Below are 288,358 nucleotides of genomic sequence, written 5' to 3' on the forward strand. Positions count from 1 at the left end.
ATAGGGTGCGCGTCAGTCTTGGTGACTGAATTGAGTCCTCTGTAGTCCACACAGAACCGGAGTTCAGGTGTGGCTCCCGGCGCAGCAGCCTTTGGGACCAAGACCACGGGGCTGGACCAAGGACTGCTGGAAGACTCAACCACCCTAAGAGCAAGCATCTTGGAGACCTCCTCCTTGATGCAGGCCCTGACCCTGTCAGTTACCCTGTAAGCCTTATGCTTCACAGGTAAGCTGTCTCCTGTGTCCACATCATGGACGCACCAATCTGTGACACTAGGAACCAGGGAGAACAGGTCTGGAAACTGCCCCAGCAATTGGCGGCAGTCTTCCTGTTGCTCAGGGGTCAGGGTGGGTGAGAGGTTAACGCCATCCACTGACCCATCTTTCTCACAGGCCACTAAGAGGTCAGGAAGAGGCTCAGACTCCTCTTCCATTCCATCATCAGTGGCCAACAGCATGCCCACTTCGGACCTTTTCAAGTGGGGCTTGAGGCGGTTGACATGTAAGACCCTTAAAGGATTCCTGGGCGTCTTCATGTCCACCAAGTATGTCACTGAGCTCTTGCGCTCCACAACCTCAAATGGGCCTGTCCACTTATCCTGAAGTGCACAGGGTTCCACTGGGGCCAAGACATATACCTCTTGTCCAGGCTGAAGCTCTACCAGAGTGGCATTCTGGTCGTACCACCGCTTCATCTCCTCCTGGCTAGCTTCCAGATTTGCCTCAGCAAGTTGTCTGAAGCGCCTGGTTTGGTTTCTGAAGGCCAGCATGTAGCTATATACATTCTGGGGAGGTTTCCTGGGAGATTGCTCCCAGCCTTCCTTTACCAAACTCAGTGGTCCTCTCACGGGGTGACCATACAGCAGCTCAAAGGGGCTGAACCCTAGAGACTTCTGTGGCACCTCGCGGTATGCAAAGAGCAGGCATGGTAAGAGGACGTCCCACTTACGCCTCATTGGACCTTCCAGGCCCATGATCATGCCCTTCAGGGTTCGGTTGAATCTTTCAACCAACCCATTTCCTTGGGGATGGTAAGGTGTGGTGAACTTGTAGGTTACACCACACTCTTGCCAAAGGGACTTCATATACTTGGATATGAAGTTGGTCCCCCTGTCGCTCACCACCTCTAGAGGGAATCCCACTCTGGAGAAAATTCCCATCAGTGCACGCCCCACCACGGGGGCCGTCACTGTCCTCAGAGGGATGGCTTCAGGGTACCGGGTAGCATGATCCACCAAGACCAGGATGAACCTGTTGCCCATGGCTGTCTTGGGGTCCAGAGGCCCAACAATGTCAATACCCACTCGTTGGAATGGAGTACTGACCACAGGGAAGGGTTGGAGGGGAGCCTTGTTCTTCCCTCCGCTCTTCCCACTTGCCTGGCAAGTTGGACAGGTCCTACAATGAGCATCTGAGCTCTTGTGCATTTGGGGCCAGTAGAAGTGGGTGACAAGCCTGTCATAGGTCTTGTCCATCCCCAAATGTCCTGCTAAAGGCACATCATGAGCCAGTCCCAGTAGGAAGGCTCTGAACTTCTGGGGTACCACCAGCACACGGGCTGACCCAGGTTCAGCAGCCTTAGGCTCTGAGTACAGGAGGTCATTCTCCCAGTACACATAATGTGTTTTGGCCTGAACACCATTGGCCTGGTCTGCAGCCTGCTGCCGCATACCCACGAGAGAAGGGCATTCTTTCTGCTCCCTGCAGAATTCCTCCCTGGAGGGGCCTCCTTCTTGCTGCCAATGGGTCAGCTCAGGCAGGTCCCCCAGTTCGGCAATCTGTTCCCCAGTAGGCTCCAGGGCATCCCCCTCAAGGTCTGCTTCCTCCTGGACCGTGGGAACTTCAGGGGCCGGTTTCCCGCGCCCCCTGCGCCTTCTCCCTAAGGCCGGTTCCTGGGCCTCTCCTTCAGGCCCCAGGACCTCTTGATCACCCCTACTGGCTGCCATTGCCCGGTGGTCACGCACGCCCAGTCAGGTAGACCCACCATCCTCAGGTGAGTCGTTTTCTCCACCTTTTCCCAAGGGGAGTCCTCCAAGTCATTCCCTAGCAAACAGTCAACAGGCATGGCTTTCCTCACACAGACCTGCAGAGTACCAGAGACCCCCCCCCACTCGAAGGGAACTTGAGCCATCGGACACTGACTCTCTGAATTGTCAGCGTTGACAACCCTACAGTAGGCATGGGGTACAACCTGCTCTTGAGACACCAGGTGATGCCTCACTGCAGTCACACTGGCTCCTGTGTCTCTAAGAGCCTCAGCTTTCTTACCATTGATGGTAACCACCTGCCCATATTTTTTAGTGTTAGAGGGCAGGTAGCTTGTAGGGACCATCTCACTGTCTCCTAGTGAGACTAGGGTCATCTGAACAGGATCTCCACCCCCCGGGACCATCACTTCTTCTCCTAAGTGAACACTGGTCACTTGTCGGGGCGGAGCACCAGTGGGTGCTGGTTTTCCAAACAGGCGACACTTGGGGTCACTGGCTATGTGCCCCGGGTCACCACATTTGTAACAATTGAAGGGCCCCTTTGGAACAGGTCTACCTGTCGGGCCCCATTCTGCTTTGGGGGTGGGGGAGGCTGGGAACCTTTCTGCTGGTCCCCTTGGGGATTACTTTGGGGGCCTTTTTGGAACCCTTTCTGTTTTCCCTTGTCCCCCCCACTCTTCTGCTGGGGACCCTGCCCACCCTTGGCGGAGTCTCCCACTGGACCCTTGTGGACCCTGGTGCTGAGCCAGCGGTCCGCCTCCTCAGCAAGTTTCCTCGGGTTGGACAACTTGCTATCAATCAGGTGCTGGCGTAACTCAGGAAAACATTGATCAGACAAGTGCTCCCATGCAATTAAATCAAAGAGACCTTGAAAATCATTCACTTTGTTACCCTTCACCCAACCATCCAGTGCTCTGCAAAAAAAAGTCACAAACTCCACATACGTATTCCCAGGCCGCTTATTACACCCCCTAAACTTCTGTCTATACATTTCAGGGGTAAGCCCATACCTGGTCATTAAAGCTTCTTTCATATGGGGATAGGATCTCTGGTCTTCAGAGGGCAAATCTAGCAGGGTGTCCCGCCCTTCGCTAAGGAACCTTCCCCATAACCCCGCTCCCCAATCCTTCTCAGGGACCCGGTGGGAAAGCATGGCTACCTCATATGCCCTAAACCACTGTCCTATGTCATCCCCCTTAAAGAACTCTTTAACTACATCTTTGGGGATGTGCACTCTTGACTCTACCTGCACCGGCATTGCGCTGCCACCAGAGGGAGGATGATCCAAGGTTTTCTCTTTTAGACTCATCTCCCTCATCTTCACATCATACTCCAACTGGAGTTTTCGCTCTTCCAGAGCCATCCTTTTGCTTTCAAGCTCCATTTGGCCCTTTAAATTCAATTCTGCCAGCTTTATCTCATGATCCCTGGTTGCCTGTCTGTCTGCCAGCTCCTCTGGCGACAGGCCTCTGCCAAAGCTGATGACGCTGTCTGGTTTTTCCAGACCCACAGGATCCACAGGTGCACCCTGATCCTCAGGTGCCTTCCTAGATTCAATCCAGGCTCTCATGGCCTTGTAGAACTCGGGTTTGTTCTTGCATCCTGCGTGTGGAACCTTGAGTTTCCTGCAAAAATAACTCAACTGCTTCTTTGTGTAGTCATCCAGCTTTGATGCATCCCATTCTAGCTCCTGCGCACCAGAGGCTATGGACTCTCCTCCATCAATGCTGTTTGTGCCAGGCATGTTTGCAACACTAGGGATCTTCTTCTTTAGCAAAATTAAAACTCAAAAAGTCTGTGGCTAAGATACTGGACTGTAATCACTTATGCAATGGTCAGTAGCTAAGGTAAAACACTGCAAATGTAAGTTCGCGAATCCTCACCGCTGCGTCCAATGTAGGAAGGGGTAGTCTCTGGTTGGCGCAGTGCAACACTGGCGACAATCAGGGCCTCTCTCTTCCTCGTCAGGGCTGAGGGTTACCTTCAAGACAACCTCTGCTTACCCTCTAGGTAGTGTGGCTTAAGCAGTCTTTGGCTAATCTCTGGGGCATGTAGGGTTAAACATTTGCAATATTACACCATCACCACCAACCCACCACACAATGACACCAAACTGTATTTGTAAAAATATATGTTCTTTATATAAATCTCAAGCAGGCTTGTAAATACAGTTGTCAAACTTTCAATAGCGGTTCCAGTTTACTTAGTTTCAAGTTGCCACAGTTCTTTCTTAGCAATAAGCAATCTTTTGGGCCTTCTGCCCAGGTTCCAGCAAGGTTCAGTGTCTTGTAGCGCCTCAATGCGCGTTCCGCTGTCTCCGCTCGCTTCAGAGAGGAGAACGGGCCCGGCCGGCTAAAGCTCACGCTTCCCGCGTGGGCCTCGCGGACCCGGCACAGTGCGAGCCTCGGTTTCAGGGGCGGCTCACGCTGGGAAGCAGGTAGCGCGGTGCGAGCTCAGGACGTAGGACGCTCGCACCGCAAGGACAAAGAACACAGTACCTTGGTTTTCTTGTAGGTCTTGGAGCGGACGGCTGTCCGTGGATCTGTCCCACGTCGCGTTGTCTTCCTGGAGGGTGCGGCGGCCTGCGAGTCTCAGCGCAGGTCACAGGGCACCCGGGCTGACGGTGCAGATGCGGGGCAGGATTCTCCGGAGTCCGGTTCACTCGCACTGAAGGGGGAAGCTGCAGGCAGGCGGGGCTGAGGGGGGTGCACTCCACGGAGCGCGGGGCACAATTCAGGCACGGCTCAGCAGCGAGTCACTCCCAGCTGCGGGGGCCAGGGGGTCTCAGCGCCCAAGTCACGAGGGGCACAATCTTGGCAGTGCCGGTCTTTGCGGAGCAGCCTGTACCTCGGGGGTCACACAGGCGGCGATGCTTGGACCGGGCAGGTCCTCCCTTTCCGTTGCAAGGGCGGCTCAGCGCGGACAGTCACGGCGCTCGAACCAGCGCGGGGCTGATCCTTACTTTGCGGCTGGCACACGAACAGGCCACAGTCACGGTGGTCGGGGAAGGGGCACAGCTGCACAAATTGTCGGAGAGCGTGGCGGCAGGCACAGCGCTCTCAACTCTCCTTTCCTTGGCGCGGTAGCGACACACAGCACACGCCAGCAGCAGCTTTTCTTCAGAAGGGTAGCGCCCACTGTTCCTGGGGCGCTGGTCAGGGGGCAAGTTCACAGGCAAGCCCTTGGAGATCTTTCAGCAGAGTTTGGCACAAAGTTCCAATAAGCAAAAGTCTTTGGTAGTCTTTTCTTTCCTCTCCTTTGGCAGCAAGGCACCAGACACAGGCCAGAGACAGCACTCCTCCTTGTCCTTCCAGGTCCTTCTCTTCGGGCAGAGTTTCTTCTGTAGCACAAACAGGATCTAATTTACAAGGAGCAGGGCTCCTTCTTTTATACCCAGTTTCTTTTGTTCTAGCAAGCCAGGGGGGCCTCTGCATAACTGCTCCAGTCTCTGAGCACTTGTTGTGGGTACTTATGACTTCTGTATTCAGTGTGAGGGCAGGCACATCAGCCGCTCCCCAGGGGGGCGGAGCCGGCTTTGTGAGGACAGGAGTGGCCTGAGCACTTTGTTGACAAGCTTCGGTCCTTCCTGGGCCAGGTGCAGGCTGAGTCATCAGTCGCTCCCCAGGAGGGCGGAGCCAGCATTGTGGAGGCAGGGGCACAGCCTGATGCATCATTCAGGGGAAACTCCCACCACCCACTAAGGGGTCCTCCTGCTAATCACTACCTGTCAACTCCCAGCCCTGTCACTCACACACACCAGACAGTCAGATCCACATCCAAGCAGAGGCGGGCTGAAATGGTTAGGCAAGCAAATGCTAACTTTCTAAAAGTAGCATTTGCAAACACAGGATATTAAAATAAACTTTACTAAAAGAAGTATTTTATTATTCTGAGTTCAGGCATACTAAACATGAATTTCTACCATGTTCCCTGAGCCTGCGGGGATTATAGAGTGTAATAATTCCAGCAGCCCATCTGGCCTAGAAGGGAACTGGTAGCCTTACAATAGTGAAAAACGAACTTGGCAGTAATTCACTATTAGAACATGCCACACACATCAGGGCATGTTCTACCTTATACTTACAATGCACCCTGCCCTCAGGCCTACCATAGGGGTGACTAATATGAAGTTAAGGGAAGGTTTTAGGGGCTGGCAAGTGTGTGCACTTGCCCAGCCAGGGTGACAGTACCAGACTGCACGTAGGTTCTGCAATGGCAGACCCTTAGACACATTTTAAGGCTGCTTCTGTGGGTGGCGCAACCAGCGCTGCAGGCCCACTAGCAGTGTTGGCATTCACAAGCCCTGGCACTCCTGGTGCACTTTACTAGGGACTAACAGTAAATCCAATTAACCAATCATGGACATCAATCACATGTACACTTTACAGTAGGGAGCACTTGCACTGCGGCACGGGTTGGCCGTGGCGCAGTGCCCTGAGTAGCAGACACCAGCAAAACCTTTGAGGCACAACAGCAAAAAGTGGAAGGGAAACCCACGCCAAGGTGCCAGGTCTAACAATCACCAACTGCCCCTAGCCGAAGAGAGCAGTTTCATCACCACTTTCAGCACCCACCTAGGGCTCAGGAGGTACAAACGGCTGAACTTTGGGATATCCTTGGTGGCCGAAGTATTCCAAAACACGATGCGGGAACTGCTATCCGGACTACCAGGAGTGTTGAACGTGAATGACGATATCCTCATCCACTCCGCGACTGCCGCCGACCATCACAAACACCTCCTGGACACACTGAAACGCTTCAGCGCACATTGAGCCACTCTACACAAGTACAAATGGCAGTTCTTCCAACCCTCCCTCGAGTTCTTTGGCTATGTCTTTAATCAGGAGGGCATACAGGTAGACCCGAGGAAGTCGCAAGCTATCAAAGACACCCCCGCACCAACGACACCGACGGAAGTGCGGAGCTTCCTGGGAATGGCCACCTACTGCGGGCGGTTCATTCCAGGCTTGGCCACCCGAAGTGAAGCACTACGAGCCCTCACGAAGGTAGACGCAACCTGCCACTGGGGCCAAAAGGAGGAAGAAGTGTTCCAAGGGATAAAGGATGCCCTCCTAGGAGAAGCCACGCTAGCATATTTCAACCCTGCGATGCGGACGAAAGTGCTGGTGGACGCGAACCCAGTAGGACTCGTGCAGTGTTGGCTCAAGAGCGTGAAACAGGCCAATGGGCCGCTCTGGCGTTTGCCAGCAAGTCCCTCAACCCTACAGAAGCAAGGTATGCCCAGATTGAGCGTGAGGCGCTCGCCATCAAGTGGGCCTGCAACCATTTTCATCTGTATCTCCGGTGGCACCCGTTCACCATGGTCACTGACCATCAGCCTCTGGTTCCCCTATTCAAGGGGACCGCACCACATCCACCCCACGCATCGAATGCTGGGCGGTCCAATTGCAACCGTATGAAATGGAGGTGGTCTATCGCCCGGGGTCCAAGAACCCGGACGATTTTCTTTCAAGACACCCCGTTCAGTCAGAGAAGCACGAAGAAGATAAGGACAGAGAAGAGTTTGCCCACTGGGTAGCTCTTACATCATGCCCCCAGAGCATGTCCCTAGAGGAAGCGATGGAAGCTGCCGCTACCGATGCCGTCTATACCAAGACACTATGTGCAGTGCAAGAAGGCTCATGGACAAACTATCTTCCCCAGGCCAACTCGTGGACCCCGGAGGATCGGGAGACCCTGACAAAAATGTGGCGAGTCCGTCATGAACTAAGCGCCACCGGAGATGGCATCCTGCTGAGAGGACCCCAGCTCGTCATCCCTCAGAGCTTCAAGCAACGGGCAGTCCAACTAGCCCACGGGGGACACCAAGGAATCACCAAGATGAAAGCACGGATGCGGGAAAAGGTCTGGTTCCCAGAACTTGAGGACATGGTGGAGGAATATGTCAGACGATGCTCATCATGCCAGCTGAAGTGGTCCGGAGAAGCCTCTCCCGGTCATCACTGAAGTGGCCTGCACCGTCCCCTGGTCCCAAGTAGGCGTGGATTTTGGGAGTTTCCCAGGGAGAAGGCACACACACGTCATCATAGACGCCCACTCCAAATATCCCGTGGTAGAGCCCATCCTGTTGACAGCATTCAACCATGTTGGACCAGTGTTGGAAAAAGTCTTTGCCATGTTGGGTTTCCCTCAAGTAGTATGCAGTGACAATGGTCCCCCGTTCCAAGGAGACAAATTTGCCACCTTCCTCCAACAACGAGGCATATCGCATCGCCGCATCACCCCTCAATGGCCCCAGGCCAACGGGGACGTTGAACGCTTCATGCGCACTTTGAACAAGATGTTCCGCATAGCGATCGTGGAACAGTTGGATCCAGAACAAAGACTCCATGAGTTCTTGAGAGAATATCGAAGTACCCCTCACTGTACGACCCAGCGGAGCCCGTGGGCCCTCATGCTCCATGGCCCCCGCCGTGACCTACTCCCTACCTGCCCAGGATGGTCATCAGCTCCACTGGATGTCGAAGGAGTGCAAGAGCAGACAGTGCGAAAAAATCAGGAAGCAAGCGTCGAGTCCGCGCCACCCCAAGAAGGCTTAGCCATGGAGCGACGGTCATCCTGCGGAGCCGACGCCAGGGAGGAAAGTTCCAATCACACTACGAGCCGGGCATGTGGACCATCACCGCGAACCATGGTAACCGCATGCAAAGGAGCAGAAGTATCCAGAAACATCTTGTGGTTCAAAGAGGTCCCGCCAGAACCGCGCAGGGAGACCGCATGTAACCACACAAGCCCCATGGCCACTACGGTGCCCGAAGAAGGAACAGGAGAATCAGCAAGTGGCCCCACCTGTGAGATCCCAGAAGTAAGCTACTCACCTCCACACGGAGCCGGCTCCGAGAGCCCCAGCCGGAACAGCATGGGAGGGCGTACCGGCACCCAAAGATATAGCCTGAGGCCGAACCCCCACCCGAGTCAGCGGCTGAGAGACTATACATGCTGACGAGGCCCGGGACTCACGACTGAGACTCACGCAAGTACTGTGTGTTTATATGTTGGACTAAAAGACATTGGTGGACTGTTGTGATTCTGTTCAAAGAACTATTGTAACAAAAGGAACTGAGTTGGATAGGGATGTAATGGTTGGTGGTCTAGTCGTTTTGCACCCATGCACCCATGACATCCGCAGGCCAGGCGTGGCCTGCGGGGAGTTAATAAATGGATGACGGCCGCTCGTGGCACGTCACTTCCGAGTGGACTAGTGGTGTGGCCTCAGTGTCTCTGACGCTAGGCCTCGCACCCCTATCGGGACCACACGCTGTCCCGAGCACGCAACGCAACAACTAGTATATGTAGTAGACCTTTGTACTCACTACCATTCCTATGTGATTCTTAGAGTTTATCCATTTGTATCTCTTCCTTGAGTGACTTTACAACTTGTACATTTGCATTTTTTTTTCCTGTTTGTATCTTTTATGTATCTCATGTAATCCTAAATCCTTATGTATCACAACTGGTTCTTTTGTAAAGCGCTCTGACACCTTCGGGTAATGTTCGCGTTATGGAAAATCGCATTAAATAATTAAATATACAACCCTTTTTACGGGTTTTATTATCAACCCATATGTAGTCTCCCATTTCTTGTTTCCACCAATTTGGCCTTTAAATTCAGTTGGGTTCACAATCTAACAGCCACAAATTGCTATTGCGCCCGCTCTGGATGCACAACTAGCCAGTATTTTATTATTGTAATGCATTTCACTGGATATTTAGCAAGAACACATTTCTAGTGTAGGAAACATGAAGGATAAAAAGTTCAACCTTGCTAGGCTGGCAACGTTGCTAGGCTTCATCTGTGGTAACACTTTATGACGTAGGGTGACGTGATGATGACACAGCTGTAGTAAATCCATACACCCCGCCTAAAGCCGCCGCTTCCATCGGTAGCCTGGGGGGGTGGGGTGTTTTGTCAACGTAACATCCAGTACTCACTCGGTCAAGAGAAGTTAATACGGTGCTTAACATTCAACACCAGTTACAACTGACTGTATGCGAAAGCTGGTCACTACAGCGTGTACTTTGCGTAAGAAACAGCAGATGGTATCGCCCGCTGCCGGGCGCGTCATGCTTTCATCACAGTGAATGACATCGCCTGCCCACGCGCGTCATCGGACGCGGATAATAGACAAGCCTGCAGGCTACCTTCACTCCCGCCTCCTCCCCTTCCTGACCAAGGCCGCGCGCCCCACCTCGCGCCTCTTCCCACCCTCTCCCTGCCTCCCGCGCAGACGCAGTGCCTCCGAACTCGCGTGCTCCCTCCGCACCTGTGCCAACCTTACCACACCGTCTTCGCTTTACCGAAAATGTCCGGATGCGGATACGCGTCCCAGAGAAGATCCAGGAGCCCCGTCCGCCGCAGCGCCTCTTTCCCCCGCCACGACTCGCCCAGTCTGAACTCCCCCAGCAGTGAATGTGCCGTCGACCTCCGTGCCGCCAACACCTCCTCGAACGCCCTGCCAAGCTCAACGTCGGGCACGTCCTGCCCCGCGGCCTGTGCTCGCAGCTTCACCTGCCCCCGTACCAACGGCTCCAGTACTTGCGCGAGCGGATCCACTAGCAATACCTGCGCCCGCCTTGCCTCTGCCAGCCTAACGTGCGCAGCCCCTGCCAGCAAAAACTGTTCGGGTAACGGCTCCTCAAACGCGGCCTGCCCCAGAGCCTGCCCCCCCAGCAGCTCCTGCTCCCGCGCTGCTGCCGCCAGCCGTGCCTGTACTGCTATTTCCAATAGAGGCTGCCCCGGCTCCGGCGCCAAAACTGCCTGTCCCCCCAAAACCAGCAATTCCTGCTCAAGCTGCGGCTCCTCCAGCTCCTCCAGTACCATGCTAGCGTCTTCAAGCAGCAGCTGCTCGTCCAAAGCAGACTGCGCCCCCAAATCTTCCTGCGGAATGTCTTGCTCTCCTAGCCGGACGTGCGCTGCCACCCCTAAAGTCGGCTGCCAAGACGCCTTTAAAAAAGTGGACGTGTGTCCCTGCGATGTCTCCAAGGAATGCCTCCCACCTAAATGTGCCTGTGCCGCCAAGAAAAAGTCCTGTGACACCGCTGAGGCCTGCCCCAGGATGACCTGCCCCAGTAATGCCGCCCTTAAATGCCCCAAAGCCTGTGAACCATCTTCTGCCTGTCCCAAGAAGACTTCTTGTTGCCCCGACAAAGCCCCTGCCTGCCCTCCGAAGCCCTGCTGCCCGCTTGCTTCGGCTCACAGCCGCTGCGACTGTGAAAATAAATGCCCGGAGCCTGAGTCTTGCAAGCCCACTCCTCCGTGCCCCAAGCCCTGCCCGTGTCCTCCCAAACGAGCCTGCTGTGACCCCCCTTGTCCCAAAAGTGACCCGTGCCCAAAACGCAACCCTTGTGATACCGCTTGTCCCAAAAGTGACCCGTGCGCAAAACGCAGCTCTTGTGATAGCGCACCTTCCTGTCCCAAAGCCTGTCCCACTAGCACAGATGACTGCCCAAAAAATTGCAAACTTTCTGACACCCCGAGTCGCGCCTCCTGTGATACACCGGCGTCCTCCAGCTGCCCTTGTGCTTCCGCCCGCAAGCCCTCCTGTCAACTCACTCCAATCTGTTGTCCCAAGGCTTGTCCCAAAAAGACCCCCGTTGTCTGCCCAACAAGCGACTGTGAAGATGATGCCCCCGCAAAGAAGTGCTCCAGTGATGCTTCCTCTTCGTGCTGTCCCAAAAGTAGTTCATCTGCGTGTTCAAAAAGCTCCTGCACCAGCAACACCTCCTCTGCTTGTTCCACCGGAAATGCCTGCCCTCGTTCCCCCCCGGCCGCATGTAGGTCTAGCTGCGCTAGTACTGCTATGTGTAGGGATATTAGCCCCGCAAAATCCTGCTCGTCAAGAAGCAAGAGCTTGGGCCCTTCCTGTTCTTCCTCTGGCAGCAGTCCTTGCTCATCTTCAGGTTCCAATTCGTCCATAAGCTCTGCCTGTGGCTCTGCAGCATCTTCCTGCAAACTATCTGCGCTGAACGGTTGTTCAGGGAATGCCCGTCCACGCAATTCATGTGGTACCTGCGCTTTGTAATGTCTCCGAGACAGGCAACTGCCCTAAGACTTGCTTTGTTTGTGGGTATGATCCTATTTTCTCTTTAGGGCTTTCTATTAACCTTTTAGGTAACACTTCCACCTCAGCGCCTGCATTCATCTTTTCCTGCCTGTTCAATGCATTCCCATGTATTCTATTTCTGCTCCTCTTACATCTGGGAGAGAAATGCCTCATTAGAAGCACGCTCGTAGACATTGCCAGTTTGGTGTCTTCTCTAAGAAAATACCAGTTCGTCCTTCCTGCGCGGCTCTTGGGCAGGAATTCCCAATTTAGTGCGTTTTGAAACTGTCCACCATCTTGCATTGCAGCTGGGCTCTGCCTTTGCCCCCTTCCCTGCGAGTCATCGTGTTCTAGAAGGTGAGAAGATGATGGTCTTTAGTGCTGGCCGGAATTTTACACCATTAATTGGAGTCCACACTGTGGACTCCGCGCTCTACTGCCAGCTATAAGACCCCACTTCCACACACTTTCCTCACTGCTCAGTGGACAAGGATGGATGTCTCTTCCTAAGAAATTCCGAAGAGTACAGAAGTGGTAAGTATAGACATCAGTGGTCGAATTGAACGTTCTCGTGTGTGGCATGAAGGTGTGGGTAGAGGGTTTGAGCAGTGTATGCTTCTAATGCAGTGATGCTGAAAAGCAAACGTGTTTTTCATTGGGTCTTTCTGGGATTTCAAAATATCAGTATTCAGGAACAAAAACGTTCATGTATCATGTCCAGACAGAGTTTAAGACCATTTGTTGAAGGTCAACGAAAGCTTTATATTTGGTAAATTGAATGTAAATAATCTTACTGAATAATGCATCATATTTTTTTTACAGCAAACAATGTTGATAGTGGACACATGCGTTTAAATCGTTTTATCAACAAAATCTATCTTGCAAAGCAAAAATAGAATACGTTTTCTGATTGCATGTAAATGAATGTACATATTTCATTTCTTTACTTATCAAATACGCAAAAACGTAGTTACAAACTATTTTCAAGGCTAATATTAGGGGGCAGGGAGGTACAAATTCAACTCAGTAGAGAAATGTAAATTATTTGAAAAAATAAGAGTTCAGTCTGGTCCGTGACAGTTGCCAATAGTTCTAATTGAAATACATTCACAACCAAGCTGTGTTGCAGGTTAAAGGGCTACCTTTTCTCCCCCTTTGCAAACAGCATCTTCATGTCATAAAGTAATAGTTACTTTGTACCCTACAGTGCATACCTTTGTTAAATGAACGTATACCGTAATAGTAAAATAGTAAAGATGATAAGTAAATTGTTTGAATCCCTAAATTGTTCGGGATAAACTACAGCAATGGCGGTAATCCACTCTTCTGGTTATGTTTGCAGTTAAAACTGTCAATACAGAGTAAGACACTATTAGTAAAAAGATTGATAACTTATTATAAGGTCAATTGTCTTGAAGACCGTAGGTAATTCAACAACAGGATTTGGGCAGCTAAGAATTACATTTTACTGCTACTCCATATTTGAGTGGCAGAGTGCCCGTAATCCAATTAATTAAAAAACGAATTTAAAACAAATACATAGTGTTTAAAGGTGGTCACAAAATGACATTTCAAATGTGCTTCCAATCCTTACATCGTAAATAGCAGCCATATATATGGGGTGTTACTTGCATATAACCTTCTAATGTAAATATTGTATACCTTCGGAACACTTTTCACCAATGTGTAATCCTAAAAAGACAGTGATTGTTGAGTAATATTATGTTTCGGTGTATCCAATTTTCAAAAACATGCACAAATACGTAATCTAAAATCAAAAGAAGTATCTGTAAAATGTGGGGACAAGTCGGAAACACTCTTGTAAATATAGTGAGGAGTAACCTATTGATAAGGTACACCCTCAGTGTCAAATTCGAAAAATGAGGGCGATCATAATGCTTATATGCTAAGCATGTGGCAATCCTATACATTTATAAACTTATAAATAGTAAAAAGTCAAACCACATGTTGAAATAAGTCGAAACTCAGAAGCAATAGTTATGCAAATATTGGTGTAGCATCATTAGTTACAGCTGTACTAGACCTATGTGAAGTAAAAAACAAAGAGCCCGTCAGGTTATCTCCCACCCGGTGATTGCATTCTATGCATACAATTCCAAAACACCGGCTCTCACAACCCCCTTAGTCGTTCAAGTTGCAGGGACTGGTACGTCAAAGAAAAAGACTATTGCCCTTATTCCTGTAACATGCCTCATCAGTTGTAGACTTTTAATAACTAATACTATCCAATACATTAAAGATTGGCGATAGTCATCACAGCCGGGTCAGAAACGGTGCCCCCAGTTAAGAAGTCGAGAATGGAATGGCCACCTGCCCCTCTATGAAATGGTCATATATCAATACACACATTTAATAGTTGTAGTGCGTATTCATTTATCCTATACTTTACATCATTATACTCGGTGTCATAGACCTAAGTAGAGAGCAACTAAAACCAAAGGAATCTTACCTGGCATGTGATAAAGTGTCCCGCTACGCTAGGTCACTCTGGAGAAAGTCCTCGAGTTACCTGTTTCCCACGCCAGAATAAATACTCCCAGCGGCATTGCTCATTCAAATCGAGCAAGTAGTGGAAATAGAGAGCGGACCCAATGCATGATGTTTCTAGCAAAATATGTCAGCGCCTTCTTGAAATGAGCACATCCCCATTTCTTTTGCAACTCGATGATGTTACTAATAATAGAAGTAGCCACGCGAACATGTGATTTATCTACAAATTAGCATTTCAAGTATCGTTAGTTTAATCACTAAGGGAGAGCAGAATTTGAAATTTAAACAGTTATATTCATTGTGTCAAAGACACCGGTATTCCTAAACGGCTATAAAGAATTGCAGCACACTCACTTTTTATGGTATAATGTTTCAATAATGAACCACCGAGGGAAAGTAATCATTTTAGACCGCAGCTAAATAATCCTGAAATATGTAAAAAAAAAATATGATATCCACCAACCACCCAAGGTGAGTGATGTAATGACTACATCCGTATGCATCTAAATGTGCCATGTTGTATAGGCTGACATAAGTAACAACAGGAAAAGTAACATGCAATAATGTACTAGATAGATGTTAATACATGGTGAAAACCCTACAAAAGGTAAGTGTATACACTAGTAAGCACAGAAGAAATGGACCCAGCCATATGAGTTGATCGGAGAGGTTGAGTAAAGAAGATGTAAATGAGCACTGATATGGATACCAAAGAGAACAAGGCATGATGTAACAGTCCACCTTATTTTCTATGTCCCCTTGACTGCCCAGAGTTCACATTGCACATTTATTTTTAGCAGTCTGGATACATTACAAGGGATATAACTTACAATAGTATACAAGTCTACCCATATCAGCATTTTGATCATATCCACAAAGCATTGGAACAGTTAGTGATAAATGTACATTGAATCTTATACAAAATACAGCATGAGTTTGCAAGGCTTTCATGTATGTGTTGAACAGGTGGATATGAATTCTGTTCTCAGGTTATTAAGATTTTGAACTTGGAGGAGAAAAGGCAAACACTAATGCCCTCTAATGCCCTCCTTCCCAATATTTCGATCTTTCAAAAATACTGACAGCTCCCTGTCAATATTTAGGCCAAAATCCACAGCTCTCAATTTGTTAATCCAAACCGGCTCTATCACCCCCTCTGGGGTTGTCAATTGCAGTTTCTAATCCGTTAAATCTAACCTGAATCAGCTCTACTGTGCCATGTGTAGAATTGAAGTGTACGGCCAAGGGATACGTGGTATTCACATTCCTGAATGCCTGTATATGTTCTTGCATTCTCTCTTTGTCTGGTCTGATAGTGCTACCAACATATATCTTCTTGCAGGGACAGATAATACAGTACCCAATGGATTTAGTATTGCAGTTCATGAACAATCTAATCTTATATTCCATGTGGGTATTGTATTTAAAGCTTTTAGTTTTATCTAGGGCATATTGACATACATTACAATGCCCTCACTTATAGAAACCAACTGGTGGTGACCGCATTCAATGTGTGTCCTTCTTACGCATATTGGGATTATAGAAATTTGGGCATAAAGTATTGTGTAGAGTTTGACCCGTTTAAACAGAGCAGTTGGTCTTACTGGTATAATTTGGCTTACAATCTGGTCCACATGCAAGATATGCCAGTGCTTCTTTAGAATTTTATAGAGCACATATATGGCTGAATTGTAGGGTGTTAATAGGGAGAACTTATCCTTAAACTTCGTCCCCTTCTTGTTCTTAAATTTGTTTGTAAGTAGTTTTTGTCGATTAAGGTCCAAAGCTTTATTTTTGGCCTTGACAAGTCTTTTCCGGCTGTGGCCCCTGGCTTTAAATCTGGAAATGGCATTTTCCATTTCCCTCTTAAACACAGTATCTTCGCTGCAATTACGTCTAATACATGTTAACTCCCCAAGTGGTATGGATTCTACTTGTGATCTCGGTGGGCAGTTGTCCGCACGTAATATAGTATTACACGCTGTTAGTTTCCTAAATAGCGTTTAGAGAATAGAACCATTTTTAATTTCAAGGGCATTTTCCCTTCTCAGCACAGGTTGGAAAGTTGACTTTGATTTAAGGCCACCGTCTGAACTAAAGTCTCTGGGTATATCTAGGTCATGTAAAATGTGTGCCTTTGTAGAGACATTGTGTTCCTCTTCAGTTAATGTTAGAAGCGTTCGTACATTATGCATATCCTGAATAGTCCTGTTGCTACATGTTACTATAGATGTATTCTGAGTCGTAACACACTTTTAAATTTCAGTTTGATTTTACGAACCAGTGTAAAAACATCAATATGTATTTAAGCGAAATTTGGCCCATAAACCGGACAGAAATTCAGACCTTTGGACACTAGTTTTATTTCATCGTCACTAAGAACATGCTGTGATACGTTGACAATCGCAATATCATTCAATTTCTCACTATGCATAGTAACATTAATTGTACACAAGTCCCTAGAACAAATGGATGTAACTACTTCTGCCAATTTCTCACACTTCTGTGTCTTGGACCTGGTCACGTAGCCTTCTTTTCTTGTCTCTGAGCGATCTGTTGTACCCCCTTCTGGTCTTTTTATCGCATTTTGGCATTTGTTGTATTTTGCTTTGATCCCTTTCCTGTATCTTTCCACTTCCATTAAAAAAGACGTGGATGTAGGTGCTGCTGTGGTAATGCCTGCATTGATACTAGTACTAGGGCCCCTCTTTAGGTCCTTTATTGGGAATCCAAACCAAAGATATTGAAAAGCAAATTCAATGTGGTTGTCTATTTAGCAGAATTTAGATTTGTGTAAATCAAAAAATCCTCTATTTGGCGCAATCATCCCTTTTCACGAGACACTTTCAAATGACCACTACTGGTGTAAGACCAGAAGTCCATGCACAGTGACTCTACGTCGCACTACCCCCTGATTCCATCATTTATGGCTGAAAACCTGTTGTTTTCCTGCTGTCACGAGCCCTTTGAAAGCTTTTCTACAAAGATTCTTTGCTTGTTGCTCCCCAGCACAGCACTCAAGTCTGCTTTGGATGTCAGTGTAGGAGGCTGGCTTGGTATATATGCACATACTTGTTTTAAGTGAAGCACCCTGCACTAATCGAGGCGACCCATATGGTGATTTTAGTGGTCTTAGACAAACATAGACAGCTCTGAAATTAGTTGCTGTGGAGAGCAGCCTTCAGGCTTAGTGTTAAGGAGTGTTGAGCAGATTTTTTCACCAGAACTGATAATATAGTGTAGATTAAACGAAAAAGAACCACACAGTGTAGTTATAAAAATAAGTCTATTTATTATACAAACTCACTAACACATTGGTATATCTCCTGCCTGCAGATATAAACACAGTACACACTTTACTTCAAATGTAAACGGGTAAGTAAGCACAAACACACAGTGGTCTCTAGGGGGAATACGAACTGCAACTGAAGTCGGGACTTGGACCAGAAGACCCAGGGACACAAGGAACTACCTGAGGAATGTACCCAGAAGCCCCACGGAGGCTATGTGCAGAGTAGAAACACAGGCGCATACTCAATACAAGTCAAGGGGAAAGTCACAGTTGCAGCGGACCCCAGAGAAACCCAGTGTAAGACAGAAGGTTGGAGAGTCACCCCACATGTGGATACCCCAGGAACCAGAAAACCTACACCATGGAAGCCGGGTGCATAGGTGAGAAGTGATGTTGGAAACCTCTGTAGACCACAATGGATGACTTAAGAAAAGACGCCGCTGGCAAAAAAGGTGAAAGTGTCCGGTGGAAAGCAAGGGTGGATTCTTTAAAAGGAGTTCCTGCAAACAGAAGGGACAGAGTCCATGCCACTTGGAGGTGACCAACAGGCATGGAAGACGAATGACCAACGATGATGGAATATGCAGGAGGGGTGACGGTGACCTTGTTGCTGTAGCTGTGAGGACCAGGCGATGCTGTGGAAGACCAGGTGCCATTCACAAGTTGTTCCACGTCAGAATCCAAGAACCAGGTGGTCGGTGTCGAGCGGAAGCACCAAAAAGCCTTGGCAGCAGCAACAGATGTGGTAAACAAAGAAGGTGCAATGTTGGACCAGCAAGGTCCAAGTTACTCATCAATTGCAGGAGAGTCAGAGCAGGCCCTGAGCAAGCACAGGAGCCCACTGAAGTAAAAGAAGACCCTCAGAAGGACCCACAGGCCTAAGGCACAGGAGTCGCAAGTGGACCTTGAGCAGCCCACTGTGCAGAGGATCCAGTGGGGACAAAGATCTTGGCAGGAAGAGATACTGGGGGCTAGAGCATCTTGTAGCCTGAAGATCTCTGGAGGGCAGGGTCAACACAACAAGCCTTGGCAACGGAAAGTCAACACAGTGAAGAGGGATTCTGTTCCAGCAGTTCCGACGAGGGATACAGGCCTCAAACTTGCTGAGACCGGTCAGCTTCGTTGGTGGTGCCTGCAGATGCAAGGAAGTGACTCCCTCACTCCAATGGAGCTTTCTTTGGGTGTCTTTGATTTCCATAGGCTGAAGAGGAACATGGATGAAGCACAGGCACAGGTGACAAAAAAGATTTGAAGAACAGGAGCAGCTGGAGTCTTCCTTAGTGCAATCTCTGTTCAAGGCAAAGTCCAGCGAAGTCCAAAGTGCCCAGATGGTTGAAGTTGAGGTGGTTTCTGGTTTGAATCTTGTCCCACAACGAATCTGAAGAGCCACCCACATGTAAGCCTTTTAGTACCCCAGGGAAAGGGTTGGGACGATTCAAGAGCCCGTCTCAGAGGAGAGGCTCGACCGAGGGGCGGATACTCCCATGTCCTTTTTCCAGTTTTGCACCAGAGTGGGAGCTCAGGGCTCCCTGAACTAGTTCCAACTAGAGTGTCTAAGGAGGGCACCAAATGTGTCCTTCAAAGCGGTCTGGTGGTACTCCCAATACACTAAGTCCTGTCTGGGACGTGGTCACACTTCCCTATGAAAAGAAACCTATTTTTCTGCCTCCCCCCTGCTCGAGCTCACCTCAGCAGCAGGAGGCCAGAATCTTGTCTTGGGTCGATAGCAGCACTAGCTTGCTGGCAGACCCTGGAAGGCTGGTACCGGGAGCACTCACCTTGTGCATGGAATCATACCTCCAACACTGGTAACAGTATTGGGGTATGATTCCAACATGTTTGATAACCAACATGCCCAGGTTCAGCACATCCGATATATAGTTAGCCTTCGCATAATGACACATGGGGCCACTATATGTCTCAAAATGGCCGACCGCAATTGTCTCAAATTGTGTGATCATAGGCAAATATTTTATTTCATAAAGGTGCATTTTACTTCATTATCAAATACAAAAGCACCTTCAAATATGTGAGTTCATTCGGTCTGCTGCGCAGAAACGCATTTTTGATGTGATAGACTAAACTTTTTCTGCTTGTAAAATGAAAATCTAGCCCACATATAGGGTACTTTCAACCCATGATTTGACTCTTGGTTCATGAATATCATTGTCATCAGGGCTAGGCAGGAATTTTCCTCAGTTTATGTTTAAATACGTTCAATTTTGCAGTCCCGCTCTGGACTTCACACATAAAATTGCGCTTGCCAGGGATGAATACTGCAGGTTGGCGGAGCGGGAGGCTCGGGCTCATTTAAGGGCCAAGCAGCACAAGCTTTATGAGGTGGGGAACAAGGCAAGCAAGTTACTGGTACTGTCTGGCTGGGAGAGGGAAGTCAATGGGTCCCAGAGGTGAGAAACGGCAAGGGAGGCATGGCCCAAACAGCAGCCGATAAAGCAGAGGCATTTGCCACGCATCTGCGAACGCTGTATGATTTCAGGACAGGGACAGAGAGGGAACAGTGCCTTCCATTCTTCAATGACATCCCAACCCCTGCACTCAACGACGGCAATATAGCAGTTGAGATTAGGGAGGCGATTAAACAGCTAAACAAGGGAAGGTCCTCAGTCCCAATGGGATTCCTTCTGAATTCTGTAAATGCCTCAGGGGTAAGCTGACTGACTGTCTCAGGGAAATGTTATGTGAAGCGAAAAAGGAGGGATCCATACTGAGCGATCTCCAAACAGCGTCAATCGTGATGGTACACAAGGAAGACAAGCCAGTAAATCAATGTGCCTCCTAGAGGCCCATTGCATTGTTGAACCTGAAAGTGAAGATCTTATCCACGGTGTTGGTAAATCACTTGTTCCGATTTGTTGACGTACAAACCCCTTTGCTGCTTCTGACGGCCGTCGCGAGCACTATTAATCAATCAAGACATTTGTAAGACGTACTACTCATCCGTGAGGGTCTCATGGTGCTGGGGGGAGGGAGGGGGCTGCTGCTACTGCTCAAACAGCCAGGTCCTTGAGTAGCCTCCTGAAGGTAAGTAGGTCTTTGGTCAGCCATAGGAGGATGGGGAGGGTGGTCCAGGACTCGGTGGCGAGGTAGGAAAATGATCTGCCGGCGGTGGTCACTCTCCAGATACGGGGGACGGTGGCGAGGTCGGCGAAGCGGAGCTGGCTGTTCGGAGTGTGGAAGGTGAGTCGTTTGTTGAGGTAAGCTGGTCCGGTGTTGTGGAGTGCCTTGTGTGCGTGGTTGAGGAGCGTGAAGATGATCCTCTTGTTGACATGAAGCCAGTGCAGGTCTCTCAGGTGGGGTGTGATGTGGCTGTGGCGAGGGATGTCGAGGATCAGGCGTACAGAGCCGTTCTGTATACGTTGCAGTCGTTTTAGCAGTTTGGCCAGGGCTCCTGCGTAAAGGGGTTTCCGTAGTCCAGTCTGCTGCTGACGAGGGCCTGGGTGACCGTTCTTCTAGTGTCGGTGGGGATCCACCTGTAGATCTTTCGGAGCCAGCGGAGGGTGTTGAAACAGGAGGATGAGATGGCGTTGATTAGCTTGGTCATGGAGAGTGTTGAATCGAGGATGAATCCCAGGTTGCATGCGTGCATGCGTGGTCGATGGGTGTTGGTGCTGGTCCCAGGGCCGTCGGCCACCAGGAGTCGTCCCAGGCAGAGGGGGTGGAGCAGAGGAGTAGGACCTCCATCTTGTCCAAGTTCAGCTTCAGGCGGCTGTTCTTCATCCATTCGGCGATGGCTTTCATTTCTTGGTGGAGGCTGGTTTTGGCGCTGAGTGGTTCTTGGTGAGCGAGACAGTTGTGTGTCGTCGGCGTACGAGATGATGTTGAGGTTGTGCAGTCTGGCAACGTGGGCGAGCGGGGCCATGTAGATGATGAACAATGTCGGGCTGAGGGAAGATCCTTGGGGTACGCCACAGATGATATTGATGGCTTCGGATCGGAAGGGGGGCAGGCGGACGCCCTGCGTTCTGCCAAATAGGAAGGAGGTGGCCCAGTCCAATGCTTTGCCTTGGATTCCTGCGTTGTGGAGGCGAGTGCGTAGAGTGCGGTGGCAGACTGTGTCGAAAGTAGCGGAAAGGTCCAGGAGGATGAGGGCCGCGGTCGCGCCGTTATCCAGCAGGGCCCTTATGTCATCGATGCTGGCGATGAGGGCAGTTTTGGTGCTGTAGTTGCTGCGGAATCCGGACTGGGACGGATCCAGGATGTTGTTCTCCTCGAGGTAGCGGGTCAGCTGTTTGTTGACAGTTTTCTCGATGACCTTCGCCGGGAACTGGAGCAGGGAGATGGGCCTGAAGTTCTTGAGGTCCTTGGGGTCTGCTTTTGGTTTCTTGAGCAGGGCGTCGATCTCGGCGTGCTTCCAGCTCTCTGGGAAGGTCTTAGTCTCAAAGGAGATGTTGATGGCTTTGCGGAGGTGGGGTGGGATGGTGGCACTGGCTTTGTTGACGATATGGTGAGGGCATGGGTCTGATGGGGAGCCGGAGTGGATGGTGCTCATGATTTTGATGGTGTCGTCGTTGTTGATGTTGGTCCAGGTGAGTAGGGGGTCGCCGTGGGTGATGGCCGCGGGGTCTGAGGACTCGTTGGCTGCTGTGGTAAACTGGTTGTTGAAGATGTTGTGGATGTCTGCGATCTTGCGACTGAAGGAGGCCAGGGAGTTGCACAGGTCTTGCGAGGGTGGGATGTTGTTGGTGCTGGAGTTGGAGAGTTCCTTCACAATGTTGAAGAGCTCTTAGCTATTGTGTGAGTTGTTGTTGAGGCGGTCCTTGAAGGAGGTCTTTTTGGCGGATCTGATGAGGTGGTGATGTTGGCGCATGGCGTTCTTGTGGGCTGCTTGGTTCTCTGGTGTCTGTTCGTGGCGCCATTTCTTCTCCAGCTTTCGGAAGTTTTGCTTGGAGGTCTGCGGTGAACCAGCTGGCAGTCTTGTTGGTGCGTCTGTTGGAGGGGTTCTTGATCGGGGCGAGGGTGTTGGCGCAGTTGTCGATCCAGCGCCTGAGGTTGCTGGTGGCGCCGTCGAGGGTGTCTGGGTGGGCTGTGGACAAGGGTGGTGAGTAGCTGGTCTTCAGTGATTTAGCTCCAGCAGTGGCGGGGGATCTGTTGGGTGCGGTGGTGCGTGGCAGGTTTCTTGAAGGTGAAGTGGATGCAGTGATGATCGGTCCAGTGGAGTTCGGTGGTGTTACTGAAGGAGATGTGGAAGCTTGCGGAGAAGATGGGATCAAGCGTGTGTCCGGCGGAGTGGGTGGGAGTCGTGATGAGCTGTCTGAGTCCGAGTTTGGCGAGGTTGTCGATCATGGTGGTGGGATTGGTGTTGTTGTTGTTCTCGAGGTGGAAGTTTAGGTACCCGAGGAGGATCTAGTTCTTGGACGCAAGGGTGTGTGTGCTGACGAAGTCGGCTATGGAGTCGCTAAACTGTGGTCTGGGTCCGGGGTGCCTGTAGATCAGAGTTCCTCTGAGGGTGGTGTTGGGATCAGTGCGGATCTGGAAGTGCAGGTGTTTGGCGGTGTTGAGGGTGTCGTCGGAGTTGGTTGAGACCTTGAGGCTGGACTTGTGGATGATGGCGATTCCACCTCCTACTCCGTTGATGCGGTCTCTGCGGGTGATCTTGTAGCCGTCCGGGATGGCTATAGCAATGTCTGGTGCCGAGGAGTCGTTTATCCAGGGCTCTGTCAGGAAGGTGACGTCCGGGGAGGATGTGTTGAGCAGGTCCCAGAGTTCGATGGCGTGTTTGCGTGCGGAGCGGGTGTTCAGAAGTATTCATCTGAGGTGGTTGCGTGCTGTCCTGGTTGGTGGGTTTGTGGGTCTGCTGCTGGTGAAGCTGCAGTTCCGGCAGGAGAAGGGTCCTTGGGAGCGCTTCGGGGCGGCCTGGAAGCAGGAGTGTGCACGTCCGATGTTGAGTGTGTGGAGGTTGCTGGCATCGTAGCTGAGGCGGATGCTGTGGCGTTCGCGGAGGCAGGGGTTCTAGTGCTAGGCGTGGTCCAGGTGCAGACTGGCTTGCCTTAGGCGTGCCAGCGGCCGCCATAAGAAGGGGAGGTGGAAGGGAGAAAGCAGCTGGGAGGGGGAGCAGACGAATGGGAACGGGGGGGGTGGAGATGCAGTGGTGGGAAAGCGGTACCGGCGAAGGATACAGAAGGCAGAAACGGGCACAACAAGGCAGGGGGTATGAAGGAGGAGAAAAACGAGCACAAATAAGTAATAACAATAACAGAAACAGGCACAACAAAGCAGGTGGAATGAAAGGAGAAAAACAAGCACAAATATACCATAACAATAACCGGCAACAACAGCAAAAATAGGCAGGGAAGCAAGTAAGCAAACCTAGGGCCTACCACTGGCCACCAAGGATGAGGCGCAGGTGGTAGCCTGCGGTTGGAGGCGGGCCTCGAACTTTCAGCAGCAGCTGGGCTCAGGACATGGGCACAGACCGATGGAGCTGTGCGGTGTGGGGAGCGACCTGCCTGGAAACAGGGTCAAGGGTCGCACTCCGTAGTGCTGCGCACATCTGTTGGCCGTTGCGGCCCGCCCACTGCGCTAAACTGCCGCACCGCAACGGAATTGCTGCCGCGGTTAAGCGGTTAATACACTGGACCAGTCCGTGTATATTTCCCATATATCCACGAGATACAACTTGAGATGGCTGTTTGAGTGCCTGGCAATATAGAGGGAGTTGGAGGAACCAGGGGTCCTGCTGGAGCTGGACACCAATCAGGTGTTTGGCTCATTGGACTGGCGGTACCTCATGGCGGTGTTGACAAGGACAGGGATTGGGCCAGAACACTTGGCATGGGTCCAGCTCCTCTAAGCCATGGGTGCAGCTCTGGATCAGTCGGAAAATATCCTTAAAATTTGACATTGGTTGGAGAACTAGGCACAGGGGTCCTCTCTCGCCCCTGCTGGTTGCACTGGCGGTGGAGCCTATGACCATCTAGGTGAGGGTGGATGCCCATATTAGGGAACTACGTTGGAACCCAGTTTGGGAGGACGTGATCTCACTCTATGCCTACAACATTTTGCTTTACCTGACTGACCCAAACCAGTCTAACTCCGTATCCTAGCAGTTCAATCTTTGGAGACTACTCGGTCGTGCGCATTAACCTGTCGAAATTGGTGGTGTTCCTGCTTGTGCCTTGGCAGCGCCTGGCAGGTGGTGCATGCCTGCTGTACTGGGTGCTGAAGGGCTTTCAATACACGGGTATATACATAACAGTAGATAGGGTGGAATTTCACAGGCACGATCTGGGATGGGCCCTCCAGATTGAAGGGTGGAGGCAAGGACATGGTGAAGGCTCCTACTCTCGATAAGCAGGGCTGCCCTATTTAAACTGATTGTCTTACCCAAGCTTCTATATATGCACCTAAAAATCCCACACCTGTTTAGGTGGGTATCTTCATCTTATAAAAATAGGACACAGCCAGAAAGTTTGTAACCAGTAAAAACATATATTTACTTCTTGTAGCTCCCCAGTAACAGGGCTAGGCAGTGTTCCCAACGGGGTTAGGCAGTGTTCCCACTTGGTATGATTAAAATATGGTCTCTGAGAATTGGTTTTGTGTAAAAAAATTATGGCCATAATGTTGGTAACAGAATAAATCAGCATAATTTGCAGAATTCAAATACAAATCCTCAGTATCAAAAGCAGTATAATATTTTAAATCTGAAAACCATGAAAAACGTTAACATCCTAGTCATCCAAGTGTATTCCAGGCAAAACCACATCTCCTAAAGAAACGCAGAACATGTATGGAATGTTCAAAATCTCGGTCGGGCCATGGATATCGAATGGTACTTTATCCCAAACTATACCATCAACAGTTGGGAAGGCTGAAATATTAACTGGGGCTTGATCTCTTTTCATTTTATGAGATGAAGTATGAGGGGTGGGAACTCGGTTAACTAAGTTCAAAGCAAAGCGTTCAGTAAGTATTGGCCATTAATTAACAGGAAAAACACAGTTACAAACCCAATCCACATGAAGAGGAACAACACCGTCAGCACCATCCAGACGTATGTCCGGGCGAGACCAGTTAAGTATTTTTGAACCAGGAGATGAAAAAATTGATACGTGTAGGGGCTCCGCCACAGATGATTGCAACGAACATGTATCGGAAGAAAAGCTATTATGGTCCATATAGTAACCACTGGACCCCAGCTGAACCAACGAGGGCTGGACTGCAATGGAAGGTGAATGAATTGTACTTTCAGGAATGTCAATTATAACTTCAACTGGTGAAGAAGCATATTCATTATCCTCGGTGGTATATGTTGAAGGTAAAACAGGCAATAAATCAATTGAAGATTCCATCTTCACTCCATTTGTTGGGGAGTTGTTGAGGAAACAGAAGCCAACAGATTCAGTGATGTATTCCGGCCTGGGATTCTAGTAGACATACAATTCAGTATCGGCCATATGGTGTAGCTTGACATGCTTGACATGCGCAATTGAAATGTTAACGATTCTCCTTATATCCAGGTAGTGGAGGCAGAATCACAATACGATGTCTTTTAAACCAAGGACTCTGGCTGGTGCACAGTATGATGGACCAAAGTCTTTTTTGTTCTCCACCTTCTCTTGGACCAGATCTCCAACTTTAGGAAGCCAGCCAGAAACTGGAATCTGCACAGCCGCATCCTGCATCCGTCAAAGAGGGCAAATGGACTTTCGCTTGTGTATCACAAGACTTTTGTAGATCCTGTAATATAGCACAATGGTTATCTACGTCAAACGTTATGGCAGCTGCCACAACGTCTAGACCATCAAGGTCTGGCACAAATATTTTAATGCCCAAGAGCATTTTGTATGGAGTCTGCCCACCCAGAGATTTTCTTGGGAGATTATTAAGTGCACGTTGACCACCATATAGATGAGTCAACCAGCCCAACCAGTACCTAATACCCTAGCTGTTCAAGATTGCTTTAAGTCACAGTTCATCCCTCAGGTCGATATGGAGACAAGAATTGCACCTGCACCCTCGGAGACTTCATCGTATCCTGGTACGCCTTAGAGGCAAAAGCAGGACCTTCGTCAGAATGGAAGGTGCCACAGGCAAATGTCCCTACAAACACACGCAAATCTAATATAACAGTTTGAGCGTCAGCACTACGTTGCGGCCAAACCCAAAGGAATCTAGTGCACAAATCCACTGCAACCAATATATACTTAAAAGCATTATCTGATGTTAAAGGATCGCAGTGAACAAGATAAATACAACCAAACGGTTGATTTGAAATGTACAGTTGAGTGTGGGGTAGGCATAAAACTGTTGACAGATGTCAGAGGAAAGAACATGTTTGTGTGCCTGTTGGTATAAACCACTCAATCAAAAACCTCGCTGTAAAAGAGAAATAGCCGCTGTCACTCCGACATGTGCAGAACCAACGCCTTCAGGTGCTGCCACAATTAAAGATAATCTGCGGTCCTTGTTGGGAATCAGCAGATCCCCAACAGATGGAATAGTCACAAATTGAATATGATCAGACGTCAAGTGGTATGTATAACGTGAAGGGAAACCTTGGGGAAACTCTGTTCCTTCCTTCATGCAGCTATAGCCTATGGAATATCAGCATCAATTTTAGTCAAAAACCTAGTGACTGCTTCTACTGAACAAGTGGCTACTGCAGATTTGTCTGCCTCATCAGCCAACAAATTACCAACAGTGTGTGCTCCCACATGTTGATGGCCCAATGAATGGATAACGTGTGAGTGGCAAACGTTGCTTAAGAGCGCCCACTCGGACCCAAAGCGTTTAATGCTTAATTGCGCTGCCTTAAGAATCACAAAATCATTTTGTGTCATTGAAGGATTGTACACAGTAAAGCGAATCGCACACTTCAAGTGCAGGAACATCTGGCTCAGCAAATTCAAGACCCAAAACCAAAGCACGTAGCTCCGCGAATTGAGCTGTGCAATCTCCAAGTGATTGTGTGTGCACAAAGGATTTAAAATCTCCATCAACAATCGTACTTGTCACAATCGTGCAGGCTGCAGAATAAGCATGTTTAGAACCAATGGCTGGCTGCGCAGATTCATCAGTGTAAATCATTCATTTGTACTGATCAAAGGGGAGTAATGCTAAAGGTGGAGGATGTGCATGCTCATATAGTAAATACCCCTGTAAATCCGTCTTTGTAAAGCGCAAACTATTCACCCTTAGGGGTCTCAAGGCGCTGGAGGCGGTCGTAGAAATTAAGTGAGCTATTGCCCAGAGTCACATGGTGCTGAGCTGCTGCCAGAGCCGAGGATCGAACCATGAACCCTGTGCTCCGAAGTCAGCTGCCCTGGCCGTTGCACCACACCTCTCCTGTGTTTGCAAAGAAGGGTCAAAGATATGACATCAGCCAACATCAAAGAACTAGCCCATTGTATCCAACATGGATGTAAGGGCTTTGGAATTTGAGACACTTCTAAAGCAGGCACTGGCGAGACCATGAAAATATGTTTACCCTGAGCCAAAGAGAGTTCTTTCAGAATCGCCATCTGGACCCCTTTCAAAATCCTTTGTGTAGAAGAGAAACGCATCTCAGCTGGAGTATACAAATGTGATTTATAAGCAATGAGGACAGTGTCCCCTTCATTGAAAGTTACGTCAGTGAATCCTAATGCTCCTAGAATAATCCGTATGACCAGATTAGTCTTATTATCTCTCGTTAACAAGAAATGAGTCTGAAGCAGATCAGGCTGCAAAGACCTAAGTGCTGTTGTATGTTCTGGAAGCCAACTGGAAGACGAAAAAGAGGTTTGTATCAACGCGTATGCTGGGCATAATCAGGAATGTAAATTCTGCCAAAATTAAATAAAAAAACAGCAAAGACTGCAATTTTTTAAGGGTAGATGAAGTCTGCAACTGAGCATATTTCACCAAAAAGTGGGGGGCCAGCCCCCTACCATCGTTATTGAGTTCATAACCAAGGAAAAGCACTGCTAAAAAGGCAATATGTGATTTCGCAAAATTTAATTTGTAACCTACTTTTGCAAAATGTGTAACTATGCAATACACTTGCATAGGATACGTAGTCAAATCATCATCCGTCAAATAAATGTAATCGACGTTCGAAAAGGCATCAGGGTCAATCTAATGCGAGCTGCAAACACGCCTGGGCTATTCTTATATCCCATAGACAATCTCGCATAGCGCCTCTGATTGCCTAACGCACTGAATGAGGTCAAATCACGGCTTTCCGGTGCCAAAGAATGGCTGTAAAAGCCTTTGGAAATATCTAAAGTAGTTTCATACTTTTTTCGAACAATGTTGTTTACTAACGCAGAGCTATGGGTGTTCTGAACTGCAAAGGTACGAACATGCCTGTTCAAATGCCTGTAATCTAAAACCATACTATATGAACTGTCCGGTTTCAATATCAGGAAAAGGATTATTCATCGACCAAACACAGGGTCCAATCACACCCTGATATTCCAATTGTGTCAAAATGTCACTCACAGACTCTTTTGTACACGTTTAATCGGATATTGCGGTTGGAGCTGAGGAGTAGAACGCAAAGGAATCACATGAACTGGGGAATCTTTGTTTCAACCCATCTGATTGCGCTATAACGCCGGAGCTAAGGATAATGCCCACTCTGATGCATAAACCATTTTATCCTCATCAGGTACGTATTGCGAAAAACTGGATAGAATAACATCTTTCCCTCTGGAGGAAGCTAGGACAAAAGGGGGAGACCAATCAACCTCCAACAATAAAATATCATAAGAAGATGCGAGATTCTCCCAAAAGACTGCTTTAACCGGGCGTTTAATATCACCTTCAAATTGGAGGCTAACTTCATAAAGCCTATCAGGAGGAGCAACACAAGTATCTGCTGTTTCTGCAGTAATAAAAGTGTCGGTTGCTTTCGCCTCCAGACGCTGGTGGAGTGTCTGCCGCACTATGGTAACCTCTGGCGCTGTTGAGTCAGGTTACCGCCCAAGTCTTGTCGAGAGCAGGGTTCTCATCGTCTGAGGTATACTTTGCAGTAAAAGCAGCAATGTTTTCTTCTGAAAGGAGGTACGATATTGAAGTGGTTCCTCGTGCTTGACTTTTACATCAAACTGGCGCTGCGGGTCATGTCTGGCTTGCGTTGACTCACCTTGTCTGCAGTCCTTACGCCCTCCCCAGCCGAATTGTTGATCCGACTATTCCTGAAAGCAGTCAGGAACCTGGAACCTCTTGGGTGTCTTAAGTTTTTGAGGGGTCACGCAAATCATATCTACATTCAGAATGCATGTTCGCCTCCGTCAGGCGGAGGCGAACATGCACTATAACTATGCTTCTGTTGTTGCTACCGCTGGTTCTTGTTCCAAGCCTTTTAGGAAATACTGGACGACCCTCCTTATCAAGAGGGGGGTTTACTCTGTGGCAGTGTAAATGGTTGAATTCCCAAGCTATGGCGAACCAAAGATGTATACACATCTGTAGTAATAATCGGCAACTGTCGCTCCACTTATTCCACAGCCAATAGGCATTGAAGTACTTGTAAGCAAACTACCTCATGCTTAATATTGGGCAGAATCATATCGGAGACAATAGGGAACATTCCCATTAACTTCATCCCCAAATCCAGGGCTGGACCAGCCCAGTGCTCATCCTGTATCTTCTTCAGAACATTTGATAGAACGCTCCTGGAGGGGGTGCAGAAGCACACTGTATACACTGAGGTAAACACTGTCCCCAGGTGGTGCATTCAGTCAAAGGAGGAATCAGACCACTCTGCATACTCATTGTAAGGATCCTGTGTGGAAAAACTGCCTCAAGCTGCTCACATTTTTGTGCTAGCCAACACGGCAAGTCATCATAGTTTTTAGAACGTTTGCCCATCACCGAGGTCGTCGTGACAGGACTAATCACAAGTCCACCACGTGTTCTGGTGGTGGAGGTGCAGCTCCAGCCAAAGCTGGCAACTCCAAGGAATTCGGGGAACACCTTTCCGACCTGATTGCCCACTGCGCACTCAGCAACTCTAACAACATCATTCTTGGCGACCTCAATCTCAGATGGAATGAAACTCAAAACCTGCTCATTCAATCCTTAAATAGCCTCCTGCTGGAAAATAATCTGACCCAACATTGCTCAGAAGAAACACACCATAGAGGAGCAACCCTGGACGCAATTATTACCAAAAACAACGCAATCTCCATTGACCACATCATTCCCGTAGACTGGTCAGACCACCACATCATTCTCTTCCACATCAACCAATTGGTCCAAATTCAACCCCCCAATCAGGACCCCCCCAAATGGGTCAGGAACACAGCTCAGATCCCTCAGTCTGACCTAGAAGAACGAATTAGCTCGCTCCTCCCTAGCGCGACTGATCACCTCTCAACTGCTGAACTCACCTCTCTCTACAACGTCAATCTGACGCTCACCCTGGACCACCATGACCCCCTGAAATAAAAAAAAAACAAGATCATCCCTTCCAGATCATGGTTCTCCACTGACATCAATGAAGAAAGAAGGCAGCTCAGAGCCTCAGAAAGAATCTGGAGGAACAATCCCTCCACCCTCCATCACGACCAACTTAATGAAGCCCACAGGAATTACAAAAAGCACATTAAGAATAAAAAGTCCGCTTTCGTCTGTTCTGCGCTTAACACCGCAAGAAAAGTCCCAAAGAACTCTTCAATATCATCAGGAATCAAACATCCAAGCCTACGACTTCTTCAATACTGGCATCCAAAGAACAATGCGACAACTTCGCCGTCTTTGTCAATGACAATCGACAAGATCAACCTCTCACTTGGCGTGAATCTCCCCCAGCCACGAGAGCAAGGCGTATGAAACTAAGGATGTTGCCTCCGTGAACCCGCCAAAACAATGGTCCTCCTTCATCCCTATTCAGGATGCGGAGATAGTCAATCTAATCTCCATGGCTAATCCGTTATCCCATGCTCAAGACCAGCTGCCCCCGCGTTTGGCTAAGGACCTGAAGCTCACCCTAGCCCCGATATGGTGCAAGATCATTAACATCTCTCTGAGCTCTGGAATTGTACCAGACTGCATCAAAGTTGGCCAAGTCACGCCACTACTGAAAAAAACAGGACTGAACACAGAAGATATGAACAAATTTAGACCTGTATCAAACTTAACCCTTCTGTCCAAAATCCTGGAAAGATGTGTACTCCCTCAGCTGACTCATCACCTGGATAACATCAATCTCCTAGATCCCCATCAATCTGGCTTCAGAAAAGGCTGCAGCACCGAAACGGCAATCATCAATGTCCTAGACGATCTTCACAAGTCACTGGATTTGGATCAATGCTGCCTTCTCATCCTCCTAGACTTATCGGCAGCGTTCGATACATTCGATCACTCTCTGCTCCTCAAGATCCTCCAAGAAAGAGCTGGTCTTGAAGAGACAGTCCTCCACTGGTTCTTCTCTTTTCTTCACAACCGCTCACAAAGAAAAAAAAATCAAAAACTTTGAGTCTGACCTCCAACCAGTCAATAGAGGTGTCCCCCAATGTTCAGTGCTCTCCCCCCAGCTTTTCAACATATACATGGAACCCCTTACCATACTGCTCAGGAACTCGAACATCCCTTTCCACCTATATGCAGACGATATGCAACTTTATCTGGAAACCACATCTTTCAACGACATCCGTATATTAAATACCACGCTCAAGGAGGTTCAACACTGGCTCACAATCAACCACCTGAAACCCAATCAAGAGAAAATGGAAGTACTCCTCATCTCCAACAGAGACGAAAACCCCAAAATTGAAGAATGGCTGAAAGCCATCGATGCCCTCAATGGTACCCTCACCCCAGCGGGCTCGGTAAAATCTCTAGGTTTTACCCTAGACCCGAAACTGAACTTGAAAAAACACATTATGAAATCCGCCAAAAGTGCTTTTCTCAACCTGAAACTACTATATAAAATAAAACCCTTCCTTCCTCCTAAAGATCTCCAACAAGCCACGCAAGCATTGGTGCTCTCCAGAATCGACTATGAGATCGCAGCCCTGACCAGAACAGCAAAATCTCACCTAGCACCCCAAAAAACAACCTTCAATGCTGCAGCAAGAATGGTCACATGAACTAAGAAATTCGACCACATCTCTCCTGCACTCAGGGAACTTAAATGGCTTCCAATTGAACTTCGAGCCAGCTTAAGAACAGCTTGCCTCATGCATAAAGCCCTACACACAGGCAAACTGGAATACTTAGCCGCTAAACTCAAAAGAGCCGGCAAGTCCAGGAACCTCAGGAGCTTCAACACTCTATTGCTCATCCCTCTGAAAACTCGCAAGCAAAATACCGCAGCCAAATTTTTCGCTGGTAACGCCCCATAAATCTGGAACTCCACCCCCCCCCCCACACAATTCAAGAACCTACTCAAAGTCCTCTTCCTAGTCCGCTCTCGAGCGAAACGATAAGATCCAAGGATGCTCCTTTCACGGTTCTCCATTTTTTTATATTCTCTTGACGGTGGACTTTGACGTGGACCCAGAAAACCTCTCGGTCTCCCGACCTGGTTAATCATATAATCTGATTAGACGCTCGTCCAGAAGAATCGACACCCTACCCGCTCCATGCTTGCCCGCTTTCGTATCTGAGCTATACGCGGCTCGTTCCTCCACGGACTATCATAATATCTGTACTGAATAACTGCACTTAACTGTACATGTTGTAAAGCGCTCTGATAGCCTCGGGTCCAGCTAGCACTATATAAAACTCCTAAAATAAAGTTTAAAAAAAAGTGCACGAGACATAAACTGTATGACTCATCTATGAAGAAGAACCAACTGTGTGCACAGTTAGCATAGCTCTGCGATAGAAACATTAAGATAATTTGAATGTGGCGTAAAAACAGCCAAAACCGGGCAAGTGGCCCCATCGGTCAACAAGGGGCCCATTTGAACAAATGAAACAGGGTGAGGAAGTCAATGCAACTTCAAGCAATGCATAAGGATGATACGCTGCTGGAGGAGCAGCAACTGTATATTCATAAAAACAAATTTTCATTCCCATCCACTGCCGGGAATGTAACCCAAGAATAAAATACCTCAAAGCGGTATAAAATATCAGCCTCAACCAAGAAAATAATGTTTGCCACTGCATTGGGGACTCTGTGTTGAGTTAAGTAAGCTGTAACCGCAGGGCCGTTATGTACCGTAATAGCATCTGGTCGTGCCATGTTTATAAAGAAAGCAGCTAATAAAACGGTAGCGCAAAAATATGTAGGTCAAAAACATTTTAAATTTCAAGCTTGAAAAACCTATAGAAATAGGGATACCCTACAAATACAGGAGGCCCAGCCCCCCGGGAACCTGTGAGAAGGTATTGCGGACAAGCAAAAGCGCTACACAGGGGTCTTGTGAATAAGTACCAGACCAAACGCTGGTGGCGCCATGTTGCAGGGATTCTGCCCAAAAAGAGGACTATGCGCTGGATTATAGGATCTTGATGCATAGGGACTGAGTCATCCTACCACCCATGAGCCCAGGACCGACTAGCTTTAGTGCCTCATTTGCTCCCCTACTCACTCACAGAGAAACAAATGATTAGACACCCCAGAACATAACACTCCCAGATCTCTCAGGAATCGCAGTAACAAGACACAACAGGGCTTGAAAAATCCACTCGCGTTTTCAAGCCAGACTTAATTAGGGTGAGCTTTTTTTAGGTCCTACTCGCCCTTTGTGGCAAGTAGGAAGACAAACTGACTTTTGACCTCTGTTTCTGAAAGCAGAGCAAATATGACAGGATAGCAACATTTAAAGGCATCTTTATTGCTCACAAAGTGAATGAGCAATAAAAATGCCTTTAAATCTTGTTAACTTGTCAAATTTGCTCACAGAGGTCAAATGCAATACAGTTAGGTCAAATCGAATATTTGTTACTAGACCTGTAGGTCTAGTAAAACATATTTTGATTTTTTGAGCCCCGCTCATACTTTCACTCACATTCTTGTACTTATCCACAATAAGATCTGACAGAGACAAAAACAGTTTAAAATATTTATTTCAACCAACATGCTCTAACATGCAGTATACGTGCCACAACAAGCAGGAAAATTCATGTACAAATAAAGTCAGCATAGCAGCTAGTCCATAAATTGCGATTGGGGGATGTCATAATGAAAAGACAATAGAGCCTAACTTCCCTCCCCTGGCTGCGAAGCATTATTATTATATATTATAAGAGCTCTGGGCTTTGTCAGCAGACCCCATTCCTTAGCCAATAGATGGTAGATCTACATCAGAGGTGCTGTCTTGCTCTTCTCCCTGGAAAGGTCCCACTCCCAAGTGTTTGCTACCAAGTTGTGTGATAGCAATAAAACCAAAGTATGTTTTCAAAACAACAGCTGCATCTGTATGTTTTGTCTAGGAGCTAAGGCCTGGCCAGAACAAAATAACAAGGGGCATTGTTGTTCAACCTTGCTCTCAGTGTTCAGTCAAAATCCCAGGAACCTGCAGAGAGTGAACCCAGCAATGAGATCTCATGAGAAAGCCCTAGAAGTTATTGCAAAAATATGTAGTAACAAGTGAAAAGCAGCAGGCAAGCTGCAGCATGCTCATGCTAACTTAGAGAAGACAACAATGTGTCCCCAGAGGCTATGTGACACCTGGTTTAAATTGATTACCTTACCCTAGCTTCTATTTATGTGCCTAAAATTCCCCACAGGAGGTGCCAGAGCCATTTGTTGAAGAGGTGGATGCCACGACCAGGCACCTACCAGGCAGCTCCATTGAGACGGAGAGTTCCTCATCTGGCCTTGTTGACCATTACCAGGGGCTTCTACGAGGGAGGAATCGCCCTCCCAGACATGCAACTATATTAATAGGCGACCAATTTGCAGGTTGTGAATGGGTGGGCCTTCAAATCCAAAAAAGAACTGGCACTACAAGCAGACAGATACCACATGGAACTGGGGAGGAGGGTGGATGGGTGGTTCCTCACAACACCAATACAACACTGGTCGAGCACAATCAGCAACCAACATACAAGTAGTTAATTGGATCTGGAATCCTTTTTTGCCTGCCCGTATTGCCGCTGTTCCAGTATTGAACTTAATTTCCAGGGTTAAGAATAGCAGCCCACTGCGGACCCGCCCGCCAGTCTCCAGCAGCTCCCCGGCTCTTTTGCCAACTGGAGCGGGAGCAGCCGGGAGGAGACCGGCGAGGGGCAGGACCACAACTCCCAGCAGCCCTACTGGGGTCCGCCTCATCTGAGAGCGCCTGGAGGCGCATAAATACGGCGCCACCACTACAACGAGCGGAATCCTTTTTTGCCTGCCCGTATTGCCGCTGTTCCAGTATTGAACTTAATTTCCAGGGTTAAGAATAGCAGCCCACTGCGGACTCGCCCGCCAGTCTCCAGCAGCTCCCTCGCTCTATTGCCAACTGGAGCGGGAGCAGTCGGGAGGAGACCGGCGAGGGGCAGGACCACAACTCCCAGCAGCCCTACTGGGGTCCGCCTCATCTGAGAGAGCCTGGAGGCGCATAAATACGGCGCCACCACTACAACGAGCGGAATCCTTTTTTGCCTGCCCGTATTGCTGCTGTTCCAGTATTGAACTTAATTTCCAGGGTTAAGAATAGCAGCCCACTGCGGACCCGCCCGCCAGTCTCCAGCAGCTCCCTCGCTCTTTTGCCAACTGGAGCGGGAGCAGCCGGGAGGAGACCGGCGAGGGGCAGGACCACAACTCCCAGCAGCCCTACTGGGGTCCGCCTCATCTGAGAGCGCCTGGAGGCGCATAAATACGGCGCCACCACCGTCTCGCGGGACGCCGGGCGAAGCCCGGGCCAAGGGTGGGCCCGTCCTAGCCCGTCACAGACCGGAGGAGACTGGGCTGGGGCCACCCCCTAACAACGAATAAAAGGTACCTCTCTATTAAAGGCCTAATACGCCGATCAGAAGGGGAACAAACATCATCCCTGCTGCATAGCTCACAGTCAAACAAAAACTCGTCATTTGCCCTGTTTAAATACACACAATGTCACCGAGGGGCTCCAGAAGTAAAACCCTTAAAAATATGGCAAAATCAGTAGGTCCAATAGATCAATTCATTTCGAAAGTCAATCAAACTATCGACCAAACTGTAATGCTGATTGACCGGCGTGTTTCCTATGAATTAGTTCAAGCAAGACGCTCCTCAATGGGAATATTGGCCCAAGCACAAACTCCAATCCAACAACCATTAAACATTTCCGCACCGGGAACACGCGCGGAGATCCATGCCATTCCCAACTCAATTGATTTGTCAGTGTCCACATTATTATCAGACTCACAACTGACTCAGGGCCTTGAGCATACTCCGGACATCTTTGCGAGCCCGCAGCCACTGGAAACTGACTTTACACAGAGCGAATCTAGGGGGTTAAGGGAGGGGGCAATCTCAAAACACCCGCAACATATGAAAACAACCACAAAAATTAAAGCAATTAAAGATACTGTAACATCTGAATCCTTGCATCATAATTTACAGTCTAGAAAATCTCGTGAGACCAATAGTACAAATGAGCATAGTCAGGATAATAACAAATCCATTGAAATAACAGAAGCTAACAGGAATATTAGCCCCGAAAACATAGTGGCGAAAGAGATAGCTGAAATAGTTAAATATCAGCTACAACCAATTCAAAAAAGTCTTGAAATTATCGAGAAGCAAGTAGCGATACTAGTTGCCTTCTCGAAAAAAATCCACAAATTCACAAAGCCAAGCGTTGCCAAACTTGGTTGGTCCCAAGTCCCTAGCTAATAACACAAACTCAACCAATAACTCAGCACAACCATCCAATAACTCAGTACAACCATCTAGTAATAACCTGACCGTAACAAACACTCACACTGTTAGGACAGGAGACCCGATGAAAAACCCAAATAATTTATCAGATATATCAAAAACTAAGACTCCCCAAGTACTCCCAAAAAAGGCCCTAGACCCACAAAACACGCTGTCAGCAAACGTCCCTTCCAGACCACTTATCATAACCACCCCCCACAACGAACAACCCCAGAGGCAAAACACAAAGCCAGAACGCACAAAGAAGAGATGGCCCAAACCAGTAAACCTCCCACTGGAGGCTGCCCCTTTTGTAGCGATTCTAACAGGAGTTCCAGAATTAAATAATGACACAGACGAACCAACTTGGTCCTTATTAAATAAAACCCGTCATTGGTTGAATACTAATAGACCAAATCAGAATAACTACGTTACTAAAATTGCCACAGTAAGAAGGGCCCCATGGATAGGATACCAACCAAAAACTATCCCAGGTGACTGCATAATAGTCAATTTCGAGAACCCCCGTGCAGTGGACTACATCTGCTCATGGGACTCATTAGGTACCAACGGAGGAATAAATGTCAAATGACTATCATTCTTTTATCCCCGTCAAGGTCACTATTCCGAAGGCCCTAACTGGTCTTCAAACTGGTCATGGAACCACCCCGAGCCTGTGCAAAGAGGCTGGAGCCAGGGAGACTGGTATAATGGAAACACCCAAAGGGGCTGGCCCCAGGGAGAATGGGGGCTTGAAAATAAAGATCGGGGTGACTGGAATATCGTTGGTAGGAGAGGCCAACAATTACCTTACAGGGACGTATGGGGTGGTATACCAACTTTCAATAGTTACAGTTGCTTAGAGATGGTCGATTGACCACCACCACAGAATAATGTTACTACTCCCCTTTTTAACAACAGCGCCTTACTCAGTAAATCAGTGAAGTATCCCGATAAGACTGAACTCAACAAGGTTTCTTTAATAACAGCCAATCGGTCAAACGAACCCAACAAGGCCTCTTTAATAACACCTAACCGCTTAAACAAACTAACTGTGACGATAAACCACAAAAAAACGGCAGATAGGACAGAAGAGCAGCAATGCCCTTCAAAGCTCCCTACCGGTCCTCCTCTTCTACCACAAACTGGTTTAGATGTAAAAAAACGGAGCGACTATGGAGAAGGGACTGGCTCCATACTAACAAGGACGCCTACCGTAGGTCGGTGAGATCTTACAAAGCCGCCTTGAGGTGCACCAAAGCCGCATATTATGACACCAGAATAAGGAATGCCACCAACTCAGCGAGAGAATCTTACCTCATCGCCAAAGAACTGCTGAAAATACCGGCGCCCCCTTCTTACAATTCATCTTCGCCGGACAGAAGCGATGAACTGGCAACCTACTTCGACTCTAAAATCACCCGTATCCTAGTCTCCCTCCCGCCTCCTAGTCTACCTAATCACATGTACTCTGACGCACCCACCAATCAGACAGGAAATATACTGCCCCCACAACTCACTGCCTTTAGGGCAGTATCATTGGACGAAGTAGGATCAGCCCTGGCCAAACTGAATAGCGGCTCCCCCCTTGACCCCGTACCAATCAGATTCCTGAAAGCAGTCGTTCCCACTATCCTCCCCACCATCACGGAACTCATCAACATCTCGCTATCCCAGGGCTCTGTTCCACCGAGCTGGAAGAGCGCTGTAGTTAAGGCTCTTCTCAAAAAGCCCCAACTAGACCCCTCCGACTTGGCCAATTATCGGCCAATCTCGCTCCTCCCCAGTATCAGCAAAATAGCCGAGAAACTGGTAAACGTCCAACTGTCCCAGTTCCTTGAATCAAACAACCTTCTACGTCGGTCCCAAACTGGGTTCCGCCCTGGCCACGGTACAGACACCGCCCTCCTCGCTGTCATCGAGGAGGCTAGGTGCATTCTGGATTCAGGAGGGTCAGTGGCAGTGATCCTCCTGGACCTCAGTGCAGCCTTTGACACGGTGAATCACCGTGTCCTACTCCACCGGCTGGCCATGGCGGGACTCGCGGACACGGCGCTTGCGTGGATAGAATCTCTCCTATCAGGCCGCTCTTTCCAGGTATGGGACGGCAATTCCCGATCAGCCCCTTTCCCCCTCACTAGTGGAGTTCCCCAGGGGTCGTCATTAAGCCCTACTTTGTTCAACGCTTATATGGCCCCCCTTGAGGATGTCGTCTCCCCTTTCGGAATCAAGATAGTGAGCTATGCGGACGACACGCAACTGGTCGTCTCACTCTCTCATCTTGACAATCACCCGGACAATCTGTTGAACTGCCTCCAGGAAATCCACCACTGGATGTGCGAGTCATCATTGAAGCTCAACGGATCGAAAACCGAAGTCATGCTCATGGGCAAGAAATGGTCCACCATCCCACCTTCGGTCTGGCCAGACGCTTTCGGTGAGGTGCCCTCCCCGAAACCAGAAATCAAGACCTTGGGAGTCTGGCTTGAACCGGAGTTGTCCATGAAGACCCAGGCAGCCAAAACAGCAGGCACCTGCTTCGGACTTATGCGTTCCATCCGTAAAATCCTCCCACTACTCCCGCCCCTATCTAGGAAACTCTTGATTCAAGGTTTGATCCTTGCCCGGCTAGACTATAGCAATGCTGTCTATCTGGGAGCCCCTAAATCTACCCTGGCCAAACTCCAGCGAACTCAAAACGCGGCAGCCCGGCTCCTTATGGACCTCCCTTCCAGAACCTCTGCCACACCAGCGCTGAAGGCCCTACATTGGCTTCCAGTGCGGCAGAGGGTAGAATTCAAGGCGATGTGCACTGCCCACAAACTCCTCAATGGTCTTGGCCCTTCTATCCTGAGAGACATGGTCACCCCCTACAAGGCCCCTAGACTCCTACGCTCTGACAACGAACGCCTGGCCACCGTCCCGAGATTCAGGAAGGCACGCACTGGCGGTAGACGGTTCGCAGTAAAAGCGTCTGCAGGATGGAACTCACTCCCCCGCTTCCTGCGACTGGAACCCTGCCACCTCCTCTTCCGTAAAAAACTGAAAACTCTGCTTTTCCCCAAATAAGCTCCCCTTCCCCCTCTGGTCTCCACTTGTATCATTAGCGCGGGGATGCCTCCGGGTCACCAGGCGCTTTATAAATCGCTAAATAATAATAATAATAATAATTCGCAGGAAAGTCTCTCAAACCTGATACTTGAGCCTCATTCAAGTCAATCGGAAGAAATTAGCGCCCAGAGCAAGAAATCCTCTCCAACTAGCGATAACTCTGAGAAAAAACTGTTATTCTGGAACGTGGCGGGGCTAGCCACAAAACACATGGAAAAAAGCTTTCTTAGCCTGGTAAATTCGAATGACGTAATCTGCCTACAGGAGACATGGCTTAACGACCCAATTCACCTTTTGGGCTACAAAACCTACTTCTCACAAGCCATAAGATCCAACTCAGGCAGAAGTAAAGGGGGTCTATTAACATATATTTCTAATCTCTGGCCTTGTCGTGAGATAATTTCCGTAAAACTAGGCCAGAATTTTCAGATTATTAACATACATGGAACCAGACAAGAGGTCTATACTATCATTAATTTCTATAATAATATGAGCTCAACAGAGTTGACCATCGTCTTAAATGAAATTCTCCACCTAGTAAACGACCTCAAAGCAAAACACGCAAAGGATTTCCACACAGTAATCTGGGGAGGAGATTTTAATCTCCATTTATGTAACAGATGTGACACCCCCATCTGCGGGATCACAGATGAAGAAGGAAACACTCTAACCCATTTTGCACACACTGCAGAGGGCAGTAACATACAGGCTATGATGACTGACTTAGACATAGGGTTCGCCAATATGATAAAAACGCCCATAACTGAGTTCACTTCAACCTTTCATGGCAGAGGTTTGAAAACCCTAATAGATTATATCCTAGTATCGACAAACAAAGCAGATAACATCATGACCTTTGAAGTGCTTGACAACGCACTCAGCGATCAATCTCCCATCAGAATGACGTTTTTGGAACCCAAACATCAGAACAAGCTAGATAGGGTATATTCTAGCCTCTTACACCAGAAAGCATTAACACTGAACAGATTAAATGGTTACACCTTAAAATGGGGCAAAGTAGACCAGGAAACAGTAACCGCGAGAATAATTAAAACATGTAAAAATGAAATAGGTAGGTGCTTAGATCCCTCCACAACTTCAAATGAAATTTTGAATACCTATACTGATATCGTGGAAAACATAAGAAAAGAACTAACTAAGCCCCGCATGCAAAACAGGACTACAAGAAAGGGATGGTTCTCCACGGAATGTACAAAAGCTTACTCTAATTTAAAGAAGGCCTTAGCAAAAAAAGAAAGAAATAGAGAGGAGGTGATCAAACTAAGGAAGACCTACACGCTTGCAATCCGAAAAAGAAAAAAGGATCTCCAATCAAATTTATGGATTGAATTACAGAAAAGCAGCACTCAAAAAGATAGTGCTGCTTTCTGGCAGATTCTGAAAACCCCCTTTTTAACAGAAAAGAACGATGCACCCTCATTAGACGTAGCAATAAATGCCGGGGACTGGGTCCAGTATTTTTCAGAGGTCTTCGGTAAGGATAAATCCATAGACTTAGAACATTTGGACCCCCTTCCGCCAGTGAAATATCCACTAGCTCTTCACTTCACACTTAACGAAACTACCAAGGCCATAAGAACTGCGAAATCAGGCAAAGCACCTGGGCCAGACTCGGTTCCTATGGACCTCTACAAATACACACCTGACCTTTGGTGCCCACTGCTTACTAAAGTATTAAACGCGGCGAAGAAGATTGGCCTTCCTGAATCTTGGTCAACTTCAATACTCGTTCCCATTTTAAAAAAAGGTAGCAGAGACAGCCCCTCCTGCTACCGGCCCATCTCCCTCCTGGATTCGATCGGAAAAATGGCAGGCCGCGTCCTTCTTGATCGACTCCAGGAGTGGTCATTGGAACATGGGGCAATTTCGGACCTACAGTACGGGTTCAGGACAGGACTGAGCACAGTTGATCAGGTTTTAAATTTAACATTACTGGCTGGAAAATACTTAGACGCAAAAAGTTCATCACTACACATGGTTTACGTTGACCTTACGGCAGCGTTCGACTGTGTCGAACACTCAAAATTATGGTTAATAATGCTGCAAATGGGGATTGATCTACCAATAGTTGATTTCCTCTGTGAACTATATACCGGAGCCTCGGGAAAGGTTAGATTTGGGACCGATGGTCAGTTAACTGAGAGCTTTTCAATACAGAAGGGGGTCAGACAAGGATGTGTGCTGGCCCCCTTCCTATTCACACTCTACACCAACGGGCTAGAGGCTGCAATGTTAAAAGATGTAAAAGATCTCCCAGCAGCCGGTCGTCGGCTGATTCCAGCACTATTATATGCCGACGACGCGGTAATCCTCGCCCGAACCCCAATCCAGCTCCAGGGGGTATTGAACAACTACTGCTCCTTCATGACCAGTTTGAGCTTAAAAGTCAACATAAAGAAAACATATGTGATGCACGCTGGCATAAAGGGGAAAAAACCAAAGAAAATCTACGTGGACAACTTACCCCTCGAAAGAACAGATACCTATCCTTACCTTGGCATCATTATAGATGAGGCATTTAAATGGAAGGAAGCCATCAATGCCCGTAAACTGGCCTTCATAAGAACTGTTGGTGCACTAAAGGCTTTCTCCCTTCGGCTCGGTAAAAGACCCCCGACCGAGATGATAAAAATATACAACGCCAAGTGCCTCAGCACAGCAACCTTTGGTGCAGGGGTTTGGGGAGGGGCAAATGTAGATCAGCTTCAAAAAGTTGAAAATTCTTTCTTAAGATTTTTGCTGGCCGTACCGAAAAGTACAACTACGTATGGGTGCCATCTTGAACTTGGTATGGATTATATTTCTGACATTATCAAAATCCAACCGATCATGTTGTGGCGAAGAATCTGGGCTACGGAACAATGCCAGCTCACAAGAACAATTGTCCTGGACTGTATGAAACTTGAGAGTATGAGAAAAATAAGATGGCTGATTTATGTTAAGACATTCCTCACCGATATTGGATATGTGAGATTTTTTAATGACCCCTTATCGGTGACAGACATATCAAAAAAAGAACTAAAAACACTATGTCTGTCACATCTATCTCAGGTGCGCTTGCTGGGCGAAATAGGGAAGCCATCAGTCCAGCAATGCTTACTGATTCAGTCTGTCCCAACTATTCAACCATATCTTCAGTACAACCTAACTCAATACGAAAGATACCTTCTCACTCGTTTCAGGTTTAATCTATTTCATTATATGGTTTTATTCCCCAATCAAAACGATTGGTCTCATAACGTCTCCATGTGTCCCTGTGATTCAACGTCTTTACAGTCCACAATCCATGTTCTTTTTTTCTGCAAATTTTATGCACTAATACGTAGGCGGTGAATAACACCACTATTATAGGTTCTAAAGATCCGTAAATGCCGCCCGGCCTACTTGGTCTTACAGCTATTGGAAAACAACTTGATGGCAAAATCCACTGCACAGTTTCTTAAACTGTGTGTCAGGCACCGAACGAACCTTTGAATAGTTATTGAATAGCCTTTCCAAAACAATACGCACTGATAAAATGTTTTTTATAATACTTTTTTATATCAGAAAGAATGTGAATTTTAAAATAATTTTTATTGTGTTTTTATGTACTTTTATGGCTTTCAAAAATAACGGAAACCGAATAAAGATGATTTTGATTTGATTTGATTTGGATCTGGAGTTAGGCAACTTGGAGGAAGGGTTGGGTGGGAAAACTGCCGCCTCTATGGAAATCCGGGATACTTGCAGACCTGCAAAAGCTAGAGGGACGGTAACAATGGGGCATGATAGGAATCTCAAATTTGGGGGATGGGTGGTGGAGTGTAGAGCTCTTCCCGTTCAAGGATCTCCTGACCCAGTTTGAGCTGACAACACAACTTCATTGTACCTACAGCTGAAACATGCCATGCCACTATATGGGGACACCCTTACGAAGGTTGCAGACAAAACCCCTATAGAATACAAAGTATTGGCATCCTGCTTCAGACACACAGTCTCCTGAACACCAAAGCACCAGCATGCACAAGAGCCACCATCACACTGACCTTGACCACTCCAGCCCAGCTCCACTGCCTCCCACTCAATGTACAATCGCTATGCAAACACGCCACTGAAATCTGGGACACCATCACCTCCCTCACACCCGATGTCAGGCGCCACGCCTGCTGGCTACAAGATCGCTCACTAGGACCGCACCAACAAGCACAGAGTTGAAATTGAAGATCCACTGCACCACCACTGCAAAAGACACCCCCATTCACGGAACACTTCAACTTACAACTCAGAGCAGACAACAAGACCACCATCAGAGGCACCCTCACCTACAGACTCCCAGTACCTCGAACCCGCTTCTGTGACGCCATCCCCAACTTAATCACCCCTCTTGCCTTAGAGTGCGAAAACTACATGTTCTTCAAAGACCTCAACTTTCATGTTAATGACCCCAACTATACCAAAACCGCCAACCTATTCGAAAGCATGAACAACATCTGCCTCACCCAACTGGTCACTGACCCCATCCATAACACGGGACATGCACTCGCGCATATTGTCTTGACCAGAGACAGAATCAGTTGCAGCCATGGCACGAGCTCACTTGGACATACTAAGCCATTGTACTTTTCACTGTTGCGGGACCCCCCCATACCACCCCTGCGTCGCCCATGATGTCACATCGCAGCTGGAACAAGATTTCAGAGAGCCAGTGACTGAGCCCTCAACTCCTCCTGCCCACATACCGCAACCATCCTTGAACGGAACTTCTCCGCCTGGATCACAGACTGCGCCAACATAGTCGCCCCCTACCAATCCACCAAGACCAAAACATCCTCCAAGCAGGCCAGCTGAGAACATCAAAGTGCACCTGCAAACAACTTGAAAGAAGATTAAACACCAGCAGGAAACTCATGGACCAAACCACTTTCAAAACCTCCCTCAACCCATACCACCAACTCCTGAAAAAGACTAAAACAAGCGCCCTGGCCGACCGCATCGAAGCAAGCTGCAAACCACAGCAAGGAACTCTTCAACATTGTCAGAGTTCTCCAGCCCATCAGCCACGAGAACTACATAACCCCTTCACATGCTCTATGCGACTCCCTGATGGACTTCTTCCACAACAAGATCTCCACCCTCTACAGGAACTTCGAACTCCAACCCGCCAACTTCACCAACCAGTTCAACCCCACAAATGAAGAACAAGACCACCTGCTCACCATCTGGGACCAGCTCACTATCCTAGACACCAAGGACATTGTGAGCTCCATCCACTCAGGAGCACCCATATACCTATGCCCCCACCACATCTTCAACCTTGGGAGCAAGAAGATCAACAGCGATCTCACTACTATCCTCAACGCATCAATCATGACAGAGACTTTCCCTGATGAATGGAAGTATGCATAAGTCAAGCCCCTACTCAGGAAACCTTCCGCCGACCTCAAGAACTACCGCCCCATCTCTCTTCTTCCCTTCCCCCCAAGGTCCTCGAGAAGGCCATTAACTGCCAACTCAGGGAACAGCTGTAAAACCACAATCTTCTGGACACCTCCCAATCAGGATTCCGCATCAATAACCACCAAAACCACCTTGCTGACTGCATCGGACAGCATTGGATCACTCCTAGTCCTAGGAACAGGGCCGGCTTTAGAGCTGGTGGCGGCTGGTGCCACAGTGTGTGTTGGCGCCAACTACCACCTCCACCATAGATTCTATCAGTACAATTGTAAGAGGCTGGCTTAGTATATGGTGCACACTTAATCAAGTGAGGCACCTTGCACTAATCCAGACAACCCTTATGGTGATTTGAGTGGTCTTAGACAATCATAGAACGCTCTCTAAGTGGTAGCTATGGAGAGCAGCTTTCATGCTTAGTTCAGTAGGAGTGTTAAGCAGATTGTTTTACCAGACCTAATCATATAGTGTAGATTAAATTAAAAAGAACCACACAGTGTATTTATAAAAATAGGTCAATTAATTTTACAACATGCACTAACACATTGGTATATCTCCTACCCAGAGATATCAACACAATTACACACAATACTTCTATTGTAAACAGGTAAGTAAGCACAAAACACAGTAGTCTCCAGAGAGAGACGGTAGTCTTGTGGGGGAGACTAAACCATATACTAAAAAAGTGGAATGCGAACTGCAACTGAGGGTGGGACTTGGACCAGGAGGCTCAGAAGAGCAGGGGAACGACCCAAGGTAAGTACGCAGGAACTCCACTGAGACTGTGTGCAGAGTGGAAACACAGCTGCGTACTGAATAGAAGTCAACGGCAAGAGTCACGGTTGCAGTTTTAAAGAAGAGGAATCCTTCCCAGTGGACCCTGAAGAAACCCTGTGGAAGACAGAAGGTTGGAGAGTCATCCGCCGTGGATACTCAAGGAACCAGGATACCTACACCAGGGAAGCCGTTTTCATAGGTGCGAAGTGACGTCGGAAACCGCCGTAAACCACAGTGGAGGACTTCAGAAAAGATGCCGCCGGCGAAGACTCTGCAAGAGTCCGTTGGCATCCAAGGGTGGATTTTTGAGAAGAACCTGCAAGCAGAGGGGACAGAGTCTATGCCACTCGGAGGTGACCATTAGGCACGAAAGAGCAATGACCACTGAAGATGCAGGAGTGATGATGGTGAGGATCAGACGACGCTGAGGAAGACCAGGAGCGGTTTACGAGCTGTCCCACAACGGAAGTCGAGAACCAAGGAGTTTCGTCTGGCAGGAGCACCAACAAGCCTTGGCAGCAGCAACATACGTGGAAAATGATGAAGGAGCAACATGGGGACTAGCAAGGTCCAAGGAACTCACCAAGAGCAGGAGAATCACAGCAGGCCCGAGCAAGTAGGGGAGCCCACTTAAGCAAGAGAAGACAGTTGAGAGGGCCCACAGGCCAAAAGCACAGGAGTCGCAAGAGGACCTCGAGCAGCTCACCATAGAAGTTCTCTGGCATGCAGAGCCAACAAGCCTTGGCAGCGGCAAGTTGATGCAGTGCCCAGGGGTTCAGTCCCAGTGTTTCCAACAAGGGATATTGGCCTCAAAATTGCAGAGAGGACATCTCAGGCCTCGAGGGAGTTGCAGAACCACCACCTGTGTTGCTGAGCTTTTCGAAGTCCGTGGGATGTCAGGAGCAGCAGACTGGTCAGCTTTGTTGTGGTTCCTGCAGATTTAGGGGAGTGACTCCTTCACTCCTAGGGAGATTACTTTGATTGTTCTTGATGTCCACAGGTCTGTTGTAGATCCTGGATGAAGCACAGACATAGACGACAAAGAAAACTTACAGAACAGCGAGACCAGGAGCAGCAGGAATCTTCCCTGTATGCAGTCTCGCTTCCAGCCAAAAGTCCAGCGAAGCCCAAGTGTCCAGATGGTCGACGAGTGACCTGGTTTCAGGCTTGAGTGTTGTCCCACGACAAATCTGAGAACCCAGCCACAGATAAGCTCTTTTATACCCTAAGAAAGGGGTTAGGACGACTCTGTGGTACCAGCCCAGAGTAGGATCCCGAGAGGGGGGAGGATACTCCCACATCTTTTGTCCAGTTTCGTGCTAGAGTGGGAGCCAAGGGCTCCCAGAACTGGTTTTAGCTAGAGTATGCAAGGAGGGCACCAAACGTGCTCTTCAAAGCAGTCTGGTGGCGCTGGTAAACACCCCCACCCCAGCCCAATACACTAAGTCCTGTCTGGGAGATGGTCCCACCTTTTTGTGACCGGAAACCAATTGTTTTCCCTCCCCTGCTCGAGCTCAGCTCAGCATGGGGGGGTTGGCAGCAGCACTAGTTTGCTGGCAGACCCTGGAAGAATGTTAACCGGGAGTACTGGGGGCTTATTGGATAATACATGCTGCAACCCATGGGAGACCGCAGGTGTAACTATGCCCTCTGTACGTTAGTACCATGTACTAGGGACTTACAAGGGTACACCAGTAGCCAATTATGGAGGTACCAAAGTAATTAGCATGTCAAATTTAGGGAGGAGGCACTGTGGCTGGGGTCGTATTAGCAGGATCCGAGCCAGACTAGTCAAACAACAGTCACACCAGCAAAAAGTGGGGGTAACCATGAATGCAGATCCTACTTTCCTACAATGGGGACCTCAAAAAGATCAATGAAAAAGTGAAACAGAGTCGAACCTTCTCACCTTGAAAAAATAAGTCTTAACTCTGTGCTCCACTGCAGATACAAAGACAAAAGAATATATTTTCATTCAAGTCCACCTGGATGATGCAGAAGGGAGATCATGGTGGAATAATATGAGGCTGATAGGAGTTCCTGACAAAGCAGAGAGGAAGAGTATTTTGTTGAAGACTGGATACCCAGCCAGCTAAATCCCAGCCAGGCAGGTGGGTGATCTGAAATAAAGACTACAAACATTAAAATCTGTTCTGACTTTGCCCTGGCCATGCAAAGACAGAGGCAGTAATTTGATTAAATCAAATAATGAACCCTAGAAAAAGAAGTAAATAACATGCTTTCCCAGCAGGACTGCGAGTAATTGCAGAAGGGAAGATGTGGAACTTTCACACAAAAGGTGTGTGGGCTCCTTACCAAGAGCTAACATATTGATTGGTCTCCTAATACATCTTAGGGCAGACAAGGCAGCCAAAATATGTACTGCCAGTTTTCCAGTGGATGTACAAAACATCGCTTTCAGCAGTCCAGAATTAACCTTCTTTTTAACCATGCTCATAGTACCCAATGAATAAAAGATGAATCTTTTGGGTATACCCAGATATTTTAACAAAAGCAACTGGATCTTTGCTTCTATCTCAACCCAAATTATGTGAAAGTATGTCAATTAAGAAGGACGTGTAGGTAAAATCCCTCTCATGCTGTGTTTGTGAAAGATCTTGAACTTTAGCCGCATCTAAGGAGACTTGGGCATGGACTGAAGGATGGTCCCAATGCCCAGAAGATCTTATGGAGGGCAAGCTGAGGTAGAGCACACATAAAGGATGCCCTGATCAAGTTCAGAGGGAGCTTCTGCCTGTGGGTGATAATCCAATTTCTTCAACTCACTGAACAGGCAATAAAGAATGATCACCCACTGGATGGATTATCCCAACATCTTGACAGTGTGAGAGAGGAGGAATTGAGAGCAGAGACCCAGATGTGTTTGGTATGAGGTGAGAACTGAACAATCTCACACAGATATACCTAGAGGTGCAGCAGGTATTCCCTAGGGTTTCTTCAAAAGTATAAATACATTGCTAGGATAAGTATAACTGGGGCCTTGCATCGCAGGGAGATGGGGAGGGTGTTGCTTAGAGGCTTATGAGCATTCAATTATGTATTTCAATGACCATGAATATTATGGGGCAATATAAACAAAGTATGGTTTAACAGATATAGCCAGTGGTAAATTTTCTCAACAGTGTGCACTACAACCGGTCAGATTACAACTTGGAATAGTAATATTCACCGGAAGGAGAGGATCTAAATATTATCCTAGAATATAAATGGGAAAACAAGATTGAAAGTGGGATAGTGTACAACTGCCTCAGAAGGCACAATCCTGATGTGGTACTCCTGCAGGAGACTCGTCTTAAAGGAATAAACTGCTGAGTATTGACAAGCGAAAGCCATAGACGTTTGGATCATTGGGGTAATGCCAAAGATTTAAGGGGGTAGCCATCCTTGTGATGAAATCTAAACTGCTGTCATGTTTTTTTTTTAAATGTTTCCAAAACCTTTATTGAAGAAATTCAAGTCAGACACATTACACTGTGCAGCATAGCATTTCAAATCTACAAAATATAGATCAAGTCAAGCATGTGGAAACAGGTAGACTACATCGTACAACAAGCATGAATACGTTAAGGTTGAGATCACAGCTCCACTTCACAGGGGTCGCTCCCCTCATAGGGTGTCGCACATACAGTAATGACATCAGCAGGGAATGCCAGAAGGCGGGGGCCAACAGGGAGGGAGGAGGCAGTCACTGACCAGCACCGGCGGCCGCCGCGGGCGCAGTGCCGTCGGGGAGCGTGGGAGAGGCAGCTCCATTGGAATGGGAACGGGCATTGAGATAGGTAACCAGAGGGCCCCAAATGTCAACTGATCTGGACCTGGCGAGCAGCAAGTCCCAGAACTCCGACAACAGAGTCTGGCACCGAGAGGCGATCGTCCAGCCTGCTCTCAGCTCTAGGAGCAGGTCTACGACCCCAACACATGGCCACCGTGCGCCTAGCCAGGACCAGCAGCATCAAAATCAGGTGACGGGAAGCATCGGGACAGAACTTTACGAAACCAAGGAGGCCCAGGGGAGGATCAGGGTGCACTGCGGAGCAAGTAATGTCAGAAATAGTGGAACACACCACCCGCCAGAATTCAGAGACCTTAGGGCATAGCCACGCTAAGTGTGCAAAGTCCGCAGCAGGGGCAGCGCATCGCATACAAGTGTCCTTTGGAATGAGCCAGAGCTTGTGGAAACTGCTGTGATGATTAACCAGTTTATAGTAGACCCACAGCTCTGCTATGCAGTACTGACTGTAAGATGGAGCACTGAAATATTAGGATCAGTCTACATTCCATCTAGACTGCAATATATGGTAACAGCATCTGGGCGCAAGTTTACTACAGCTGCTGGTTGAGCTGTTACTGATGGGAGGGTACTTAACCCTAAAATGAACGAGAAAATGGGAAAACTTTACAAGGAGGAAAAGGCGGATTCCCACGGCTCTAGCAGTTTACTAAACCACTTGGGTTTGTGCATGTTTGCAGATTATAAATACAGCCAAGAGACTTGTGGATGCTCTAATGGCATAAATAATGCACTGAAGAGCACTGTTCAACTGACCTTTGTCAAAATCCACCTTGCAGAAATCAACGTAGAGACTAATGAAAGCAAATAGTTTTTGACTCAACAAAAGATCACTAAACTACAGAAGGATATTAAACTATTCAGTCTGGAAAAGGTATACCCGTATATTAAGGAAGATTATGAAACAAACCCCCAGTCTATCCAGAAGGAAGGGAGAATCTATGGAGGAACCCCCAGCTCAGATGAATATAGCAGTGATAGAGAATTGAATGCCCCGTCTAGATTTTACAGACACCAAATGAGTCCACTTCCTTTTCAACAACAACTATTCTCTTTCAACAACGACCCCCAGTGTGGCCACATCAAGTGATGTTTCTCCCTTTCCGCACTATGACACCATTTGCCCAATCCTTTTTAGGCAGAGGCCGGGGCACAGGGAGAAGCAAAAAGGGGAAATTTATAAAATGTGCATTGGAATATGGAGCGCCCACAGATGGTGGGACACAGCATAGGAAAAGAGCTGAACTAAATGCTTATTGTGAACCTGCCAGAGAGTGTATTCAGAGGGAGAAAAGAAAGACATCAATAAAGACTTGAGCTTCATCCCTACCCCTCTTGAGGATACTTTCTGACTGAACTGGGAATTGTTAAATTGCTTCCGGACATTCAGACTTGAAGCTTTCATCAAAGACAAACCATTGGAGCAGGACAATATGAACAAATGCCAAAGTACCCCTTCACCAATTCTGCTTCTCCTAGCTGCTAATTTCAGTCTTGGTCAGGTTGGATTCCAAAAAAGGAAGCAGACTTTTTAATCAGCCAACACCCTAGAACTCCATACTTCTATAATCTTGTAAAACTTCACAAAGGAAAAATCCCACCACCCGGGAGACCCATTGTGTCGTAGATTGGTCCCCTTTAAAACTTTTATCCAAATTCTGTGATCATTTCCTCAGACCTTTGGGAGAAAATACTTCCACATTTCTAAAAGACACAAAGCTGTCCTGAATCTAATCAGCAGAATAAATCAGGCGGGTATAAATGATCTGTTGATAACATTAGATGTGGAAGCTATGTACACGCAAGATCCCACAGGATGCCACTTTGACTATGATTGAGGATCTATTTAGATTGGAATTCACCAACACCTGTCCACTTTATCATTGAATGCATTACCATAGTCTTGGAGGATACTTTTTTCCATTTGAGTGCAGTTTCTACCTACATATTCAAAGGACATCAATGGCCAGTACCTTTGCTCCAAGCTTGGCCGATTTGTACATGTATCATTTTGAAAAGCCACCTCTTTTTAGATACAAACTACTACAAGGCCTTTCTATATAATATCCTGATAATCTGGAGCGGTGACACAGCTCTCTGTGCAAGTTTAGATGAAAGGATCAGCTTATTGGACCCCTATCTCAGATTTACACAGAGTGTCTGAAAACAAAGTGTCCTTTTTAGATTCAATCAACTCAATTGAAGAGGCGGTTCTGGAAGACAATAACCTATAACAAAAGTACTGACAGGAATAGTTTGTTGCTTTTGAGAGTCACCATCCTAGGGCAACTTATAATTTGGCCAGTTTTTGCAAATCAAGAGAAACTGCAGAAAAACAAGTGGATTAGGAGAGGCAAGCTTAAAATCTCGCTGTGAAACTATGGACATATCATAACCCAGAGAACATGATCCATGCATCAAAGAGGACATAACACTAAAACCTAACAACCCAAACTCTGAAAGAAAGTGCGACAACATTCACTCCATCTCCACTGATATCAAGATCATCAACAGAGAATGGAGAATCCTGAACACTGGGGCACTGACAATTGAGAAACACATTTTCGCAATTAAACAGGCACTTAGTCTGAAGTAACTCCTGGTTCAGACAAGACCAAAGATATCATTTACATACAATAGCCAAAGTCAAGTCTAAATCAGCTTTATTGGGTGCAACAAATCTCACCATTAAAGCATACTAGTATAAAAACATTCCTATATTTACGTTATCATTTCTGATTCATATAAATACAGAGAAGAACGTTTATTTAAAAACATTTATAAAATGTTTAAAATCCACAGGGCAGTCATTAAACCTTTTTTAGGGCTCTAGATGCAATGAAGTTAACCAAGGGACATTACATTCAGTCTTGGAGAAAAAGTGCTGGTGCGTAAAGGTGCATGGTAATACCTAAAGTGCAGAGTGTCATGTCTTATCACGGATACAAGATTAAGAACAGTATTAAGGATAGTCTTCTGGATTTTCATACAGCAATGCATCCAGATGTGAATAATATTTTCTTTTCCTAATTGCAAGTTGTATAAAGCAAGTTACAGAATTTATGATTTTCTCATTTTCACGACTACATACAAAGTTAAAAGCATATTTATTATTAAAAAGCATATTAGATATAAAAAAAAGGTGTTTTAGGACTGATTTCCGATACCCTTGTAAAAACGACAGAAAAGAATAGAGTGCATCGTGGATTGTATCAATCTTCCGTCACATGGGCAATTTGGCAGTTTGTGACAAAATTTTTCCGCTTTAGGGAAAGCAACCAAATGGTGTAATGTACCCAGCCTTAGCCTAGTAAGGTAAAATCTCTGTTGTACATTTCACAACAATATTAAATATAACTGTATACCCCTCACAAGTGCCGCTCACAATATGAAATTACACTAAGTTTTTGTCTAGCAGACCGTTCTTATTACCTTTTTACTAAACTTCTGTATAGACAGAGTGGGTCTTTCCCATCAATGTCAACTTTACAATATTTTAAAAGATTGAGAATGTATTCCAGCCATGGTATATTTCTACTTAAATCGATGGTTAAACAATCAGTAATTAATTCTTTTGTGAGTTTTGTTTCGTCTTTTGACCAGACACCATGCCAAAAGGAGAGACCGGCAACATTTATTGTATCACTAATATACGCGACTGATAGTTATTTATGAATTATATTGTTTGCAGTCGCACTGGATACTGCCAGCAGTCTTTTTAAGAACTTCTTTTCTTAAGTCTGTAGGGAGACAATGTTAGATCTCCCCCAAATTGCAGCCCCATACCATACCCCGGAGATACATTTGCTCAGGTAAAGTGCTAAGATTTCTCGGATGGCTTTATTGCCTATTTTTGCCAAAAATCTAAAAATGCTCTGTATAGATCTTAAGAATTCCATGTTGCATAGTTCAATATTGGTATTCCATATACCATTCTTATTAAAAAGTATCCCACAATAGGAGAAAAATGAGGTTTTGTAGGCCGTTCGCTGTCCTTGATATTAGGACAGTGTCGTCTGGGTAAAGCAGGACTGAGGGCGAGTCCCAACTTTCGGGGCATCTACACTCAAATTTTGTAAAAAGAGGTCTACGTTGTTAACGTAAAGGGAAAACAAGAGGGGCGCTAATACACTACCCTGTCTGATGCCACACATGACCCTAAAGTCAGGAGTACATTCCCCCATTTTTCCAAACCAGACCCTAGATGTTCAGTGGGTGTAGATCTGTGATAAATATGTAATTATATCAATGGGGGCCCTCTAGCCCTTTCAATGTTTGCCATAATTTACAATGGTTGACTAGGTCAAAAGCTCTAGTGAGGTCATCAAAACAGAGGTGCAGCGCCCCCTTCTTTGCTATGGTATACATCCCTATTATTAATTCTAGATTTAGACATTGTTCTACCGTCTCAGTACCTCTTCTGAATCCATATTGAGCATCAGTAAAAAAAAAACTTAATTGGCCCAGTTTTCAAGTCTTTCCAGCATTATACGGCCCATCAATTTTGACTTGGAGTCAAAAAGACATATTGGACGGTAGCAATTGGCCTTCCCTCTGTCCCCTTTTTAAAAATCGGTACAATGATACTTTTAACCCAAGTAGCAGGTAAGAAGCCCCTGAGGGTGGCATTAAAAACATTCATTAAAATTGGGATCCAGAAATCCATATTGTACTTAAAAACATCTATGGGTACTCAGTCCGCACATGCGGCTTTACCGTTTGCACTTTTTTGCAAAGCTAATTTAATCTCTTATGGCAATATTGGTGAGGATTTAACGGGTTCTACAAGTCTAAAGGTTTTTTTGCTACTCTCACTTATTTTTGCACCATCTGAGTTAAAAATGCTTTCAAAGTGGGCAATCCAATCTTCCGGGGGTACTAGTTTCAATATATGCTGATGTATTCTCTTTAAAAAAAGCGATGATTAACTATTTTCCTAAAAAGGACTGAATCTTTCGTTTCTGCAGCCTGGATGAATTTCTCCCTTGATCCTTCACGAATCTCCCTTTTTCTTTCTTTCAAGGTATTTTTATAGATTTTCCTCAGACTGCAAATCCTTGCGCTATCTCTTGGCATTTGCTTTACGGCCAATTTAAATTTCTCATTCAATTTAGAACATTCGTGGTTAAACCATCTGGGGTTAGGGTCACGGGCCTTCTTCTGTCTTTTACTAGTTAGGTCACCAGCAATTTCAGTAGTAATTTTATTAAAGGCAGTTATTATCGCCACGCTTGAGGCAGAACTGTCCGGGCAGGTTTCTAGATCTCTTTGTATTTTACCTTGAAGGTTTGCCATAAATACAACCGGATGCACTCGTGACCATTTTATTAATACTCCATTATTCCCCTGTGTAACAATGTCATTTTCCACTCTCTTACCCTGTTCTTTTTGTGTCTGATTAAGTCTTAATGATACTGTTAGGGGTTGATTATGACTAAAAGGCTGATATTAACCAGCCCTTTTCCACCAATTCAATGCAGTTTGCTGAAACGATAAAATGATCTATATTTGAAGATGTCCTTGCTCCTACGAAGGTTTGTATATTAGTTTCCCCTTCTCCAGTGTATAAGGTTCCAGGATCACTTGATCATATTTATGCACCACATTGTTAATGGATTCCCCATACTGGTCATGAGCAAAATGGGGGATCCTTTCTCCTAGATGATCACAGTATCTGCAGGGCTCTCCTGCTTTATAAATACATTTAACATAATTAAAGTCCCCTGCCCATATTAATACATAGTCACCGCCTATACCTGCCAGGAAATTATCCAGATCATTTTCTAGTAGCCCAATAACTTTGCTCTTTGATTTATCAAATACATTATTATAGTAATTAATTACAATGATTGCCTGCTTTCCTTTTGAGTGCAAAAGCAAGAACTGATTGTATTCAGATAGATAAACGAGTTCTTTAAAATCTGAGGCGATGTGGTAGCAATTAGTGGAGCTAGACCTCCTTTAGCTCTTCCCATCTGGGCTAGCATTAGAACAAACTGTTTGGTAACCATTTATAAACAAGCTCTCGGCATTGCTGTGGCGGGGGAGCGGCAGCGGGAGCCCATTCCTTTGAAATCTGATGGGGCGGGCGGGGGAGCGGCAGCTTTGAAGTCTGATGAGGCACAGACAAATGGTTGTGTGACGTGGCTGGCCTCGTGCACGCGCCTGTCTCACATGAACTGTGCGTGATCTGCAAGTTTGGTATAGTTTTTAAAGTGCTTACTATAATTCTCGCCTATATCCCTGCGGGATAGAAATAGTCGAGACCTAAAAAAGGTTCAGTGCACCAAGTTTCTATGAGTAAAACTATTGCGCACCCATCTAGCGTTCACGCTACATCATTAATTTTATTTTTGATCCCTGCAACATTTCATGTCATAAAATTTAGTGATTTACTTGGACGTATACTAAGGCCAGCTTTCATCATATTACCAGTACAAGTAAGTTCAATGTTACTCGTTACATGTTTATCCAAATCACCTTTTTGCGATGGTACTATTAGATCATCAGTCTCTAAGTTCATCCCCAGGTTACAAGTATCATGATTGCCCTCATAACTACTGAAGGTGTCATCCAAATAATTTACTAACTTTTGTGGGGTCGTATTAACATCTACCACACTATTGTTAATGGTATGATCCATTGTAGTGACAGGTGACCAAACCAAATCATCTCACTGCATCTTCTCAGTGCTGCATAGCTATTGTGAAGTGGTATAGAGTGTGGTAAACTGTAGCTGATATTTGCGTGGATATTGCTATGGCTTGGCCTAAAAAAATATCCCAGAGGGACAGCCATTATATGATTAACATTATCAGGGCAAAGCCCATTATCATCATATGATAAGGCATTCAGCTAATCACCCACTAAGTCACTCCTTCGGAAGTTTACAACTATACAATCCCCCCGGCATGTTTTTCTGGAATTGCCCACCCAGTTCACTCCTTAACATGAAAATGGCCTGGTGCAATGTGTTCACCCCAACATTGGCGTTTACAGAAATCCAGTGAACTACTTGATTTTTCAAGGACTCGTATGTTTACCTCTGATTTGCCGCTAGTTTGGGGACATTGTTTAAAATAATAACATACGGAGTCGCCTGTGGGGGAAGATTTAGTGGACCCTGAGTGTTGTTCAAATCTTACCATAGCATTACCAGATGTTGGGGCCTTCCACCTGAGGAAAGTCACTATCAATCTGGACACTGTAATGTTTGTAATCTCACAAGGCAGGCGACAGTAATCGACATTGGTCTTAATACAAAGTGACCAGTGAAGATATGTATAAATGAGTATAGGAACAATATCCGATGCCGACTAATCACAACAACAAAATCTGCACTCTTTTTCTAACAAAATCAAAGTGAAATGATGTGGGTGGTACTGGAAACAGTGATTGAGTCTGAGAACACCGAAGATGGCTTCTCATTAAAGAAGATGGATTTTCAGACTACATACACATATAGAGTCTGAACAATGATTCCTTGGTCCACACTAGCAAAAAAGTTGAAGCCTGACTGTCCTCTCATTTCCAGTGAATCTACCACCTATTATAGCTGTATATGTATTATACAGTTCTTTGTATAAATGACCCCCTCAGATGAGTCTTTGGGTGATCATGTATCTAATGAGACGTGGGTTTGCATTGCAGACAAGCAACAGACTATGATGAAACAAACTGCAATGAGGCTTCGAGAAACAGTTTTTAATAAGAATGAACAAGTTATGTTGTCTTAATATTTTATGACACCTGCAAGACGTCTCAAATCATTTTCCTGGAGGGATATATGACCTATTTTGTACTATTGCAAGGATCCTGCTTATACACAGAACTGTGCACAGAGACCTAGGACATCAGTGAATTGTGGTGTACGAGAAACTCACCTGAGTACCTAGAAAAACCCCAACCAGCTAGCATCAGTGTCACATTAGCCTTTCGTCCTATAGCAAAGTAACCAATGATTAGACAACCTAGAACATGCGATTTAGTACAAACTCAGGAATGGTGGGAAGTGAGAACACTCTTTTGTTATACTCTCATACCAGTCCACAACAGGAGTAAAGTAGAGACACGTGTAAGGTTAAAATATTTATTTTAACGATGTGATCTCAAATGCAGTATCTTAGCCAACATAAGCAGACATATGATTAAAAATAATATGGTAAGCATTGTTACAATTCCATGAAATACAAAAGGAGCAATCATATTACAATGATGGTGAAAACAGGTCTTATAGCACCTAGTTTTAACACCCTCCCTATATAGGAACTATGTATTATAAAATAAAGAAGGTCTCTTAGGCTTGTTTGGGGGACCCCATTACCTTTCTGCTCAGTAAGAGTAAATCACATTCGGATCAGCCAAAGCTCTCTGTATCCCTGGGAACGGAAAATCTTCCAAGTATGTAATAATAAGGGTGCCATAATCTTAGTTGGCCCACAGCTGCCTAATTGTTGTGTCTAGAAAGCGTTACTCGATCATGTCGAAAAACAGCTACCATGTTTTGATAACCTTGACAACTTCAGCACTCACTGTGCAGATTAGGGCCACGATGTAAGTCTAGAGATGTCGAAAACAAAACCCTTTCTCATGTGTAGACCTTCACGAAGGTTAACTAATCCGAGGCCGGTTGCCTGGTCCAACCACTTTCCCATCTTTTTCTCTTGGGCTTTGAAGAATTCCTCTCGCCCTGTGCGTTGCCATCGCCCCGCAGCCTTTAGGAGACTGGACTTAGGAGCACTTAGTGCCTCTCTTGGTGCTTCCCGGCCCTCCCTTTTAGGGGACTTAGAGGACAACGTAGTCCAGTTTGCTGATTGGTTTACCTGATCTGTCGCGTCTCTGTCTGCCCCTTGTCAGTCTAAGTTAGGAGAGAGTCCCCCTCCAAGCCCTGGTTTTCTTCCAAGCTGAGGACTCTGAAACATGAGTGTAAAATAGCCGAGAGAGCCTGGCGTGCCCGTGGCTACCATCCTGTTGACAAAAACACTCTCAGAGCAAAACAAAGACTCTACTATATGGCTATAGGAGAAGCCAAGGGACACTACTATGCCACTCGCATTGAGCGAGCCAAAAACAATTCTAAAGAGATTTTCTCTATTGTTCAAAGTTTTTGGGCCCCCAGTGCTCAGGTGGCTGTTACACCTGTCTCAGATACTTGGTGTAACTCCCTGGCGACATTTTTCAAGGATAAAATAATCAGTATCCAAGTCTCATTATCCATCTCTCCAGGGATTCACGGAGCGGTGCGATCCTTACCTATCAGTAGGGCTGAGCCACTCGCCACCTTTTCGGATTTTGGGCAAGTTGATGCTGCCAGCTCCCTGAAAATCTTGAAGGCCCTTAAGTCTGGCTCACCCAACGACCCCTGTGCTGCTAGGCTTCTGTCTGACCTGGCTGACACCGTAAATACAGAGGTGAATCTCATGATCAATATATCACTCGGTATGGCTTGTGTGCCCATGGCCTGGAAACATGCTCTGATTCTTTCATTGCTTAAGAAGCCGTCTCTAGACCCTGTGGTGCCAGAGAACTATCGTCCTATCTCGCTGCTACCAAGTTTGGCGAAAGTCTGTGAGAAGGCTGTCACCTTCCAACTCACCAAGTTCGTTGAAGAGGCTAACAGGCTTCATCCAGCCCAGTCGGGTTTTCGTGCTGCTCGCAGCACGGAATCCGCATTGTTGGAGGTCACAGAGGAAATTCGGGAGTGTCTGGATGCCGGCGGGAGAGCAGCATTGGTTATGCCTGATCTCTCTGTGGCATTCAACACTGTCCCTCATGCCATGCTCCTCATTCGCCTATCTGATATAGGCATTGCGGGCAAGGCTTTGCATTGGATTAGTTCCTTTCTGGAGGGCCGGCAGCAGCAAGTCTGGCTCCCCCGAGTGCCTCGGCGTCCTTGCCAGTGTCTACGGGGGTGCCCCAGGGATCAACACTTAGCCCCCTCCTTTTTAACATCTATGTGACTCCGCTTGTGTATCTTGCCGAGTCACTGGGGGCTATGGTTATGGCATGCGCCGATGATACCCAGCTGTTGTTCACTTGGCATAAGGTGGATGACTCTGTTGGGATAGCCCAACACTGCTTATCCTTTATTTTTCACCGGTTGGCCAATGCTCAGCTGAAATGCAAAGAAGGGAAGTCTGAAGTGCTGTTGTTTGGCTCTTTTCCCTCGGATTTCAGAGAGAGGCTTTGGCCTCTGGGTTTCCCTCGTCCCTCTGAAAGAATTGGCGCCGTAAAAAACCTCGGCTTCTGGTTCGACCAAAATCTAAACTTTGTGACGCACGTGAAGAAACTGTCCGGCACCTGCTTTGGCATACTTAAGAGCTTGAGGAAGTGACTCCCAGAGAAACAGTGGTCCGTGCACTAATTTTGTCCCGCTTGGACTATGCCAGTGACATCCTGGTTGGCTGCCCGCGGTTCCTGGTTAAAAAATTGCAGGTGGTGCAAAACTCTGCGGCCAGACTTCTTATGGGTCTGTCTCCCAGAGACAGTGTACGAGCACATTTGCGCGCCCTGCACTGGTTGCCAGTTGAATCGCGCCTGAAATTCAAAATGCTGACAATTCATCAGGCCCTGTATGGTATTGGCCCCATATACCTGCAAAAGAGATTTGCTTTCTATGTTCCAGGGCGACTGCTTCGGTCTTCCGCCCAATGGCTGATGCAGACCCTGAAGTTCAAGCGCCAGCATCTCGGTGGCATTCCTTTGTGCGCAGGGCTGGCCTGGCCTGGAATCTGTTGCCCTTAGCCTTCCGGACCACTCAAGACCCATTGATGTTCAGGAAGAAACTTAAGACTCTGCTTTTTTAATCAGATGAACGGACATTGCCTTCTTTCGGGAGCTAGCGCCGGGACACTTCCAAGTAGCTGTGCGCTTCATAAATTCAATATAACGTAACGTAACGTAACTTACAAAAACAGCTATTCAGTATCGTGTGCAAAAGCGGCAAATGGTAAAATGGTGTTTAAACTTCTAATAAGCCATGCTAACATAACATGCGTGCAATGCAGGCCTTAGGCCATACTACACCTTCCCTTGATCGGAGAACGCACAATAAAGGGGGCAAGATTCATGGAATGCAGAGTTCAAGTTCGAATGAGAAAGAACCAAGTTCAGGAATTTTGTCAAACTTTTGCCAAACTTGATAATTTGGAGTAAAAATCAGAATTAAAAAGTAACCAAGTAAGTGAAAACATCCACGGAGGGCCGTGGTGTGAATAAGACCTCAAAAATAAGAAAAACATTAATGCATTGGTGAAGAAAAAAAATTCACGAGTTCATTACGAGTCTATGAAGCAGAAAAAATCACGCTTCAATCGAACAGCGTATAGGCACTGTATGTTGCAACTGCCTCCAACAGGAAGTCGTCATCATCCATGAACATTTCTGCCATCCAATTAAGTGATGTAAATGAACATACATGTTCTTTAATAGCCATCAGAGGACAACGCGGGCTTTCTTCGAGATAACTGCATGCCAGAAAGTCATTGGCCGCAGTCCATATGTTCCAATTGCCTAGAACTCCATGAGCCGCGGCGCAGGCCATAATCCCGAAACCAGAACAATCTATTTCATGAGCAACTAAGGGACTCATTAGTAGATTAAAATCCGGGTCAGGAGACACCGTGTTGCAGAGACACAAATCCAGGGCCCATTCAAATCCACAATCCAGGCAATGGAAAACAGGCTGTGCACGCAAGTAAAATATGAGAACCGGAAAGATGAACCATACGCCACACTCAGAATCACCAGAGGTAGCGATCCATAGTATTCCAGCATCCGGTTACGAAGCTGGAGCAGCCGGGGCAGATCGTCGTGGGGCACAGACTGTGCATCCATTCTGAAGTACACAAATTAACAGCAGCACCCGCTCCCAAAGCGAGAATTAACGGGAAAACGCCGAAGACACTTGAAAAAAATCAGATGAAAAAATGCTGGGATCATACCAAATATAGCTTGGAATGAGGTCACAAGGCCCGTGGTTGATGAGGCATTAAAGATTGTGTGAATCAAAGCACCAAAATGCAGGGGCAGATCAGTATTTTATAAGGCATGTACCTCAGTACGAGTGTTTGCAACGAGTGTTTGAAGGATGAATGTTTCATGTGCAGATGTATGGGCGACTTCTTTCTGGGACAAAAGAGCTCTTATTCTACTCCACTTGTTGAACTCTGCTTTCAAGGTCGGAATAGAAGGCCAGATGGAAACATCCAGGCTCCCATGTGGAGGAGGAAACAGGAATCTTACAGCAAACTACACGTTGAGAAACCGTGACAATATACGGAATACCAGCAAGCATACCACAGCAATCTTCATTATTTAATAACAAATAACTACCGTTTGCAAGCAACGTGAAAGTTGGTGTAATAGCCGGGGTGGGGGTGCCTTTCAAAACTTCTTTTCCTTCTCTAAAGCAGCTATATGTAAATGGGAGATTCCACACTTCATGTAGAAAAGCACCAGCTAAAGGTTCAAATCTACCTATGGCATAGTGTTCATGCATGATTCGAATATAAATAGGGGAAAGGTAGAGTCATTAACCCATGGATTAGCCAAACTGCAGAATTCGACTCGGCCACTGAAAACTGTAACAGTTCCAGTTTTTCAATATGCAGCAGTGAAAACGTGGCATCTTTCATTGACATAAATTTTTGTTCAACAGTCAAATTTAAAGGCAAAAATAAAGATGGTGTGTTCATGTAATTCCTAGGCACCTTCCAAGATTTTAACGTTTGAAGAGTCCAAGCAAACTGCATTATAGAGCGCAATTGATTTTGTCCATTGAATAGAACTTCAACATCTTCTTGTACAATATCAACTACAGATGAAACAATATTATCTAATGTGTAAATACGGGAAGAAAGGCTGTTAATGCTATTATGTACAACAACAAGCACTTTTTCTAAATTGGCCTGATCAATAGCTCTGAGCCTAGAAGCAGCTTCAATTTGGGACAGCTTCCAAACTTCGTTGTAAACCGCGTATATCCATCTTTTCAATCTGCCTGCTGCAGGACCTTTTACATAATCATTAAAATCAACAGCGTCAGTCAGTTTAGACAAATGTGATTTAACTGATGCTAAGGTAGAGTGTTTGAGCCAACTCTGACACAATTTGCCTACAGAGTAGGTGGTGACCGAATGTTGACTCTGAAAACGGGATCTGCTCTAACCTCTGTGTAGCCAGGGGTCAGACCCAGAAAACCGTGCTGGCAGGAATCTGCACTTTTTTGCCATAGCAACCAGCCTTTGGGATTAATGCTGGAAACATTAAAAGAGGAATTACTCAACAGGGCTTGTAAATCAGTAAGGGAAGTACTGGTGTAATTATTCCAATGGGGGTATTCACCCAAATCAGGAAATGAAGGAGCATTTAATTTTTTAGAAGTAGCCAATCCAAAGCAGGTGGTTTGTGAAATTGTAGCATTCAGAAACAACATATGGTTCGGGATGAGACATGCACGATGCAAAGCCTCTGTGCCTTGCACTTGCCAACTTTTAGAACCCCAAACAGATTTAAGATCAACGGTATCTTTCCACAGCTCATAGCCCTCCACAGCCAACTGGTCAATAAAGGACTTCGAATACAGTAATTTTGTGTGGGTAAGTCTAACCTTGGAAGAGGACTTCTCAGTTATCTTAAAATAAAATGCATTGGGGTTTGACTGATCAAAATCAGTAAAATAAGATGCGTTCTTAAAAGAGCTTTTGAGCTGCGTTCAACAGGATGGGTGCTGCCAATTGATCTATGACGATGCCCCCGGACTGAAACTGTGATAATTATGCATAGTACATCAACATGGCCCATGCCCGATGGAACTTTCGATGGACCTTTGACGATACCCCCTGGGCGGATAACAAAACTGTTTGTACTTACCTCAGTGCACGAGCAACCTTGGTCGATTCCCGGTGGAGCTGTCATATGCTGCTATAGAGGAGTCTGGCCCTGGTTTCACCCCCTCGGCCGTCACCTACCCAGCCGGTCATCCGACATTGTTTTCCTGGTTTCACCTTGGTGTTTCCCTCCCTCCTCCCTCCATGATTCTTTGATTTAATTGATGCAACTATGTAACCTGTAACTCTGGGCGGATACCAAAACTGTTTGTACTTACCTCGGTGCACAAGCAACCTTGGCCAATGCCCAGTGGAGCTGTCATATGCATCTATAGAGGGGTCTGTCCTTGGTTTCACCCCCTCGGCCGTCACCTACCCAGCCGGTCATCCGACACTAATTTCCCCGTTTCTTTGTTGTGTTTCCTTCAATCCCCCTCCCCTCCCTCTGTGAGTGGGGGACCAAAGTTCCATCAATTAGTCTAATTGAAGTTCTTTCTTGAACGTTGTGTCCATTCACAAATCGAAACAAATACACCACAAATCCAATGGGCATGAATAAAAAAAACGAAAAAAGCACCAGCCAAATGTAAGTCCAAGAGGGAATCAAAAAATGTTTTTTAAACCAGGTAGCAAAAATCAAAACTTTTGAAGGGGACTTTGATGTTGTAGAGCCAGTGTCAAATGAAAAACGTGATTGATTAGCCTCACGGGTCTCCAAATCAGGCATAGATAAGTCAGTGGGGTAAGTATATTCAGTATCATTAAGAGGATCACCAGCAGTTGAATTCAATAAAGGATTGGCAACTGTATTCATATCAGTGGCAATATCAGGCCCGATGGCAGGATCCTGGACCAAAACAGAGTATCGCACCGTTGCTGGATACGAAATCGCAGGAGTCATACTATGAAGAATCGGCCAACCTGTGTAGTTTGACATTGTCAATGGAGATGTACATGTTCCCCTTTCGCCCAGGAAGAGGAGGTAAAATGACTGTTCTTGTACCCTGCACGCCAAGCACAGGAACTGGAGCTCGATAAGAAGGACCTCATTCCTTCTTGTTCTCGATCTTCTCTCGGACCAGTTCTCCAACTTGGGGTAGCCAGCCGACTACCGGAATCTGCAATGCAGCATCAGATGTGGAAGGCAAATGTTCCTTTGCAAGACTGTCTCTGGTCTTTTGTAGGTTCTGTAAAACTTTAAAATGTTCATCTACGTCAAAGGATGCGCTGCCGCCGCCATGTCTAGACCCTCAAGGTCCGGAACAAACATTTTGATGCCAAAGAGCATTACGTATGGGGTCCGCTCACCCAGAGACCTCCTAGGGAGATTATTTAGTGCACGCTGAACGCTATTGAGGTGGGTTAGCCAGTCTCGGCCAGTACCTAATACCTTAGCTGTCAAGGATTGCTTTAAGTCACGGTTCATCCGCTCCACAGGCCCGTATGGAGACGAAAATTTGACCTGGACCCCCAAAGAACTCATGGCATCCTTGTATGCCTTAAAGGCAAACGCTGGACCCCGGTCCGAATGAAAAGTACCACACGCAAAAATTTCCACAAAGACACGCAAATCCCTTACGACAGTTCTGGAATCAGCACTACGTTGCGGCCACAACCACACAAAGCGCGTGCAAGAATCGACTGCTACTAAGATGTACTTATACGCAGTATCAGATGAGAAAGGACCGCAGTGATCTAAATAAACACACACAAGTGGTTTATTAGATATGTACTACTGATTTTGGGGCGGGCGTGCAGCAGTAGAAGGCTTAATTTGCTGACAAATGCCACATTGAAGGACATAATCACGCGTTTGTTTGTACAAAACCCGCCACCAATATTGTTGCTGGAGAAGAGATACAGTGGCTGACAGGCCAGCATGTGATGAGGCCATCCCAGCATGGGCTGCTGTAATCAAAGTCTGCCTGCCGTCCCCGTTGGGTATTAACCTGTCACCAACGTTGTTAATTCTCACATAAGGAACTTTATCAGGACTTAAATGATAAGAGTATTTAGAAGGGAAACCTCTAGGGTAATTACCTCCCTTCTCTGTTGCAGCAATAACTGCCAAGATGTCATCATCAATCTTACGTTTTGAACATGTAAATGCTTCTACTGCAACTGCTGTCTTAGTGGCTTTATCCGGAAGACAGTTGCCAACAGCGTGGACTCCAACTCGCTGGTGACCCAGAGTATGAATTACAAAGACAAGTGGCAGTCGTTCTTTAAGCTCAGCCACTCAAACCCAGATCATTTTATGTTTTATTGTGCGACCCTTGGAGTCACGATAATCATTTTGAGTCCAAAAGGGTAGATTGTCATTGTATGATTGAACACAGTAGTAAGAGTCACTTACGATAAGAGTAGTCACACTGGGAGCAGTGCACTCCAATGCAAGCATAAGAGCACGAAGCTCTGCCAACTGGGCGGTACAGTCCCCTAATGTCTGTGTATGCACGACATCGGACTTGAATTCACCATCCACCATAGTACCAACTACAATTGCGCATGCTGAAGATTATGCGTGCTTTGAACCCGTAGTCGCTTGCACGCTTCCATCAGTGTAAATGATTCAATGGAAATCCTCCAGTGGGCGCATCGTCAGATGAGCAGGATGAACAAATTCACACTGTAAGAACTCTTGAGTCTGCAGAGGGGAATCAAAAATGAACGTGACATCTGGAGATGTCAAGGACGTGGCCCATTGTATCGTGGGTGCAAAGCTTTTGAATTTGGTACACTGGCTTTCGTCACTGCCTCCAAGGCAGGATACGGAGTAACAACCAAAATGCGCTTTCCCTGCGACAGTGCACGTTCCTTATGAATCACCATTTGCACTGCTGTCAAAACTTTTTCCACAGTGGAAAACCGCAACTCAGCCGAAGTGTACAAGTATGACTTGTAAGCGACAGGGACTGTGTCACCCTCATTAAAGGTGAGGTACGTGAAACCCACCTCCCCTGGTACAATTCTTATCACCAGGTTGGTGTGGTTATCACGGGTCAACAAGAATTTAGATTCTAGAAGATCAGCCTGCTAAGATTGCAAGATGGCTAAATGTTCAGGCAGCCAGCACGATTTGGAAAAAGAAGGTTGTAGCAAGGCGTAAAGAGGCTTGATATGCTGGGCATATTCGAGAATGCAGGTACGCCCGAAATTCAAAAAGCCCAGTAAAGATTGTAGTTTTTCAGTGTTGTGGGAGTGCGCAAAAGTGGTCATTTCTCCGGGAAGTGAGGAGCCAAACCTCGATCTTCATTGTTGAGCTCGTAGCCCAGGAACAACACTGTGTACTCTGCAATGTGAGATTTTGCAAAGTTAAATTTGTAGCCAAAATCCGCAAAATTGCAAATTATTCGGTCCACATGGCACAGATGCGGCCATAATTAGTCGTTCGTGAGATAGATGTCATCCACATACGAACATGCATCTGCGTCGAGCCCTTCCAAGAGAGATACAACGCGGGCGACAAAGACGCCTGGACTGTTCATATAGGCAAACTGGGAAATTGGCGCTGTTTGCCACCACTTGTAAAATCTGTCCATTGACTACTAAGAGGGGACAGATTGTGGGCAAAAAAACATTGGATATATCAAGTGTGGTTTTGAACCTTTTACGCACAAGACTATCCACAAGAGCAGAACTGTGAGAATTCTGCACCACGCATGTACGACAATGCGAGTTTAAGTGACGGTAATCCAATACCAAACGGTACGAGCCATCTAGCTTGGTCACAGTAAAAGAGGGTCATTCATCGGAGACACAGACTTTTCAATTACACCTTGATATTCCAATTGTTCAAGGATTTTCGCAACAGAAGCTTTTACTTCTCGCAGCATAGGGTATTGGGCTTGAGGCTGTGGCATTGTCTGAACTGTGGTGGCAGAGTGGGCTAAAGAACGGTGATGGATTAAACCCAGATCTGTTGACTGGGTGTGAGTGTTTGATTGGTTCAGATGCTCCGTCCATAACCACCCCCTTTTGTACCGCTTTGTTCGCCATAAGTTGGCAGGGTATGCTCAGACGTGAGTCCCTTGCTCACTTTGCCACTGGATTCAAGCAAGCCTGGCTGAAGACGGCTGTAATGCCAGAAACTGGTCCTAGGAAGCTTGTTTTCGGCCCAGGGAAGGCATAGTTTGGCAGTACGGGCTGGACTGTTCCCATGAGGGCACAGGGTCAGACTGATTTGGATATGGCCAAGTCTGAACTGGGGTGGCAGAGTGGGCTAAAGAACAGTGATGGATTAAACCCAGATCTGTTGACTGGGTGTGAGTGTTTGATTGGTTCAGATGCTCCGTCCATCACCACCCCTGTTTGTACCGCTTTGTTCGCCATAAGTTGGCAGGGTATGCTCAGACGTGAGTCCCTTGCTCACTTTGCCACTGGATTCAAGCAAGCCTGGCTGAAGACGGCTGTAATACCAGAAACCGGTCCTAGGAAGCTTGTTTCCGGTCCAGGAAGGCATGGTTTGGCAGTTCGGGCTAGACTGTTCCCATGAGGCACAGGGTCAGACTGATTTGCATATGGCCATGTCTGAACTGGGGTGGCAGAGTGGGCTAAAGAACTGTGATGGATTAAACCCAGATCTGTTGACTGGGTGTGAGTGTTTGATTGGTTCAGATGATCCGTCCATCACCACCCCCTTTTGTACCACTTTGTTCGCCATAAGTTGGCAGGGTATGCTCAGACGTGAGTCCCTTGCTCACTTTGCCACTGGATTCAAGCAAGCCTGGCTGAAGACGGCTGTAATGCCAGAAACCGGTCCTAGGAAGCTTGTTTCCAGTCCAGGGAAGGCATGGTTTGGCAGTTCGGGCTGGACTGTTCCCATGAGGCCCAGGGTCAGACTGATTTGCATATGGCCATGTCTAAACTGGGGTGGCAGAGTGGGCTAAATAACGGTGATGGATTAAACCCAGATCTGTTGACTGGGTGGGAGTGTTTGATTGGTTCAGATGCTCCGTCCATCACCACCCCCTTTTGTACCGCTGTGTCCTTCCAAATAGACTAGGAAATCCTGCAAAGGCTTGGGCACAGCCAACCGACTGTGTACTGGGATATCTACCCCAGTGTTAACGACACAATAATAGATAAGTACAATGCAATATAAAAAGCACAACTGGGTAGTAATTCAATAGAAAATCGTTTTATTTTATCAAGCTTGAAAAGACCTATGTAACTATAGGTAGATTTATCCGTCACCACTGTCAACCGGAAACAATAGTGAGGGGGTCGTGGACTGATACAAGCACTACTCAAGAGTCTCACAATAAGACAGCATCGTTGGCGCCATGTTGCAAGGATTCTGCTCATACACAGAACTGTGCACAGAGACCTAGGACATCAGTGAATTGTGGTGTACCAGAAACTCACCTCAGTACCTAGAAAAACCCCAACCAGCTAGCATCGGTGTCACATTAGCTCTTCGTCCTATAGCAAAGTAACCAATGATTAGACAACCTAGAACATCTGACTTAGTACAAACTCAGGAATGGTGGGAAGTGAGAACACTCCTTTGTTATACTCTCATACCAGTCCACACAGGAGTAAAGTAGAGACATGGGTAAGGTTAAAATATTTATTTTAACAACGTGATCTCAAATGCAATATATTAGCCAACATAAACAGACATATGATTGAAAATAATATGGTCCGAATTGTTACAATTCCATAAAATACAAAAGGAAAAATCATATTACAATGATGGTGAAAACAGGTCTTTTAGCGCCTAGTTTTAACACCCTCCCTATATAGGAACTATGTATTGTAAACTAAAGAAGGTCTCTTAGGCTTGTTTGGGGGACCCCATTACCTTTCCCCTCAGTAACAGTAAATCACATTCGGATCAGTCAAAGCTCTCTGCATCCCTGGAAACGAAAAATCTTCCAAGCGTATGAAATCATGGCAAGTGTGTAATAATAAGGGCGCCAGAATCTTAGTTGGCTCGCAGCTGCCTAAGTGTTGTGTCTAGAAAGCATTACTCGATCATGATGAAAAACAGCTACCATGTTTTGATAACCTTGACGGCTTCAGCACTGACTGTGCAGACTAGGGACTTATCAATGGCTATATTCTTTCCAGGAGTATAAATCTCTGGGACCTGGCAAACAAATAATCCCCGACAGGCCAAATTTTGAACAACCTGTACTGATCTGGACGATACCAGGGCAATGAAGTATAATTGTCATTCAAATGCAGCATATGCTTCAGTAGCAAAAACAATCTCCTCAAACAGTGCAAAGATGGGTGTTACCCAAACCTTGCAAGTAAACCACTAGGGCTGCTAGCTTAGTTTGTGCACTAGCCCCATTTTTTAGCGTAAGGCCCAAAAATGTCTTCAGCTCCTCAAGTGAAGTTGGATCCCACCGCTGTGCCCTAGAATGAGGCCCTAGAGTACCTCTGTACTCCCCAAGTAATTGTTTGGCACACAAATCTGTTTGCTGCACAATTTGCTCAAGCAAGTCAACATCCAAAAAGAGATGGATGTAGTTAATCTGCAAAAATTGGCTGTATCAACTTTGCATCGAGCTTCCCTAGTGAACCTCGGAATTTGTGGCTGAGCTAAATTGGGGGGCTGCCAAGAGAGCTGTGCTTGCTGCCATCCATACCGGCTCTCTGGGTTGGTCTATCCTACTACTGTTCTGCTGCACAGACTATGCTTGCAAAGGGATAGCACGGCTGCCATCCATCATGTCCCTCAGAATCGCTGAAAGACAAGTTATTGGATGGAACTCCACCGACTGAAAACTCACCTTAAGATTCTGATCCATTTTCCGCTCCCTCAGATACTGTCTAACTTTCTGATCAAGCCCAGAGCTATCCTTCATAACCCGAGTTAGGGCCTGGGCAGCAGCCATCCACTGAGACGCACCATCTCTGCTGATTGGCTAAAACTTATCTAAAACCTTACTTCAGAAAATGTTTGTACAACATGAAGGCAGAAGTATGGTTCTAAATTAATCTGTGGGTGTGTGCAGCAATTAGATGTTTGTGACAGAGTAAAAACACTAATCGATGAGTGGCTGTGAGTGACTGTGAGGTGGTGCGACAGTAAAAAAGCAAATGCAGCTTCTACAGACTAAAAAGAAACCGGACAAAAAACCACACCACATGACTTTACCTTGCCACATGCACAATACAACAGCACACTTCAGAGTACAAGGGGTGAGCCCAATTGAGCCACAGTTCATTTATGACACTAACATTCAGCAGAGAAAATGTTATGTGAAAGTTGTAGGAAGCGGGCTTTTTATGTAGTGTACCAAAATGAGATAGACTATGTAGAAAGTCCAGACAACCCTTATTGGCTAACAGGGCTTAAATTAATAATCTCAAATGTCCTTTTGTGTTAGTGTGGGTAAGCAGTTTAGGCTTATCAGAGGGTAGTGTTAAGCATTTGTTATACATATAGTCAATAAATGAGAACACACAAGAAGAAACTAGAGACCGATTTAGAAAAATAACAGGTATTTTATATAATTTTTAACACCAAGAACTTTGTAGTCAGGTAAGTACTTTAGACGTAATCAAATTTTACTGTAGATACAGTGCAAAATGACAGATGTCAGATTTCAGGCAGATTCAAACGCAGTAATGTGATCCTATGGGAGAAACATTCACTGCATAGGGTCATTTGCTAACGACTTACAACACTGCTTTTCTGGACTTAATGTGAGTAGAGGCCAAGGTCCAAGAAAGCACCAAGAGTTCAGTTTTACCTGCCTTGAGGTGTCCAGGGTGCAGAGGTGCTTTCAGCAGTGGTAGCCTTGGACGCAACACACTGTATTCAATGGGAAAAGTTCCTGTTGTAAAAAGGCTGCAAGGGGGAACTTGGGGACCAGTCAGGCAGAACCCAAAGGGGAGCTTTGCTTTTGAGGATCTCAGGGACACCATTGGTCGGCTCGAACTCTGGCGGTGGGGCTCGGGTGCCGAGTTCTTTTAGTCTGCGCGTCGCTGGTGTTAGAGTCTCTCAGGTTCGGTGTCGACCTGGAGAAGGGGACAAAACAGAACAGCTGGTGCTGGCTTCTGCGATGCTGACATTCCTCGCCAGCTGGTCGGGCTTTGCAGGATTGGACTACAAACAAGCCTTCACTACTGCAAGGGGTTCAGCACCCTGGGTATTGGTGCAGGTTGCCTCCTGGGGGTCTGGCATCTCCAAACTTGGTGGAGAGACTGATTTGATCCTCTGAAGTACTGTGAACTCCTCTTGGGTGGCTGTTGCGTCGGTGTAACTCTTTCGTCAGCAGAACCATGAATCGGATGTAGCAGTGGGAGATGCTGGCTGTTGGGGAAGTGCACAGCTGCAGGACGAGTCGTGTTGTAGCAATTGTCGGGAGTGGAGCAGGTATTGTCCTCTAGGTATTGTTTACTGGTTTTATAATTACTTGAAATTCTTATTTCTCATGCATACCTTTGTATTAGACTTCCTCTACTTAATATGGGAAGTGTTGCACCAGTCTCTTTTGTTTCAACTGTGCCTTTGAAAAGTAGGCAACAGAGGATGGATTACGTGACAAATATGGCAAAATTCGTAATAATGCAAGAAAACATAGTGGGGCAGAATCGCATAATTCATGTGGCCATATCCATAAGCAATACAAAATGGCACGAATACAATAACTTTACAAGATGTCATTAAAGTTTAACTAAAAACCTGGCAAACAAAAATAAATATGAAAGCCAATGTGCCATGCAGAAGATATAGAGGAAAAGCCAGAAGCGCACAATGGAAAGAACATCATGAAGTGTTCTATTGTATTTCACAGCATATTGCTCATTAGTGCAAATAGTATTTTCCAATAGAAGCAATATGTCACTCATCAGGCTGCGTAGCATACTTTACAGGGAAATACCATCCTTCATTGGGTTTCCCAGTACTATGGTAAACAATGTTTGTGGACGCGTAAACTGTAAATATGGGACCCAAAGATTACCACCCGTCTTAGAAACAAATACTGACCATTTGCTCATGTTTTTATATTCAGTAAGGTCCAAAGACTGGTATTTAAAAGATTTTTGTATCTACTGTATTTTTTATAGCCTGGCAGCTCTCTCTCTCTGCTTTAAATTCATTTAGGAATACTTTATATGGCTCAAAAATATTTTGTTCATTAATTTGTTCTAAGAACTTAGGTGTAAAATACTACACTTTTCATAAAAACCTGCGCAACTGATGAAGAGAGTAGTCATGCCCTGTGGGAGTTCAGGTTCTGATCGGAAGTTTTCTGCTACAGTAACCAATATGTGCCTCACTGTGCCAAAGGGGTTCATGGTTGGATTCCAGCAGAAACATCGGGTCCTCGCCCGATGAGCTACGCTAAAATACTGTATTATTATTTTAGCTTTGTGACTCCCAAAACTATCCCGCTCCAGAAAAAATGAAATGTTCGATAGATCATATGAATCCCCTCTTAATGAATGCAATGATGCTTATCTGGCGTAAAAAAAATGATTGGCAATAAAATAAAATCGGCCCTGTCGTTTTTGCAATAACTGGTAATGTAAATGCACCTCATGTCCTCGGAGCCCGAGGGTAAATTATTTAAAGGACTCGGTGGCCTCCCATCGCTCCGTTTAGATAGTCTAGCGCGTGGGCGTGTCCGCCAGCGCGATTGGCTCTTAACATCCGTCATCCAGCGTGATGTTTACAGTGCGCGCAGAGCAACAAATGACCGTAGGGAAGCCTTGAGCGCGACTGCGCCAGCCATACCATGTTCTCAGTCAAGGGAGGGGGGTGCCGTTGCCATTTACGGATTTACCACACTTTAAATAAACATACCGCTTCATCAGAACGATCAGTGCCAACACGACCACATCCTTAGCGATTATTTGAGGCGGGATTCACGTTAACTGGTAGCGGCTTATCCGTTGCCGATGTCCATTCACCTCATGCGCCTTTATTCTCAGACGTGTCTTCAGCTCGTGCATTTGGCAGTTACGATTCAAATGCCTTCACTCCCGTACCCTTCTCCCGAATAGGCGCCACTTAATTCTTGCTTCTGCGTTTTTTCCCGCCTTGCCATCAGCCCCGAGGAGTCACCTCTTTAAAATAACGTTTATACCATCTCATTTTAAGTAATACATCTATCGTCCAAGAAGGACATAGCCTTCCCCGCGCGGCTTCACGGACCACCCTATTCTTACGCAAGAAATACTAGTACTCACCCCTCCATAAGGCACCCTCCAGGTAACGCGAAATAATTTCCGTTCTACTTACTGAATAATAACTCCTCTTTCTCAATGGATACTGGCGCATCTGACTCTTTCCCAAGGGAGCACAAGTCTTCTGTGTTTTCCTCCACGGACCACGTGCGTATTAATGACCCTGCTCATACACCAGAAAAGAATATTGATTCTGAGATTTCGCACTCTCCAGTGAGGACACCAAGAAGGCATAATTCCCATGGGGTTCGCAGCATGCCTACTTTTAAAAGGATAGTCAAATTTTGGGATAAAAAACCGCATACCACAGCGGTAGTAGAACCTGCTGTCACTCCCTCAGTAGAAGTTTATGCCGCTGCTGTCCCTTCTGCCAAGGAAACTGATCCTTCAGCTTCTTGTTCTGGAGAAAGTAACCATGTAACTGCTCAACACTCTGTGGACTCTGACCTTTCAATTACTCTTTGCTCAAGTGAAGTAAACCTCGCTGCTTCCACGGAAAGTAGCCTCGCAACTGTTCCCTCTTCAGAGGAATGTGGTGCTGCCCCCAAACCTTCCCCAGAGGACTCTGGCCCTTCTGTTTCCAATTTAGAGGATTCTGATTCTGCAGTTTCACCCCCGTTTGAGGAAACAAACCTCTGTGCTACCCAATCAGGAACAACTCTCTCCTCCAATTCCACTTCTGCCATTGATGACCCCTCTCCACTCTACCAAGTGAACTGTGTGCACTCCAGATCTTATTCTAGGTGTCACTGCCGTCGTGCTCGATGTTCTAGGTTTCACTGCCCACTTGCATCTACTGAGGCAAACAACAGTATGTCTACAACACATCAAGAGAAAATCGACCATTCTGCTTCCACCCTGAGATATACAAGAGATACCCGTAAATCATGTGTAGCAGTAGACACTGGCAGCCTTGCCTCTGACAAATCCAATGACCACCCCTCTGATTCTGTCTCAGAAAATGCCTATCTGAATGCTTCCATCTCATGCATCCCATCTAATAAAGTTGCCTCTCTTTTTACATCCTTCAGGGTTTCACGCCTCAGGGTCCCATGTGCATCTGCTGGTTGCCCTTCGGTTGTCTCCCCTATGAATATTTGTCCACGGGCTGTCTTTCCCAAGACTATCCGTCCGCGTGTAGTTTCAGCCAGAAATAGCTATTCTTCGGGGTCCTAAGCACAGCGTGTTTTCCATATTTCCAGTGAAGTTGTAACCAATCTCGTGCTAGCTACAGAAATCCCTAACTCCAAAATGTTTGCACACATACCTTTTGGACCAACAGTACTCCTTTCTTTTTTGCCTCACAATGACTCATTTTATGTGACTGTTGGAATCCCGCTTCCTGTTGTTTATTCTAAAGGTCTACCTGCCTTCTTAAATAGCACTGTATTGAAACTCAGCTTCTGCCTTTCTCTTCAAGACCATTAGAAGCAGAACACACTGAAAACAAGCTCCTTTGATTTCTCTGCAGCATCTTCCTGCTCTTCATGATGTCTCAAATTGATAATCTGTTCCTCTGATGTTTTATGAGTATCTTATTTCTGGTGCATTGCCCGCATTGTTTATTTGCCTCTTTAAGTGTTCTTCTGGGTCTTCTTGCTCCCTATAATGCCATGACATTATTCTATGTCTTTGCCGTGTTTATCTGTCCCTTGTGATACTACCAGATTAATAGCCTACCAATCTGACCTCTGCTGAGTTTAATGGACACTTTTTATACTGTCTGGTTGGAAACCTGCTACCCTGATGTCTCAGCAAGGCCCTCTTTCTGCCTCTTCAGACACTTAATAAAATCCTTTGCATTTAATCTCTCCTTATTGTCCCTAATCCCTTTTGTTATGTTGCCATGATTGTAGTATGGAATATCGAGTAGGGAAATATTGTGATACCTTAATACCATAGCCAAAATATCGAAGACAAACTCTTGAAAGGTAAGTGCATGTATAAATTTGATATTCTTAACTCCACATCTATGTACCTTGAAGACATATATATTGCCATGGTACTTATATGTGGAAGTGGTATAGAAAATCTTTTCATACTTATCTGTCTATATTTTTGTCGGCTCTATTTCAGCTACGATAAAAAGGTATAACGATATTCCGTACTCAATATTCATGACCTATTCCTATTGCCACGCACCTTCTTCTTTGAACATTCCTAGGGTCCTCTTGTCATAAGGTATTATTACAGTATTTAAAACCTATGAATCGGATATCTTCACAGGTTTAAGAGTGAGCAGTGCATTGAAAAATGCCCTACTGACACATCCACCCTCTTTTGCTTTCAGTGTCTGTTTCCTTTGATATCACCTTGTCTAAACCCTTAGCTAAAGTCTACTTGCCTCTTTGAAAACCCAACCCAGTCGCCTCAACATTGTCAGGCTCTCTCTCCCCTCTCCTCAGTGAGACCTCTACTTAAAGAAAGAGGATGCTGAGGTCAACCCCGCTGGCGCATGCCCTCTTTGAATACTACCTTAAAGAAGACCTGCACATGTGATCCCTTCTTTGACCCTACAGTGAATTTAGCCCTTTCAATCTCTCGCAACAGGCCTTTGATGATGGGAATGTTCTGTGAACCTTCTGATGTCATTATGAATAAGCTTCTCATCTGAGCCTCGTGCCCATGGAATTGAGCATTCCTTCCTCGTACACAAGGGACGTGTCCTGGCCATTTTATCAAAACCTACCTCCTTAAGGTACCTGGAGGGCTGAAGACAAGAGCACAGAAACAGTAAGTCACCATAGGAGTGGTACCAATAAACAGGCAAGGCGGAATCACAGATGATATGCCAATAAACTGGCAAGGCGGGAAAACCGATGATCTGATTATTTTTGTCTTACCTGTCTCAAACACAACTTGAAGAAATTGTTTTTCCTGTTTCCAATGTTGACTCCAGTGGGCTTTTTCGCCTATGACAGCCAAGTGACTGTTCATTGTTACTGGGCAAGCTGCCTCGATGACGTTGCCTAGAATGCTGATATTGGACAAGAGGAGTTTTCTCTGCTCTGATAGGTATTTGCCCAGCATCAACAGCCTCGATATAACAGATGCTGAGTTTACTTTTGCTGAAACCACCGCCCTTTTCAAGCTCTCCCAAAGACTCTGTGGATATCTTTGTTCGTAGTTGACGCAGAGACATTTCGAGTTCACACTTTGGAGCCCATATACGAGGTGAACCTGCCCTATGAAACTGAGATTGTCATTAACTGTTAATGTCAATTAATTGCCTCTTCAGCCGCCTCATGTAAAAAAAAAACGACTGAAGGACAGATTGAAGAACAATGTCATACATTCACCCCAGTACAGAGATCTGAGCCTAAATCCATAGTTTTTTTGTTCACCTTGCCTTTCCAGTTTGGATCCAGACATATGCAAATCAGTCTTGACCCTGCACCCAATGGGAACAGTCCAGCCCGAACTGCCAGGCCAGGTCTTCCCTGGACTGGAAACAAGCATCCTAGGACCTGTTTCGGGCTTTCAGCCCTCCTCAGCCAGGATAGCCTGACTCCAGTGGCATGGAGAGCAAGGGAACCACGTCTGGGCATACCCGTCCCACTCGGGGTGACAAATGCAAAAATAACAAGTGATGGACAGAATGCAGAACAATGTCATGCATTCACCCCAGTACAGACATCTGGGCCTAAATCCATCGTTTTTTTGCTCACCATTCCATTCCAATTTGGACCCAGCCATATGCAAATCAGTCTTGACCCTGCACCCAATGGGAATAGTCCAGCACGAACTGCCAGGCCAGGTCTCCCTGGACTGGAAACAAGCATCCTAGGACCGGTTTCAGGCTTTCAGCCCTCATCAGCCAGGATAGCTTGACGCCAGTGGCATGGAGAACCAGTCCAAGGAGGCTTGTTTCCAGTCCAGGGAGGACCTGGCTTAGGAGTTCGGGCTGGACAGTTCCTACGAGGCACAGGGTCAAGTTTGATTTGCATATGGCCAGGTCTAAACTGGGGTGGCATGGTGAGCAAAAGATGGATTCAACCCAGATCTCTTGACTGGGGTGAATGTTTTGATTTGTTCTGCATTCCGTCCATCAATTGTGTGTCTTTTGCTTCCTTTTCCTAAGTGCGCCGTGTATGCCCAGGCGTGGGTCCCGGGCTCACTGTGCCACTGGATTCAAGCTTTCCTGGCTGAAGAGGGGTGAAACCCCGAAACCGCTCCTAGGATGCTTGATTCCGGTCCAGGGAGGACCAGGCTTGGCAGTTCGGGCTGGACTGTTCCCATGAGGCACAGGGTCAAGACTGATTTGCATATGGCCAGGTCTAAACTGGGGTGGCATGGTGAGCAAAAGAATGATGGATTTTACCCAGATCTCTTGACTGGGGGTGAATGTTTTGATTTGTTCTGCATTCCGTCCATCGATTGTGTCTTTTGCTTCCTCGCCCTAAGTGCGGCATGGGCCCCGGGCTCACTGTGCCACTGGATTCAAGCTATCTTGGCTGAAGAGGGGTGAAACCCTGAAACCGGTCCTAGCATGCTTTCTTCTTGTCCAGGGAGGACCTGGCTTAACCCAGATCTCTTGATTCGGGGTGAATGTTTAAATTTTTCTGCATTACGTCCATCAATTGTGTGTCTTTTACTTCAGCCGCCTCAACATTGCTTTGGTTCTGGCCATTGATGCATGGTTCCTTGTTTCATTGAATGATATATGTTTACACATCACATTTAATGTGTCCATGGATATAAATGAAAGTAATTTTGTATAAATGCACTAACTAATCTACAAGCCAAATTCTGCTAGCTACTGACCTCCAGCATCACTGTATGTAGCATCAGTGTATAGTGAAAACTCTTAGGCTGCATACTTTCTTTGTTCGTTGCAGAGTCTCTCAGACCTAGAAGCATCTTGTTTCGGGTTGCAACCCTCTGTGACTGCGGCACGTGTGGGCTAGTCTAAACTGATTACATTGTATTTGATGCGAATCACAGCTATATAATCAAACATCATAGATTGCCCAGATAATTGAGTTTCACCCCCAACTTTAGAGAGGCATTTGATTACTCTTGTTATACTTTGTTTTAGGGTTGTGTCTGAAGATGGTTAAGAACAAGTCTCACCTCCAGAAGACTGGTCCGCTTAGGTGTTTGTGAGGTAAGTGTTGATGATCATAACTATTTTGTATTAATATTACATGTGTACTCCTCCCTACACAACGTTCTCTAGATTTTAGAATAATTTTCCTCACTTTTGGATGTTACTTAAGTTTGTTGCATATTTTATGAAAATAGGTACCTATTCATCCTTTGTGCTTTCTCGTTCAGAACAGTCCTTATGCACTGCTTTAAAAACCCAGCTCTAACCTGAAGGAGTCCATGAGCAAACTCTCATCCTTGTTATACCCATTCCTTACAAGTGAGAATATGAATTGTCTACTTGTACCTTTCAAAACAATAAACCTAGCTTGCTTACACGTTACGTTAAAAGTTCACCGTTTTGGGGATGCTAATAACGAGGATCAAGTGGTAGAAACTCCAAATGCAAAGAAAGTAAAAATTGCATTCTCTTATCGTGTCCCAACCTCTAAAATGTTTGCCTCCAGTTAATTAGCTCTATGTTTTTTTTTTAACGCATCACTGACATTGTTAATGAGGTGTAAATCACACCTTAAGACAGGATATCTTTAGTAAGGAATACTGATATACTAAACTATGTTGTATTAAACTGAAAATGTGTTTTAAACAAGCTTTTGCAATGCAATCGGTCTCGCCTTTGGAACCTTATATGTACTTTGCTATGCAGCACATTAGCCTGGGTTCTGAAACATCTATTGTTCTTTAACATGGAGGGAAAGTAAGCACCAAACTGTGTGACACGCCAGGTATGGGAACACATGGAGAGAAATATTGCCTTTCAGTAGGAAATGGTATGATCCAAAGCTCTGTTTTTAATTTAAAATCCGGGCCTTCGGTGGTCATATTATTGTCTACGGGTTCTTGTCGAAGACAATTTCTATGGGCTGGAATCCAGAGAACACTGAAGTGATTTTGGTATTTTACTGACCTCTGCTGGTCGTTTTCTATCAAGAAAGTTAAATAGAGGCAGTTGAACAGAAAAAGTCCCTACACAGAAGCAGACAAGTCCTAGGGCTGATCTCCAAAACCCACAAAGTACCTACACATGTAAGTATATACTGAAGTATATATAAGAGGTCTTGAATGCTCGACCTAAAAAGCAGGGCTAATATCTTTATCAAAGGGGTCAGTACATCCACATATATAAAGCAGAACTATAGTCTTTGATAAAAAGTTACCAATAACTATAATCAGATATATATTTTATAAATTCATAAATTACAATGTAAAAAGTGATTGTTTCAAAATACTTTTAACAAAGCATTCACACAAAAAATAAACATGTCTGAGGCTTTTAAAAACATTTTTCAGGCCACAAAGTGCAGCCACAGAATTAGCCACAGGGAGGCAATGCACTCCAGCTGAAGAGCATACAGCTCCAGCTCGGAGATTTTTTAGATTCAATGAGCATGGGGAGAGAGAATGAGAGAGAGTTTTTTTTATTTTGCTGGGGGGCTGCTTCACTTCTTGTAGCACTCCATAACATTAAAAAATGCCACTTAGGGCACTGGCGCCTTTTAGGAGACCAACAGGATAAAAAATACAATTAAAAAGCACTTATGGGGCACTCCTCCCTGGAGTAAGGAATAACAGAGCGCCTCCTGCTGCTCATTTATTGATTCTCTTTTGTGGCCTCTTTTTAAATGTTCAGGTGAAGCCCAACCCACACCCATCGCACCTGGGACACCCACACTTTAAATTAACAACCACCAAATAAATCCCTGGGTTTATGGAGGGAGCCCCAATGCCTCAGCTGGCTCCCTAGCCATCACCCATAGTGGTTGCCAGTGGAAATCTGCCTTTATTTTTCTGTGGGTGCACTAGTACCCACCCGGGGCACCCACAACATAATTAATCATTTTTGAGCTGCTGGGAGGATCTCCAAGGCCACTATGGCCTTGAACTTGATCCCTAACCAGCACTCATCTGGGATGCTAGCAGGGAACTTGCACTCTTACTTTGCCCTAATTTATGTAGACCAAGCAATAGGCAGAGCAACACAGAATGTGTTGCTTTGGTTACGAATTACTGCATTGTTCTGGTTAGGAGGTACTTGTAAAGCAGGATCTCAACCAGCATCTTGGCCTCCTGGCATGGAAGCCTGCCGGGGTAATTAGTTGCTGCTAGCTATGTCCCTGGATCAGTTTCTTTCTATTCCAGGTTCCACCTCCCTAGTGGCCCTCAGGGGCCAACTCTCTCATGTGCCCCTCTGAGGACACCTTTCTCCCAGTGTCCCCCTCTCTCACGCCGCCCCCAGGGTCCACCTCTCGCTCTGTCCCGCTCTCTTGCAGTGCCGATGTTTGTGGTCATGTCTACCTTCCTCAAATGTCGAAGTCTCCCTGTCCACGTACCCAAGCCTCACTGACCAAGAGACAATGTCCACTGAAATGCTCTGCATAGATTTAAATCATGCATGCACAACCCTACTGCCTCCTTTAGGTAATACACTTATTTTTTTCAAATATTAAACAGACATCCTTATGTGCATAAATATTAAACACATAAAGCTCTTACAATTATTCAACTGTCAGTCGATAATCCCTCACAACCATGGCACCCGTCTGGATGTTGTCAGCAAGTCTGGGTTTCTCAGCCAGCATTACTTGGCATTCTGTTGCCTTCTGCCTTGATTTCCTAACAGAAATGCTAAGATTCCCATTATGTGCTATGCTCTTGCCTCAAAGCTAGGGATGGCAGAGTTCCTAAAGTTACCAGATGAATCTCCCATGTCTCGGCACACACTATATTTTAGTCCACCATTCCCTTCTACAACACTCAGTATGCCTTGGGGTATTCTATCAATGCCCATGAACGTATTACGAGGCCCAAGATGACATGGCCTCTTCTGGTAATCTTGTAATTGAGTCAAACATAAGTGTCAGCAATGCATAGGACATGCTGCAGACTGACCCTGACAGGCAGGGTCACAACTGAAGCATGTGACTAAGCACACAACAGGAGGTGGGCCCTCTAAACTCAGTTTACCTTCTCGCTCTTACAACTCTGAGTGAGTCAGGCATCCTGAGTCTTATGGTAAGTGAAGAGACTTGCCCATAGCACTGGGTGGCTAGTTCTGGGATGCCTCGGTGTTGTGCGCAGTTTGACAGTAGTATAAATGTGTGAACTGTTTGAAAGTTAGGAATAAATGCAGATAAAACAGAATGAGGCTTCACAACGACTTCATGGGGTCCAAGCACTCGAATTTGAGTGCAATAGGGTTGTATACTAACCCACAGATACTTGAAGGATTTATTTATATTTTATTTTGTGAGTTTTATATAGCGCGAACAAGAACCTTGCGGGTATCAGAGCGCTTTACAAGAAAGATGTAAGGAGCATATAAAAATATAGTAGAAGAATATATGATTGAGTCTAGTACACAGAAATAGCTAACAATAGATAAACATATACATTACAAGATTATAGACATAGTTTTTAGAAACATATTCTTCCTGAGAATATAGTTCAACTCTTGTTGAGGGAGGTCCAATACAAGGTAGTAATTAAAAACCCGATATAAAAATAGTACACGTAAACTTAGACATGAGAATCGATTTCACTTTTTTGAAAGAGGCAGTAGAGGGGTTCTGCCTCGTTTCTGGGGGTAAGGCATTCCAGATCCTGGGTGCCATTCCTGATGAGGATTAGTTATATGTTGTTTTCTTGGCAAATCTTTGCGGTTTCAGAAGAAGATTCCTGGAGCTCCTGGTAGATCTGTTACCACACGAGAGTGTCAGTTTTTGTGTTAGATAACCTGGGATATTGTGGTGTAGAACCTTGTGCATCATACATGCGGTTTTCAGATGAATTCTCACCTCGAAGTGTTGCCAGTTGAGAGCTCTAAGGTCCGGGGACATATGACCATTTCTTTGGAGCCTGTGATTAGTCTAGCCACTGTGTTTCTTGTGGCTCTTAGAGGGGCCGTCGTTGATCTGGGAAGGCCCAAAAGGGCGACACAACCATATTGTACTCTTGGGATTACTAAGGCTTGCACTGCCTGTTTGAAGTCATTTGTGGGCACAAAGGGTTTCAGTTTTTTGAAGGTGCTTATTTCAAAGTTTGCTCCTTTTGTAGAGGCACTGATGTATTTCTGCATGCTTAGGTTTCTGTCCAGTGTTATTCCCAGTGATTTAGCTGAATCGACAATAAGTGGTTGACCTTTGATTGCTGTTGGGTGAATCAGCCAGTCTTGAATGATGGCAGATTGGTTGGGGGAAGCGATTAGGAGGAATTCAGTTTTGGGGGTGTTTAGTTTCAAATGGTTTTGCCAGCCAGGACTGAGTTTTTTGCAGCGTTGGGTTGGGAGATTTGATGTCCTCGAGTGATTAGATTGTTGTGTAGAGTTGTGTATCATCTGCGTACATGTGATAGTGGACCTTAGATGCGCTGAGAAGTTTGGGGAGTGGTTCCATAAAAAGGTTGAAAAGTGTGGGTGAGAGGCATGATCCTTGCGGTACTCCTAGAGTGACTGCGACAGGTTTGGATAGGGAATGCTTGACCTTGAGTAAGTACAGAGCCGGATAAACCCATTCTGTGTTTTAGGAAGTTTAGCAAGTTGTAATGTTTGACTGTGTCAAAGGCCGAAGGTAGGTCAAGCAAAATTAGTAAACAAGTTTTGTTTTGGTCAAGGATTTTTAGTGCGTCATCTATTATGGTTGTTATGGCTGGTTCCTTACTGTGACCTGCCCGGAAGCCAGATTGGTATTGGTTGAGCAGGTTGAAGTTATCTATGTGGTTGCCCAACTGTGTATGAACGCATTTTTCTTAGAGTTTGGCTAGAGTTGGGATGTTGGATATTGGGCGATAGTTGTTTAATTCTGATGGGTCTGCCGATGGCTTCTTTACGATAGGGGATACCTGTCCTGCTTTAAGGATTTCTGGGATGGTTCCTTGAAGGAGGATGACATTACAATAATGGTCTCTTTGTTTGCCCCCTCTTTTATCCTAAAATCATTATGTATTGTTCGTTATTCTGGTTTGACTTCCCTATTTTGCCCCTCCTGCTTCTGCACGGGCACCATTACAATGTATTCTTCAACAGTCCAGCCACTGCAGTCAGCTTCTTCAACACAGCAGGAGACTAGGTAGTTGTTCAAGACACCACATTGAACAACAAGAAGAAACTCAGACTCATCACAATTCCTCCCTTCCTCTCCCATCCTTCCATCACTTCAGAAATACCTAGAACATACCCATGGCCTCACTCAGAGGTGAGATAGTTTTGCCTTCAGCTACCTACCATCTCTTTGTAACCAATTCTTAAGACTGCTGGTGGGCTCCAAGATGCTATTTACGCTTGAAAACAAGCCGAAAACCCAGGGCAGTCAATAGACGAGACACTTAAGGGTGAAGAGCAAAGATGCAGAAAATTGCCAGCAACACGGTTTAATCATTTTTGCCCCATTCTAGGTTTCTACTTGCATTTCATAAAAAAACTTAAAGGAAAGCTTAATGGATCATTATTTTCAAAAGCTTTAAGGGCTTATAATTGCACTCGACGTCCATTCTGGTACAAAATCTGTTTAAAAATAGGCTATGATAAAAAGCTGCTGAACAACTTCAGTCTGCCAATTGGTAAGGCATCATATAAACTTCAATGAGTGAAAATCACTGTGATAAATGCCACAGCAATTACAGTCCGTAAAGTGCTTTTGGACAGAAATCACCAACAAGAAAGGGCCAATCTGTGTCCCGATGGTTGCAGACCTAAAAGTAAGCCATGCTTGTAGAATCAATAATTCTTGCAGCTCTTCCAAGCACGTAGGGCCCATACAGCAAGACTCTGTGGTCTGTTCTGCTACGGCTACCTGATGTTTTTGTGCAGGCAGCATCCCCTCCAGCCAAGGGAAACAGAATTCAAAGAGAATGCTGTAAAAAACATAAATACCCTCATGATGTTTTACTTAAAGTTAAATGGTTGTAGGGCAGGATTTCGCGTGTCTAAGCGGTTTGATCCTCCTGTCCTTCGTGAAGGAGTTCAAATTATGAAAAGATGGCAACCACTCACCCTGCATTTACAAGGAAGTAAAATTCACACTGCAAGCCAGGAAACAAAAAGAGATCTGCCTGGATGTCACAAGCACAGGTTGTGGAGCTCAGCCTCCTGGCCGTACCTCGGCATTGAAAACCCACTAGCAAAACAAAACGAGGAATGTCAGCGGATGGGAACCATTTAACGATGTGCACAAAGGGTGGCACAATGAGCTGACCTCTCTTTCTGCAAGGAGCTACCGCCTAATTTAGTTTTTTGCCAACTTCGCCCTGCGAAAAGAACCTCAGCCAAATTTTCTTTGGGAAATTTGGCTGAGGTTCTTTTTCAATGAAAGGATCGCCACATTAGGCGGACAACATCAACATCTTGAAATGTGGATTATCACCTAGTAAACCAAGCAAAAATGTAATCGCCAATCCCTGGAACCTTCAGACCTTTGTGTGCATGAACCAGTTTGGGGAGAGTCAGCTTTCAGGACTGCAAGCAAAAAGAATTTAAAGAAAGAGCCTGTGAATCCGGGTGTGACAAACAAGGTATAAGCAGGGCCACTGGAAATATGCGGCAGGAGAGGGCCAAGTTATGCGGCAGGGTTGAGTATAATATCCAGCAAGAAAAGACACATGCGGCACATTTTGCAATCGTATTACTTCTTTATTTCGTCATTTTTAAACTTGGTAAAACTGTCTAGGCATTGGTTGCACTTCGTTGGTACCAGTAGCAATAAGCAACAGCAAGGTGACCAGTCCAGCTATGCAAAGTGTCTTCACTTACGTGGCAACACGTGTCACTGCAATTTTAGTAACTTTTGAACCGTTTGGGATACAAACTATTTTTTTTTGCTAAAATATGCAGATTATGCGGCAGATTGATGGATTATGAGGACAATCTTTAATTATGCGAAAATTGCTGCAGTCGCACAATCGAATAATTCCAGTGACCCTGGGTACAGGTAGGACCACTACTCAGGGAAGAGGTGGGAGAGCTGGAGGATATATCTTAAAACAGCAAGAATAAGCAGATTGCGCAGCAGTCTTCCTGATGCCCTGGATGTCTCCACTCAACATGGAGGGCCATGCTTAGCATTGTGGGTGTCCACCTCAATTGCAGGTCTCCAGACCATGAAAAGGCCGTGGCAAAATATACATACTGTGTGACGTCGTAGGAGAATATTTGTACTGCAACAGAATTCTCGAACATACTTTAGCCAGAAGTAGTAATTGCAGCACACATCTGCCCCTTCACAATCATTTAAGGCCTGGCTGGCATTCACTTTATCAACCAAAGTCTGTAAAAAACAACACACCCTAGGAAAGGAGTCCTGCTACGGTGGATTCCCCTTCCAGAGCACCAACATCTGCGAATGATTGCTCTTCCATGAAAGACGCATCCTCGCGCTAAATTACCTGTGCATTATGTAGTAAGAGACGAGATGTGGTAAACAAGGCTGACATCCTGCTCTGTAATAATTCTGCAGATTTTTCGTGTTCCACAACTCTTGTAGCATGCACAGATGTGGTGGCAGCTGGAAATATTATATATACCACAAAAGAGCCGCCACCACGTTCGCTCACTTTACCACATGTCTGCAAGCTTGTTTTTTGGTCTCACGCGAAAAGAATGTGAGCTAAAGGAAATGGGGCGGTGGCACAAAAGAGGTGATAGATTGCGTTTAAACGCCGTAAAAGGGAAAGTTTTTCAGTGTAGTACTGTTAAAAAAAAAAAAAACTATGATGCCTGAAGCCACTTTAGGGGCGAATATTAAATTTCATGCTAGCCAGCAACAGGCCTCAGTGGTTGTTAAACACCATCGATTACCAACAGAGGCCGAGGAGGGTGTAGTTGAGAAGTCCATATTAACGACTTCAATTTCAAGCACAGGGTTTGTTTTCACAACAGACTGTGTAAAGTTCCCCTGTGTACCCTGTGTCTCAGAATTAAACTTGCCTACTAACATTCCACATACCTGGTTATGTAATCACACACTGTAACAAGCATTCCGATGGATACATCTGCCAGTGGATTCCTCACCTTGTGAATATCCCCTGCGTCAGCCACATTTGGAAATTCTTTTGTAGCTTCACGCCGACGTGGACGACGTCACAGAAGCACTGCATCGCGCACGGCTCCGCCTGATGTTACCGACTCTATAATAGTCCCACGTCGGCGTGATGACGTCAGTTCCCTTTTTTCTGCGTCGTCGATGCTAACGGTTTTCGAGGGATCCTCTGTAGCTGTTTAGTAACTTTGTTACTGTTTGTTCCTATCAGTGGCTTCTTGCTTCTTTGTCTCCTGTCGAGATGTCCACGAAGAAGACCGGATTCAAGCCGTGCGGCGAATGCGGGAAGATGATGTCGATCACGGACCCGCATGAGGATTACATCTGGTGCCTGAGCTCGGACCACAATGTTCAAGGGTGTTCTTCCTGTAAGAAGATGAACCCAAAGGCCCTTCGTGAAAGAGAGGCGAAGCTTCTGGTTGCCAAGGTCAAAGGTAAAAGAGAAAAGAAGTCTTCGAGGTCGCGGTCGAGGTCAAGGTCTCGCACGGGGTCGCCGTCGAAGTCATCGTCAGAGCATGCTTCTAGATCATCAAAAAAGAAGCACAAGAAGAGGAAGCACGGATCTCGACATCACTCTGGAAGGAATCGGATTCGAGACCGAAGTCGCCAAGTAGGAGACGTTGTAAGGAGATATCTCCTTCTTCTGTTGTGGATCCGGAAGGTGAGGTTTCACCTGTGGAGTCGCCGGAGCATTCACAGGCTCCGGTGTTGAATCCCTCTCTGGCGCCTTCTTGATCTCCAGTCCTCGATGGCAACCTGTGGGTCCATATCCACCTTTTCCGGGCCCAGGACAAGACCCTAAACAGTTTTTAAACGTGATGCATGGTGTCTATTCGAGAGCTATGTACCCCTCTAGAGCACCGGTAGGTCCCATGGGTCCATTGACATACAACCTGGGAGTCCCCCAGACTTATGCTCCAGCTCCGTTTATGGCGGTGCCGACTCCGCCTTTGCATTTCTTGGCGCCGCTGAGGTCTTCGACGCCGATACCTTCGTCACCAGCGCTGGTCCGACCTCGAGAGCATCGGCCTGTGCCTCTGGATCTGATCTCGACGCCGGCTCGGTCGGAGTCGATTGCGGATCCGCCGACGCCGCTCTTGAAGGAGAGGTTGAGGCGTGAAGCTCAGCGTCTTATCGAAGAACAGAGGTTCAGAGAGGCTGAGGTCGAAGAAGGTTAGCTGCAGGAGGAGGAATACTTTGATGACCTGAGGGAGGCTAGCGGATTGGAACTATCTCCAGACTGGGAGCTATCCTATGTCTCAGATGCTCCTTCAAAGGATGTTGCACCATACCACGTGGTCATCAAGAAGGCAGCAGAACTTTTGAATTCAAGTCTGCCTTCTGCTGAGTTCAAGCCCAATTTGTTGACAGACGTCCACCACTCCCCGTCTTCTGTGGTGGAGCCTATGCTTCCTTTCAATGAGGCTTTGACCGAACCTATTTTGGGGGTATGGAGTAGGCCTCGTACAACTCCTGCTGTTGCTAAAGCTGTTGCAAGGAGATACAGGGTGGCGCCTGGTGACCCAGACTTTTTGTCTTCGCACCCTTTACCGGAGAGCTTGGTAATACCAGCAGCCTGTTCAAAGAAGTATGTGGGGGCTTTCCCCCAGGTGCCTGGGGACAAAGAGTCGAAAAAGCAGGACCAAACTGCGAAGAAAGTGTTTTCATCGGACAGTATGGCTCTTAAATCAACAAATGCCACTTGTCTCTTGGGGAGGTACATACATGCCTTGATGAACTCTGTAAAACAGTTAGCCCCTAAGATTCCAGAGGAGGACGGGAAAAATTTGAATGAGGTGCTGGCTGACACTCAAGCTGCTGCACGTCAAGTCATACAAAGTGGACTAGACACCGCTGACTCGGTGGCGAGAGCTATGGGAACTTCAATTGCTACAAGAAGAGCAGCCTGGTTAAAGTCTTCTGAATTCTCTGTGTACGTCCAAGCTGCTTTGTTAGACCTACCCTTTGATGGCTCGGGTCTTCTGATTAACACTCTGTTAGTATGGAAAACCATGTAAGGTTCTTTGGCATAGAGACTGATCTCACTGACTCTGCGTGCCGAAGTAATAGCTAGTTGAAAAACAGCTTTCCGGTAAAGTGTTGTAAGGATGCCTTATGTATACGTTCTAAAGGGGGACCCATGATTTTCAAAAGAACACCATTCAGTTCTCAAGGAGGAGAAGGGGAAGCAGTGACGGATCCTCCACTAAGGCGAAGCTTCACCCCACTGCTCAAAAGGAAAAATAAAATGATAATAACATATTGTTAATAATGTATCGTTTTCATTTTATTTTCCCTGTTGCACTCAGTGGTGGGGCAGAGAGGGCAGGCCAGAGCAGGGAAAGAGTGGATTACTCTCCCTACCTGCGCATGAACTGTTTGGCCAGCCCTCTTGGGCTGATAAACAGTTCATGCGCACTATGTACGTGCCACACCAGGCATTACACAGCCTGGTGACGAACGTGCACAGGCTCCTTATTCCAGTCTGAGTGCTGATCCACAGCGCTCAGACCAATATTGGCTCAGTGGAGCCTGTGTGCCCGGGTGCTTCCTGCTCCGTGCCGGGACAGGAAGATGAACAGGACGAGGGCGGAGGCTGGAGAGGCAGCAGCGGCCAGCGGTTAAAGGTAAGTCTATTTTTTAAATACATCCCCTACCACCCCCATTCGGGAGCAGTAGCTACTGCAGAGAACATACAGGTGGGAACACTACAGGCATTTGGAAAAATGATATCTGCATGTGGGACTTTCTGTGAGAAGTAATAGCTGCAAGATGTACCATAATAGAGGAGAATTGTAGACTAGATTTTGCTAAATGGAGAAGATAAGGTGATAGTACATCTTCCTGACCCAGACTTGGATGGTTTTAATTTTGAACACATCACATGTAAAATGTCGATGTCCTTTTGGACTCCATAAGAATGTCCATTCATTCCTGATAGAGGCCCAAGTGTCCATACTAGAGGAATTCAGGAGCCATGTTGTCAAGATCAGCGAGATCAGCGAGGGAAGGTTGGGGTGGAAAACCTTCCCTCTGAGCTTTGGTATGCATTACAACATCCGGTGTGGTCTTTCTTATTGGTGGGGTAGATCCGGGAACCACCACTGTCGATGCCCTTCAGGAGCTATTAGGATCATTCTGGTTCTGGCTCTGTATAGTTTGTTGATGACTGTTGGGATCAGCGCAATAGGAGGAAAAACGTATAGAAACGTCTTGGACCAGTTTATCAACTTAGTACCTGGTCGGGAGAACCTGAATACAAAGTCTGAGCATTTTTTGTTGTTTTTGTCTGCAAACAGGTAAATTTGTGAATGCCCCCACTCTCAAAAGTTGTCTTGCACGACTTAGCCATGCAGAATACATTCATGCGCTTCAGCGAAATTGTAGCTGAAAAGAGTCCACTTGTGAGTTCTGGACTCCTGGCAGGTGAATTGCTGAGATTGTCAACTTTCTGGGAATTAACAAGTTCCAGATGGCCTGTGCTTCCAGAGACAGAGAGCGAGTGTCCCTTTGCATGTTTAGATTGTGCATCGTGGTTGTGTTGGACGTTTGGACCAGGAGAATGGTGGCTTTAATGGATGGATAGAAGGACTTGAGGTCTAGATGGACCGATCGCAGCTCCAGCTTCTTGATGTGGTATTGTTGATCCTTGTACGGCCTCAGGCCCAGAGTCTGCAGAGAGCCAATGTGAGCACCCTGCCCCAAGAGGGATGAAATTGTGTTGAGGGTTTGCTTAGGAGGGTCCTGGTGAAAAAGGACTCCTAAAATGTGCCAGATCAAGATCAGTATCTGGTCTCTGGCTCCCATCAGTCACCATTCGGAACCGCCCTTCATCATTTGGGGCTCCGAGGACCAACACTGTACCAGATCTTGGTGTTCTAGCAGGAAGGGGTAAATCTTCCTGTTAGTCAGTAAGTGTTGTTGTTATGGTTGAAACCATGTGTGTTGGTAAAGTGACTGACAGGGTTAACAAAAGTGCAGTGCAAGAAACAAACCAGGAAAAGTGTAAGGGGGTGAATAAAATTGGTTTTAAGGAGCAAAAACTAATTTTGGCATATAGCTAGTGGGAGCGCCGCACCTGTTCTGTCTTTGACAATTCTGCCTGTCTCACTCTTGACCCTCTGATACTCTTTTGTGATTACTGTTAGGTGGGCATGTATTCAGAGCTGGTCATTAAACTGCCCATGGGTCCCCTTTACTGTATGTGTTTTGAAAAAGGACTCCTACCAGTAATTTTGACAGTGAGACCACCATGGTAGTGATTAGCTTGCAGCCTGTGAGAGCGTCAGCTTTTCGTCCCAAGGGAATAAGAATTGATTCCACTGATTCTCCAGATTCTGCTGCACAGGTCTAAAGTGAAGCCTGACATTGGGGACAACGAAGATACACAAGGCCATCGATAGCCAGATGAAACGCGCTCTGCCTGGTGCTGGTTGTGGAGAAAGTTGTAACGCTTGTGAGTGATAAAGGATAATCTCTCCTCCAAAGGACACACTCTTGCTGACTTTTTGTCCAGGTATGCATCCAGATAGTGTAGTCTCTTGGCTGGAATCTGGATTGATTCTTCAACATTGATTTAAAGATCCAGATCTTGGAGGGTCTCGATGCAGATGCGGTAATGTTTTCCGCCAGATCCAGGGAGGAGCTTTTTATAAGCTAGTCGCCTAAGTATGGGTACACAAATATTATTCTCCTTCTAAAATCTGCTGCTACCATGGACAAGCACTTAGAGAAAGTGCACGGGGCTGACTTCAGGCCGAATGGCTGCACCTTGTACTGAAATGCCTGGATGCCACTTTGAACTTCAGGAACTTCTGATGTTTCTTTGAGCTTGTAATGTGGATGTAAGCATTTTGGATGTCGATCGAACACATCCAATCTACCATAGCCTCCTTTCAAAGCAGGTGGAAACTTCGCCCTGTAGCAGGGTTCACTGATGAGGCTTTTGAAGGTGGAACAGCGGAAGGATGGGACGTGAACCATAGTGAGTACCCATTCTGTACAATACTTAAGACCTAGTTGGTGATGGATCGCCACTTGTCCAGGCGTCTGGTGATACTTCTACTCACCAGATTGAGTGACAGAAATGGAGTAAGCAATAACTCATTGTTTAGCTGGCATTTTGGAGGAAGCTGCTGGTTGGCGATTAGCTCCTCATCCCCACGCTAATCTGCGGGCGGATACTAGGACTGCGTTTGTTGATGCTGCTGCTGAAGTGAAACCCAGTCAGGGGTTTGAACCCTCTGTTGGCTGTCCTTCAACTTTTCAAGACCCACAGCCTTGAGTGTAACTAGTTCTGTTTACATTTTGCCATTTCATCATTTGTGTGAGACCCATATAGCAAATTGCTAGTTGTAAGAACTGGGACCACCAGTTCTCCGGGGGGTAGCTTGGCTCGAGCAGGAAGGCAGCCAGGGGCTTACGTGTAAAGCAGCTACTCAACACACGCATCCAATGAGACACAAAGTGGGCGCAATAATGGATACCACACCTGTAGTTATGTTTGTAAATCAAGATCTTTTATATAGGCTTTAGATCAGAGCAAATAATGCATTAGCAAATCATTAGCATTGCATTCAAGTACCTCATTAGAACATTTCATGAACGCCTTTCAAAATGCATTTCCTGTAAAATGGTAAAACATTTCATTAAGTGCTTTCAGTACAGCAGAAAACTCCAAAGAACACAGCCTCCGCGTTATACTAATCAGCAGGCAAAAAGGTAGTTTCATAAACCATGGATTAACCTGTAGGAAGCAATCATAAGCATTTCCTCTTGTAAATATCAACAGTCTTACAACCAAAATCAGACCTTCAGAATAACACAGGACTGAATCAATAAGTGTCACAGTTCGGCCCCATCAGGAACTGTAGAAGCCCGCCCCTGCAAGAAATTCAGCACAGTGAAAAAGATCACCATTCCACTAGTAGGCGTAAACAATGCAGGCCACCGAACCCCAACAGTCATTGGGGTGGATTATATGATAGCCCAGTATGAACCCACAGTTCCATTGATGGCTTCAGGCCTAAAACTGGCAGACAGAATAGTACAGTAGGGAAAGTGTCTGTCCCCCAAGCCTCCCAACTCTCGAGGCACATAAAAGGGAGGGGGGGGCCAACGGGGCCCAGTCTCAGTTCTCCCCAGGGGAGGGGCGACCTCGGGGCCTTACCCGGCCTACCGCCCTCCTCCCCAGGGGTTACCTGGTGTTTTCGTCCCTTCGGGGCTCTTGCGCAGACTCTGGTAGAGGGGAAGGGTGTTCGACCCTCCCAGGGCCTCCATCGGCGCGGTGCAGGTGTGGCTTCTGGGCACCAGGGCCGGGGCAAGACGACCAACAGATGGGGCTGACCGGAGGGGGCTTCGGGCTCCGCGACCCCCTCCGCGGTGATTCCGGGCCGTCTCCGGGCCCACAGGCAAAGCTCCGGTCGGGGCCAATCGGGGCCGGGGCGGCTCCAGCCAACCGCGTCTTCCGCCTCGAGGGCGCGCCTGCCTAAACCAATGGCAGCGCGGCGCCCGGGGGCGGGGCAGAGGAGCTCCCCGGTCACGTGGGGCCTGCTCTGGCTTCAGGCCTACCGCGGCCTGAGTTACGGGATGCGACGGCCCTCTCCTCACATACGGGGGCCGCCGAGGGGGTGATCAAAGCTGGCGCGGGTCGCCACGCGACGGTTGGCAGCTGCGCCTCAGGGGTGTCACGTGGGCGGCGCCAACGCCGCGATGGGCGCCAGGCCTCCTCAGGTGCCTCAGACGGCACACACAGCTCCGGGCTGCGGCGGTGAGTAGGGGAATCAATAGCGCCTCGTGGAGGTGGTATCCAGGCGCCGCAGCGCTACACGTGCGGACCAAATCAGTCAGCTCAGGAGAGCGCTTGGTGTTCTAGGCAGTTATGAACCAGCGCTTGACAGTGAGGGGGTGAGGCTACAGCGCTGGTGAAGAATTCCAGTCAGGAATGCCACTTGCTCAGTCAGAACAGCGCTGGGGCACAGAGGGAGCAGAATATAGCGCTTTTCACACAGCTTGGCAAGGACTGCAGGCAGGATGGGTAGCAAAGCAGTTCAGTCAGGGGGAGACCAGTGGGGCAAGGAGGGCCCACTGCAGGCAGGGGGGTGCGCAGGGCAGCACAGTCCAGTACCTGGTCGATCCCCCAGCAGTCTCTGGTCACAGGAAAGTATTCTTCTTGGCGCTTGGATGGTTCTGCACCCTTAGATGTTTGTTTCTTGAAGTGGGGGGGGGGGGTGGGTTGAGTTGAAGGCTTGATGAGTTTTTCCTCAGCCACTGCAGATGGACCCTGGGGTTCCCTACTGCTGGGCCAGATCAGGGGGCTAGTCTAGGACACCTCACCCAGCTTAAGAGGCAGCACCTAAATCCTGTCACTCCCAGTAGCATAGGTTCCTAACTAGGCCCTCCCGCCTCAAACTCCTGCGTGGGTTCCCCAGGTCAGTGATGCCCCAACTGACTACAAAAAGTTCCCTCCCTTGCTTAAGTATTCCCAGGTCAGGTGACCACTCTCTAAGGCGGCAAAAATCAGCTCCGCCTTTCTTCTGGAAGGTTCCAGGAGCTTCCCCACTCTACCTATGGACAGGGGATGGGTGGCTGCCATTGCAACATTGTATGGGGATCCAGCCTGCTCCTGGCAGCTGGGGTGCTACACTAAAAAGACCACGCTGCAGTAGTAGGGGCCAGTGGCAGCCATGTTTGAAGTAGAGAGCACTTGCACCTTAACATAGATTAGCCATGAAAAGGTGCCGGAAGACCTAAGGGCCAACAAAAAGATGGTGGGAAAAATGAGGCAAGGGCAAAAAAAACACAGGGAAAGACCACCCTAGGGCTGACAGGTCTAACATGCGTCCCCCCCCCAGCTGAAAGTGGGGAGAGCTACCCAACCTCTAGGGAGTTCTCGTCACTAAGGCGGAAAAACCGGGAGAGACCGTCAGCATTGGCGTGGTCAACTCCGGGCCGATGTTCCACCTTAAAGTCCATCCCCTGTAGGGAAATGGACCACCTTAGCAACTTGGGATTTTCGCCTCTCATTTGCATGAGCCAGCGAAGGGGTCGGTGGTCGGTTTGAACTAGGAAGTGAGAGCAAAAAAGGTATCGCCTCAACTTATTCAAAGCCCAGACCACAGCGAAGGCTTCTCGCTCGATGGTACTCCATCGCTGTTCCCGAGGGAGGAGTCTTCTGGAGATGAAGGCCACAGGTTGGTCTTGGCCATCATCATTGAGTTGCGGCAGCACGGCGCCTACGCCATGCTCTGAGGCATCTGTCAGCACGATGAATTCTTTTTGGAAGTCCGGAGTGGCCATCATCGGAGCGGTGCACATCGCGCGCTTCAGTGTTTCAAATGCCTCCTGGCAAGCAGCCGTCCAGATCACCTTGCGTGGCTGCTTTTTGGACGTCAACTCGGTCAAGGGGGCCACGATGGTGCCATATCCCTTGACGAACCTGCGGTAATAGCCAGTGAGGCCGAGGAAAGCTCGGACCTCAGTCTGAGTTTTCGGGGGCTCCCAGGCCATGATAGTCTCAATTTTGGCCTGGAGGGGTTGCACCTTACCCTCGCCCACCAAGTGTCCCAGGTACACGAAAGATCCCTGTCCAATCTGGCACTTGCTAGCCTTGATGGTGAGGCCAGCGCGTTGCAATGCCTGCAGCACCTCCTGGAGATGCTGCAGATGGTCCTCCCAGGTGCTACTGTAGACAGCTATGTCATTCAGGTACGCCGCTGAGAAGGACTCCAGGCCAGATAGCACCTGGTTCACCAACCGCTGGAAGGTGGCCGGAGCATTCTTGAGCCCGAAGGGCATCACTCGAAATTGGAAGTGGCCCTCGGGGGTGGATAACGCTGTCTTCTCCTTCGCTCCATCGGCCATGGCAATCTGCCAGTACCTTGATGTCAAGTCGATGGTGCTAAGGTACTTGGCTGCTCCCAGCCGGTCAATCAGCTCGTCTGCCCGTGGTATCGGGTGAGCATCTGTCTTGGTGACAGAATTCAGCCCCCGATAGTCCACACAGAACCGAAGTTCTGGTGTGGTGCCCGGTGGAGCTGCTTTCGGCACCAGCACAACCGGACTAGCCCACGGGCTGCTGGAGGGTTCGATCACTCCCAGCTCCAGCATCTTGGTCACCTCACCCTGGATGCTGTTCTTTACTTTATCGGACAGCCGGTAAGACTTGGTTTTCACTAGCGGACTGTCCCCTGTGTCCACATAATGGGTACACAGATGTGTAATTCCAGGCGTGAGGGAGAACAACGAGGCGTGCTGCGCCAAATTCTGGCGGCAGTCCCTCTGTTGTTCTGGGGTCAAGGATGGGGAGAGGACAACTCCCTGCACTGAACCATCTTTCTCCTGAGCCACTAGAAGGTCAGGAAGAGGCTCACTTTCCTCCTCCTCGCTCCCATCCGTCACCATGAGGAGAGCAAGCTCCGATCGGTCATGATGAGGCTTCAGGCGGTTGACGTGGAGCACCCGGTGGGGCTGTCGGGGGGTCTTCAAGTCCACGACGTAGGTGGTCTGGCCTCTACGCTCCACAATCTCGTACGGACCTGTCCACCCGTCCTGGAGGGCACTAAGCTCCCCAGGCTCTATGACCCACACCTTCTGTCCAGCGTCCAACTCCACCATCCGAGCGTTGCGGTCATACCACTCCTTCATGACGGCTTGGCTAGCCTCTAAGTTGTCTGAGGCTTCCTTCCACAGCTTGGCCATCTGGCTGCGGAATGCCAGCATGTAGCTGACAACATCACGGGGAAGCTTCTTCGAAGCCTTCTCCCACCCCTCTTTGACCAGACTGAGGGGTCCCCTAACGGGATGGCCATAGAGCAATTCGAAGGGGCTGAACCCGACTCCCTTCTGTGGTACCTCGCGATACGAGAACAACAAGCAAGGGAGGAGGACGTCCCATTTCCGCCTCAAGTCTTCTGGCAGGCTCCGGATCATCCCCTTCAAGGTCTTGTTGAAGCGCTCTACGAGCCCGTTAGTCTGGGGGTGGTAAGGAGTGGAGAACCGATAGGTCACTCCGCACTCCTTCCACATGGCCTGCATGTAGGCCGACATTAAATTTGTGCCCCTGTCCGACACCACAACCTTGGGGAATCCCACTCGGGTAAATATCCCCATCAGGGCACGCGCCACCACAGGTGCAGTAACGGTCCTCAGAGGGATGGCCTCCGGGTACCGAGTGGCGTGGTCCACCAACACCAGAATGAACCGATGTCCCGCAGAGGTCGGAGGGTCCAACGGCCCAACGATGTCAATACCGACCCGCTCGAAAGGGGTCCCGACCACCAGGAGTGGTTCCAATGGGGCCTTCACTTTGGTCCCCGTCTTGCCACTGGCCTGACAAGTTTTGCAGGTCTTGCAATAGGTGTCAGAGGCAACTCTCATCCTGGGCCAATAAAAGTGGGGGACGAGCCTCGCAAAGGTCTTGTCCTGGCCCAGGTGTCCGGCTAAGGGTATCTCATGCGCCTGCTCCAACAAAAAGGCCCGGTAGCACTGGGGGACCACTAAGGCCCTCGAGGATCCATGCACCGGAACCCTTGGCCCACTGTACAGAAGGCCATCCTCCCAATACACGTGGTAACTGCCGGTCTCTTGGTTGACCGCTTGGGCTTCGGCCTGTCGCCGCATGCCTTCAAGCGTGGGGCACTCCTTCTGCGCCCGACAGAATTCCTCCCGGGTAGGTCCTCCTTCCACATGCCACTCGGCAAGGGTTGGCAAGTCCCCCACGGGAACGACATCCACCTCCACGGACTCCGGGGTTACCTCCGCGGGCTCCCCATCCATCACACGGGGTGTGTCCTCCACAACACTCTCCTCTGGACCGGCACTGGGTTGGGCCATTGTTTCAGGCTCCAACCCGGTTGAGCTTCTTGCCGGGCAGCCATGGACCGCGTGATTACGCAAGTCCACTCTGGTAATCCCAGCATCTCAGTGTGGGCCTTAAACTCCACTTCCTTCCAGGCGGTATGTTCGAGGTCATTACCGAGCAGACAGTCCACAGGCAAGGCAGGGCTGATCGCAACTCTCAACTGGCCTGACACTCCTCCCCACTCAAAGGGAACTTGAGCCACGGGATAGTAGCTCATTCTGCCGTCAGCCAACACGGCCGGATGGTACACATCAGGTACTACCTGCTCAGGGGACACCAGCCGCCTCACTACGGTGGTCATGCTGGCTCCTGTGTCTCTCAGAGCGTCCACCTCCTCCCCATTGACCTTCACCCTCTGCTGGTACTTAGCAGTATTCGATGGTAAGGGCGTCACTGGGACCATCTCTCTATCCCCAAGTGAAACCAGGGTCAGGCCTGTCCACTCTCCTTCCCTATCTAGGGGCAGCTCCAACCCAAGCGCTACACTAGCCACCCCGGGACTCTTGCCACCAGTGGGGGCTGGGGGTCGTTTGCGACACTGGGCATCTCCCTTGTAGTGTCCGACCTCTCCGCACTCATAGCACCGGACCACTTTTGGCTGCTGACTCTTGTCAGGGTAAGTGGGTTTTGGGGAACGGTTCTGAGGTGGGGTACCTACTCCTTTCCCAAACTGTCTAGTTTGTGGGCCTCGTGAGAACTCCGTTCTTTTATCTCCACCCTCTTTCTTCTGAGGGGCGCCCTGTCCACCTTTCGGGCCATCTCCCCGGGGCCCTTGTGTGACACCCGGGTGCTGACCCAAGTATCCGCCTCCTCCTCAAGCTCACGGGTATCATTAAGCTTGCGGTCCACCAGATGTTGGCGCAACTCCGGAAAACACTTATCCAAGAGGTGCTCTCTCAAAAAAAGGCTATACAGACCCTCAAAATCACGCACCTCGCTGCCACGCACCCAACCATCCAGAGCCTTACGGGCATACTAAAAAAAATCCACCCAATTCTGCGTGGACTGCTTATGGCTGCCACGAAACCTCTGGCGATACCTTTCAGGGTTGAGGCCAAAATGTTTGATAAGCGCCTCCTTCATGGGGGAATACCTAAACTGGTCTGCCTTATCCAAATACAGGAGGGAGTCCCTGACATCAAGAGGTATATACCGGTACAAACCACCTCCCCAATGTTTCTCAGGCACCCCCTGGGCAGTCAAGGCCACTTCATACGCCTCCAACCACCTGGCAATATCATCCCCCTTGGTGTAGCTCGCTATCACCTCCTTAGGTAACCAGAATCTGGGCTCCTGCTGAGCCTCTGGTACACTGCCACCATTCGGACTTCCTGGCGCACCCAACTGTAATGCTTTCAGCTCCATTTCCTTGAGCTGAAGCTCGTGCGCCAGCTTCCTTTCCTCCATAGCAAACTGCTTATCTTCCCTTTCTCTCTCCCTCTCGTGCTCTTACTTGGCAAGCTCCCACTTCAATCGCCTCTCCTCCCTCCTGTCCTCATACTCCTGCGACGATGCACTCTCCTTTGATACACTACTCCCTGCCCCGGAACGTCTTCCTGGCAAAACATTGTCGGACATGTCAATGTTGAGTAGGCCTGGGTCTTCTTGAGTGTTCGCCTCCCCTTGTGTGACCTGTTCCCCATCCTCTTCCTCCTCTTCTGGGTGGACCCCTACCCATGCCCTCAAGGCGGTGCGGAGCTCTTCTTTTACAGCTCTCGCTCCCACAGGCACCCCCATCCCCTAACAAAACTCCCTTAACTGCACTACAGTGTGCCTATCAAGGTCAGTCAGCTGGAACTCCATTTTGTCAGGTGGGGACCCAGATAACCTGAAAGAAAGATTCTATGACGTAGGAAACAATGCTGGGTCAACACAGGTTCCTACACACTTTGCTGCAGGCTAGACAGTGGTGGGCAATTGAGTTAGCTTGAGTTAGCTTGTAGCACGATAGGTGTCCAATTAATTGCAGCGCACTCTGTCCCACTGGAGGGTGTTAGGTAGCTACAGGTCCTGGATCCCACCGCTCGCCACCAATGTAAGAACTGGGACCACCAGTTCTCCGGGGGGTAGCTTGGCTCGAGCAGGAAGGCAGCCAGGGGCTTACGTGTAAAGCAGCTACTCAACACACGCATCCAATGAGACACGAAATGGGCGCAATAATGGAGACCACACCTGTAGTTATGTTTGTGATTCAAGATCTTTTATATAGGCTTTAGATCAGAGCAAATAATGCATTAGCAAATCATTAGCATTGCATTCATGTACCTCATTAGAACATTTCATGAACGCCTTTCAAATGCATTTCTTGTAAAATGGTAAAACATTTCATTAAGTGCTTTCAGTACAGCAGAAAACTCCAAAGAACACAGCCTCCGCGTTATACTAATCAGCAGGCAAAAAGGTAGTTTCATAAACCATGGATTAACCTGTAGGAAGCAATCATAAGCATTTCCTCTTGTAAATATCAACAGTCTTACAACCAAAATCAGACCTTCAGAATAACACAGGACTGAATCAATAAGTGTCACAGTTCGGCCCCATCAGGAACTGTAGAAGCCCGCCCCTGCAAGAAATTCAGCACAGTGAAAAAGATCACCATTCCACTAGTAGGCGTAAACAATGCAGGCCACCAAACCCCAACAGTCATTGGAGTGGATTATGTAATAGCCCAGTATGAACCCACAGTTCCATTGATGACTTCAGGCCTAAAACTGGCAGACAGAATAGTACAGTAGGGAAAGTGTCTGTCCCCAAAGCCTCCCAACTCTCGAGGCACATAAAAGGGGGGGGCCAACGGGGCCCAGTCTCAGTTCTCCCCAGGGGAGGGGCGACCTCGGGGCCTTACCCGGCCTACCGCCCTCCTCCCCGGGGGTTACCTGGTGTTTTTGGCTGTTCGGGGCCCTTGCGCAGACTCTGGTAGAGGGGAGGGGTGTTCGACCGTCCCAGGGCCTCCCTCGGTGCAGGTGTTGCTTCTGGGCACCAGCGCCGGGGCAGGGGCAAGACCAACAGATGGGGCTGACCGGAGGGGGCTTCGGGGCTCCGCGACCCCCTCCGCGGTGATTCCGGGCCGTCTCCGGGCCCACAGGCAAAGCTCCGGTCGGGGCCAATCAGGACCGAGGCTGGGGCGGCTCCAGCCAACCACGTCGTCCGCCTCGAGGGCGCGCCTGCCTAAGCTAATGGCAGCGCGGCGCCCGGGGGCGGGGCGGAGGAGCTCCCCGGTCACGTGGGGCCCGCTCTGGCTTCAGGCCTACCGCGGCCTGAGTTACGGGATGCGGCGGCCCTCTCTTCACATATGGGGGCCGCCGAGGGGGTGATCAAAGCTGGCGCGGGTCGCCACGCGACGGCTGACAGCCGCGCATCAGGGGTGTCGCGTGTGCGGCGCCAACGCCGCGATGGGTGCCAGGCCTCCTCAGGTGCCTCAGACGGCACACACAGCTCCTGGCTGCGGCGGTGAGTGGGGGAATCAATAGCGCCTCGTGGAGGTGGTATCCAGGCGCCGCAGCGCTACACGTGGGGACCAAATCAGTCAGCTCAGGAGAGCGCTTGGTGTTCTAGGCACTTATGAACCAGCGCTTGACAGTGAGGGGGTCAGGCTACAGCTCTGGTGAAGAATTCCAGTCAGCAATGCCACTTGCTCAGTCAGAACAGCGCTGGGGCACAGAGGGAGCAGAATATAGCGCATTCCACACAGCTTGGCAAGGACTGCAGGCAGGATGGGTAGCAAAGCAGTTCAGTCAGGGGGAGACCAGTGGGGCAAGGAGGGCCCACTGCAGGCAGGGGGTGCGCAGGGCAGCACAGTCCAGTACCTGGTCGATCCCGCAGCAGTCTCTGGTCACAGGAAAGTATTCTTCTTGGCACTTGGATGGTTCTGCGCCCTTAGATGTTTGTTTCTTGAAGTGGGGGGGGGGGGGGTTGCGTTGAAGGCTTGATGAGTTTTTCCTCAGTCACTGCAGATGGACCCTGGGGTTCCCTACCGCTGGGCCAGATCAGGGGGCTAGTCTAGGACACCTCACCCAGCTTAAGAGGCAGCACCTAAATCCTGTCACTCCCAGTAGCATAGGTTCCTAACTAGGCCCTCCGGCCTAAAACTCCTGCGTGGGTTCCCCAGGTCAGTGATGCCCCAACTGACTAGAAAAAGTTCCCTCCCTTGCTTAAGTATGCCCAGGTCAGGTGACCACTCTCTAAGGCGGCAAAAATCAGCTCCGCCTTTCTTCTGGAAGGTTCCAGGAGCTTCCCCACTCTACCTATGGACAGGGGATGGGTGGCTGGCATTCCAACATTGTATGGGGATCCAGCCTGCTCCTGGCAGCTAGGGTGCTACACTAAAAAGACCACGCTGCATAGCAGGGGCCAGTGGCAGCCATGTTTGAAGTAGAGAGCACCTGCACCTTAACATAGATTAGCCATGAAAAGGTGCCCGAAGACCTAAGGGCCAACAAAAAGATGGTGGGAAAAATGAGGCAAGGGCAAAAAAAACACAGGGAAAGACCACCCTAGGGCTGACAGGTCTAACACTAGTGAACAGAAGGTTAAGGATGCGCTGCTGTGCCTCTGGCTGAAGGCCTGTAAGGTGCAGCCATGATAAACATCTGGCACAGATTCCATGAGAGTACCCATACGCATCCTGGTAAGAGACAAGGCCCCTTCCTGTAGTATCTCCAGGAACACCTGCATATTTTCCTTGAGTAACCTTTCTGTAAACCTGGACAGCTAGTCCCAGAGAGCCCTGTTGTATCTCGCTAGCAATGCTGATGTGCTAGTCACTCTATAAAAGAGGCAGAATCTGCACATCTTTTTTGTGAAGGCATTCATCTGCTTACTGTTTTTATCTGGAGGGGCCAATGAGGAAGCTGCAATGGAGTGCGTATTCTTAGCGGCAGCAATGATGACCGAGTCCAGTGACAGGTCGGTTCTGAGGAATAAAGGATCCTGATTTGGAGCCATGTATGTTTTAAGGCTCCTCACTTGAGCGGCTCATAGGGAGGCAAGGGTAAGAAAATGGTTCATCACTGGCTGTAGCAGACCTGGGATCAAAGGAAGCAGTGGCCTCAATAATGACCTGTGGTGCAAAGTCTCAAAGCGGAGTATGTTGTGGGTGTTGGGATATCAATGTTGAACTTAGCAGCACCCCTAAACAATACTTCATTAAAAATTTTCAGGTAATCCATTCAGTAAAGTAAGTAAAGTAAGTACACTTGTAAACTCCATCTCGGAGTGTCCTGGCGCTGTATACTGCTGGGGAACCCGTCCTGGCTTTCCCTGTGAGATGGTCCCCACTGGTCCTGGGACTTCGGTCAGGGGGCAAGCTCTCTTCCAAGCCCTTGGAGATCTTTGCACAAGTTGAAAGTAAAGTCCACAAAGTTCTTTCTCCTCTCTTTGGCAGTCAGGTAACCACTGCAGGCCAATCCCTCAAGCAGTACTTCAGCGTAGGAATAGTCTATCCTCAGTTTCTTCAGGTTCCTCTCCTCAGGTTCCTTTCGTCTTGTAAGTCCAGAAGTGATCTAATTGCATGGGATCAGGGTCCCAATATGTGTACCCCAAAATCCTTTGTTCTCTGAGGAGGGGCCTGTGCCCAGTCCAAACCAGTTCTGAAGCACTCTGTTTACCAGACTTCTCCTTTCCTTTCACAGTGCAGGGCAGGAACATCAGACCCTCCACAGGAGGTGGAGCCATCATTGTGGAAGCCAAGTACAGCCCTGGTGGAGCTCTTTGTTGACAGTCTTCCTTCACTTCTTTCAGTGTGCAGGGCAGAGACATCAGACGATGATGGAGCCAGCACTGTCGGGGGAGGGCACAGTCCTATTCATGTCCCAGGTGCAACTCCTCCCTCCCATCTAGATGCAGATCTCTCTATTCACCACTTGGCTGACTCATTCTGTCTCCTGGAATCCCCCAACCCTGTCACTCAAACTCCAGACAAGAAATACACAGTCTAGCAGAGGCAGGCTTGAAAGGTTGAGGCAAGCAAATACCTACTTTTTAAAAGTGGTATTTGCAAACACAGAATGTTGAACCCACTTTACTAAAATATGTACCCAACGTAGGAAAGCAGAATACAGAACAGCAATTAGACTTTATAAGACCGAAATCAAAGCAGCACAAGCTTTTTTTATGAAACAAAAATCAATACAGATGCCAATTCACCTAGGGAAATCTTTCAGATAGCCAAGTCACTGATTCCCCCCCCCCACCCCCCCCCCCACCCCAAGAATTAGTCTCTTCAGAAGGAGCATTGGCACGCTGTAACAATTTAGAAAAATTTTTCCACCAAAAGATCCAGACCATTTATGCCTGTTTTGCGCCTGACACAGTTGAACCAGACGCAGCTGGAACGGTGAGGCTTAACTCCCCGGCCACTTGCATGTTGGAACAATTGAACCCCCTGGATTCTGTCTCCCTGAATAAAATAATTCCTAAGGTTACCTCGGGCTCTCCAAGGGATCCAGCGCCTCCCCAATTTCTCATTTCAGTCATTGATCTGCTTTATCCAGTAATCCTTGATGTTCTTAACACCTCGATTGCCTCGGGCATTGTTCCCACATCATGGAAATGTGCAATGGTCAGGGCTCTTTTAAAGAAGCCCAACTTAGACCAAGGGAATTTATCCCACTTCCGCCCTATTTCCCTTTTGACCTGGATGAGCAAATTGGCTGAGAAGTACATCAACAACATATTGGTCGAGTATCTGGAATCTAATAATTTGCTGTCCACATCCCAGACGGGGTTTCGTCCCCAACATGGGACTGAGACAGCTTTGTTGGCTGTGACAGAGGAGACAAGGACCGTGCTGGACCAGGGAGGGAAGGCGGCCATTATCTTGTTAGATCTCAGTGCTGCGTTCGACACGGTTAACCACGCCATCTTATTACATCGTCTCAGTGGCGTGGGGGTGTCGGGCGCAGCACTGACATGGCTGACCTCCTTCCTGGAGGAGCGTTTCTTCCATGTTTTTGAGGGAGAGGTTGTCTCCGCTAAGCAGCCACTTAGGTGTGGGGTTCCCCAGGGCTCTGCCCTGAGCCCCACGCTTTTTAACGTCTATTTGAGGCCCTTGGCGGAGGTGGTCCACCCTTTCGGTGTTAGAATCGTTACCTATGCAGACGACACCCAGCTTGTGGTCTCTTTGAACCAAGCTGAGGGGTCGTCTAGCACTCTGGGTCCCTGTCTGGAGGCAGTCGCCAGATGGATAGAACTGTCCTAACTTAGACTAAATGGGGAAAAAAACGAAATTATGCTATTGGGGAATCCACCACCCAATATTCTTGTCCCCCTGTGGCCTAAATGTCTGGGACATCCCCCCCCCCCCCCCCCCCCCCCCCCCTCCTAAGACACAGATAACGAGCCTAGGAGTTTGGCTGGACAGTTCCCTCGATTTCAAGGTCCAAGCCACTAAGACCTCATCCACCTGCTTTGGTCTGATGAGAATGCTCCGGAAGATTCTCCCCCTGCTTCCCTTCCAGGCAAGGAGAATCATGGTTCTGGCTTTGATACATTCTTGCCTGGACTATGGCAATTCTCTCTATTTAGGAGCTCCAAAGGCCACAATTAACAAGTTGCAGGTTACGCAGAATTGTGCCGCCTGACTGCTCCACCAAATTCCACGTAGGCAATCCGCCAAACCTGCTCTCAAGAAACTGCACTGGCTTCCTATTGCAGCAAGGATACAGTTCAAAGCCATGTGTCTCACTCAGAAAGCAATTTGGAGGACAGGCCCAGCTATAATGCATTCTTTAGTCACTCCTTATCTTCCCCACAGAGCTTTACGCTCTAGCTCATCACATCTGGCTACCTTGCATAAGATAAACAAGGCCCTTTGGGGAGGTCTTTCGTTCTCTATCTGAAAGAAACAGGTTAGTATTAGATTCCTTACCTTAGAATATCCCCAGGCGTCAGTCTGGATCCGGAAACTTTTGCGTAGCAGTACCCCTGCGCGTCGGTAGGCGTCGTCTGCAGGCGTCCCCTGCGGCTCCGCGTCGTCGGCGTCGTGCGCCGTGATGACGTCGCTGGAGTATATAGACGCCGCCTCCGCGCGCTGACGTCAGTTCTTCTTTTTTCCGCGCCAGTTAGCGCAGATCCGAAGAGCAGTACTCCGGTCTTTTGACCAAGTTTTTGTTACATCTAACTCTTTCAGGTGCCGGTAGGATGCCCGGTTTTAAAAGTTGCGACGGGTACGACCGCATGATGTCGGTCACCGACCACCATCGACTCTGCCTCCGGTGTCTGGGCGCGGACCACGACGTGGAGTCCTGCGTCGACTGCCGGGCCTTGACGAGTAAGGCTAGGCGGGAGCGGTCCGGCAAGCTGCTCGAGCTCCGGGTGTCGGCCCCGCGTCGAGAGCGGTCCCGGTCCGGCCGGAGGTCGAGGGAGCGGTCGAGAGAGCGATCGCGGAGCCGCCATGAGCGCTCCGGGAGTCGTCACCATTCCTCCGGTTCCTCAGGTAAGCGACACAAGAAGTCGGGGCGTCGTCACCGTACCCCCGACTCCCCCCGACGCCCGCGTGATGCGGCCGGGGGTTCGGGTGGCCGCGGCCCCGCGTGGGTCGCCGACGCCGTCTGCCCCATGCCCGTCGGTCCCTGGGGAAGGCGCGTCGCGCAAGGAGATTGAGGAGTTCCTCATGGCTATGAGGGCGATGTCTCCTCCGGCGGGGCCTACGGCGCCTGCGGGCCCGTCGGTCCTGTCTGGGGGCCCGAGCGGTTCGGGTGCACCTGCCCCGACGCCGCCGGCAGCTCTTGCCCCGACGCCGCCGGCGGCTCCGGCCCCGGCGCCGCTGGGCCCTTCAGGGTCGTCGCCGGCTGGTCAACCGGCCTCTCCGGCGCCGATTCCATCGGGGCAGCCCGTGGTACCGCCTCCGCGCGGCGCCGTGTCTCCGCCGTCAGTTCCGGCCGGCGTCGGGGCTCCGGCGCCGCGCGGTGCCACCCCCATTCCCTCTCTGACTCCTGACGCGGAGTCGGACCGGCGTCGTCCGACGCCGAGTCCGGCGCCGTTGGGGCCCCTTGGCTCCGAGGAGCCGGTCTATATCGTTGACTCGAACTATGGCGATGAGGACGATTATGGAGAGGGTTGGGAGGGGTCTGAGGACCCTTTGTCACGAGCATGCCAGTACGATGTGGACTGGGTTGGTGATTTAGGTGATGCCAGTGGTCTGGACGAATCGCCTAACCCTGGGTTTGTCTCGCCTCCCACTGTGGCGTCGGAGGCTGGGGCTGCCTATTCGGTGGTACTGATGAGGGCTGCCAAGGCCTTGAGCCTTGAGCTCCCCGTCGCTAAGGTGAAGCCTAACATCCTCACCGAGGTATTCAAACCGCAGTCATGCCCACAGGAGCCTCTGCTGCCGTTTAATGACGCCTTGACGGATGTCCTTTTGGGCACCTGGTCCAGGCCCGCTTCCGGTCCACCTGTTGACCGAAACGTTGCCAGGCGTCACCGTCCATGTTCGGACGACCCTGCCTTCCTCTCCACCCATCCCTCCCCTGAGAGTCTGGTGATCCAGGCCTCCACTTCCCAGTCCGCATTCCCGACGGCTCCGCCCGATCGGGAATCTAAGCGATATGACCAGTTTGGCAAAAAGGTCTTCTCGTCTCTGAGTGCAGGACTGCGGTCTTGCAATACCGCATGCCTCTTAGGCCGCTACACCCACTCTTTGTGGGATACGGTCGCGGAGTGTCTGCCGCAATGCCCGCAGGAGGTGCGGGACAAGCTCAACCAGGCCTTGGTTGAAGGCCGGGACGCGGCGAGGTATTCCATACGGTGTGGTCTTGACACGACCGACTCGCTGAGAAGGGCGATGTCCACGACGGTGGCGATTCGTCGCCATGCTTGGCTGCGATCCGCCAACTTCTCGCCGGATGTCCAGAATGCCCTGATGGACATGCCATTCGATGGCAGTCGCCTGTTCGGCGACAAAGCGGACAACGCGCTTGAGCGCTTCAAGGACTCCAGGGTCACGGCCAAGTCCTTGGGTCTCTCGACCCAGCGCCAGCAAACGGGTTCGTTTCGCTCCTTTCGTGGCCACGGAAGGGGCGGTCCCTCACGTGCTGCCAGCCACGCACCACAGAACGCTCCTCAGCGCGGTGGCGGCCGTGGTTTCCGCCGTGGTGGCGGTCGGGGACAGCGGCGAGGTCAGTCCACACCTCCCCCCGCAGCAGCCTCCAAATCCTCCTAGTCCGAGCTTTCAGGCCCATGTGACGCCAGTGGGTGGCAGGGTTCGCCATCACCACTCCCGCTGGCGCACTATCACATCGGACAGGTGGGTGCTGCAGCTCGTCCGAAGGGGCTACTCCCTCCCCTTCGAGACCTCTCCTCCAGCCATGCCACCGCAGAACCACCGTGTGTCGGGGGACCACTTGACACTTCTGCAGGAGGAAGTTACGGCCCTCTTGGCCAAGGGGGCCATCGAGCGCGTTCCTGGGCCAGAAGTAGGGTGTGGTTGCTACTCCCACTACTTTCTGGTGCCCAAAAAGGACAAAGGGGGCCTACGTCCTATCTTGGACCTACGGAACGTCAACGGCTTCCTCCGGAAGGAGAAGTTCAAGATGTTGACTTTGGCTCAGGTCTTGGCTGCTCTAGACCCGCAAGACTGGATGGTAGCGTTGGACTTGCAGGATGCGTATTTTCACATCCCCGTCCTGCCGGCCCACCGGCGTTACCTGCGGTTCACGGTAGGCCACGAGCACTTTCAGTTTATCGTGCTCCCATTCGGCCTTACCAGCGCCCCACGGGTGTTCACGAAGGTGATGGCGGTGGTCGCAGCTCATCTGCGCCGGTTAGGGGTTTCAGTCTTCCCCTACCTCGACGACTGGTTGTTGAAGGCGGGCTCGCCCCACACAGACGTCCACCACCTCCAGATGACGGCAGACCTCCTGCACGAGCTGGGGTTTTCCATCAATGTGCCGAAATCACACCTGTGTCCCTCTCAAAAGCTCCTTTTCATCGGAGCGGTTCTCGACTCGGCGCAGTTTCGGGTTTATCCTCCGGAACGGCGGGTCCGGGATATCCAGGCCTTGATTCCCATCTTTCAGCCGTTATCCCGGGTTTCGGTCAGGTTGACGCTGCGGCGTCTGGGGCTGATGGCCTCCTGCATCCTTCTGGTGCATCACGCCAGATGGCGGATGCGGGCTCTGCAGTGGGACCTGAAGTTTCAGTGGGCCCAGCATCAGGGCAACCTTTCCGACCATGTCCTGATCTCGGAGGGCACTGCGAGACAGTTGCAGTGGTGGCTTACGGACCGCGATTGGGTCAGAGGCAGATCCCTCTCCCTTTCCCAACAGGAGCACGTGGTTGTGACGGACGCGTCCCTCCAGGGCTGGGGTGGCCACTTGGGAGAGGCAGAGATCAGAGGCATCTGGTCTCCGGCGGAGTCCCGGCTCCATATCAACATGTTGGAGCTGCGGGCGATTCGCCTAGCACTGAAGGCATTCCTCCCCTTTGTCAACGGGAGTGTAGTGCAGGTGTTCACGGACAACACCACTGCCATGTGATACTGCAACAAACAGGGCGGTGTGGGGTCGTGGACCCTTTGCCAGGAGGCCCTGCGTCTCTGGCAATGGCTGGAACGTCAGGGCGTGACTCTGACGGTTCAACACCTGGCGGGTTCTCTGAACGCCAGGGCGGACGAACTCAGCCGTCGGTGCTCGGTGGATCACGAATGGCGTCTGAACTCGGACGTGGCGAGAGGCCTCTTTCTGCAATGGGGAGAGCCTTGGTTAGATCTATTCGCCACAGAAGAGAACGCGCAATGTCATCAGTTCTGCGCGTTGGAGTTTCCAAAACGGCACTCGCTCGGCGACGCCTTTCGGCGCGAGTGGAGTTGCGGTCTGTTGTACGCCTTTCCGCCTATACCACTTCTGCCCAGAGTGCTGAAGAAGATCAGGCGCGACCGGGCCCAAGTTATCCTTGTGGCTCCGGACTGGGCTCGAAGGTACTGGTATCCCGAGCTACTCAGCATGTCAGTCGGTCCCTCGATCCGCCTGCCCCTTCAGGAGGACCTTCTGTCGCAGCAGCAGGGGACGGTCCTCCACCCGAACCTGTCCAGTCTCCACCTCCATGCTTGGAGATTGAGCGGCGACAGTTTAGGCCATTTGACTTGCCTCCTGAAGTCTGTGATGTGATTCTGGCAGCCAGGCGTCCCTCCACAAAGTCGGTATACGCCTGCCGGTGGAACAGATTTGTGGCATGGTGCACAGCAAAGGCTGTGGATCCCCTTTCTGCCCCTCTTTCCGAGGTTCTCCTCTTCCTTCTTTCCCTTACCCAGCAGGGCTCTGCTCTGGGCACTATCAAGGGCTATCTTTCTGCCCTTTCCGCCTTCTTAAGGCTACCTGATCAGCCATCTTTCTTCAAGTCCCCTATTGTACTGAGATTCTTGAAAGGCATCACGCACATGTATCCACCTGCTCTGTTCGTGATGCCTCAGTGGGACTTGAACCTGGTTCTGACATTCTTGATGTGTGCTCCCTTTGATCCGCTTCATTCCTGTCCTCTCCGTCTTCTCACTTTAAAGACGGCCTTCCTGGTTGCCATCACCTCTGCCAGGAGAGTGAGTGAGCTCCAGGCTCTTTCTGTTAAACCTCCTTTCTTGTCCGTTCATCCTGACAAGGTGGTTCTTAGGACTAGACCTTCTTTCCTGCCCAAAGTGGTTTCTGCTTTTCACATTGGGCAGTCCATCACCTTGCCCTCCTTCTTCCCGCCTCCGCATCCTTCAAAAGATGAAGAGCGGCTCCATCGTCTGGACCCAAAACGTGCGCTTTCATTTTATATGGATCGCACACGCCAGTTCCGGGTGGATGACCAACTGTTTGTTGGCTACGTGGGTGAGAAGAAGGGAAGGGCGTACAGAAACGAACCATCTCTCGGTGGGTCGTCCTGTGCATCAAAGCATGCTACTCTTTGGCTCGGAAGGAGCCTCCTGTTGGGCTGAGGGCCCATTCCACTCGGGCCATGGCGGCTACTACTGCCCTGGGCCGGGGAGTCCCTTTGCAGGACATTTGCCAGGCGGCTACGTGGGCCTCGCTGCACACCTTTGCGAGGCATTACTGCCTGGACAGTCAAGTCCGGAGGGACGGCTTCTTTGGCCGTTCGGTCCTCCAGGATTTTCTGGTATAGGATTGTATTGGTTTGCAGACCCACCACCGGGGTTGGTATTGCTGGGGTATCTATTCTAAGGTAAGGAATCTAATACTAACCTGTTTCTTTCAGATGAACAAGTTACTTACCTTCGGTAACGATATATCTGTAAGAAACAGTAGTTAGTATTAGATTCCTTACCGCCCCGCCCATCCTCCCCGTTCTGCGAACTGATACCTAGGGTTAAGGACATCCCTTTCAGGGCCCTAGTTTCACATGGCACCAGTGTTGGTTCTCACATGGCTCTGCGTGTTCTGGCGCGGAAAAGCTGTGTGCAAAGAACTGACGTCAGCGCGCGGAGGCGGCGTCTATATACTCCAGCGACGTCATCACGGCGTACGACGCCGACGACGCGGAGCCGCAGGGGACGCCTGCAGACGACGCCTACCGACGCGCATGGGTACTGCTACGCAAAAGTTTCCGGATCCAGACTGACGCCTGGGGATATTCTAAGGTAAGGAATCTAATACTAACTACTGTTTCTTACAGATATATCGTTACCGAAGGTAAGTAACTTGTTCTTTAATGCCACAAAAATCTGGAACTCACTTCCTCGTGCAGAAAGAACAATAACTTGTTGGCATTTAGAAAGCTTTTAAAAACCCATTTGTTCGAAACATCTTACTAGCAAGCCAACCTGCTCTTTTCTGATTCAGACACCAGCGCTGCGAGGCCTCAGGGTAGTCTATGCGCTATATAAATATAATTTTCATTTAATTTCATTTCATGTATTTTATCATTCTGAGTCCAGGCATACTAAACTCGAATTTCTACCATGTTCTCTGAGTCAGTTAGGATTATAAAATGTAATAATTCTAACAGCCCATTCTGGCCTATGGAGAACAGGTAGCCTTGCAATAGTGAAAAACGAAAATGGCTGTAATTCACTATTAGGACATGCCACACACATCAGGGCTTGTCCTACCTTATACGTCCAATGCACCCTGCCCTTGGGCCTACCATAGGGGTGTCTGATATGAAGAAAAGGGAAGGTTCAGGGACTGGCAAGTGGGTGCACTTGCCCAGTCAGCATGACAGTACCAGACTGCACGCAGGCTCTGCAATGGCAGACCGTAGACACATTTTACAAGGCCGCTTCTGTGGGTGGCACAACCAGTGCTGCAAGCCCACTAGCAGCATTTGGATTTAAACGCCTTGGGCACACTCAGTGCACTGTACTAGGGTCTGACAAGTAAACCAAATAGTCAATCATGGAATCACGAAATAATACATCAATTTACAATAGGGAGAGCATATGCACTTGAAGAAATCTGAACTCCTTCTCAGGGGTCTCACTGATACTTAGTCCATTCAAACCAATAATAAAGAATTTGAGCATGAAGCTGAAATGTAAAAGAACATTTTTACTAACCTTAAATGAGGTGAGACTACGTCACACAGAAGCCTTAGCAACTGAATGAGGCAGTCTGCTAGAATGGTCTTACTTCACGTCTTATATACTCTTTATCCTGCCCCAGGCATGTAAGGGAGTTGTACCAATTACATTCCTAAACAAATGGAAAATCTGGAGAGTCAGCAAATGAGTACCCTTTGGGGTTTTAGCAGGATATGGGCAAAACATTATAATTACATAGTTCACAAAGGTTAATCTGATTTAGATGGCACTGCAGGGCATGACATGATTACATGTACAGTATCACAACCCAAAAGTTAATAATTAGGAATGTCCCAAATTCAATCTCCAAAAGCCGGACAAACCTATAATTGAAAGCATAACCCATGTAATGAAGAAACATAAAAAAGAAACAGTAACAGATGATGAACAAGATAAGGCATATGCAAGGAAACTAAAAGTTAACGATGTCCTGAACATTAATTGGCAATCTCAGACAAAGATCGATCAGGGAAATTGGCTTTGCGAGGTCAGTTTCAGGTGAAGAGGTCAGTTTCTTACAGTTCATTACAGAGTCAGAAATAAATCTAGTTAATGTATAGATGGACTAAGAAGGCCAGGCCACTTTGTTCGCCAGGCTACCTTCACAGGCCTACGTGAGGGCAACACAAAATGGTGGCACAATATAAAATGGAGTCAGTCTCGAGAATTACAGAACCTTAGACCCTCCTTTTGCCATTACGTAGGCAATAACCTAAGACTCATGTTAATCTGAATCTAGGTCTATATCGATATTTATTAGGTCGTCAAGGTGTTGCTGTAACATCATCTTATTATTCTCTACTTCTCTCGGGACAGGTCTCCGAACACACATAGTAGCACAAAGACTCACTTCTGGTGGACCATTTTTGGATGCCAGAGGCGGAGCCACTTCCTCTTCCATGGCAATTCAGTCAAATGAGAACTTAATTAACATTTACTTTATACAATTGCACTGGAACCGCTTGTGCAACTGTGCCCAAAGCCCGTTCAAAGCCTCTCTGGCAGGCTTCTATCGTCCATCAAATCTGCTTCCATTGTCTTCTTCCGCATTGGGCCTCTTCATGAAAATAGTACTGCTTAGTTGGAGTGCCCTCCTGGCAAACACCCACAGCTCACTCGAAAGTCTCAATGTCTCAAGGCAGTGCACCAATATCTTTCCTCTGCGGCAGGAACTACAGATACCATGCTCTTCGGTGGTCATGGGTGCAGATCACATCGTGCAGACCCAAGTACTATTAATCGAGAAAGAGCAACAGACTTTCACGCTTAGCAACACTTTCAGGCTCCAACACTCACTATTCAGTGTCAGAGGACGCTCGGGCCGCTGTTTCATGGGCACCACAAATGTAGTGCCTTTTGCCAACCGTAGATCCTCCGGTGCACTGCCATTCCGTTGGAGCAAAGGAAAAGGGGGGTGGCCAAAACTCAGGCCAAGGGGCTCAAGGGACTGCACACTGTCAGAGGTTACCAGCACATAACAGGTAGAAAACTGAAGTCTCAAAACAACAGGGATCCTTCTCTTTCGCTCTTTTGCACTGAAACTCATGTTCTGCGTTGAACAGGCCTCCTTCTTCTCTGGAGTCCACCGCCGTCTAATGAAGCAAGTACGATGCTCTGCAGATGCAGTTGATGAAGCACCGGCAATCGCTGTCCAGCTTTGTTACTTTCTGGGTTTTGAGACTGTAGGGCCCAGGCATCCGCCTCTCATCTGTAGCTATAATTGATGGGAGTTAGGATTCGTCTTGATCACCGTTCTGCAGGGTATCATTCTTCCTTTGACTCTGGAAGATCCCGCAGAACCTAGTGATGTAGGAAATGTGACACAGTTGTTAGTTTTCTTCCAAGTAAAGAAAAACAATTCCTAGTATTTAACAAGGTGACTGCAAGCAGGTGGCCTGCAATCTTTGAGGGAGTGGCCATACGCCATGGGATTACTCTCGAATGCACTGTTACTCTCATAGGATACAAAGGCCAAGACAGTGCTTCTGGCTTTTTCAATTGGGTACTTTCTATTATCTTCTGTCATCTAAGGGTAGATAGCTACAGGGGAATTTTATCTGCATGTATGTCTTCACACACAATAGCATTGTATAATGGGGTAAACATTTCTTGAAATACTACATCTATGTGCTCCTACAATTCTTATCTAGAACATATTAAAAAAAAGGGAAACGTATGAAACAACTTATCAGAGGCATACAGATACCTCCCTTTAACAATGGTGTATTAGGTGCATGATGCAATACAGGCTAATGATCAAAATGTGGGAACAAAAGACAAGAACTAGAGAGTCCTAGTATTTCCATGATTAGAACACATCTGATCCCACCAAAAATTAAAGCAGCAGGAACAAAAGGGAACTGAAAACCAAATTAAAATAGGCTTTGAATTTATCATGTTCAAAAAATAAACGTAAGGTATCTCCTATTGAGGTGGAAAACTTGTCTTACCATAGTATCAAGTCAGTTAACCAGTCCATCACTACCCTGACAGTCAGACTGGAAAACATCAAAGTAGGCCTGAAGAAAATTCATGAAAACCAGCCTGGTCATACAAAAGGGAATTAAACATAATATGGGGGTCCCTGGTACATTACTGCAGTCTGGAAGTGTGAACCTGAACAATACACCAATAATAATAAATGGGCTGATTGGTGAAAGGAATACGAAAAAGGGAAATGGGACTAGGACACAGCTAAAATCCCCATTAACTAGGCACAATGCGACATCGATCAAGGGGAGAAGCGGCAAAAGAAAAATCTATAGGAAGAACAAGAAATTACTCAGGTGATAGTCAAGTTTGTGACACAACACCAAGAGTATGGGTGATACATAAAAGTCAAAATAGTACACAAATTTTAACTCTACCGCTGGCCGCTACACCATATACGGTAATCTCAGCTAATGTTCCAGTTCCTTCTTCAGGGAAAAATTAAACCTGGTTTTCTTTGAGGAACAAAGCCACATCCACTACTTAGGACGCACACTAATGCAATATAGAAATTAGGTCACCTCGTACAAGAGTCACAGTTCTATAATTTCATCCTTAGGTCCAATCAAGGAAACATAAATCTAGGGCTGCCTGTTCCTTGAGGGAAGGGGCAGCAACGTGACTAACTGCAGGTGACACACTTTGATCCTGTATATCTCTTTTATTTTTCTTCAATACTATTATAGCCAAATTGACATACACTGGTAAAGTGTTGTCTGTCTTGTTCACAGCATGAAAATATCACATCTGTGAAATTTAGTATCAGAGCAAATCCACCCAACTGTTTTGCAGCGATACGCATCGTCATGCAAATCCCTTCACAACACAGGGGAACTTGTAATAGTATAAAAAGCAGCACATAAAACAAAAACATACACAAAATAAAAAACACACATGTCAAGCCATCAGATATACGTGCTGTATACCAAGCACAAAAAACATAGACAAATTACAATAGCACATGTAAATGAGCGGTGACGCACGCACTTCATGCAGCCCAAAACCCAATATTCGGGCCTGCTTAATTTGTCAGGCTTAAAATTAAAATTACACTTTGTTTTACTTTACACACCCTCCTTTTGAGAGCAGATCACCAGTTAGTGGAGATCGGCTGTCAAATACGACTTACTGTGTCGCTTCTGACACACAGGACCAACAGGAACAATTCAAAGAAGGACAAAAATGCAAAAACGTGAAAAACACACAAACATTTCTTTTCAAAGGAGTCATACAAAAACCACATCTTGCTTCAACATACTGCTGACACTTCACATAACACACAAAACCAACCATCTTCTAAAACTAATGCAACATTTCTTGTTCTGTTAAATGAAAGCGACTTACATGGACATCATTTTTCAAAAACAGAAATAAAAATGTATCACCCCCTTTTAGGCCCTGCTTTGAGCGAGGCCGCTCAGGAATGCACTTCTCGGAGACAAGGCCCTGATTTAATAGGCTGCAGATGTCGACATTCATGAAAGCCTAGCACAGTCCTCCAAGAGCTAAGAATAACACCTCAGCAAAACATCTGTTTTCACTTACTCCTAACCTCCACCTGACAGACCTTAAGGTCAAAATCTGCCTCGCGCACTCCGCGGCTCCTCACTTTGAAGCTGTCAAAGAAAAAAAAAACTTCCCAACTCTTTCTAACCTGCAATAACCAACCCTATCCAAAACTACATACCATATATATTACTCCCTTTAGGTGCCACAATCCACTCCTATTCCCAGACTCAAAAACATCTACTATGAATAATTCGCAGAACACAACAACACAACAGACCAGCTTTAGAACAAATGATTGTTACCACCCTATGCAATGGTACTCATTTCATCAACCTTAAATGGATAAACGTCTCAGGAAAACCTTCAACCCTGATATTAAACTCAAACCTCTGCACCGGGCACATTGGCTCACTGAGCCATTAAGAGCAACCCCAAATGAGAACAAACTGCAAATTTGTATCATACCTAAATGTATGCATTTACTGAAGCCTCAGGCATTTTAAAAGCTACTCTAAATGAAAAAAAATGCTGTTTAAATAGTCTATTTACCCAAATTCGACTTTGATATTTGTGCCACTTGAAAATAAATATCCTATAATTGTGCTACATATTAATCATCCTCAGAATGTTCTTTACAGATTGCAGAGATTGGACATTAGACATATCTCATGTAAATCCTTAGAAAAATGAGTTTTTTACGCCTGCGCCAAGTGAAATTCCATATGCAAATGTTCTCATTTTTGCAGTTCAACACAACTTAAGTTAAATTTCAATGCTAGGAGGTCATAGTATGAGTATTAAGCTTTATAAATATTAAAAAACGATTTTAAAAGCACTTATTTAAAAAAATCCATAATTAGTCATTTTTCTTTTAATAAAACCATTTTTAATAATTCCACATATAATAGCAAGCTGCATCCCTTGCCTATCATATTTAGACGCATTCATTCACAAGCCTAAGCACATAAGCCTAACTTGAAACATGACAATTTTTTGCGCCACTTTTATTTAAAAGGACAGTTATTTTAATATTAGAACCAAAAATGTACTTACAAAAAATGCTTAAAGAAAGGAAACCCTTAATTGAAATGTTTTCCTGTAATACAAAATAATGAACCTTATTTTTGTAACCTTTTTAAAACACTATTCTGAAATGCAAAGGTTTACCTGTGTTTAACTGGGAAAGTCCTGAAGGAGGAAACATTCCTGTCTATTCGTGATTGCTTCGTGTTGCTTGCTTAGCGGCAGCAACAGCTGTTTCTTAGCATTGAAAACGTGGGCACGGTGGCTGTCTATTTAAAACTAAAACTAAGACATTTCAAGTTTCAAAATGTGTGTGCAATACAGCAAAATCCAATGTATTCAGATGATGTGTTTGCCTGTTAATATCTAATACAATGTGGGAGCGCTAGGTGGCGCACTTGTGAATGGAAGCCTTCTCGTGAGGCTCTCACATCCTGGCGACAATAATCCTTCCATTGATCCTTTTATCAGTGGCAGATCGGGCTGAAATTGCTCCCGTCTGTTGAAGAGGCTACACAGCGACTCCGGTGTGATTTTGGTGCAGATAGCTCGTTACCTGAAGCTGGTGGAGGATCCCCCATGTTCGGCGGCCCCGACTGCTGGAAGTCTCAGCTCGGCCGGACGGATTGCAGGAAGACGCGAGGTCGAGGTGGCGCCTGCTGGGCCCTGAACGGCGCGAACTCCTCGGTGAGCCACGAAATGGCGGCTGCGGAGGATGACGTCTGCAGTCCTTCCCTTACAGCGGCGATTTAAGTACTGAGAAGGTGCAGACCTGACCCAATCACCCACTAAGGTATTTACAGCGTCGTGTCTGCCCTTCGGACAGCCTAGCCTCCGCCGGGCGCGGCCGATACCCTGCTGGGACCCATCGAGGGTGGCGGCCGGCTCGGGAGTGGGGCTCCACTGCCTGCTGAGCTTACGGGGACCCTCATTAACCTGTCCTCAGTGCTTGGAGGACATCGCTGAAAGCCGATACTTTGCGCGCTTGGGGGCTGCTGAGGAACTTGCCGCCGGCTGGGGAGCCCGCCATTTCCTTCCTCAAACTTCTTTCTGTCCTTGAATGCGAGGTACGAGGAGCGGGAAGCGCTGACAGAAGTCCGGAGCTGCGTGCATTGCTGATGACACAGCCCTCCTTACCTGTTGCTGCATGGGGCACTCTCCTCTCCCCCACCAATTACTGGCACTGTCCGTACCCTTAGGTGCGGACCTACAGCGGCGAGTGTAGCGGCTGCATATACATGCGGTACTGACCACTTGGGGGACGCTGCATTTTACCACCCTTGGAGGCATAACTGCTGCGCTGAACTAGGCACATACACCAGGGGAGCGCTCTGGAGAACTACAGTGCTGTGGCCCTTGCTGACCGCTCCCTACGTCCTGGAGACCTCCTACCTGCTTATACACGACCCAAATAAGAGGACTGCTTATTACTGCTGTTTGATCTACACCTCTGCATAGCGAGCAATAGACCTGGGAACGCTGTGGCCTCATTGGCCTGCCTATAGTTGGTGTATGGTGAGACTGTTATGCTGTGGTACTTCTGGAATGTTCCCGGGTCTGAATCTGAAGGGCGATCTGTGACCGGGGGCAGCGACAGACACCAACCTTCACCAACCGCCCGCGCCCCATGCAGGTGCTGATCCCTGCTGGCACTCGACTGGGCGGTGGGGATACTGCGACGGTTCTAGACACCTGGATTGCGCATACGTTGCAAACCTGCTGCCCACTACATCGTGATCTGGTTCGCTTGGCATTACTCGGTGGCGAAGATGGGTCGACCTGATGCGCGACAACCGAAGCTCACATTTGACGCCGCAAAGAAGACGACCCGCACTAGCCCAGAATCTCAGAAGCAGATGGAGGCTAGCAGTCTTACCGATAGCCAGGCGACCACCTCCACAGATGTCCAGGAAATCCTTCGTGAGATGCGCCAGGGATTCGCGACCATTGCGGACAAGGTTAGAATGTCGTCCCGGATGGATGCTGTAGTCCACAAGCTGGATGTTCACGAGGGAAGGTTGAAGGAGGTGGAACAATGGGTCTCGGATGTCGAGGATACCTCAGGACAGCATATGACGCGACTTACGTGGATGGATGACCTACTGCGCACGATAGCGGCAAAGAACGAAGATTTGGAGGCGAGAAGCCGGCGTAACAACATACGCATAGTAGGAATTCCGGAATCCACCAACGTGGGTAAAATGGAGGAATTTGTGGAAAAGCTTCTGATGGCTGCAGTGGGCTCGGAAGCGTTCTCCCCTCATTTTATAGTAGAGAGGGCGCATAGATCCCTAGGACCGGTACCCAAGCCGGGCATGAAGCCGAGACCTATCATAGCCCGGCTACTAAACTACAGGGACAGAGACACTGTGTTACGAGCGGCTCGATCCTCCAGCAAGCTCACTTATGATGGTAACGATTTTACAATATATCCTGACTTTACGCCCATGGTCCAGGAAGAGCGGCGCAAGTTTTTGGATGTTAAAGCAAAACTTCGGACTCTGCAAGTCGACTACGCATTGCTCTATCCGGCCAGACTACGGATCACTTATCAGGGGCGCCAAAAGTTTTTTACGAAACCGCAACAAGTTGAGGATTTCATCAAACATTTTAAACGTACGGCGCACCAGAATAGAGAAGGGATGGCGGAGCCTGATCGCAGAAACGACCAGATGGAGGACGAGGAACAGTGACCTCATGATTCTTGAAACGCTTATTATCACTCTGGTTCCTGTATGTGAGTACTGGTTTGTGGACTGATTTATGGCGATGCGATGCCTACGATCGTTGTCCTCTATTTCTCCTTGAATTTAAGATGGGCGGGGTCTATGGCCCGAGAAAAGCTGATCTTGCTCCTTGTCGCCAGGTACCCCCCCTCTCTCCCTCTAGCTGGGTGAGCTCCGCCGTTGGGAGCTGGAGGAGAAGAGGGGGTGCTGTGTCGCCACCTGGAATGCTACCTAGCGGGTATTACCCATGCGGTTACTATTGTTGTGGGGTATGTTTTCACCCTTGGTTGTTGAGAGAATCGGGGTGGGGGAGGGAGAGTGACGAACCTGGCGAGTTGGGGATGCCTCTGTGGGAGGTGGGTGGGGAATGGGGGAATGCATGGGAGTTACGTGAATTGTATGAGTGTGAGATACACAAGCAACCTGACACAGCGATATGCTGGAGTGATGTGGGAGGGACTATTGATCGGGCTACATTGATGTTGTGGAGGATGCATCGTACTTTCTCAAAGCAGGGTAAAACATACAACTGCGGGTGCGGGGATTATTAACCAAAGTAATTTCATATCCTGGAATGTGCGTGGACTAAAAGATGCACGAAAACGTAGACAACTTTTGGCGTATTGGGATAGGCATAATGTGCAGGTGGTTAAGCTACAGGAAACTCACAATCCCCCGTCGGCTGACTCTGCCTTTGGCACGAGATGGGCAGGCGTGAGGGTGTTCTCAAACTACTCCTCCTACGCCAGGGGTACTGCCATTCTTATACACCGGGCTCTCCCGTTCACATTGCAGGGTCAGCGTGTTGATAAGGAGGGGAGATATGTGATTGTGTGGGGGAGGTTGGGTGGGGAGACGATTACCATTGCCAATTGTTACGCCCCTAATGTTGATGATCCCCATTTTTTCACACTGCTCTGCGGAGTTATAATGGATGTGGGTTCCAGGTATCTGATATGGGGTGGAGACTTCAATATAGCCCTGCACCCGAGATTGGACAGGGCAGATGGTTGCTCAACATATCATACTAAGGCGAGAGATTCCCTTCGGGCGATAGTCGAAGAGGGGGGGTTGATCGATAGTTGGAGACATTTACATCCTGATCTGTTGGATGGCACACACTTCACATCCTACACAGGAACATGGGCCAGAATCGATTATATCTTTGTGTCCCTGAATCTAGCCCCGAATGTTTTGCTTTCTAAACATTTGCCCAGAACACATTCTGACCATTGTCCTGTTCTAATGACTTTAGATATGCCCGGATTTAATAAACCACGACCGCCTTGGCGGTTACACCCCAACATTCTGGTAGATACTGTTTTCCGTGAAGAACTTAGGACCGACATAGAAGAATTCTTTCCCCGGAACAAAGATACAGTGGATAGTGTAGAAACAATTTGGGAGGCCTTTAAGGTTACGGTGCGGGGATGGTGCATTGCTAAGAGCTCTGGGGTGATGAGAGACATACAGCGCACGCTCCGTAGGCTGGAGGAAGACCTGAGGGCCCTAGAGACCTGCATGGTACAGGGGACTGATAGAGAGGCGCAGCGCGAGTTCAGGGCTAAGTTGTCAGAGTACGAGGCAGAAGCGCAGAGAGAGGTGCGGTTTAGGGGGAAGTACTGGCGGGCCCGCGCTTACAATGAGGGAGGGATACCGGGTAGAGCGCTTTCCATGGCAGTGCGGGTGGCACGAGGCTCGAATACTATCTTAGAACTGATCACAGCGGATGGGGAGGTACACAGAGACACTGTTGGAATTCTGATTACACTCCAAACACACTATAAACAACTTTATACATCACGGGCAACTTGGGACTTTGACCTGGATAGCTATCTGGGGGATATCGCGCTCTGCTGGATAAGCGACGTCCACAGACAATTTTTGGGGGCACCACTCGAGGTAGGCGAGGTGCGGGATGCCATTATGTCTTTGAGCAATGGGAAAGCGCCGGGTCAAGATGGTCTTCCCGCGGAATTTTATAAATGTTATGTAGAGGTCATGGCACCAGTGTTGCGGGAGGTGTTTGCTGATGCCTTGGAAGTGGGTGTACTCCCGAGATCTATGCGAGAGGTCATCATCACGTCTTACTTAAGCCCGGAAAAAATGCTTCACACTGTGACTCGTATCGCCCACCGTCGCTATTGAACTGCGACGCCAAAATTCTGGCGAAGGTGCTCGCAACCAGACTCTCCTTACTTATGACCACACTCATCTTGCCTGATCAGTCCGGTTTTGTCCCTACGAGATCAACCTCACACAACCTCCGTACTGTCTTCTCCCTGATACAAACGGTTCATCCTGAGATCCCCCTTGCCGCAGTTTTTTTAGATGCGTCGAAAGCTTTCGATTCTGTGGAGTGGGGGTTTCTATTCACGGTCTTACAGAGGATGGGGTTCCCCCCGATCTTTGTAAACTGGGTGCGGTTGCTATATACGGCTCCAACGGCGAGAGTGCTTGCGAACGGCCGGCTGACAGACACTTTCGAAATCACAAGGGGTACCCGTCAGGGGTGCCCCCTCTCCCCCTTACTATTCGCTGTGGCGATAGAGCCGTTAGCCTGTCGAATTCGACAGCTTCACAAAGCCAGCACCTTCAATTACCATCAACGGCAACTTTCAATCTCATTATATGCCGACGATGTCACTCTGTACGTTAAGGACCCCCGATCTAACTTGAATGCACTATTGCGGGAGTTTGTTGCCTTTGGAGGCCTCTCCGGCGTCTCTATTAACTGGGGCAAATCCCAGCTCTTCCCTCTAACACCGGCTGTATCGGAATTCCCGCTGGAGTACCCTCTTGAGTGGTGCACCTCTGAACTGCGCTACCTAGGGATACAAATATCGAGAGACAAGGGAGATACGTTGCGAATTAACTATGGGGTAGCTATCACTAAGCTGGCGGACTCAGTGACTCGATGGATCAAACTGTAGTGTAGCTCCTATTTTCCCAATAGGCTCTGCGCATTGGAATAGTACCTACAGCAGTAAAGGCCTAGGCCAGACGTTAACTAGGTCTACTACTGTCGATACTAGACTTAATTTTTGGGTTTGCCAGCTAAGCTCAGAGTTCGCTAGAAACTTTCTCGAATGTTCAAGGAAGGATTAACTTCCCTGATTAGACAAGAAGGGATTTAGTTTCTGACAACCATAGAACATGACAACTTTGCTCTCCCCTAATCAAGAGTCAATCTCGAGAGTCGTGTGAGCACAAGGCAATTATTTTACTCAGTCAGTACGTGCATTCTTAGTCTCATCAGAATGTAGAGAAAAGGAAGAGACGGGCGTGTTCAATAAAAAGGTGTTATTTATTGATCAGTCTCTTTTCTCGTACAAGAGAAATGGATCGATATTATTGCAATACTTATAGTTAAGTAAAGTGCATACATTAAAAGCAATAGTATAAAATAATACTGTAAAAACATTGATATGGTTTCTGAGCCATATGATGTTTAAAATGATTAAAATATATTTACATACACATATACACTTGACTAAACGTACTCAACTGGTGTTTCTAAATACGCCTACCCCGTGTACCTGACCTAAGTCTAATGCGTGGGCGGGAATAGAAAGTTACAGTTTAAGTTAAGTTTGTTTTTGCCAAGTGAATAACTAAAGAATTCTCTGTGAGGGGTTATTCAGTTCTGTACCTGGAATTTAGGATGGATGAGGAATAGTATCTCTTTCTCTGCTCTCGATATTCCAGGCTGCCTGCGAGGGCTGCCCAGAAACGCCGGTGCTGGGTCTCTCGGCTTGAGATAGCAGCGCGTCTCTCAGCGCGTCAGGAAGGCGGGGCTGCTGCCAGCGGGGTCTGCTTCTGCTCTCGGCTTCGGCAAGTATGGCTGCTCCGTCTTGTCACCACGCGTGTGTTTGCATAGGGCAAGGTCGGCAATATTTATACCTTAAAGGTGCCGAGATTGACGTAAGGATGGACATAGATACGTCAATAAAGATGTCATGCGACTTGCTCGTTAGCACATTCTTTACTAAAGTTCTCTGTGAAATCAAAACAATGGCCGCACGGATTTTCCAGGTTGTCATAGGTTTGATTTGTTATGAGAACGTCGTATGCCTTATCAGGGGCTGGAGGAATGTCGCTTGTCTAATTAGATCTCAAGCGTTATGACCTAATCAGATAACACGTTCCTGTGCCGGAGTGTGACTGCGTCAGATAACGGTATCTGCATCATGGGGGTTTTCTTGCCTCATGGGCTGACTGTTAGTTAACTTGATAGTTAGTTTAACCAGAATAGGGTCAGGAATAGGGGGACTGATTCAGAACCTATAGAAATACACGACACCCACTCCACGCTAACTATGGTCATATCTACTAATCTATGCATAGTATAACATAGTACAACATACTATAGAGTATAGTGTATACCTTACCACCCCAAAATACATAAATGCATTTCGAAATTTTCAAATATACTGAAAAATTGCAGTCATATATATTGTATGCACTTAAGCTATGAATTAAATGCAAAAGTGAACATGCATTTTTATGCATTATTGCTTATTGGTATATGAGAAATACACATGAAATGGCTCTTAATATGGCTATACAGAAAGGAAGTCCGAGACCATTTCATCACATAATAAAATATTTGTGAACCTACCAGCGGGCAGCTAAAGTCTATAAAGTATCTAAAAATAGAAATTTTAGTTCTCTAGGAATAGTTTCTTACTTTAAGCAGAAGATCAGTGTCCCGGGAAAAAATATGTAGAAAAATATTTTAAGGGGCATGCTGAAAAATTTGCTGTCCGTGAACTGGAGTGAAATTGTTCATGTGACTTTATTTTTAAAGTTGAAGGCCGAATTCAGGGAACGCCGTGTGCGAGTTTACTCAAAAGTCTCTATTTCTGTTCTGGAGAGAACATCATATCATTCAGGCTTTCGAAAAAACTGTCAACAGCTTCATGGGAAAGTTCCACTAAGTCGGAAATAGGTGTAACCATGCATTCGTGCGCATGATTGTCTCCATTGACATTCTGATTCGCATTGCTGACAGAAGGTCGTACCTGTTCGATGCTGCTTTCATCTTGAACTTCACTACTCTTCAATCGCAGTGGTGAAGATTCCAGGAATGCCGTCATCAGGATTGGCAGCCTTTGAGGGCAGCACAAAGCGTGAACCTTGGTAGGAACCAACAGTGTATCTGCATCCACCGGCGCATCCGATTGTAGCGTCAGACAGGTGTCTAACACGCATTCTTCTCCGCATAGCAGACACCTTAGTACAGGTAAAACACACCTTTGCCACATTGGTCGAAATGATAGAAACCAAGTCATGTTTAGGTCTCTAAGCCGGGAGAGTCCCAGGATTTTTGATATCCGGTCCCGGTATCCAATGGCTAGGATCGTATCTTCCATTGTCGCGAGAGTTTGATCTGTGACATGGGTTGCCATAACGAAAAATAAGGACTAGGAATAGGATTCCTGCAATTAGTCCCAGGATCAGGGGAAGTCCGCCAAAAATCGAATGGACGAAATCTGGAAAAATACCCAGTATGGCTTTGAATGGTGTTAATGCCATCGAAAATACTTTCTTAAATACCCCTGAGATCCCATTGGTATCAGAAATATTTAAGATTTCGCTCAGGATTTCCGCGAAATGTACGGGGGAATTAGTTGATAATAATGTATGTATCTCTGCAGTCGTCCTTGCGACTTGTAGATCATATGTTTCTTTTGATGACGTGAGCCTTGTAGGCGTCTGAAGAAGCACTGTTTTCATTCTGCTTAAAGTATCTATTCGAATAGAAGTAATTTTCAAACTGGGCCATGCCCTTGCCTCCCTGTCTGGAAAGGAGCTGGGGAATAAAGAACGTCCACAGCACTTGACCTTCGCCGTTGTAGTTACTAGATAAGGAGTCCCGGGCATAAGACTGCAACATCTGCGGTCTACAATAAGAATGTAACTCCCATTATAGAGTCTTTGAAAGAATGGTTCTATTTCAGTTGCAGGTGCGCCTTGCTGGTGACATGAAAGGTTGTATGAATTCCCTTCACAGGCTCCATGCAAACTAATTCCGTTACACAGAAACGTGCCGCTTAGTGACATAGCACAATTGTTGCCAATAAGAAACACTTTCTGTCCTTTATTACTGACACATGCATGTGAATAGGGCAGGTTCCAAGTTGTTTAAAGGTACCCCTTTCCCAATTTCTCGTACATGCCAGCCTGTATATATTTTTGGCAGTATTGAAACCTGAAGGTTGAGATTGGAATATTTATGATTCCGTGGATTATCCATTCACTGACAGGTCGTTCTGACATTGTCATTGGTAATCTTTCTAGTTTTTCAATGCTCAAGATTGTATAATCAGCACCCTTTTGCGCCATACCGATTTGTCTATCAGTAAGGTTAAAGATTTGGAATAGTGACGTTGTGTTGATTAAACGCCAAGGCACATAGCCTGAACGCAGATTTTGTAACGTCCAGCCAAGCTGTACAATGGAACGCAATTGTGACTGACCATGTTGTAATAACAGTAAGTCTTGCGATAATATATCGATTGCTGAAGACACAATGCTGTCCAATGAAAAAATTCTGGAGGACAGAGTCATTAACCCATTGTCCACTACAGAAAGTGATTTTTCCAAATTGATACGGTCAATTTCCCGTATTCTTTCTGCTGTCTCAATTTGAGTAACCTTCCAGGCCTCATTGTATGCTGCATATACAGAGGCTGCTATGAAACGCTTTTGACGCTGTTTGCGTGGTCCCATTATGAAATCACGCAAGTCAGCACCATCAGTAAGTAAAGTTAGGTGTTGCTTAATTTCAGGCAGTGTGGAAGTCTGTAGCCATTGAAGGCATAATTTGCCCACACTGTAGGTTGTTATTATCCCTGGGTGATGTCTTTGGGGATATCTAGAGTCTGGCCTGGTCATTTTGAAACCCTGTGTTTTATTCAGGAATCTATCTTGACAGTGATTTGTATCTGTGGGCCAGATCAACCATTGTTTCCAATCAGGATGTGTTCTGTTTTGGTTTAATATATGGTTTACGTCTATCTCTTCATCTGTATCAGAGTTATTGCTAAACATTGTTGGCTTTGGAATAGACGGTTTAATTAAATCTTTGATTTTGGCTAAGCCAAGACAGGTGGTTTGTTGAACAGTGTCATTTAAAAATATCATTTGTTCTGGGATCATGCAGGCTCTAAACAAAGATTCTAAACCCTGTACTTGCCATTCTTTTGTACCCCAAACACTTTTTAAATCAACATTTTTGTCCCAATAATCAAATCCAAAAGTATTCATTTTTTCGAAGAATGAATCTGAATATATCAATTTTGTGTTGGTTATCATGGTTTTCATCCCTGTCTTGTTTGACAATTTAAAATAAAATGTTTCAGCATTACTTATGTTAAAACCTGAAAAATATGAATATTTGTCGTAAACGGTTCTAGAGCTTCCTTTTGGAGGTGTAGCACAATGTTCCCATTGATTGTAATTCAAAACATTTCTAGGTTGTGCAGATTTATGTAAAAAATGGTTACCATAATGGTTATAGCAATACATACTATCATAATTTGTAGAACCTTGCAAATAATCATGTTTTGTAAATTTAGCAGACATTACTAAGTCAGACATCATGTTGTTAATACTCTCGAAGTCCCAATCATCAGCAAATGAGTTTGGTTTTGCAAAGTCACTCAAAGAGATCTTGATTTGGTGTGGATATTTCAGGATCTCGACCAGACCATGAATTTCATAGTCAGTGTTGTCCCAGGCTACCCCACCAGGTATAGGATTGGCTGTGAAGTTGGCTGAAGAAAGTTCTGAAGAAAGTTCTCTTTTCTCGACGTGTGAAGATGTGTGTGGTGTGAGGATCAAGTTGATGTTCTGACTTGCTGTGTCCATTTTAGCATATTTTCCCTCAATGAAGCGTCCCAAAGTAAATACCATGATGAGCCAAAGTATGAGGATAAATGCACCAAAACCCACCCAAAATTCAATCCATGGAGAAACCAGATATGTTTCTTTCAGTTGTTTCAAAAGTTCCTTCGCTTTGTCTTTAAAGGATTTTGATGATGGCTGTGTCTTTGATTCACTGAAGCCGTCAGAGGAATCATCGAAGTTGATGAAGTACCCGGATGCAGTTCTGTCAATTGTTCCAATTGCTTCAGGATTTTTGTTCCTTGCATTTTCACTTGGTACTTCAGTATAGATTGGTGTGTCTCTGCTAAATGTCTTTATTTGGGTTTTCAGAGGTCTTAGTTCTATTGCATTGTTGCATAGTCCTTCTTGTTCTTCTGCAGGCGTTTCGAATGTGATGAGCCTTTTTGTTAGGACCTCTGTACTGGTAGCAAACCTTGGTGTTCTGCTACTTATTGGGAGTCCACTTGGCCTACCGTTTGTTATCGGCCACATGTTGTGGTTTTACCAGGTCGATGGATACAACTCGGTTCTCCTTTTTTCCAGCAAGTGGCGGTAGTACAACTGATCTTGTCCCGTTGACAGACAAGACAGGAACTGCTTTTCTGTAAGAAGGCCCAAATTCCTTCTTTACCGCGATCTTCTCCCTGACTAGATCCCCGACTTTTGGAATCCAGACAGGTCTTGCTGGGACAGGTGGTGATTCTTCAGTGGTCGTTGGCTGTTGTTTCAACTGTATGTTGCTCAGGTCTTTTCTTGTTTTGTTTAAGTCCTGCAAAATAGCCAAACGGTCTTTGACATCAAAGGTTTTTTCTATTACCACTGAAGTCTGACTATCAAGGTCAGAGATCAACATCCTAGTTCCGAATAATAATTCGTACGGACTGAATCCCTTCAGAGAATTTCTTGGCAAGTTATTTAGACTACGTTGGACACTTATTAGATGTTTGACCCACCCAGCTCCCGAACCTAATATCCTTTCTATTATAGATTGCTTTCTGCCTTGGTTTTTTCTTTACACCATCCCGTACCCTCAGGAAGGAAGTGAGAAGATTCCCGCTGGGCTGTGCTCATTTGGCCATGTTTCCCCCCCAGGCTGGATTGCCTGAGTGAAAACAATGGTCGAACGTAGCATGCTCTTAGCGTATATGCCATTTAGACTCGCAAATCTTGTATAATAGTCCGGACGTCAGCCGAGTGCTGGTGATCTACATTATAAGTGGAAACTAGCCTGTATATGTTAATCGCAAGCCATTCTTTTTGCTGGTAATATTATCTGCCTTGATACGACGAGGTATTAAACTGCTTCTCTCCCCACTGCGATCTCTGTTGCAGTTTGGGCAGTTTTTTACAAACATGGTGTAGTGCAGGCTCATGCCTGGCCACCAGTACCGTGATTGTAATTCTTCCAGAGAATCTTTTAATTTAAGGTGTCTGTGACCCTCGCCCATGTGTGCGTCTGCGATTAACAAGTTTCTCCTGTCCATGTTTGGAATCACTCTATCCCCCACTCCAGGGATTCGAGCAAAAGGGACGGAGTTTGCATCGATTATGTATGTATAATTGAGTGGATAGTTGATCGGTAACGCTGAGCAGTCGCCTTTTGATGACGTTTTCACCGCCAGCATTGTTTCACCGTCAATGTATTTTAATGTACGCTTTTTTCGATCTACGGGAGCCGGTTTAGTGGCTGCCGCTGCGGCTGCTTCAGCCAATGAATTCCCTACAACGTGAACGCCATCACGTTGATGACTCAGTGAGTGAGTCACGTGAGTCTTTGGTAGTTCTTTTTTCAAAAGAGCTACTTGTTCCCAGAGCAGTCTCTGCTTTATTGGTGCATCTGTGTCATCTTTGTAACCGTTCTGAATCCATGTCTGCAAATCCTTGTTATATGCTTTGACGCAGTAATATGAATCTGACACTATAAGTGTCGGGAATTCGCGATCCGCATTATCTAGCGCCATTTTCAAAGCTATTATTTCAGTTTGTAGTTCTGAATTAGTTTCTACTGAGTGTGATTTTGTTAATAGAGGTCTTAGTTTACCTCCGCGCCACACTTCTTTTGTAATCTCACATGTGGGGTTGTATGCATGTTCTCCCCAAACGGAGGGTTGAGCATGTCCGTCTGTATAGATTACACAGGCGTAATGTCGTAGAGGCAGAATGTCGATTGGCAGAGGATACGTCTTTTCATATTTTAGATTTTTCAATTCTTCTAGTGCTTAGAAAATTGTCAACCAGGCTATACTTGATAATTCATATCCTACGTACAAGACTGTCAGATGGGCAATTCTGGACTTTTTGAAGTTGAATTTGTAACCCTCTGCAGCGAACCCAAGTATTATGGTGTTCACTCTTTTCAAGTGAGTATCCAAGTCATCATCTGTTAAGTAAATGTCATCGACATAAGATAATGCTTCATCATCATATAGTTGTAGTAATTCTGTTACTCTCGCTGAGAATACCCCCGGGCTGTTCTTGTACCCCTGGGCTAACCGACAGAATTGTTTTTGAGTGCCATTTACTGAGAATGCAGTTAAATATCTACTCTCCGGTGCTATGTTTTGACAAAAGAATCCATTGGAGATGTCCAAGGTAGTTTTGTATTTTTTGCGCACTATGTTATTCATTAGTGCAGCACTGTGTGAGTTTTGTACTGCAAAGGTTTTGCAACATGTGTTAAGGTGTCGGTAATCCAAAACTAGACGGTACGAATTGTCTGGTTTGGAGACCGGAAACAAAGGATTGTTCATTTGTGAGGTGCAAGTTTCAATCACCCCCTGGTATTCTAGCTGATCTAGTATTTCATTTACTTGTTTTTTAGCTTCTTGCTTAATTGGGTACTGCCTTTGCGCAGTTGGTTGTGATTTTAACTGGATTTTGTGAGGAGGAGAATCCTCATCCCATCCTACATGATTTTTATATAAAGCAGGTGCTAAGGCCACTGCCCACTTTCTAGCAAGTGTATATTTTTTATGAATCGGTATTTGATTCGAGAAGGCAGGCATAATTACTTCTTCGCCATGAGGGCACTCCCTGACAAACTCTGGTGGCCAGTCTTTTTCAGCTAGAAGGATGTCATAGCCTTTGGAGAGGTTATCCCAAAATAGTCCCCTTATTTTCCTAGTCTTATCTCCCTCCATACGTAATGTTATCTCGTATATCTTGTGGGGCTTGCTAACTCTGGTGTCTGCAGTTTCCACTTGAAGGTATTCATTCGTGTCCACTGTCTCCAGATGATTCATAAGGACTTTGCGAGCTATGCTCACCTCTGCTGCGCTGTCTATCATTGTCTGAGCCCATTCTCCGTTTTTCAGTTGTGTCCTCAGTATTCTCGGCATTTTTAACTACCTTGATACTGGCTACCTTCTTTTTTGGAAATTGTAATTTCTTTTTTAGCTGAGCAGGTTCCTTGTCTTTGGACTTGGCGTGCTCTTCTGATCGTCCTCTTCTTTCCGATTTCTGCGAGGAAGTCTGAAAAGATTGAGAGGGACGTGTATCAATGTCTTGATATCTATCAGGTTTTTTAATATTATCCCTATTTCTAAGGTTATATCTATTCCCAGAGGGGTCACTCTGCGGTGACCTCTGTCTTTGGTTTGGAGATTTCTCTCTTCGCCTGGGAGACCTCTCTCGGGACTGGAATTTCTTTTCTTTAGGATTGGATTGTTTGTTTCCATCCCAGTTCTTTTTTGGTGAATTATTATTATTAAAAAATATTTTTTCTGGACTTGTAGTCAGTTGCGGTTTTACTGGTATTCCACCTAGACTATCTCTGCCTAGTTCTTCATAGGATTTTTCTATGATTCTGGCAATTTCAGCTGGTTGGTCTGCTATATCTGTCTCTTTTAACCTCTGGCGGATCGCCACGTTTGCTGCTTCACCTTTTATGTTGGCTAGTAATATAGCCGAGACCTGCTTGAAGTCTTTTAGTAATTTCATACCAAGAGTTAAAGCAGGTTCTGGACCGTATTCATCTTGAATTTGTTTAAGCACATCTGGTATTACCGAAATGGATGGAACACCGTGCGTTTTTGTGTAGATGGAAGCAAAGACTGTACCCCAAGTGTCACAGTCCTCAATGTGTGGTGCGATTCCCATTGGGAGACATATAGTCAGAATCCTGTGTTTTTCCAGCGGGGTGGTGTCAGGAAACACCGCCTCTATTTGGGTGATTTTCTGTGCCAACCAGAATGGTATTTGTTCCCGTTTAGCTGGAACTTTACCTAGGCAGGATTGGATGTTCTGTGGTGTAATTTTATTTGTGTTCCCCTGGTGAGGGGTCAGCTGTGGAAGTTTAATCGCTGGCTGAATTGTTGAAGTCCGCATTACATACTGAACTAATTGTCTGTGAATTTTTAGTAGTTGTTTTAGCTGTATTAACAGCTCTGCTGCAGGCATTCTTTCGATGTCTGGATGTGGTGTGTATCCGGCTAAGACCGGCCACGTTGCTCCTGGTCTACCTAAAGGACCGAGCCTTGTAATGTGATTATTATGTTTTAGGGCGCCATCAAATAAGAGCAAATGCTCTTGGAATTTGAGTGGTACTTCCACCTCCTCGAAAGGAGTGTACGTTTCAGGAGGTTCCTCTACTTTGTAATAGTGGAAGTACTTTGTTACAGCATTTGCTGCTGGAAAATGTATCCATGAATAGTATACCTCTGTCTGCCGATATTCGTGTGCCTCGATTACGAATATGACTGTGCCACCTCTAGGTGTCAGTCCATTTTCTATAAGTTTTAAGGTTATAGATCTCCTTTTAATGACCGGAATGAGTATTATATCCGCGTCTGCTGCTTGCATGGTAGCATCAGCATCTGCGAGTTCAGTTGCTAATCTAACTCCCTCTCTTTCATCCTCATTGTCAGACATTTTACTGACAGGATGGTATTATGTTTTTGTTTGCAGATCAGGTTTCTTTATGGAACAAAGATTAGATGCACAATATTTTGGAACTGTTTATCCTTCAACGTTGACTTGACCAAGAACCTTACATAGGAGTTCCCTCCTGCGAGGTTTTGGAGGATATAACCTTTCACCCACTCCAGACGTCTTTGGAGTATTTGGGAAAAGGGGTCTGAGTGAGAAAGCACGACTGAGTTACTCTAAATGTCTTACGTTAGTTTTATCGCCCTTTCCAAACACGTTGGGCGCCATGTAGTGTAGCTCCTATTTTCCCAATAGGCTCTGCGCATTGGAATAGTACCTACAGCAGTAAAGGCCTAGGCCAGACGTTAACTAGGTCTACTACTGTCAATACTAGACTTAATTTTTGGGTTTGCCAGCTAAGCTCAGAGTTCGCTAGAAACTTTCTCGAATGTTCAAGGAAGGATTAACTTCCCTGATTAGACAAGAAGGGATTTAGTTTCTGACAACCATAGAACATGACAACTTTGCTCTCCCCTAATCAAGAGTCAATCTCGAGAGTCGTGTGAGCACAAGGCAATTATTTTACTCAGTCAGTACGTGCATTCTTAGTCTCATCAGAATGTAGAGAAAAGGAAGAGACGGGCGTGTTCAATAAAAAGGTGTTATTTATTGATCAGTCTCTTTTCTCGTACAAGAGAAATGGATCGATATTATTGCAATACTTATAGTTAAGTAAAGTGCATACATTAAAAGCAATAGTATAAAATAATACTGTAAAAACATTGATATGGTTTCTGAGCCATATGATGTTTAAAATGATTAAAATATATTTACATACACATATACACTTGACTAAACGTACTCAACTGGTGTTTCTAAATACGCCTACCCCGTGTACCTGACCTAAGTCTAATGCGTGGGCGGGAATAGAAAGTTACAGTTTAAGTTAAGTTTGTTTTTGCCAAGTGAATAACTAAAGAATTCTCTGTGAGGGGTTATTCAGTTCTGTACCTGGAATTTAGGATGGATGAGGAATAGTATCTCTTTCTCTGCTCTCGATATTCCAGGCTGCCTGCGAGGGCTGCCCAGAAACGCCGGTGCTGGGTCTCTCGGCTTGAGATAGCAGCGCGTCTCTCAGCGCGTCAGGAAGGCGGGGCTGCTGCCAGCGGGGTCTGCTTCTGCTCTCGGCTTCGGCAAGTATGGCTGCTCCGTCTTGTCACCACGCGTGTGTTTGCATAGGGCAAGGTCGGCAATATTTATACCTTAAAGGTGCCGAGATTGACGTAAGGATGGACATAGATACGTCAATAAAGATGTCATACGACTTGCTCGTTAGCACATTCTTTACTAAAGTTCTCTGTGAAATCAAAACAATGGCCGCACGGATTTTCCAGGTTGTCATAGGTTTGATTTGTTATGAGAACGTCGTATGCCTTATCAGGGGCTGGAGGAATGTCGCTTGTCTAATTAGATCTCAAGCGTTATGACCTAATCAGATAACACGTTCCTGTGCCGGAGTGTGACTGCGTCAGATAACGGTATCTGCATCATGGGGGTTTTCTTGCCTCATGGGCTGACTGTTAGTTAACTTGATAGTTAGTTTAACCAGAATAGGGTCAGGAATAGGGGGACTGATTCAGAACCTATAGAAATACACGACAAAACTGCCCTTGTCGATGGCGGCGAGGATTTCCCTCATACAAATGGTGGTCTTGCCACGTTTCTTATATCTGTTCCTCAATATTCCTTATCATCCAGGCGCATTCTTCTTTAAAACCTTGCGCTCTGAACTTATTCGACTGGTGTGGGGGGGAAGACAGGCACGACTTCGCTGGGCGGTCATGACACAACCATATCGGGTGGGAGGTTTCGATGTCCCCGACTTCAAGGTATACTATTTGAGTGCACAGGCGCACTACCTTTATTATTGGATGAAACCGACTGCCTTCATGCCGCAGGTGGCGGCGGAAGACTGGATAGCTCACCCACTACCGCTGGTTGGAGTGGTTCATGCCCCCGCATCGGAACTGGCAATGCACTCTAATACAGTGTCCTGTACGATGGAAGCATGGCATAAAATAGGGAGACGGTTGCAAACCCCGTTACTGTATACTGCTCGAATGCCACTATCTTATCATCCACAGGTGGCGCTCCTTCAAGAGGTGGGATTCCAACGAATGTGTCGACGGTGAAAATTCAGGTGTGGGGTGATCTATTCCGCGATGGAATGTTCCGGTCTCGAGACGATTTCTTTGGGGAAGGCGCACATAACCCGCTGGAATTATTCTATTACCTACGGCTACGAGAAGGCCTAAGAGCCTTATTACCCGAATATCCTCGTGAACCCCCTAGTGTAGCCCCGCTTACAATTGTGCTGAACAGTACTGACGGAGCGCATCTAGTATCCAGAATATATAAATGCTTACGAGAAGAACTGCCTGTTGTGGAGAGCGCGGCTAGGGTGCATTGGTCATCAGATATTGGCAGGGAAATCACTGAGGACCAATGGGAGTACTGTTGTGAATTGTCGAGAGCGGTGATGTCTAGCTGTCGCTTCAAAGTTATACATTACAAGTTCCTCCATAGGTTGTACTACACGCCTGTTAGGAAGGTTTGATTCGGCCTGGCAGACTCGGATAGGTGCGAGCGATGTGGACAGGAAGGGGAAGACTTCTTCCATTTAGCGTGGAGCTGTCCACAGGTACAAGAGTACTGGTCGCAGGTTTGTAAGGGTATCTCCTTCATGATAGATACTGCTTTGGACTTAGATCCACAGTTGTTCCTACTGGGCTATACTGCGCAGATTGCGCGGATGGTTAGGAAGTATACTAATGTGGCGCTGTTGCTGGCAAGGAGACACCTGGCATGTAGATGGGGTCGGGCCGGGCTCCTAAATTCAAAGATTGGTTGCATGACATGTTATACTGTCAGGAACAGTACGGAATATTCTCGGAACTGTTACCTCTTAACTCCAGACCGGCTGACATCTGGGGCCCTCTGCAGACTTACCTCCTCACCACAACACCGCAGGGGGAGGGGGACACTAACACTGGCGATGAACCCTTGGCAGCTGAACTGGTTTAATCTTGTATTCCATATGTTGAACTGGGATGGAGGGGGTGGCCTGCTGGGTCTCCATGCTCTTATTGGCGTGTCAGATACGAGAATTAATGCCTGACTACTGTGTTTCATCTCTGTGACTATACGCCTATGCAGATGTGATGGATAATTGGGTCCGAACCTAATGGGTCTTGTCCAGTGTGGTGATATCTTGCCCCGATACTTAGTCACTCTACTATATGCTGTGATTTCAACCTCTCCTTACTCGGGAGTCCTTCATGGACCATACGGTGGATTGTGACTCCACTCTCTTGCTTGCTACTATGTTGATCTGGTTTCCAGTTGCACTATCCCACAAACTGCCTTGCCATTTACAATCACTCAAATGCTACCCCCCTATTGTTTAGACCTGTTATAATAAGACTACTGCTTTATTGCATTTCTGTTGTCTATCCCTGATTGCCCTCTATATACTCATGACTACTGTAGTTCCCAATGTGTCAATGTATGTGTATCGCTGCCGGCCGCGTATGGTTGTAGGCACACTGCTGTGTATCTGCGCTGAATGTCAATAAAAGTTTATAATCAAAAAAATATATATATATATCTAATACAATGTATCTAAGGAAAATGCTGTACGTTTATTTTTTGCAAACCACACAATTTCGTTTTTGAGGGCTTTTTTATTCCTAGTGAATGTGAATTTTAATTTTATCTTTAAAGCATTGTACATGTGCATAATTGCTTACTCTATAAATTAAATAGCAACATATAGCTATTTTAGCACATCACATGGTTCATTTCTGGATTTTTATTTCATTTCTGATTAATATTAATTAACTAACATTTTGCATAACAGACTGAAAACATCAAGAAAAAACCACAAACACACATTGAGCTCATTTCAGACATAAACAGAAAGGGGTAAAACACTCAGGATACACAATACAGCGCGCTTTTAGTCATTTATTTCATAAATAGCGCCATCGCTATTTACTTACAGAAGTTGCACTAATGGGAAAACCATATAGACATTTAAACACACATTTAACCCACAGATCAATACTCAAGACTGAAACAAAGGACAGCCCACAGACTGTACTTAAACCAAACCATTTGTAAATACGAGTTGTAAGTCATATTTACAAGAAGTAGTGTTCCAAAAAACTGCAAAAACAGCCCCACAGACCTTTATTTCCAAGAAGCCAAGATACACTCAATTCACTAGCTTTGGCTGGCAGAACACCAAAAATCGCTCTGCATATCTCCATTCATAAAATTGCACAGAACAGAGGATCCTTGTATGTATTATGTTCATATTTTAATTCCCTGGGGATACAGAATCACCTAGGAAGAAATATGTTTTTATACCTAAACCTATTTAGGTTTTCCCTCTAGGGGAGCCGGCTAATTTACTTCACATCACACTATGGTACCTTCCAAAAAAGCAACACGTTCTCTGATGTGAGCTTGAAAACAGGTAGGCCAAAAATACTGCAGAATATGCAAATATTATAATCAAAATAGTGCTTAAGGTACTCTCCGTACGTTGCACCGTTCAAATCTTATACAAAGTAGAGAAAAGTCTCCTCATTACCTGCCTACACGAATTGCAATTCGCATATACAAACCTATACAAATCCAAAGTTGGCCAACACAAATTCTAAAATTCCAAAGCTATACCAAACAGTTGTCCAAATTCTAACTGCCAAGTTCTAAATGACCTAACGGTCTTTTTTTTTTTAAATACTCACGCCAAAAAAAGGTTCTCAGTCAGGAGTGACATCATGTGGAGGATCAAAATCAGGAAGATCAGAAATATACTGGGCTGCAGAGACAAAGAATCCCCAGAACCTCCGTGCACAGAGTACCTCCTTAATAGAGTCCTGTCCTGTCCTCCTCAGTAGATTTCTGTCTTCTGACAAGATCACTCCCTCAGATAGCCACTTCTCTGATGAGGCCCGCGTTGGCCACGCCATTTGAAGAAATCTGAATTCCTTCTCAGGGGTCTCACTGATACTTAGTCCATTCAAACCAATAATAAAGAATTTGAGCATGAAGCTGTAATATAAAAGAACATTTTTATTAACAAATGAGGTGAGGCTACGTCACACAGAAGCCTTAGCAACTGAATGAGGCAGTCTGCTAGAATAGTCTTACTTCACGTCTTATATACTCTTTATCCTGCCCCAGGCATGTAAGGGAGTTGTACCAATTACATTCCTAAACAAATGGAAAATCTGGAGAGTCAGCAGATGAGTACCCTTTGGGGTTTTAGCAGGATATGGGCAAAACATTATGATTACATAGTTCACAAAGGTTAATCTGATTTAGATGGCACTGCAGGGCATGGCATGATTACATGTACAGTATCCCAACCCAAAAGTTAATCATTAGGAATGTCCCAAATTCAATCTCCAAAAGCCGGACAAACCTATAATTGAAAGCATAACCCATGTAATGAAGAAACATAAAAAAGAAACAGTAACAGATGATGAACAAGATAAGGCATATGCAAGGAAACTAAAAGTTAACGATGTCCTGAACATTGATTGGCAATCTCAGACAAAGATCGATCAGGGAAATTGGCTTTGCGAGGTCAGTTTCAGGTGAAGAGGTCAGTTTCTTACCGTTCATTCCAGAGTCAGAAAGAAACCTAGTTAATGTATACATGGACTAAGAAGGCCAGGCCACTTTGTTCGCCAGGCTACCTTCACAGGCCTACGTGAGGGCAACACAAAATGGTGGCACAATATAAAATGGAGTCAGTCTCGAGAATTACAGAACCTCACACTTTAGCACTGATCAGCAGTGGTAAAGTGCCCAGAGTCATAAAATAGCCAACACCAGGTCAGAAGAAATATAGGAGGAAGGCAAAAAGTTCAGGGATGACCCTGCAAAAAGGGCGAAGTCCAACAATTACAAATTAATTTTCTTTGTTCATCATGTTGTGAAATGAGTGAATCAAAAAATGGTGACCTCCACCAACTCAGGCATTTGGAAGGTCGGTCTTTGAACAGCTATAACTCTTCGAAAATAGATTCCTTTACTGTCAAATCAAATCAAATAAGCTTTATTCGATATTTCAAAGAATATCATACAAGCAATCATAATAAAATAAAAATATGCAACAATACATTTAGTCAATTCATTAAAATAGATAAAAATATAAAAAATATAAAAATTTTGTAAGGAAAAAGTTAACATTTTGAGAAGGGGATCAGGGGAACCAAAACTTTTCATAAGTAAAAAAAATATATATAATGCAGAATTCTAAAAAATAAAAAGGAGAGCAGCATTTTTACATTGGCCCTTGTGTTCTAGGTAACTGGGTGGGTGGAATACTCGGGTAAAAGTCATGTAAATCCCAGATACGTATTGGGCCATCCCCCTCTTTATGCTTGCAAGATCGTAAATAGCGGGCTATTTTCCTATGCTTGAATCTAATTAGCGCCAAGTCCCCTGGAATGTCTTTTGGCAAAGTGCCCAACCATCCCACCCTCCTAACGCTTAGGATCCCCCCATCTAGGTTGGGTGGCAGGGGTCTATTGGTCTGTAACCAAAACATAGCCTTATGTAATAAATCTTGACGAGTTTCAAGTTTTCCGTGAGTTAGTGGTGGGATCCCAGAGACAACGGTCACATAAGGGGCGGCTTCAGGGGGTAAGTTTATTCGTGGCATTCTAACAGGTTCAGGTTTAGCCTTGATGTGGTTTGTTTGTACAAGCGGTGTAGTTTGAGAATGCGCATTCCTGCAGGAAATCAATTTGGGTTTTTCCAGGACAGTGAGGGGAATAGGAGGGTCTGATAATACTGATTTAGTTCCAGATGGAATGTGTGTTTTGATTATCAGTTCAATATTAGATATCCTGTCCCCCAGATCATTAATTTTTTCCACCAGTGGTGAAATTAGGGAGGTTAATAGATTCTCAAGCTGGGCCAATAAAGTTGGTTGAGGGGATGATGGGCAGTTCACCATTTTTCCATGATCCATATCCACCGACACAGAGCTGAAGTTGGAGTGATGTTGAGAGGGACAGGAGCATAGTTTTGGAGTTTTGGCTCGGTTCCCGTTAACAGTGACATCATCGTTATTTATCTTGATGTTGAGCCCACCCGGGAGTGGTTTGATTGGAGTTTGGAGTTTATTCGAGCAAAGAGGTGACATCTGCAGGGTGGCGCTAATATCGTCAGGATTGGTAGCTGTGCTTATGGGGGATGCAAAATCAGGGATATATTTAGATCCACACATAGCATTGAGCTCCTCCCAGATAGACATGGTGTGATGCGAGTCTTCAAAGATATGGGTTGATAGAAATAGTAAGGGGAATCACAGTACCTCTTTGAGTGAATTGGCAAGGGGGGGTGGCCCGTCCCGTCCTCCTCGTGCCTCTGAGGGCCACAGAGGGCCCGCCCTTTGCCCGGGCTTGGCCCGCGCGCGGTCCCGCGACGCGGGGGTTCGCGCTGGCCTTAAGCGCACCTCCGGGGGCGGGGCAGGATGCTGGATGCGCGCCTTCCTGGGCGCAAGGGGTGCTGGGTAGTGTAGTTCTCCCGCCTCGCCGCGGTGATCGGTGTGCGGCAGGCTGCAAGGTCCGGTTTGTCAGAGGAGCAGCGCTCGGTCTGCAGCTGTCCTCAACCCCCAAAAGTAACCTCCCAGGTCAGTGGAAAGCTCAGGTTCCTTTACTGTATTTTGTTAACATTTTAAACCCTGGTGACAGTTACATGATTGTATCCACAGAGACCAAATTTAAGTCTGAAGCTGGAAACATGAAGTGATGCTGCTTACAATGCAAAGCAATTCCACAGTGTCACCTTGTGCAAGAATGATCTTTAGTTCTATCATTAGATGCATGCAAATAAATGCCACAAAAGGTGACTGTAAGTCAATGAGAACTGCCACGTCTTATAGGACTGTGCGTTTTGTTGGTGGTACCTTGTTATCTCACCAGTGTCATTGTGTGATAGAAGCGTTGCAGTAAACAATCTGTACTCTAATGTATCTTAGACTGATATCTGATTGCCTTGTTTTCACAGCTGGAACCATGAAGAACTTTTAGAAGAAAATCGCCAGCTGCAAACTCCCAAGGTAGAGAGTGAAGAAGGAACAACAGTCCTTGGAGATGGAAGCCTCTTCACCGCTGCTGCAATGACAAAACCAAAGACATTGGAAACATAAAATACAACTGAGAAACGCTTCCTGATGCTTCTTTGTGTCTTTCAATGGAAGTGTGTGAATGGGTATGGCAGAAAAAAGATAAGATATAAAAGGTTGCATTCCACACTACATTGGAGTACCCTTAACTTAGCATACAACACAAATATAGAATATGTGGCAAATTAAGATATAAAGTGTGATGGGATAGTCCTGTGTAATCCTTGAGATCCTTTGCCCCATTTCTATATCCATATATATTCCCAAATAATCTAATTGCAAACCTGAAAACACCAGCTTGCGGCATTGTCTAGGATAGGATTCATTTTATTGCTCTTGTCAGCATTTATGCCGCACTTCACTACCCATCTCCTTCTAGGGACTCCTTCCGAATACTGCAGTACAGGAGCTTACATAATTACCATTACCCTACCCTACCACTATGAATTTTGGTTTCCCTGTAATGCCAGAGGATTCTGATGTTTTTTTATTCAAAATGTATTTTGTGCTTACTGACTTACAATTGGGAACCAGAAATATAGAGAACTTTTTTAGACAATTACAAATGATCTACCAGCCTGTTTTCTCGCACTAATTATGATGAAAGCAGCACCCTACTTTGTTGGGTGAGCAATCACACGTGACAGGAAAGACTCAAAAATAGGCCTTAATGTTTACTTTCCAAAAGACATTCTTTTGGGATATGGGAGGCTGCTCTACTTTGGCCAAGGAAACCCACCAAACCTAGACATTCCTAATAACTGCACACCCGGGCTTGTCCAGGGAAGCGTAGCTTGTATTGATGCCACCACTGTTTCTCATCCAAAATGCCCTGCAGATGTTACATTTTGGGAAAAATAACATTTCTTTACATTTATGTGAGGGAAACTACAGGAATCCCAAAAGTCCTACAACCCTGTGTTTCCACACTATTCCTGAAAATAACGTTATTCCAGTGGTGTGGTAGGGCCTATCACCTGAAGGAGGACAGACTTGAAAACGCGCAGTAGATTTGTCAAAAATTGTGATTTTAATTTACATTGATTCTTGATACATGGGTAGCTGCAGGATGTGGGCCAAGGGTCAACCTGCATTCTGGGGAGCGTACTAATCACTGACATTTCTGGTAACTAACCAATAAGGGAATCTCGGGTAGAGCCAGTCACAGAAGATGATCTGGCAGTGAGGCAGGCCATACTATGGACACATAAAGGAGAGGCAGAGAGACGTAGTAGGACATCTGAGAGGGCAATGTTGATAGGGAGACAAACCATACCAGGGGACCCTTGAGGCAGAGACACAGGTAGTGTGGGGACTTAAAAAATGAGAGGTGTGCGAGCATTGAGACAAGCCGTGATACAGAGAGATCAGATGCTCACCAAATACACACCCCTTTGTTTTATATGTCCACAGGTGTTGCATTTGTTTTCAGTATTATTTCAGGTGTGTACTTTTTCCACGTGTACTTGGTATTAGAGCTTCCTTGCACAATGCATTTGTTTGTGGTTAGATCCCTGGTAATAAGATAAGGCAATGGACGCTAGGCACAACAGCAAAAAATTAAATAATAAATTGCTTTATGCTCAGAGGGCACATTGCGTGCATGGTAGTAAGCCACACATTGATTTGTGTTCAGCCACATGGAAAAAACATCTCCCTGGTGGTTCTGTTTCTACTACAGGGATGTGATGAAATGAAACGTACAGCTATGTATACATTTTAACCTCGGATGTGTCTTTCATTGTAGCCTTTTTAGGTTGAACCTTGCAGACAGTGCAACCATTGATTGCCTCACTTGGCACTCATTTCCTTGATTTTAGGTCGAACTTTCAAGACTTCTTGTATATACTTTTTAGGTCAGGCTTTCAAGACCTATTTTATATACTTTTGTATATAGTTCTCTTTGTGGGTTTACAGCATGTTATTTGTTCATTTCAGTGTCCTTTAAGAATCCTTGCCTACTCCAGTATTAGATCTTTCATTGATTCACATGCTTGAATCATTCCCCATCGTCAACATGGGAGTCCCCGGTACATCAAAATAGCAATGCAAAGCTATTACAAACTAGAAACTAGGCCTATGCCCATTTCAGTTTGGTAACATATCCACTTCTTGTCAAAGACCCCAAATAAAATTTACAATCCGATCAGCCTCACCCTTTAGAACCCTCCTGAGAGAATGTCAGACCTTCAGATTTTCTACCGCACGTTGTGCTAGGGAGTCTCCACTGAGCTCTGCTCAGTTATTCATTATTCTACTACTCTTGCGAGATATTTTCAACTATTTTACCTTCTAGATTATTCTACAACTTGTTTTTTCTTAATTCCTTATGGCAGACAAGGAGAAAAAGGGCCTTTTTAGAGCTTGTGCCACCTGCTCTAAGAAGATGCTTTGTGTGGATGACCCTCATAAGGACTGTATTTACTGCCTGTATCTTGACCACAGCGCCAAGGATTGCAAGGTATGTCGTACTTTCTCCACTAAGACCATGAGGGATTGTGAGGGACGTCCCTTTACCTGGCTCCAGAAGTTAAAATCCAGGAGAGAGCCTGTTTCTAGTGATGACTGTGATGAGGCTTATCTGCTTCGTCTACTAGAAGATCTGCTAAAAGGGGAGATCTGACCCTACCCCCCCAATTCTTCAGAGGAGCACCCTCAAAAAGCCCCTAAAAAGACCTCCTATGGGTCTGACAGGCTCAGTCTTACTAAATCTCCTCGCTGAGGTGAATAGGAGAGGAAAGGACTTGTGACAGGAGAGAGTGGAGTACGAAAGGCGAGCTCTGTTCCTCCTCCTCAAGGAAGAAAAACTTTCAAAAAACCTTCTTCTGTTCGTCTTGAGGAAAAACAGTCAAAGAAATTACCGGCATCGACGAAGCCGTTGACGACACTGTCGACAAAAAAACCATCATCAACATAGTTGGCGCAGAGTGACATAGGCCAATCTCCTCAGCTTATAACAGTTCCGAAGATGGGATCGTCACCAAGAGCTCTATTGGTGTTGACGGTTCTGACTCCATCGAAGACGGAGGCTATTACGGCAGTGACAACGTAGCTGTCGTTGACGACGACCAAAATGACGGCGGCTACAAGAACGACGGTGGCGACAACGTCTACGACTGTATCGACAACAGCGCCGTCGATGGTAATATCATTGTCGACAACGACCTTATCGATGGGAGTGAAAATCTCTGGAGAAAAAGTCAGGTAGCGTCGGGTAACTCCTGAAGTCACTTCACCTTCGAAGGTAACTCCTTTACTGCCTTATCTCCTGGAAGTGGAGGATTCAGACAAGGAGGGACCTTTCGGTTATGCCCATAGCCCTTCAGAGTTGCACGTTAAGTGCCAGGAGGATGATTCTGAAGAAGGATACGAAGAAGAACATTACTACGATCCTCTCCAGGAATACCATAGGGAATATCTGGAGGAGGTGGTCTGTATGCCTTCCTCTTTGATTTCTGACTTACAATACATGCTGTTGGACTACAAGAGAAGGTTTCCAATTCCATTCTCGATTCCGGAACATGCGCCATTTCCCACAAGGCAACACTTGGTGCCTTCCAATCCTCGGGTAGAACCACCACCGCTGCAAATAATAGTGTAACCTCCACCAACGCCACCGTTTATCCAACACCAAGATAGCTCAGATGACGATCAGGTGGACATGGATCTTCCAGACCCACATAGGGAATGCTATGAGTATATTATCCCCACTCTGTCTTCCTCTTCACCGGTTCCTGTGGATTCCCCGCCAGGGGACATAGGTTGTTTTCACAATCTACTGGAAAGGCCGGCCAAGAGGTTCGATCTGCCAATACAATCTTCGCAGACGGAGTGTTTTTTATATGACTTTAAGGAGCCCTTTAAGAAAACAGTGCGGGCCATTCCAATTGCCAATTATTTATGGGATGAGGGTCTTAAATGCATGAAAACCCCGGCCACGGTAGTCCCGGTTCTTTCACGATTGGAGAAAAAATATAAGGACCCAGAAGATAGCCCTGCTTGCCTGGTGAGTCATCCAAAACCAGACTCAGTTATTTCACAGGCAGTGCAGCGGAAGTCAAAGAATCCTGCAGATCCTCTCACTATGCCTCCAGACAAAAAAAAGGCAGACGCTTGGACAACGCAGGCAAGAGATTCTCTTCTATGTCAGATTTACTGGTCATGCAGCTAACGCTTTAGCTATTCTGGGCCGCTACGACCGGCAGATGTGATGTGATTTAGCTCCTTACATCGACCAACTTCCTGAGGAAAGTAAGTCTGAGGCTAAAAAGATTCTCCAAGGCTTCCTCAAAGGTCATGGATTGTGCAATGGACATTGCTACAACAGCTTTTCAATCTCTGGCTGCAGCAGCGGTCTTACTTTGTCAAGGTCTGCTTAGAGCAACCTCTTTCAGATCAGAGGTCTGGAATAAAATACTGGGTCTCCCATTCAATGGGGAAGCTCTAAAGGACACCAACACGGCAAAGTTGTTGGGGACGCTCCGATAACATAAAGGTTCGAGGCATGTGGGCTGCTAAATTCATATCTAGTGCATACATCGCCGCCTAGTGTTGGGTCCGGATGATTGCACATTGTTGTCCTGGAAGAGTCTTCGAAGTATCACGAGATAGGTGGCTCCTCCCCTGGACTACAGTGCGCATGGGCATCGGCTCCATCCCCAGATTTTTATTTTCCGCCATTGGGTTCGGATGTGGTTCTCGACGTCTCCGTGTCGGAACCGATAAACTTTGTTCTTAAGGCCAAAAGGCCTTCGTTACCAGCATCGGTATTGTTTGCGCACGGTCTCGAGCGTCGTCCGACTCTCTGAGCCGGAAATCTACGGAGTCTAGTTACTCTTCGCACTTCGAGGCCCTCTCGTCGCAGCAAGACACGACAACCTTAACATGGAGCGGAGCCCGTTTAAGTTCTGCCCCGTCTGTGGATCCAAATATCCACACATCGATGTGCATCCGGTCTGTAATAAATGCCTGTCACCGGACCGCAACGAAGACGACTGCATGGCCTGCTCAAAATTCAGGTCAAAGAAGACGCTCAAGCATCGGCGCGCGGCGCGCCTCGAGGCCCAGCGAGCAACACCGGCACCCGACAACATATTTGACGACCCTGCGGAGGAAGGCGGTAGCCATCACCTCCAAATTTCGCCACCGTCAACGGAGGTCCAGTCCGATCCCGAGGAACAGGTCGAAGGACAGGACCAGGACATTGAATACGTCGAGGAGGTAGGGGACGACGAAGACGTTTTTGGGGCCGCGGAAGATAGCTCAGAGGAAGAGCTATGCCCCGACGTCTATATTACACAGGCTCAGGTCACGGGATCGCCACTCGGCCTTACCCACGACCCTGCACCGCTATCCCCGGCCCCGCATTCTAGCCCGGCCACGGACACTCAAGCGGAGCCGCCATCCAACGTATCGAAACCGAAACCGAAAACTTCGGTTTCTACAACACCCAAGATGGCCGACGTCCAGGCAAAATCGAAACCGAAACCAGCGGATTCGACAACACCTAAAATGGCCGACGTCCAGCAGAAAACGAAACTGAAACTAACGGACTCGACAACATCTAAGATGGCCGACGTCCCACAAAAAATATCAAAGCCTTCTCCTTCATCGACTCCGTCCACCTCCGGTCCACAGAAGTCGATGAAGGTTCTCGAGCCAACAGCGCCGCAGAAGGTGCACAAGGACTCATCCTCCAAGAAGGCCGTCCGTCAAGAGTCGGCCTCTGTTGCTCCGGCACGGACGTCGAAGTCTGTTCACACGCCTTCAGACGCTCCTACGGCGCCGTCAACTAAACACCCCGTCGAACAAAAATCGACTACAGGCCACGACCCGAAGGCCGCAGCCACTACGCATCGGCACAAAGATGTCGGAAATGCAGCATCGGCATCGGCGCCAAAGCCTACAACGGAGCCGCGCCACATTGCAGCTGAAGAATCGTCGACGCAAATACCGTCGACACCGAGGGACTCCGACGCCACCAGACACCGAACGTCGGCTTCGACACCCTCCGCCTCCTTCACTAAACAAGTCACCGACTCCCTGAAAAGGATTTGAGAAAAGACTTTGTCGGCGACGGCTCCCACGCCATCGGCTCCGAAAGAGGTTGACACTCCTCAAAAGTCATCAACCAAGCTTATTTACACTCTTCCACCAAAGGTGCCACCAAAGGCATTTGCACCTAAATCGGTGCCAAAGACTTCGGCTCCTTCGACGCTTCAAGCCTCAGAACAAGACTCTGAGCATTACATCAATGCCCAAACAGGGAAACTGACCCTTTACAAAAGGAAGATCACTTACCAACCACTGGAATCCTATGTTATTCCACTGAAGAAAAAGAAGCCAGCACAGGACATTCCTGCCCTTATTGAGCCTATCCTACCACCACCCAGAAGAAGTCCATCACCTTCCCCAAACCAATCAGGGGGAGAGGATGATGAGGAAGACGACCAATACAATTTCCCAGTGGACAATGACCCTGATGTTCAGCAGGACACATATGACGACACTGGGGACCAAGGTGGCCAGCAGGTGGTACAAGATCCACAAGGTTTTGGGCCACGTACATCTCCAACGGAGGATTCGGCAGCATTTAATGCTTTAATCGAACGGGCAGCGGGAAATCATAATGTGGACATGCATGCTGACCCGGTGGAGGAAGATTTCCTGTTTGACACTTTCTCTGTCTCAGAAAGAACAGTTAAAATTCTTCCTATGCTCAAAGGTGTCCTTAAACATGCCCCAGAGATCTTTAAGGAACCAACCAGGGCAAGTGTGGTGAACCCACGTATCGAGAAAAAATACAGGCCAGCACCTGGAGATCCTGCATATATTCGAGGACAGTTGCCTCTAGACTCGTTGGTGGTCGCCAATGCCCGCAAAAGGGCAAACTCCCAAACTACGGGTGAAGCTCCTCCCCCTGACAAGGAGTCGAAAGTGCTTGAGGCATCTGGCAAAAGGGTTGCTGCGCAGGCTGCCAATGTATGGCGTATAGCGAACACACAGGCACTGTTGGCGCGTTACGATAGGGCGCATTACGACACCCTAGAACAGCTCCTTCAACATCTACCTGATGAGTATAAAGAAGCAGCAGAAATGCTCATACAAGAGGGAAAGCTTATATCAAACGCTGCAATAAAATGTGCACTTGATGTGGCTGACACAGCGGCTAGGGGAATTAACACTAGCGTCATGCTGAGGCGACAAGCTTGTATCTGGATTTAAGCCTGACATCCAAACTACTATCGTCAACCAGCCCGTCAATCCTGACAGACTGTTTGGCCCAGATGTAGACACCACACTTGAAAAGATTAAGAAAGACAACGAGACTGCTAAGTCCATGGGGGCACTTCAGTCACAACAGTTCAGGGGCGGCACTTTTCGTCGCTCAGGAGCACGTGGTGTTACCAGAGGACACTTGGGTCAACAATCACAATTTTCAAAGGGAACTGCACAATCCTCCTACCCCAAGCAGGGTAGAGGAGGATACAGAGGTAACAGTGCCAAGGGCAGGGGCAGAGGAAACAACAACTCACGTTCCTCTGCCTCCAATAAACAGTGACTCTCTGTCACTACCCCCCGACCGTCCAACACCTGTCGGGGGGAAACTCCAGCAGTTCCTGCCAGTCTGGACATCCATCACTACAGACAGGTGGGTGCGAAAACTTATCCAATACGGTTACTGTTTGGAGTTAACGTCCACTCCTCCCAACATTCCCCCAAGGCACCGTCCTATGTCGGCAGAGCACTTGCACTTATTGCAGCAGGAAGTCTTGGTGATGCTGCAAAAAGGTGCAATCGAGCTCGTACCAGTGGAAGAGGAAGGCAAAGGAGTCTATTCCCTGTACTTCCTCATCCCAAAAAAGGATGGATCCCTCAGACCTATTCTGGATCTACGCCCCCTCAACATGTACATACTGTCAGAACATTTTCACATGCTGACACTGCAACAAATTCTACCCCTGCTAAATCAAGGGGACTTCCTAGCAACCTTAGACCTGAAGGATGCTTATTTCCACATCCCACTCCACCCATCCCACAGACGGTACCTCCGGTTCACCATTCAAAACAGGCACTATCAGTTCAAAGTCTTACCCTTCGGGGTAACTACTGCCCCCAGAGTGTTTACAAAGTGTCTGGCGACAGTGGCAGCGCACCTCAGAAGGCAGAACATACACGTCTACCCGTACCTAGACGACTGGCTTGTTCAAGCAAAGTCGGAACAACAGTGCGCCGCGGACATGTCCCACACTATTCAACTCCTGCACAGTCTGGGGTTCTCTCTCAACTACCCAAAGTCGCACCTTCAACCAGCCCATGTGCGGCAGTATCTGGGCGCAACAATAAACACCCTGACTGCTATGGCTCAGCCAAACCCAGCCAGGATCAACAGCATTCAGTCACTGATCCAGAGGTTCAGACCGCAACACTCCCTGCCAGCGAGAGTGTTCATGCAGTTGATAGGCATGATGGCCTCCTGCATTTTCATAGTCCCGCACGCGAGGTTGCACATGCGTCCTCTCCAAGAATGCTTGGCGAATCAGTGGACACAGGCTCGGGGACAACTGACGGACCTAGTGTTGGTGACCGGTCGGGCATACAACTCTCTGCATTGGTGGAATCCACACAACCTTTGCAAGGGACGACCGTTCCAAGAGCCTGTGCCACAGATTATCCTGACAACGGACGCATCTCTCCAAGGGTGGGGAGCTCATGTGCTCCACTACACGGTGCAGGGACTGTGGTCCACACAACAACAGAAGTTGCACATCAACTACCTGGAATTGATGGCAATCTTCATGGCGATGCAGTCCTTCAAGGTACATTTGTGCAACAAAGTTGTGTTGATCCGGACGGACAACATGACAGCCATGTACTACATCCAAAAACAGGGAGGTACTCACTCACCACAGCTATCTCATCTGGCTCAGAGCATGTGGAAGTGGGCCATTCAGAGGAACATTTTCCTCATGGCGGAACACCTCCCCGGCAAGGACAATCAGATGGCGGATCTGCTCAGCAGATACAGCCATCAAATGCACGAGTGGGAGATACATCCATCAGTACTCCACCCGTACTTCCAGCAGTGGGGTCATCCAGAGATAGACCTGTTTGCCACAAGGGAAAACGCGAAATGCCAAAGCTTTGCCGCCAGGTTCCCTCACCCGGAATCGCAGGGGAATGCGATATGGATGAACTGGTCAGGCAAATTTGCGTACGCTTTTCCCCCAGCGCCTCTCATTCCGCTGGTGGCAAAAAAGCTAAAGCAACACCCGATGACTCTCATCCTGGTTGCTCCAACATGGGCACGCCAACCATGGTACACCACGTTTCTGGAACTTTCCGTGGTACCGCATCAAAGGCTGCATCTCACACCCAGCCTCTTGACGCAGAACCATGGCGACATTCAGCATCCAGATCCGCAACAGCTCAATCTGGCGATCTGGCTCCTTAGGTCTTAGAATTTGGCTACCTCAACCTGCCTCCTGAATGCATGGCCATCATCCGGGAGGCAAGGAAGCCCACGACCAGAGCTTGCTATGCTGCAAAATGGAAGCGATTTGTCATTTACTGTACAGACAACAATATCAACCCGCTAGATGCATCCATTCCTAACATCATCTGCTATTTGTTACATCTTTACAAATGCAATCTAGCGTACGATTCCATTCGGATCCATCTATCCGCCATAGCGGCTTATCTCCAGAATAGGCAGCACCTCTCTGTTTTCAGGGTGCCTGCCATTAAAGCCTTCCTAGAGGGGCTGAAACGAGTCATTCCTCCTAGAACTCCACCAGCTCCTGTGTGGAACCTCAATGTGGTCCTCACTAGGCTGATGGGCCCACCTTTCGAGCCACTGCACTCATGCGAACTTCAGTTTCTAACGTGGAAAGTGGCTTTTCTCGTTGCTATCACGTCGCTCAGACGTGTTCGTGAGCTGCAAGCGCTCACTATCCAAGAGCCATTCATCCAAATACATTCTAACAGGGTGGTGCTCCGCACTAACCCCAAATTCCTTCCAAAGGTGGTGTCACAGTTTCATATCAACCAAACTATTGACCTGCCTGCATTTTTCCAAAACCCACAAACGGTAGCAGAACGAATGCTTCATACATTAGACGTTAGGAGGGCGCTAATGTACTACATTGACAGAACACAACCCTTTAGGAAGACACAACAACTTTTTGTTGCCTTCTCCGCACAACACAAAGGCAACCCCATTTCCAAAGCAGGAATAGCCAGATGGATTGTTAAATGCATTCAAATCTGTTATCAAAAGGCTAAACGCACTTTAACAATACCCCCAAGAGCGCACTCCACACGCAAATTGGGGGCCTCCATGGCTTTCCTGGGGAACATTCCTTTAGAAGACATTTGTAGAGCAGCCACATGGTCTACACCACACACATTTACCAAGCATTACTGCGTAGATGTGCATTCCAAACAGCAAGCAGCTGTGGGACAGGCTGTTCTCAAGACACTTTTTCAAGCTTCTGCAGCTGGCACGGGCAACCGCCCTTAATGGAGGGACTGCTGTGTATTCTATGCACTAGATATGAATTTAGCAGCCCACATGCCTCGAACTGAATATGCTACTTACCAGTATGCATCTGTTCTTGGCATGTAGGGCTGCTAACATTCATATCGCCCGCCCTCCTCCCCGGTGCCCGCCCTCCTCCTCTTGCATTCATCATTAGCATGGACATCCTTTACACTATTTCACACCATCTCTGCCACAATGGCTAAAAACAATCTGGGGATGGAGCCGATGCCCATGCGCACTGTAGTCCAGGGGAGGAGCCACCTATCTCGTGATACTTTGAAGACTCTTCCAGGACAACAATGTGCAATCATCCGGACCCAACACTAGGCGGCGATCTATGCACTAGATATGAATGTTAGCAGCCCTACATGCCAAGAACAGATGCATACTGGTAAGTAGCATATTCATTCCTTTTCATGGTGCTCGGGGTAGAGGGCTTCCTTTGTACAGAGGTGGTTACCAACAATATAAGTACTTTTCTTATACACCCGCCACACAGTCTTACTGCATGCAGTACAATCAGTGACAAGGTAAATCTGCAGCCTATTCTAAATCGGCGCCCAGTGGCAGAGCAGGAGACCAGGGGAGGGACTCTTCAAAACGTCAATAGCGGCTTGCCGGCTCTGGCTACGGTTCCTTTCGGACACCAAACACCTGTAGGGGTAAGTATTCCTTTGAGCTTACAAAATTGGCAAAAAATTATGACCGATTAATAGGTGCTCAACATAGCTCAATTTGGCCATACATTGGATGTGTTCAACCTCCAAACATCCCTCCTCGCAGGCACATGACAAAACATCTACGTCTTCTATGCCTAGAAGTCCATGAAATGTTACAGAAGGGGGCAATAGAACCAGTCCCATTATCCCAGAGAGGAAGGGGTTTCTACTCCCGATTCTTTCTGGTTTGAAAAACTGTCAAGAAGTGGCGCCCTATCCTAGATCTCTGGGAGCTCAACACCTGTCTCATCAAGCAGTCATTTTGAATGATCACCTTACAGGACATACTTCTACTTCTAAATTTGGGAGATTTCATGGCTACTTTAGACCTTGAGGTCGCCTATTTTCATGCTCCCATTCATCCATCGCACAGGATGTTCCTTCACTTTATGGTAGCCAAGAGCCACTTTCAATTCAAAGTTCTCCCTTTCTACCTCAGATCGGCACCAAGGATCTTTGCAAACATTTTGGCTCCAGTAGCTCCCTTCCTCAGAAGACAGCCGCTCCAGGTATTTCCCTACCTATACGACTGGCTGATAAAAGCTCCTTCCAAAGCAATAGCCAGGAATTCTGTTGCAGCCTGCACAAAGCTGACCTGAAAGAAACGCGTTAGATTCCTTACCTTAGAATAACCCCCAGGCGTCAGACTGGATCCGGAAAGTTTTCATCAGCATTACCCCTGCGCGTCGGTAGGCGTTGTGATCGCCGGGATGACGTCACTGGAGTACTTAGACGCCGCCCTCGTGCGCTGACGTCAGTTCTTTTTTCCACGCCAGCAAGTGCAGATCCGGGAAGAGCGTACCCTTAGTCATTTTTTAACTAATTTTTGGACATTGTTTTGTCTATCTTTTTCGAGTTGACTTCTGGTGCCACCAGGGATGCCCAGTTTTACGCCTGTCACCGACTGATATCGGTTACCGACCTCCACCGCCGGTGTCACTACTGTTTAGGGGCCAACCACGAAGATAAGTCGTGCCCCGACTGCGGGGCCTTGACGTCGAAGGCTAGGCGGGTGCGTTCCCTAAGCTGCTCGAGCTCTGGCAGTCGGCTCCACGCCGCTCGAGGTCCCGGTCAAGGAGGAAGTCTAGGGAACGGTCGCGGAGCCGTAGTCATCACCGCTCGTCGGGTTCCAAGTCCTCGCACTCAGATAAGTCGAGGCATGGCAAAAAGAAGTCGAAGAAATACCATAGTTCTTCGACCTCACCGGTCACGCGACTTGGCTGACGGTTCAGGTGGCGCCACCCTTGCGGCTTCGGCGGAGCACTCGCAGACCCATCCAGCCCCACACCCTCAGGTCCCTGGGCTCAATGCGACTCCGGAGTAGATTCGAGACTTCCTCGTGGCCATGAGAACTCTCTTTTCTGCTGTCGGGCCCTGCTGGTGTGCCTTCGGGCCCCGCAGGTCCGACTGGGGGTCCTTGCCCTGTGTTGCTGGCGGCTTTGACTTCGCTCCCTGCGCCGCATGACCATGTGGGATCCAGGCCTGGATCCCGGTCGACACCGGTTGACCTCACGCCTCCTCTGCCGGTGCCGACCCCCTAAGAGCCACCTCTGACGCCGTTCTCGGCTGACTGGTGAGTTGCTCACCTACGCCCGGCTCCTCCATTTCTGCCTGTTTATCAGGACACAGATGAAGGGGAAGACTGGGAGGGGTCTGAGGCCCCTCCGGCACAGCAGTGCCAGTTAAGTCAGGACTAGGCAGATGAGCTAGGGGAGGCCAGTGGTCTAGACACTTCGCCTGACACTGGTTTTCTCCCTCCTCCTTCCGTGGCTACGGAGGAGAGAGCTACTTATGCTGTTGTGCCGCGCAAGGCCTTGGTCCTTGAGCTCCCTGCAGCGGCCGTGAGGACTAATCTCCTCACCGAGGTGCTTCTACCGCCAGTAAGCTCTTAGGAGCCTCTGCTGCAGTTTAATGAGGCCCTCACAGACGTTCTGATGGGCACTTGGTCCAAGCCGACCACCATCTCTCCCGTGGATCAGAACAGGGTCCGGCGCCACTGCCCCGCTCTGGGCAACCCCTGCTTTCTGTCCACCCACCCCACCCCTGAGAGTCTGGTTATCCAGGCCTCCATGTCCCAGACCGCCTTCCTGACCGCACCTCCGGACCGGGAATCCAAAAGGCTGGAACAATTTGGCAAGAAACTGTTTTCCTCCCTCAGTCTAGGATTGCGGTCCATTAATACCGAGTGCCTCTTGGACTGTTACACCCACTCTCTGTGGGATACGGTGGTGGACGTGCTGCCCAGTGTCCGGAGGAGGCCAGGACACGGCTCGCCCAGGTTCTTGCTGAGGGGCAGCATGCAGCACAGTACTCTATCCGATGTGGACTTGACACCACGGACTCGCTGGGCAGAGCGATTGCAACGACGGTGGCGATTCGTCGTCACGCCTGGCTGAGGTCCACGAACTTTTCAGGGGATGTCCAGAGCACTCTCATGGACATGCCTTTTGATTACTGTCGCCTCTTTGGCGACAAAGCAGATATTGTTTTTTTTTTTTTTTTATTTTAATGTTTTATAGAGCGCGAACTTGACCCGTGAGGGTATCAGAGCGCTTTACAGGTTCATAGAGTAATACAGAAAGGACGGTTATCATATGGGAAAAGAAACAATACATCACAGGGTTATACCGAATCAAGGGTCAAATGGTAGGCAGGGAGTCAATAGGGGGATGTGCAAAGGAGGGAGGGGGCGAAAGCTGTACATAGGAACAATTTACAGAATAGAAGGTCATACATTAGGGAGGATGTTGCAGGGGTGCTTTGCGATAAGGGACTGAAAAGAAAAGAATAATAAACCACCGTGTACTATACAGAATAAGGGATCCTATATACCACAGTGTACTATACAGAATAAAGGATCATACAATAGACAGGATATCACCAGGGTACTGAGTCTCTCGGTGGCTGTGGAGCGGGTTAGCCAAGGAATTTACCCATGAGGAAGGATTTAGCCTCTTTTTTGAAGTGTGTCAGGGAGTGGATACTTCTGATGTCAGGCAGGAGGGAGATCCATATTCTTGGGGCGGTCCCGGTGAAAGCCCGGTTGTAGTTTTTTTTTCTTAAAACGTGCAGGCCGGGGTAGGAAGGTATTAGCCGATCGTGAGTTTCTGTTTCCTCCGGATATCACAAGCTTCTGTGCTAGATACGCCGGGGAGTTGGAGTGTAGAGCCTTGTGCGTGATGCATGCCATCTTGAAGTGAATCCTCGCCTCTAGGGGAAGCCAGTTCAACACTTTCAGGTGAGGGGTGATGTGATAGATTTTTTTTTTAGAGCCAGTAAGTAGTCTGGCGGCTGCGTTGAGGCAGGCTTTTAAGGGTGCCAGAGTGACCTTGGGTAAACCGGAGAGGGTGGAGCAGCCATATTCCAGCCGAGAGATAACTAACGATTGGACTGCTAGTTTTAGGTCGTGAGCAGCTAGAAAGGGTTTCAGTTTCCATAGGTAGCTCAGGTGGAATCTGGCAGATTTGGCCATTGAGATGATGTGGTTTCTCATGTTTAGGTTGTAATCCAAGGTGATACCCAGTGATTTGGCAGAGTCCACAATGGTCGGGGAACAGTTTAAAGCTGTGATAGCTTTGATCCATGTCTGTATCTCAGAGCTGCTCTTGGGCGGAGAGATGAGAAGGAACTCCGTTTTATTGGCATTGAGTTTGAGTTGGTTTGAAGCGAGCCATCGGACGGTCAGCTTCAGTGCCTCATTCAGGGCTCCAGGGCTACGGCCAAGTCCTTGGGCCTGTCGGCCCAGTGCCAGCTAACTTCTGCTCTTCACTCCTTTCATGGCCGCGGAAGGGGCACCCCTGCACGTTTGTCCGGCAACAGGCCGCAGACCCAACTTCAACGCGGTTGCGGACGTGCATTCTGGTGTGGCGGAACAGGGTGACAGAGAGCCGGTCAGTCCACATCCGCTTCCGCAGCATCTGCCTCAAAGCCTTCCTAGTCCGAGCTTTCAGGCCCATTCCACGCCAGTGGGAGGCAAAGTTTGCCATCACCTGCTCCACTGGCGTACCATCACCTCGGACAGGTGGGTGCCGCAAATCGTCCAAAGGGGCTACTCCCTCCCCTTCGAGGCAACCCCTCCAGCCATGCCACCGCATGTCGGGGGATTACTTGCAACTTCTGAGCGCATTCCTGGCCCAGAAGTAGGACGGGGTTGTTACTCCCACTGCTTTCTGATGGATACATCTGCCAGTGGATTCCTCACCTTGTGAATATCCCCCTGCGTCAGCAATGTTCGGAAAATTCTTTTGTAGCACGCAGGCGTGGACGACGTCACAGGAGCACGGCATCGCGCGCGACTCCTACTGACATCACTGACTCCTTATTAGGCCTACGTCGGCGTGATGACATCAGCTCCCTTTTTTCTGCATCGTCGACGCTAACGGTTTCTTGGGATCTTCTGTTGTACGGATAGTAACTTTGTTACTTTTGTGGATTTGTGGTTTCTGTATCTGTTGGTGTTGCTGTCTTCTGTCGAGATGTCATCGAGGAAGACAGGATTTAAACCATGCGATACATGTGGGAGGATGATGTCCATTACCGATCCTCATGGTGACTGTCTATGGTGTCTGGGTTTGGATCACGATGGCAAGGGTTGCCGATCCTGTACCCAAAGGCTCTTCGGGAACGAGAGGCAAAACTGCTTGTTGCCAAATTGAAGGGTAAGGATAGCGAGAGAGCTTCGAGGTCAAGATCGGGACGCTCGAGGTCGAGGTCGGCTTCGGGTCATGCTTCTGGTTCATCAAAAAAAGAAGCATAAGAGAAAGAAGCATAGTTCGAGACATCATTCCAGCAGGGAGTCTGAGTCGAAAAAGAAGTCATCTTCACGAAAACATCGTAATGGCATGATATCTCCCTCTCCGGTTCGTAATCCTGAAGGTGAGGCCATGCCTTTACAATCTCGGGAGCCTACACCGGCTCCGGAATCAAATCCGTCTCCCGATCTGTATCAGTCTTCGGAGCATGAAGGAGAAGAAGAAGTTCCTCTGGGTTCGACGACTCCGGTACATCATCCCGAGGAACAAGAGGTACAGGAGGAGTCAAATCCGGTGCAGCCTCCTCAGGAGCAGCAGGTGGGTTTGTACCCTCAATTTCCTGGTCCTGGTCATGACCCTTCGCAATTTTTAAAAGCCATGTATAGAGTATATGCGAGAGCAATGTAACCCTTTGGAGCGCCGGCTGGTCCCATGGGTCCATTAGCTTATAATCTGGGTGTACCGCAGGCTTATGCTCCGGCTCCTTTCCTGCCGTTTATGCCGACGCCGACTCCACCATGGCTTCTATCGGCGCCTCCGAGGTCATCGACTCCGTGCATGGCTTCACCAGCTCCGGAGCAACCTCGAGATCCAAATCGAAGTTTGACGCCGTTACCAGCTTCACATTCAAAGGTGGCTCCAGCTCCTCATTCGACCCAGCTCTGACTCCATCGGAGTCGTTACCGGATCCGATGACGTCGGTTCGAATGGAGTGGTCGAGGCGTAGAGCGCAGCGCCTTTTGGAGGAAAGAAATTATGGAGAAGCTGAGATTGAAGAAGGCGAGCTTCAGGATCAGGAGGATTATTTTGAAGAGTTGCATGATGCAAGTGGTCTAGAATTTTCACCAGAATGGGGGTTGCCCACGGTATCTGATGCTCCTTCTAAGGATGTGGCGCCTTACCATGTGGTAATTAAGAAGGCTGCAGAACTCTTAAATTTGACTTTGCCATCTGTGGAGTACAAGTCGAACATTCTTACTGAAGTTCTCCATTCTCCATCTTCTGTGGTTGAGCCACTTCTTCCATTTACTGAGGCTCTTACTGATCCCATATTGGAGGTATGGAGTAAACCTCTTGACTGCTCCTGCAGTTTCAAAGTCAGTGGCAAGGCACTACAGAGTGGCGCCTGGAGATCCTGAATTCTTAGCCACACATCCTTTGCCAGAGAGTTTGGTGGTTCAGGCTGCTTGCTCGAAAAGATCTGCAGGTGCTTTTCCCCAGGTTCCGGGAGATAAAGACTCTAAGAAGCAGGATAAAAATGCGAAAAAAGTGTTTTTGTCAGGGAGTATGGCCCTAAAATCGACAAATGCTACTTGTTTGCTAGGCAGATATATCCATGCTTTGATGGATACAGTGAAAGAGCTATCTCCTAAGCTTCCTGAGGAGGATAGAAAGAACTTTAATGAAGTGATATCTGACACGCAGGTTGCAGCTCGGCAGGTCATACAAAGTGGTATGGACACAGCAGATTCAGTGGCTAGGATCATGGGGTCTTCGATCGCCACCAGAACTTCTGAGTTTTCTGCAGATGTTCAGGCTGCTCTGATGGATTTGCCTTTTGATGGCACAGGCCTTTTCGGAAAGAAAGCTGATGCTGCTTTGGAAAGATTTAAGGATAGCAGAGCAACAACAAGATCTTTGGGTTTGCAAACTAGAGGCTCTGTCGCCAAAAGATACAAGGGTTTTGGAAGGTCTAATTTTCGTACCTATAAGCAGACCCAGCAGCAACAGCAGCAGCAAAATCCTTTGTACAAGTCCTACAGAGGCAGACAAAGGGGTCTTTCTCGTGGACGTCAAGCCTCCTCCTCCTCCACTTCCTCCTCTTCTACCCACCCCCTGCCTACAACAGCAAAGCAGCCCTAGATCCACCATTCTGGATCAAGCGGGTCCTGTGGGGGGTCGGCTTACTTATTTTCTACAGGATTGGGAATCGGTTACATCAGATCTTTGGGTTCTCAATCTTGTAGAGAATGGGTATGCTCTTCCCTTTCGGGAATTTCCCCCAAATTACCCTCCTTGCCAAGGTTTTTGCTCGGAGGACCACCTGTTGCTCCTACAGGAAGAAGTACAAGCATTATTCAAAAAGGGTGCGATAGAGGTGGTTCCGGAGCAGGAAAGGGGTCAGGGATGCTTTGTCTAGAGGTGTACCTGTAGAGGACATTTGTAGAGCGGCAACTTGGGCCTCCCTCCACACTTTTGCAAAGCATAACTGCTTGGATAGCGAGATGAGGAGGGATGGCCATTTTGCGCTCTCTGTCCTTTAAGATTTTCTGATATAGAAGAGTGGACACCCTCCTCCGGGAGTGGGGACTGCTGTGGAAATCTATTCACAAGGTGAGGAATCCACTGGCAGATGTATCCATCAGAAGAACAAGTTACTTACCTTCGGTAACGCTTTTTCTGGTGGATACAGTATCTGCCTGTGGATTCCTCACATGCCCACCCGCCTCCCCATTGTCCACTCTTCTATATCTGAGTTTATGACAATGTTTAAATGCATTGATGTGTTTATAAATATATATATATATGTTATATATGGTGTTTTTCATGCATTATCTTCACACTATGGGGCCGATTATGATGGCGGACGGACCCGAGTCCGTCCACCCCCATAGAGTAGGAGGGACCGTCCGCAGGGGCAGCGGCAGTCCCTCCATACAGATTAGGATGCATGCACGGCATTTGCGTGCACAAAGCGGCAGGCACCGCGCGGTGCCTGCCGCTTTGTTCACGCAAATGCAGGGGGGTACCATAGGTACCCCCCATGTGCACCCCCCCACCCCCCCTTCACCCAGGGGGCCCGCAACGGGCCCCTGAAGTGAAGGTCCGTATGCTTTTCCGCCGAGGAAAAGCATACTTTTTACTCTATCATAATATGGCTGGCGGTGTCTGATAGACACCGCCAGCCATGTTAATGCTTTTCCGCCGCGGTTGTAAGTCAACCGTGGCGGAAAAGCGGCGGACTGAAACCAGGGCCCACCAGCCATCCTAATGTGGCGGTGGGTCTTTGGTGGGTCCGCAGAGGATTTTACGCATCCTCCGGGCCGGCGGTGGCTTCCGCCGGCCTGGAGGATGCGGAAAATCCTCCATCCTAATGAGCCCCTAGGTGTGTATTTTGGGAAATTATGTACTGGGTACATTGTATATGTATATGTCTACTATCATTGGTCCGTCCGGGTGCCTCGAAGGCACGGAAAAAAGGGCGGAACTGATGTCTTCACACAGACGTAGGCCTAATAAGGAGTCAGTGACGTCAGTCGGAGTCGCGCGCGATGCCGTGCTCCTGTGACGTTGTCCACGCCGGCGTGCTACAAAAGAATTTCCCGAACTTTGCTGACGCAGGGGGATATTCACAAGGTGAGGAATCCACATGCAGATACTGTATCCACCAGAAAAAGTGTTACCGAAGGTAAGTAACTTGTTCTTCTGGTTACCTAGAAGGGCAAAGGGGGCCTGCGCCCTATCTTGGACCTCAGGAGCGTCAACGTCTTCCTCCGGAAGGAGAAGTTCAAGATGCTGATGTTAGCTCAGGTTTTGGCTTCCCTGGACCCTGGACACTGTATGTAGCGTTGGACTTGCAGGACGCTTATTTCCATATTCCAGTCCTGCCGGCCCATCGGCGTTACCTGCGTTTTACGGTGGGCAACGAGCACTTTGTCTACCATGCTCCCCTTCGGCCTCACTAGTGCCCCATGGGTGTTCATGAAAGTGATGGCGGTGGTCGCAGGTCATCTGCGCAGATTAGGGGTTCCAGTCTTCCCCTGTCTCGAGGACTGGTTGTTGAAGGCGGGCTCGCCCCAAACAGTCGTCTCCCACCTCCAGACTACGGCCGACCTCCTGCATTCGCTTGGGTTCTCCATCAACGTGCCGAAGTCACACCTGAGTCCCTTCAAGAAGCTCCTCTTCATCGGAGTGGTTCTAGACCAGGCACAGTTTCGTGTTTATCCTCCCAAGCAGCGGGTTCGGGATATTCAGGCTCTTATCCTGAGTTTCGGTCAGGGTGGCCCTACGGCTGCTGGGTCTGATCGCCTCCTGCATCCTGCTGATACATCACGCTTGGTGGTGGATGTGGGCTCTGCAGTGGGACCTGAAGTTCAAGTGGGCTCAACATCAGGGCAACCTGTCTGACCACATCCTGATCTCGGAGGGCACTGTAAGACAGTTGCAGTGGTGGCTCATGGACCGCGATTGGGTCAGTGGCAGATCCCTCTCCCTACCCCAACCGGAGCACACAGTAGTGACGGATGCTTCCCTCCTGGAATGGGGGGCCACATGGGAGAGGCGGCGATCAGAGGCCTCTGGTCTCCGGCGGAGTCCCTGCTCCATATCAACCTTCTGGAGCTGCGGGCGATCCGACTTGCACTGAAGGCATCCCTTCCCTCTGTCCGGGAAAGTGTAGTGCAGGTGTTCACGGACAACACCACCGCCATGTGGTATTGCAACAAACCGGGCGGAGTGGGGTCGTGGACCCTTTGTCAGGAAGCTCTGCGCCTCTGGACATGGCTGGAACATCAGGGCATCACCCTGGTGCTTCAACACCTTGCAGGTTCCCTGAATACCAGGGCGGACAAACTCAGCCGTCGGTGCATGATGGATCACAAGTGGCGTCTGAACTTGGAAGTGGCGCAAGGTCTCTTTCAGCAGTGGGGAGAGCCTTGGTTAGATCTATTCGCCACCAAAGAGAAAGCGCAATGCATCAGTTCAAGGCAGCACTCGCTTGGAGACGCTTTCGCCGCGATTGGAGTTGTGGTCTGTTACACTTCTTTCCGCCTATACCACTTCTGCCCAGAGTGCTAAAGAAGATCTGGCGTGACCGGGCCCGAGTCATCCTTGTGGCTCCGGATTGGGCACGAAGATACTGGTATCCTGAGCTGCCCAGTCTGTCAGTCGATCCCCCGATTCCACTGCCTCTTCAGGAGGATCTTCTGTCGCAGCAGCAGGGGACGGTCCTCCACCCAAACCTGTCCAGCCTCCACCTACATGCGTGGAGATTGAGCAGCGACAGTTGATGTCATTTGACTTGCCTCCTGAAGCCTGTGATGCCATTCTGGCAGCCAGGCGTCACTCCACAAAAACGGTATACGCCTGCAGGTGGAACAAATTTGTGGAATGGTGCACAGCAAAGGCTGTGGATCCCCTTTCCGCCCCTCTTTCTGAGGTTCTCCTCTTTCTTCCTTCCCTGGCCCAGCAGGGCTCTGCTCTGTGCACCATCAAGGGATATCTTTCAGCTGTTTCATCCTTCTTAAGGCTTCCTGATCAGCCTTCTCTATTCAAGTCCCCTGTTGTAAATAGATTCTTGAAAGGCATTACTGGCCACCCCAGCTCCTCGGATAATTACAACAGACGCATCTCTAAAGGGTTGGGGAGCGGTCTCACAGGAGCTTCAAATAAGTGGCCGATGGCATCATCGTCTTCTGCATATCAATCTGCTGGTGCTAAGAGCAATTGGCTTAGCCCTACCGGTGTTTCTCCCAAGGATCAGAAACTCATCAGTTCTTATCAGAACGGACAATACCACGGCCATGCATTACGTCAAAAAACAGGGCGGCACAAGGTCCCGTCTGTTGTCTGTAGAAGCTCAAAGTATCTGGAAATGGGCTATCATTCATGGGGTTTCGCTGAAAGCCAAGCATCTTCTGAGAAATCTCAACAAGACAGCAGATACACTAAGCAAACTAAAGTCAGTCTGCCAGGAGTGGGAGCTGGATCAGAAGACACTGGACAACATCTTCCGGCTACGGGGCAAGCCATCCATAGATCTGTTTGTGACACCAGAGAACAAGAAATGCCTGACCTTTGCAAACTGGCATCACCATCCGGGATCCTGGGGGAGTGTGTTTTGGATGGCATAGTCAGGCTCCTTTGTTTACGCTTTTCCCCCCATTCCTCTTCTCCCAAGGCTTCTCATGAAGAGGAAGGCGGAACACTGCAAGATAATCCTCATAGCACCATCTTGGCCTCGTCAGTATTGGTACACAGAGCTTCTTCTGTCAGTGGAACAACCGATTCTCCTGGATCCTATCTCATCATTTCTGACGATGTCCCAAGGCCAAGTGCTGCATCCGGATCTCAAATCTCTTCAATTGTCGGCATGGCTCCTGAACACGAGAGTTTCTCGACTTTAATCTGTCCACAGAGTGTAGAGACATTCTCTCTCAAACTCGAGCTGAGATTACAAACAAGACATGCCGAATGAAGTGGAAAAGGTTCTGTCTCTGATGCCAAGAATTGGGAGTTCATCCTTTCTCTTCTTCAGCTCAAGAGATTCTTCCTTAAATCCTTTCTTTGTGCAAGTCTGGCTTAGCTCAGGCATCCATTAAGGTTCATCTCTTAGCCATCTTTTGTTTCAGAAGAACATCTTCAGGCCCTTCACTGCGGTCAGTGAGTTTAATAAAGCAATTTATGAAAGGGCTCCTTAGAGTTTTCCCTCCGATCAAACCTCCTCCTCCACTCTGGCACCTTAACGTGGTCTTGGCTCAGCTCATGAAACATCCTTTCGAACCTATCCATAAAGCAGAGTTAAAATTCCTGTCATGGAAGATGGCTCTTTTGACACTAACATCGACAAGAAGGGTTAGCGAATTGCTGGCACTCACTATCCAGGAGCCGTTTCTTCAGTTAAAAAATGATGGGTGGTACTTCATACTAACCCCAAATTCAGCCGTAAGGTGCCTTCGGACTTTCATCTGAATGATCCCCTGGTTCTTAAGACTTATTTCCCTCATTCTACTACACCGGCTGAGGAATCACTACATTCTCTGGACATTCAGCGTTGTTTGAAATTCTATCCCCAAAGAACTAAACACTTTAGAAAGTCACCTCAGCTCTTTGTGGCTTATAGTGCTCCTCGTAAGGGTTTTCCCCTATCTAAACAAGGCATTGCACGCTGGATTTCCGGTTCTATCCAGTACTGTCATTAATTGGCTAGAAAACCCCTCCAGACAAAGGTTCATCCTCACTCCACCGAGGGCAGTCTCTTCCTCTACAACCCTCTTTGCTGGGTTATCTATCCAGGACATCTGCAGAGCAGCTACCTAGAAGAGTATCCATACTTTTACCAGACATTACTGCTTGGATTCTTCGACGGGCAGTGATACTGCAGTTGACCAAGCAGTCCTGGGGAACCTGTTTCAATAGCAGGGAGCTTTCCGTCTCATCCCTCCTTCCTTTTCTTTACTAAATCCTTTCACATTCTTTGATAAATGTATTTTCCAGTCTATGCTGTCTGTATATAAGCTTTGAAGATGCCTGTTGCTTTACTGCTAATTCTTTGAAATTACTTATGATGACGTTTAAGACTAAATGCTTGTCTTGATACTTTACAGAGTCAAATTTGAGGAAACCGTTTCCTTTTTTCACATTTATTTTGTGCTTATGTATTATTGTTAAAGAAGATCAGTACAATGAATGTGCTCATAACTGCTAGCTTCTCTGATTCAAGAATGTGAATCTATAAAAGTTCCAATACTGGAGTTAGAAAATAAGTTACTTACCTACAACTTTAGTTCTCCAGTATAAGGAACCTTCATAGATTGACATGCGACCCACCCTCCTCTCCTGGGAAAGCTAAACCTTTTTTAACTTTTATGGTTATCCTATGCCACTACTACTACGAAAATCCGAAGGTCTGAGGTTCTCTCAGGAGGGTTATAGAGGGTGAAACTGATCTGATTGGTTGTGTGTTTTAATTGGGCTCTTTTACAAAAAGAGGTGGATATATTACACAACTGAAATGGCCCTTGGCCTCGTTTCTAGTTTGTAATAGCTTTGCATTGCTATTTTGATGTACTGGGGACTCCCATACAGATAGCTTGTAATGATTCAAACATGTGAATCTATGAAAGTTTCTAATACTGGAGAACTAAAGTTACAGGTAAGTAACTTATTTTCTTGCTAGTGGTCAATCATCCCCCCCCCTCTTTTTGTCAGCACAGAGGAGTGCCCCATTACTGGTACCCTTCCACCTGTCCCATGCCCTTCCACTTGTCCCATTATAGCATCTGTTTAGGGACTACTTTTCTTTCTCTGAGAGCATTTGCATTTGAGCAGAGGGGTTGATGTTTTTTCAATGCTCCAAGATCCTTTTCTGTAAATGGGGCTGTAAATCAGGTTTTTATCTTGTTACATTTATTGTTCATTCAAAGATGGAGATCAAACGTTAGAAGTTGTTTTCCAAGGTGCTGGTTCCCTGCCCCGCACCTACGCGCTGACGTCAGTTTTCTTTTTCTGCGTAGATGCGGAGAGCGCAGGACCCTTAGTCAATTTTTGACTAAATCTTTTTAGAGTATTCGGACTCCTGGTGCGTGTATGAATGTCCTGTCCTCAAGCCGGCTTCAACCCTTGTGACTCCAGTCACAAATTGATGTCCGTCACGGATCCCCACCTCGTGTGCCTCTGGTACTTGGAGCGTGACTATGACCCTAAGTCATGCTCCGACTGTCGGGCCATGGCCCGAAGTCTTTGCGGGAGCGGTCCCGAAAGCTTCTGGAGGCCCGGCAGTCTGCTCCGTGCTGCTTGAGAGGGAGGTCGTGGGACCGGTCGCGTACCTACCACCACCGCCACTTTGTCTTCGGGTAAGTCAAAGCACAAGAAGAAGTTGAAGAAGCATCATCGCTCTTCGACTGCTCCCCATCTGTCGGCCGACTGGTTCAGCTCTGATTTCCCCCCTTCCCGGGAGCCGGGGCGACCCCTGCCCAACTTTGTGAATTTTACGAAGCGATGCATGCCATCTTTGGGCGCCAGACTACGCTGGCACGCTTTTGGGCCCGCAGACTCGGTTAGGGGCTCGAGGCTTTCAAAGCCAGCGACTTCTGTCCCCGTACAACAGGGCCCCGAGGATCAAGGCATGGATCCAGATCAATGCCGGTTGAACTCACAATACCTCCTCCGGCACTGAGTGTGTTGACGATGCCTCTGCCGGCACTGGCCGTGCCCTCAGCCGGTGGTGTCCCAGAGCCTCCCCTGGAATCAAAAACAGAGCCGGACTGGCGACAACCAACACCGGGTATGGCACTGGCAGGCAATTCTGTGTCTATTTTTTATCCTGGCATTCCGTTTTTGCCCTCAGTGGCAGCCAGAGGACGAGGAGGATGATTGGGAGGGGTCTGGAGACCCTTTAACAAACGAGCTCCAAGAGCTGGACTGGAGAGAGGAGATGGGTGTTCCCAGTGGCCTTGACACGTTACCAGACCCTAGTATGCTTTCTCTCCTTACCGTTGCTACGAAGGAGGGAACTTCCTATACTGTGGTGTTGTGTAGGGCGGCTGAGGCCTTGGGCCTTGAGCTTCCTACGGTGACAGTCAGGACTAAACTCCTGACTGAGGTACTTTACCCTGCTGCCTTTTAACGAAGCGCTCACTGACATCCTACTGGGCGCTTGGTCCAAGCCCTCTACAGGGGCTCCTGTGGACAGTATGATTGCCTGACACCACTGCCCGGCTGCGGGCGACCCACTTTTCCTCTCCCACCACCCTACCCCTGAGAGGTTGGTGGTCCAAGCCTCAACATCCAAAGGCACCTTCCACACTGGTACCCCAGATAGGGAATCCAAGAAGCTGGATCATCTTGGGAAGAAAATGTTTTCTTCCGCCTGCTTAGGACTGCGGTCAGTGAACACCGCATGTCTCTTGGGCCGTTATTCCGTGTGGGATCTGGTTGCACAAGTGCTGCCATTGTGCCTGGAGGAGGCCCAGACTGTACTCTCCTGTGTGCTTGTTGAAAGGAGAGATGCAGCAAAGTTCGCAATCCGCTGTGGGCTAGACAGAACAATTTCCACAATTGTAGCCCTTAGTTCCAGGCGTTTTAGGAGATGCCCAATCGACACTTTTGGATATGCCCTTTGATGGCTGTTGCCTGTTTGGCGGCAAGGCAGACAACATGCTTGAGCGCTTTAAGGACTCTAGTGCTACGGCCAGATCCTTGGGCCAAGCTACCACCTCGCGCCCCATGCAGTCTGCCTTTCGCCCCTTTTGTAGCTACGGAAGAGGTGCCCCACCACGTTCCACTCTGAGCCACAGGCCGGCACAAGTTACCCCCCCCTGCGCGGCCGGGGATGTGGGACTCAGCGACGTGGGCCTGGGGGCCAGCGAGTGGGCCAGTCCACCAGTGCCCCCTCTGCAGCAGCCTCCAAACCTTCTTAGTACAACCTTTCAGGGCCACCAGTTGCCAGTGGGGGCAGGATCCATCATCACCTCCCCCACTGGTCCACCATTATATCGAACAGGTGGGTTTTGCAAATAGTCTGAAGGGGCTACACCCTCCCCTTCGCGACTACCCTTCCACCCATGCCACTTACATCCCATTGCATGTGGAAGGATCACTTGGCCCTTCTCCGTCAGGAAGTTGCGGCTCTCTTGGCCAAGGAAGCTATCGAGCCCGAACCTGTCCCAGGTGTAGGTTGTGGTTGCTACTCCCACTACTTTCTGGTGCCCAAGAAGGACAAAGGCCTGCTTCCTTTTTTTGACCTCAGGGACGTCAACCGCTTCCTCTGGAAGGAGAAGTTCAAGATGTTGACATTGGCTCAGGTCCAGTCTGACCTCAACCCTGGAGACTAGATCAGAGCTTTCCAAACTATGTGTCGCGACACTCCACTGTATCGCTTGCCATGTTTGGGTGTGTCACGCTTGTGTCCATTCTTTTTTATTATTTCAAATTACAACGACGAGACTAATCATCCAGGACGGTACTGCGCGACATGGTGTATGGAGGTCAGAGGCGCAACTAGAGTCAAGTTTCAAACAATAGGCAGAGTGGAGCTGCAGGGGCTCTAAGCAGGGGGGGTGGCAACATCAAAGCCTCATTAACTAGCAAACAGTCTTTTAACCCCTTCGATGCTCATGACGAGCTCAGCTCGTCATGAGGTATACCTCTAGGGTGCTCATGACGAGCTGAGCTCGTCATGACCACACCCATTAACATTATGGCCCAGCACAGGAGGGGGATATCAGCAGCAGCCAAGGTGTTAAAGACGTGTGAAGTGCTCGGGTGCGGTTGTGTGTGTGCACGGGAAGGTGTCTCATCCCAGGCTGCCACACACGAGGGGGGACGGTGGGGGAGAGGGGGGGCTGAAGCCTTTTGAGTCCAAGTGGCGTTGCGCGCCTGATGGAGGTGTGGGCATGATCAGCCGTCGCTTGCCATACCACAGGGCACGTCACTGTGATCGAAGAGGGAAGAGCACTGCTGCTGTAGAGATCCATGGCATGGGCTGCAGGAGTGAGCCACAGAGCAGGAGCTATGGAGGAGATCCCCCTAAGAGAGCCCTGTAAACTGCTGTACCTAATGTCTGCACCACTGTGGGGCACCTGTCACTTTTCCTCCTGTAATGCACCGTTTTCCACCTCTTCTATTTTGTTTGCTCACAATTGTCATTTTTGCCTCATGTAACTTAACGTTTGCTCTTGTAATTTGTTCACTTGTAATGTTTCTCCTCATATATCAGTTCTGTTCCTACTGTGAAGCGCTCTGACGCTTTCGGTAAAGTCTGCGCTATATAAAAACGCATACAAAATAAATAAAAAAACAAACTGCCGGCCTGACTTTTATAAAAATTGAAGCTTGTTCGGTGCTGTGCATGGGGCGGCCCTGAACAGTGGAGATACAAGTATAAGCTCTCTGGCCTGACCAAAACATTAAAAAGAAACATTAAAAAAAACACAAAAAAAACGCAATAGTTGGAAATCTTTTACACATACTTACAATGAGACACTCATTGCATCCCTATCTGTATCTACCCCTTTGCTTGCCAAATGTCTGCAGACCCAATGTATGTGTGTTCTTACAAATCATATATTAAAAAAAATACCAATGAAAGGTTTTCGTGAGATGTTGCGTCCCCATACATTTAGTTATTTGTTACTGAAACTGAATTACCGTGTCACAAACAGATGCGTGTCTAAAAAGTGTGTCACCAACATTAAAAGTTTGGAAAGCTGTGGACTAGATGGTAGTGTTGGACTTGCAGGACGCTTATTTTCACTTCCCAGTCCAGCCTGCCCACCGGCGTTACCTACGGTTCACAGTAGACCACAAGCATTTTCAGTTTACTGTGGTTTTCTTTGGCCTTACCAGCACCCCTCGGGTGCTCATGAAAGTTATAGCGGTGGTCACAGCTCATCTGCGCAGATCAGGGGTTCCAGTCTTCCCCTATCTCGACAACTGGTTGTTGAAGGCGGGCTCACCCCAGGCTGTCGCCTCCAGACTATGGCGGACCTCTTGCATTCACTGGAGTTCCCAGTCAACTTGCTGAAGTTGCACCTGACACCTCCCAGAAGCTCCTTTTCATCAGAGCAGTTCTGGACATAGCGCAGTTTCAGTCCTATCCTCCTGAACAGAATAGCGAGTCCGGGATGTTTGGGCTATGATACTGATGTTCCAGCCTCTACCCCGGATTACGGTACGGATGACCCTGAGGCTACTGGGCCTCATGGCCTCCTGCATCCTGCTGGTGGATCATGCCAGGTGGCATATGCGTGCTCTGCAGTGGGACCTGAAGTTCCAGTGGGCACAGCATCAAGGGAATCTGTCCGATGTCGTCCAGTTCTCGGCAGGGACTGCACATCAGTTGCTTTGGTGGCTTATGAACCAGGATTGGGTCTAGGGCAGATCCCTCTCCCTTTCCCAACTTGAGTTTACAGTGGTGACAAGACAGCTGCGGTCCGCGCAGGTGATTGCGGTGGAGCCAGGTAAGAGGGGATTTCGAGGGACGATGCAGAGGGAAAATTAAATCAATAATTGATTTTTCCTCGCCCTCTTCCCTCAAAATCCTCCCCTTACCCGGCCCCACCATAGTTACCTGCACTTACCGCAGCTGGTGACAGATGCTTCAGTTCTGGGATGGGGTGGGCACATGGGAGAGGCGGAGATCAGAGGTCTCCGGTCTCTGGCGGAGTCTGGGCTCCACATCAACCTTCTGTATCACAAATGGTGTCTTCACTCAGAGGTGGTGCAATGTCTCTTTCAGCAGTGGAGAGAGCCTTGGTTAGATCTAGTTCGAGGCATGTGGGCTGCTCAATTCATATCTTTGCATAGATCGCCGCCTAGTGTTGGGTCCGGATGATTGCACATTGTTGTCCTGGAAGAGTCTTCGAAGCATCACGAGATAGGTGGCTCCTCCCCTGGACTACAGTGCGCATGGGCATCCTCTCCATCTTTAGATTGTTTTTTTCTGCCATTGGGTTCGGATGCTATTCCTTAACTCCAACTTCGGAACCAAAAGTTTTCAACTTTCTAAGGCCAAAAGGTCTTCTACCTCGACGGTATTGTTCTCGTTCGGTACCCCTCCACTCGAAATTACTTTCCATCTCGATCCGGTCGTCGACGTGGGCCGTTGGGCCTTATCGACGCCACGGGGGCCTGCTGCCGATGGAAAGGACCCTGTTTAAAAAGTGCCCACAATGTCACTCCAAATTCCCACATACTGATAAACATACATTATGCAACAAGTGCCTATCACCCGAGCACAACAAGGAAAACTGCCCAGCCTGTGCTCAGTTCCGGTCGAAGAAAACTATCGAGAACCGAAGAGCCGATAGACAAGAGATGCAGCGGCAGGCACCGAAACCGGAGAAAATTTTCGAAGATGAACATGACCTCCCAGAAGCGGCCGACTCCGATCTAGAAATTGTCACCCTAGAGGACCAGTCGGACTCCGATGACCAGATCACACCGGGGAAAACTGTGAGTACCAAGCCCCAAACTCCGCTTTCCCCACAAGACAAGGTTATGGTCGAAGCATCGCTCAAGCCCTTAGCAGAGATCGACAGACTCCTTCAGAGGCCCCGCCTTCTGGCTCGGCTCCGAAGACTAAACCCAAGCCTTCTGATACCCCTGGAACGAGCAATACTATACCCAAAAAGACCGTACAACCTAAATCGGTTGTCGAGCTGAAGAAGCTCGTCGATACAGAAAAGGGCGTTGAAACAAAAAAAGTCGATCCACAAAAACCAGATCGCACTAAAAAGACTATCGACCCGAAGAAGGTCGTCAAACCGACCAAAAAGCTCGAGCCGAAAGGGGTCGTCGAGCCCGAAAAATACGGGGAACCGAAAAAAGTAATCGATCCCAAAAAAACGGTCGATCCGAAAAAGCTTCATCCTAAAAAAACGGTTGATCCGAAAAAGGTTAACGAACCAAAAAAGGCTGTACAGCCAACTAAGTTCGTCGAACCAAAGAAAGTCGTCCAACCAAAAAAAGTCATAGACCCGAAAACAGCAGTCGAGCCAAAAGAAGCTCCACAGCCAAAGGCCCGCGAGCCAAAGACTCAGCACAAACAACTGACGAAGCCAAAAACATCGGCGCAAAAACCACGGACAATTGAGGAAGAACTCTTCCATCCTGATCCAGTGAGCGCAGACCAATCTAAATTGTATATCGACCCTGAGACTGGAGACATAATAATTTACAAAAGGAAGAAAAGACCGTTGGACACTAACACTTCTTCCCCTGTTCCTACAAAGAAAAAAGACTTTGGAACATCTCCTTCAAGGCCTTTCACTCCTCCTTTCCTTCCTAACATGCCTTTTGTGCCTTACTCTCCTACACCTTCAGGTTATGATGACACAGAAAACATGGGGGAAGATCCTCAGGATGATGTTGTAGAACCTGAGGATCAGGATGTACAGGATAACACATGGGATGACCAAAATGATCCTTATGATACATACGAGGCACTACCCATCCCTGACACCTCTACATATCCTACAAAGCCGTCGCCTACCGATGACACCATTGTTTTTTAACCAGCTAGTGGATAGAGCAGCTAAATATCATGGCGCAGACATGTACACTGATCCAATAGAAGAGGACTTCCTTTTTGACACTTTTCCCACCTCAGAAAAAAGTGTACGTACACTTCCTATGTTGAAAGGGGTACTAAAACACGTGCCTGACATATTTAAAGACCCAGCCAGAGCACGTGTCCTCAATCCCAGAATTGAGAAAAAGGACAAATTTGCCCCTGCAGACCCTACTTATATTAGGTCACAGTTGCCATTGGACTCACTAGTCGTATCAAACGCTCGAACGTGAGCTCATTCACAAAAACAGGAGATGCTCCCCCTCCTGACAAGGAGTCAAAGATATTAGAAGCTTAGGCAGAAGGGTAGCCTCCCAGGTAGCAAATACCTGGAGGATTGCAAACACACGGGCTCTATTAGCACGCTACGATAGAGCACATTATGACCAATTGGAGGGTTTATTACAACACCTACCAGAACTGTTTAAAGCTAAAGCTAATGACCTAATACACAAAGGCAAATTTATCACTAACGCTTCCATTAAATGTGCACTTGACGCAGCTGACACAGCAGCTAGGTCCATCAACACGAGCGTCTTAATATGCAGGCATGCGTGGCTGCGCATTTCCGGCTTCAAAAATGAAGTGCAATCAACCATCCTCAACCAACCAGTTAACACAGATTTCCTGTTTGGCCCTGCAATAGATACAATGTTAGAAAAAATGAAAAAAAAGATACTGACACTGCTAAGTCTATGTGCGCACTTCAGTTTCAGCAATCCAGAGGTTCCTTTCGTCGCTCCTCCTTCAGGGGCTCAGGGAGAGGCAACTCATCTCAAACTTCCTCTACATTCAAAAGTAATACCCAGAGCACTTTTAATAAAGGCTCCAACAGAGGAGGTTATAGAGGCAATAATAACAACGGCGGAGGACTGGGCGGCAACAACACCAGAGCCTCCGCAGCCACCAAACAGTGACTTGTTCACGCTCCCTCCAGACCACTTAACACCAGTCAGAGACAGACTAACGTAATTCCTACCAGTCTGGAACGACATTACCACAGACAGGTGGGTGAGACAAATTATCCAGTATGGTTACTGCCTGGAACTTACTTCTACTCCACCCAACATACCACCCAGACACCGTCCAATGTCCAGAGAGCACATCACGCTGTTACAACAAGAGGTCACGTCCATGCTAGAAATGGGAGCCATAGAACCAGTCCTTTTTCAGCACCAGGGAACAGGAGTATACTCTCTTTACTTCCTAATCCCCAAAAAAGACGGATCCCTCAGACCGATACTGGACCTCAGACCTCTGAACCAATACATACTCAGAACATTTCCATATGGTCACTCTACAACAGGTACTCCTGTTACTCCAGCAAGGCGACTTCCTTGCTACATTAGACCTAAAAGATGCATACTTTCACATACCTATACATCCAGCTCACAGGAAATATCTGAGGTTCACAATAGAAGGTCACCATTACCAATTCAAAGTTCTGCCCTTCGGGGTAACTACAGCACCAAGGGTTTTCACAAAATGCCTAGCAGTAGTAGCAACACACCTCCGAAGGCAACACATCCACGTGTTTCCATACCTAGACGATTGGCTCATAACAGCCAAATCATACGAACAGTGTGCAAACCATACGTCACAAACAATCCAGTTGCTGCACAGTCTAGGATTTTCTATAAATTACCCAAAATCACATCTGCAACTCTCCCACATACAACAATATCTAGGAGCAACATTAAATACCTTGGTGGCAAAGGCATATCCGAATCCAGCCAGGATAGCCAGCATACAGTCCCTCATTCAAAGATTTCGACCACAACACTCCTTGCCAGCTCTAGTGTTCATGTAGCTTATAGGCATGATGGCCTCCTGCATATTCATTGTCCCTCATACCCGACTTCAAATGCGTCCATTGCAAGAATGCCTAGCACGGCAGTGGAACCAGGCTCAAGGACAACTAAAAGACCTAGTGTTGGTCGACAGTCGCACTTACAACTCTCTGCAGTGGTGGAATCCACAAAACCTTTCCACGGGGCGACTGTTCCAAGAGCCAGTTCCACAAGTAGTATTGACAGCGGACGCATCATTGATAGATTGGGGAGCCCACCTACTTCAATACGCAGTCCAAGGGCTCTGGGCAGTCAAGCAAAAGACACTGCATATAAACCACTTAGAATTGCTAGCAGTATTTCTAGCCATGAAAGCCTTCCAAAAATACTTGGACAACAAGGCTGTGTTAATCCAGACGGACAACATGACAGCCATGTACTACATCCAGAAACAAGGAGGGACACACTCCCCGCAGCTGTCTCACCTAGCACAGAGCATATGGAGGTGGGCAATTCCCAAAAACATCTTTCTCCTCGCAGAACACCTACCAGGGAAAGACAATCAAATAGCAGATCTACTAAGCAGACACAGCCAACAAATACACGAATGGAAGATTCACCCTCAAGTTCTCTAACCATCCTTCCAAAAGTGGGGACATCCAGAAATAGATCTGTTTGTCATAAAAGAAAACTCAAAATGCTAGTCCTTTGCCATCAGTTTCCCACACCAGTTGTCACAAGGCAATGCGATATGGATGAACTGGTCAGGCAGATTTGCGTACGCTTTTCCGCCAACCCCACTGATTCCATTAGTGGCACGCAAACTAAGGCAACAGTCACAATGATCCTGGTTGCTCCCACATGGGCAAGACAGCCATGGTACACGACGCTCCTAGAACTCTCAGTAGTTCCCCATCAAAGACTGCGCCTACCGCCGCAGCTATTAACTCAGAACCATGGAGAAATCAGGCATCCAGATCCCAATCAGATGAACCTAGCGATCTGGCTCCTGAAGTCTTAGAATTCGGATATCTTAACTTGCCTCCAGACTGTATGAACATTATCAAGGAAGCAAGGCGCCCAACTACCAGAGCATGCTACGCAGCTAAATGGAAAAGATTTGTAATTTATTGCAATAATAACCAAATCAATCCATTATATGCCTCCATCCAAGACATAATCTGTTACTTATTACATCTTCAAAGATGCAATCTGGCATACTCTTCCATAAGACTACACCTTGCTGCTATAGCAGCATATCTCCAAAACAGACAACACGTACCCCTGTTCAGAATCCCACCTATCAAAGCTTTTATGGAAGGCCTGAAAAGAATCATACCTCCAAAACATCCACCTTCGCCAGTCTGGAACTCAAACGTAGTGCTTACCAGACTTATGGGGCCACCTTTCAAACCACTCCATTCATGTGAATTACAATTCTTAACCTGGAAGGTGGCATTTCTGATTGCCATTACCTCCCTCAGGAGAGTAAGTGAGCTACAGGCATTAACCATTCAAGAACCTTTCATGCACATACACAACAATAAGGTAGTGCTTCGTACTAACCCTAAGTTTATGCCAAAAGTTATATCCACGTTCCATATCAATCAGTCAATAGAATTGCCAGTTTTCTTCCAAAACCCGCAGTCAGTGGCTGAAAGAGCCCTACACACATTAGATAGTAAGGAGGGCTCTGCTATATTACGTTGACAGAACCAAATCATTCAGAAAAACAAAGCAGCTATTTGTTGCTTTTGCTCCACAACATAAATGGAATCCCATTTCAAAATCAGGAATAGCCAGATGGATAGTTAAACGCATTCAAATATGCTATCAAAAAGCTAAATGCACTCTAACAGTTCCCCCAAAAGCACACTCAATGCGCAAGATAGGGACATCTATGGCTTTCCTAGGAAATATTCACCTAGAAGACATATGTAGGGCGGCTACATGGTCTACCATACACACTTTCACTAAACACTACTGTCTGGACGTGCAAGCAAAGCAGTAAGCTGCTGTAGGCTGTCCTTAAAACTCTTTTTCAAACTGCTGCAGCTGGTACAGGTGACCACCGCTAGAGGAGATACTGCTATACAGTCTATGCAAAGATATGAATTCAGCAGCCCACATGCCTCGAACGGAATATGCTACTTATCAGTATGCCTCTGTTCTTGGCATGTAGGGCTGCTGACATTCATATCGCCCACCCTCCTCCCTGGTGCCTGTCACAGCTGCAGTAGTCTTTCTACATACATTTACATGGTCATCTCTTATTTTTCTATACTCCATCTTTGCCACAATGGCGAAAAACAATCTGAAGATGGAGAGAATGCCCATGCGCACTGTAGTCCAGGGGAGGAGCCACCTATCTCGTGATACTTCGAAGACTTCCAGGACAACAAGGTGCAATCATCCGGACCCAACACTAGGCGGCGATCTATGCAAAGATATGAATGTCAGCAGCCCTACATGCCAAGAACAGATGCATACTGGTAAGTAGCATATTCCTTTGCCACCGAATAGTACACGCAATGTCAGCATTTCTGCTCGTTTGGAGTTTCTAGGCCGGCACGTGCTAGGCAACGCTTTTCGTCGCGACTGGAGTTGCGGTCTTCTATATGCCTTTCTGCCTCTACCACTTCTGCCCGGATTGCTGCAGAAGATCAAGCGCGACCAGGCCCAAGTCATTCTTGTGGCTCTGGACTGGGCACGAAGGGTCTGGTATCACAAGCTCTTGAAAATGGCCATCAATCCTCAGATCAGCCTGCCCCTTCGGGAGGATCTTCTGTCGCAGCAGCAAGGGACGGTCCTCCACCCTACCCTGTACAGCCTCCACCTCTTTGCGTGGAGATTGAGCGGCGACAGTTGACTCTCGATCTTCTTCCCGAAGTCTGATATGTTATTCTGGCAGCAATGCATCCCTCCACCAAAACGGTATACGCCTGTAGATGGAACAAATTTGTGGCATGGTGTGCAGCAAAGGCTGTAGATCCCCTTCCCTTCTTTCCGAGGTTCTCCTCTTCTTGCTTTCTTTAGCCCAGCAGGGCTCTGCTCTGGGCACTCTCAAAGGCTACCTTCTCTTTTCAAGTCCCCAATTGTAAATTGCTTCCTTAAGGGCATTACTCACTTTTTTCCTCCTATTCCTTTTGTAATGCCCCAGTGTGACTTGAACCTTGTTCTAACTTATTTGATGTGCGCACCCTTTGAGCCACTGCAAAATTGCCCTCTCTGGCTCTTGACTCTGAAGACTGCCTTTCTGGTTGCCATCACCTCTGCTCGCACGGTGAGTGAGCTTCAGGCTCTTTCTTCTAAGCCTCCTTTCCTTGCCATTCATTCAGACAAGGTTGTCCTTAGAACTCGACCTTCTTTTCTTCCCAAAGTGGTTACCGCTTTCCATTTAGGACAGACTATCACTTTGCCCACCTTCTTTCCGCCTCCGAATCCTTCAGAAGAAGAAGAACAGGGGGGCGTGGCTAGCAGCCGACGCAAATGGTTCCATATCCCCTGCAATATATCCTGCATTATCCTGACCTCATATTGGCAGCATAACTGGCGATATACGCTCTCCAGCCCTAAGAGCAACGTGAGCAGGCAATTGGCTGCGTTGGCCGCCCTTGGGGTCTCTTATCTGGAGCGGCTGTTTGGTGTACGGCGGGTAACGATAATGACGAGCTGGTGACACCGAGGCGAAACACCTGAACGGCCAGTGCGGTTCACTGCCCTCTGGCCAGCGGGTACCCCCATGGGCGACTGGACAACTGGCAGTTTTAGAAACCAGAGCCCGCAAGGAGGCATGGCAGGTGAAGCGGAGCGAGTCTGCCCTGGGCCCGGGTGACGCTGCAGAAGAGAGCAGCGCTTCGCTGGCAGAAGCGGAGGACGGACACAGCCAGCGCTGCAACTACGTGGTGAGGCCGGGATAGTTGTTTCCGGTGGTGGGGGCGGCCGCATACCCCCAGGTGCCCTGAAGTGATGCTAGCGGCTTCGCGGTCCACGGTCGGTGGGGGAGAGGAGGACCAGCTTCTGCTGAGGCCTGAGACCCGGGCCCAACGGGGTGCGCAACGCGACTTGACCTGCGTGGTGCTCTCGGCAGTGCTCCGTGCACTGCGGACTGTGGGAGGGAGGTACGATAAGTCCAGGGACTACTGGTGGATTATGGTCTGGGACCCCCCCAATCTTCCTGCTTGTGACGCAATCAGGCACAGCGCGCCCTCTAGCCTACCAGGATGGCTGGAACAATGGCAGACATAAACCCCTATGGCTCCTGGGGGCGTAGGGGGTAACCTCCACTAAGTTAAAAATGGACCTAGCGAATGGATAAGGGGCCGCTGTCCCTTTGATGTCAAGGGCTGCGCCAACAGTACCAGCATTGCAGACGGACCCCTCCTTGATGCCCTAGGGCAGTCTGATGTGTTTGTAGTGCTCAAGACAGACCTGAAGGCCTTCCTGTCACGGAGTGCCGAAGACCAGGCGGATCAACTCCCTGGCAGCCAGTGGGAAGTGTCACTTACGGATAGAGCCCGGATCCACTTGGGGCACCCACGCATACCCGCCACCTACCCACGAGACCCCTTTACCGTAGCGATAACAGGGTCCTTGTGGGATAGCCCTAGCTACACGTGCTGTCTTTGTTGCATGGGGGATTGGCGATATCTGACCCGCGCCTCCTACCTACTATCGCCTCCTAGGTGGCAGAGCCCGACATGGCGACGGGAAGGGGACCAAAAGCGAGTGTGCAGGGCAAACTCGCAAAGTTTGCATGAAATAAGGCTGGAGAAGACCGGGAGACGCAGCGATTGGGAGAGCAGGGGTCTCCAAAAGAATCAGAACCGCAGTCAGAGCCTACCCTACGGGATCTGCTGGAAGCAATTAGCTCAGTGCGGTCCTCCCTCAACTCCGTAACCACCGAAGTCTCCCTACTGCGGGCGGACGTTCGAAAAATGGACAACAAAGTTAAAGGCCTCAAAATAGTCACATCATCTCTACAGGATGACACGGCGCATCTCCAAACCCAGGTTGTCGAACTCTAAATCCAACAAGCGAGGATGGTTTTAGCAGCTGGATGATTATGAAGGACGGGCCCGCAGAAACAACATCCGCATCTTAGGTGTGCCGGAACGGGCTGAGGGGCCAGCGGTGGATCTCTACGTGGAGGACATCATAGTGAAGTATCTGCAGTCCAAAAGTCTCTCCAAATACTTCTCCATTGAAAGAGCACATAGAGTCCCGGGGGGGAGGCCAAAGCCTGGCGCCCCTCCAAGACCACTAATAGCCCATGTATTTAACTATAGAGACAGAGATATCATTCTGCAAACGGCACGGGCAGGGCCACCACTTACGGTAGAGAACAGCGAAATAACGTTCTTCCCGGATTTTACGGCCAAGGTCCAGGCCCAATGGTTAAGTTTTCAGGTGGTAAAGGAGGAGCTCCGGGACCGAGAAGTGAAGTACGCCATGCTGTTTCCAGCGAAACTTTGAGTGGATCAGACGGGAAGACGTGGTTCTTCACCTCCCGGAGGATGCATGGGAGTGGCTGGAGGGATGGCGAAGAGTCGGTGGACACTGCCGAGATCGAAATGCAGGATTGAGGATACACAAGGAGAACGCTGGGGCTCTCTCAGATGAAGGCTTTGCTGGTGCTAAGGACAACTAGCTGCCACTTCGGTGGTACAGTCGGGTAGGTGATGAGGACTGCAGGAAAGTCTACCTTCATGTACGCTCCAGGACATTGGTGAGAATGTTCTTATTATAATAGTGACTCACTGGTCTGTAGGACGTTTGGTATAGCAATGTTACTGTTGTCGTAACTCACTTGTGAAATGTGTTATTTTGTTCCTAAACGGTAGGGCTGAGAGCTAAGAGAATAGAGGTATACCGCTGATAGTGCAGGAGGGGATGGGGGGATCGCAAACCCACACCTTTCGGTATTTTTGAGGGGGGAGAGGCACTCTGCCTATATGGGGAGTGGGTAGCTTTAAATCCACGGGAGGGGGGCGGTGAGGGGGTGGAGGTTTATTGTCTTTAGGAAAGTTTGATTTACAAAGTAATCTATGCATACAGCCATATACAGTGTTCACACCTGATTTCAATTGTCGCGCCTTGATTGTACCAGCAGGGGGTAATTGTTAAGCATGCACTTCTGTTAAATTGTCGCACTGTCACTTGTCACCATGTCAGTTGATGGGGGGTAGACTGGATTCGTCGATTTCTATACTTACCTGGAACGTAAACAGATTGGGTGATAAAATTAAAAGAGGTATAGTCCAACAATATCTGAAAAGACAGGCCCCGGACATAGGGCTTTTGCAAGAGACGCACATGACTGGAACAAAAGCAAAGCCCTCACACGATGGGGCTACAAACTCCTGGTACACGCTGACTTCACCACGGGATCCAGGGGAACTGGGATTCTTGTTAAGAAAAACGAAGCCATTGTCGTGAAGCATACCTGGGCAGACCCGGGGGGGGGGGGTTATATTTGCTGTCCTAGAGGCCCAGTGGGAGGGGAGAGCAATTAATATAATTTCAGTATACCTACCTCCTGTGCTGGGTAAGGAAGCACTGAAAGCTCTCGCCAATTATTGACTGACCTTGCAGTGGGCACGCTGGTACTGGGAGTGGATTACAACGTAAAGTAAAGTAAAGTCCACATTTGTAAAGCGCACAATCACCCGTAAGGGTCTCTAGGCGCTGGGGGGCCTTCGGGAAGATTAAGCGAGCTATTGCCCAGAGTCACATGGTGCTGGGCTAACCTGCCGCCGGAGCCGGGGATCGAACCGTGGTCCCCAGATTCCAGCGTCAGTCGCCCTGGCCGCGGCGCCACACCTCTTCCACGTGACCATGGAAGGTGTTGTGGATAGATACCCCCGGCGGGTGGGGACTCGTCCCAATGTACAGATGAAAGAATTCACTACAGCCATGGGTCTAACAGATGTGTGGTGTACCTTGAAACCCAATGATATCCAATACACGTACTATTCAAATGCACACAGGAGCTCATCTCGTATCGACTACTTCCTAACGCACACAGCCTCCATTGGTAATTTTCGAAACCCCCATGTTCTGCCGAGAGGCATCTCGGATCACTCCCCGGTTATAGTTGAGCTCACACACTGGGAGAGGCAGCCACGATCCACTATAGTTCTAAACATGTGGTTACTGAAAATTCCAGATATAAAAACGGAACTCTGTCAGCAAACCTGCTATTACTTCACCGAAAATGTTGGCTCGGTAACCTCAGTGCAAACCCTGTGGGAGGCCTATAAAGTGGTCCTAAAGGGGAATGCATTGTCCCTAAAGGTGGGTTTCATCCAGAAAAAACATATCCAGTTCGCCCAACTGGAGGACAAGCTTTGTCAGCTAGAGCTAGACAGCACTGATAAGCCCTCGGACGACACGTTGCATCGCCTCGCAATGAAACAAGAAGAGTATAAGATCAAGGCAAGGGAACACATGTTGGCCAGGCACCTCAGTGTGCAACATCGTTTATATGAACTCGGAGACAGGGCAGGGAAGACACTGGCCTGGTTAGAAAGGAGAGAACAAGGGGAGAGGTGGGTGTCCAGTTAGAGCATGTCCAATGGTTCTACCATTACATACCCTAATGATATTGCAGAGGCTTTTGCAAGTCACTTAGAGCAGATCTACTCTCCCTCCACTACAGATACTGCGGAGGATTCTCGCCGACTCCTTTCTGACAGCAATGTGTCAACTCTCTCCGAGATGGACAAAGAAACTCTGGAGCGTGATTTGACGGATGAAGAGATCCAAAAGGCCATAAGCCAAATTCACTCTGGGAAGGCTATGGGGCCCTATGGGTTTCCCATTGAATTCTTAAAAGTCACAGCCTCTCACGTAGCCCCTCATCTACGCGACATGTCCAATGAAAGCTATGAGCAAGGGAAGCTGCCTAGTGATCAGCGAGTAGCATCTATAGTCGTAATCCGAATCGTTCCGATTGTCTCATCACTGGTACCTCCTGACCAGTCTGGGTTTATGCCGGAGAGAAACACAGCACTAAACATCCGCAGGCTTAACAATGTGCAGGCGCGGAGGGAATTCCTAGAGGAAGATGCTGTGGTGCTATCTCTAGATGCCTCCATGGCGTTTGATTCCATAGAATGGCCATACCTCTTCGAAGTCTTGACAAAGATGGGATTTGGCCCGAACTTTCTAGGTTGAATTAAACTACTTTACACGGATATACAGGGCCAAGTGAGGTTTAATAACTATACCTCACGAATATTCACACTGCAAAGGGGAACCCGGCAGGGCTGTCCACTGTCTCCACAGATATTCCCTCTGATGTTAGAACCGCCGGCCGCCTGGATCCGTCGAGATGTGATGGTGAGGGGCCTGAAATGGTCAGAGGATCAGGAAGATCGAATATCCCTGTACGCAGACGACATCTTGTTGTACATAGCCTCCCCATATAAGTCCATTAGCTGTGTTCTGGACATCTTCACGAACTTTGGGAAATACTCAGGTTACCAAATAAACTAAAGCAAATCTGTACTGTACATGGTCTGGGCGCAGGTCCCCCGTCTCCCACTGAATTGTACACTCAAGGTGGCTGTGGAGGGCTTTCGGTACTTGGGAATATATGCCACATCGGATCCTACCCTCTTTTATGATCGTAACCTGGCCCCCCAACTGGCCCGACTCAAAACAGACTTTAAACATTGGAGATCCCTGCCCCTGTCGCTGGTGGGCCATGCTGCCTTGTTTAAGATGCTGGCACTTCCCCGTTTTCTACATATTCTCCAGAATTGTCCATATCGAGTTCCAGACACGTATTTCTCAGCGGTGGAGGGTGAGGTCAGGACCCTGTTCTGGGATAGAAGGGCTCCCCGCATTGCCACCAATAAATTGACGAAAGGTTGGTATGATGGAGGAATAGCTCTCCCAGACCTTAAACTTTACTACTGGGCCTCGCAACTAGTGGTGGTGAACCAGTGGATGTACCGATCTCCCAACAATCCTGCTTACTTCCTAGACCGATATCAGACCGGGCGATCCGGTTACTTGGGAGCACTTTACTCTAAAGTAAAGCGAGGGCGATATTTTGGGCCTCTCTCCCATACTGTGGCTATCTGGCATCAGGCTAATTCCCGGCTAGGATGGTCTAAGGTCCTCACAAAAGCAATGCCACTATAAAATGCCCAGAAGTTGGGTTCTCTCTGCCATCAACCTGGCTTTGATAAGTGGGACACCAATGGGATTTCCGTGGTTGGAGACCTGATTAAAAAAGGGTCGATCCTCAGTTTTCAGGAGCTTCAGGACAAATATAAGATGGCGCAGTTTACTACACTCGACGATGAGGATTGGCAGGCAGCCCTGATGTCCCCTAGGGAGGCGGCCATCGCACTCTGTCTCAGGCTGATACAATTTAAAATCCTCCACATATCATATTTAACAGGAGTGACACTGGCAAAGATAGGGGCCAGGGCCGATCCACACAGCTACCTTTTATCATACGTTATGGGGACGCTCGTACCAGCTTCTTGGACCTTGGACCTTGATCATTCCTGCCGTGCCTCCATTGCCCTTGTTGCCTGTTGCCGTGTTGCTTGGGGAGAGAGCGCCGAATTGCCGACATTCTCGCAGAGCGCAGACTGCCGGGCACTACAACCCCCAAAAGGCAGTGCGGTCTCGCGAGAGGAGCTATGAGAGGACCCACGTCTGACACCCACCGCCAGTTAAAATCACCAGGGAGCCCCTGCAGCGCGGGACGCTCCTACCAGCTTTCTGGACCTTGGACCTTGGACCTTGATCATTTCTGCCATGCCTCGATTGCCCTTGTTGCCGTGTTGCTTGGGGAGCGAGCTCCGAATTGCCGCCATCCTCTTGGACCGCAGCCTTCTGGGCACTACAACCCCCAAAAGGCAGTGCGGTCTCGAGAGAGGAGCTGTGAGAGGACCCATCACCTGACACCCACCCGCAAGTTAAAATCGCCAGGGATGCCCTGCAGCGTGGGTCGCGCGCGGGCTCACCCGGGCCCGTCCTTGGCCGGAAGAGGCTGGGATGGGACACGGCTCTTGGTTCCTTCAGCGGATACATGTATGCCCACCAGTTTGCGGTAAATACTAACATCGTTGTCTGACTATATACCCGGCTCCTTGTTTATATTAGAACTACCGACGCCGGTTTACTGACTCTGATATTAATTGACTGGTGTGGGGGCTCTCAGGGCTACATGAGACTGTGGCTAAGTTGAATTCATATTGGTAATTTCTATTTGTATCTCATTAACAGGTTATTGTGCAGGAAACCTTTGTGGGATAAAGCCTGTCTTGTTACTGGGACAGGTCCTGCCTTTTGGATTTAACATGGGGAAAAGAAAATTACAATGTTCAAACAATGGACAAAAATCAAAACAGGCTAAGGTAACTAGCACATCCTTAATGAAATATGTGTCAGGGGCTGTGGGCGTTTTAGAAAAGCACATTTTGAATGTAGAGAAAGCTTTGAATAAAGAATCATATAGCACAATTGACACCAGTAAAGCCCACTCCTCCACCCAAAGCTCGTCTGAGGGGGCGTTAAAATCTAATTAAAAAAAGGCACCTGTGGAACTACAGAATGGTTGTGTCCAAACAGGGAGGGATGAGATTCTAACAATTGACCCTGAACCAGTCCCTTTGCCCCCACAAATAAGAGTGCCAGTGTCTACAAATTTAGAGGCACATATATCCTTACCACCACAGATCCATAAGGCGCCCTCCACCCCAAAAATCACAACGCCCCATTTGAAGTCTAAGTTTACACACGCAAAGGACAGTCCAGTCACTAACACAGTTAAGGAAGACTAAAAGTAAAAATAAAGGCCAAGTAGCTAATAATATGACTGGAATCACAAACTTAATATTAGACTTAACTACATTTATTAAAGAGTCTATTGGTACCCTGGCAAAAAGACTCAATACCATTGAGCAAGATTTGACACAAATCTTAAGGCAACTAAAGGATGTACAAGAGCCAGACAGGTGCGGGGGCTTAGTCAAAAACTATGGTCAGTCAACAGTTGTTTGTGCCCCTAGTTGCAGTACACAGCTTAGTGGGGGGAGAGATCTAGTTGCCCGGTAGGCCCCAGGTTAAATAAGGTAAACTCTCCTAGTGCGCAATTAACAGGGATCGTAAAAGAGAGGGGGGATGGAAACGATCCTGGCAGAGATCGTTGCAACGATCTATCACCAGCAGATACTTGCATCAGGGTAGGAACACAAAGGATCCACAAACAAATGCCCACATCAAACTATGTTAATTTAAATCTTCCACTGGCTGCGGCACCTTTTACTGTGGTTTTGGCAAACGTGCCATCGTCAAATGATGGAGAAATAGAAAACTGGATGACTCTGAGGAATAAATCTTTACATTACTTACGGACAAAAACAGGATTGACTCAAAATGTTTGATTCCTTTAAAATGATAAGACGTGTTCAATGGGTGGGTCCTACCAGAAAGTCTTTCAAAGGGGACTGTGTAGTCCTATCTTTAGGCTTCCCCCGTCCTAGTACAAGAAATTCTACTTCGAGCTGGCATAAATAGATTTTTGACCAACGGAATTAATGTGCTACCACTGGGCTTCTTCTATCAGCCCAAATTACTTAATAGAATCACTGCCCCCACCACTGGCACCTACTTAAATAACCACTGGAGATATAACCTAGATGTTTCAAATAAGTTTGGCCCATTATACTCGTTGGAGGAGGTGGACTGACGTAGGGTTACTAAAGCCAGCAAGAAAGTGGGGACCTGTGATGAACCTTGATTGATCAGAGAGTGCGATATTTAAAACCCCTGATAGAAATACCCAATCCCGCCCTTCAGGCAGCGCGTGGGCAATCTCCCTTAGACGATCCGCCCCCTTTAATTCATGATTTTCAAAACAACTATCCTTGTACTGGCCCACAAGACATGAGATATCCCACTGTTCTAAATAGCCAGAAAGTGGACCGATATGCCCTTGCGAGCAAGAAAGCATTCAGCGAAGTAGCAATGGCTGAAGTAGCGGATACTAGTTTAAATATTGCCATAGAGGTAGAGAGGCGTGATAGTAGGGAGGAGAAAGATTTGACATTAAGGTCCCAATTAAAGCATGTCTATGGGCAGATTAGACTTGTTTTTTGGAACATTTCTGGGCTCCAAGCCAAGGTTAACAACACAGTGTGGGTGGACTTTATTGGGAATTGTGATGTACTGTGCTTGCAGGAGACATGGCTGTTGTATGAACAACACATAGATGGTTTTAAAATGTACCATGTCCCCGCTCTGCGTTCAACGCACAGAAGACATAAAGGGAGGTTATGTATATACATCTCGAACATGCTGGGGGTACAGAAGATAAAAACCGTAAAAACAACTAACTACTATCAAATTGTGATTATATATTTTTCCCCGTATGTTGTTAGCTGTTATCAACTTCTATAACAATATTGATAAGGATAATTTCATCGACCAGTTGAAGAATCTAAATGATGACTTATGCAATTTATCTAAAGGGAAGGACACTATTATTATTTGGGGTGGCGATTTCAACATCCATGTTTGTTCCCAGTTTTCTTGTGGGCTCGTGGAAGATGAGGAAGAAGACCATGGCCATGCGTCCAATTTTGTGCATTCAACTAGGGGTGAACGTCTTAACGATGTTATGGCCTCACATGATCTAGGATTTGCTAATATGTTGTGCTCCCCTCCAGTACAGTTTGACACCACGCTTATTGGTCGAGTTTTAGCTCTGCAATAGATTTTATTATTCTCCCTAATAGACTTGCAACGTGGGTTAATAAATTTAGTATCCATCCGATTGGGCTCAGCGATCACCTCCCTCAAAGCATTAACATTTTAATTCCTCATAGGAGCATCTCTGCAGTAGAGAGCTTGGCCTGGACACAAGGCAGTGTGTTGGATCATCAGAATGGTTACTCACTGCGCTGGGCTAAGAAGGACCCTGAGACACTGAATTCAAAATTAATGTCACAAGCCATAACCCTCATCAAAGAGTGCTTGCGAGAAGAGATTTCCCATCATGACATACTGGTCGCATTTTCTCAAATCACAGCTGTAATTCAAAAAACATTGAGTCGTCCCTTCAGGGAGCCTAGAAATTTAAAGCATGGATGGTTTGATTCTATCTGTACCAACGCTTCATAAGCCTGTGAGGGACTATGAGGAAATTAGAGGGTACAGGAAGGCCTATAATCTTGCCAGAAATAAACGCATAAAAGATCAGGCCTGGAACAACCTCTATGAAGCATCTCTCAGTAGGGATTGTTCACTCTTTTGGCGGTCAGTAAAGGCCCCGTTTTTTTATGAATAACGAGGGAGCTAGGATTGAATTGGCAATCAGTGAAAACTCTTGGGTTGATTATTTTTCCTCGGTTTATGGTAACAAAGACAATAGTACTTCAGAATCCAATGAGCCAACATTACCGGACGAGCGTGTTCTTTTTTTACCAGTAAATATTCACTTTACACATGACGAAGTAGTGGTGGCAATAAAAGAGGGTAAATCTGGAAAGGCCCCGGGACCCGATGGGACTCCGATTGGCCTGTATAAATTCACGGACGAGCTATGGTCCACTCTTTTAACACGAGTCTTTGAAGCTAGCTGTGCAGAGGGTTTTATTAAATCCTGGTCAGAGTCCATTATAATACCAATTTTTAAAAAAGGGGACCGGGAAAATGCAGCCTGTCACAGACCCATATCCCTCCTGGATTCTTTTATGAAAATTGCGGGAAGGGTTATCTTGAACAGAATGTAAGAGTGGGCCGAAGAAAATAACATCCTAAGCCCCGTACAATATGGGTTCAGGGAGGGAAGAGGTACTGTTGAGCACGTTTTAAACTTTTCAATCTTACACTGGAAATATACCCAGGCTGCAGTGTAGTTCCTATATTCCCAATAGGCTCTGCGCATTGGAATAATATAAACAGCAGTGCAGACGTAGGACTGAGGTCGACTAGGTCTCTACTGACTATATTAGACTTAATTAGTTTTGCCGGCTAGCTCAGAGGTCACTAGAAACTTTCTCGAATGTTCAAGAAGGAGTTAACTTTCCTGATTAGACAAGAAGGGATTAGTTTCTGACAACCATAAAACATGACAACTTTGCTCCCTCAGAATAAGAGTGTATCTCTAGAGTCGTGTGAAAACATAGACAGCTATTTTACTCAGTCAATCGTGCATACTTAGTTTCACCAGAGTGCAGAGAAAAGAGAGACGGGCGTTTTCAATAAAAGGTGTTATTTATTGAACAGTCTTCTTTCTCATGCAAGAGAAATGAATTGCCATAATTGCAATACTTAATGTAAAGTAAAGTGCGTACAGTAAAAGGAGTATTATGAAATAATACTGTAAAAGCATTGATATGGTTTCTTAGCCATATGATACTTTAAAATGGATAAAATATATACATACCTATATACATTGACTAACGTACTCAACTGGTGCTTCTAAATACACCTACCCCGATGTACCTGACCTAAGCCTAATACGTGGGAAGGAGTAAGTAAGTAGCAGTTTAAGTTAATTTGGTTTTTGCCAAGAATCTGAGTCAAGAATTCTCTTAAGGGTTTAGTCAGCTCCATACCTTGGTATTAGTATGAAGGAGGTCTGGTATCTCTCTCTCAGGACTCGATATCCCAGCAACCCGCGAGGGCGGCTGGAAACACAGGAGCTGGATTTTCACGGCTGGAGAAAAAGACAGCGTCTCTCTCAGTGCGTCAAAAGGGAGGGGCGGCTTCCGTGGGCTCTCGCATCAGCTGGGCTCTCGGGCAAGTAGATAGCCGCTCTGCTCCAAAGCACTGTGTGTTTGCTTAAGGCAACGTTGGTATATTTATACCTGAAAGGTACCGGGTTTGACGTAAAGTTGGACATAAGACGTCAATAAAGATGTCCCTAAGAACTGGCCGTTCTTACAGTGCTCACAGGAGTTCTAGGACAAATCAAAACAAAAGCATGGGGAATTCCCAGGTTGCTGGAGGTTTGGTTTGTTTAGAGAACTCGTTGTACTCTCTAGGAGCCTGGGGAATTAGCCTTGCTTAATTTGGACTGCATGGGCTACGACTAAATATGGATATGATTCTTATGCCTTTATAAGGATATTATTTATTATAACCACATAAGGGCATAAATCAGGAATATCGAATTAGGGTCCTAGATAGAATTACAACACCCACTCCACGATCTAATGTCCCTCATTACTAAAACTAAGCAATAGTAAACATATAATGGTGCATGTGTTTTCAAACCCACCCCCAAATACATAATTTGCATTTGAAATGGTATATGGTAAATACACGAAAATGAGTATTGGTACTGTACGCTTTTCAAGCAGTGGTATCATTCAGTTAAAAAGGCATATATCTATCAGCTGAATGAATTGCGAAAAATGTACACATGAAATGGCTCTTAATACAGAAGAGAAGGTCGAGACCATTCCATCACATAATAATACAAATATTGTACATGTGCTAGAGGCAGAGGTAAAATATTGTCTCTAGAGTCCCTAAAATAGAAGCTCTGTTCTCTAAGAATAGTTCTACTTTAAGCAGAGTACTCTGTGCCAGAAAAAGGTAAATATTTTGGAAGTGGAAAAAATATATAATTTCGTTTTCAAGGGAAAAAAATTGTTCCAAATGTTTTCAGTAGCTTTTGTTTATCAAAGCTGAAGGCCGAATTCAGAGTTCAGGGAACGCTGTGTGCATGTTGCTTAAAAAGTTATTCCCTTTGTTCAGGGGAGAACATAATTTCAAACAGACTTGCAAAAAATTGGTCTACAGCCTCAGGTGAAAGTTCGACCAAGTTTGAAAATGCCGCAACAGTGCAGTCGTGAGAATGATTGCTATCATCGATGTCAGGATCAGCAATGCTCACTGAAGGTTGTACCTGTGTGATGCTGCTCTCATCTCGTACTCCACTGCCACATACTCGTAGTGGTGAAGTCTCAACGAATGCCGTCATCAGAATAGGTAGCCGCTGGGGACAACACGATGCATGAGTCGTTACCGGACCTAGCAAGGTATCTGTATCCATTAGTACTGCTGATGGTAGTGTAAGACAGACGTCCAACACGCATTCTTCTCCGCATAGCATACATCGAAGCACAGGTAAGATGCAATTTTGCCAGATAGGTCTGAATGAAAGAAACTAGGTCATATTCAGATCTCTTAGCCGGCCTAATCCGAGGACTTTAGTTATGTGGTCCCGGTAGCGTATTGCTAGGATCGTTTCTTCAATCGTTGCTGGAGTCTTGTCTGCGGCGTGGCTTGCCATATCGGAGCAGAAGAATCAAAAATAAAATTCCTGCTACGGGTCCCAAAAGTAGAGGTAGGCCGCCAAAGACAGAATGGACAAAATTGGGGAAGATGCCCAGAACTGTTTCAAAGGGTGTTAACAGTCCCAAAAAAATTGTCTTAAATACATGTGCGATGCCACTGGTATCTGACATATTTAGGATTTGGCTTAGCATTTCTACGAAATGCACGGGGCAATTTGTTGATAAAAGGGTATGTATCTCTGCCGTTGTCCTTGCGACTTGCAGATCATACGTTTCTTTGGATGAGGTCAAAGGCACAGTAGTCTGTAAAAGAATAGACTTCATTCTGCTTAAAGTATCAATTCGAATAGAAGAGATATTCAAACGAGGCCATATTGCCGCCTTCATATCTGGAGTGTTGTTTGGATACAATACTTGCATACAGCAAGTGACCATGTAACTAATGCTGACGAGATAGGCTTTCCCTGGCACCATGCCACAACAGCTGTGATCATCTATTAGAATATAGCTCCCGTTAGAGAGTTGTCTAAAGAATGGCTCTATCTGTGTTGCAGGAGTGCCGTGCAGGTGACATGAAAGGTTATTCGAAGACCCCTCGCAAGCCCCATGCAAGTTAATGCCTTGACACAGAAGTGTACCGCTTAGTGATCGTTTACAATTTTTACCACTAAGAAATACATTCTTTTTCTTTTCACTGTAACATGTGTGTGTATAAGGTAGTTTCGATTTTGACTTGATGTACCCTTTACCCAACCTTTCATACTGGCCTGCTGGTATATATTCTTGGCAGTATTTAAATTGGAAAGTTGTTATCGGAATTGTGAATATTCCGTGTATTATCAATTCAATGACAGGTCTCTCTGACATTGTCAATGGTAATCTCTCAAGTTTTTCAATGCTCAGAATCGTATAGTCTGCTCCTTTTTGTGATAAACTGATTTGTTTATCAGTAAGGTTAAAGATAGAAAATAATGACGTTACGTTGATTAAACGCCATGGCACGTAGCCTGAACGCAGATTTAGCAACGTCCAGCCAAGCTGTACAATAGAACGTAATTGGGACTGACCATGTTGTAACATTAGTAAGTCTTGCTCTATTATATCAATAGCAGATGATACAATACTGTCCAGTGAATACATTCTGGAGGACAGAGTTGTTAACCCATTGTCCACAACAGAAAGTGATTTTTCCAGATTAATACGATCAATTTCTCGTATTTTTTCTGCTGTTTCAATTTGCATTACTTTCCAAGCTTCGTTGTACGCAGCGTATATACCGGCCGCTATGAAACGTTTTTGACGCTGTTTGCGTGGTCCCAGAATGAAATCACGCAAGTCAGCACCGTCTTTAAGTAAAGTCAAGTGTTGCTTAATTTCAGCCAGTGTGGATTTCTGTAGCCATTAGAGGCATAGTTTCCCTACACTGTATGTTGTAACTATCCCTGGATGTTGTCTCTGGGAGTATCTTGGGTCTGGCCTGGTCATTTTGAACCCCTGTATTTTGTTCAGGAATCTATCTTGAAAGTTATTTGTGTCTGTGGGCCAGATCAACCATTTTTTCCAATCAGGATGTGTTCTGTTTTGGTATAAAATATGGGATACGTCTATCTCCATATAAGTAGTGCTATTATTATCCGGTATGGGCTTTGGAATAGACGGTTTGTTTAAGTCCTTAATTTTGGCTAGGCCAAAACAGGTAGTCTGTTGAATGGTGTCATTCAAGAATATTAATTGTTCTGGGATCATGCAGGCTCTAAATAATGCTTCTAAACCTTGGACCTACCATTCTTTTGTACCCCAGATGGTTTTTGTTTCAATGTTGTTTTTCCAGATATTCAAAACCAACTGTAATCATTTTTTCATAAAATGTTTCAGAATAAATCAATTTAGTATTTGTCAACATTGTTTTCATTCCTGTCTTATTTAACATTTTAAAATAAAACGTTTCTGCATCACTTGTGTTAAACCCTGAGAAGTATGGGAATTTCTCATAGAATGTTTTTGAGCTGCTTTTAGGCGGAGTTGCACAATGTTCCCATTGGTTGTAATTAAAAACATTTCTAGGCTGTGCAAATTTATGCAAATAGTGATGGCCAAAGTGATTATAACAGTACATTTCTTCATAATTTGACGAACCCTGTAAGTAATCATGTTCTGTAAATTTTGCTGACATTACTAAATCTGACATCATATTATTTATATTTTCAAAGTCCCAATCATCAGAGAAAGTACTTGGTTTTACAAAGTCACTTAATGAAACTTTAAACTGGTGTGGATATTTCAAGAGCTCAATCGGGCCAAAAATGTCAAAATCAGTTCTGTCCCATGCTTCCCCGCCGGGTATTGGATTGGCTGTGACTTTCACTGATGATAGTTCTCTTTTCTCGATGTGAGATGATTTGTGAGGCTTTAGGACCAAGTTGATGTTCTGACTTGCTGTGTCCATTGTACTGTATTTCCCTTCAATTAATTTTCCCAAACAAAGAACCATGATGAGCCAAAGCAGGAGGAAAAGTACACCTAACACAATCCAAAATTCAATCCATGGAGAAATCAGATAAGTTTCTTTGAGTTGATGAAGGAGTTCTGTTACTTTGTCTTTGAAAGTTTTTTTTGCTGGCGTTCCTTCAGGCTCGCTTGGATCTTCAGAAAAGTCATCGAAATTGATGAAGTAGCCAGATGCAGTTCTGTCAATTGTTGGAATTGCTTCCGGATTTTCAGTTGCTGTTGGATTTTTCTTTGTTTCATTAGCATAGTCTGAGGCTACATCGTTGTAGACTGGTGTTTCTTGACGAACTGTTGCAATTTGGGTTTCAAGAGGCACAAGTTCCATGGCATTGTTGCATAGTACTTTTTTATTCACTGCAGGTTTATCAAATGTGATTAGTCTCTCAGTTTGAACCTCTTGTATTGTAGCAAATGTTGGTACTCTGCTATTTCTTGGGAGTCCACTGGGCCTACTACTTATTATTGGCCACATGATAGTGGTTTTACCAGGTCGATGGATACAACTCGGTTCTCCTTTTTACCAGCAAGGGGCGGTAGTACAACTGATCTTGTTCCGCTGACAGCTAAGACAGGTACTGCTTTTCTGTAAGAAGGCCCAAATTCCTTCTTCACCGCGATCTTCTCTCTGACAAGATCCCCAATCTTTGAAATCCAGACAGGTCTTACTGGGACAGGTGGTTTTTCTTCAGTGGATGTTGGCTGTTGTTTTAACTTTATGTTGCTCAGGTTTCATCTTGTTTCATTTAAGTCCTGTAAAACAGCCAAACGGTCTTTGATATCAAAGCATTTTTCTTCTACCACTGAAGTGTGACTATCAAGGTCCTGAATACACATTCTAGTACCGAACAATAGTTCGTACGGACTGAGTCCTTTTAGAGAATTTCTTGGCAGATTATTAAGACTACGTTGGACACTTGTTAAATGTTGGACCCACCCAGCACCCGAACCTAATACCCTCGCCGTTATAGATTGCTTTATGTCCCGTTTTTTTCTTTCCACTACCGCATTTCCCTCAGGATGGAAGGGACAAGAGTACCGCAATGCAATGCCCATGCTGGCCATGGCCTCCTTGTAAGCCCTAGAGCTAAACGCAGAACCCTGGTCAGAATGTAGCATGCCAATTGCGTATGTGCCGATAAAGACTCGCAAATCTTTTATAACAGTTCTGGCGTCAGCCGAGCGCTGGGGCCTACATTTTAAGTGAATCTAGTCTTAAACATTAATGGAATGCATTTTGCGTATAGATAGCCTTATGCTGTCTAAAAGAAAGGTCCTGGCATTACTCCGGTCGGTTTGCTACTGCGATCTCTGTTGCAGTTTGAACAGCCCATTGCAAATTTGTAATGTTGCAGGCTCATCCCCAGCCACCAGTATTCTGATTGTAATTCTTTCAAAGATTCCTTGATCTCTCGGTGCCTTAGACCCAATCCCATGTGTGCGTCCGCTATTAAAAAGACTCTCCTGTTTGTTTTTGGAATTACTCTATCCCCCACTCCAGGGATTCGAGCAAAAGGAACGGAGTTTGCATCAATTATGTATGTATAATTGAGTGGATAGTTCACAGGTAATGCTGCACAGTCGCTTTGCAAAGAAGTTTTTACTGCCAGCATTGTTTCCCCGTCTATGTATTTTTCTGAATGCTTTTTTGTGGCTACGGAAGCCGTTTGAGCTGCTTCCGCTGTGGCTCTGTGAGCCAATGAATTCCCTGCAACGTGAACGCCATCACGTTGATGACTCAGTGTATGTATCACGTGAGTCTTTTGTAGTTCTTTCTGTAAAAGAACTACTTGTTCCCAAAGTTTTTTATGCTTTATTGTGGCACCTGTGTCATCTTTGTAATCGTTTTGAACCCAGTTCTGCAAGTCATTATTGTAAGACTTGACGCAGTAATGCGAATCGCACACTATTAGTGTGAGGAATTCGCGATCGGCAATATCAAGCGCCATCTTAAATGCTAGTAGTTCAGTTCGTTGAGCCGAACTATCTTTTACAGATTGAGTGATAGTGTCAGGAACCACATTGCAGCCATTAGGTTAAAGGTTAAGACACAGGTTAAGTGCCCAAGGGTTAGAGGGGTAAGGTTGTTGCCACGCTGGAAGAAAAGATTCATAGTGTCCAAATTCATGTTTAGGCAGTGTCTGCGGTTACGTGATCACCACCAGCATGGCCGCCAAATGTCCAGAACACGCTATTCAAAAGTCGCGGTCTAGTGGTCGTGGTCGCGCGACTGCCGATCCGCTTAAGAACTGAGGAGCAATTAGGAACTGCGCACTTCAACTGAAAAAACGCACCCGGAGCGTGCGTTATTGAAGTCTGCGGTTCTTGTTGGAGCTTTCGAACTTTTGAACTTGGAGCAGAGTGAAACATTTTCGTACGGAGTCAAGTATTTCCTTCAGAGAATTATCGCATGCGCAACGAGGGAGTAAGAGCTGTCAATGAACGAGTTTCTTGAGTCAAGAGGCAATTTGGGGATAACCGTGAGTTGCCGTCGAGTTGGTGTTCAGTACTGAACTTCTACAGTCGGTATAAGACTTTGTTTATTTGTTAAGCGAGATTCAGAAGATAACTTTTCACAGACATTTTCATGCAATGTAACTATCTGGTGTGTTATCATTTGTGACCGCAGCAACAGTATTTTCAGTTGAACATTTTCAGTAGTAGAAGAAGCATTCTACTGGACCCCATTTGCTGCAATAGTCTAGACCTAATTGGTAAGTCAGGGTTCCTGGGTTGGGGAGGGTTAAGTGACGTTGTAGTACAGCTCGTTTAGATAACCCTCATGTGTATTTACAGACGCAGAATATCACAAAACAATTGTGCATAGAAGTCAGTCTAGACTACATGGGAGAGAAGCTACAAGTCAGGCTTTGCAGGTAACACCAGTCCTCATTGGGTAGAGTATTAAGTATTACGTAAAGTGCAGGTGTTAAGTGTTGTCTTTCTACAGGTGCAGTTTACTACACCAGCGAAGATAGAAGACCAGAGAATCGTATTCTCTACCTGGCTGTTTCTCTATCTCTGTCCACTTCCCCTTTCCCCGTCGCTACAGCAGTTGCTAGTTTTAATATTTCTGGCGGCTTCTGTGGTGGTGGGGCATTGGGAGCAATCGTCGGCTTCGATGGAATTCTAGTGTGCTAGTCTGACAGATTGAAGTGCCGCTGTTTCCGTCTGAGCCACGATGGCAGAGGGGTTAGACCTTAAGACTGGCGGGAATTTTGGATGGACTGCAAAGTCAGTTAACCAAATCCGCGGAGGATAATAGGGCTCTGAGGGAAGAAATAAAAAGGTCCCAACAAGAGAATCTGATAATTAAAAATAAGATGGAGGAGCTTCTGGCGGGAGGTTCTTCAGGAGTCAGTCGGGGTTCCGCTTCAGAGGCGGCGACGCAGGTGATTCACTCTGTGGCGCCAGTTGTTCCATTGGCTAATCCTGAAAGGCTTGGGGGGGACCCACACAAAGCACAGATATTTATGACCCAGTGTTCACTGCATTTTCTGTAGTGTTCAAGGATGACAGGGTTAAGGTTGCGTTCATGCTGTCCTACATGAGCGGTGATGCCGCTGCTTGGTCTATGCCGCTGATTTCCAGAGACAATCCAGCCTTGTACAATTTTGATGTGTTTAAGAAGGAATTTTTACGTATTTTTGATAGGAGAACGGCAGAGCAAGCTACAGATAATGAACTCTTGGATCTAAAACAAGGAAATCGGGAATTGATAGCATATATTGCTCAATTTAACAAATTAATTGTGGAGACAGAATGGCCTGAGAGCAAACGTTCCGCAATTTTTTACCGAGGATTAAAAGATGAACTAAAAGACGCTCTGGCGCAGATTCCAAAACGGCCACAGGAGATCTCGAAGCTTATTGATCTGGTCCTGCAGCTAGAACATAGATTGTGTGAAAGGAAGTCCGAAAAGAAGAAAGAGTTTCGGCCCTACTTTCCACGGCTCGACCGCGCCAGATCTGAAGTCACACAAAAAGAAAATGGCGTCGGGGAAGAACCAATGCAGATTGGCTCTATTCGAGGACCTTTGTCCAAAGAGGAAAAAGAGAAAAGACGTGCCAATAATTTGTGCCTTTATTGTGGGGTATCCGGACATTTTGTGAAAGATTGCCTCAAAAAACCCAAAATCAGTGTGAGTTTAAAAGCCAAATCCCATCAGTAGAGGGAGCTGCTCTGGTGGGAAATCAAGGGAAATCGGCTCCTGAAATGCAACAGTTAATTAACACCCTTCAATTGGCAGCGCCACATTTAACAGTATCATTTGTCATGAAATTCGGAACCAGAGAGGTGAAAGATGTATCTGTAATGATTGACTCTGGAGCTACCGGACATTTTTGCGATTTGTCTTATGCGAAAGAAATGGGCATACATGCATTAAAGAAAACACATAGTGAGGTAGTGAAGGCTGTGGACGGCACTAACCTCACGTCTGGACTTATTACTGAAGAAACGGAAACCTTAGAGTTAGTGGGACTTCAGGGTCATCATGAATTCCTGCGCTTTAATTTAATTGATGCGCCGCAATTTCAATTAATATTGCGATTGCCGTGGCTTACTGAGCACAATCCAAAAATTGATTGGGCAAGTAGATCTGTGGAGATGATCTCGGAACATTGTCGTCGGAATTGTTATACAATCTGTCCACAAAAAATGGTAAGCTCCCCAGCTCGGGAATTGGCCCAACTTACACGTCAAGTGTGTGTTTTGGAAACAAAAGAAATTCCGGCAGAGTATCGGGACTTGGCTAATGTCTTCGATAAGGGTAATGCCGAGAAACTTCCGCCCCATCGGGAGTATGATTGTAGGATTGAATTAGAACCCGGTGCCAAGCTGCCGTGTAGCCGTATTTACGCACTCACCGAGGCAGAAAATCAATTCCTAAAGAAATACTTGGAGGATTATCTCAAAATTGGATTCATACGTCCATCGCAATCCCCAGTCTCCTCGCCACTGTTTTTCTGGCCTAAGAAGGACGGCACCTTGCGCACCTGTATTGACTACCGAGCATTGAACCTGGTGACCATCAAAAATCGTTATCCACTTCCTCTTATCTCTCAGATGTTGGATCAAGTGAAGGGTGCGAAGGTCTATACGAAGCTGGATCTTCGCGATGCTTATCATTTGGTGAGAGTTGCAGAGGGGGAAGAGTGGAAAACGGCGTTTCGCACCAAGTATGGCCTTTATGAATACCAAGTGATGCCTTTTGGGTTGAGTAATGCTCCGGCAGCTTTTCAACACTTCGTGAACGACGTATTAAGGGAATTCTTGGACCGTGTGGCAGTTGTCTATATTGATGACATATTGATTTTTTCCGACTGCATTGAGAATCACATTCCACAAGTGAGAGCTATCTTGCAGAAGCTGTTAAAGAATCACCTGTACGTCAAGTTGGAGAAGTGTTCCTTTCATGTGAACCAAGTGGAATTTTTGGGATTTATCCTGTCGGCTGAGGGGGTGGCTATGGATCCATCTAAAGTGCAGGCAATTCAGGATTGGTTGTCCCCCAGAAATGTAAAGGATATCCAGAGTTTTCTTGGCTTTGCCAATTTCTACAGGAGATTTATTCTAGATTTCTCAGCCAAGGTCCAGCCTATCACGCAACTTTAAAAAAAAGGAAAGGCGTTCAATTGGTCAGATGAAGCGGAAAAAGCTTTTCAGTTTTTGAAGAGCGCGTTTGTTTCAGCACCAATTTTGATGCATCCAAATCCTGAGGAGGAGTTTTTTGTAGAAACAGATGCATCTGATTTCGCCACTGGTGGAATTCTGTCACAAAGAAATAAACTGACTGGACAACTCCACCCAGTGGCTGTTCGCTCAAGGAAGTTATCAGAGACAGAGTTTAATTACCCAATTGCGGATAAGGAGCTGTTGGCGGTTAAGGAGGCTTTTCAGGATTGGCGTCACTATTTACTGGGGGCTAAGCACAAGGTGACAGTGTATACTGACCATCGGAACTTACAATTTTTGAAGTCTGCCAAAACCCTTACTCCACGTCAATTAAGATGGTCTTTGTATATTTCAGAATTCGATTTTGTTATCACCTACAAGCCTGGTGTGAAGAATGGTAAAGCAGACGCTTTGTCACGAATGAATTGTTCAGGTGACAAGAGAATTCCAGTAGAAGAACCAATCATTCCATTGGAGAAAATTGTTGGAATAATCCAGTTAGAAGATTTCACAAAGGAAATTCGGCAGCAATGTTCTCTTTCGGAACTCGAAAAATGGGCTGCGGAGGATGAGAGAAAATCCATTAAGAATTCACTGCCGTATTACAATGATGCTTTGTATTTACCCACCAGCGAGCTGCAGAAAAAGGCTTTGGAAGGCTGTCATGATGATCCGATGGCGGGTCATAAAGGAACTAAGAAGACCTTACAGTTGATACGAAGATATTTTTGGTGGCCTGGCATGGCAGCTCATGTGAAGCAGTATGTCGCAACCTGTGAATTATGCATAAAAGGTAAACCAACTAGACAGTCCCCACAGGGATTATTACAGCCGCTACCTAATGCCCCAGGTCCCTGGCACACAGTATCATTAGATTTGATAGTGGATTTGCCGAGCAGTCAAGGGTACACAGCCATTCTGGTACTAGTGGACACCTTTTCTAAGATGAGTCATTTTGTTCCTTTGGAAAAGATTCCTACTGCTCCCCAGTTGGTGAGGTTGTTTAATCAGCACGTGGTTCGAGTTCACGGCATTCCACAGATCATAGTTTCAGATAGGGGTGCTCAGTTTGTGTCCAAATTCTGGAAAATCTACATGCAAAGTTTGGGCGTGGACGTTCGTCTCTCCACCAGTTTCCACCCAGAGACTGATGGGCAGACAGAACGTGTTAATCAGGAGTTGGAGCAATACCTAAGATTGTATTTGATTGAGCAGGAAGGGAATTGGTCTGACCTGTTGTGGTCGGCAGAGTTCGCATATAACAATGCCATACACGCATCCACAGGTTTCACTCCGTTCTACTTGAATTATGGCAGGCACCCAACTTTAATGTTAGGGAAACTGACTGAGGAGAGCCCCACAGTGGTAGAGTGGATAGCGGGTATTAAAAAGTCCTACCAGCAAGCTCAAGCGAACCTTACCAAGGCAAAGTTATCATATAAACAGCAGGCAGATAAAAAGAGACGCTTGGGTGGGAAGTTTGCAGCTGGAGATCAGGTTTGGTTATCCACTAAGCATTTAAAACTGAAGGGGAACCGAAAGTTTCAGCCCAGGTTTATCGGGCCGTTTAAGGTTCAAAAGATAATCAATCCAGTGGCAGTGAAGTTACAACTTCCGAATAGCTTAAAAATCCATCCAACTTTTCACATTTCCTTGCTTAAAAGAAATCCACCTCATGTCCGGTATAAAGGAAAACCAGCGTCAATTAGAATAGAGTCTGAGGAGGAATTTGAGGTCAGCAGAATCTTAGACTCCAAGATTTCTAGGAAAAAGCTGTATTATTTGGTTGAGTGGAAGGGTTTCGGTCCAGAAGAAAGGTCATGGGAACCCTCAATTAATGTTCATGCTCCAAGATTAGTGAGACCTTTTCATAAAACTTACCCTACTAAACCAAAATTGGGAGGGCCCCCTTTGGAGGGAGGTACTGTCAGGAACCACATTGCAACCATTAGGTTAAAGGTTAAGACACAGGTTAAGTGCCCAAGGGTTAGAGGGGTAAGGTTGTTGCCACGCTGGAAGAAAAGATTCATAGTGTCCAAATTCATGTTTAGGCAGTGTCTGCGGTCACTGGTGATCACCACCAGCATGGCCGCCAAATGTCCAGAACACGCTATTCAAAAGTCGCGGTCTAGTGGTCGTGGTTGCGCGACTGCCGATCCGCTTAAGAACTGAGGAGCAATTAGGAACTGCGCACTTCAACTGAAAAAACGCACCCGGAGCGTGCGTTATTGAAGTCTGCGGTTCTTGTTGGAGCTTTCGAACTTTTGAACTTGGAGCAGAGTGAAACATTTTCGTACGGAGTCAAGTATTTTCCTTCAGAGAATTATCGCATGCACAACGAGGGAGTAAGAGCTGTCAATGAACGAGTTTCTTGAGTCAAGAGGCAATTTGGGGATAACCGTGAGTTGCCGTCGAGTTGGTGTTCAGTACTGAACTTCTACAGTCGGTATAAGACTTTGTTTATTTGTTAAGCGAGATTCAGAAGATAACTTTTCACAGACATTTTCATGCAATGTAACTATCTGGTGTGTTATCATTTGTGACCGCAGCAACAGTATTTTCAGTTGAACATTTTCAGTAGTAGAAGAAGCATTCTACTGGACCCCATTTGCTGCAATAGTCTAGACCTAATTGGTAAGTCAGGGTTCCTGGGTTGGGGAGGGTTAAGTGACGTTGTAGTACAGCTCGTTTAGATAACCCTCATGTGTATTTACAGACGCAGAATATCCCAAAACAATTGTGCATAGAAGTCAGTCTAGACTACATGGGAGAGAAGCTACAAGTCAGGCTTTGCAGGTAACACCAGTCCTCATTGGGTAGAGTATTAAGTATTACGTAAAGTGCAGGTGTTAAGTGTTGTCTTTCTACAGGTGCAGTTTACTACACCAGCGAAGATAGAAGACCAGAGAATCGTATTCTCTACCTGGCTGTCTCTCTCTCTCTGTCCACTTCCCCTTTCCCCGTCGCTACAGCAGTTGCTAGTTTTAATATTTCTGGCGGCTTCTGTGGTGGTGGGGCATTGGGAGCAATCGTCGGCTTCAATGGAATTCTAGTGTGCTAGTCTGACAGATAGTGACCAGTGGTCTCAATTTTCCTTCGTGCCACCGGCATTTAACAACCGCGCACGCAGCACTGTAAGCTTGCTTACCCCCAACTGCGGGTTGTGCTGATCCATCTGTATATATTATACAGGAGCAATGTTCCAGAGGCAGAATTCCGATTGGCAGAGGATATTCTTCTTCATATTTTAGATTTTTTTCTTTTTTTCATTTTCGGGTCAAAATAGTATTTCACGTCTTCTGCAGCAAGATAATTTTCCCATTGTATCCATTTTAAATCTAATGCCACGGTAGTCAAATTGCGTGGGCTTGTTAATGCCTCAAGGGCTGATTCTGCTATTAAAACAGTGATCCTTCTGCCTTGGGCTCTTTCTTTTGCTACAGCAGTTTGAACCGCTATTAGAATTTTTTCAGTAGAACTGAATTTCATTTCAGCTTGTGTGTACAAGTGTGATTTGTAAGCTATTGGTACCGTTTCTCCCTCATTAGAGGTCAGGTACGTGAAACCGCATCTTCCTGGGATGACTCGGATTACAAGGTTGCGTGTGTTTTCGCGTGTTTGCAATTTTGTTTTAGCTAACATGTCTGTTTGCAATGATCTTAAAATTTCTGTGTGTTTCTGAGTCCAATTGATTGGTTTGAAATCAGGTTTTATTAATTCATAGAGAGGTTTAACCCTCTCCGCATAATTTAGAATGTATGTTCTTCCGAAATTCAGGAAACCTAGTATTGATAGTTCTTCAGCGTTTTAGGTGCTTGGAGTACAGCACACTTCTCTAAGAAGTTGTCTGCTAGGCTTTTGCCTTCACTTGATAATTCATATCCTAAAAATAGGACAGTTAGATGGGCAATCCTTGACTTTTTAAAGTTGAATTTGTAACCCTCAGCTGCGAAATCAAGTATTATGGTGTTCACTCTTTTCAAGTGAGTATCCAGGTCATCATCTGTGAGATCGGCGCCGGGAAACCCTCAGGGTAGCTGTCGCGCCATATAAATGCAATAAATAATAAATAAATAATAGATGTCATCGACATAAGATAATGCTTCATCATCATATATTTGTAGTAACTCTGTTACCCTTGCTGAGAATAATCCTGGGCTATTCTTGAATCCCTGTGGGAGTCGACAGAAGTGTTTTTGCGACCCCATTATTGGTAACGCGGTCAAATACCTGCTCTCTGGTGCAATGTTTTGACAAAAGAATCCATTAGAGATGTCTAATGTCGTTTTGTATTTTTTGCGCACGATGTTATTCATTAGTGCTGCACTGTGTGAGTTTTGTACTGCAAATGTTTTGCAACAGGAGTTTAAGTGTCTGTAGTCCAAAACTAGACGATATGAATCGCCTGGCTTGGAGACAGGAAACAAAGGATTGTTCATTTGTGAGGTGCATGTTTCAATCACCCCCTGGTATTCAAGTTGATCTAAATCTCCTTGAATTGCTTTTTAGCTTCTTGTTTAACTGGGTACTGCCTTTGTGCAGTGGGTTGACATTATAACTGGATTTTGTGAGGAGGAGAGTCCTCATCCCATCCTACATGATTTTTATATAATGCAGGAGCTTGGGCCACTGCCCATTTGCTTGCATATAAGGATTTTATATGAATTGAAATATGATTTGAGAAGGCAGGCATAATCATTTCTTCGCCATGAGGGCACTCCCTGACAAACTCTGGTGGCCAGTCTTTCTCAGCTAAAAAGATGTCATAGCCTTTCGAAAGGTTATCCCAAAAGAGACCCCTTACTTTCCTAGTCTTGTCCCCCTCTATACGCAGTGTTATTTCGTATATTTTATGAGGTTTGCTAACTCTGGTATCTGCAGTTTCCACCTGAATGTATTCATTCGTGTCCACTGTCTCCAGAAGATTCATCAGGATCTTGCGAGCTATGGTCACTTCTGCTGCGCTGTCTAGCATTGTCTGGGCCCACTCTCCGTTTTTCAGTTGTGTCCTCAGTATCCTCGGCATGTTTAATTATTTTAATACTGGCTACCTTCTTTCTTGGAAATTGTAATTTTTTACTTTGATGAGCAGGTTCCTTGTCTTTGGACTTGACGTGCTCTTCCTTGTGTTCTGACCGTCCACTTCTTTCCAATTTCTGTGAGGAAGTCTGAAAAGATCGAGAGGGACGTGTATCAATATCTTGATATCTAGCAGGTTTTTTCAGATTATCCCTATTTCTAAGGTTGTATCTTTTCTCAGAGGGCTCCCTCTGGGGAGACTTGTTTCCTCGCTCTGGAGATCTTTCTCTCAGTTGAGGAGACCTTCCTCTGGACTGGAATCGTTTTTCTTTGGGAGTGGATTATTTATTACCATCCCAACTCTTTTTTGGAGTATTTAAATTATTTTTAATAAAGGTTTTTTCAGGATTTTCAGTTAGTTGGGGTTTTACTGGTTTCCCACCCAAACTATCTCTACCTAGTTCTTCATAGGATTTTTCTATGATTCTGGCAAGTTCAAAAGGTTGTTCTGCTATATCTGTTTCTTTCAATTTCTGACGGATTGCCACAGATGCTGCTTCTCCTTTTATGTTGGCTAATAATATAGCCGAGACCTGCTTGAAGTCTTTCAGTAATTTCATACCCAGAGTTAATGCAGGTTCTGGACCGTATTCATTTTGAATCTGTCTTAGCACATCTGGTATTACCGCCATAGACGGAACACCATGTGTTTTTGTGTAAATGGAAGCAAAGACTGTGCCCCAAGTGTCACAGTCCTCCACATGTGGTGCGATCCCCATTGGAAGACAGATAGTCAGAATTCTGTGTTTCTCAGTAGGTGTAGTATCAGGAAATACTGCCTCTATTTGAGTGATTTTTTGTGCTAACCAGAATGGAATATGTTCCCGTTTTGCGGGTGTTTTACCAAGACATGATTGTATGTTCTGTGGTGTAATTTTGTTTGTGTTCCCCTGATGAGGGGTCAGCTGTGGAATGTTAATTGCTGGTTGGACTGTTGAAGTCCGCATTACATATTGGACCAATTGCCTATGTATTTTAATTAGCAGTTTTAGCTGAGCTAAAAGTTCCGGGACTGACATTTTGTCAATGTCTGGATGTGGTGTGTAGCTGGTTAGAACCGGCCACGTTGCTCCTGGTCTACCTAGTGGACCGAGCCTGGTGATGTGATTTTTATGTTTTAGGGCGCCTTTAAACCAGAGCAGGTGCTCTTGGTAATTTAATGGGATTTCAACCTCCTCGAAAGGAGTGTATTCATCCGGAGGTTCCTCTATTTTGTAATAGTGGAAGTCGTGTGTCACACCATTTGCTGCTGGAAAGTGTATCCATGAGTAGAATACCTCTGTCTGCCGATATTCATGGGCCTCTACCACGAATATGACTGTACCACCTCGTGATGTCAGTCCATTTTCTATAAGTTTAATAGTTATAGTTCTTCTTATGTTGACCGGAATGAATATAGTATTCGGGTCATTCTGTTGGATATTCATGTCATCCAACAACAGTTGAAACGCTGTAGCATCTCTTTCTTCGTCTCCGTCGGGCATTTTACTGACAAAGTTTTTTTGTTGCAGATCAAGTTTCAAGGAAACAAAGATTAGGTGCACAATATTTTGGAACACTGTATCTTTCAACGTTGACTAAACCAAAAACTATACATAGGAATCTCTTCCTACTAAGTTCCGGCGGATTTTAACCTTTTACCCACTCCAGACGTCTTTTGGAGTATTTACGAGAAAAAGGGGTTCTGTGTGAAAAAGCACGACTGAGTTACTCTAGTGTCTTGCGTTAGATTATCGCCTTACCAAACGTAGGGCGCCATGCAGTGTAGTTCATATATTCCCAATAGGCTCTGCACATTGGAATAATATAAACAGCAGTGTAGACGTAGGACTACGGTCGACTAGGTCTCTACTGACTATATTAGACTTAATTAGTTTTGCCGGCTAGCTCAGAGGTCACTAGAAACTTTCTCGAATGTTCAAGAAGGAGTTAACTTTCCTGATTAGACAAGAAGGGATTAGTTTCTGACAACCATAAAACATGACAACTTTGCTCCCTCAGAATAAGAATGTATCTCTAGAGTCGTGAGAAAACAATAGACAGCTATTTTACTCAGTCAATCGTGCATACTTAGTTTCACCAGAGTGCAGAGAAAAGAGAGACGGGCGTTTTCAATAAAAGGTGTTGTTTATTGAACAGTCTTCTTTCTCATGCAAGAGAAATGAATTGCCATAATTGCGATACTTAATGTAAAGTAAAGTGCGTACAGTAAAAGGAGTATTATGAAATAATACTGTAAAAGCATTGATATGGTTTCTTAGCCATATGATACTTTAAAATGGATAAAATATATACATACCTATATACATTGACTAACATACTCAACTGGTGCTTCTAAATACGCCTACCCCGATGTACCTGACCTAAGCCTAATACGTGGGAAGGAGTAAGTAAGTAGCAGTTTAAGTTAAGTTGGTTTTTGCCAAGAATCTGAGTCAAGAATTCTCTTAAGGGTTTAGTCAGCTCCGTACCTTGGTAATAGAATGCAGGAGGTCTGGTATCTCTCTCTCAGGACTCGATATCCCAGCAACCCGTGAGGGCGGCTGGAAACACCAGAGCTGGATTTTCTCGGCTGGAGAAAAAGACAGCGTCTCTCTCAGTGCGTCAAAAGGGAGGGGCGGCTTCCGTTGGCTCTCGCATCAGCTGGGCTCTCGGGCAAGTAGATAGCCGCTCTGCTCCAAACCACCGTGTGTTTGCTTAAGGCAACGTTGGTATATTTATACCTGAAAGGTGCTGGGTTTGACGTAAGGTTGGACATAAGACGTCAATAAAGATGTCATTAAGAACTGGCTGTTCTTACAGTGCTCCCAAGAGTTCTAGGACAAATCAAAACAAAAGCATGGGGAATTCCCAGGTTGCTGGAGGTTTGGTTTGTTTAGAGAACTCGTTGTACTCTCTAGGAGCCTGGGGAAGTAGCCTTGCTTAATTTGGACTGCATGGGCTACGACTGAATATGGATATGATTCTTATGCCTTTATAAGGATATTATTTATTATAACCACATAAGGGCATAAATCAGGAATATCGAATTAGGGTCCTAGATAGAATTACAACAAGGCCAAATCGGGAATACTATACACGGTATTTGTAGATCTTACCGCTGCCTTTGACTGTGTTAATCACAGCCGGATCTGGCAGATTTTGGAAGGGCTTAAGGTCGATAAATCCCTGGTGCTACATTTGACACAGCTATATGCGGGGGTATCAGCAAAGGTGAGGTATGGTCTTAAGAGGGAGTGTACCAGGTCATTCAGCTTGGAGAGGGGAGTGAGACAAGTCTGCGTACTGGCCCCGTTCCTATTTTCATTATACACCAACGCCTTGGAGTAGGAACTGGTGGCCAGTGTGAGTGATTACCCGCACTTCAACAACAAGCAGATTGTCTCCCTTCTTTACACGGATGACGCGGTTCTAATGGCCAGAACCCAGATCGGCCGTCAGAGGGCCCTTAAATCTTACATTGACTTCATGGGTAATAGGGGATTGAGGCTCAATGTGAAGAAAACCTTTGTTATGTCTTGTGGCAAGGGCAGGAATAAGCACTGTAAACTCATTGCTGGAACAGACAATATTGAACTAACTAAAACGTTTTCTTATCTTGGCATTTTGCTAGAGGATACTGGTTCTTGGAGCGCTGCCGTAAAGAGTAGGGCTCTTTTATTCAAAAGATCTACAGCGGCCGTAATGTCTTTTTAAAAAGAAATGGGTAGAAGGCCACCAGAGATCCTATTAAAAATCTACCAGGCCAAGTGTATAAGCATTGCCACATACGGGGCAGGGGTCTAGGGATTTTATGATGTAACACCAATTCAGGTGGTTGAAAATGCTTTCTTCAGATTTATATTAGCTCTTCCTCAGAGTGCAGCTGTTTTTAATTGTCACAGTGAACTAGGGATCCATCATATTACTGATGTAATTAAAATGCAACCTATGCTACTTTGGCATAGAGCGTGGACCGGACTCCAGCTTAGGTTAAACCGAGATATACTTAGAGACTCTAAGGGCCTGGACCAGGTTAGAAAAATTCCTTGGCCAAATTACATCAGGAAATTATCCAATGATTTGGGGAGACCTGAGTTTTATAGTGACCCTGATTCCTTACACTCAATAACTAGAAAAGACCTTAAAGCTGTGTGACTGAACCACTTCGAGACCCTAAGAATGGGGTCGGAGTTTACCAAAAAAACGGTGATCCAGTATCAACTTACCCTGGTATGTAACACCATTCAACCTTATTTAGTATGGTGTCAAGGGGGTTACGATAGATACATCTTGACTAGGTTTAGGTTTGATTGTTTTCATCGCGTGGTCTCATTTCCAACAGTTGATTGGTCTAGACAGCTTTTTCTCTGTCCGTGCGATAATTTATCTAATCAAACTACCATGCACGTGACTCTTTTTTGTAAATTCTACACAAATGAAAGGGCCAGATGGATTATTCCTTTTTTTTAAAAGGATACATGGCGGCAATGCCGTCCGGCCTTTTTATTTCTTCAATTATTGAGTACTGTGTTGGAATTTCTGCGTTTATGATTTTATGAATTTTTTAAATCGAATAAAGCATTTTTTGATCTGATCTGATCATACGTTATGGGAATGCCCGCAGCTTCTACAGTTATGGGAAGGAGCCGCGACTCATATCCAAACGGCCCTGGGGAAACGTGGGCTTCTTTGCACACGTTCACTAAGCACTACTGTCTGGACAGCCAAGCCGGAAGAGACGGCTTCTTTGGCCGTTCTATTCTTCCGGACTTCCTGGTGTGAATTTGGTTCGCAGACCAACCTCTGTGTTTGGTATTGCTAGGGTATCTATTCTAAGGTAAGGAATCCATAACTGATAGTCTCTTTCAGATGAACAAGTTACTTACCTTCGGTAACGATATATCTGTAAGAGGCATATATTAGTTATGGATTCCTTACTGCCCCACCCATCTTCCTTGTTCTTTGAACTGACTTCTAGAGTTAGGGACTCACTTTCAGGGCCCTAGTTTTTGTGCACTAGTGGTCAGTGTCTTGCATGGCTCTGCTCTTCCTGCGTTGAATTTCGCTGAAAGAACTGACGTCAGCACGCAGGAGCGGCGTCTAAGTAGATACGACTACATCACAACGGCGACCACAACGCCATCGACGAATGCGGAGTTGACCAACACCACCTAAAAAATTCTCTGGATCCAGTCTGACGCTTGGTGGTAATTCTAAGGTAAGGTATCCATAACTAATATATGTCTCTTACCAGAGGCGCAACTAGAGCCACATTTCGGGGGTGGGGGGGCTAAGAATTTTTTTGGGGGGGGCTGAAACTTTAAGCAGTAGGTAGAGTGGCGCTGCAGGGGCTCTTAGAAGGGGTGAAACATCAACAAAGCCTCTTCAACATGCACATGGACTTTTAAAGACCTGTGAAGTGCTCGGGTGCAGCTGTGTGTGTGCCCGGGAGCTGTCTGAGCCCGGGCTGCCACACAAGACAGGGGGGGCTGAAGCCCTTTGATTCCAATGGGGGTTGCGCGCCTGTCTCTTACAGATATATCGTCACCAAAGGTAAGTAACTTGTTCTTCAAGACTTACTTCTCTGTTTTGCTTGATTATTCCTAGACTTCCTCCAACTGTTCTTTGATTCTGAAATCCAGATTGTGTTAAGCCAACCCCCATGCAACACCCGCTCTCCAGTTTCTTGGCTGATTCTCACTCTGCCACCAATTTTTGTTCAAGCTTTTGTTACTGGTATGGCACTTGCTTTGTGTATTGTTTTTGATACCTGTGCTGCCATTCTACCCAGGACCCTATTTCCAATCTTAGCTTTGTCTTTATTCAAGTTAAAACAAGCATTGGGAAAACCATTATTTTTTGCCTGTTGGAAGTAGTGTTTTTTGAAGTCGAAACAGTGGGATCCCTCACTAAGGGGAATCTATATACCAGTTGTTTCTAAGACCAATCCCTTTACATTGTAATGCAGACAGGCAGTTGTATGTCGGTATATATTTAAATACTGCACTGTCCCTATTACGGGTGCAAGCTCTTACCAATTCTGGGGACAATAAAAAGAAAATCCTAATTGCACACATTGGGCCATTCTTTGTCATGCAGAGCCATACTAGGTGCACCGTGGAGCAGACAGGGACATTATACTACATATGTAATGCAGCACCTATACTGCGAAGTGGGTTCTAAATCCAATTGCAGATTAGCTCTGAACAGTCGTTCAACTTTCATCCAACTATTATCAGTGTTCCTAATTGTTCACATCTCCTGCATTAAGTGGACTATGCCAATGGAATGAATGCATGGTTGGGTTGGTGGCTAACTGGGACAATGGGAGTACCGGTGGCTTGGTGAGTGGATGACTTGATGAGTGGGAGAATGAATGGATGAACAGGAATTTTTACATATAGACTTTATGCTTTTATTTCTGAAATACCTGTGCTTAATTTGAACCTGTGTTTGCTGGTGCCCTGTACTGGAACTAATATTCAAAGACGTGAACTTATTTTGCAGGGACGCTCTTTGATTGTGTTTGGGCTGAGCTACAGTTCCTATCACTGAAGTGCAGAAGTTCACTATGATATTTTTCATCTCCAGTGAGTAATTTAACAACACTGCTTCTTCTCCCAAGTAGAAGAACCACTGTGTGAGGGCACCCCAGCACTTTCATCCAACTTCATCCTTATTTTCTGATGAGGGCTGCATGCTGCATGATGATCTTGAGATGCCCCACTGTCTGTTGCTTTCCTCCACGTCACCGTTCCTTGCACCGGGTCGTCCTTAAGTGTACAGCCTGGGTCGTGGACCAGGGTCAGCGGACTCGATAATTCTCACCTCGGTGCCTACTATAACCAGGGATCACACTCGTCAACTCTGGGCATTAGCTTGCCTCATCTCCACAACGACCCCCCACATACGCCGGGGATGCCTGGTTTCACCTTGGAGATACCCAATAGGGACCATCTCACAGGGAAAGCCAGGACGGGTCCTCAGCGGTCTACAGTGCAGAGATACTCCTTCGGGAGTCGATTCTAGCGCTTTAGAAACCACAATTAATTAATTAATGAGCACCTGGGGCACAGGGTGCCCACCTTTGCAGTGTACGTCAGTGGCTGTTCTGCCTGGAGTCTTCTCACTCTTACTGAGCACAGCGTGCTCCGGGTATTTAGGATCTATTCTTAAAACTGCAGGTGGTCTGGATATTTGAAGTAAGTTTCTATAGTAAATAAAGGCAGCAGTAGGTGACACCCCAGCTCCAAATGGAGAATGTGATATGAGTTCTGGATATGATGTAGCTGTTAGTGAGCTGCTCAGATGCATCCATCTCCTGATTACTGCTGTGCAGCATAAATTGTCTGCCCTGGGAGGACTAAAGGGGAGGAGCATATGGAGAGATAAGTCCAGCATCTTGAAAGGGCTGTGGCTGCAGGAAAGGTTAACATTCTTATTTCTTGTTATATTATCATCTCAGTGTTCGGACACTGCCCTCCATGCTTCCCTGGCTTCCCCAGCTGAACAGTTTGAAGATAGGAGTGTTGCTGTTCATCTAACACACAATGTAGTGCGATTTGCTCACAGTGGTCAACCGGAGAACGTATGATGGAAGGTCCCAGCACATATTAATGTATTCATTTTTACAAATGAAGCCCTGTACATAACCCTTGTTTGTCCATATCCTTGTGCGATAAATGACATTTGAAAAAACTTGTATGTCACATGTTTGCTTCTAATAGGGACTGGCTTGGCTTTCATCCTCCCTAAGTCGGCGAAACCAGTACCTGTTGAATAACAGTGATGAGAGATTTTAAAGTTATGCAATTGTACCACTGTATAACTGTACTGTACTCCAGGTTTGAAACGTTCATAGATTCACACGCTTGAATCATTCCCCGTCGTCGAGATGGGAGTCCCCGGTACATCAAAAAAGCAAATCTAAACCAATACAAAGGGTGAACAACCTTCACAACGAAACGCACTACCATTACAACACGGTCATTACAACGCAAACTATTACAACGCATTGCGCTGGGGGGCGCTCTAGGATAGGGAATACGTTTAATTTTCTATCCAACACCTTCCCTAGTGTCCACGGGGACTGGAGTGGGAATAGAAAATTAAACTTATCACTATCCAGCACCTCTAAGCGCTATGCGTTGTAAAGGTTTGCGATGTAAAAACCACGTTGTAAAGGCAGGCGTTGTAATAGCCTGCATTGTAACGTCATACATCCAATACAAAGCAGAAACTGAGCCTAGGCCAATTAAAGTTTTGTAACCCATATCTCTCGTTTTGTAAAAGACACCAAAAGTAATTCTTTAACCAATTCACCCTCTAGAACACTCTTGAGTGAACCTTAAACCTTCAGATTTTCTACTGCACGTTGTGCCATGGAGCCTCTGAGCTCTGCTCAGTTTTCTCTTAGTGAATTTAGAAAGAGTTTTTTGCTTCATTTCAAGATTCTACATCTACAGGATCCATCTCCAGTGCTGGTTTGTCAACATTCTGGAATAATTATGTCAGAAAAGGAAAAAAAGGGTCTCTTTAGAGCCTGTGCTACCTGCTCGAAGAAAAGGCTTTATACAGATGACCCTCATGAAGACTGTATTTATTGCCTATAAACCAACCATAAGGCAAAGGAATGCAAGATATGTCATACCTTTTCTAATAAAACCTTAAGAGATCGTGAGGGACGCCTTCTTAAATGGCTTCAGAAACTCCAAGCCAGAAAAGAGGTGATTTCAAGTGAGGACAGTGATGAGGCATCTACATCTTCACCCAGGAGGTCCCATACGAAGAGAAGATCACCTCACGCCCATTCACCCTCTCATGGGTCGCATGGGCGCAGTCCCTCAAAAGCTCTTCACAAACATGAAAAGGAGAGGAAAGTACATTCTCCAGTATTAGGGGTGTCTTTCATAGATTCACATGCTTGAATATTCCCCGTCGTCGAAGTGGGAGTCCCACGGTATATAAAAATAGCAATAATGCTAATATAACATAAATGATAACATAATACATAGTAAAATAGAGATAATACATACTGTAAAAACCTCTACAATGGTACTTCCATAGGAATACATTATAAAGAGAAAACTCATTTGTAACATATCAATGTCATTATGTTAGTCCAAACTGCAGCCAATCAGGCTCAAGCACCCTCTAGAACCTTCTCCTCAGAAGCTCAAGCCCTCAGATTTTCTACCGCACGTCGTGTGAAGGGAGTCTCCCTGAGCTCTGCTCAGTTTTCTTCAAGTTCTATTACTTCAGTTGTTTTTTCTACAAGATGTCAAGTAAGAAGTCTTTGTTTAGACCTTGCTCTTCCTGTGGGAAGCTACGTTTGTTTGAAAAGGACCCCCACCAAAAGTGTATTTACTGTTTATATCCAGAACACAAGGCGGCTGACTGTAAATTCTGTAGAGCTTTTCCAGCTAAAACTCTCAGAGACAGGGAAGGTCGTCTTCTTCTGTGGTTGAAGCGCCTTCAGGATAAAGAGGATGTTTTATCAGACGCAGAAAGTTTCCAGTCAGGCTGTTCTACTGTTGCTTCCAAGCGTGGCAGTGTTCAGGAGTTACCTTCTCCTTTTTTGAAGAAGAAAAAGATGGCTTTGACAGTGGCACAAGTAAAACCTACTGCTCCTGTGGCTTCTGTGTCTACGCCCACGAGACCTGGCTCTCAGGCGTCTTTTCCAGCCTCTATAAGTGTTGTTACACTTCTAACACCGCGGTCGTCGACGGGCTCGTCGACGACCATTCCATCAACGAGATTGGCTGCGGTGTCTTCGTCGACGACTTCAGTGACGACAACGTCTGCTTCCTCGTCGTCGTCGACGATTGTTTCGTCGACGTCTTGCACGTTGACGAGAGCTTCAATCTCCTCAGTCTCGTCGACGATCCCGATTGTCTCGTCGGCAAAGAAATCATTGTCGACGAGTTCCACGTCGACGAAGGTCCCGTCGACGCTGACAGCTCCGTCAACCAGCTCGTCGACGACACCATCGTCGACGAAGAAGATGACATCCAAGGATTCGTCGACGGCGATTCCGTCGACGAAGATTCCGTCGACGAAGATTCCGTCAACGAAGATTCCGTCGACGACGGCACCGTCGACGACTGAGACAAAACGCTCGTCGACGACTACTTTTAAAAAGGCACCGTCTCTGACTGCTACATCGTTAGGAACATCTGGCTCGTCGACGACGACTGCGTCAACGGCAGTTTTGCCTTTACAGCCGGAACATACGGGATCCACGTCAGGAATGGGTTCTTTTGCCACTATGCCCCTAGTGCCTTTGCCTTCTATGGCCAGTGGCAAGGAGTCTACTCTCCAATTGCCACCTCCTACTCTCCAGCCACCCTCACCAATGATGGCTACTGACCACGAGACGGAGTCTATTGGGGACGACGATTTCCTTGGTGATGCACATAGTCCATCGGACTTAATTATTAAATGTCAGGACACGAGTTCTGAGGACGATGAGGAGGAGGACGTTGACCAACAAGAGGAACAATATGTACAAGTTCCAATGGCAACATTTCCGATATCTTTGTTTTCCAACCTCCAGCATATGCTGGACGACTACAATAAAAGATTTCCTCCGACACCTCAGGGTACACCAGGCCACGCTCCATCAGAGACACCAGGGCCAACTCACCTTCAGCACTCTTCAGAGCAGACGGCTCAACCGCAACGACCACGTCCTGCTATCCCCACAAATTCGCAACAGGTTGCAGAAGATGAGGCGGAGTCGGACAGAGAGGAAGGGGAAGTGCCCCAGGATACTGATGAGGACCAGGACCCAGATATGGTGGAATTCGATGATTATCGAATACAGACGCCCTCTCCTCAACAGGCAGATGCTGGTGATTCACCTCCGGTTGACATCGCTAGCTTCCATGTTTTGATGAATAAAGCGGCGGACCGCTTTAAATTACCAAGAGCACAGAGACAGGAAGACTGTTTTCTCTATGATTTTAAGAACCAACCTTACAAGCAAGTCCACACCATACCTATTATCGAATTTGTATGGAAAGAGGGTATAAAGATCATGCACGCTCCTAACTCCTTGCCTGCTCAACTCCCTCGCCTGGAGAAGAAATATAAGGCTCCAGTTGGTTCCCCCGCTTGTTTGCTCTCGCATCCTAAGCCAGATTCAGTGGTAACACAGGCAGCGCAACGACGATCACGAAACCCTGCGACTCCTATCACCGCTCCACCTGATAGAGAGGGTCGACGTTTGGATGCGATTGGGAAGAAATTTCCATCCATGGCGTCTACATCAGTCCGTGCCGCAAATGCGTTGGCCATTTTGGGTCGTTTCGACCGCCAAATGTGGTTGGATTTTTCTGCTCTAGTTTCACTGATTCCGGAGGCATCCAGAGCAGAAGCGCAACGGATCCTTCAAGATGGCATGAGGGCATCTGAAGAGATGATCGACTGTGCGATTGATGTGGCAAGTACTGGTTTTCGTATCCTTGCCAGTGCTGCGGCGCTTCGCCGTCAGGGTTGGCTTGAATCCACATCTTTTCGACAGGAGGTCCAGTCGAAGATACTCGACATGCCATATGACGGTGAGTCTCTCTTCGGCTCTCACATCGATGAGGCTCTTGAATCAATAAAGAAAGACACCGATACGGCAAAGTCGCTTGGATCCTTACAATTCAAGAAGCAGCCCTTTCGTGGTGCACGGGGACGAGGCTCGTCTTCAACCACTTTTCGAGGAAGACATTCTCAGTACCGCCAGTACAATCAAGGAAATCAGCGTTACTCCAACCAGCAGTCTAATCGTCAGCCACAGTCGAAACCCTATAGAGGAAAATCAAATTATAGGGGTTCCGCCAACAAGCGTCAATGACTTTCAGGTTGCGCAAGGAGTTGGAGGGAGAATCTCGCAGTTTTATTCCCAATGGTCTCTGATAACATCGGACCAATGGGTATTAGACATTGTACGCAAGGGTCATGCCTTGGAGTTCACAGAGTTTCCTCCAAATTCTCCTCCGTCAGGCCCGCCACCTCCCCATTTCGAGGAATTGCAACATCAAGTTCGTCTTCTGATAGAAAAGGGTGCAGTCGAAGTGGTTCCTATATCTCAGCAAGGGACAGGTTTCTACTCACGTTTTTTCCTCATTATCAAGAAGACGGTAGAGTGGCGGCCCATTCTAGATTTAGGAGCACTCAATTTCTTTCTAAAGCAACAATCTTTCCGCATGCTGACGCTATCGGAAGTCTTGCGACTTCTCTGCAGTGGAGATTTCCTAACAACAATAGACCTGCAAGACGCCTATTTTCATGTGCCTATTCTCCGTCACCATCGCCAATTTCTGAGGTTCAAAGTGGGGCACATGCACTACCAGTTCAAGGTGCTACCTTTTGGCCTACGATCGGCACCTCGTGTCTTCACGAAGGTTTTGGCCCCAGTCATGGCTTATCTACGTCTTCAGGGAGTGCAAATCATTCCTTATCTGGACGATTGCCTTCTAAAATCCCCATCCCCTCAACAGCTGGCTCACAACACATGTCTCTGCCTACAGACATTCGAGTCACTGGGGTTGACCATCAACATGGAGAAGTCACATTTTGCACCGTTGCAAAGAAGAAACTTCCTGGGAGCGATTCTAGACACGGACCTGTCAAAAGCCTTCATCTCCCAAGAGCGACAGCAAAAGATAGTACGTCTGGTCACCCTCATCCGTTCAAAGCAGTCAGTTTCGGTGCGGACGTTGAAGTCGTTTCTGGGGATGGCATCGTCCTGCATCGCTCTGATCCCGAACTGCAGGTTGCGCACTCGCCCTATACAGGAGGAATTGGACCTGCAATGGCGCCAAGTGTCAGGGTCTTTCAACGACCTAGTGCGAGTCTCGTCCCGCATGAAGGACAGTCTGCTTTGGTGGGAACAACCATCCAATCTAGACGAAGGAACTTCGTTTCTAGCCCAGTCTCCGGATCTAACGCTGACCACAGATGCGTCCATGGAAGGTTGGGGCGCTCATCTCCTGGGCCTTTCAATCAAGGGCAAGTGGACGACGGCACAACAAACCTGGCATATCAACAGGCTGGAGTTGATGGCGATCTTCCTAGCGCTCAGATCCTTTTTACCCGTAGTGCAGGGGGAGTCCGTGCTGGTTCAAACGGACAACACCACCAGCATGCATTACATGAACAAACAGGGCGGCACAAAATCTCAGCCACTGTCTCAGCTAGCTCAAAGGATCTGGAATTGGGCTCTTCGTCATCAAATTTCTTTAACGGCGGTCCATCTGCCGGGGGTATCAAACATCCTAGCGGATTCTCTGAGCAGGTCCACGTCATCCACTCACGAGTGGGAATTACATCAGCCTACTCTGGACATGGTGTTCCGCCGTTGGGGTCATCCCATGATCGACCTTTTTGCAACCCCACTGAATCGGAAGTGCCCCGCCTTTGCGAGCTGGCATCCCCATCCAGAGTCCAGCGGAAATGCCCTTCTAATGGATTGGAGCGGCCTTTTTGCTTTAGCATTTCCTCCAATCCCGTTGGTGCCGAGAACGTTGTGGAAGATGCGCAGGCAATCCTGCCACTTGATACTGATCGCCCCTCGTTGGCCCAGACAGGCTTGGTTCTCAGAACTTCTTCTGTTATCCCAATGCGCTCCCATTCATCTGTATCCACGTCCAGACCTCCTGACGATGGACGAAGGTCAAATTTGCCATCCAGACCCAACAACACTTCAATTATCGGCATGGAACCTGAATACATCGAGTTCGCAAACTTAGATATGCCCCAGGAATGCAGAGACATTCTAGCTTCTGCTAGAGCTCCATCAACCATCAAAACGTACAAGCTAAAGGGGAAGCGTTTTTGTCATTGGTGCGCTGCATCCGATATCCATCCAGTCAACTCCTCTCCGGAGCAGCTTTTGCCTTTCTTTTTGAGCCTCGCTCAGTCTGGTCTCTCTCATGCCACCTTGAGAGTCTTTCTGGCAGCTATTTAGCGTTTTCGACACAATGGTTCAACGTCTCTTTGCTCATCCAGAATCATCAAACAGTTCTTTAAAGGTCTCTTCAGGAAGTTTCCTCCTATTAGGCGCCCTCCTCCGGCATGGCACCTCAATGTGGTATTGTCACAGCTTATGAAGCCTCCTTTTGAGCCAATTCACAGGACAGACATTAAGTTTCTTACCTGGAAGGTTGCATTGCTTCTGGCCTTAACATCTTCCCGTCGTGTAAGCGATCTTCACGCTTTCACGATCAAACCTCCGTATTTGCAATTTAAGCCCGATGGAGTGTCTCTTCGTACCAATCCCTCGTTTTTACCGAAAGTACCTACTGATTTCCATTTGAACGAGCCTGTCTTCTTAAAGACTTTTTTCCCGGATCCAAGATCACCGGCAGAACAACGACTACATTCTTTAGACATCAAACGCTGTCTAAAGTTTTATATTTCAAGGACTACCCCTTTCCGCAAATCCGATCAACTGTTTGTAGCATATGGAAGGATGCGGAGGGGACACCCAGTGACAAAACAGACAATTGCACGATGGCTCTCAGCAGCCATATCCTTCTGTCACCAACAAGCTGGCAAGCCTTTACAGTGTTCAGTGCACATTCGACAAGAGCGAATGCGTCTTCCACCGCCTTGTTTGCTGGGGTGCCTCTACACCAGATTTGCCGGGCGGCGACATGGTCAAGCAGGCACACCTTTACCAGACATTACTGTTTGGATTCCATCAACGAAGCGGATACCGCAGTGGGGCAAGCAGTGCTTCGCCATCTCTTTAAATAAGGTGAGCCTCTGTTCCCTCCTCCTTTTCTTTCTGTGATTGCTATATGCTTTTAAGCTATATGTTTTGCTTTTAACTATGAGAATCTATTAGCAATCCCAGTTCTAAGGAGTTACTGCTATCTATTCTATTCAAGCATGTGAATCTATGAAAGACACCCCTAATACTGGAGAAGAACAATTGTTACTTACCTGTAAACAGGTGGTTCTCCAGTATTGGTGTCTTTCATAGATTCACATGCGACCCACCCATCCTCCCCTCAGAGGCTCTCTTCTCCTCATGAGCTATTATTACTAGTGCTACGAAAATCTGAGGGCTTGAGCTTCTGAGGAGAAGGTTCTAGAGGGTGCTTGAGCCTGATTGGCTGCAGTTTGGACTAACATAATGACATTGATATGTTACAAATGAGTTTTCTCTTTATAATGTATTCCTATGGAAGTACCATTGTAGAGGTTTTTACAGTATGTATTATCTCTATTTTACTATGTATTATGTTATCATTTATGTTATATTAGCATTATTGCTATTTTTATATAGCGTGGGACTCCCACTTCGACGACGGGGAATATTCAAGCATGTGAATCTATGAAAGACACCAATACTGGAGAACCACCTGATACACCCCCTCAACACGCCTTCAGTGTCTCCTGCAGGAAAGACGTTGAAAAAGCTCCATCGTTGACGGTACAGTCGACGAAGAAACTATCTGGTTGAAGTTCACCTGTCGTCCAAGAAAGCATCAGTGTCAACGGCGGCGTTGGGGGCTCCGTTGTCGAAGGTTTTGTCACCCTCAAGTATGATGTTGACGCCGGTATCGTCGACGAGAGCGAGGACGGTTGTGCCGATGGCACGGTCGACGACAGTTATACCATTGCCAATGGTTTCCAAATCACCAACGGCTGCTTCTCCGAAGATGGTGTTGTCTGAGATTTAGAGGGAAAAAACACTGGATAAAACAGAAAAAACTCAAACAAGGAAAATTACACTGGAACTTACCTCACCTCGCAAGGTTACACCTCTTTTGCCTTCTCACCTGTTGGAGGAGCGAGTAGCCCGCCCGAGCTGCACGTTAAATGTCAGGAGGATGAATTTGAGGAGGAATATGGAGAATATCAAGAACATACTCCTCACCAACATTACCATCAGGATTATCAGGAGGGACTAGTCTGCATGCCTTCTTTATTAACGGACCTACAATTCATGTTGGTTGTCTACAGGAAGAGATTTCGCTCAACTCCTGTACATCAGGAAATACCGTCAGTAGTTCCTCATCCACGTTCTATTCCATCTACTCCAAAGAGGGTTTAAACTATACTGGCGGAACCTCACTCGGCAACCGCTCCAGCCTAGACTCGGGAAGCTCCGATCCCCTCTTGAGTCAGACTTAGTCCCCGGGGAACGTCGTCATCGCAGAGGGTCTTCAGGTAGATTTCATGCCAAATTCTCTTCTTTGCGGGGGTGTCGTATGGATAGTTTCATTGCAGATGAGTTTCTTTAAGCGGGGATGTCCAGTAGAAGGGTGCATGCGGGGGGCATAAACAGGGATATTCACAAAAGAGTGATTCCTAGCTTTTGGTGAGCTCCAGCACAGCGGCCATTTGTAGCTGCACAAAATTAATGTTGGCAATTTTAGTTTAATAAGTATAGTGCATATTACAATTTTTTTAGGCAGTATGACAGGAGAAGGAGTCCCCTCAGATTGAGGTAAGTGAGAAAATGTTTAGGAAGTGCTTTAAAGAGGGATTAAAGCCCCATCAAAGAAACCATTCAAGCCGATATGTCGAAGAGGAAGTGGAAGTATATTTCTCTGTCTCTGACGAAGACAGACTCACAAACCCACAAAAAAGTTGTATAGGAAAGTAGTATCTGCTTTCATGGCTATCCTCACTTTTTGCCTGCTGTCAATGTGTTTTGACTGTATTTTGCAGGGATCCTCCTAATCAAGACCCCATCATGTGTGCTCTTTCTTCCAAAATGGCTTTTTAACGTACTTTTGCACCTCCTTAATTGGCTACTGGTGTACCCTTATAAGTCCCTAGTATATGGTCCTAAGATACTCATGGCATAGTTACACCAGCGGTCTGCAGCCCATGGGAGACAACTTAAACTGTGACTGCCATTGCAGCTTGTGTGAGATGGTGCTTGTACCCTTCACAAAGAATATGTTTACTTATATCTGAAGTCACTGCACTCAAAACCAGTCCGCCCTATAGTAGGCTGCTCAGTCCTTATGGCATGGTGCTTGGTTTTAAGTTTGAGGGTGCCTCTGCATGAGCAGGACACCCCTACAAACCCTGGAGATGATCTTCCAGGCTTTGTAAGCACGGTCAGTCATTTTAAGACATAGAGGACATCAGTCATTACTGTTATATTCAATATAGGTACCCTATATAGGCGCAGATAACACTGCAACCTTTCACCTATATCCTTCCCTACATTACATACATAATGGTTCATAGGGACTGACCTTTTACCTTGATACGACACTGCATTCAGAATGCTATTTTTTCCCTGGTTTGATATATATACATTGTGCACAAGGCTTCTTAGAAGCACAGCAGGACTCGCAGCAGGATGAACATCTCCTGTGTAATATCTATGCTAAAGTTCAAGTCCAACGTCATCCTTTAGGCCCACACTGTAACACATCAAGGTAGAACCCCTGGGGAGACCTGTGGGTATATATACGTCATGTCTTGCTTAGACAGACAGAGGAGACCGTGACTTCCCGGATGACACACTGACCAGAGACACTGAGGTTCCTGCATGCATACGCTCCAGCTAGCAGTGGTCTAACATCCCTTGCGGGGTGTCCAACTCGACACCAGGACGGGGTCCCATATCGTCTCCATGCTCAGGTAATGGGGTTGACTAGACCCTAGAGGGACTCTTGGCATAACACCCACACTGATGCTAGGTACATTTAGGTACATCTGGTTAGGGAGTCATCGTAGGAGTACGCATTTTCTTATCATGTGTTTTATGTACTTGTATATATTCATGATTACTGCAAAATGTTAGAAATGTACCATCCCTTTACTTTCGTAGTACTGCTAACCATATATCTATGCTACTGTCTAATGGTTGTTACAGCACATCTATTTTACACGAGAATACCAACTGTTCAATAAATCCTTATTGAAACGCCCAGACTGTTTATTCTGTGTATCTCTAAGACAAGCTAAGTGAGCACGAGTGACTGAGCGAAAAGTAGTATATTGTTTTCACAATCCTGATGGACAGGGTTGTTGTGTTCTGAGGTTGCCAGAAACTATTCTCTCCCTGATAAGAGAAGGCTCTAGTGGCACTGTGAGCTAGCTAATGCAAACAGGCTAACGTATTCGGTGGGGGTGCTCGGAACCACTCTGCCACCAAACCCACAGTTTGTTATCCGAACACGCAGATCCTGTATAAGATATATTGAAACTACACGACATTACGAGATGTCTAACTGTATAATGGCTGCGCCGAACCTAGTCATGTTTGGTATCAAAGATGTTGGAATCATACCCCAACACCGATTCGGGTGTTGGAGGTATGATCCCATGTACTGGAGGGCCCTTAGTGTAGCACCCTGTACTCCCGGTTACAACCTTTCAGGATTTGCTAGCAAGCTAGTGCTGCGGCCGACCAAAGACACTGTTCTGCCCCGCTGCTGCTGAGGTGAGCTGAGCTCAGGCAGGGAAGGTAGAACTATATGTTTCCTGTCACAGGGAGATGCAACCACCTTCCAGACTGGACTTAGTGTATTGGGCTGGGATGGGGCACATCTCAGCGCCCACCAGACTTTATTGAAGGGCACATTTAGTGCTGTCCTTGCATACTCCGGTTTGAGACAGTTCAGGAACCCTTAGTTCCCGCTCTGGTGCAAAACTGGGCAAAGGACAGGGGAATGACCTCCCCCCTGTCCAACCCCTCCTTGGGTATTTAGGGGCTCTCCTGTTGGTGGGTCCTCAGATTCGTTGTGGAACAAGACTCACCCCTCAAACCAAGACACTCTTTGCCCATCTGCACACTTGGGCTTTGTTGGACATCACCTGTAGCCGAGACTGCATCAAGGAAGACCTGCTGATTTGGTCTTGCTGTTTTGCAAGTCTTCTGCGTCGTCTGTGTCTGCCCTGCTCAGGTTCTCCAGAAGACCTGTGGGCATCAAAGGCATCTGTAGAAATCTTCCTTGGAGTGAAAGAGGCACTCCCCTGCATCCGCAGGCACCAGAACGAAGCTGACTGGTCTGCTGCTCCTGATGTCCTCTTGCCCTCCCAAGGCTCAGCAACACAGGTGGTGATTCTGTGGCTCTCCAGAGGCCTGACCTGTCTTCCCTACAATGTGGAGGACAATATCCCTCGTCGGAGCTGCTTGGGACCAAGCCCCTGTGCACCTCATCACCTTGCCGTTGCCAAGGCTTGTTGGCTTTGCACTCCAGAGATCTTCGTGCTACAAGTAATTCTAGCCTCCACCACCTCATCCCTCGAAGATTAGCATCCTCACTGAATTCCCTGCACCATCGGCCTCCATCCTTGGTCAGCTGCCTGAGGTCCTCATGCGACTACCATGCCTTCGGCCTCAGGGTCTTCTCAACGGTCTTCTTCAATTAATAGCCCTAGTCCACCCACTACAACACACAATGCCCAACTTAAAGGAGGATTAATCAAGGCCAGATCACCCAGCAAACACTGTCAAGATGTCAGGGATCTAATTATAGATCATCAACTTGACTTCCTATTCATTACTGAGACATGGCTGAAAGATTGGTGCAACCCTGACGTTGCTGTCACTCTTCCTCCTAACTATACGATCTACCGGAAAGATAGAAGGGATGGCAGAAGAGGAGGTCTGGCCTTTATTCTAGGGGACACGCTACACTGCTCTAACTTTGACCTTGACACAATCAAGGGAGCAGAAAGCCTAGGCTTTTGTATCTCCCTAAATGCCTCCATTTCCTTCTCAGGAGCTCAGGTCTATCGCCCTCCGGGTCAGAGCGCCACCTTTATAGACTCACTTGGGGATTCCTTAAGTTATCCCCTGCTCAGATATGTCAACTTCACTTTGTTAGGCGATTTTAACCTCCACTTAGAATGCAGAACTGAGCCAGGAGTAGACAACTGCCTCCAAATTACAGAACTACTTACATTGCACCAACTGGTGGAGGCCCCAATGCACCGGGCGGGCCATACTTTGGTTGGGGTTTGTTTCAACTTCACCGCACTATCGGTAGATACCCCTACCCCTCAGATTTGGTCAGATCATCTCTTTGTCCCCCTCACACTTAGGGCTCCACAGAAGAGCCGCCCTGACAAATTACCCCCTGATTTCCAACCCGGGCGCAAATGGGCACAACTAGCTGATAACCCTAAGCTTGCAACACACGCAAAAGCTCATAGCCCCGTCCTAACAGGAAATACAGGGTGGGACTCTCGTCTCTTCCACTCCTGGCTAACCACTGTATGCAAGGAACTAATTCCACCAAAGAAACATGATGAGAATAAGAAACCAAAAATTCTGAAAGTCCCCTGGTTCACGCCTGATCTAGCACAAATACATCTTCATTGTAAGCAACAGGAGCGAAAGTGGAGAAGATCGTATAACACTGGAGACAGAATAGCTTATAAAAATAGCAGAAAGCTCTATCATCACCAGATTAAACTCACCCAAAAAAGTACTACTCAAGGAAAATAAAGGAGACCAATCCAGATCAAAAACTGAAGCGCTTCAGAAAGAATTACCTCCTTCGCAAACACTGTGCGATAACATTTCAGTCTACTTCGAAGAGAAAATTCATAATATCCAAAAGGACTTCTTAACAATTTACATCCATGACCAGGATGTCACCCCTGAGCTAGTTTCCGTTGGCACCGCCCACTGTATCAAAACTTTCGAACCAGTATCACTAGAACAGACTCTCAAGGCCGTAAGAGCTTGCAAGTCAGGCTCACCACTGGATGCCTGCCCACTATGATCCTCCACAAAATCAATGATGCGGTCAATCCAGTTATAAATCAGATAGTTCATTCTTCCTTAAGCTCGGGCATAGTTCCAAATGAATGGAAGCTTACTCTGGTAAAACCACTGTAAAAGAAACTATATATTGACCCCTCCGTGCTCTCAAGCCCCCATCCCATTTCACTACTCCCCCTGCTAGGCAAAATCACAGAGAAATTGGTACATAAAGAGCTAACCAAGTTCATTGAAGCTGCTAATATTCTCCACCCGCAACAATCTGGCTTTCGTCTGAAGCGCTCGACCGAATCTTCCCTTCTGGAATTTACCAACACACTAAAGAGTATAGCCGACAAAGGCAGGAAAGCGATCCTGATTTTACTCAACCTGTAATCCGTGTTTGATACCATCTTGCATAGTATTCTTCTGAAGAGACTCGAACGCGGCAGCATTTCAGGTTTCTGCTCTGGAATGGATAAAATCATTTCTTACCAACTGTAGACAAGCGGTGACCCATGGTACTTTCCTCTCGATGGAAAGAAACATAACAACATTAGTCCCACAAGACTCATCATTGAGCCCACTGTTGTTCAACATTTATATGACCCGCTCTTCTCCCATTAAAGGATCTTTCCAGATTGATGTAACGTCCTATGCAGACGATACTCAAATGATCCTATCTCTGGACAACAATTCTACAGATGTCGAATGTGATTTCAAATGCGGTCTATCCGAAGTCATCCAGTGGATTAAGGATAACCACCTCAGATGTAACACCGGCTAAACTGAAATTCTTCACATTGAGAAAGATGTATTATTCCAGCCGGACAAGTGGTGTCCAGAGGGAACTACACCTCCGCCTGACATGATCAAGGTAGCCAAAAATCTAGGAGTACAGTTTGATACTGCGCTTTCCTTCCTTCCACATGCTACGGTTATGGCTGGGACCTGGTTTAGTCTCATTAAATCATTAAAAAAATCTTTGTACTTATTCCACTCTCCACAAAGAAATCAGTGGCAGTGGCCATGATTCTCTCACGTCTGGACTACTGCAACAGCTTTTTGGCAGGAGCCAACAAATAAACAATAAAAAACTACAAGTTGTCCAAATAGCTGCGGCGCGTCTAGTTTTAAAGCTCCCACGAAGATCTCCGGCATTAAAAGTCCTCCATTGGCTACCGCTACATAAGAGAATCCTCTTTAAAATCATTTTAATCACTTACAGAGCCATGCTTAAATTAGGACCTAAGTACTTTTCAGCAAGGTTCTCCCCCTACATCACAACTAGGTCCTCATCAGCCAATTCCTTAAACCACTCATTTGTAGATGTAAAACAAAAGGAGGAAAAACAGTGGCCGCCCTGGGGACCAAAGCCTGGAACATACTACCAACCAATCTAAGACTTCTAAAAACAGAAACTCAATTCAGGAAGGCTTTGAAGACCTGGATATGTAGTACCCCAGATGAATTTTGCCTTGCACTCATTTAGCACTGCTAGGGCCCTCTCTCACCTCCTACCAACCAGCGCCAGGATACTCCTTGCAGAGTGGCAGTTAGCGCTTTAGAAATACCAATTTACATTACATTCTTCTGATTTGGTGGGCTTCCCTGCGTGCTTGATGCCTGCTCTGCCTCTTCTGCACTTTGTGAGTCCCTTGAACCTTGCTGGTTTCAACAATTACATCTTGTTGTCTTCCACACCATTTGCGGCTGCCAAGGCTTGTTGGTGCTCCAGCCAGACACCAACCACTTAGATACCGACATCCAATGTGGAACAGCTTGTGCATGGCTCCTGGTCTTCCTCAGCATCACCTGGTCCCCACAGCTGCAGGGATAAGGTTCTCATCAACACTTAAGAACTACCCTACAAGGGTAGGCATTGTGTCTCTGTGCCTCCTGGTCAACTCTAAAGGCATAGACTCTGTTCCCTCTGCTTGTAGGTTCTCCCCTTCAGGAATCCAAAATTGGATTCAACCGGAGTTCTTCAGAGTTTTCCAGAGGCCTTCTTCCTCAAGTCTTCCATTGTCGTCTAAGGGCGGTTCCGACTTCCCTTCACTCCTATGCACCTGGCTTCCCCGGTGCTGGTAACCTGGTTCCTGGGGCATCAAAGGGTGGTGTGGTCTCCCACCTTCCGTCCTCCAAAGGGTTGCTTCGGGTCCCATGGGAAGGGCCCTTTTTCTTTAAAACTGCAACCGCGGCTTCTCCATAGACTTCCATTGGGTATGCGGTTGTGTTTCCACTCTGCACACAGCCTTTGTGGGGTTCCTGGGTATTTACCTTGGGTGGTTCCTAGTTCCCCCATCTCCTCTGAATCCTTTGGCCCGAGTCCCATTCATTTTCGCAGTTCGCATTCGACTTCCTTAGTTTATGGTTTGGTCTCCCCCTGGAGACCAACGTAATTTGGGCTGCTTGCCTCATTTCTCTAACGTATTTTCATGTGTATTGTTGATATCTCCGGGTAGGAGATATACCACTGTGTTAGTGATTGTGTTGTGTAATAAAGACTTAATTTTATAGCCACTGTGTGGTTCCTTTTCATCTAATTTACACTGTTGATTAAATGTGGTAAAACAAGTTGCTTTACACTCCTTCAAGATAAGCCTGAAGGCTGCTCTACACAGCTACCCCTTTAAGAGTTTTCAAAGGTCATCAAAGAGCACTAAAATCACCATAATGTCTCCTTAGAGTGTGCACCATATATACTAAGTCAGCCTCCTACAGCCAAGAAAGGTCCTAAGGAAAACATGACATCTGAACAGACTCAAGCACAACCGGTCAAGGACAAAAAGGGACAAAACCCTAACCTTTTTTAGCCTTAGTGTTACAAAAGACTGGGGTAGCCTCAGCGCTACAAGAGACAATGGTGTTCTCTGTGGTTCAAGAGCAAGTAGTGTCCTCAGCAGCACAATAGAGAACCACAACTCACTCAACGTGGATAATATGCTCAATGTCAATAGTGATGTTAAAGGGTTTGATGAATTAGTATTTGACCCTGAGGAGGGTTTAAACACCTTTTGTAGTCTATCCGATAACTTACAGAGCCCTTCGTCCACTAAGCCAGTTAAGAATCCTTTGGGAAGGAGATGTTTAGCCCAGATGCCATAAAATATCCACATAGCTTGGAGGGTTGGCCACTGACTCATGTGACAAAATGTATTAAACAGTGGGTGAAAAGACTTCTCGAGAGACAAAATCGAAATCTGATGCAAGATGAATGTTCCATGCCAGTGATAGATGTCAAGACATGTCAGACACCAAATGTACACCCAGAGTTGATAACATTTCTGTTTAAATCAGGTAAGGACCCAAGAAAGGGCCTAGAACGGCTCTTAAAACAGTGTCAGGGCCATCTCTTTTAGAACACATACAGGACATGGCTGAAGCAACACATATCAATGACACTGAAGCAGACCTAGAGCTCCTAAGAGGTTGGAGCCAAAAAGAGCTTGTGCAGTGCCAACGCAGACCTGACATCTGAATGAAGAAAGGCCATACTTATGAGAATGAGCCAATAAAGAATCCAAAGGGGACCTTGGGGGCCTTCTTTTTGACCACTACTTTTTTAAGTCCTGGGGCAAATACATGTCCATTTTGACTACCTTAAGTAAAGCCCAATACAACATGAGATGTGTTTTAGGAATACATGTTTTTGGAAGGGCCGTCAAGGGGGAACTGGCTGCCGGCCGAGGAGTAAAAGTTCCCATTTATATTCCCAAAACCAGTACTCCCAAGGTTTGAGAGGTTATGGCAGAGGATTCCAAACCTCATCAGGATTCTACCTGCAGAGAGGAAGATCTAGAACGAGAGGTGGAAGAGCTAGTTCTCTTGTAGGGTATTTCCATTTATAGTCATAAGCGCTTGCGGGGACCCCGGAGCACTTTTTTTACACTATATCGTCTTAAGTGTAGATGCTAACCTTTCTTCAGGAAGGTCTGCAGTGTCACTTAAGAAAGAAAAATGATATGCAGCCTTTATGACTTTTTTTTTTTGCATAGGTCGCCCTAGGTGGGTAGGGTATGTCCAGACGTGGGTCCCTTGCTCACTACACCGCTGGATTCAATCTAGCCTGGCTGATGAATGGTGATGCCCTGAAACCGGTCCCAGGATACTTGTTTCTGGTCCAGGTAAGACCTGGCTTGGCAGTTCGGGCTGGACTGTTGCCACAAGGAACAGGGTCAAGACTGGTTTGCATATGGCTGGGTCCAAACTGGGGTGGTGTTGTGAGCAAAAGAATGATGGATTAAACCCAGATCCTTGTGACTGGGGGCAAATGTCTGCATTTTCCAGCAATCCGTCCTTCTTTTGCACTTATGTAAGTGTAGCAACCTGCACTAATCCAGACAACCCTAAAGGTGATTTTAGTGGTCTTCGACAACCTTAGAAAGCTCTCTTAAGTGGTACCTGGGGAGAGCAGCCTTTAGGCTTAGTTCAGAAAGAGTGTAAAGTAGCTTGTTTTACTCGTACTAATCATATAGTGTAGGTTAAGTGAAAAAGAACCACACAGTGTAGTTATAAAAATATGTATTTATTATAAACACTCACTAACATCTTGCAATATCTCCTACTGGAAATATAATCACAATACTTAAGTAATAGAAAACGCAAGTAGCACAAATACACAGTGGTCGCCAGGGGGAGACCAAACCCTATACTAATAAAGTGGAATGCAAACCACGACCTAAGTCGAGACTGGACCCAGAAGACTTAGAAGTGTTGGGGACCCAAGGTAAGAACCCAGGAAGCCCACGGAGGCCATTTGCAGAGTGAGAACACTACTGTGTGATCAACACAACTCAATCGGGAAGTCGCAGTTGCAGTTTTTAAGAAGGACCCTTCCTAGAGGACCCTGCCGAAACCCAGTGGAAGATGGAAGGTTCGAGTCACCTTGTAAGAAGTTGGCCTTGCATATAATGTCCACTATTCTAAATGGGCACCTTGCACCAGTCCAAACAACCCTTATTGATGGTAGGTTAATGACAACCTTTATAGAAAGCTATCCTAGTGGTAGCTGTAGAGAGCAGCCTTCAGGCTAAGTCTTGGAGGAATGTAAAGCAGCTTGTTTTACCAGTCTATAATCTTGTAAATGACCAAATGAAAGAAGAACCACACCAGGTATATATATATATAAAATATATGTATTTATTCTAACACACATCCCTCTAGTCCCTTTATGAGGCTAGAGGCAAAAGTACATTCAGTAAACTTAATATCACATAGTAAATTAGCACAATATATGTTAAGCCCCAGGGGCGTACCAAACCATATATTAAGAAAGTGGTATAAGAACCATAACTTGCATAGACAGGCCTAAAGGCGGTGGGGCCACCAGGAACCCGCCAAGGTAGTGACACAGGGGACCCATGGGAGACGTGTGCAGTGTGTGAACACAGCCGCGAATCGCAATTAACGTCTATGGGGAAAGTCACGGTTGGAATTTTAAAGGTAAATGACACTTAGAGGAAGACTTTGAGCAAACCCCTTTAGACTTAAGGGGTTCTAGTACGGGAGCACCAGAGTACTCGAGTTACCACCCAGGGAAGCCGGGTGCATAGGTGTCTTTTGGTGTCCTGTTTCGTCGTCATTTTCAATGGCGATCTGCTGCCGTCGTAGAGGAAAGTGTCCGGTGTGATCTAAGCCTGGATCGAATACAAGAAGAACCAGAAAACAGAGGGGACAGAGTCTGGGTCACTTGCCAGTGACCAGGGGCACGATAGTCGAATGCCCACCGATGTCGGGTGATTTCAGGTGAAGAAGGTGAAGCTTGACTATTCAGCCACGAGGACCAGGAGGCGTTGATGATGATCAGGATCTGGAATCGAGCTGTCCCACAAAGGATGTCGAGTGCTGCGGTGTCGGTTTCTGGATTGGACCCAACAAGCCTTGGCTACACCAACCCACGCAGGAATCAAATAAATGCTTTGTTGTGGACCAGCAAGGTCCAAGGGACTCACCACTTGGTAGGGAGTCAGGGCACCTCTGGAGCAACCAGGGAAGCCCAAGGAAAATCAGAATGGCCTTGGTGGGGACCCACCAGTCGACGGACCAGGGATCGCAAAGGAGCCTCGAGCTGAAATGCAAGAAGCACACTCACGGAACACTTGTGGAGTGTATGCCCACAATCTTCAGTGCCGATGGTTCTCGGGGGTTGGGCAACAAGTAACCCAAAGCACCACTTCAGGAAAGATTGGGAAGTCAATGCACTAGCAAATGTGCACGGTGTCCAGGGGTTCCGGTTCCACGTCACTCGTGAGGGCTGCGGGTCTCAGCTTTGCTGGGGACTCGGGTCGGCCTCTGAGAAGTCTGGAAATCCTCTTCTTGGGCCGCAAATACTTCGGAGTCCGGCGGGAGCTTCAGAGATGCAGACCGGCAAATGCTTTGTTGGTGCCTGCTTGAGCAGGGGAGTCACTTCTTCACCCCAAAGGAAAATTCTTCCATCCTCTAGTCTTTAGTAGAGCATCGAAGTTCCAGGATTCAGTTTCAGAGTTTCGTCCAGGTGTAATCTAAAGTCCTGTTGCCAGGGGTCCCTTACTTATACTGAAAAAAGGGGTTCGACATACTCTGGGGACCCACCTATGGGAGGGTCTGGAAAGGGGGGTGGCTACACCCATTTCCTTTGTCCAGTTTCGTGCCAGAGCAGGGGCTGGTAGCCCCCTGTAACCGGTTTGAACTGGGCTATGCACAGGGACACCAAATGTGCCCCCAGTGCTGACTTCAAAGCACTCTGAGTGCACCCACCCAGCCCCAATACACAAAAGTCTGTCTGTGAGGTGGTTACACCTCCCTGTGACAGGAAACCTATTGTCCAGGCCTTCCCTGACGGAGTTTCGTCCAGCAGCCGGAGGCCAGACTCGTGTCTGTGGCTGCAGCATCCATTTTGTAATGCCAGGGCTCTTTTAAACTATTACCGGTTAGACCAGTGTGTACATGTCTCTCCCTCTAGAAGGGTAGAATTCTACCCCTGCCGCCAGGACTGGCAGGGGGAGAGGGGGCGGGGGGGCAGGATTCCAAAGTGTTTGACACCAAACATGACATGTTTCCATGCAGCCATTCCAAAGTTAGCATTTACCGCAAGGTTATAATGCACCTAAGTGTATATGGTCTGGCTGTATCACGGAACAGCCTCAGAATAGATTCCGAAAGCTGCAGAGGGGTCCAGCTCAGGCATGGGCACCCTCTCACACAAAACCAAGCACTCCGCTTTCAGGATTGATCAGGCCTCCCATAGGAGTGACTGATAGGTTTATATGTGTCAGTGCTTAAAGGTAGATATAGGTAATCTACATCTTAGTATGGGGTGCATGCACCACCTTACCCAGGCTGCAGTAGCAGTCCTGTGGTCTCATTTTGGAAGGCTTCCCAGGGGTGGCATAATACATGCTGCAGCCCTTGGTAGGCCTCTCGGGTACCTATGCCCTTAGTACCTGGTGTACCATACACTATGGACTCACAAGGGTACCCCAGTAACCAAATTGGAGTGTAACTAAAGTACATGCAATCATTTTAGAGAGGAAGCAGCTAGGCTGGGGTCCTGGATAGCAGGGCCTCAGCCAGACTAAAGTCAAAAAATAGTGAAATACCATCAAAAAGTGGGGGTAACCATAGTAAGCAGATCCTACGCTCCTACACACCTCACCTGTGGGTACCCTGGGAACCAGGATACCTACACCAGGGAAGCTGATGCATTGGTGCAAAATGAGGTCGGAATCCTCTGTAGATCACAATAGAGGACTTCCGTGAAGATGCCACTGGTGAAGAAAGTGAAAGAGTCCGGTAGTACCCAAACGTAGATTCAGGAAGAGAACTACCTGCAAGCAGAGGGGACAAAGTCTATCCCACTCAGGAGTGACCGAGGGGCACGGAAGAGGAATGCCCACCAATGTCAGAAGATGCAGGAGAGTTGACTGTGACCTTGGCACTGCAGCTGTGCAGAGCAGGCAACAGTGTGGAAGACCAGGAGCCATTCACGAGCTGTCTCATGTCGGATGTCAGCCAGGGGATCGGTGTCCACCAGGAGCACTAACAAGCCTTGGCAACCGCAACAAACATAGTAGATGAAAAGGGTACGTCGGGACTAGCAAGGGACTCACCACAAGCAGGTAAGTTAGAGCAGGACCTGAGCAAGCAGGGGGGCACATGAGCCAAAGATGACCTACAGACCGAAGGCACAGGAGTTGCAAGAGGACCTCGGGCAGCTCACCAAGAATGCAGACCCACGGTGCAGAGGATGCAGTGAGGATAAAGATCTTGGTAGTAAGAGATGCTTGAGGCTGGAGCTTCTTGGAGCCCAAAGATCTCTGGAGAAGAAGGTCAACAAGTATTGGCAACTGTAAGTTGATGCAGTGCACATGGGTACTACTCCAGCGGTTCCAATGAGGGATACTGGCTTCAAACTTGCTGTAAAGACAGTGCTGGTCTTGAGGGAGTTGCATAACCACCCCTGTGTTACTGAACCTTTCAGTCTGTGGGAGCTCAGGAACAGCAGACCAGTCAGATTTGTTGCATTCCCTGCAGATGCAGGTGAGTGACTCCAAGGGAGATTTCTTCTGGTGTTTTGGATGTCCACAGGCCTGTAAAAGAATCTGTATGGAGCACAGGCACAGATAAGGCAGAAGACTTGCAAGGCTCTCTCCCGGTTGCAGTCTCGGTTTCCAAAGTGAAGTCCAACGAAGTCCAAAGTGCCCAGACGGTTGAAGATGAAGTGGTTTTGAATCTGAATCTTGTCCCCCCAAGATGACACTAAGGAACAAACCCACAGGTAAACCCTTAAGTCCCCAGAGGAAAGGGTTGGCAAGTGTCCCTCCCACAGGAAGGGGTGGACAGTGGGGAGGATACCCACTGTCCTTTGTCCAGTTCCAGGCCAGAGCTGGACCCAATGGCTCCTGGAACTGGTTCCAACTGGAGTATGCAAGGAGGGCACCAAGTGTGCCCTTCAAAGCAGTCTAGTGGTGCTGGTAAGTGCTCCCACCTGGCCCAATACATTAAGGCCTGTCTGGGAGCTGGTCACACCTACCTGTGACATGAAAGCTATTGGCCTGCCTTCCCCTACTCGTGCTTGGCTCAGCAGCAGGAAGGCAGAATCATGTCTCTGGTCTGCAGCAGCCATAGCTTGCTGTCTGGGTCTGGAAGACTGGTACCGGGAGCACAAAGGGCTTCCTGTGGGAACCCTACAGTGCATGGAAGCATACCTCCAACACTGTTTACTGTGTTAGGGTATGATTCCAACATGTTTAATACCAAACATGCCTGGGTTCGTTACAGCCAGTTTATAGTTAGCCATTGCATAATGCCGGATGGCCCCTGTATGTATCGTAATGGTTGATGCACTTACAACCCAGGATAATGGACTTTGTGGATTATAGGTGTATCCTGCTCATGCTGGGGCGCCGTGCCTTCAGGATTGAAATGCCTGCCTTAGGGTGACTCAGGTTTTAAGTGCCGTGACCTCAGATATAAGAAAACGTATATATGTCGTAAGTGGTGCTAGCACCAGCTTACACAGGCTGCAATGGCAGACCTGTAGTCACAATTTGAGTGGTCTCCAATGGGTGGCATAATATATGCTTCAACCCATGCCGGACCCCTAGTGTACCTATGCCCTGGGTTCCTTAGTAGCATACACTAGGGGCTTTCAAGGATACACCTGTAGCCTATCTGGGATGTACCTAGGTACATTTAGGGAAGAAGTACAGAGACTGGGGTCCTGATTAGCAGGATCCCAGTCAGTCTAGTCAGAAAAACATGACACAGGCAAAAAATGGAGGTAATTAAGCATGGGCGGATTTTGCGGATCCACGATTCGCGGATTTGTGTATTTACGGATCGTGGATCCGCAAAATCGGCGGATTTTGCGGATTTGCGGATCCGCGGATTTGGGGCGGGGCTTCCATGCGAGTGCACATGCCTCTTGTGTGGGTAAAAGGTTCGATTGTTTTTAGGCAGATGAATGAGTCACTGCATTTGAGCTTCAACTAGTTTCAGCGACCATGTGTGTGTTACTATGCAATCTCCCCGAGGGGTGCAGGGGTCCCTTCAGCGTCCTGGCCACAGGAACAGCACGAGGATTGCGCTCGTGAAAGTCAAGGATGCAAAGGCCTCTATCCAGCATCACAGCTGATTTTCGACTGTAGATTTGGGAAGAAGGCACACCTGCCTCGACGACGCTCACGATTTTTTTTTGGGCTGATGAATGAGTCACTGCATTTGAGCTTCAACTAGTTTCAGCGACCATGTGTGTGTTACTATGCAATCGCGCCGAAGGGCGCAGGGGTCCCTTGAGTGAGCTGTCCATCATAGTGGGTAAATGGCGGGAAGACGGTGCACACCGCGAGTGTGTGGGCGGGGCTTCCATGCGAGTGCACAACATGCCTCTTGTGTGTATAAAAGTCAGAGATCGATCAGAACAGCAGATGAAGAGACGAAGCTCCTGGTCACAGGAACAGCACGAGGATTGCGCTCGTGAAAGTCAAGGATGCAAAGGCCTCTGTCCCGCATCACAGCTGATTTTCGACGGTAGATTTGGGAAGAAGGCACACCTGCCTCGACGACGCTCACGATTTTTTTTGGGCAGATGAATGAGTCACTGCATTTGAGCTTCAACTAGTTTCAGCGACCATGTATGTGTTATAAATATTTTACGATGGCGCCGGCAAGCTGCCAGCGCCATCCTAAAATAGTTACTAAATTAGCTTCAACAGGAAGCTCTAATAGATAAAATAAAGCAGGTGCTCGAGCACCTGCTTTATTTTATCTATTAGAGCTTCCTGTTGAAGCTAACTTAGTAACTATTTTAGGATGGCGCTGGCAGCTTGCCGGCGCCATCGTAAAATAGTTACAACAGGCCAGCAAGGCTTGAACTTTTGCCCCCGGAATACGCCGCTCGCGGATTTGCGAATTTGCGGTAAATTCGCGGGAGTTCGCGAATCGCGAATTTACCGAAAATTCGCAAAATCCGCGAGCGGAACGGATTTTGCGCCCATGCTTAGAGGTAATCATGAAAGCAGATCCTACTTTCCTACAGAAACTCTAAAGGCAGTTGGCTTAGAGCGACCCAGGGAACAGAGGACATTTTAGGACCCTACCAACACCACTTCTATTCCCATAGGGTTCAAACCCCTGGATCTTGTCCCCCCAAGATGACACTAAGGAACAACCCACAGGTAAGCCCTTAAGTACCCTAAGGAAACATGACTAGAGAACTGTTTTGCTCAAACACGTGCACTGCACATGAACAACCATGACTGCAAACTAGTAGAAGAAAATAACATAAAATGAATTGTGAAACTGTCCTGAGTGGCACATTGGTCCTGTACACAGATCATCCTCTCACAGTATAGTGTCACACTATGAAATAGTGGGGAGGCTAACTGTTAGACCTGGCATCATTGGCGTGAGTCTCCCTTCCATTTTTGACAGATTGCCTCCTCTGTTTTGATATGTTTTTCCTGGATTTATGCTTTGGGCACTGTGCCACTGCTAATCAGTGCCACAGTGCAAGTGCTCCCTATGTTAAATTGATATACTGATTGGATTCCATGATTGGGTTATTTGATTTACCTGCCAGCCCCTAGTAGAGTGCACCATGGGTGCCCATGGCTTGTAACTCAAATGCTGCTGGTGGGCTCACAGCACTAGTTGTGCCACCCACAGAAGCAGCTTATAAAGTGTGCCTCAGGCCTGCCATTGCAAGGCCTGTGTGCAGTCTAGCACTGCCATGTAGACTTGACCAAGTGCACCCACTGGCCAGTCCCTAAACCTTCCCTATGCTTCATATTAGACACCCCTATGGTAGGCCCAAGGGCAGGGTGCATTGTAAGTACAAGGTAGGACATGCTCTGATGTGTGTAGCATGTTCTAATAGTGAACTACAGCCATTTTCATTTTTTACTATTGAAGGCTACCTGTTCTCATAGTTTATTTTAATATTCTGTGTTTGCAAATACCACTTTTAGAAAGCAGGTATTTGCTTGCCTAACCATTTGAGCCTGCCTCTACTGAGTTGTGTATTCCTTGTCTGGGTTTGTGAGTGACAGGGCTGGGGAATTCCAGGGGACAGGCTGGGACAGCCCAGTGGTGAATAGAGAGATTTACATCCAGATGGGAGGGAGGAGTACACCTGGGACCTGAATAGGGCTGGGCCTTCTCTCTACAATGCTGGCTCCACCTCCTGTGGCTTGTCTGATGTCTCTGCCCTGCACTGTGAAAGGAGAAGGGGAATCATGTCAACAGAGTGCTCAGAGCTGCATCTTCCCTCCCCTGTGCGGGCTCCACCTCCTGTGGGGCGTCTGATGTCTCTGCCCTGCACAGTGAAAGGAAGAAGAAAGTCATGTAAAAAAAGTGCTCAGGAACTGGTTTGGACTAGGCAGAGGCCTCTTTGCCTTCAGAGAACAAATGATTTTGGGGTATAAATATTGGGACCCTGATCCCAAGAAATTAGATCACTTCTGAAACAAGAAACCTTTCTGCCAAGGAGAAGAACCAAGGAAGCTGCAGGAGTTTGGACTGCCCCTCTGTCAGTGTGCTGTTTGCTGGGTTGGCCTGCAGTGGTTGCTTCATTGCCAAGGGAAAGGAGAAGGAACTTTGTAAGGACTTTCATCTACAGAATATTCTCCAAGGGCTTGAACTATGCTTGCCTCCTGCTGAAGTCTCAGGGCCAAAAGACTTCACCTCCAGCTCCCTCCTGAATTTCCTTGCTGGGAATTCTGACTACAGTCACTTGCATGCCGCTGGGAACTGGAAGCGCGACGCATCGAGAAGAAGCGTGTCGCCGCCGCAGCTGAAATCATCGCAACGCCGGAGAAGCGAGCCGTCGCCGCATCTCCCTGGGAGCGTGTGTTCATCGAAGCTGCCTGCTGTCACATCACCGGAGAAGCGTGACAACATCGAGAGAGTCGCCATCGCATCACCGGAGAAGCGTGTTGCAGGGCCTGTCGCGGCTCCAAAGTACAGAGTTGTCGCAATGCTGGCAGGGTGTAATTTCATCGCCGCATGAAGGGCGCCATCTTCTCGCATCGCAACTGGATCATCGTCATCGCATCGTATCAAGGCGCCATCTGGCGCACCGCAACGGGCCCGCAAGCCGAGAATCTACGCATTACCTTCGCTCCGGTAAGGCTCGCGACGAGTCCCCTATTCTGCGCAAGCATTGAGGAAGGACGCAACCGTTCCCCCGGATCACGGATTCGACGCATCTCCCCTTTTGCGAGCCTTTTGTTTACTTTGCGTTACGCATCAAGGTACTTTGTTGAGAACTTTGTCGCATTTACCAACAACTTGAATCAAGAGACTTTAATCATCTTTTAAGTAACCTTAAGTGTAGCATTGTAGATTTTTGTCGTTTGTGGTCTTGTGTTTAAGTCTATATAAAGAATACTTATTTTTATAAAACCTGTGTTGTGTCCATCTGTAGTGTTATCACTGTATTACTGTGTATATTCACAAATGCTTAACACACTGCCTCTGAGATAAGCCTGTCTGCTCGTGCCAAGCTACCAAGGGGTTGAGCAGAGGTTATTAAGGAGTGTAGGGGCATATTACCAAGGGCCCCTATCGCCGCTTTAGCTGGACTTTTTCCAGCTACAGCGGCGATAATTTGATCGCCCTATTACCAAGCTGTCGCTAACACCAGTTAGCGACAGCTAATAGGCGATAGCGAGCATCTTGGGGCCCGCTTTGCATGTCAGCGATATTTATCGCTAATGACATGCAAAGTGGGCGTGCCAAAATGTTAGCGACTGAAAACAGTCGCTAACATCGCTATCTCCTATTACCTTCAAAGGCGTAGTTTTGGAAATATTCGCGCTAAGCGCGAATATCTCCAAAAGCTAACACCTGCCCAGAGCAGTTCTTAGCAATGTTATCCAATGGGAGGTGGATAGCATGGCTAAGAGCATTGTCACGATAATGTGTGAATATCGCTGTATTTCCAGCGATATTCATGCATTTCGAATGATTTTTATCGTTTCTGAGATAAACCTTGATGATAGCAAGGTATCTCAGTGATAAAAATTGTCGTAGCGTGGCGATAAAATTATTCCCGCTAACCCTGCTCAGCGATAAATATCGCTATTGCTAGGTAATATGCCCCGTAATCCCCTTATCCTGACTTAGAAGTAAGGGTCCCTATTTGGACAAAGGTGATAACCATTGCCAACTAGAGGCCCCTAGATGTCACACTCAAACACTGGCAAGGCATGGGGTGGAAGACATTAGACTGAAGTAGCGTGTCCATCAGTAGTGGACAGGTGAGGAGTGTACAGTCCACAAACACATAGAGGAGTTACTTTCAATGTGTAGGCATCAGAAGCACCAATAGGGGTGATATGACTCTTCATACCACATACCATACTGGAGCCAGAAATGTGTTAAGTGACAGCAATGCATTAGGAAACTCACAAATAATGTCAGTGTGGCTGAGCAGGTCAGCACAGTGAGCACAAACTGAAAAAAGACACATGGCTGATCAACAAAACACAACAGAGACTTTGCAGTCACACACTCTGCATACTCACAACAGGCAGCAACAACAAGTAGGTGTCCCCCAGGAGTGCAAGGGCACACCGACACACTGCTCAAACCTACAACTCCCACATGTGCCCACAATCTGAAGCGCATGTCTGACAATTTAAACAAACAGGCACTTTTTACCTGGGTCATGCATGTGTGTAGTTGGCATTGCAGGGGCACATACACATCAACACTATTGACTGACAATGACAGGCCATTCACACTGTATATTTAAACAATAAGATCCACCTCTAACAGGTTTTTCTGTGAGCCAAGATATGACAGGCATACACAGTATTTGTTAAAATACCCCTCACACACCAAAAGGTCCCTTGGTGTCATGCTTCATCATCGGGGTCTTCCCGCCCCGCTGCGGGACAGGGCGTGCTACGACGAGCGACTACGCTGGAGCACTTAGATATTTGTAAGTGCTATGTGAGGTGTATTGTTGTGAGTGTAAGTATGGTCAAAAAGTGATAGGAAAATTGAGGTTAAAAGAATACCTGGCCTTTTGAAAACAAAAATTCTTTATTACTCATAGGCTGGTATTGTTAAAAATTGGTGTGGCGGAGAAAAACACAGCTTGTCAATGAGCTAGTTCTCCTGATGGTGTCAACTTGTTTCGAGGCTACCTGCCTCTTCGTCAGGACGGGGTCAGATCCCTCTAACACTCACTAATGTTGCCATCAATGTGTGTTATGTGTATATACAGGTGAAATGGATATTTTAATACCTATGTGGTATGTGAATAATTTACAGTTAATAGAGCCCTAACAGTATTCATCATCATCATTTTAACTTTATTTCGGTTTGTTAATGAACCATAAAAGTACATCGAAGATAGAAAAAATACATTTACAACTCAACTAATACACAGTTACATCTCATTTTGGATATTTGCAATAAGTCAGTTAACGTGCGGTTTATAATGTGACGATAAAAGCACTAAGACAATAAAATACATGAGGTAACAAAATTTAAAACACGATAAAGAACTAGTTACTGAGACACAGCAGTCTACTTACAATAAGTAGGTTACTACAAACGAATCAGTCTTCGTCTAATTAACCACATCGAAAACAAAAATTTGGCAATAGCAGTAACTATCAGTGCATTAGTATCAGTTTTTAAAATTCTAAAATAATCTATGTAGTTCCTGACTCCTAGATTCACACATAGCTGTATGATCCACTTTTTTCTGATAACAGAATAAGCAGGACAAAACAAGATCACATGGATTAAAGATTCATTTGGGTCGTTGCAACCTGGGCAAGGACGAGCTAAACCCAATTTCCATTTATCAGTATAAGAATGAAGGGGTAGTGTACCATATCTGAACTGTAAAAACAGTTTTTTTGCTAAGACAGGTTCTATAATGTCTAATTCTTTCTCAAAGCTATAGACATTCTTGGAATCCAAAAAGCTGTCAGTGAGACTAGAAGGCCTGGTGGATCGAAGGACCTCTTCTAAGTTATAATATTTTATAGACTCAGCCAGGGTTCTCTTTGAGATGGATTTGCATGTGTCCTCCGGGTTGGACCAGAGATTCTCCATGCCGATCCTAGACGCCTGCCCCCTTATAAAAGATAACCACTTTATCCTCCCTACACCTGGGCGTGCCATCACAATCTTTAATTCTTCTCTATAGCACTCAAGCTCCGGGACACTCCACAATCTACGCCAATAGAGAAGCGGGCGAGAGGCAATTACTTCTGCAATAGGCCTCAGATTTATATCCAACCTTAGTGGAACTAGGGGGGTGTTAGTTGGTAAGGAGAGCAGCTGTCTAATAAATTTATTCTCTGTTATACTAATCTCGTTCGCTGGACAGTGGCCCCAGAGTTCCGCCCCGTATAGGGTGGATGATCTGGTTTGAACCTTATATATTTCCAGCGGTACACTGACTAGCTTATGGACACAAGATTTCTGCACTTTAAGGATACCCCCCATAGACTGAGAAAGGGTTAAATTAGCCTTAGTCATTTGGGTTTCCCAACTCATTTTGTCGTTTAAGGTCAGGCCTAGATAATTGAAATTATTTACCCTTTCCAGGGCTCGTCCATCCATTGTCGGGCGAGGGCAATTAGTTGCAGTGGCATTAAACACCATGTACTTTGTTTTGTCTATGTTAATTACCAAATTCCTGTCCCTACAGAATTTGGTAAATTGGTCTAACACCCGCTGCATCCCCATAGATGTTTTTGAGAGCAGCAGGGTGTCATCTGCAAACATGAGTGCAGGAAATTTACCACCAGCTAAGTTAGGGGCGTCGCTGTTTTGTACACTAATTAGGTCATCAACAAGGCCATTTAAAAAAAGGGAAAATAGCGTAGGGGCCAGTACGCATCCCTGTCTAACTCCCTTCTCAATGGGAAAATCTCTTGTTAGCTGGCCGTTTTTGCCATAACGAACCTTTGCATAGGTTCCTTCGTGGAGGCTTTTAAATTGGAGACATAAATAGGGTGGAATCCCCATTGTTGTTAATATGCTCCAAAGTTGGTATCTGTCCACCATGTCAAATGCGGATTTGAGGTCCACGAATGTCAGGTAGAGGCTCGCCCCTTCCATCACCACATGCTTCCAGTAAAGAACCTGGAGCCGTAGTAATTGGTCAATGGTCGATGTTTTAGCACGGAACCCTGCTTGCAGATGGGAGAGGATGTTATTCTCGCTAATCCAATCTTGCAAGCGTTGCAAAAGCAGTTTGGCATAGATTTTTTGAGTAACGTCAATAAGACTAATTGGTCTATAGTTTGACGGGGCCAACGGAGATCCCTTTTCATAAATCGGAATAATTTCGGCCCCCAGCCAGGTACTTGGAGGCTCTTGACCGTCAAGAATAGCGTTAAATATGACGGTCAAGTAGGGGACCCAGATCTTCGGCTCATCTCTAAAAAGATCACCAGGGATCTTATCCAGCCCAGGGGCCTTATTACATTTTAGCCCTTGGACTGCAAGTGTAACTTCCGACATAGTAAAGGGGGGGGAAGGGCATTCTAGGCCCGGTCTCAAAGGCGTTATAGGTAATGCATTATAGGGGGAAGCAGTGCTAGAGTAAAGATCACCAAAGTATGCACACCAGGCTTCCTCGGCAATGTTAGGATCGATCTTTACCTTCCCTTCTGGCTTCCCAGTGTGGACCAGATTCCAAAAGGTTCGGGCATCTTTCGCTATTAATGCCTGTTTGATGGCCTTCCATTTCTCTGTTTCCCATTCAGATTTTGCATGAGAAAGGAGGTTCTTATAGGTGTTCCTTTCAGCCATAATGGTTGCTCTGTGGCCTGATTTGATGGCGGAAATTAGAGTAATCTTCGCCTTCCTACAGGACTGGTTGTACCAGGGATTTGTGACACAAGCCTGTCGGTTAGTCTGTTTTGCCGGTTTAGAAAAGCTAGCCGCTAGGGTCAGCATTAATTCTTTATGTATAGTTAAAAATTTAACGTCTTTATCAGGATTGTAGGCGTTTTCATGCAATATATTAAGGCGCTCAAACTGGGGAATGACACTTTTATACAGTGATGCCAGATTGTCTGGCGATGACTTAATCGTAGACCATCGAATTTTTTTACCACCCTGTGTGATCCTAATGGCACTGGAGACCAAATCAACCTCTTGGTACTCCCCGTCGTGGTTTGGCACATCCAGTTCTGCTACCAAGGGGTTATGGTCACTCTCCACACGATCGAGTACGTGGAAACATCGAATCAGGTGCCATAGGGACATACTAACCAAAAGATAATCTATTGTTGATGAATGGCCCATTCCATTGTAAGTACTCCTTCCTGGGCTGTCCCCCGGGAAGCGGCCATTGCAAGCTCTAAGTGAGAATGTATATGTCAATGAGGTGAGCTGCATGGCCATGGGAGTCCAGGTTTTAACTTGGTAAACATTTGGGGGTGGAATCCGGCAAGCGTCATCCTCATCTGTTGTTAACTGTGAGACTCCCCCAAGTGGTTCATAATGGCAATTGAAGTCCCCCCCCATTATCACCTTGGTATCAGTTGAGAGGCTGTTTAATAGTGCAGTTAAGGACTCTAAAGTATAAGAAACCGTACCCCCCGAAACCGGACGTAGGTAGATGTTAATAATCGCTATTTTGGGTGTGTTTCTGCGGGTTAGGAGAATACATAAGATGTCACAAGAATTGGTGTTGATTCTTTTAACCGAAAACCCAAGATGGACACCCACCCATATGGTCAGTCCACCAGATGGTCTGCCTCTAGGACCTTTAGTTGCAGGCTCGGCATAAGTTACAAAACCCACTCTATGCTGAATGGTCCTAGCCCAAGTCTCTTGAAATATACAGATACCATGGTTATCCACATAGTCACACCACTCCATGTTATCTAGCTTTACAACCAAACCCGCCACATTCCATGATAACAACAATAGATTTTTATTATTGGAACACTGTTGTTCAACTGGCTGGTTTGGGGGTATAACAATTTCCACGATAGGATCACCCACTTCGAGATTCGTCTGTTCCTTAGAGATCTCATGGTTAATTACGGTGCAGTTGTCATCATCTTTGCTAGAGGGGCAACTACCACGTTGGGGGGATGTAATTGAGTACCTTGTCCCACTCTGAATGTCCTCCTCCACTAGCCCCCCACCACCAACACTAAAATCTTTAGCAAGGGGGGCGGCCATAGCTGGGAGTCAGTCACAGCCATCAAGGCCGGAAATGGCTCCATATCTATTCGAGGTTTCCAGTGGAGTAAAAGGAATCAGGTGGTCCATGTTTCTATTCCCCTGGAAAAACTCTGGCCCCACAGGGGGCTGGCTGCAGCCACTAGCAGGGACTATATTCCACACTGAATTATTCCTAGGAGGGGGAGGCCTTTGAAAGTGACACATATAGCTGTTAGTTGGAGGCAAATGAGTGTTCCTAATGCCATTGTGGTCTGGAACCCCCCCAGAGAAAAGAGCAGGAGTCACATACATAGGTCGTGTGGGAATATAGCGGTATTCAAATTCCTAGGGGGCCCTGTTAGTATAGCCCTAACAGCTTCTGGGTTCCTAAAGTTAATAACAACTATGTCACCCTCAGTGTTTTTTTCCCTGGTACCTAGCCAGGGCAGGCGTCTAACATGGACTATCTCCCCATCGATGTAGTATGGGAGTGGTCTATTTTGACCTAACCAATGTAGAATCTTATTCTTAAGTTGAGGATGGCCCTCCTTTCTGCCTGCTTCTAATGGGGGGACACCGATGAGTACAACTACAAAAGGTAGCGACTCTGGAGGTAATTCTACATTGGGTCCGTGTGGGATACCATTAGTGGACTTAACAAACCTCCCCCTGCTCAAATACTTGGTCTTAGTACTAGAATTAGCGTCGCCCGTCTGGGCTTCTCTTGGAGCCTGAGCCATGATTTTTGTTGCTGTTTGGGCAGGAGCCTGGGCCTGTTGAGAGACCAAGTTTTTCTGCTGATTGTTATTTGAAGACTTACTGTTTACAGTAGTTGTCTTAGCAGTAGTCCTTGGGGGGTCTACAGTGCTCTGTTTATTACTGGCAAGGAGTTTAGCGACTCTATTATTACCACTATTGGAGTCATTTGGGGCCAGCGTAATAGGAGCAGAAACTGTTGGAGTCTGTGATGAAATAGTCGACACAGGGGTAGACATTAAAGAGGTCATAGGAGCACTTGATTTGCCATTGTACAGAGCCTCCAAGTTGCCTAGTCGGTGCTCCACCCTTTTTAAGATATCCAAAATCGGGAGCATAAAGGACCTAAGCAACTGCCAACTGTATTCCGCTCAGTATCAATAGGGGGAATAGTCACTAAACTTGGGATGGAAACAGCCTCATCTTGCCTCCCTCTGGTATTACCAGGTTGTATGTTGTTAGGGTCTGGGGTTGGTACCGCTGTGGGCACTGAATCAGTCAGTACCGAAGTTTTTGGTGCGATTACGCCAGAGGTCTTAAGTTTAGATGTCTTGCCAAACTCAGTATGACTGAGCTTGCCCCTTTGGGGAGCTCCTAACCCCCTCCTCTTTTTAGTAGGCGGAGGGCCAAGGGTTTTAGAAGTGGTAGGTGGTCTACCTAGCCTTTTCGGCTGCTCCTTAGGTAGAGAACAAAGTACATTGGCCACATTTGGAGAGGGACTAGGAACACATGGAAGCAAAACATTAGGTGAGGGAACAATTAATAGGGAACCCATAGGCGGTGAAGTGCTTCTAAGAAGTAGTGGGAATTCATCCAGTGACAATGGATCGTCAAGGGGTGTGTCAGTAATAATGTCCGATATAATGGGTGGAGATGCCAGATCAATTAATGGTCTATTTTTCAAGGACTCGATAGAACGACGTCGTTCAATCCTGCGTTCGGATAATGAATCATCCTTATCCAGATCCACAGCAGCCCTAGTGAAATAATTGTCAAGTGTCCTTTTGCTGGACCCCACTATGCTGGAGTTCTCAGGGTTTGCCGCCATGAATAAAAGCCTACCTTACAGTCTGAGTCCAAAAATGTTAGTGGGGTCGCCCGTCCCGTCCTCGGACGTCCCCGGACGGCCACAGACGGTCCCGCCCTTGTCCCGGGCTTCTCCCGGCACCCTCCCGCGCGCTCCCGCGTCGCGGGAAGCTGAAGATCTAAATGTACTAGCCAAAGTTGAAAAGGAATGGGAGGAGCCTGCAGGGAGAGCGTCCCAGCTGATGTTGATTGGGAGTTGTGGGCGCTCCTGGGACTTGGAGTCCTGCGCCCACAACACGCTCGCAGCCCTGCAGGTCCCCGCAGTTGGCAGTAAAAAATCCTTCAGAGAGGCAGAAGGGCAGTGGCCTCAGCGAAGCGGGACCCGCGCAGCGGGTTCCGCAAGCAGTAATCCGGCAGGGCAGAGAAACGAAGCAAAGCACTTCCCCACAGCAAACCCTGCGTGAAGCGCGGTCAAAACAGCATGTAACACTGGAATCCACCAGAGTAGAAGGGCGGACAGCTTTATTAGCCTCGCAGCAATCCAGGGGAGGAGCCTGCAGGGAGAGCGTCCCAGCTGATGTTGATTGGGAGTTGTGGGCGCTCCTGGGACTTGGAGTCCTGCGCCCACAACACGCTCGCAGCCCTGCAGGTCCCCGCAGTTGGCAGTAAAAAATCCTTCAGAGAGGCAGAAGGGCAGTGGCCTCAGCGAAGCGGGACCCGCGCAGCGGGTTCCGCAAGCAGTAATCCGGCAGGGCAGAGAAACGAAGCAAAGCACTTCCCCACAGCGCACCCTGCGTGAAGCGCGGTCAAAACAGCATGTAACACTGGAAAAACAGTATTACTGATTCGTGGGCTGAAATAAGTTGGAGACAATGTCCCATGAGCCGTTCAGGAATGAGGGGTAAATGAAACTTCCATTCAACCTTGAGTTCTCCTCACATCCTCCCCCGTCCGCGGCTTCCGTGATGTGACGTTGAGAATCTGCACAGGGAACGGGCATCCAAAGTGACAAACAGCAAGGCCATTGGCCAGTCCATAGTTCCAGTGTGCACATGTGTGAATGAGAAACTGCACAGAGAATGGACATCCAAAGTGACACACAGCAAGGCCATTGGCCAGTCCATAGTTCCAGTGTGCACATGTGTGCATGAGAAACTGCAGCGGTAATGGGCATCCAAAGTGACAAACAGCAAGGCCATTGGCCAGTACAAATTCAAAGTATGCACATGCGTGCATGAGAAGCTGCACAAGAAATGGATGGCTAACACCGTCCACTATCACCACTGGACCTAACAAGGTCCTAATGAAGTGTGGGGAGAGGGATGATTCAAAAGAAAATTATTCTTTTGTTAGAAGACCCCTCACTCACCAACCTGGTTGGTGACATGCTTCCTCATCGGGGTCCCACCCGGACAGCCGAGTGCCATCCGGGTGTGCTGCGACACCTGACTACAGTAGAGCAGCTCGCACAAGTTAACGTGAGCGTTTATAACCACTTTTAAAGATGTATGAAAGTGATGTGTAAAATACCTACTCACCGGCGCACTGATAATGATACCATGTGAGTATGATTGACACTACAATGTCACGGCTTATCTATCCCTTATAACAGCACCCATAGTCTGGATTCTAAGACTCCTGTAAAATATTCAATTACAGGACTGTAATAGATGCATACCTAGAGCACTCTGCTAGCTCGCTATAGCATTATAGCCAACACCTATATAGTATGCATTGAACTGGCTCAAACTACACGCACGAAGGGGAGAGCATGGAGCACTCAACCACTAAGAAACTACGTTGCAGGCACGTATTATGTATGTTTGAAACATGTAGACCTTTTTTACACCCACATAGATACTGTCGGTCAACCTAACCAATGGAAGGGATGTATGACATTACAACGCATGCTTTTCCCACGCATGCTTTTACATCGCAGTTTTTACAACGCATACAATTACAACGCATAGCGCTTTGGGGTGCTGGATAGTGAATAGTTTAATTTACTATTCCAACTCCAGTCCCCGTGGATAGTAGGGAAGGTGTTGGATAGTAAATTAAATCTATTCCCTATCCTAGAGCGCCCCCCAGCGCAATGCGTTGTAATGGTTTGCGTTGTAAAAGTTGCAATGTAAAAGCACTGCGTGGTAAAAGTTGCGTTGTAAAGGATGTTTCCCAACGGAAGTATCGAAGAATTGTTTTTAACATTGTCCAGTAGCTTCAGAATAAAGTTTTTCTATGAAGTTATACTTGGCCAATTTTTTACTCACTTTTTTCACACCACACTTACAAACAAGCTACCTTCATAACACCGTCCACTCCCATGGGAATCACCCCAGCTCGGGATACAAATGGGCAGTCCACGAACCACTGTGGGAGAGATGGTGTTGGGAGGGAGACTTTGCCTCGAATTTGGCTGTCTGTTGAACTGAGAGGTGGCTGATTGTCGGGGCCAGTTGGAGGACTGGACCTAGGAGAGAGAGGCTGAGGTAGAGGCATCAATGGCTGTGGGAGCCTGAGGGTGGCTTGGACCGGGTGGTGTGGTGGCACGGGAGGTGGAAACATGCTGCCTGGAGACACAGTGTGTGAGGGTGAATGTTGAGGGCTGGGTCTCAACTTTTTGGGGATTCGATAGGCCGCAATTGTCTTGGCTGGAGTGGGATGTGAGGTGGGCACAACAGCCTCACTCTCCACCAAAGGTGTATCAGGTGCAGGTGGCTCTCCCCTTGGGGATTCGCTGGATCTGGTGGTACGCTTGGGGTGGCCTTGCCTTTTCCCCTCTATCCCCTGTTGTCCAGGTAAACCACACACTTTGCTCTCCTGTCCCAGCTTCACAGGGGTGTTTGTCTCTGGGAGCAGGTGTGGGGATGGGAGTGCCCTTGGATGGGGTGATTTGAATGAATGTGAGGTTGAGGTCTGCTTCTTGGCCTGATGCCCCTGAGTGTCATCTGATGGGCTTTTGCCTTTGCGCTCCTGTGTGCCTGTTTTGTGTTGTGGGGATGGTGTCTGTGGTCTGGGCCGCTTGAAGTTCTGCTGTTTTGTGCTGAGTGTGGAGGACTTGGTGCCTGAGGGCTGTGGCATGTGGGCACTTTCATCAGGTGGTGCCACTGGCAGGGTGGTTGTAGAAGGGACTGGAGTTGGACTGGGAGCCTGTGACTGCTGAATGGCTGCCGTCACTGTGGAGGACAAAGACTGGACAGTTCGGTGTAGCCCACCCACGTCAGAATAAATGCCCTTCATGAAGGCTACTACCTGTGCCAACTTCTTGTCATGATCCTGGAAGGTATTCAGGAGAGCAGTCTGGCCCACATACATCTGGCGCAAAAGGTCCACCGCCTCCACACTGTGGGCAGCAGGGGAGACGGGGGAAGCAGGGTGGGTAGGAGACTCTACCCTTCCTAGGGCTACGGGCATGGACAGCAGTTGTGGGAACTTCCGGGAGGGTAGGCACTGGACGATGTGTGTTGGAAGAAGAGGCAGATTTCGAACACCCTGTGGCTGCCAACATCGAGGAGTCACCGCTGGAGTCTGATGATGTGGAGGTTGGTGTTTCCAGGCGTGATTCATCCAGGGCACTCAGGGGCATAACTGTTATGTTCCCGTTGAGCGCCGCTGTTCAGACCTGTAGATGGAGCGGATACAGTGGGGACTACATCTCCCAGACTCCTTAGCGAGAAACAGGAAGTTATTTTAGGGACTCGTTTCCAGCAGAGGGCGTCGGATATTCTTCGAACTTGCTGTCTTTGGATGAGACTCTGCTTCATGTTCCTGTTTCCAGGCCGACCTGCTTAATCGCTTCCTGGATTTGATAAACAGACGGCTGTCTGTTTATTCTTGCTCCGATTTTGCCCTCCGTTGGAGAGCCGGTCAGGCTCATGCGGAGGACGAACGCTTGTGCCCTCCGTTGTTCAGTCCTACCTGGGCGCTTTGTGGAGGATCATTGTTTTTCTTGTTTATCTCTGCAAGTGGGTTTTGCACCATTTTTGCCCTCCGTTGGAGAGCCAATTATCTCGGCTCATGCGGAGGACGAAAACGCCCCAGTTACCCACCGTCATTGCCAGGCTTGGTGATCACGCGCTTCCTAACTAGGGAGCTTAGACACTTTCCACCCCGGCTGGGGTTTATTTCATGGTATCACCACATACCGGTTTGTGTTTGCAAGTGGGTGATATCGAGGTTCTAAGTACATAGTGCCGTTGCACAAAGGAGAATAAGGTACTGTTTCTTTGAGTTCTTCGAGGGTGATTATAACCCCATTGGATTATGTTTTGTTGTGACATTGCCTCTGACTACGTTTACCATTCAAGAAGCCCCTTTAGAAGAGTGGTATATCTATAAGGGGGTACGTGTATGATCTGTATATGTGTTGATTCATTTACGCACTGTTGCAGGAGTGTTTGTAAAAGGTGTGCCTTTGTATTTCAGGTGTGGCTAGCGTGGTCCTTGTACTTCTCACATTGATAAGGGTGAAGAGAGTTATCTTCCAGTGAGGCCACACATTATTCTCAGTTACAGGTATATACTGGGTCAGCGTTATTATCCAGTTGAGTTCTTGGCTTATGTTTTGGATTAAACATAACGGAAGAAGGGGATACTCACATTCCTTTCTTTTGTCTTTCAGATCTCCCTCCCTGCTGTTCCCTTCCCTTCCCCGCGGGCTTTATTGCCCTCGTCTGATCCTTCTTGAACCTTTGGCTGTTGTAGCAATCAAGGTTTGGATAGATCAGGAGGTGGCTTATCTTTTGCATCACGCTGATCCCGAGGACTTAGCCGGATAACAATAACACAGGCCTCCGCTGCCCACGCAGTGCGGGGGGGGCCCCCCAAGCCCTCCAAGCTCCAGGGGGCCCCTTCGGGAGAACAGACACCACATGCCACACATGGTGTTTGTGATGACATTTAGTAGTTTCAAATTCCTATTATGTGAGAGAATTATCCTGCAGTAGACCTGCACCGAATGGGGAGGGGGGGGCGAGGGGGGGTTTGCTTGGTTATAAACTCCGCCACCAGGCGCGGTGCGTCCATTGGGGCGTAGGGGCGTAGCCCCACTAAGCCCCATGGACCCACCGCGTCGTCACGAAAATACAAATACAACAAATACTGAAATAATATTGCTCGCTACCTGCCGCCCGGGAATCCGGGAGACACCCGACTTTTCCGTGCCGGGGGGGGGGGGGGGGGGGGGGATGGGCCTGCTGCATCTGCGCAAGTTGATTTATGGGCAGAATCATGTTCGCGCATGCGCAGATTGATTCCCTGTGCATTTCCCCTTAGAGAGAGGACCTGGGGGCGGGCCGCAGCCCCCGGGGTTACACAGGGGGACTGGGCGAGGAGTCATGGTGCCCCCCCAGCCAATCCTGACAGTTAGCGCGGCCGACTTTGGTGCTGGGAAACCAGGTTCGAGCCTCTTATTGTAAATAATCGTGAAATGGGAGGGGAATGGATAGATTTGTGTCAGTAGAATTGGCACATATTTAAACTCGAAGTCTTATTGTTTCATCGTGAAAAGTAGCATTCAATGGGATTAAAAATGTGGTCGGCAGTGAACTGCTTCAGAGAGCAAAGCAAGAAAAGAAGTTCAGGTGGAAATCAGACGTATGAATTGAGGCCGGTTATCACTGTCACGCTGTAGTCGGAAGGATGTTCACACTCTTGTCAAAGCCATTTTATTCATTCACCTTGTTACTCTTATTGGACTTTATAAGCAGGAGTCTGCCCGATTTACCAAGACAAATAGGGCTCAGTTTGAGCAAAGATTTACGCTTCAATAAATCACGGAACTTAAAATAAAACAGAAAAAGAATGTGGGTTTCTGAGGAAATAGTAGCATTTACGTCACCCATCTGTATGCGTGTAACTACACGCATACAGATGGGTGGATGCATGAATGAATGATGGATGCAGGATGGATGGATGGGTGAATGGATGCAGGAAAGGATGCAGGATGGATGGGTGGATGGATGGATGATGGATGCAGGATGGGTGGATGCATGAATGAATGGTGGATGATGGATGGGTGGATGCATGAATGAATGATGGATGCAGGATGGATGGATGGGTGAATGGATGCAGGAAAGGATCCAGGATGGATGGGTGGATGGATGGATGATGGATGCAGGATGGGTGGATGGGTGGATGCATGAATGAATGGTGGATGATGGATGGGTGGATGGATGGGTGGATGCATGAATGAATGATGGATGCAGGATGGATGGGTGGATGGATGCATGAATGAATGATGGATGCAGGATGGATGGATGGATGAATGGATGGGTGAATGGATGAATGGATGCAGGATGGATGGTGGATGGGTGGATGCATGAATGAATGATGGATGCAGGATGGATGCATGAATGAATGATGGATGCAGGATGGATGGATGGATGAATGGATGGGTGAATGGATGAATGGATGCAGGAATGGATGCAGGATCGATGGATGGATGGGTGGATGCATAAATGAATGATGTATGCTGGATGGATGCAGGATGGATGGATGGATGGGTGGATGCATGAATGAATGATGGATGCAGAATTGATGGATGGATGGGTGGATGAATGAATGATGTATGGATGCAGGATGGGTGGGTGGATGGATGGGTGGATGCATGAATGATGTATGGATGGATGCAAGGTGGTTCGGGCTCGCTCGCTGCGCTCGGTGGCTGTGCTCGCTGCGGTGCAATATGCAAATTATTTTACGCGCACCACTTTCAAATGTCACCAGCCGCCCCTGTCCGCCACTGGCGCCACCCAGCCGGCACTATCTTCAGTTTGTGCTGGTATCATTATAGCCAAGAAATGAGTGGAGGACAACTTTCACTTTCTTATTCCCCGTAAAATGGGAGCGTGTGCGAGGCTCAGGTTCACATAACAGGAAATTGTCAATGCCCTCTGTGTGAACTTGAGCCTCCAGAGGGTCATTGGCGTAGTCACTGGCGCCCCCTGATTTGCTATCCTCTTAGCATTCGAGTGGGCCCCTAATCTCTGAAAACCATCGCCAGCCAGAGCGAGACACTGCTGAGAGATAGATGCCTCTGTGTGACTCGCCGTGTGCTCTTGTGCTCTGAGACAGCTTTTTACTGCACCTGACTGTGGAATTGCATCACTCGGGTCGGGTGAGTCATGCATTACTATTAAGTGTTAGCATCTTTCCGAGTGATAATTACCAGCCATTAGTTGTATTTTCAAGTCTTCAAAGGCCTGGATCCTGGACATGACATACTAACTGGAAACAAAATCGTACTTATCGTTCGTTTACTTTAAGTATTAGTCCCTATAACACATTGAAACATGTTTTTTATTTATATTTCTTCTGTGAAGCATACAGATAAACTAAAAATATGTACAAGCTATGATTTTGCTTGTCTTATTGTACTGGCTGGAACATCAGAATATCCACCCTGTGTTTATTTGAACTCTGCATCAGGTACTTAACTGTATTATTAGGACGCAACAAAGTGCAATGACATGGGGGGGCGATATGAGATGTTTTATGGTGATTGCTTTACTTTTATATTTTCTTAGTCTACAAAGCTTTGTATCAGTATTTTAACCTTCCTTTTCAGGGCTTTTTCTGCAGTTGAAAGATATTTTAGGGCTTCTCATTGATCAAAAAAGTGTAATTTCTAATATTTATCTCTTACAAACACATAATTGCTTGATGTTGCTTGCAGGAAAATGTTACACTAAGTGACACACATTTGGCTAGTTGAGCGTCACTCATGCACTGAAAACAATGAAAATGTCACACAGTCTGAAAACTTGGTTGCAATGTATATGAAGCTTTCTCACACCCCCCTGCTTCCCTCAAAACTCCTGAAACTGGGGCCTTGCTGCAGCAAAAATGGTCTCTAGGCAGCACCCCCATGGAGCCTTCTCCCACCTCCTTTCCTCAGACCTCTGAACCTGGGGACTGACTGCAGCGAAACACAATCTGCAGGCAGAAAACCCATGTATCCTTCTCACACCTCTTCCTTCCCTCAAAACCCCTGAATCTGGAGCCGGGCTGCAGCGATAAATACCCTCCGTGCAGCACCCCTGTCTAAGGGCACTTACATGGGGTGCTGCTATTTCTGGTACTGTGTAGCCGTTTTAAGCTCTTCTTAGAGTTTCTCATTGCTTCAATGGGTGTAATTTCTGACATTTATGTGTTTCTCTCATCTTCCTTGTTGGATTTTGCTCGCGCAAAGTGTCACTCATAGTCAATGAATGTCACTCATAATTACACTGAAGTTATGAAAATGTCACACATAAGCAATCCGAAACCTTGGCAGCTATGATTTAAACCTTAGTCACCAGAGTCATAGTTATCGATAGTGTAGCAGGTGCACTGGTGCCGGAGCCCAAGAGTGTAATGGGGCCGTTGCACCACAGTACTGTTTGTCTTTTATTACCCAATAGGTGTTTGAAGGCACACATACCTTGCTGGCATTGTGGCCTGTTGTGCCCTGGGCGCGCCACAGTTTGTAGCCATTGAGCTTGTGCAGGTGACGCAGTGATGACGTATTTGCTTGAAGCAAAACTGGCACGTGGTGCTTGCCCTGTGTGCATCCCTCACCTGCTTCCAAACACAAACTGCTACAAGGACAAAACAGGCAGGTACATTAGAAAGCCATAACCTCCTACAACACATTAGCATCTTTTTTACATTAATGCAGGGAAATGCGTCCTTTTTTGTTGTCAGTTTGAGTTTTATTGTCTGCCTCATGTTGCACTGCGCTTCCCCCCTCTAACTTCCTAAGGGCACCACTAGGAGCCTGGCGACAGCCGAATGTCTCTCCTGTGCAGAGAGCTGGCAGTCCGTTGTTAGAGAGGCCCCTCTGCGGGCCCCCTCACTCCTCTTATTGAGTTCTCTATGTGCCGAGGTTCCAGGACACTGTAGCAGAGTAGGGTCTGCTATCCTATGGTCACCCCAAATTTTTGCTTTTTGCTTCACTGGTTTTCGACTTACTGAGGCTGTGGGCCTGCTAATCAGACCCCCAGCCTGCTGTTCTCTCTCTAAATTAAATACATGTGCTATAGGTACATACCACAATTGGAAAAGGACTCCTTGTCAGCCCCTGTACTAGGCATATAGGTGCTCAGGGCATAGGTGCCACCAAGGCCTACCAGGGGCTGCAGCATATCTTTTGCCACCCCTGGCTGGTTCTTAAATTGACACAACTGGCTGATCACTCAGCTGGGGCAAGATGGTGTAATCACCTCTTGCTTAGATATAGTATACCTATATCTAAACCTATATCTGGACACATATAAACCTGTGAGCCACTCCTATGGAAGGCCTTATCAATCCTGGAGGCAGAGTGCGTGGTTTAATGTGAGATGGAGCTCTAGCATGAGCTGAGCCTGTCTGCAGCTGTCGGGAACAACTCCCTAAGCTGTTCCGGGATAATGCCATACCATATACTATTAAGTGCATTATAATCCTCGCGGTTATATAGCAACTTTGGTTTGGCTTTATCAAAACATGTCGTGTAAGGTGTCATACGATTTGGAATACTATCCCCTCGCCAGTCCTGGCGACGGGGATAGCATTCCACCCCTCTAGAGGGAGAAGACATGTTACTTTACTGTAATGCGGTTGATTTTTAAAGAGCCTCAGATCCACAAAATGGATGCTTCTGCCAGAGACACGAATCTGACCCCCTGCAGCTGACCGAAACTCATCCAAGGGGGCCTGGACAAAGGGTTTACTGTCGCAGGGAGGTGTCATACCACCCCAGACAGGAGATAGTGGATTGTAGCAGGGAGGTTTGAAAGAAACCAGACACTGCTTGGGGCGCACAAGGCTGCCCCTTGCATAATCCGGCCAAACCGGTTCTGGGGCCCCCCAGCCCCTGTCCCAGAGCAGCCTGGATCAAAGGAAAGGGGTGTACCCACCCCCTTCCTGGGTCCCACCCATAGGAGGGGACCTAGCAGGTAATCCAGACCCCTAGATTGGTATAAGAATGGGAGCAGTGCCAATGCACTTCAGATTATCCTGATGAAACATAAGACACGAAACTCTGGACCCTTCGACATCCTACTCAACGTAGAAGACTGAAGAATCTCCCTTGTGGTCAAGGAGTGACCACCCTGTGCAAACAGGCACCATCCAGCACCTCGACGTCTGCTTTGTTGCAGTTCCCACCGGAACTCGAGCGACAGAGATCGACGAGATCAAGCTTGCCTGCCTTCTAACAGCCCGATCCACAGTCCCTGCAGAGCTGAGACCCGTGGAGGCGACCAGAAGCGTGGGGCACGCCATCTTGAAAAGACCACGAGACGCTGACCGTGCAGCCCACGAGTGGCCCTCGAAGCTGTACACCGGGGTTTGAGAAGCCCCAACCCCAAGCCACTCTTGCACCGAAGTTTATCCCTCTACACTCGACGAGTGCTGCGTGGGGCCCTTCTGCTTTCTTTGGCTCAACGCGTTGGCCCGGTCACTTGCCAGCTGGCTTGTGGCCCCTGTGCTGGCGAAATCCTAAATACAACTTGTGATTCTGATTGCTCCAGATTTGCACCCGCTCTCCTGAAAAGGAGTACCCACTCTGACCCTCCTGGCCCGAGTGAGAAGCAATCTTCCAGTTCCACGTGGATTGCTTTTGCCAAGTGTTTTCTGCTCCAATCTTGAAGCCGACAGCGCTGACGGTGAGAGCCTACGTGGGACAGCTCGCGACCCGCTCCTGGATTTCGCAGATGCCCCAGAGCCCATGTGGCAGCGGAGAGAAGCTCCTCAACAACCACCTGATTGCGCCCGACATTGCCTGGTTCCGTCCTGGTTCCACCCTGGTCACTGCTAAGTGACCCAGACTCTGTCCCCTCTGCTTTCAGGTACTTTTCGACTCTGATCCACCCTTGGATCACACCGGACACTTCTCCTTCACATCGCCTGCAGCATCTTCAGCTTCAAGCACCCAGAACCTGTGTGACGAAACCCGACGCCACTTCGACCCTATGCACCCGCTTCCTGTGGGTGAGGTAACATTGCAACGCCGGTGTTCCCACACTGGTACACACCTCTAGGGTCTGTGTCTAAAGTTTTGTCCTTCTAGGTTCAGCGGAAGTGTCCTAAAACTCTATTTGTGTAACTTTTACGCACCATTGACTTCACATTGGTGCATGCTTGTGCTTTAAGCACTGCACCCGAATCCCGCGGGCTTTTCCCGACTTCAGCATTGCTTGTCCCGACTGCTCCCAGCGATTCTCTAGGCCCTAGGCCTAACCACTGATCGATTGGTATCTCTTATACCATTTTTTTAGTATATGGTCTGAGTGGCCCCCCGCCCTCATCCATAATTGTGCAAAATTGTATGTTATACTGTGCTTTTGATTTAACGCTTGTGCCCCTTTGTTCATAAAGAATACTGGGGATTATTTTTAGAAATAAATACATATATTTTTATAATGTATACTTGTGTGGTGTCCTTTCATTTGATATTACAGGACTGTGATTGGTAAAACAGCTCGCTTAACACGACCTCTTGAGTTGAGCCTTTAAGGCTGCTTAGTCTATGCTACCATTAAGATAGCTTGTCTACAAGGTTGACTTACAACCAGACACCATAAGGGATAGTTTGGACTGATACAAGGTGGTTCCAGAATTGGAAACATCATATATCAGGCCAACTTCTCACAGACACACTCTTGGAACAGAGGTGAAGGAGGTGGAGGCAACCTCAAGCAAAGAGGGTGCTGAGCTGAGAGTGGGGTGGGTAAACATCCATCACAACGCGGTCAAAACACGCGGTGCTATTATGACGCATCTTTTACAACGCAAGTTGTTACCACGACTTGCACTGGAGGGCGCTCTAGACTAAGGAATAGTAGATTTACTATTCCAACACCTTCCCTACTGTACATAGGCTGGAGTTGGAATAGTAAATCTTACTATTCCTAAGTCCAGCACCCCACAGTGCAAGTCGTGGTAACGACTTGCGTTGTAAAAGATGCGTTGTGATTACCGCAATGTGTGTGGTGTAAAGTGCTCCGATACCTTACGCTGGTATGAGTGGTGCTATAAAACTAAAGGGTGCTAGTGAGGGAATCCGTGGCAGAGGTGGTCATTGGGGGGCCAACAGACATTGTCGCACAGGGCGCCACCAGCACTAAAGCCGTGCATAGTGACCTAATCAGGTGGACATAGTGGGGCCTGGGTGGCGTGTAGGATATTGTGGTTGGTTGTCCTCCATGAAACCAGCCCACAGGTGACACTGAGGCAGGACCCATCTGCTTTGCCAATTCATCCCTGGCTGCTGCCCACATTACTAACCTTGATTTCCATCGGCTGTGCTACAATTTCATTATCAGCACCTTCCTCCTCAAGTTTAAGTTTATTTGATTTAGTTCTCTGCTGAGAACAACACCTTCCTCCTCAATCTGACTTCAAACAAGTGCATCCGTACTCTGCTATGCCAGCAGGAATCCTTTCTTAGATTTCCAACAGTGACAATATGCCTACTAGCAGGGCCTGCTCGCACACCTACAGTGCTATTGATGCCACGGAACCTGAGTGTCAAATATCACAGTGTGACGTGGGCCCCTCCCAAACTTCCTGCCAGCTCTAAATAAATGCATACAGGCCGCCCCGCAGTTAGCACACTGAGAGCAGATTAGCACTTGATTATCAGAGTGCTTCACGAAAATGGACTGACTAGTCAGGTCCTTCGCGCTTCTTTTTGTACATGCCAAATTTCACTGAGCTTGGCATGCTACCCCATGAGTACTGGCATTCTCTTTGGCCATGGAGAAGTTCCGGTACTCAAGAGCAGAAAATGTAGAAGTGCCGGTACTTAGTAACTGCGAGTACCGGCCCATTTAAAGCACTGTATATGTGTGTAAGTATATTAACGACATTATATTAGGACATGCTATACAGAGTATTGGTGTTTCAGATTCAGCACCTCAAATGCTTAGATGTAGATTCCTCTTTTCCCCAAGTTATTCAAACCAAATAACCTTCTTTATTCTGTAGAAACTTGGAATACTTAAGCTGAGTTTCTACACGAGGCTACCTCTTCCTCGAATGATTAATCAAATGATTAAGCCTAGTTCCTGGCCTAACTCTGCATTCAGATACATATCTCCTATATTAAGGCACATCTGTGTTCCAAATGCAGCATTCTACTTGGAGTAAACAGAACCGCTATCACCCCAAGAGGAGAAGAGGGAGGCAATCAATTGGAGTCAGTGCTTTAACTGTAAAATGAGAAGTGCTGGTACTCACTATTTAGACTAAGTGAGCCGTTAGGGGCGTGGCTATGAGCCAGGAATTTAACACAGCAACATAAGTAAGCTTTAATGCAAATGTTCTGATTGTCATGTAAAGCACTTGAATGCCCATGGGCCAAATTCGTAAAATATCAAACTGCCTCCTTACATAGGAGACATGGCAAGCATCAGCTCCAATGTCATAGGTGCAGGGCCTAATTTTGGGCACTTTGATATTGCGCAAATTTGGGCCATAGACATTTAAGCGCTTTACATGGCAGTCAGAACATTTGCATTAAAGCTTACTTTTTTTTAAGCACCACAGGTTAAGGGAGTTGTCCAGAATCACATGAGGATGAGCCGATGTCAGGATTCGAACCTGGTTCTCCAGTTCCACTGTCGGCAGCTCTGGCCACATCCTCATTCTCGTTGTGATGCCAATTAGAACCTAACACTGCAGGAGCACTCCAGCACAGGAATACACTACCAGTTGCCTGCCAGAGCGGCACATAAACACACTCCATCTGAAAGGGTTACTTTCAGTAGTTTTTTGCATTGCACATACCCGTACTTCGCGTTCTGCTGCTTCTGGGAGTTCCGGTACATTCCTTGCCCAAAAACAAGTTCCAGTACTCAGGGGAAGAAAACTGAGAAGTGCTGGTACTCAGTACTGATGAGTACCATTTAATGCACTGGACCCTAATGCTGATTTTTTTCTCATAGTTGAGCACGTATCATGCGGGTGCTACATGACACAGATCTATCTCACGGTATGCGGTCTTGTTGGATCAGGAGGGGCACCCAAAGTGCTATCCTTATAGTGGTGGAAGGCTACAGCCTTCGCCAGGTGTTAGGCAGCACACGGGCAGTGGGGACAGCATACTGCGTAGTGATCAGTAGTAGTGAACAGGTCCTTTTTTCCCTGTCACTGGAGTGAGGCCTACAGGCTCACTCACTTTTTTAAAAGTTGAGCTGCTGTGTGCTTGACTCACCCTTGGTCTACTTCAGGTAGATGTGCAGTGCTGCACAGGAGCAGTGACTGCGCTAGATGTGTGTGTGCCCGGGAAAGGTACAGTACAGGGATTTTAAAATGCTGCTGCCTGCTGTACTTATTATTGTTTTAACAGTGACTTAGAAATATCTGCACCTTCATGCACAAACCAAACGGACATTGGTTGACTAAACTGGTTTGATGTTTGTATGCTGCTGCCTGCTGAACTTGTTATTGTTTAAAAGTCAATGTGAAATATGTGCGCCTTCATTCACAAACCAAAGGGCCATAGTCTGATTAAACTGGTTGCATTTGATTTTTGTACGCTGTTGTGCATGTTAGTTTGACCAGTCACTTGTTTTTATCATGCACTTTGAAAGTGTTTTTACTTTGATGCAAGAAGAAAGGGGGATTGCTTAACAATACACGCTTGAGTTTTGTATATTGCTGGATTGCTGATTATTTTATTAAGCACTTTAAAAGTATTTGCATTTTTTTCTTTGCTTCACCAGCTACAGTTAGTATAGATTCTGTCATTAGGTATTTGCTAATATGGTTTGTTTTTATCCTACATGATGCGGTATTGATGGTGTTGTTTGCACTGGTCTATAATATGTGAACCTGAAATTGTGGAATTAGCTTTGTTTACAACATAGAAATGATAAATACAGACACACATCTGCATCAATGTTCTGAAGCATCCAAACAGTTTTCATCCACAGCCTTGTGTGCCTGCCTGTTTATGCCCTGCTTTCTAATAATGCCCTGATGGTAGATATTGAAATTGCATCCTCAATTCATTTAAAATACTATACAGTGGTTAATATTGTACAAAATTCCTGACAGTGGCCTGCAGATAATTCACACCAGTTTGTTTCTCTTGGTGCTGTCAGAATACTGGGTTGTATCTTGTGTACTGCTCATGTATATTGTCAGTCGAGTCTGTTAAATTTCAGATTTGGGTTTGTCTTTCAAAGTTTCAAGTTATTTTCCATCAATGTCAATTCTAATTCAGACCCTATGTAGTTGTTTCTTGTTCTTCAGCGATAGGCAGTTCCGAAAACAATACAACCTCTCCTTGGCATTGCTCAGATTTCTGTCTCAGTTAAATAATCTGCTCTTGACAATAATGTTACAAATGGTCTAGCTTATATGGTAAGAGTGTTTCTTACTTTCTTATTAAAACTTTGAGTACGCAAATATAGAGGCATTTCATAAAATGTTAGAGGTTTCAATTCGAAATATACCAGATTTTTTGGTGGTGGGGCAAAGTGGTGGGCGGTGGGTCAGGGGGCCCCCTCCATGTACTTTGCAGGGGGGCCCCCTCAGGTTTCGTTACGCCACTGAGGGCACTCCTGTCCCCTGCGAGGTGCTAGTCACATCAGTGTCACTGAGCTCATGTGTAGCAGTCGTGCCAGAAGCTTCCCCACCGGTGTCAGTCCCTAGCCCTTCCTTGCCCTAGGTAGTTAATGCAATAGACAGAGACATAGGTTTATTATAGTGCTCTACTCACAAACATCATATGCAAGCAAAGCACAAAACTAGAAAAGGACCCCCCATGTTGCCCTCCACCATGTGCAGTCAGCATGTACAACCTTTATGCAATCATCAGAAGATGTATGGAAACATGCATAGTTGACATTAATGCCCCATGTAACGTTGACACAGCCAAATAGCTGGCCCGTGCCTCCTTGTAACCTAACATACTAATCTCTGTAAGCATACCTACGCTCCTGTAGGTGAGATAGATATACATGTCAACATGTTGCCTCTGTCACATATGGAGTCACTTTAAGTGAACACCAAAGATACAGACTCCCAAATGTCCTTTTGAAATGGCCATAAGCCCCTGCTATCCACCCTCTTGTGCTTGGAAGCACAACTACAGTTGCACATTGGTGTGAGCTGTGTAGTTGTCACAAATTTTAAGTTGTTCACAGCACACATCTATAAATGCACACTAACATGATGTTCATTGCCAGGTGATGTCTATGACACGCATAATGCAGTATATGTCACAAGGCCACATCTCATCGATGTCCAGGTTCATTGCATTACATACATGAGAAACTACATGTTGTGAACATGCATAAAAGCTGCACTCAACACAGAGGCCACTTAGAAGCCATTGCATCACACTAGAGACATCACAGAGCTCCGCTGGCATCACTGGCTCAGGGTTTGGATTCATGCAGTCACTCACACCCCAAGTCACACTTCCAACTTGCTGCTGATGGGCCCTCAAGCGTCCATCCTGCTCTGGCTGTGTCACTGCCAATATATGAGCCATTAGTGGTGACGTGGTCCAGCACGCCAACCTGCCAGTACCCCCTGTTTCATCTCTGCCAAGTTTTTGCTCAGGCGGCAGATGTCATCCCACCTCTTGTGACAGTGTGTGTGCTGTCGGTTCGAGACATCCAGAGCCCGCACTTGCGTGCAATGGCCCTCCATATGGCCTTACGCTGGTGGACCTTAAGCTGCAGGCATGGGAGACAAGAAGAGGAAGTTTCAGTGACACTGTGTTATGTACCGCTGTGTGTTAGTACAGGAGTATGAAAAACATAGCACATCAATACATAAATGTTGAGCAGAGGCCATACAGTATGACAAGTAGTATACTTCCATCAAATACTTTCATATACATGTATACATGTATGATGATGGACACAGTACCTGGCCATCTCATACACATGCAGAGTGCCAGCACAGAAACCAATGTGAATAAGACCCTCTTCTGTGATGCAGTATGTGAGTGAGAAGTACATACAATACATTTAAAATGATGTGTCGGGCAGACTCACTGTGTCCAACACTACACATCCTCAATGTCCTTGGCCAGTAAATGGCTACATGTGTCATGGAGGTCACATTTAGGGATATGATCCTACATTCTCACACTCTTCTCACAAGGGGTAGGCCTGTCTTGTGCAATCCTCAGACCTAAGATAGCTCATTGAGAAATAGGGTGGCGGACAACACATATGTTTCACTCTTTCCATTTACGATGGGTCCTTGTTAAATTGGGCAGTTTCTGTGCAGGCCAGGGGGACTCACACTAAGGTTAAACATGGGCAAACTTAAAAATCACATGCATGTACAATAAGAGAGGCCAAACAGTGCCTACAGATGCGAGACAGAAGACATCATGAAAACAATGTAAGGATGATATCGCCATATTACATCTGATGTGTCATAGGTGACTTACCACCAAAAGTGTTACACTCGGGCATTTTATTCTTGTGCATTATGCACACATATCCATTGGGGCAATATGAAAACTGTACACCTATTCTTCATTACCCTCTGGGCGAAATACCTTTGCAATGTCACAAATGAGCATGTGAAAACCTCGTAGACTATGACATCACATAACACAGGCAATGTTTTTTCAGATTTCGATTGTCCAAAGCAGAAGTGTAACTGGCTACAAAAACACTGCATGTCCCTCCCATCCTTCAATGCAGCCAAGGATCTGTGGAAATAAGGCTACACACCACATTGACATGAACGCAGCATGCCAGGCAGTGTATCGCTCATTTACATTACCCAGTCTCAGACCAATGTTTGTATGTTTCTTGCTGAAGGAGGGCTGTAGAAATGTCCATGTTGCCATCCTCCCCAGATACTCAAGTGCAATATTTACTAAATTAGGTATGGAGCATGGTATATGAAAATGAGGATGCATGCACATTAACTTGCACACACAGGCATATACTACTGCAGAGCAATAACATGTGAGGGCTCTCAAAGTTTCACTCTGAAACACTTACCAGCACATCTGACTCAGCATATAGCCTCCCATACTGTGAAAGCACCTCGTCCACCAGGACCTCCAGCTCTTCTGTGGTGAAGGAACGGCCCTTATGTTCTCAGTTCTCCCCATCACTTGGTCCAGGAGACGGGAGGAGCAGCAGTTGTTGGTGAAGAATGGCAGGCAGCAGTGGCTGGATGCAATTGAAATGTGTGGCTCTCTCACAGACCTATATAGCCACCTGGGGTTGTTTTAGTGGTACTTAGCTGCTGCAATTGGTGTTCCTGGTCAGCATTTTTCAAATGTAACCAATAACCGGGACCGCGGTTCCCATTGGCTGCAACGGCATGGGCATTGCTGGTGTCACATCGCGGGGCCAGGCGGTCGCTACCGCAATCGTGCATCTTTTAATTGTACCCAATGACCGGGCCGCGGTAGCAGAGCACTCCTACCATGATTTTCAAATGTGTAGTTCACTACCGTGACTGCGGTTCACATTGGCTGAATTGGCATTGGCGATGGCCAGGCGGTCGCTATCGCGAATTAGCATTTTTCAGTTGTGGCCAATGACTGTGATTGCAGTGGTTGAGCGAGCGTACTGCACCTATGGACACATCATGCTCTAGCAATGGCAATGGCCAAATCTCATCATGGAACACTAGACACAATGAATGATGCCACCTGATTCCTAAATTTAATGCTAGTGTGACATGTGAGTGCACGTGTTTACATGCATTGGCATGTACTTCCTCACATGTCACATATGATATTTTTGTGTGCATGTACACAGATATGTTGTGTAATGAACTCTCATATTTGTGATCATGTCAATGTGTGAAATGGCTAATCAACACACAGTAATGATGGACTGACTATATAATGTGCCTATTTCACTGTGTAGATTGCTGAAATCATTATGATAGTTGATCTGCTTATACACACTGTGCTCATTGTGCGGAAAATGTGTGCTCTGTGCGACTCAAGCAAGAAGGTGTGGCAGGTACAGCAGCTACGTAGAAGTCAGCAGTGTTGCTGTTTCAAATGTGCTATGTCAACTACTCCCAGGTCTGGTAACATAAGATGCCGGAATGTACCATTTTCCATTCACATAGTCAGAATCTGTTTTGGAGGTAGTCAGTATCTACATACTGACCACATGTACAACTACATGAGATCAAGGTGTCTCTGCATGTGACTTCTGCCTGAAGCTGTTATTTCATTCCAGTCATTGTTGGCGCTGTGGCAGTCAAGACGTAAGATGTGTGACATATCTCATAGGGGAATTAAATTGACATGTTTCCACTTTCCTTTTATGTAGGCGACGACCAAATGTGCATCATCCGTTTACAGTGCTGGCAAACATGGAGGATGAGGACACCATTAGGAAATTCCGTCTGGATCGCCTTGCCCTTCAAGACATATGTGGTCAGTAGAGCCCCATCTGAGGCCTCACAGAACCTATCCGACTGCTTTGATACCACCAGTTAAGGTGATGGCAGTCCTGCATTTCTTTGCAACTGGTTCGTTCCAGTACACGGTTGCCAGCACAGGTGAGATGTCTCAACCAATGTTCAGCATGGTGCTACTTGATGTCCTGTCTGCAATGATGACAAACAAGGACCGCTACATCCATTTTCCCAGGAGACATGAATTGGCAGCTGTGAAGGGTGATTTTTATGACCTTGGCAACATAACAAATGTCCTTGGCGCCATTGGCTGCACTCATGATGTCCTGGTTCCACCATGGGCACGTGAGCACATATACAGGAACAGGAAGCGTTTCCATTCCATTAATGTGCAAGTGGTATGAAAAGCGGATGTGATTATCTCCCATGTCTGTGCCAGATTTCCCGGATCTGCACATTACTCGTACGTACTGCGTAACAGTATCATACCACAACTGATGGGAAATCTGCATCCGGAGCATGAGTGGTTTGATGGTGAGTACTGAGAGTCAAGTAGTGTGCTGTATGTGTGACCTGCTGTTCTCAGCTACTGTTTATATTACAAAATTGGTCCGAGTATCTCACACCTAAGTGACTCTGCGTATCCCAACCGGCCTTGGTTGCCGAGCCCTCTGAGGAATCCAAGGACCCCGGGTGAAGTCTGCTACAATGATGTACACGAGAGGACATGTTGTGTGGTGGAGCCTACTTTTGGGCTTCTGAAGTCTAGATTCCGGTGTTCGGACAAGAGCGGAGGTGCACTACTCTACTCTTCCCAAAAGGTGTGTCAGATTGTAGTTGCATGCTGCATGCTCCACAACCTGGCCTTGCGCAAAGAGATCCCCCTAATCCTGGACGATGATGAGCAACAGATGTCCCTGCCTGCAAACCCAGACATGTCCAGTGACGACGATAGTGGAGCGGAGGAAGGTGTTGACCTGCGTCAACAGCTCAACAACTACTTCCCTTAAGTGTGAGTGACATTGTACAACAGTGACAATGTCTGTTGTCTTTGATGGTAGTGACATTGCCTAGAAGACCCTTTGGACTGCTGGCTGTTGTTGGCTCTGTGCCAATGGCTGATGTGTGTGGCACAGGGTATTTTTGATCAGCTACCTCATGTTTATGTTGATGTTGTTGCTCATTGTTATGTGTGCTGGTTTGTGTACCTTGATGACTAGTGGTGTGTTCTAGCTGTGATGGCATCCCCTGACAAGTAAAATGTCATTCTCTTGTTTATTTCTAGGTCCCTTCACCCTCTCAATGCCTCATCACAACCAGAGCTTGTGGTACATTGGATTCTGAGTTGACATTGTACATACTGTGATAAACATGGAGCTGACAAAAAGACATAGGTGATAAAGAGTGTTTATTTACAATGAGTATTTGTGACAGAAAAGTGGTTATTTACAAAATTGTGCTAAGTGAATTTATGATTTTTCAGTGATGGTAAATGAGACAAAGTAATCACCACATCGATGTAGTCACACAGCCCAACAGACTTATGCCATCAACATGGCAATGTGGGTAAGGATGGTCAACAAAGTCAATGTCAAGGGGAACAGAGGTGCCATCATGGCTGGCTCGGTGACTAGTGTTTGGATGGTGCATTGCCACGTGATCCTCCCCTGATGTTTCTCAGATGGCCCCTTGTGCATTTGGCAGGAGGGGCCACTGCTGCGGGCTCAGCAGTGTCTGAGGAGTCATTTTGTTGCGGCTCACCCCTCTCTGTGCCCGCAGCTGAGGTGGTAGGAGTATCAGCATGCGGGCCACTGGAGGGGGGTTGAGCTGTCCTTTGGGCCACATGTCTGTCACGCAGAATACCCTCGAGCTGGCCCATGAGGTCCACAAGTTTGCCCATATCCGTGTCCATGGACCTCAACAGCAGGCGGAGCGCACGCATTTCTTCCACAACCTGGCTCATCTGTCCCTGGGTCTGCCATATTCTCCAAGGACTCTGGCGATGGTGGCCAGGGCTTTGGTCCCAGTGTCCTCCTGTATTTGTCCCCCAGTTGTCCTCCCACCTGCCCTGCTGACCCCGACCTGTGGGGTTGGCACTCCATGCACCCGCAAACTCTCCCTGCCCTCTTCTGATTGTGTGGTGGATTTGGTAGCCACTGAGGCAGGGAGAGTGTTGCAGGCAGAAGTGGTGGTGGTGTTGGTTGAGGCCGCACAGGTAGTTGCAGCAGGGGTCAACTAACGCAAGCCCGTCTGCGCCGGGACGTCGCCAGGAGCCAAGAACCCTGCCCGTTTGTCCCCATATAGTGCTCTAGGCACTCTTTTACTTTCTCACAACTTCTGCAAGTGAAAAACAGTTTGACACCATGCCCACATGCTTCTACTTTTCCCAATCTTGAAGGTCCCTTTGCCTGCTTGTACTGCCACTTATTATTATTATTATTATTAGGGAGTTTTATAAAGCGCCTGGTTTACGCCCATAGGCGTGTCCCCGCGCTATGGTAAGTAGGGTAAACAGTCTAAACAGCCATCACAGTTACTTAGCGTCTGACGAGATGAGTCTTAAGTTTCCGCCTAAACAAGGATTCTGAGTGCTCCAAACGTAGTTCTGGCGGCAGGTCGTTCCACCGCTTAGCGGCCAGATATCTAAATGATCTGCCCCCCATACGTGCTTTCTTTATTTTGGGGATTTTCAGAAGTCCTGTGCAGGCGGAGCGCAAACTCCTTGTAGGCTCGTACCAAGTAACCAGACTCTGTAACGGGGCAGGGGCTTTGCCTCTCAGAATACGGTGACATGTGGCAAGAGCCTTGAATTCCACCCTGCTCCTAACCGGAAGCCAGTGCAAAGCCTGGAGCGCTGCCCTGGAGGAGGATCTTCTAGGAAGCCTCAAAACAAGGCGAGCGGCAGCATTCTGCAGCACCTGGAGGTGGTTGATAGCCTTTCCCGTGGCCCCCAGGTACAACAAATTGCTGTAATCCAGGCGCGAGGTGACTAAAGCATGCACCAGCGTCCGGCGAGCTGTGATAGGCAGGAGATCCAGGACCTTCCACAGAGTTTTTAAAACACCGAAGCATGTCCCCACCACTCGGCCGACCTGGGAGCCAAAGGCGAGATCAACATCCAGCCATACCCCCAGGTTGGTAACTAGACATAATATCGACTCCACAATATCGAATGGACAAAATATCGAGTTAAAAATATCGACAATAATAAAATATCGATAACAAAAATATCGTTGGGAAAAATATCGATTAAAATAATGATAAAAAAATATCGAGTACAAAAATATCGACTCAAAAAAATCGACAAGACAAAATATCGATAAATAGTCAAAGTAAAAAATATCGATAATATGTAGAAAAAAGGTTAAAAAATAAATAAAATGTATTAATAGTAATATAAATTGTAGTTAATGTTTAGGAGCGGGATGTTGGGTTAATAGGGGATAAGGGTGGGGAGTAATTTAAAATAAATAATTAATTAATATATGTTTGTAAATATGTTTAATTATTAATTAATTGGTAAATAATTAATATTAATTAGTTAATTAATTAATATAATTTTGTACATATTTTTTATTAGTAATTAATTGGTAATTAATTAATATTAATTAGTTAATTACATTAAATAGAGTAATTTTTATATATATAATATTTTGTTATTGTTAATTAATTAATTGGGAAAAAATAATATTAATTATTACATTAAAATTAATTACAGCTAATGTGCTAATATATTAACTTCTTTGTTATTGTTATAAATTGTAGTTAATGTTTAGGAGCGGGATGTTGGGTTAATAGGGGATAAGGGTGGGGAGTAATTTAAAATAAATAATTAATTAATATATGTTTGTAAATATGTTTAATTATTAATTAATTGGTAAATAATTAATATTAATTAGTTAATTAATTAATATAATTTTGTACATATTTTTTATTAGTAATTAATTGGTAATTAATTAATATTAATTAGTTAATTACATTAAATAGAGTAATTTTTATATATATAATATTTTGTTATTGATAATTAATTAATTGGGAAAAAATAATATTAATTATTACATTAAATTAATTACAGCTAATGTGCTAATATATTAACTTCTTTGTTATTGTTATAAATAGTAGTTAATGTTTAGGAGCGGGATTTTGGGTTAATAGGGGATAAGGGTGGGGAGTAATTTAAAATAAATAATTAATTAATATATGTTTGTAAATATTTTTAATTATTAATTAATTGGTAAATAATTAATAATAATTAGTTAATTACATTAATTAGAGTACTTTTTTTATATATAATATTTTGTTATTGTTAATTAATTAATTGGGAAAAATATTAATTATTACATTAAATTAATTACAGCTAATGTGCTAATATATTAACTTCTTTGTTATTGTTAATTAATAATTAATTGGTAATTAAATATTATTAATTAATTTGGGGTAAAGGAGTATTTTTAGGGTTCAGGGTCAGTTTTGGGTTTTTGGGTAAAGGGGTATTTTTAGGGTTCAGGGTCAGTTTTGGGTTTTTGGGTAAAGGGGTATTTTTTGTGTTCAGGGTCAGTTTTCAGTCTTTAGGTAAAGGGGTATTTTTAGGGTTCAGGGTGAGTTTTGGGTTTTTGGGGTAAAGGGGTATTTTTAGGGTTCAGGGTCAGTTTTCAGTTTTTGGGTAAAGGGGTATTTTTAGGGTTCAGGGTCAGTTTTCAGTTTTTGGGTAAAGGGGTATTTTTAGGGTTCAGGGTCAGTTTTCAGTTTTTGAGTAAAGGGGTATTTTTAGGGTTCAGGGTCAGTTTTCAGTTTCTAGGGTAAAGGGGTATTTTTAGGGTTCAGGTTCAGTTTTCAGTTTTTGGGTAAAGGGGTATTTTTAGGGTTCAGGGTCAGTTTTCAGTTTTGGGGTAAAGGGGTATTTTTAGGGTTCAGGGTCAGTTTTGGGTTTTTGGGTAAAGGGGTATTTTTAGGGTTCAGGGTCAGTTTTGGGTTTTTGGGTAAAGGGGTATTTTTAGGGTTGAGGGTCAGTTTTGGGTTTTTGGGGTACAGGGGTATTTTTAGGGTTCAGGGTCAGTTTTGGGTTTTTGGGGTACAGGGGTATTTTTAGGGTTCAGGGTCAGTTTTGGGATTTTGGGGTACAGGGGTACAGGGTAAAAATAAATAAAATTAAATTTAAATTAAATTAATTAAATTAAATTTAAAATAAATAAATTAAATTAACTTAAATTAACTTAAATTAAATTAAATTATATTAATTCCAATTAACTCGATATTTTATTTGAAACGATATTTTTGTACTCTATATTTTAGTAGTCGATATTTTTGTAGTGTTAGGGGTAATTTCATGAAAAACGATATATTTGTAGTCGATATTTATTAAGGCGATATTTATGTACTCGATATTCTAAAGAGTCGATATTTTTGACTCGATATTTTTGTAGTTGGTGTAATAAGTATACAAAGTCGATATTTTTGTCGTCGATAATTTTTCTACGATATTTTAGCAAGTCGATAATGTGACCGTCGATAATATTTCAGTGATCCCCCCAGGTTCCTTACCTCCTGGCGGGGAACAGGTACCTCTCCTAGGCAGGATGGCCACCATGCCGACGACCAGGCAGATGGGCTTCCCCCCACCACGAGCACCTCGGTCTTACTGCATTAGGTTTCAGGCAGTTGGCGGACATCCAGACTGCCAGTTCTTGCATGCAGACTCTGAACTTGTCCGCCACTAGACCAGGTGCACGTGAGAGGGATATTACCAGCTGCGTGTCGTTGGCATAGGACACAAGACGTAATCCATAGCTTTCAACAATGGCCGCCAGCGGGGAGACATATAGATTGAACAGGGTCGGACTCAGGGACGAGCCCTGCGGCACGACCTGGCCCAACCCAATCTCCCTAGAATAGCACTCTCCCTGGCGAACTTGGAAGCATCTGCCTGACAGGAAGGACCGGATCCATCTAAGCGCAGCTCCTGACACCCCTCCATCATTCAGACACTGTAGCAAGGTGGAATGAGCTACAGTTTTGAATGCTGCGCTTAGGTCCAAGAGGATCAGGGCCATGGTTTGGCTCTCATCCACTCCCTGCCATATAGACTCTACTGCCATGAGCAATGCTGACTCCGTCGAATGCCGTGGGCGGAAGCCAAATTGAGAGTCACGGAGTAGAGAAGCTTCCTCTACAAAGCCCATCAGCTGAAGGTTTACAATTTTTTCAGCAATCTTTGCCAGGTATGGCAAGAGGGAAATGGGGCGAAGATTGTCTAACCTATCATAGCTTATATTGGGCTTTTTTTGGAGAGGAAGAACTACCGCTCGTTTCCAGGCATCTGGGACAGTGTAAGTCTCAAACGAGATATCCAGGAGCTGACGGATATATGGCTCTAAGACATGCAGACTGCCCATCAGGCGTCTGGGTGTAGTGGGATCTCGAGGGGAGCCTGATTTAATTGACCCACAAATCTGGATGAGTTTTTCAGTAGATGGGGTTACGAGTGTCGTTAGCACCCGTTGTTCTCCCCTTGCCTCGAGTACCTCTACAGTCTCGGAGTCTATGACGGCCCGGCTGGGGAAAGCCGAATAGATGGTTGCTACCTTATTGGCAAAAAACTCCGCTACTCGGTTGCAGTTGTCCACCGTGCAGAATTCCTCTGGGACTGCTGCAGGCTTCCCAACCGAGAGGGATTTGTATATTAAAAACAATTCTTCGAGGAGTTCTCAGCTTCCCCAATCCTGGTGTCATAGTACACCTTTTTAGCCTTTCTGATTAGTCTGTGGTAGTTACGCCGACTTGAAACATAATCCATTATGGCTTGGGTGGCGAAATCTACTCTCCATCGCCTTTCTGCACGTTTGCACGCAGACTGTAATCTGGGCGAGCGGGGCTACTTGGTCCAGGGCAGCTAAAATGCGCTGGTCCAGGTTATTGTTAACTTTTTCCACATCCTCTCCCCCTGGTCCATCCCCCACCATGAGAGCCTCATTAAACCTGGCAAGAGAAAAGTTAGCCCATCTCCGTCTAGGGCGATGCAATGCTACCTTTTCCGATACTCTAGCCCCCGGGATAGAAATCGAGAAGGGCACCAGATGGTGGTCCGACCAGGGGATAGGTACGGGGGTCAGGGCCTCCACTTGTCCCCAGTTGGCAAAAATAGGATCCAACAAATGGCCCCGTTGATGGGTAGGAAATTCACCTACCAGCTCGAGCTGAAGCGCCCTCAGCTCTTTGCATAGGTCCCCTGCCACCTTATCAACAGGATCGTCCAAGTGTAGGTTAAGGTCACCCAGCACCAGAAACTTATCCGTCCGTACTTCAATAGCTGTGATGTTATCTGTATCCCACCTGACACACAGGGCAGCATTATTAGCAGCGAGAGATTGGCAGGGGTGAGTGGGATGTCTTACAGTCAAGTTAGACACCTGTTGGAAAACGAGGCAGTATCTGTGAAGCCTGCACAAATTACATGTCTACATTTGTCCTCCACTGGGAACCAAACACCCAATTGTAGCGCCTGACTCTCAGAGGGTAGCATTGCAGAGCAGTCTGAGGCTTACTCAAGGGAGGTGGTGTGGGTTAGTAATCGCAATTACAGGTGCGCAGAAATAAAACTCAATAATTGATTGTCCAGTCTGTACTTTGCTTTATAAAAGTAAGAGCACATTTATTAAACACACACACTACTCAGTACTATGCACCAATTTACATATATACATAAGCTGTTGGATAACTTTGTGACATTGCATAACATCTCCACCCTTCCCGCAGGGGCGTGGGGTCTAGTACCAGCACTCCCATGTGTGCACATCATCTTGCCCCTTAATGCAGTTAGTTGAACATAACCTGGAGCGAGAGCCCTGCGCACTGGCACCATCCCAGTGGCGACCCACCCCATTACCTCAACAAGCATTTAAAATAGGCATCCCTGCCCTGGTGACACATAATCCTGACTGAGCATTTCCCACTGACCATACAGGATACACCTCTACACCTCTACATCTTAAGGGCTAACAGTCTGGATTGTTCTTCACCTAAGCGCAGCAGCAAGAATACATATTTAAGCATCACTTTAGAATGACAGCACTCATCACATTTGTTGGTTATTAGTATGCATTGCAGTTAAACCCTCTAAAGGCATCACAGATGAACTCACAGGATTAAGCATATACAGCACCCTAGCAGGAATGTTGAGCACATAATACCATTTGGCGTATGACACCTTACACAGGTACTTCACATTACACATGTGACTTTCAGTCCCTCTAAAAGAAATAACATTAGTAAATGCAGTTCTGGTGCAATTACACCTCCTCACTTTCAGGGGATGCCCTTCTCCAGACATCCCACACTCAGCCCTTCATTCCTTGAGATGATCCCTGTGGCACCCCCAGCTGTAGAACAAAGGTTCCTGCCATGGGGATGCTGAAAACATCTGGCTGAGCCCTTGAGGACTCATGGGGACTTTTTAAGTCCCCATGAGACTTAGGGAGGGACTACTCTTCTTCGTGCTGGGGGAGGCTGTGTTCTCCTGCAGCTCTTCCTGCACCACGTTACACATGTGGTGGTGACCCCGTTCTCCTGGGGCTACCACAAGCAGAGAAAACGCTGTTTGCCTTTGCAAGCTGGTCCGGGCTTACAAGGCTTTATGGGGCGCTTTCTCGTCTTCCCCGTGCATATTGTAGCAGTGGCTTCCCCGCTGCTTTGGGGAGAGCCGCGATCGCTGCTGTGTTGGAGGGTCCAGTCCCACTCAGACCCCTAGGTGAGGGGTACGGTTCGGGGAGCCCACCCACGGTCGATCTGCTTATTTTCGGGGGCCCGGTCGCACCCGGGGACACTGTCTGGCCTCCTCTTTTCTCTAGGGCCCCGGTCCCACCCTGGGATCCCGTTTGGCCTCCACGGTGGAGAGCAGCTCGGGGACCCCACCCTCAGCGACTCCCGCCGGCTCCCTGATTGGCCAGCACCTTCGCATGCTGCAGCGGGAGCAACATTCCTTTTCTAGTCCGCCTGCTTCAGTGGGTCTTTCGGGGGAGTGTGACGGCACTCCCCCCCAACTTCTCCTCACTTTGGGGCCTGGGAATGGTGTCCCGGGCCAATGTGCAGTCTTCACTGGGGGGGCATGGTGGCACCCCCAACTTCCTTCTTCTCCTTGGGGACCAGGGTGGGTTCCTGGTACCCACGGCCACCATTGGGGCCTGGAGTTGGGGGTCCCAGCCCCCTGGTTACTTCACAGGGATTGAGACGGAGCTCCCCGGCTTGACTTAGCTGGACAGGGGGTGCACGACGGTGAGACCCCCTCCTCATTACCGTCACCGGGGCCCTCTTCACGGGGAGCACGACAGTGATCCCCGCCTGTCACTTCTTCCGTGAGGGGTGTTGCCCGATAGCGTGCCCCCCTCTGCAGCGCCATCACCATCGGGGTCCAGAGTTGGGATCCCGGGCCCCTGAACTCTCTTTGAGGGGGGCAGAACCCTGGGGGCATATCCAAGACCGGCGGCGGAACCCCACATGCTTCGTTTCTCAGCCCACAGGGGACCGATGTCCGTGATTCTGGCCTCTTCTTGTGACCATGTAGCAGGAGACCCCTGGACGACGCCATCTTGAACCAACCCAGAGGCCTAGGCAGGAAGGAGGGAGTAGGGGCAGTGAACCGATGTGTCGCTGTTTGGTAGGACAAACAGAGACTTCCTGCCAGCCCCCTCCCCAGACTTTAAAAAGTCCTGGGCTCCTCTCCTGGTGCTGTTCAGGATCCTGGGACAGTCAGGGTGTTCCTCCTTCTAACTGCCCATTGTGCCAGGCTCCAGCACCCTCTGCCTCAGCAGACCACACCTCAGAGAGAGCTTCTCTTCATATGCAAACACTTTTTAAAGTTTGGGGAGGGGGCTGGCAGGAAGTCTCTGTTTGTCCTATCAAACAGTGACACATCACTTCACTGCCCCTGCTCCTTCCTTCCTACCCAGGCCTCTGGGTTGGTTCAAGATGGCGTCCTCCAGGGATCTCCTGCCACATGGTCTCTGAAAACCCCTTCCCCCACACTGCCTTCTCCCTTGTGCAGCTGGGTGCCTGGCACCAGGCGACAGCTGCTGATGGATTAGCCTATAGCTCCACCCATCTTCTCTTCTTGGAGAGGAGGCCTTCGCTTTTGGAGGGAAGCTCAATAATCCAGCCTGCTAGGGTAATCCCCTGCCAGGCCCAGGTTATGAGCTGAGTCAGAGCAATATGACAGTTCTGGATGAACCAAAAGCAGTACAGATATGACTTTGGACTCTGCAGAATACTTCTTCTCACACAAGTAAGTGGACTTCAGTGCGTGTCTGGAATGTGTAGGCCTTAGGAAAGTGAAACTAGCCCATGGGCTCCACATCCTCGTAGGAAAATAATGGAGTGAAAAAGAGTGAAACACACTGACTTTCGCTGGCATGTTTCTTTACCCTGTATAAAGCTTATTCCATGTCACCACCCAATTCTGCACACGTCCTGCCACACCATTCACTTTGTAGCTGCTCTTAGGCTGCGCACTCCAGGAATTTCCCCTACGCTGCCCGTACACGTGTGCACACGCATGTACACATGTGTCTGCATGTAATCAGCCCGCTGCCCCTTACTCCAGCTGCTGCGCAGCGGCCTAGTCAAGCTAGGGGGACACCAGTAAAATCCACATGCAATCTCTTTCATCATGAGTTCACTGTGGGTGATTCCCAAGTTGCCCCAGTATTGGAACTTTCATAGATTCCCATGCTTTGTATCATTCCCCCGTCGTCGGAATGGGAGCCTCGGTAAATAAAAAATACCATAGCAGTAAGTACAAAGGAGAAAACTAGGCCTAGGCCTCATCTCATTTTGTAGCTTATCCACCTCTTTTTGTAAAAGAGACGAAAAATTCTGCAACAACCAATCAGAATAGCCTCACCCCATAGAACCCTCCTGAGAGAGCCTCAGAGCCTCAGATTTTCTACTGCACGTTGTGCTAGGGAGTCTCCACTGAGCTCTGCTCAGATTTCTCTTCAGATTGGATTCTTTTCCCATCTTCAACTTTAATATGTCTGACAAGGAGAAGAAGGCGTTATTTAGAGCTTGTGCTACTTGTTCTAAGAAGAGGCTGTTTGTGGAGGACGAGCATGAGGACTGTATCTACTGCTTGTACCCGGACCACAAGGCCACAGATTGTAAAATCTGCAGAACATTCTCTACAAAGACCTTGAGAGACAGGGAAGGCCGCTTGTTGACTTGGCTCCAGAAAATGAAGTCACATAAGGAGGTTTTGTCATCTGACAGTGAGGATTCTTCCTCAGCTGTGTCCTCCAGAAGATCCAAGAAGAGGGGTAGGTCATCCCCTTCAACATCTACTGAGTCCCCTGTGAAAGCCTTACAAAAGACCCCTGATAGGTCTGAAAGGGCTGGTCCCATAAAGTCTCCTCACCGAGGTGTAAAGGAGAGGCTGGGACAGACTGAGAAGACACGGGCAGCTAAGAAGGTGAAGAAAAGTTTATTTGTTACTTCTCCATCATCTGAAAAGGAGAAGGGATGTAAAAAACCTTCTGCTATCCCTCAGGACGGGAGATCTGACAAGAAACCACGTCCGTCGACGACGAAAACAGCTGGTACGTTGACGACTACTCCAAAAGTTCGGGTACAGCTTCGTCGACGGCGGCGGCATTGATATCTTCGTCGACGTTTAAGGTACCTGTTTCCTGCTCGTCGACGATGGTGTTTACATCTTCGACGTCGACGATAATGACGACGAAGATAGTGTCGACGGCGACGACGAGGACAACGTAGACGACGACAAAGTTGACGACGGCAGCCATGATGATTCTGACGACGAGCTCGTCAACGACTCCGTCGATGATCAACCCGCCGCCGACAAACTTCACCTCTCCGTCGACGGGACCGTCGACGGTTCCATCGACGACGATTTCGCCGACGTTTTCGACGACGACGATTCAAAAGGTCCGCATATCTATAAGAATGCACCAAATTACCCCAGAGATGACATCTCCTTGGCGTGTAACACCTTTGCCTCCCACTGTGCTTCTTGATGAGGAGTCTGATGACGATGAGGATGGTCCTTATGGAGATGCTTATAGCCCATCTGAACTACAAGTACAATTTCAGGATTCGGATTCTGAATAGTGCTATACTGAAGAGCGCCAGTTTGTTCAGCAAGAAAGGTCTCCACAAAAATCACGTCAGGATATGGTTGCTATGCCTTCCTCTCTTATAACGTACTTACAATTGATGTTACAAGACTTCAAAAAGAGGTTTCCGTCGCAAGCTGCAGAACAGCAAGAACGTCCTCCTTCTCCATCCATTCCTACTACTCCTGCAGTGGCAGTGACGCCTCTGGTTTCTCGAGTTCCGAAATCAGAACCCAGAGCCAGCTATCAGGAGGTTGTGACTGTTCAGGACAATGATGTCTCATCTGATGGAGATCTTCAGGTTGATCCTTCTCATGACCCGGTTAAAGGTTGGGACGATGATGTCATTGAGGATCCTGATTCACCAGTGCCGGATACTGCAACCTCCCCTCCAGCTGACATTGGAGGTTTCCATAATCTTATGGAGAGGGCGTCCAAGAGATTTGGCCTTCCTATTACGACGGTGCAATCAGACTTTTTCCTTTACGACTTCAAGGAACCTTACAGAAAGTCCATTAGTTCAATACCAATAATTGAACATGTATGGTCGGAAGGTACTAAAGTGATGCAGAATCCGGCAACAGTCATCCCTGTTCTTCCCCGGCTGGAGAAGAAATATAAAGCACCAGAAGGCAGTCCCGCTTGCCTGACTGGTCAGCCGAAGCCGGACTCAGTCATTTCCCAGGCGGCGCAAAGCAAGTCCAAGAATCCTTCGACACCACTTACAACACCGCCAGACAAGGAAGGGAGACGTCTGGACAATGTGGGAAAAAGGTTTTCTACTATGGCCAGCCTCCTGGTTCGAGTTGCTAATGCTCTTGCTATCTTGGACAGATATGATCGCCAGATGTGGTGCGATTTATCCCCGTTTGTGGACCAACTTCCGGATGGAGCGAAGGATGAAGCCAGGAAGATACTGGTGGAAGGGGAGCGTTCCTCTTCAGAGGTGATAGATTGTGCTATGGACATAGCAACAACAGCTTTCCGTGCATTGGCGGGTTCGGCTGTTTTAAGGCGTCAGGGCTGGCTACGGGCAACCTGGTTTCACCTGGAAGTTCAAAATAAGATCTTGGACTTACCTTACGACGGAGAGATGCTTTTTGGAAAGCATGTAGATGATGCCCTTCAAGGCATCAAGAAGGACACGGACACGGCAAGGTCCTTGGGGACATTGAATTACCGTAAAGTTCCTTTCAGAGGTGCGAGAGGGAGAGGTTTTTCCTCGTACAGAGGTGGCAATCAGCGCTACTCTTCGTACTCACAGTCCTCTCAATCTTACAAGCCACAATACTCACAGCCCCAAGGTCAGTCGGCGTCTTTCTCTCGTCAGCCACCAAGAGGGCGTCAAGGGAGAGACAATTCTAAGCGACAACAGCAGCCTCATGGCTCTTTCTTCTGTTCCTACCCCCCCCGATAACATTAGTGGGGGGCAGCATTTCTCATTGTCTACGCAGCTGGAAGGTCATTACATCAGACCAGTGGGTTCTGAATATCATTCAGGGTGGCCACACTTTGGAGTTTCAACAGCTACCTCACTCCCAGAGGGGGAAGGGTTTTTATTCCAGGTTCTCCCTGGTTCGCAAGACAAAGGAAAAGTAGCGTCCAATATTAGATCTAAGGGAGCTCAACACCTCTTTCAGGATGGTCACCCTTCAGGATATTCTACGTCTACTGAATCCAGGGGACTACATGGCGACTCTGGATTTAGAGGATGCATACTTCCATGTGCCGATCCACCCAGCTCACAGGCAATACCTACGCTTCACAGTAGGCAAGAGCCACTTTCAGTTCAGAGTGCTTCCTTTTGGTCTCAGGTCCGCACCAAGGATATTTACAAAAGTACTGGCTCCGGTGGCGGCGTTTCTCAGAAAACAATCTCTAGAGGTCTTTCCCTACCTAGACGATTGGCTGATAAAAGCTCCATCTTTCCTGGCGGCTTCCAGGGCGGTCACAAGCTGCATTCATCTTTTCAACCAACTGGGCCTTCAACTCAACAAGGAGAAATCGATCCTTCTTCCATCCAAGTCAGCAGGGTTTCTAGGCTCTATCCTGGACACAAATCGCTGTTAGGCCTTTCCATCGGAGGAACGTCAGAACAAACTTATTCTGTCAGCTCGTCTCTTGCAAAAGAGGAAGTCGCTGTCGGTCTGTCGCTACAAGTCCCTGCTTGGATCGATATCATTCTGCATACCATTGATTCCGCACTGCAGGCTTTGAATGCGTCCGCTACAAGAGCAACTGGACAAGCAATGGTACCAGGCGGAAGGCTCGTTCAACGACAAGATCACGGTGACATCAGCAATGAAAAAAGCAAGCAGCTGGTGGTTGGTAAAAGACAACATCTCATAAGGTTTAACCTTCATGCTTCCCCATTGTAGTTCTGAAAATTCTGGACTCGAGAATTTTACTTCATCATAGCATGACGATTTTGGTATCAAAAAACCGAAAATGGCTAGTACACTATGTACAAGCATTTTAGTCATATTCGAGCGACGATTTCACCTCGAAATCGTCATTTTCGTTCTGAACCCTTGGCTTCCATTTTGTGTACGGCAGCCATTTTGTGAGTTGCCCTTTACATAGGCTTATAATCCAGCTAGATTCGATTCCAAAAGGACACGTACACCTTAATTGACTTTTCTCTGACCTGGGCAAGTTGGAACCATTGCCCCAGGCCAAACCTGTTTGGTCAGTTCCTCTCCCAGTGGCCGAACAAGATAGCATCAAGGCTCAACAGGCCATAAACCCTTTTCATCGCACACCCTGCCGAATCTTGCTCACACCTGTCCCTGCTCTTTTCTCTCTCACTTGCTTTATGATGGGGAGGTGCCCGTTTTTATTGGGGGTCCACCGATAGCTGATGGAAATGCTGGGCCTTGCCGGGTAATTTGTTGTGGGATGAACAAACTGAAATATGGGCTTGTCATCGTGACTCTGCTTTTCCTTTGTCTAGAAAATATGTGAATAGTATACTGTAAATCCAAGAATGTTTGCCTGAAGCTCAATATTTTGTATAAAAAGAGAAGCCTGGCTTTGTAAGATTGAGCAGTCTCCTGAGAATATACATCCCGTGTTGTTGTACTTCTAGGACGCTTGTTACCTTGGTTGCAGCCAATAAAATCGATCCTTGACTTCACCTAGCAGACTCTTAGTTTCTGTGGTCTAAATCAGGAAAGTACTGGAGGTCTTTGGGTGTGTTCCCTGACACCGCTGGGTTACCGGTTCGGTACCGGTTCTGAAAAACCCAGTACCTCAGTTGGCGCCCAACGTGGGGCGATTCCAGCGGTACCGGTCCAGCCAGAGGTTCGTGAGGAGCTTCGTGTGAAAATTCTGGAGGAAGGCCGCCACTTCATCGACCCCTGCATGTCGACGTGGTCCGAAAGTCTTTGCTGCGAGGTTCCCCGCTTCCCGACGGCTACAAAGGACTGCTGCCCTGGCTATCGCCCTGATTTGGACCCTTGAAGTTAGGTAGAGCGAAACGCTGAGACGAGTCTTCTGGTGACGTCATCGATATTTCAGTTAAGTATAAGTGGAGCGTCTCCCAGTCCTTAGATGTTCTTAGTTTTGGGTATCCTTTGGGATCACTTTTTCGAACTTGCAAGTGCCAAAACCGAAGGACTCGTGTATTCACGAGAAATATCGTAATCGATAAACCTTTGAAGTTTGGAGCTAGACTAGAGAGCGAAGATGCCTGGTCTTAGACTTGGAAATTTGTTTTGTCTTGGTTGTAATAATAGGGACTCCCGATTGGAGGACTCGTGTCCGGTTCCTTTGATTGGAACTCCAACATACGAATTGTATGTGAAACATGGAGTAGGCCCCATCACATATAACGAAGTGTGGATCAAATACACCAGAAAAGATGGTGTTTTAAAATGGCCCCAATATGGTAGCTTTGATACCGAAATCCTAGATAACCTCGAAGTTAAACTTTTTAAGAAGAAAGCCCGGCCGGCGATGTTTGACTCTTTCCGCCTATGGCGTAAGGAGGCCAAACAGAAGGAAATTAAATTAGAGAAGAAAAATAAGAGAGAAAGGGGTATTTCGATAAACTCCCTGGCGCACCTTTGTCTGGCGAAACGAATGTTTCTGTAGGTTTTTCTGGCGCCCCGGTTAGAAATCTGATTTCTGACCCTTTGTCTCTTTCTGTTGGTCCTTGTGAATTAGAAGCACCCCTTATTCTGACAACAGGTTGTGGTGAAAACTTGTTAGGATTAGATCTGTTAAAAAGATTGTATGCGACTTTGTACTGTTCTCCTTCAGGAGTACAACTTACTTTAGGTATGAAAGTGGTTTCCCCAATGTATTTGTCAAGGGATAAACTTCCAACAGAATTGTCGTTTCTTCCTGATAATCTTTGGGCTACTGGTTCTAATGATGTGGGTCTTTTGGAAATACCACCCTATGTTGTAACATTGAAAGCCAACGTTAAAATGCCACATATTCCCCAATATGAAATTTCTAGTGAAGGTGAAAAAGCGTTGTTAGCAATCGTTTACGATCTGATTGAAAAAGATGTCATTGAAGAAACAAGAGGCAACGTTTGCAATAGTCCTGTTCTGCCTGTTTTGAAAAGAACTGATCCTTCCCAGCCACCTGTTTACAGATTTGTGATTGATCTTAGAGAGGTCAATAAAATAGTTGTGCCACAATTTCCAGTTGTCCCTGACATTACTGCCCATGATTCCAGCTTCTGCCACCTGGTTTTCGGTGATTGACATGAAGAATGCTTTCTTCAGTATCCCGATTGCTGAGGAGAGCAGGGACATTTTTTGCTTCAGTTTAGGAGGACGAAGCTTCCGCTTTAAACGCGCTGCCCAGGGCTACTGTGAAAGTCCATCAATATATAGTCAAGCTCTAAAGACACAGCTTGATACAATTGTTTTACCTGACGGCGCTACCCTCATTCAGTATGTTGATGATTTGCTTGTTGCCGCAGATACTGAGGAAATCTGTAAAGAAGCCACATTGTCATTGTTGCGTCATCTGTGTGATTTACATCACAAGGTGTCACTTTCCAAATTACAATATTGTCGACAAGAAGTGACCTACTTAGGTCATCTCTTATCGAAGGAGGGAAGGAAACTGACCCCAGAGAGAATTCAGGCAATAGCGAAATTGAGTGTGCCAAGAACGCAGAGAGAAGTGCGTGCTTTCTTGGGCATTACATCATACTGTAGACAGTGGATTCCAAATTTTTCCTTGCTGGCCAAACCTTTGGTGGCATTAACGTGTAAAGATACACCCAATCCCGTTCCTTGGTCTGAAGAGTGTCAGAAAAGTTTTTCTGAATTACGCACAGCATTATGTTCGGCTCCTGTGTTAGGTACCCCCAACTACAGTAAGCCCTTTACATTGTATGTCCACGAGAAACAAGGTTGTGCATTGTCAGTGTTGACTCAGTTGTTTGGAGACAAACAGCGTCCATGTGCATATTTTTCATCGACTTTGGATCCGGTAGCTAAAGCATTGCCAAGTTGTTTGAGAGCCACAGCAGCAGCAGTTGTTTCTATTCGACAGTCTGCTGGTCTAGTAATGAATAATACGCTAGTCGTGATGGTCCCACATGCAGTAGACACGTTGTTAAACAGAACCAAGACACAGCACTTAACTAGTGCTCGATTGTCAGGTTACGAGTTGACATTGTTAGCAAGTCATGTGCACAAAAAAAGATGTAACGTGTTAAACCCAGCTACATTGTTGCCAACTGTAGAGGAGTTAGATGCTTCAGAACAGCATGATTGTTTTCTTAGAACAGAAGAAGAAACGAAAGGGAGAATAGACCTCTATGATACTCCTCTTGCTGAATGTGATGGTACATTATGGGTGGATGGTTCGTGCTTCAAGCTTCCGAATGGTGAAACGACTGCAGCATATGCTGTTACGACTTTGCGTACAATTGTTGAAGATGCACGTATTCCACATAATTCAGCTCAAGCAGCAGAATTAATTGCACTTACAAGAGCATGTGTGTTGTCAAAAGGAATGAAAGTGACTGTCTATACCGACAGCCAGTATGCATTTGGAGTGGCTCACAGTTTTGGACGATTGTGGAAAGAACGTGGGTTCCTGACTTCGCATGGAGCTAAGATTCAGCATGGTCAGTTGGTGAATGAGCTTCTTGAATCACTGACCTTGCCTCTGCAAGTGGCGATTGTGAAATCTAGTGCTCACAAGAAGGTGACTGATGATGTTGGTTGTGGAAATGCATTTGCTGACGAAATCGCGAAAGAAACTGCAAGGAATGTGATGAGCCGAATGTATGTTGCGGGCCCTGCAAGATGGGTTGGTGATATTGGAATGTGTGAAGATACGATAGAGAGTGTGAAGTCTATTCAAGCTGAGGCAACAGAGAAAGAGTTGAACATGTGGAGAGAAAGTACGGGTAGAATGGATGCAAATGGTTGTTGGATTGAATTGTCAGAGCATCAGAGATGGTTGTTACCCGATGCGTACGTGCTTGCAGTGGTTACAATGGCTCACATCAGCGTGAAAGGGATTTGCAAGTTGTTGGCTCCAGTATGGCAAAATTCAGGAATTCCTAAGTGTGCAGAGAATGTGGTCAAGAATTGCATGGTGTGTCTGAATCACAATCCTGGTAGGGGAACCCCAACTCCAGCTGGTCATTTTGCGCCTCCTACGTATCCGTTTGAGGATTTGCAACTAGATTTCATCCACATGGAGAGGTGCAACAACTTAAAATACGTACTCGTTGTTGTTTGTGCCTTCTAAAGATGGGTAGAAGCATATCCCCTAAAAGACAATACTGCCTTGTCCACAGCGAAAGCCCTTGTGAAAGAGTTCTTCCCCAGATTCGGAATGCCTAGAATGGTCTGGAGTGATAATGGAAGTGAATTTGTGGGTCGAGTGATGAAGAGAGTATGTGAAGGGCTAGGCATTCAGCAAAAGTTCCACGCTGCAAATCACCCCCAATCAGCTGGACTAGTAGAATGTTACAATGGCACGCTTAAGTTAAAATTGGCCAAAATTCAAGCGAGCACAGGTCTTAAATGGCCTGACGCTCTCCCTTTAGCACTCCTATCAACCAGAATGACTGTGCATTCGCGAGTGGGACTTAGTCCATACGAAATTGTCTTCGGCCGCCCGGCCAACATATGGGGAGTGCCTAGACCCAACAAGTTCAGTGAGATCGAACACCCTATTTTGCTTGATTATTTGCACGAATTGACGGCTAAATTGCGTGTTTTGCATCAACAGGTTCATGACACCCTACCTCCGGTCTCTGAAACTCCAGGTCACGCCATCGACCCTGGATCCTGGGTCCTTGTGAAAAACTTCCAGCGAACCAAGAACGAGCAGCCCAGGTGGACCGGACCGCACCTCGTCCTTCTTTCCACAAGATCGGCTGTTCGAGTGGAAGGGAAGAAGCACTGGATCCACGGGGTCCATTGTAAAAGGATCCCTCTTCCTCTGCCGTATGACCAGTGGGTCCAGGAGGGTGTCGGCGACTCAGAAACTGAAACCGTGCCACGTTTCCTGCCTTTCAGTCATGCACGTTTAAAAGGAACACTGACTGAACAAGAGAGTGACAATATTTTGCAACCGGCAGTATCACCATCAAAGCGATTGAACACTACAGAGCCTGAACTCCTGTTTCAGGATCAGACAGTACTTGGGAAAGAACGCTATAATTTGAGGCCAAGACCTATGGACAAATAAAAAAATATATATTTTTCCCTCCAAGTACTATTTTTGAAAGTGCAGCTCTCCCATCTGAGAAACTTGCTTATTTTTGTTTTTCGAACCGCCATCCGGGTTCCGCTGCTAGGGCCGCGATTGCCCAAAGTCTTTGGGGTGCAGCTGACGACGTTAGGTCGGCAGTTCTGGTTGGTCCAAGGGAGTTGCCCTAGACTGACAGAGGCATTCCTTAGCAGAATCAACCTCCCATCGCGGGCAGCACTTTAGAGAGGATGGAGTTTTTCGAGATGGAGAGACCTGCCAAGGAAATGAACTTTAAACACAAATTATGTAAAATAATGACAAAGAAAAGCTTTTTGATATTGTGCATTTTCATGTTATTCAGTGTGATGATATTTTTAATAAGTTATGTTTTATTCTCTTTTCGAGTAACATTTGCACCCACTGCATTGCCCATACCTCCTCCTACTGTTTCCTCTCATTCTTTTCAACTCCTTCCTGAACACGAATCCGCTAGGAGATTAGAATTTATTAATAACTCCTTTGTTCAGCTTTTACACCAACACCAACTAGTAATGAACACAACTAACTGTTGGGTGGGTGGTCTTATGCCCCACACCACGGATAAAGGTATCCCTTATCTGGTCCTGCCATTCAGCCACAATGGTTCTGTGTGGGCATACAGAACAATGTTCATATATGCACGTGAAGTCCACCCCCTACGTTCTGTAAAAGACAATCCTAAGAATAGTGCTCTGGTTAAGGGTATAGTCGACATGATTAAGGAAGATATTTCTTATGAAACTACCCCCGAAGATGAGACACTTGCCTATATAGGATGGAACGTGACCGGATATGGAGCTACTCTGAGTGAGAAACAGCAAGCTAAGAGATCGTCCCCAATTTGGATTGTACCCCATCAGGGTCACCTATGTCTGCAAGGTATTGGCAAGAATCCCAGAGCTCAGTTAGGGAAAAGTGTCTGTACAGAAACGTATGTTTTTTGGTCTCAGACTTCCCCTGCGTTTTTAGCAGCTAAGGGTACATACTTCATCTGCCATGATAGAGCCTATACATGGTTGCCCCCTGACTTTTCGGGCTCATGTTTTGTTTCATTCCTGTTGCCTCCCACCTACACAGCAGCGGCAGATTACCACAAGACAAGGATAGTTAGAGGTGTCTTGAGTAAAGAAGACACTGCAGAACAAGAATTTGGGGACTTCGCAAAGGGTTTTCTGCCGTTCTGGGGACCAATGGTTAACAGCAGGAACATAAGGCAATTGACAAGGGTAGTTGAGTCCACAGTAGTTGAAACTGCTGGTGCCCTTAGTAACTTGACTGCTGAGCTCCAGTCGGATCGTCTTATGACCCTTCAGAACAGGGTCGCTTTAGATGTTATACTTGCAGACCGAGGTGGGGATGTAGATTGATCCAATCGAGTTGCTGTGTTTTCATCCCAGATAACGCTCCAACAGTGTACCAGGCCATCTCCAAACTGCATAAGATTTCCGAATCTATTCATGTGGATAAAGGAGATTGGTCGTTAATGGGATGGTTCTGGGAACTGATATCCGGCTGGGTATGGAAAATCCTGATGGTCATTGGGATGGTCTTAGCCATTCTTTTCCTGTTCTGTCTGTGCGTGCAGTGTGCTCCTTCAATATGTGGCCTCTGTGCCACATCATGTGTAAGGAAACCTGTATCAAGAGACGAACTAAGTACTAGAATGATGTTACAGCAACATCTCAATGACTTTAGGAATATAGATCTGGACTCAGATTAGCATGAGGATAGATTAATTGCCTATTGTTGGACAGGCCCCACGAAGGGCTCGCTCCCTCCCCGCATGACAGGGCCCAGACACCGGCTCTCCGGGGGCTACCCGCAGAAGCAACCCGCAACCCGTCCCCTCCGGGACGCCTGCTCCCGGATATCTCTGTGTCACGGGCCCGGGCCCCCGGCAGCCCCATTGCCCGGCCCAGCCGCCATCTTGGACACTGCACCACGCGGCCGCGTGGCCTCAGCTCGACCCCAACCCTGGGCCCGGCCAGGCCCCGCCATCCCGGCACCACCATCCATCCAGGAGATGAACGGACCACTTGGCAGGCTAATGGGAGAAAGAAGTGTCGATGGCTCTCCCCCGCCAGGTGCCGATCGCCCCCAGCCTCCCCGGGTGCTGGCTCCACCCCCCTGCTGGGTGTCTGGACTCCCTCATCCCGGACCTCCCGACCTCCCAGTGCGAGGGTCCGGACATCAAAGGGCGCCAGACCTATAACCGAGGAGCCCCAGAGCAGGAAGGGAGTTGTATCCTGGAGTCGAGAGACACCGAGAAGAACTCTTCCTTGACGGACTGCTGGCGCTGCCGCAGCCCTGCCTTGTGAACTATCGTCCTGCCTGCTGGCGCTGCCGCGGCCTTCTGCAACCTTCATCCTCGTGGGACCTGCTGGCGCTGCCGCGGCCCGTTGTAACTTCCGTCTTCGTTGGGACCTGCTGGCGCTGCCGCGGCCCGTTGCCACCTACGATCTCTTCGGGACCTGCTGGCGCTGCCGCGGTCCGACCCGTCCGACCACCGAGCTCGAGGATTGTGAGCTACCGCCGGTTCACCTCAGTACCCCTAGGTACCAAGACTGTCCCGCTACCCCCTTTCCCTACTAGAGACTAGAATTGAGAGGATCCTCGTGTCCTGATCTCCTTGTATCGTACTACCTTACTTCAAGAACTGCCTATAAAAGGTGTTACTCTGATCTTCGTGTGGTGTCCATCTGTGGGGGGGGAAGTTACTTGTCTGTACGATCGCTGGAGACGGCCCTCACCGGAGGCCTCTCCCCTTGTGCTCGGCCGACCCTCCAGGTCCCCGTCTAACATTGGTGGCAGCGGTGGGCTCCGAACCAACGCGTAACCGTACAGAGAGTAACTCACCCTACGACTAATCCACAATGACGACCAGAGAGAGCGGATCTGCAGAGAAATTCCAGATGGAAAAACTGGAAGAGTACAACCACCGAGAGCTAAAACAATTTTGCATAGAACTAGGCATTGCCACCACCGGTCTGAGCACGAAAGAGGACTTCAAACACGCCCTAGAATCCTGGGCAGAGACAAATATCGCCGGACCCCGGGACCCCGAAGCCCCGGAGACAAACACCACTCTGACGGAAGAAAGGAGAACGGATCTCTCCCGGGAAGAGATCCGAGAACGAGAGAAAAATAGACTACACGAGTTAGAGTTGGCACGGCTCAAATTAGACGGAGAATTGAAACTGGCAGAACAAAAGATGAACTTAGAACACTTACGGCTCCAAGAAGAGGGAGAGGAAAAGCAGAGACAGAGAGAACTCGAAGAAAAAAGACTGGCATACGAACACGAGTGCAAGCTAGCGGAGATAGAAATGCGCAAACAGAACAAAGACCTAGGGGTGCCCGAGCAACCGCGCCCCCCAGGTACTACCGAACAGAAGGTCCACATCCCCAAGGATGTGGTCCGTGAATACTATCGGAACGACGACATACAGCAGTGGTTCAAGGCCTACGAGATCGCCGTGACTGCCCACCGGATCGCTCGAAGTGACTGGGGA

General features: G+C 47.1%; 1 protein-coding gene across 4 annotated transcripts; it reads left to right on the forward strand.

Annotated features, from left to right (window-relative positions):
• The first annotated feature begins 10,236 nt into the window (after positions 1-10,236).
• On the forward strand, positions 10,237-141,996 carry LOC144756317 (uncharacterized). Of its 4 annotated transcripts, none has more exons than XM_078646012.1 (3): positions 10,237-12,586; positions 79,763-79,831; positions 141,835-141,996. In XM_078646012.1, exon 1 carries the CDS (start codon positions 10,313-10,315, stop codon positions 12,029-12,031), a length of 1,719 nt encoding a protein of 572 aa, XP_078502138.1. In that variant the 5' UTR covers positions 10,237-10,312; the 3' UTR covers positions 12,032-12,586; positions 79,763-79,831; positions 141,835-141,996. The 4 variants fall into 4 exon arrangements, 3 of the variants coding, with proteins under 3 accessions (XP_078502138.1, XP_078502139.1, XP_078502140.1); XR_013595125.1 differs by lacking the exon at positions 10,237-12,586 and adding an exon at positions 74,313-74,749; XM_078646013.1 differs by lacking the exon at positions 10,237-12,586 and adding an exon at positions 74,756-77,898.
• Positions 141,997-288,358: the final 146,362 nt, after the last annotated feature.

The sequence above is a fragment of the Lissotriton helveticus genome, chromosome 5_1, assembly GCF_964261635.1.
Source record: "Lissotriton helveticus chromosome 5_1, aLisHel1.1, whole genome shotgun sequence".
Lineage (NCBI taxonomy): Eukaryota > Metazoa > Chordata > Amphibia > Caudata > Salamandridae > Lissotriton > Lissotriton helveticus.

Coding starts and splice junctions, on each gene's coding strand:
- LOC144756317 (XM_078646012.1), top strand. CDS start 10,313: ATGTCCGGATGCGGATACGCGTCCCAGAGAAGATCCAGGAGCCCCGTC.